The sequence below is a fragment of the Schistocerca gregaria genome, chromosome X (assembly GCF_023897955.1).
Source record: "Schistocerca gregaria isolate iqSchGreg1 chromosome X, iqSchGreg1.2, whole genome shotgun sequence".
NCBI classification, from domain to species: Eukaryota; Metazoa; Arthropoda; class Insecta; order Orthoptera; family Acrididae; genus Schistocerca; species Schistocerca gregaria.
Window position 1 is genome coordinate 477143683 of NC_064931.1, and position 288358 is coordinate 477432040.

General features: G+C 40.5%; 1 protein-coding gene across 4 annotated transcripts; it reads right to left on the reverse strand.

The window, feature by feature from the left end:
- Positions 1–14882: 14882 nt before the first annotated feature.
- On the reverse strand, positions 14883–206640 carry LOC126297734 (epidermal growth factor receptor kinase substrate 8-like protein 2). Of its 4 annotated transcripts, XM_049988880.1 has the most exons (20): positions 206388–206640; positions 168581–168645; positions 86927–87017; positions 83607–83677; positions 83150–83361; positions 82886–83041; positions 76495–76675; positions 71011–71227; positions 69965–70085; positions 62408–62643; positions 60331–60487; positions 45328–45485; positions 38197–38470; positions 37434–37607; positions 33604–33715; positions 28126–28293; positions 18143–18311; positions 17917–18052; positions 17402–17594; positions 14883–15711 (listed from the first exon to the last, which is right to left on the reverse strand). In XM_049988880.1, exons 3-20 carry the CDS (start codon positions 86980–86982, stop codon positions 15626–15628), a joined length of 2877 nt encoding a protein of 958 aa, XP_049844837.1. In that variant the 5' UTR covers positions 86983–87017; positions 168581–168645; positions 206388–206640; the 3' UTR covers positions 14883–15625. The 4 variants fall into 4 exon arrangements, with proteins under 4 accessions (XP_049844837.1, XP_049844838.1, XP_049844836.1 ...); XM_049988881.1 differs by lacking the exon at positions 168581–168645; XM_049988879.1 differs by lacking the exons at positions 168581–168645; positions 206388–206640 and adding an exon at positions 152456–152652.
- Positions 206641–288358: the final 81718 nt, after the last annotated feature.

Consider the following 288358-nt stretch of genomic DNA (forward strand, 5'->3'; position numbering starts at 1 on the left):
ACCATTTCTTTGAAAATAATTCTGCTACTATGGGAGAATCTGTACCTTTATCTCTTCAGAACCCAGACTTACAAGGCTGTATTTGTTGAAGTAAGTAACTAAGCTTTCATTTGTAATTGGTTCTATTATTGCTTGAGACTGTAGTGAAATGGATCAGTAGTTTTCTATGTCATCTGCAGAGACACAACTCTTGCTAATATTAAATATGCTGGAAATATTCTTGATGTGAATGGTCCATTGATTATGATTGTTAAAGGAGCTCTATATGTATTGTTTCAGTACGCAGATTGGTACTTTATTTGGCCCTGTTAACTTTTTTAGGCTTTTTGTACAGTTTTATTGACTTCATGCTCTTTTGCTGGTATAATATCCATATCTGGATATAGATCAAAAGATAGCTTGCTTCTTTCTGTAAATCAAGTATTCAATTTAATTTTTCCCTTTAAGCTCTCCAGCTATATGTAAGGAAACATTTCAATAGAATTAGTTACTACTGTTTTGACAGCAGCCTGCACCAGTTCCTTTTCCTCAGAACAGTTCAACTGTATGTATGGAAACAATGCAACAATAGCAGGCACTGTGCTACCAATACACTCATGAACAAGTGAACATACAACTAGCTTGCTTTGTATTGGCCACTGAATTCAAATCAGAATGGGACTCATAGGTATCTTTAGGCATTATAAAGTAGATTGCACAGCATATCAGGAAAAATTGTTTTCAAGGAGAAAATAAAACACATGTTGCAAATCGTTATAGATTAGTTGTGTGCGTGTATGTGCACTGATTCATGACACCATGACTAAATTGGGGGTACCAGATGTTTTAAACAAAAAAATGAACCACAGGATATATATAACTATTATTTAATTTAAAGGATGAATAAAATTATTTAATACAAAGGAAAAATATGTGATCCATGGAGTAGATCTTGATAACATTATGTAGTAGAATATTTCTGAATGGGGAATCCATGATAAATAAATTTCATACCCAAAAAATACGTGAACTCTAGTTCTGATTCTACATCCTTCATAGCAAATCTTGAGCAGCTCTTCATGCCTAACTTGTTAATTTAGTCACATCATAATAACTATTAGGCTTGTTTAAAAATATCTTTTACCTGTCTTGCAGCATTTAGCATATCCTGCTTAGCTTGAAACTACATTATACTCACTACAGCCCTCTTTTTGGGTGTTCTGAATTTCAGGGTCTGTGCATTTGACTGCCCCTCCCTCATTTTGTAGTTTAGTTCTGTAGTGAGCTGATTGATGTCATCACATCCTCATGTATGCTAAGATGAGAAAAAAAGTCATTTACAGAGGACCAACCCACCATCTTCCTTGAATAGTGTGGAAAACAATTTAAAATCCACACTCAGGCTTGTCAGTGTGCCCTACAAACAGTTATTAACCTGGGCATAGACTTGACCAGTGTTTGGCTCATCTACATGTCTCATGAGCTAGCACACTATATCATTGCACATAAATTTCTGGAGACTTATCTTATGACTGTTGAAATACAATTGATCACATATGGTTGCATCTTTTAAAAGTAAGACGATCATGTTGAATTAAAAAGATGTGCTATATAATGTGTATCAGAAATATTTTTTGCAAACTTTAAGGACTGAGGGGCAAGAGGGGATGGGGAGAGGAGGGGGGGCACTCAGCATCCTCAGTGACCAGGTGTTGCTGTTGGAACATGATCACAGAAGACTTCTTAACATTTGAACTTAGTCTGTGCAGGACATTTCATGAGTGTGATAGTAGTGAAATACTTGAAAGTGTTCAGTTAACCATGGTAAGAAATTCATTTTGTCATCAAGCAGCTATGAGTTTGATGTATAGCTGCACAAATGGTAATGGTTGAATCAGAAAATGTTTCCAGAGAGAAGACAGCTGAGTTCTCCAGTTTTTGTAGTTGTTTATCATCCTATTGGTGAGAAAGAGGTAAGCTGAGAATTTCTCATATTCCTGATCACTAAGAACACATTCTGTAGGTAGTCACAGAAGACACATGAATCAGCACACAACACATTGCTGTTGCATGTGGTACACCTCACAATACCATACCAATGGTACTCCAAAAAGCAGTTGTACACATATCATCACTACTAGTATTTGCAGGGTTCACCTACTGATCATCAACTACAGGAGAACTTTTTCCAAATTTTCTGCCCACAACCTGCTGATCCATTGTTCATATTTTCACTTTTGTTTGCAGATGAGTCAACACATGGAAGAGATAAAATAGAAAATGTTCACAAACAACATTTCTTGGGTGAATAACAATCATGTGATTCCGGCTGGAGACAAGCAGCAATTTAAAATTAATGTGAGGGCTGGAATTTCAGGTGACTGTCTAATTGGTCCATATAGGGGATGGTCCATTATATGTAACTAAAAATATAAAGACAAGATCAAGTGAAAGAGGGTACTGTGTTTCTTAGAGATGAAGCAATAGCTGAAAATGAATGCTGAAATATTTTTTGTAAAATCTTGTAGAAGTAGAATCAGTGTTTTGTTAGATGCCACCTGTCCTACCTATATTACATTATGCTTTTGTCAACCTGTGCAACTTCTTGTTGCCCCTAAATTATTTTGTATTACATGATATTGACACTTCCTTTGATTTTTTATGCCAGCTGGAAAGTTGATATATTCCATTTTTATACAAAAAGGAATAAACTGTTATGTTTCCAATTGTATCATTTTTCTCCTTCTTTACTTTTATGGAAAACACTAATTTGTATGACTTAAGCACTGCTGACTGGTCCATGTTGGCCAGTATATAGAAGAGGTATAACTTTATGCCTTTTCGTATCTATGACTGGATTAAACGATCATTAATTGAGTTTATTGTCAGTTCTTGGCAGAATATGATAGTAAATGCACAGAAAATCTCTCTTTCTACATACTTTCCAACAATTTTTATTTTTCACCTACAGGTTTTCAGGTTCTTAGGTTATCCTCAAATGACAACTGAACATCAAACTGCAGATAAAATAGTTAGAGGGCAGATATAAATATTTAATATTATACAAGTTGCAACATTTACAAATGTAAAGTTAATATATTAAAATTTTATGCAAAAAGGAATATGTTGCTATGTTTCCAATTGTATCACTTTTCTAATTCCTTACTTTTATGGAAAACATTAATTTGTATGAGTTAAGCACATTTTCTCTTTATTGAAAATGCACTCAACAAAAGCTAATACTGTTTTATGCAGTCAGTAAATATCATGTTAAGACAGCAATTCCCACAGCTTTGTCTGGTTGGTCAATGAATAATTTTTGACAGTACTTGTAGGTGTAACTTCTTTTTTTCAGCTTCATGGCTATATCAGACTTAACTATTTTGTTATAGTTTATAAAAAACAAGCAAACATTTGCAGGATTTCAGTATTTTTGCAAGAATCTCTTAAATTTTGTTCCCATAGAAAATGGTGTACCATTTTTTTCACACCTGACTGGTCCACATTGGCCACTATAAAGAAGAGGTATTACTTTATGCCTTTCCTTTTTGTGCAGGATGTTATGAATAAGGTCAGAGCTGTAGACACTGTTGAAAGCAAAGTGTTGATTCTCCACAAATTTATTTGAAAATCTGTTTCATATAGTTTTAAAGATATGAGCCATCATGAAGTGGAAAGGTTGACATTTTTTGTGTTGGTGAGTGCTGGGAACTTTCAGTAAGTGCAGTAGTGGTATCTGCTGTTTTCTTGTAAATGCTAAATAAGCTTTCAGTAGTTGTTGACCCACAGCTTGTAGATATTTCTCAAAAATCATGCATCACCATCAGCATCTATGAAAATCTTTATTATTACTACAAGTTTTTATTGCTGCTAATCATTAACAGGCTCAAAACTGCATAACAAAACTCACAACAAAGATTTTAAAAATTGTTTGTAAGAATCAACATGTCAGTAATATAATAGTAAACTGCATCCATGGTCTGGAGACTTGTACATTGTTGGAACAACATCACTGTTAGATGTCTGTATTAGATGTGTGTTCCTGAATAATGGGTACCATTCTGTATCTAAGTTAGTGACTTTAAATATTTACATAGATTATTCTTATTTCTAATATTAATTCTCTCAGCTCAGTTTGAAAAGCGATGTTATTTATGACGAATTGCAAATTGCACATTGGGAAACAGTGGTTAGCTTCACCATTTCCTTTGACAGACCTCTGAATTCACACTGCAAATAATTCGTTTTGCATGCTTTTTAACTTGGAAAACTTTAGACTGGCTTGTAGAATCATGCTAAAAAAAAAAATGCCCTTTAATGATATTATGAAATGGAAGCAAGCAAATTATGATACCTTGTTCATTTTTATATCATCTATGTCTAAGAGTGTCCAAACTGCAAAGAAATATATGTGTAGGTGCTACATCAGTTCTGTGTTATGCACATCCCAATTGGATTTACTATCAAACTGTAATTTTCTAAAACTTTGACCTCTTCTATATGACTTTCATCATACGTTAGACACACACTGGGAGAAAACCACTTAATAGTTCTAAAGTACACATATTTGCATCTTTTTAAAGTTTAGTGACAAAGAATTGGCTAGGAACCATCTATTGCTGTGCATAAAAACTTCATTAAAAAACTATTATAAAAATACATTTGATTTGCTACTTATTGTATTGTTTTTTTATGTGCAAATGAAACCAACTTGGCCTATGGTAGTGTTACTGATGAAAGTTGTTAATAAATAGAAGAAAAAGTTCTGTATGATGGAACATTGTGGGACACAACATGTAATTACATCCTAGTTAGATGATGGCTGACAGTTCAACAGAGCACTCTTTCCTATTGACATCTTTTGGTTCTTGGCAGAGAAATTTGATCTTAAAAATTTTGTGGCATTTCCTGTTACACCATAATATTTAAGTTTACTTAAAAGGATATTGTAATTTACACAGTCAAAAGGCTTTAATACATCACAGAAGATACTTGTAATTTATTGTCTAATGAATTAACTAAATTTTCACGCTATATGTAAATAGCCTCTCAATACTGAAACCCCTTAAAAGAGCCAAACTGTTTATTTGACAGTATTATTCAAAATCAGATGGTTAAGAAACAACTTGTATGTTATCTTTCCTAAAATATTCTTGAACACTGGCAAAAATGAATTTGAACATAAGTATTATGATATTTCAATATCTACTTTCCTATACAGAGGCTTAACTTAATCATATTTCAAACAATCTGAAATTGCTCCAATGATAAAGCAATGGTTACACAAATAACTTAATATATTACACAGTTCCAATAATCATTGTAGGAATAAAAACTGGCAGCTTGACATTACAAAGATTAACACCCATAAAATATTTGGACATTTCCATCAAAACATCAGAAGTTTTTTCAGTAACAAAAATGAACTTCTCACATCAAACAAAACAGCAAAACATCTAACACTATTTCTATAGATGTACTCTGCATAACAGATCATCATCTGGAAGTCACAGCAATTGAATAAATGCACCTAGATGAATAGAAGTTAGTTTACAATGGTGTATGTCTAATATGAGGAAAGGACAGTGTCGCTACATACACAAAAAGTGGAAGTTCCATGCCACAGAACTCAGTAAATACTACACTGAACATCTAGTTCAGTGTTGCAGTTCAGTAATGCAGTATATTTGGAAACATACAAGACAGCAGTTCAGACAGTCTACACACTCCAAACAGGAAATATTTTGATGTACATTAAGCAGTTACAAGACTTACTACAAGGGTGAACCAAATATAAACCATAATTTTTGTATAGCACCCCTTTCAGTTCACAAGGGTGGTGTTATCTCTGCTCATTATTGCTTTCATTTCCAGCGAGCTTCCTCCACTGTTATAAAATTGTCGTCTGTTTCTTTAGTCGGAATCACAATGTCAGAACAAGAGGTACCATCATCTGTTGTGCAATATGTTATAATCAAGTTTCTCACAAAGGCAGATATAAAAGCATCCTGAAAGACTTGCAGTAGAGTTTAGGTACAACACCCTGAAAAAGACTCAAGTGTATACATGGCACAAGCAGTTTTTACAGGGCCAAGAAACAGCTGAGAATACAGCTCATCAACATCGTTGAAGAACCAGCATGACCGAGGATAGCCAACTTATTGAAGACAATCACCAAATAACAGTTTCTGAAATTGTTACTGAGGTTGGCATAAGCTACAGCAGTGCTCAGGTGATCATTACAGACAACATTGAATTTTGAAAAGTGTCTGCAAAATGAGTGCCTCGTCTTCTCACCACAGAGCACAAAAAATTCAGGAATTGTTCTGGACCACACTAGAACATTCTGCCTACAATTCAGACTTATTACCCTGTGATTTTCATTTCTTTGGACTGCCAAAGGAAGCAGATGGAGAACACAAATATGGTGATGATGGTATTGTCAAAGTGTTCATGTGCAATTGGGTGCTGTCACCGCCACATTCATCTTATGATAATGAGATCAAGAAATTGACAATCAACTAGGAAAAATGTGTTTCCCATTAGGACCCTATACAAAAAAATAAATAAGTTTGTATGAATTTTTCTGAAGCTTAAATAAGCTCACAAACTAATTCCAGTTTATATTTGATTCACTCTCACAGTCAAACTCTGTAGAAATAAATGGAAAATGATTCTATGTGGAGATTTCAATACAGATTTCATCTCTGGCGTATTTACTAATGATTCTACACTGATCATCTAGAACATTATAACCACCACCCTACTATCGATATAAACCCATCCAGGCGATAGCAGCATCAGCTGGTGAGGAATGTCTGTTATTCAGACACACTCATGGTGCATGTAGTATCAGTGAGCATGCTGTACATATGGAGAATGGGGAAGCTTGCCCAAGGGCAGATTGTGATGGCCCAGAGGCTTGGCATAAGCACCAATACATGGAGAAACCAAGGTGAAACCATGTCCAGACATTATGGGGTTGAGTGGCCACCCCTCATTACAAATGTCAGATATTGTACACAGGACAGACTGGTAAAACAGGACAGGTGGTGAACTGTGGCAGTACTAACATCAGACTTTAATGCTGGGCAGAGAGCATGTGTGTCTGAAGACACAGTGCACCAAAGACTCCTAACAATGGGCGTCTGCAGCCGACAACCCATGCATTTGGCAATGTTAGCTCCACAACATCGGCAACTATGACTGAAATGAGCACATGATTATTTGCACTAGAAATTGGCCCAGTGGCAGAGCATTGCACAGTCTGATGAAGCTCGATACCTTCATCATCATGTTGACTGTCTGGAATGAATCTGTCATCTTCCAGGGGATAGCTCCTTGACACCTGTAATGTGGGATGGAGACAAGCTGGCAGTGGCTTCATTATGCTCCAGGGAAATTCATGTGGACATCCATGGGTCAAGTGGAGCTCGTGCAAGGCACTGTGATATCCAAGGCATATCATACACTGGTTGGAGACCACGTACACCCCTTCATGAAATCAAGTTCACCTCAAACAGTACTGACTGAGAGCACCTGCATTTGCTGATGCCCAGCTTTGCTTTCATTCACACAGTAACATCTCCAACAGGAGTAGAAGGATATAGTGCAACAGCAATTGATAATTAATTTCTAAATTCCTCCATCTTTAATAAAATACATATGAGCCCAATAATAAATTATCTATCTGACCACAATGGTCATATGACAGTAATAAAGCACCCCCCCCCCCACCAAAAAAAAAATTAGGTTTAGCCAATAAAAGAAAAGTAAATTTTCACATAATTGTAATTGCTGACTCAGTTACACCATTCAGGGTAAATTTACAGGAACAGAAATGGGAAGAAGTTTGCGAAATAGTAGATGAGAAATTTCATCCCTTTCTAAAAATAGTCTTACAACATTATTAATCCAGTTTTCCTTTACAATGGGTCATGCACATTTATAGTGAGAGCTGAGACAAAGGGTGGCTGCTGTATCCTGCTACAAGTACATGTGAGTGTGAGTGTGCTGAGTGTAGTGTCACCGCACGTGTGTCCTTAAATGAAATGCCAATGGTATCAGTATGTGCTGTCCACTAGAGGCCACCTGTAGGAAGCATGCACATGGCACAGTCTCTTCACTCCACCTACCAGTGACTCGCACCTATATACGTGCAGAGCAGCACTGACTCACTCTCACATGCACTAGTAACAGGATACAGCAGTGGCTAACATCTGGGAACAAAACATCTTGTCTACAAAGAGAGAGCTTTACTTAATGCAGAGGACTGTCTCTAATTAAGCCTTAAAATGAACTATATGCAGTACTGCAAAATTCTTCAGTATGTCATCAAAAAAAGCAAAAACCATGTAATATGCACAAAAAATAAACATAGCCAAAGCCTTGCAGACAAACAAAAATTACGCGAAGCAAAATGTAGTGTGAGGATGGCTATGCGAGAGGCATCCAATGAATTCACAAGTAAAGTTCTATGTACTGACTTGGCAGAAAATCCTAACAAATTTTGGTCTTATGTCAAAGCGTTAGATGGATCAAAACAAAATGTCCAGACTCTCTGTGACCAAAATGGTACTGAAACAGAGGATGACAGACTAAAGGCCGAAATACTAAATGTCTTTCTCCAAAGCTGTTTCACAGAGGAAGACTGCACTGTAGATCCTTCTCTAGACTGTCGCACAGATGACAAAATGGTAGATATCGAAATAGATGACAGAGGGATAGAGAAACAATTAAAATCGCTCAAAAGAGGAAAGGCCACTGGACCTGATGGGATACCAGTTCGATTTTACACAGAGTACGTGAAGGAACTTGCCCCCCTTCTTGCTGTAGTACCGTAGGTCTCTAGAAGAGTGTAGCGTTCCAAAGGATTGGAAACGGGCACAGGTCATCCCCATTTTCAAGAAGGGACGTCGAAGAAATATGCAGAACTATAGACCTATATCTCTAACGTCGATCAGTTGTAGAATTTTGGGACAAATATTATGTTTGAATATAATCACTTTTCTGGGGACTAGAAACCTACTCTGTAGGAATCAGCATGGATTTCAAAAAAGACAGTTGTGTGAAACCGAGCTCACGCTATTCATCCACGAGACTCAGAGGGCCATAGACACGGGTTCCCAGGTAGATGCCGTGTTTCTTGACTCCCGCAACGCGTTCGATACAGTTCCCCACAGTCGTTTAATGAACAAAGTAAGATCATATGGACTATCAGACCAATTGTGTGATTGTGTTGAAGAGTTCGTAGATAACAGAATGCAGCATGTCATTCTCAATGGAGAGAAGTCTTCCGAAGTAAGAGTGATTTCATGTGTGCCACAGGGGAGTGTCATAGGACCGTTGCTATTCACAATATACATAAATGACCTTGTGAATGACATTGGAAGTTCACTGAGGCTTTTTGCAGATGATGCTCTGGTGTGTCGAGAGGTTGTAACAATGGAAAATTGTACTGAAATGCAGGAGGATCTGCAGCGAATTGACGCATGGTGCAGGGAATGGCAATTGAATCTCAACGTAGGCAAGTGTAATGTGCTGCAAATACATAGAAAGATAGATCCCGTATCATTTAGCTACAAAATAGCAGGTCAACAACTGGAAGCAGTTAATTCCATAAATTATCTGGGAGTATGCATTAGGAGTGATTTAAAATGGAATGATCATATAAAGTTGATCGTCGATAAAGCAGATGACAGACTGAGATTCATTGGAAGAATCTTAAGGAAATGCAATCTGAAAACAAAGGAAGTAGGTTACAGTACGCTTGTTAACCCACTGCTTGAATACTGCTCAGCAGCATGGGATCCGTACCAGATAGGGTTGATAGAAGAGATAGAGAAGATCCAACGGAGAGCAGCACGCTTCGTTACAGGATCATTTAGTAATAGCGAGAGTGTTACGGAGATGATAGATAAACTGCAGTGGAGGACTCTGCAGGAGAGACACTCAGTAGCTTGGTACGGGCTTTTGTTAAAGTTTCGAGAACATATCTTCGCTGAAGAGTCAAGCAGTATATTGCTCCCTCCTACGTATATCTCGCGAAGAGACCATGAAGATAAAATCAGAGAGATTAGAGCCCACACAGAAGCATACCAACAATCCTTCTTTCCATGAACAATACGAGACTGGAATAGAAGGGAGAACCGATAGAGGTACTTAAGGTACCCTCCGCCACACACCGTCAGGTTTCTTGTGGAGTATGGATGTAGATGTAGATGCTAAAATCTTGTACTGGATTGGTAGCATCAAATTTGAGTTGCCTTTATATTAAGTCAAGAGTATTTTCTGAAAGTTTAAGGTATGTGATAGTAACACCAACATTAAAGAAAGTGGAAATAAGCTACTGAGCTCTAATTATAGACTAATGTCGCTTCTTCTCATATGCCCAAAGTTTTTGAGAAAGTAGAATGCAGCAGAATACTGAACCATCTATCCGAGAATAACCTTTTAACAACAGCTCTTGGAATTCCCCAAGTCTTCTCTATTGAGAATGCAATATATGATCTTGCAAACTTAATTCTAGTAGAATTAAACAACAAAAATTACCCAGTTGACATTTCCTGTGATTTCCTCAGGGCATTTAAATGAGTAAATCATAAAATTCTGCTTTGGAAACTAAAATGGTATGGCATTAAAGCTCTCCCCTTTGCACTGGTGGATCCTAACAATAGAAAATGAAGTGTCACGTTAGTAAATGATACAACAGGGATAAGATTGAATTCAGAGTGGGATAACAGTAAATATGGTGAGCTGAAAAGTTCAGTGCTTGGTCTGCTCCTGTTCTTTGCCTATATTAACTATCTACCTGGGACATTGTAGGTCTCTTCAAAAACTGTAAAGTTTGATGATGGTGTGACTATACTGATAAAAAGACCAAAGACAATCATAACAGACAAAGCCAAGGAAATGATGGAATACAATCACAACTGGCTCACAGCTGATGGCTTAACACGTAATCTTGCAAAAGCTCATATTACTTCTGTCCAATGCCCAGCTTTTGTATCACTCTCTTGTTTGGTTTTTAGGAAACCAAACAAAGAACATGTTTGGTGAGGTCATCTCTGGCGGGCTGCTTGAATTTGCACATGCAATGGCTAGATTGGCTAACTTCAATGCTAATTAACGTATAAATGGCTCAAGATACTTAATTTTTTCCCAACAGTTATTTCTCAGCACAACTAACCCTAAAATACCTTCACTAACTTTTCAGGTTGTTCTGACCACCCTGTCCAGACAACTGATATAGGTCTGTGTAAAACTTCATAAATGCTTTGTTTTTAAATATTGGATAAAAACAGCAGCTGAGTAGCACAAGAGGAGCAGAAGTGGTTTTTTTTTTAAAGAAAATAGCTGTTTTTCTCTTAACATAACAGCTATAAAAAGTAATCTAGAAGTGATCATCATAATTCTAGTTTGAGTAGATTAGTGCTAGTCACAATTTGGTTTTAGTATGCTTTACAGAAGCAGCCAGTGGTGGTTGTTTCTGATTCTTAATGTATAACTTGACTCATTCTGCATTCCTGAAAGATCTCTTCCATAAAGAGATTTAGGAAACATGATGTGTGAATGAATAAAGTGACGGAATCAGCAACTGTTTACCTGATTGGAAAGTTCACAGTAGTAAAATGTTGAATAGCGAGGCTAAAAATAGCTATAAATCAATACTTGTAGAACTCTTAAGAAAATCTATATTAAAATCACCAGCAACCACTATTGCTTTTTGTTGTCAAATAGGAAAATAGGGCCTCAAGACACTTTCTGAAAGTATTGAAATTTCCTACATATGTACAGTATACACTTACTATTGTAATGAATTTGTTATGAAATTTTACTTTTGTCATACATGTCTACATCTGCTGCTCTAGGCAAAATGTATTTATGGTTGTCAGAATGAATTTTCACTCTGCAGTGGAGTGTGTGCTGATTTGAAAGCTCAAATGATGACCTGTCCTCATAGTTATACTTCTGTCTCCTGTCTGTATCCTACCCGCCACAGTTTTTGATGGAGGGAGGCAGAATGGTATTAAAATCTCATTAGGGAACTCTTCACAATTGCGTTACTCACCTGACTATGGCGCTACCATGGCCAAACTGCAAACTATGGCTCAGTATAAAGGTCAGTGCAATGTTATCAGATGTCACTTCACTTTCAGATTGTGAACCATAAACATCAACTGACTAAAGTAAATTATTCTTTAGTGAAACATGGCTCACTATCCTCCTACTGAGATTGTTGATATGATGTTAATTTTAGGTGAATGCCATAACAATTACGTTGCAGCTGCGCAGTTGTATACAGATTGTTTCCCAAACAGATGACATCCAAGTAAAAACATTATTCGAAATTGCACTCAATGAGCTCAAAATGGATACATGCACCGTCCACCTCGTCATCGCATATACAATGAAAATGATGCCCATACCTTTACCGTTCTCACCTGTGTTCAACTGGATCCAGAAGTGAGTAGCCATGCAATTCAGAGACAAATTGGAATACCTAAATCAACTGTTTTGAGGATTTTGAAGGCACATAAATATCATGCATATCATATCACACTGACACAGGCAACACTGAAATATATGCAAATACACATGCATTTCTGCCAATGGGCCTTGGAAATGATAAGAGGTGACAATAATTTTTTTTTTTAGATATGTTATGTTCACCGATGAAGCCACTTTCAAAAACTGTGACGAATTAAATCGTCATGATTGTCATTATTAGTCCCCTGTCAATCCACACTGGCACAGACCCTTGACAATCAACAAAAATGGTCGTTAATGGTCTGGTGTGGAATTTAAATGGTTACTTGATACGACCATATTTTTTTGACCGAAATGTTACTGCGGAATCTTATTTACAACTTCACCACGATGATTTGTTGGAGCTAATGGAAGATGTTGATTTAGAAACTAGGCAACGAATGTGGTTCCAACAGGGTGGAGCAGCTCCCCATTATGCTAAAAATGTGTAGAATGTTTTAAATTTACAGTACCCAGGTCAGTGAATAGGGCGCAGCAAACCAATACAGTGGCCTCCACATTCACATGACCTAACATCTCCCGATTTTTTCTTGCAGGGTTATTTAAAAAATACTGTTTATGAAATACAGCCCATAACCCAAAATGATATGTAGCAATGCATTCGAAGAGCATGTGCAGCCATACCACAGAATGTGCTGCTCAAAACTGCGGGCAACTTTCGCAGATGATTGACTTTATGCATAGAAGCAGTTGGGGATAATTTTTAACAATTTCTTCATGGCTAATTTCATTAATTAAGCACCTCAAATTGAGAGAGGAAAGGGGACTCACACTAATGAAGCATCCCGACATGTGAGAGGCAAGGGGACTCACACTAAAGAAGCACCCTCACGTGTGAGAGGCAAGGGGACTCACACTAATGAGCAACCCATGGGAACATCATTCTACTACACCCATGTCATTGTTCCTGGGTAATGCTAATAGTAGGATACAGTACATTTTGTACAAAAGTAGCTTAATTTGGCATAACGAAAGAATTGGTACACATTTTTTATTGATTTGACACGTCTTTCTTGGTAGCTGAGTTCTTCCCCAATTTTACTTTTTCTCAATTTCAGCACCATCTGTCAATGGTTTTAAAAAAATTGTTTCACACAAAACTTGATTACATTTTTTATGGAGAATCCAAATCTGCAATAAAAAAATGGGCATTTCTATTTAAGATTTAAAAGTTGCCCCCCACCCCACACAATGGGGTGGGGGCTGGAGGTCAGATGTAATATCATTTGATGTCCCCCTCTGAGCTTACGAACTTCTTTTACCCACTATTTTTACCTGCTGTATAGTTTTCGAGATAATCTCATCCAAAACTTCAGATGGACCACCCTATGTCAAATAAATCATTTAATCCAGAAGCCAATATGCAATATTATTTTCAAATATTGACACATTTGTTATTTTTCTTTATACAAATATCTACTGAATACAAAGTATATGTCACAAAGTTCTAAGAACCCTCTGTATTCTCTTAACATCTGGGTGACAGCTTTGACAGGATTTTATGATCCTGTAATTGAAATTAGTGTAATAAGCATTAAGAAAACAACTGTATAGATATAAACAGCATGAACATTTATGAACTTGACAAACTGCAGAGATGGATTACAGACTGGAAATGGAGGAAAAAGGGTCCTATGAACATGCGCTTGTAAATGCATTATTGCCACGGTAAATAACATTCCTTTGACCACATGCCATGTGTTTCTCCTGTGTAGCACACTGTGTGATTGACATAGCATACTGTAGGCAGCAGAATGGTCTGGTATTCATTTTGGAAACAAGCCGAGATAGTGTTTTTGTACGGCCATGCAGATGGAAACAGTTGAGAGGCAGCACAGCTACACCAAAGCAAGTACTCTCAAAGACATCAACCACATCACATAACATTTCACGTCCCTTTTGGGTGTTTGTGTGATCATGGATCCTTTCAGACAGACGAACATGCAGAGAAGCGGCAGGCTGCATGTACACCAGATTTGTTGGACTGGGTTCTACAGGATATTGAGGCAAACACTAGTACAGTCCTCAGGCAAATGGCCCGACACTGTGGAGTAAGCCAAAATATGATAATGTGCATCCTGCATGGCAACTGTTACTATCCCTATTACCTACAATCCTGTGGAAGCCACTTCGAACATCTGTTGTGACATGAATGTGATGCAGCTCTGTATTGTGTTCCTGGAAGATTTGTTGTCGATTTATGCACACTGTCCATTTCTGAACACATGTTCACAGGAACTTTTTCCTTCCATTACCAGTCAGGAATCTGTCCCTCCAGTTTGTTGGTTTTATTAATGTTCATCTTGTTTAATCTTATTAAAGTACTACTGATTACTATAATGGAGTGTGGGCCATTCTGTAAAAATGCACTTTTTTATTTATATTATATTCAAAAAACAGCAACAAGAATCTTTGGTAGTTTAAGATACAACATTTTACTATGTAGAGAACATGATACAGAACAAGAGAATAAAAAGATGAAACTATCTCTTATGGAAGTATGTGCTTTTTACACTCTTATTCCTTTCTCTTTGTAACTGACATAAAAATTAAATCTTATAATTTGAAATGAAAGGAAAATACATTTTATGGGCTTAAAACTATAACTGATGATCACAAATTTAAAACCATTTTCAAACATGTACTAAGTAGAAAAAAGGGAAGAGAATGTATTTCAGTATTTCATCAGAAAAATGATTTTTTATATATTTACATACAGAAACTTGGAGCTACAACTTTGTAAAATTAATAATTAAATATACAAGGGAATAATTATAAAATCATCTGTATGTCTAAGAACATAAAGCCATCTGCATGTCTAATAGGAATTTATATATACAGTGAAGCAGGAATAAATTGTTTGTTCTGAAATTTATACAAAGACTTGAAAAAGCACGCAGAAAAAAATAATAATAATTTCAAAAGGGCTGATAAAACCATTGGTTGAGCAGAACAAAGTGTTGAAATTTTTGTTTTGGTAGCTATGAAAACACCATTTTAAATAAAATAAAGAAACAAAGATAACTCCCACTAACGACACATAAACGCATGTCATTATTTTCAATATGTGTGTTCATGTTATGCTTTGAATCTTCTGCTATTTTTTCTGTTTCATTTCTTGTAGCCTCTGCTTCAGCATGTTACTGAAGTGAGAGTCAGAAGTGGTATCATTATCTTGTGAATCTGAAAAAAGTAATTACACTCAATTATATGTCTGCTAAGCTGAAACAAGACTGTTTAATAAAATTTCTCACCACACACTAACAACACTAAACGCACATGTCTGTTCATTAATTCCAATAAACCTAATAATTGACATCAAATTCCCTGTAGATATCATATAAAACCATGGCTACAGCTGAGTAAGCAAAGCAACAGTACAACATTGGTAATCATGTCAGCTTCATGTAACTGTTTTCATCTATATGCAGTATTATTCAGAAGAGTGATGTGTATATACAAAATAGTTAGCTGAACTGGTATGTTTGGTCACCTGTGAGACAATGAATGACCATTCCGTGGTGCCCTGTTGTTCCAAGTAGTGTTTTGATGTCTGCTGTGTAATTCAAGCAGTGGTATGGTACAATTTATATGGTTATGCACTTCAGTTTCTTAGTGACAGTTGACAGTGTTCACATCTTTATTATGGCTCCAAGAGTGAAAAAACCCATAAACAAATGTGCTGCAATTGTGGTACCCAAACAAGCAGGTTTCTTAATGCCCCAAATTGTGAAACAATGTGGCATTTATACAGGGAGAATACAATACACCCTTCACCACCAGAAGACAACAAGTACCAATAAGGAGCTACCATGACCAGGATGACCTCATAAAACAGCTAAAAGTGATTAAAAATTAATCATAATTACTAGTAAGAAAACAAAGTTCAAAACAACAGCAAAAATTCATGTAGAACTGGTTGAGCTGAACAAGAAAAACATATCTATTGCAAAAGTAAACAGGAGACTGACTGATGCCTGTTTCAAAGGACACGTGGCAGCAAGGAAACCCCATCTGAAGCCCACAAATAAAAGAAGAGACTCCAATGGGCTATGAAACATAGTAATGAGACATACAAAGAATGAAAGAAAGTGTTATTCATAGCTGAATGAAAATTCGAGATTTTTGATGCTAGGAGGAGGACATTTGTTCATTGATATGAAGGAGAAAGGGTGACCCTGCAGTGTATTCTACCTACAGCTAAACACAGTGAGGTTTCAATTATAGTTTGGGGATGTTTTTCAGGAGACAGAGTTGGCGACATTATGAAAATAGAAGAGTGTATGGATCAATGAACTACCATTGCCTACTTCATTATCATATGATATCATGTGGACTGCACTTAATAGGGAAAGGGTTCACATTACAAGAAGATAATGACCCAAAATATTGGCCAGTGTTTTGTAAGAAGCACATTGCATCAAAGAAAAAACAGAAGATACTGAAGGATACGGAGTGGTCCTCCCAAAGTCCTGATTGTAACCCTATTGAAATGGTCTCAGATGAAGTAGACAGATGTATCCAGAATCTTCACATACCAAGCAAAGAACATCTCTGCAATATAATTAAGGATGTATGGAATCATATAGACTTGCAATACCTATAAAAACTTATTGACCACATGCCTCAATTTCATGAGGCACTCACTAAATCCATGTACTTTGATAAAAGTAAAATATAATTTATCTGTTTGAATATAACTTTATTCCTCCAAAAATAAAGTTTTTTGTGCTCCTATTTGAAATATCAGATAACAATCATGGTTTATTGAAATTAATGAGCAGTACTGTATGAAATAACTAAGGTGAAGTCACTGTCAATGACATCATCATTTTCTGAATGGGCTATATGCTGCTAGTTAATTTAGACTCACCATCATTGTCAGGGAACAAATTTGCATTTTGAACTTCTGCAGACCATGGTTTCTGACTTTCTGTGTGCTTAGTAGGAGGAGGTGGTGGTGAATATCCCTTGTCTAGTGTATCATGGCTCTCAGTAGCAAGCTCAGCCTTTCTTCTTGCTCTTGCTAATATTGCACTCAGTTCTGATGAGCGAGCAGTTTTATACTGCAAAACAAAACATTACCTATATGATTGCTAATATACAATAAATGATAACAACTTCTTATCTACAATAAGTGTCAGGTGTTATCATTACTACAACACAGTAATAATAAATATCCAACGGCAAGAAAAAGACTGGCATTCTTCGCCACCTCTCCGAATGGCACTGTATAATTAGTAACGTCAGTAATAACAAGATGTACACCCGACCAAATAACTTAATTTAAGAAACAAAGGTCTTACTGATATTTAATGTAAGAAAGAATGGAATGACATTCATAATTTTAACATGACTTTATAAACAGCAAAAATCAAATATACATACACCAGAAACATTTCTCTGTATTGTTATTTGGGAATCCAATCGATGACCTTCAGTCTTCCCACAGTAAGTCTCAAGCTGTGTTCGAGTAAGTGCAAACAGTTCATTCCCTGTCATACCTTTAAGCTGCTTACAGATCCTGAAATGATTAATTTTGCATTTTAAGAAGGATTTCGTAATTTTATGTAGTTTAACAGTAGTCACTTCACGTAGCTATTTTCACTCTTACTTCTCACTAAAGCCTTTTTCCTGCAGCCACTGCTGCACTTCATCAGGTGTAGATTTCTGATCAATGTAAACTTCAGGAGTTTTCACAATATCAAGCTTCCTTGTTTTGCCTCGGTATAATGTCAACACTGTCTTCAGCTCCTCTTGCATTATGTCCTGCATACTTGGAGCTGTAATGCAAACCAATTCAGTTTGTAGTGTATGGTTTTTTTTTTTTTACATTTGATAAAATACTAAGTGTAATAATATTTTCACAATAGTAACAGAAAAAAGGAACTAATGCTAAAACTGTATTTATCTTCCTGTTTGTTGTACATGAGGTGTATTCGGAAAGTAAGGTCTAATTAGGCGCGAAATGGAAGCCACTGTGAAAATCTGATGGAACTTCACACAGATGTGTTGGGCAGTGCCTATAGCGAGCCTGTCAATCGCTTCACATTGCTCTTTTCAGTTCAGAGTGCAAAGTGTTCACATAGAAATGCCTAAAACAACAGTGTCTCCTGCACAGTATGTGGATCTGGTATGAGATTTTGCCTGAAGCTATGCAGCCCACATAACATAAATGTCATGCATTTCTTTCTGCAAGGCAAATTTCAGCTGCATTCTGCAAGGGGCAATGAAGATGCTCCTGCAGCATTTTCTATGGGAAGTGTTTGATTGCTCACAATACAGTCCTCAATTTGCTCCCTCCATTGTTCATCTCTGCTCACATGAACTGCTGGCTATGAATACAAAATTTGGCTCAAAGAATGAAAGGCAGACTAGTGTAGAGAATTGGCGGAAAGCACAGGTGGCTGCTTTCTGTGACAAGGACACTGGAAAGTTTGTACAACATCATGACAAATGTAACGGTCGAAGAAGTGACTGGAGAGGTAGCTGGATGGTATGGCTAACTGTTGAAAAAAAAAATATTTTCACTGTGGTTTTCATTTCGCGACCAATTGGACCTTACTTTCTGAACAGCCCTCAAAATATCAAAATTATTTGCATTTCATGTTCCAACAAAACTTGTCTTTTGTGCACTGAGTGGCATGAGTATATACCATTGCTTAAATTGAAGATAATTCTTGAAGAAACTGCAATTGATTATCTTTTTTTTTTCTTAGTAGCTTTGTTTGTTTCATCATTAGACATACAATAGGTCAGCTGATAATTCTAGCTATTTGGAAGTCTGGTCTCATTTTTTTACATATTCCTTGCTTTTTTTCAGTGGCCAGACATTTAAAATGATTAATACAGGATGGGAAGAAAGGAAGACAGGGTTTAGTAAGCATTCAGTTACAAAATGATTAAAAATGGAGCACAAGTTCAGACAGGGCTTATGGTCACTGATGAGTGCAAATGTTAGTTAAGGGCATGAGAAAATTTCCCAATCATCAAAACTGAAGGAGGAATGGGTGAAAAGTTTTCACACAGCGCTAAGAAAGAACACATGTTTCACTCTTTTGTACATTTCAAATTGTTCATTGCTAAATGGTGCTTCCATGACAATGAAGGGTTAACAGGAATTGTGACCAGCTGAGCATTATCACTAACAGCAAATTTCTGAGAGAAAGCTGTACAATATCTGGTCACAAAATATGATCATTATTTCAACAATGGAGGCAATAATGTAGATAATTAATAGAACATATTTTGTGAATAATAAATATTATCTCCATGGTCTCTCAAGTTAATTTTTGTTTCTTTTTTTTTTTTCAGAATGCCACCTACTTTAGTAATGATCCTCATACAATCAACTACAGGATTTAGGGCTGTAAGAAAAAGATACTTGAGACACCATGGATGACTGGATTGCAAAAAGCAGACTTGAGATAGGTTAGGATCAAATGATGGTTAAATTGTCATTAGAATCTCATCAATAGATTATTTTGGGTTCTTTCTTGAGTTAATTAACTATCTCTGCAATTGAACATCATCTCTGACCAAACCAATGTATGGCATGCATTTCATCTCCTACAACTATACAATATCTCCTTAATCAGATTTTCCAATGATCAAATTTTGTGTGCCACATGTTTAATTCACAGCTTCTCCAACAGCAAGGTACAGATACATTATCAGTGTTTCAACTTCTAACACTGTTTTACCTAACTTACAGCTTGGGTTCAGAGTTCTCCACTCTCATGCCAAGACCCTAACTTCACTCACATGCCCTTATTCACAGTCTCTACTCCACCTGTTCTATCTCCCCTCCCAACCCACTCTTCCAGCTCATCATGAGCACCATGAGCTCATCTAACGCCTTGCTGATGCAACATTCCTATCCCATGCACCAGTCACCTATCCTTCTACTTCTCCTTCCGCAACCTACTCTCCCACTCCCTGTCTCCTATCTTTCCTTAACCACACCACCCCATACAACTACTCACCACAGTCAAGCCACAGAGCTGAAGTGCCTAGTCCGCCAGCATGATCTTATCATACAGGCGCGCACATGTGTGTGTGTGTGTGTGTGTGTGTGTGTGTGTGTGTGTTTACTTCTTAAAGTTAATACTATAAGCCCCTTAAACTATGGCACAAAATGATGCACTTCCTGCCTACAGGTCTTCATATTCTACCCAACGAAATGATTTATTTAGCACACAGCCTTTTAAATATGCTTGTCAGATTTTTGGATTTTCTTACCTTGTCTTCCCTGTTCTAACATTGCTATGAAATTTCATATCCAGGTAGCCCCCTTACTATAAAAGACATAAATAATTGGAGATTCCCATTTTAAACTATTGATATCATGTATAACTGAGTCATTATAAGTGTACACTCTCATTTATGTGACCAGCACAGAAATGGCCCATACAAATTAATTATCACAAGCAGACAGTCTCTGTCACATGTCAGGAAATGGCAACAGAACATAGTTTCATGTAGAACAGGAGGTTCCATGTACTTTTCAAGTTACTTTTCTCATTTATATCCTGTAATGAACACCCATGTTCTGCAACAGTGATGGTAAATTATCTTGATACACACAATTATTCCCCAGTTTTGATCTAAATAAAATGCATCATACCTCCTCTTTTAGCTCTTGCCTAAATCCTCCCCCTTTTCCAACTGTCCACACCCTTTTTTACTTCTAAACCTGTGTAGTAAAGTGATTTGTCTAAAAGTGTCCTAAACTTGAAGGCCCTATTGCACATTGTATGCCTTCGCCTCTCAATTGCAATAGCATTAGGGTATAACATGGAACTTGTACCATGGCCTAATGTGAAATTTTTCCCTAGTACAAAGCATTGCCAATGGTGAAAGAAGTGTTATGTGATTTACTTATTAATTAGAATAAAAATTCTATGGTATCAGACCTCGAACTTTTACATTTTTTTCTATGACCACCATTCACAAAATTACAGGAAATGGATTTTTTTAAATATACACTACAGCACATATTCAAATACAGAGATATGTAAACAGGGAGAAAATGTCTCTGCGGTCAATAACTCCTATATAAGACAAGTGTCTGGCACAGTTGTTAGATCGGTTACTGCTGCTACAATGCCAGCTCATCAAGATTTAACTGAGTTTGAACATGGTGTTATAGTCGGTGCACGAGCGATGGGACACCGCATCTCCAAAGCAGCGGTGAAGTGGGGACTTCCCATACAACCACTTCACGAGTGTACTGTGAATATTAGGAATCCAGTAAAACATCAAATCTTTGACATCACTGTGGCTGGAAAAAGATCCTGCAGATCCTGAAGAGAATCATTCAATGGGACAGAAGTGCAGCCCCTCCATAAATTGCTGCAGATTTTAATCCTGGGCCATCAACGAGTGTCAACGTGTGAACCACTCAATAAAACATCATTGATATGGTCTTTCAGAGCCAAAGGCCCACTCGTGTACCCTTGATGACTGCACAACACAAAGCTTTACACCATGCCTGGGCCTGTCAACACCAATATTCGACTGTTGATGACTGGAAACATGTTGTCTGGTCAGAAAAGTCTCATTTGAAATTGTGTCGAGCAAATGAATACGTATAGGCATGGAGACAACCTCATGAATCCATGGTTCCTGCATGTCAGCAGGGGACTGTTCAATCTGGTGGAGGCTCTGTAATGGTGGGGGGCATGTGCAGTTGCAGTGATATGGGATCCCTGATATGTCTAGATATGACTCTGACAGATTACATGTACGTAAGCATCCTGTCTGATCACCTGCATCCATTCATGTCAGTTGTGCATTCCGACGGACTTGGGCAATTCCAACAGGACAATGCAACACCCCACATGTCCAGAATTGCTACAGCATGGCTCCAGGAACAATCTTCAGAGTTTAAACACTTCCGCTGTCTACCAAACTCCCCAGATATGCACATTATTGACCATATCTGTGATGCCTTTCAACATGCTGTTCAGAAGAGATGTCCACCCCCTTGTATTCTTATGGATTTATGGACTGCCCTGTAGGATTAATGGTGTCATTTCCCTCTAGCACTACTTCAGACATTAGTTGAGTCCATGCCATGCTGTGTTGCGGCACTTCTGTGTGCTCGTGGGGGCCCCCTACACAATATTAAGCAAGTGTGCCAGTTTCTTCAGCTCTTCAGTGTATACATGACACTTACTTTATCTAAGCACTTCAGATATATTTTTAAAGTCATATTGACTGTTAATAGACCACGACTGGTTCAAAAATATGAAAAGGTGTGACTGGTAATGGTCTTCGAACACCTTTTTCATGCTTCAACTATGTTTTTGTTCCTGGTAACAGCGAACTTACTTATCATCTGCAATTACTTTCCAACTTATTTTTCCCCCCTTCTTCCTTTACCAAATCTGCAATTACTAGTATTCTTCCATTTCCTGCACATACTATCATCTTTCTTCTGCCTTCCACAATATCCCTACCTTCAGAAACCTAAAAATTTGGTAGTTTTTTCCTTATTTATACCTAAATTATGGTATCAATTTTCTCTCCACGTCACATGTATATTCCGTTTTCTACCTTTTCTAATTTTTTTATTTTAAAAATGCAGTACTTTCAAATGTCAGCTACTGAACAAACACCTCAGTGGGTCTGAAAGTTTATAATTTATGTGTGCACTTAACACCAGTAATGGAAGGGAGATCCTCTCCAGGAATAGGATGCTATGTCAGGATGCTACAAACACAGAAATGTTTATGTGAGGTACTCTGGGCTCTCATAACACTTTGGTCAGATTCATCTTTAGAAGAGTTCCCTTAAAGATCAGCTTGAAAAATAAATTTCTCTGATTTCACATAGTGCAGAAACTGGCAGCCAAATCTGGTAAATTTTTAAGTTCTATAGAAATAGCCAAAGTGGACCAATGTTCCTAAGATTTTACAGAGTTAAATAAGATAACGTGCAATGTAGAATGGGTATCATAAGACAGATAAAAAGTTCTAATTGAATTAAAAAATAAGGTAACTTTAGAGGAAAAGGTATGGAGGAAATTCAAGAGTTAGTTTTATTGTAAATATGAATAAATATTATGGATATAGAAAGAAGTGATCTTAGACAAAATGGCAAAAGCTGCTTTAATAATAAGCAGAAGATATTCCATGGAAGTCATCCAAATCTATGCTCCCCAACATGTTCACATTCTCATCACAAAGTAGAAGACCTTTGTGAAGAGTTACAGAAGCTGATAAGTAACAGAAAATCCCATTACAAAACAATAATGGGAAACAGGAACTAAAGAACAATTCCTCAATAGGAAGGTTTGGGCACATCAGCAAAAATGGCATGGGCCCTATATTAGTAGAATACATTGGCAGAATCTGCCAAGAAGGAGAACATGATTGTCATTAACATATTATTCCAAAAAAAAGGCAGTGATAAAATGGGCTAATAGAGAACAAAAATGGGGCCAAAAATTAAATGATGCAACAGTCTTAAACCACAGTCAAATTGCAAGTTATCACACACCTGTAAGCTGCAGACTAAAACTAGATAAAAAGAATTGGAAAGAAGCTGCAGACTAAAACTAGATAAAAAGAATTGGAAAGAAGAAGAATCATGCAGTAGGAAGTAAGGAATATAGATAATCAGGATTTATCTAAAAATAGACAAGGTATACTATGTAAAATTAAATAACTCTCAGAAAATGTAGAATATACAGGTAGTCCAAATGAGCAACTACTTGACAAAGTTAATTATGCAAACAGCAAAAGATACTGCAGGTATGAAGAAAACAAAACAAAAGAAACCCTCAAAAAGAGCAAAATAACTATTACAGGGAAGATGAGAGCTTTAAGCAAACAATAACTGGAACTTAATAGAATATGCTGAAGTGACCAAAACTGTTCACAAACATTTTCAAAAGGGTGTGTGGTCACAAATTGATATTCATAGAGGTGTCTACAGATAATGCAAAATTCTAAGCGTTGACAGTCGATGGATGAATTGTGATGCTGGTGCACAATTTCACCACACAGCTGGCAAGGATAGTAAACAGGGGACATGTCTATACCAGGGCATAAAGTCTATGCAAATTTCATTCCATGTACTCAGTTGGACAGTAACTGTGCCTCATGGACAGGCGTGTACGCAATATACACAGGTGTCAGCATTTGAGGGAGGAGGCACAGTTGGGCTCAAAGATGACAGGTGGAGTAATCAGCAAATTGTGCTACATCTGAATGGGAGCAATGCCACTGTTTGATGATATTGGCTAGAATGGGTGAAATATGGCTGCAGACAGCATCAAAAAGAAAACAGTTTCCCTAGAGAGACAACAGAATGTGAGGACCAAGCAATCATAAGAGAGTCACACAGAGTTCTGGATTCATCATTATCATTGGTCTGCCATGCAACTGATACTTCAATGACCACAAGGACTTTTAAAAGGCACCCTGCAAAAAGGGGTGTGAGCTCACGGTGCCCCTTGGGTCAACTACCACTGACCTCTGTACACCAACAAGTCTGTTTGTTGTGGTGTCGGGCACATCCAGCCTAGAATTTCATTGACTACAGTTGAATTGTCTTCAGGGTTGAGTCCTGCTTTGAACTGAGCCCTGACAACCAGCGAAGATATGTCCCAGACAATGATGGGATACCAACCTGACAGTCATCCACCATATGGCCTGAAAACCAGGAGTGATGGTCTGGGGCGCCATTTCATTTCATAGCAGGACCCCTTTGGTTGTCATCCACACCATCCTTTCAGCATACCGGTACATCAATAACATTCTACATTCTGTTTTGTTGCCCTTCATGGCGAGTCATCCTGGGCTTACATTTCAGTAAGATAATGCCTGTGTGTACACGATGAGAGATTCAGCTGCTTATCTTCATGTTTTCCAAACCCTACCTTGCCCAGCAAGGATGCTGGGTCTCTCCCCAACTGAGAATTTTCACAGCATTATGGACAGCATCTGCCAACCAGCTTAAGATTTGATGATGTAATGTGCCAAATTGGCAGAATTTGGCACGATATCTCTCAGGAGAACATCCAGCAACTGTATCAATCAATGCCAAGCTGAATAACTGCTTGCATAAGGGCCATATGTGGGTCAACATGTTACTGACTTGCTCAATTTGTGAAGCTCTTTCTATTAAACAAATCATCGAATTTTTCTGAAACTGTAATCCTTTGTTTGTCTGTACATGTACATCATATATACAGATTTCCATCCCTTTCGGGTAATTCCTTCTAGGTGCTTTAAAAAAAATGTATAACGAAAACAAAACTGAAACTCACTTTGGTATACATCACACTTCCTTAGTTATGATGGAAAATAGCACAATAATTAACAAAAGATAGAAAAATGTCCAAGCAGTCCAAGATTTCTTTACATGTTTGCATATGTTAACAAATTAATAAGATACAGACTTAGATAATAACAGATTATTGAGAGAGCTAACATAATGCCAGACAAGATGTATAAAGACATTCAAGGCATGAAGAAGAGGCTGAGAGATGATGGTGTTCTAATAAAAATATTATGAGCTGGAAGAAAAGGTGTACAAAAACAACTTGCAAAATTATTTATAGAATGTTTGTTAAAGAAAACAATTACCCAAAACTGGACATTGTTGTCATTCTCCTTCTGTGATGTATAAAATATTCACTTATACAGCCACCAATCACATTGAAAAAAAATAGATTTTAATCAGCCAAAGGAACAAGCTGCCTTTACAAGTGGATATAGCACAATGGGTCTCTTGCAAGTTATAAAAGAAATCACAGAATGAAGCAATGAGTATGAATTAACACTTTGTCTGGGATTCATTGATTTTGAGAAAACTTTGTCTCAGTTTCAATAAAATTTGGACTAAAAAACCTTGGCAAACAAGGCACTGATTAAACTTATGTTAGTATACTGAGGAATACATACTGCTTTCACTGATTTTCTTCACACATTTATGTACACAATGTCAAAAGTGTCACCATGTGAACAGAAGCAAGAGAGAATGTAGGTTTATGGGGACCTTTATCCATATGGAAGAGAGCATGCTGACAACTAGAGGGGCTGGATAAAGATATGAAAACACCATGAGAAAGGCATGCTTGAACATAAATGCATGTGCTAGCCAAGCCCATAGATTTTGCTGTTCTATTTGACCACAATGGCACTTGTGCGATGTCCTCAACATGCTGCAAGTTTAATGTTTCACTCGCAAACCATGTCAGTGTCAAAACAACATGAAAGGAGCTCCAGAACCAGGGAATTGCAGGGTGAGCTGGAATTCGAACCACTCATCAGTAATCCAAATGTCCCTAACAGAGAAACATGATGGCAAATCCACAGAACCAGGACTCTGGAGCATTGGAAGAAAACAGTTTGGTTGTATGAGTCTTGTTTCACACTGTTTCCAACTTCTGGCCAAATTTACATCCCAATAGTGAAACAAAGCGAGGGTATAGTGATGATTTAGTCAGTCATATTGCATTATTCCATGGGCCCCATAGTTACTCTGCAAGGTCACATTACTGCCAAGGATTATTTGACTATTTTGGCTTATCAGGTCCATCCCATGGTACAATTTTTGTTCCTCAATGGTGATGAAGTGTTTTACGATGACAGGGGCCCTACCTCAATATTATTGAGCCATTGTGGTGCTTCATTGCTATCCACCTCTATCATCATTATCTGAACATGCTAATGTTTTGGAGGATGAAAGTTATAAGATTTCCTTGAAAACCATACAGGACTTCTATTTAACTATTCCTAGATGGCTGGAGTCTGTTTTGAATGCCAATGGTTTTCCTGAGCTGTATTAGGCATGGCAATGTGTTGTGGTTATGGTGTTTCCATATTTTTGTCCAACTCTTGTATTTCAAATCCATCAAAAATACTTAAGAAAGCTGGCTTCATCATTATGATTTCAGCATACCAAATTTTTAAAGTTATGTGCTTCGACAACACCAACGAACCCTGATATTCTTATCTCCTACATCATTATAATGCATGCTTTTATATTATAAACACTTTATAGAATATTTGGTCAAAAATAACACTAAATGGTGGTCACCAATAGTCATACAGGTCACATCTCACATCTTATTCCATCATCTCAAATTAAAACTACATGAAAAGCAACTAGAATCATGGTAGATCATTTCAAAGAAATCAGAGGAGGGACGGCCGGAAAGGCCGAGCGATTCTAGGCACTACAGTCTGGAACTGCGTAACCACTACAGTCGCAGGTTCAAATCCTGCCTCCGGCATGGATGTGTGTGATGTCCTTAGGTTATTTAGGTTCTAAGTTCTAGGGGAGTTATGACCTCAGAAGTTAAGTCCCGTAGTGCTCAGGGCCCAATCAGAGGAGGTTGTGAAAGCTATTCCAGAAGACTGGTTTCAGTACTGATAATACATTATTCCAAATACTTATGAGGCACACCTGACTGCTAGTGAAATAGCATCAATCTTCACCATGCCTAAATTATTTCAGGACAAAAAAGTCATTCTCAGTCTCTACTTAGTGGTTCTCAAACACTAACAAAGAGTGTATGCAAATTTCCTTATTTCACTAAAACAATTTAAAATTTATGAAATTATATGATAGAGTAGTTACCTCGTGATAGTACAGTACTCGTTCTGGGTGTGTGTGAAATGGACTTAGGTTCAGAGTCAGTTGGTGTGGATACCGGAAGTGGAGGGGGTGGTGGGGCAGGGGGAGAATGGTTCACACTTCTCTGCAGGCTGCCATCATCAGAGCTCTGTTCAGAGTCGAAAGTCATTTCTGTAACTCGGCATATCAAACAATACTGATGAGTGACAGTAATATGGTTAGTTAACTACTTAAGTTAGTTAACCTTACAAATAGGTTATTTGTATGCAGTTCAGCAAAACAGAAAATCCTTACGTCAATTTTATTGGAGTAGTACTAACACTGCACATATATGGAAGTTTTTAGAGCTGATAGATGCAAAGTCTCTAGCAAGAAAACTTATTACTGGTGACACATTTGCTGAACAAAAGATACTGCAGATATGGTTGAGCATAGATAACTGATGTTGCAGGAGCCAAATAAATTACAATCTGAATATAAAATCTGTTCTCAACATCATAGTTATTTGTCATACGTCGTCTTGGTATAGCTAGTACACTGTAGTGTTTCTCAAGTCTCTTAGCCACCAAACACATTCATTCTGAAGGCATCTATAGTGTTCCATGTCATTAGAATCATTCTTTATCTTTGGGGTTAACATAAAATGAAGTGTCACCAGGAACTCAATGTGGAAAACTACAGATTTACGTTGTTTTTTTTTATTTCAATAAAATTGCAATTGAGGTAATGCTTAGCACAAGCTCATATATATTTTTCACTTTTAATGATAAAGGGCTCTTAAGAAACAGTTTCTTCTACATTCACAGCACACTTTTACACACAAAAACCTCTGCGCACATTGAGAAAGGAAAATGGGACAGCACATGATAGAAGGAAAATAAAAGAACTGAAGTACTTATGTTCTTACATATAAGTACATTTATTCACTTTCACAATACATATTATCAGATAACAATCAATATAATTAAAAATATACATTCAAATCACCTTTTACAGTAAAAATGGCAAAGGTAAACAAATCTGTTATAACAAACACCGTACTACACAATATACAAACAAGGGATCTTTGGAATGCAAGAATTCAGTACACAGTTGAAAGAGACACCACAATTAGCTATCATGGACAATGGACAGTTGCTTTCTTTTTTTTAGACAAACAACAACAGGTCACTACATAAAACTCCACTTTTTGATAATGAGTAAGACAGCAAATTCATCAAACAATTGACAAGTTCACAATCACATCTCCATGTATATTAAAAATATATAGTGTTTACTGCAGGCATTATAACCTTTTAATAATACATAAATCGTATTTATGTTAAACTGAGTTTATTATTACGAGATTATAATATATACATCCTGTATGTTATCCACTGTGTCATCTGTTTCATGAAAATACTATACAAATATACCAAAAGCAATTTCTTGGGGTAACGACAGATACAGAAATGTAAATCGCCAAAAAGAAATGAATGCAATTAGATAGACAGCACAGGTTCTAATGTGTATTCTCCTACCCCATCTAAAACATTTGTCGGTTTCTTTTTTTACTTATTTATGTTAGGTAAATGAATTATTAAAAATTATTTAGTTTACAGCTGTTATTTGAGTTTTCCACATACAGTATCACTACAACACAGCATTCACTTTGCACTGTCTTTTTTTGTTTTCTCTATATCAGTGCATTAAGAGCTTTTACGACATTATAATAAACTTGACGGTACCTAAATGGTAGAGGTATTGTAAATGAACTTCACTTAGTATGTGGAACCCAACAATATTAAAACTTTCTAAGTCACTGAAATGTGTGATACCAGATAGACTGTTAAAATACAGGAGTATCATAATTCAGAAATTAAATGAAACTTAACGTATTAAATTTAAATGTCATATAATATTAACTAATATTGAATGCTGAAATTATTCCTAAGAGCTTGAATATTTATTCAAAATCTAAGTGAGGTGATGGTGATGTAACTGTTTATAAACAAATAATAATAATTATGTGGCAAATTTGGATAAAAATCTACTTAAAGCTTTTTAATGCCAAATGTATACTGTTGATGCAAAGAAACTCTAATTACATACAATTTCATTTTTTCTGCCCACTCTGCAGCATCAGTATTCGCATAAACTCATCACTAAACTTCACTGCTATCCAGACAGTGCTTCTTCTTTGAGGATTTATGCAATAAATGACAGACTTTTTCATTCTTCTGGATGTAACTCCATTGTGTTTGCACATAGACTATAAGGTGAATTTGCTACAAAAATTAAATGTAACTGGCAGAAGATTACCAAAGTGCATTATAAATTTCAGGAATAAATTACTTTACTTAGCTAACAAAGCCAACAAATAAACATGTAGCTACATACACAAAATAACAACACATCAGATGTAGATGACAGAAAAATACTTAAAGGAAAAAAACTGTGAAGCAGGTGTGCTGATAAGAAAAGTAATGCTCTAAATCTATATAATCTGTAATAATCTGTAATATACTTGTGTATAAAATGTTGTATATACAACACAAATGTCCTAGTGTATTATTAAATCTGTTGCATTATGCAGACACAAAGAGTCACAAATTAACATGGAGCACAATTAACATTGAAAGAATATTAATTTTCCAGCACATGCATAAAGATTAAAAAGCTGAAGAACGATAGGCGCTATGGCAACAAGACATTGAAACCAATATATAAAGAAATTTTAGTTGTTTTCTTAGACGTTTTTAAAATTAATCTGCCACAGGACTGGTTTTAAAAAGGAAAAAGGAGAATAGTACTGTGCTTGTTCATGTTTTGCACTATAATTTATACACTGCAGTTTTGTTAATTTGCAATCTCAGACTCAGTTCAAAGGTTTTTGTTTTTCCTTGATTGTAATAGGGAGTTGACTGTAACAAATATTCCAGTCCTTAATAATGATCAATGGACAAACAAAGCAATCACTGTTCTTCTTTACACTAGAAGCATGACCCTATGTTTAAAATAAGTGTAGACAACAAGAAAAAATGGAATGAAAAAGTTAGATGTATTTAAAACGTTGTTATATAGAATGAGAGTAAATACTAAATGAGCTGTACTGACAACAGGTTAGATAAGAGGAAATAAATCTGTGGAGAAATCTTGAGACAAGCAGAGATACCATGTTGTGGCACAGGTGAACTCATTCAGTATTAGTTTATTTACAGTAGGTTGAGATACATAAATTGAAGATATATTTTATAGTGATGAGAAAATTGTCTGTGTTATGCAAACAAGAAAAACAAAGCTTGAAATCAGTAAGGATTAGTGGAGGGACTAGCTGAAGGTATGAAAATCCGTTACTCCTAGAGTTTAAATCCTGGACACCCTGTTTTCACTAAGTTCTGTCTAAAATTGAACAACAATGGTAAAGATTCTTTTTAAATGCTTAAATTCTTCTTTATGAATATCAATCTTTTATATAGTTTTAATACTATCAGTGACTAGATAAATTAACAGTGTGCCAGTTCTTTTATATTTTTATATGGCAGTACTAATGTCAGCCAAGTTTATGGTTTTAAGCATTTATGAATACTTAATTCTGAAATCTATTTTCAGTGTAAGAAAATGACCATGTTAAGAAATATTCAGCAGAAAAGTAAATTTTCAAGTATCAGAAAAATCTAGGCTTTCGCATTATAGCACAGATAAAGCTCAACACCAAAGCATATGAAGGGTGCACATGTCAATAATTTTCTACAAGCATAAATATAGCATGTGTAATAGATTTACTGAAATCTTTGGTGATAGAAAATTACATCAATGCACAGTGAAACTGAAAAAAAAATACATTTTCACCTCCCTGATCAAAAATTACCATACACATCCCACAGTTCCTAACAGTCTCTTCAATTATTCATGAATAGTAATAAGTGTTTTTTTTTAACTTCAAACCAAATTTGTCAGGTTATGTTTCCCAATTTTCATAGCAGACTTAAAAAGTTTTGGCTCTGTCCCTCATTTCAGTAAAGTAAGCTTCTCTGTTCCATTCACACTTATGATATTCCTCTTTTTCTGCAGCCTTTCTTTAGACAAAGAACCCTCCACCACTAGGAAAATTTATCAGGGTTTTATATTTTTAATTCAGGACATGAACCTTGTGGCACAGTATGTGGTTTCCTTTGTTTATTCAAATTAGTCTTAATGCTAGCTTACTGTTCTATCACCTATGTTGCAGTTATTTTGTGTATGATTATACGTACTGCAGAATATTAATACTCCTATCAAAGCACATGTGCATCTGAGACAATTATGGATGCAGTGAACTGTAAAAACTGCAAACCATTCTTCGAAGGTAATACATTGTAAAATCTTTTCATGAAAAAAGAATCAAATGAATTAACATTACAATGAATGCAAATATTCTAGATACCATGACAAAAGAGAGAGGACAATCAGAAAAAAAAACATTTTATAAAATGAATTAAATTTCCTATGATTGTTAGGCAACAGTGTAAAATGTGATCACGTTTTAGAGATGAATTACTGCTTGAGTAGCACCTGGACACATTGTAAACAATTAAAGACTAACTCTTTACTGCTAATGTCCCACAAAACTGGAGATCTAAATTTTTTAAGGGAGTAGTATCACTAGCTTAAGCACCAAAGAATGGATTATGGATAATGAAATAGCATGAACAGACAGTTTGAAAGCAATGATATCTGATGATAAATGAAATGACACATCTATATGAGTGAGGTAGATACATATCACTGTACCAACAAGTATTATGTAAGTGATGAAGCCTTAAAATCAGCTATAGTCTCACAAATACTTCCTGTGAACAGTTAACTAATTCATGTATTGCATTGAAAACTGACCAAATGAGGAGACTGTGAAATATGATAGTTAAATCACTACATTAGCCTGACATAATGTGTAATTAGTAAACATGCAGGCCCAATGTTTATTTGCACTTTCCTCAGTTTAATAAAAGATTATCAATAATATTGTGTAAGCTTATATGAAACTATGATGAGTATTGTAACATGTCGGCACATACAGAAAAAATGTAATTAAAGTTCATAATAAAAGGCAGTCATTTCTATACAACATAACAATAAATTGTTTTCCTTCTATATGTGTGTTCTCATCTTGTGGCAGTTCTCAGGTATTACAAGGATTTGAATACCTATACTGTATCTGCTGTTCATGTGTGACACTGGATGCAAACAATTCATTCTTTGTCTGTGTGACTGCCACTGCTTTCCTCTGACACTGCTGCTTCAAATTTTCATGTATGTGATTTTATTGTGAAACAAATTGTTTCATTAAAGTCATTGTCGCAATGTAGTCACTTACATTCATATTGTCATAAAAGTACTGGGATGTATCCCTTTCTTAGCAAATTGAAAGCCTTAAAAAACAGTGAATATTCTGGCCTTTTTGAGGACGGAGCTTGGGACTTTCCACAAAGTCCTCAAATATTTAGAAGTATCTAAATTCACCTTTCTTTCCAAGTCTTTCTTTACGAACCCAGTCAGCTGGGGCAGGAGGTGGAATTGGTGGTGAGCGTGTGGGCATTCTTCCATCACCTGACCCTCCATCACGTGGCGAATCCTTAAAAGTGAAAACACAAAGTAACTTCTCTCAGAATCATGTAAGAGACACTAGTATATAAATATAATATGTACTTCAAAGCTATCTGTCACACACTAACTAAACAAGTGTACCATTCAATCAAAATTAAAGTCGCATTACTAACTCTTAAAGCATGCATTACCTACTTAGAAACTAATAACTATACAAGGATATTTCTGAAGGTATTGTACACTGATAGGGTCATATGAATGTACACAGATCAAACAGTCTGAAACTAGTGTATTACATGTCCTGTGAAATACACACTGTCAAGTCAGATTAATGTGACAACCTACCAAAAGCCTGAATAACCACCTATTGCAGCACACGACATGCATGAAGAGTGTCAGTGAGGTTCTGGAAGGTACTGACAAGGATGTGGAGTCACAATGACTCCAGTGTCATGCAAGCTGCACTAGGTTCCTCGGTTGAGCCTGATTAAGGTGATCCTACAGATTCCTGACTGGGTTTAAATTTGGGGAGTTTTCTGGCCAGGAGAGTGTGGTAAACTCACCACAGTGCTCTTCGTACCATGCACATAAACTAAAAACTGTGTGACATGACGCATTGACCTGCTGGTAAATGCAGAGGAAATGCAAACTGCATGTAGGAGTGGACATGGCCCCAAGGATGAACACATACATGCATTGATCCATCGTGCCTTCCACAATTCTGAGACCATGCAGGAAAAGCCTTATAAACATTACCCAGACCATAATGCTCCCTCCTGGTTTCAGGGTCTCTGTTTTCAGATGTTTCACAGCATACATGCAAACAGCCAGCTGTTCAATGCATATGGATCATAAAACATTATTCATCTGAAAATGCCACCTGTCGCCAGTAAGTGGACATCCAGTTGCTATACTGCACATATATTCAAGGCTTCATTATCAATTAACAACAGTCAGAATGAATAGAATGAACCAGTCCCCCGCTGCAGAGGCCCATATGCAGCAACATTTGTTGAACAGTCATTGAGGAAACACTGGTGGTTGCCCCCTGGTTCATCAGGGTGGTCAGTTACTCAACAGTTGCATGTCTATTCATCTGTGCACATCTCTGCAGCCATCATTCATCCATCATCTACGGCCTATGGTGCACCAGAGTTGCCTCGACACCAGTTTTGGAATCACCACTTTGGCATGCATGGTATACTTTAAACATGGCAGCACATGAACAGTTTACAAACTTAGCTGTTTCAGAAATGTTTCCATTCTTGGCCCAAAAGTCAATGATTTTGGATGTCAGATAAATTGCTTGTTTTCACATTAAGATAACGACTGCACTGTTTTCTGCTTTATATACCCTCCACTGCTAGTGCTCCCACCTGCTGTCTGTGAGTGGTTATTGCATGTTGATGTCAAAAATAAACTAATTAATGTGACTGGACCATGTAAGAACAATTTCATTTTATAAAGTAATCACCAGGGTTTAAGAATCAGTTGCAGCACCAATCAAAATTAGAGTCACATTACTTACTCTTAAAGCAGGCATTATCAACTTAGAAACTAAGTTAGAGCTAAGATGCTTGGAATGTTTTGGATTCAGTATTTGGCCAGAAGGAGCTTGATATATGAAATACAGGTTCTGTATTCAGAGGTGACATGGTAAACAAAAGATAGAAAATGGTAAATAACAGCGGCTAAGACTCGAACAAAAAGGGACATAAGCCAGTTAGAGTATAAAGCCAAGTTAAACAAAAGTACTGGACATAGATCAAATACAAAGAATGGAAAGCAGCAAGCAAAGTTTAATGGATGTCATAAAAAAAAACAAGAGAAACACTGACTGGTGTGACAAATGGAAGGAGAATTTATCATGTTCACTGTCAAAGAATAACTGGAGAAGTACGAAAGTGAGCACTTTTGATGCAGGGAAAAAAAACAGCCATTACATAAACATGAAAGTAACACAGCAGAGAGAAAAAATAGATGCAAAAAAATACATATTAAGTTATCAACACAGGAAGAGGCCATTGAAGATGGAGAAGAGCTAGAAAAGTAAAAAGCCAAGAAATTAAACAGCAACATGGAATCTAAAAACATATTATTTGGAAGTTTTTAACAGATTGAAACTATTGTGTTGGAACAGGACTCAAACCTGGAACCCTGATGGGTAATAACCACAGCAGGTAAGGTTCCAGTTTGGAGTCCTGATCTGGGATACAGTTTTGATCGGCTAGGAAGTTTCAAAACACTGCACGCTCATCAGCACAGTGACAGATTCATTCTGTGAAGACATTATTCATTAGCTAAAGCTGTTCTCAACCGAAACCTTGTTTTTAACACAATATTTCTTTACTATGCATACTATTGGAGGTGATACGGCTTTTCCTTCCTCCAGCCTTTGAAATTACTTAACTAGCCAGATATAGTAGGGCTACGAGTTTTGCTGTGGACTTCGTACCACAGTGCCCCTCGGCTTTTCTCACTTACACAAGTCACTGCCAGAGCTGAAAGAGTGACAAGTGTCAGAAAAACAATGCTAGTATCAACAGTGGATTGAGTCTTGGACTTCTGGATTTTTAGGCTGACACTTAACTCATTTCACCACTGTGCCATACCGTCATTCATTATTGAGATTGGTTATGAATTTATCTGCAGGGTATCCTCCATAAAAGTTGAACAGCCACATATTCATAGAGTCTACTAGTACTATACTGAAATACTTTAAGAAAAAGTGAAGTCACATTTAAAATGTATTGATTTTTCTTTATCTGTGAAAACACATGTGCATAATGCTCAGTCCACATTGTGTACTGGAAAAGTTTTGCAGTGTGAGACATTGGGTTGGCAGGTCAAAACTTCTTTAAGTGCATGTTACTCCTGTCATGAGCACTAAGAAAAATATACCATAGCACTTATGACCAATGATAGGTAATGCTAAGGTTAGTTAGTTAGTTGGTTAGTTAGTTACATATTCCATGGTGGATTTTGCACAGTAGATTGTAATGATGTGGAATGAGTCATTTTACATTCACATCACAAATTAATTTGTATATATGATTATATTCTGAACATTTGTAAATTATTATTATTATTACTGAACAAAAACAAAAAATATACAAATGTAAGTTAGTAATTCCTACCCACCACATTACAGTAATAGAAATTCTTCTACAGAATAGAAGTCAAGGATAAACTTTACGTATTATTCTTCTTCAAAACAACTGATCTCTGCACATTGCTCATAAAAGAGGCAAATAAAACTTTCCAATGTAAATAGTTTAATCATCCATTTCAGTGTCCTGATCAAGCACCCATTGATTACCATTCTTTTCTATAGCAAGAAGTGAGTTGTGTGTCAATAATCTGATAAAACTGAAGAACTGAGGAGTTCACTACAAAATTGGGGCACCTCACATGAAGAACAATTTTATACAAATGTTTCTTTGAAACTGAAATAGTACCTTAAGAAATTATATCAGGATGTATGTGCTAGAAACCTGTAATGCATGCCTCATTTTCTTATTCATTCCTTCAATGTAATACGTTTCCTTATTCATTCCTTCTATGTGATAAACTACCTCTTATTTTTAATATGCACCTTATATCACATCTTTGTATGTAAATTAGTTTCATTCCTAGAGAACTGTCAAAATTCCGTGAAAAATTTATTCTTGAAGTTCACCATCTACCATCTACTAATCACCCAAGAGAAAAATGAATTATTTACTAGAAAATTGATTTGTCCCCACCTGGCTTGCATAATGGCGGTCATAGCCCCTTGGTGGAGCATACAGAGGATTGCTGAAGACATCACTTGAGTCAACACCACCTGGTGGATATGGAGTGACTATTGTATGTGGAACATGAGCCACTTGGCCTCTAATATTGCGTGCCTTCCACCACTTTCTGGTGTCATCAATGACCTAAAATACAAACAAATACAGTTTTCAGTACCCATTAATCTTACCCTTGTAGAGCAAAAATATGCACATGCTGGATTAAGATAACATAGTTAACAATTTTGATACCTTAAAATAAAAGAATACAAGTATAATCATTATGATGTTGTCAAAAATTTAAAATACTGATTAATATAACAAGGCTTCCTGTTTAAAATTGTAGAAAATGTATTCCTACCAGCTCTAGTAGCATTTAAGATAATTTTTACCATTTATTTCATTTCTATCCTCAAAACAACTTCATAAGACACTCTAAAACAAAATACTATGAATTCAAAATTCTTATTTTTATCAAAACCTAGCTGAAGTTTAAGCACCTATTTCACTAACAAGTCTTACGTGTGGAAGCCTTTAATTTCCAGTACTATGCACAACAGAGTAATTTCATTCAAAACTTGTTATCATTAAAGCTTTTATTTACATACCCAAAAGATCCATTTCAAACTGAATTAGTTATTCAGTAACATGCAGATGGATGAATACAACATACATAAATTTTATTATGTTTTGTCCCACATAATAACATTCATTGCTAAAAATAAGTAAATCTCACCTCTAAAAATTCTCCTCGTACTACAGTCAACTCTTTGTCATTATTGGCCGTTCTGGGATATGTAACCTGGACAATCTTAGCTCCACGACTACGAAGATCCTCTAACCAGCGAGCTTGATCTCTGTGAATTTCTCTTCCACCACCAGTTCTCTCAATTGAATCTGCTGAAATATCACTACGTGAACTTATATCTCTCGGTGACATTGGTACTCCTCCCATTGATGGGACTGCTGAGAAGTCTCTATCAGAACCTCCTGGACTCTGCGATCTTTCCCTAACACAGACATTACAAAAATTACTTGTAAATTGTCAGGGCATACTGACATCAGAAAATAGTATTAAAAGGGAGTATGAAATTTGTATGACTACTTAAACAAAATATCTCATTAATTATTCTTTAATCTATATGATAATTAACAGAACTTCACAAACTGATAAAAAATATTAAATTCATTAAACAATAACAAAAATTCTGTTTAAACAACAGTAAAATACAAAAGTAGATACTAAATCAAGTGTTTGTTCTCTGTATGTGATATGAAAAAGAGAGACAAAATCAAGCCCTGAAACAAGTGTTGGATTACATGGAGGTTCAAGAGTAATTTGTAATTTCAAATAGTGACAAAAAATAAAAAAAGACAGTGTCAAGTCAAATGAAAGCAATGAAGAAAAGTTAAAGATAAACTATAAAAGAAAGTGAAAGGAGTTGAAGGGGCAAGAAATAAATTACTTAAAGAAAAATCATAAAATAGGAAACAACAAGAAAAATTAAAAGGAAAAGACAGGATGGGTGGAGGGAATACATGGAAAGAGAGTAGGAGAAAGGCCATCAGAAAAATGGTTATTACTAGGGGACAAGATGGTTCAAATGGCTCTGAGCACTATGGGACACTTAAACCTAACTAACCTAAGGACATCACACACATCCATGCCCGAGGCAGGATTCGAACCTGTGACTGTAGTGGTCGTGCAGTTCCAGACTGTAGCGTCTAGAACCGCTCGGCCACCCCGGCCAGCTGGGGCAAGATGATAGGAGCATAAGGAAAGATGTAGGAAGATTTGAGTACAATGTCACCTGACATTTTGCTTATTATAGAAGTAGCTCTAGGTCAGATAGACAGGGAAGGGGGACAAAATTACCCATTGAATTGTTTAAGGAACTGAACCATCAAGACATTCACCTGCACTAATTTAGGTAAACCATGGAAACTTAAATTCAGATGGATTATCAGAGATTGAACACATGCATCCTCAGAATATGAGGCCAATATCATATCCAATGTGCTACCTCCGAGAGTGAAGGAATAATGAAATGCGATTGTTTTCCAAAATAGTTCCAACAATGTCAGTGCAGCAGGCTTTTGAGTGTTATGAAATATAAGAAATTTACAAACATATGTCTCTCATCCATTGCACAGTCAACATATCATATCACACCTGAAACATTCATTTTTGATCACTGGTGTCAAATCTCAACATACTTAGTTTAGGGCCCTGCCACCTGTATCATTTTGAGCCTTTTAGTTTGGAACACCCAGTTTATAAGCCTAGTCTACCCATTTCAGAAGGTGATGTAATTCTGATGATTACTTATCATGCCTTCTTTGAACATCTGGTATCTTTCTTATTAGTTATAGCCTTACTTTGTGGTTTTATGATTTTCAAAAAAAGTACTTTTTCTGGCAATAACAATGGATGTAAGAGACATTTTAACTGTGGTACACATATACTTTTCTTCAATTTACTTCCTAGATTACATGCACTTAACACACCCAGTAGGCCTGCTGCTAGGCGAGAGAAGTAGCTAAACATGTATATGCACTCATCAGAACCACCTATAACATATTTTGTTGAAAAATCTTACTTTCGAACCTATTCCACTTTTTGGAAAGATGTATTTAAATGGATTTAATATAATCTTTAATAGGACTGTGCAGTCATGGGATGATGTATAAAACAACACATGAAACTCAGCTACTAATATTTCCTTTCTCTGATATCTCTCTATCTTCCTCCACTTCATCTTGTTAGTTCACTTGAGGTTTCACCCTGTCCTTTCTGCGGTCACGAGCTCATGCCGTCAGGTCACCAAGTACCTAGTGCTGCCCATAGGTGTCACAGTCAGCGAGTCAATCTCAGTGACGTAGCCTGGTCTCGAGGCATAAAAACTATTCTTTACATGAATATTTTGTCTATAAAGGAGGTATCATGAGGGCTGTGACTATTGGAGTAAATAAAACAGTTTACTTGCAACTGATGCAATAAACTGTTTTATTTATATTTTTTTGTATGTTCGGTATTGGTATTGGTGAAACAAACTTAGTTTCTTTGTTGACATCAGTGACTGCAAGCAATTCCAGTGCTCAGAGCATGGGAAGCAGTACAAATATGACAAACATCTTAGAGAACATACTTCAAAGATTCACCCAAATAAATTGAATATAATTGCATCTCTCCAAAAAAAGTCAGTGTAAAGCCTGCGATAAAAATTTCAGTTATGAATTCAGCTTCAAGTGTCATCAGCAACATTATCTTGGTGAGATCTCAAGTAACTGAGTTGGGAGAAAGTCAATAAAGTACTGTGTGTGTACTTTTGAAGCATTGTCAAGAAAAGTGCTATTTAGACAATCTAGATGTAATGCACACTGTTCAGGTTAATATGAAAAATACACAGTTCTCAGTGTTTTCTGATTTTGAAACGTGGAAAGAAAATACTGAAAAGATAACAAGGGCAATCTTTGCTAAAAAAAAAAAAAAAAAAAAAAAAAGGTAGCTCTAAAATGGCTACTGATGGTACTAGATGGTACTATGAGACACTATTATATACACCATCACTCAGGTGACTCTATTCCACAGAGTAAGGGTATCAGACATTCTAAATTGCAAGGAAGCAAAAAAATTGGTGGAGAGTGCCCAGCAGAAATTAAAGTTACTCAGACCTCAGGTGGTCCATACCAGGTAATATTTATTTCAAAGCATATTGGTCTTGACAATAACTCATGTCACATTAGATTAACTGAAAGAAAAAGTGTCAGCATAGCTGTAGATATGGTGATGAAAATTAATTTTCAGACTACTGTGGATAAAATCAGAGATTTAGTCTCCGGTTTTGAACTGGAAAGGATTAATCCCCTAGTGAGGCAGGATATTGCAAATACTAACCCAACTTGTCCTCATCAGTAACACATCAGGACACTATTAGAGTAGAGGCCTTGGTGCATAAATAAGCCCAGGTGATAACACAGAGCTATTTTGTAATCCCAAGGGGTAGTTAGTGAAACTCCAACAAGCCTACAAAGCTCTAATTTTGCATTAATTACAATGAATAAAGACCAGAGGGAACTCTTGAAGAAATATGGACATGGCTGTGTTTGTGTGGATGCAACACATGAACTAAATAGACATGAATTAACTACATTATTAGTGCTAGGCAATATGAGACAGGAGTTTCCTTGTGCCTTCCTTACATCAAACAGGAAGCAAGCAGTCTGCCCTGACACACGAAATGTAAAGTAATGCTCCTAGAAGATAAAGGGCATAGCATGCCATAGTGGTTGTTTTCCCACGTACTTTAATATCTTCATTCCATTTTAATTGACGGTTGACATATTTCTTACATACATTGTCATTAGTCATGCCTAAATGTTTAGGATTGCCATGAATATCCAAAGTACCTTCAAAATGCAGAAGTACAAATTATAACAAATGATTGCAAAAGTGCTCAGTGCACTGCACTGCTTAGAATGACAGAAATTGTGACTTCCTTTTGAATGTGATTTAAAGAACAATACTAATAACAGTGTTAAAAATAACACAATAGGGTACATGAGGACAAATTTTACACATTTTCAATGAAAAGAACTTGGATATTATGGTAACTTGAGCCTGTTGGCAAATAAGTACACATTTTTATGAATCATGCATTTTGTGTTGTTTATAAGGGTACTAAATGAATATTTATAATAATAGCCAGCTCCTTTTATTTCTATTTTTGGCATGAAACAGACATACCTTATTTCTATTTTTGGCATGAAACAGACATACCATAATACTGTGTTATTTTCGGACATCGAACATGTCAAAATACACTAATGCACATACGCAATCTGGTATTTACAGTTTCTCCTCATTGAGTTTAATATGGATCCATACCACAGTGCAGCTTGCAACATTTTTTGAATAAAGCAGAAAAGATCAAATACACAGTATATCTGAACACTATTGGTACAAAACTATATAATTGACAACCACAATGCCATTATATCTGCATAATTTGTTTTACCATTTGTACACCTGACTGTTAGGTTCTTTTAATAAAGGTGGCAAGTTCTCATTTTCAAAGAAACAAAGGACAGTAATGGCTTCCAAAACTGGAATGAGCTATTCATTTAATTCACCTGCTAGAAAGGCTGCCTTAGTTTAGCATCTCAAATGATCTCAAAAGTTGATATGTAGCTTCAATCATCTTTAATACTGTGTGTGCACATCATAATGACACCAGACTTGAGTTTATCATGGTGCAAATAACTTCCTCTCCCTTGCTGGTATATAGCGTTTTGCTTAGGTGAAATCAGCAAACTTGGGAAGTTAGATGGCTGACTCATTGAGTGTGACATCTACTGACAGCACTAGGTACTTAGTGGCCTGATATTTAAGCCTAAAATACCAGCAGAAAGGATAGCGCATAATTTCAAGTGTTAGTTCTTGCATCCTTTTTTGTCTTATTTTCTCTTTCATTTCTTTTTTCCTCCTCTGTTGTGTTCTTTTCAGCTTTTCCTCACATAGCTGACTTTGCACGTAGTAATTCCATGAAAATGTCTTGATCACTAAAAACTTCATTCATGATCCATTTTGAGTCATCATCATAGTCTGCCCCCGATAGCTGAGTGGTCAGTGCGACAGAATGTCAATCCTAAGGGCCCGGGTTCGATTCCCGGCTGGGTCGGAGATTTTCTCATTGGGTGTTGTGTTGTCCTAATCATCATCATTTCATCCCTATCACCACGCAAGTCGCCGAAGGGGCAACATATCGAAAACTTGCACCAGGAGAACAGTCTACCCGATGGAAGGCTGTCGTCACATGACATTATTATCATTAGTCATCATCATTAGATAATTGTGGCAAAATTTACACAAAAAACAAATTCAAAAAGCTAATACATAATACTTACGAGGCCAAAGCAACATTGAGAACAGAAATACATATTACGTAGAAGTACTTACAATATGCTTAGGGAATCTCATGTAAGTGAGCAATACAAGAAAAAATGTATAGTCACATACACATTTGCCATTAGGCAATATTTGCAAAAAATGTCATTTGGAGACTTTGCACTGTAGACTGAAGGTAGTCAACCTGAGGACTGTATTGTAACGACATGACGCCAGATGGCATTAATGTCAAGGATCGAGACAAACCAAGACATAAATTTTGTAATACGCAAGATAACATAAATATTCCTACTATGTTACATCTGTTTTTTTAACAGTGTCATATCACAAATAAACACATAAAACAGAATATGCTATGAGTCAAAACCTGTCACAGGACGTACAATACATCATACAGAACCTTAGACAACTAGGCACATTAAGAGAGGAAGCAATGCAGATGCTGCCATTATAAAGGAAGACATGCAAGCAAGCTTCAACCTATTGACACTACAGGTGGGTCATGTTACAAAACTAAACCTATCAAAAATAACAATTTTTCCAACTGTGTCAGAGTAAACTGGGGATGTATAGGAACGAGGAACAAGGGGGAGTGGCTGTAGGGCAAGGGGGAGGGGGCACCAAGGGCACAGTAAGGGTCAGATGAAGATAGGTGTTGAATTACTTGGATGGGGGAAGGGATAGGTGTACCAGCATAATGGTCTACTTTAAAAGATAATAATGTACTGAAAAATAAAGACCATAGTCATTTCTATTGTAATGTAATTTTAATGTCATTATGTTTGTTATATTAACTTAGTGAAAATATACCATTGGAACAATATTTCCTCCACCCCCTCCTTCTTTATTCTCCTGCATCCCTCCATGCAACCCTTCCATCCAGTTCCTCTGTTCTCCACACCTTCCAAACCTCTGTCTTTTCCTACACACCTCCCCCTACCTCTACCCCCTCCAAGTAATTCAACATCTGTCTCCATCTGACCCCTATCCTGCCTTTGGTTCCTTCCCCCCCCCCCCCCCCCCCCCCTTACAGCCCTCCAATGGTTCCTTGTTCCTCAGTCCACCCTGACACAGTTGGAAAAATTGCTACTGTGCTTTTCAACAGACATGCTGCCCCATACACATTCTTCATTCTCTGGAGGTATAGCAGTGTTTGTCCTTTGGCAGCCAAGAAAAGAATAACAACATGATGGTTCTGTTTGGATGAATTTGGTAATAACATCGCCATAGCTCACATTTCTGCATTCACATCATGCATGTTGGACAGATACGAATGCCACTCTAGTCCCTTGATTACATGTCAGTGCTTATATACCCACATCAGACTGAGTTATGTCACTTACATGCTGTGGCAATGACATCAAATGGAAACACTTAGATCGCTCCTCATATCTATGTACCACCTGAGAATGAGCCATCACTCTGAACTGGTAGTGGCAAATAAAATGTTAAAAAAGTTTAGCTCTGGTGGATTATTATTACAACAGTATGCATTTCACAGAAACTGTTTAGTTCAAAAACAGTGGTTATGGGCTGCACATGTGTTTGGCTTGTATAAGTATCATTACAGTCCCACTTGATAGTGAACTCTATTTCTAATTATTTCAATCTATATATGAATCAAAAATATACCTGCAACTAAAAATAAAAACATAGTTTTGCAAACTTTATGGAGATGACACAAATACAGGAATTAATTAAGATGGTATTATACCTGATTGTGCAATAAAAGATGAGGCAGCTGTGGCTCTGAAAGCCAGCACCTATGTAAAATTTTATGTGCGCCTCTATCTGTTGCTGGATGGAAAGCATAACTTTTTTCTATCTATAATTGATGGTAATTTCAATTTTAAGATGTTTCCTTATATTTATTGTATACTGATGACATTCATGGTAAAGAAAAAAAAAACTGACACACTGAACTTATGAAATCAGGCCTTCAGTTTATGATGCACTTACCTTTCATCACGACTGTACCTATCAGTTCGAGAACTGTAGTATCTGTTTGGATCAGGAGGGGAAGCATCCTGCTGCTCATAGTCAAAGTAGTCACTGCTATAGTGTGAATCATCACGCTCAGGTTCACGGTGATGGTAATGTTGGTCACGGAGATCAGGCTGTTGCAGAAATGTTGAGATTAAATACATGTTTACTTCACTAAAAAAAAATGAAGTAAAAAGGTAAAGTACATATGCCATCTAAACAACAACAAAATCTGATATCAGCATATTCCTGCCTTACATAAAATGTATATGTATATGTTTCAGAAAAATAAAAGAAAAAAACCACTGAGGATGAGGATGCCACAAATGGAGTGAAAAATTTTTTTGGGGTTAAGCAAAACAAAAACTGAGTTCATGCAAAAAGGTGCATTCTCTTTAAATCATTATTATTTTCTGCAAGTATGGGAACATAGCTTAAAATTTGATCAAATCATTACATAGCAAATATTGCTATGCTTCTCTGGATATTGCAGGTGTTTGTATTAATTGTTACTCTGAGGTTACAATACCAAAATTTATTGATAGGGACCCACCTGCTTTGTGGACAAAACAAAATGAAGATGAAGTAAAAGATGTTAGTGGGAGTAGAAGATCAAAGCTGCTACATTACAATGCACCTGCACCTGAATCCTACAGAGCACCTTTGGGAGTCCCACCAACAGACAATGATGCCTCTCCTCAGTGTAGCACTCTGTGAAGAATGGGCTGCCATCCCCAAGAAACCTTCCAGCACCTGATTCAACATATGCCTGTGAGAGTGGAAGCTGTCAGCAACATACTGAATTCCAGTATTACCGATGGAGGGCACCATGAACTTTTAAGTCATTTTCAGCCAGGTGTCCAGATACTTTTGATCACATAGTGTATATGATCTATTAGGTGTTATGTGAAACATATAATTCTCACAGCCATCACTCACTTCCTGAACAGGCTACAGTTTCACACTTCAATGTGTGATATTCATAAAGGCTGAAGATTCATCCCAATTCAAATTTTGTAACTTTCCCATCTTTGTTACAATGTTTGATACTGGCAAACAAAAATAATATGTTCACTGGTCCGCTGCAATATTTTCTGTATGTCTGAATGAGCTTTCAGTGTGTGCTGCCCTGCACACCCATACATCTTTCTAATGTTAAATATTTGCAAACTGTTTCTTTTTATTATTTGAATACTTCATTAAAGATGATGTAATTTGTAGATATAGTCATTCACTTGGTAGAATTTTTCTGTTGGAACATGGTTTAACAAAACAGGCAAGACATGTAATTACTGGAGACCTTTATTCAAAACTCACTGTACAGAGAACAGCACACAATTAAGAACCACAGAACAACAGATTATGGGCCCAGGTTATTTTATTGGCAAAAGTTCCTTTTCTTGATTAGACAAAAACTTAAATTTGTAAGCTGAAAAGTGTGGACATAAACAAGTTCAGTAACAAGTCAAATATGGTGTATGTGACTGCTGCACATGGAGTTTGAATAGAAACACTTTCACGTGATAACTACAACACATGGAGAATACATTACTCTGCAGCAGAGTGTGTGCTGATGTGAAACTTCAATTTTAATCTGCCAGGAAGAGGGTAAAGTCAAAGTGATAGTAAACAGATTGGTAAATTGTTTTATTTATAAGAAAATCGTCCACAGGCATGTGTTGTTGCCAAACCTAAAGTTAAGAAAAATGATACACAAATCTGGCATGCTTGACAAGCCAGTTGAACTTGCAAGATTTGGTCAAAATACTCAATGTGAGAGGCCTGAAATCAATGATGTCAATCTCACTTGATGCACTATGTGCCTTGAAGAAAAAAATCACATCCACTCCCTTCACCAAATGAGAAAGGAACTCAAACAATCTTCTGGAGTTAATCCACTCTGGTGTCTGTAGGCCAATGACAGCAACATATCAAGGTGGTGCAGGTTTTTTGTGACAACCACAGCAGATGGTATCAAGTCTATTTCCTTTGACATAAAGCAGAAGTTGTCAATAAATTTGTTGAATTCTAAAACCTAGTTGAAAATTAGACTGGTCATAAAATTAAATCCTTTCAGGCAACTACATCCAAAGGACTGTACAATGATAATCCATATGAGAAGTGGCTGAAGAGAAAATCTGATCTATCTAATCTTCATGTATTTAGTCAAAAGGTTGTCATCCGGGATAAATTACCAACTTAAATTTAAAACAAAGGAGAGTTCGATCGTAAAGGCAATGAAGAGGTTTTTGTATGCTATTCCAACTGTTTGAAAATCTATCATTTGTGGTTATCAAGAGATCACACGATTCAGAATGTCAAGATTTGTGAAGTTCCATGATCATGACAGTTTTGATCCCAAACAAAGTTATGTGGTCTTCTGTGAAGATGAACCAGGTCATCACCAAAGAAGAAACATCAACATGAATTCTGTGGGAGCAGATTTCAGTGGTGACACAAACAATGAATCAGAGCCACAGTCATATGATGAACTATTCTACGGTTTCAAAGATTCAAAGAAGATGAGCCTCCAATCACTACATGCCAAGAATTCATCCCCAAAGATGACTTCAACTGTGATCACGACAATAATTCTTCAAGCGTCTACATCTACATCTACATCTACATCCGTACTCCGCAAGCCACCTGACGGTGTGTGGCGGAGGGTACCCTGAGTACCTCTATCGGTTCTCCCTTCTGTTCCAGTCTCGTATTGTACGTGGAAAGAAGGATTGTCGGTATGCTTCTGTGTGGGCTCTAATCTCTCTGATTTTATCCTCATGGTCTCTTCGCGAGATATACGTAGGAGGGAGCAATATACTGCTTGACTCTTCGGTGAAGGTATGTTCTCGAAACTTCAACAAAAGCCCGTACCGAGCTACTGAGCGTCTCTCCTGCAGAGTCTTCCACTGGAGTTTATCTATCATCTCCGTAACGCTTTCGCAATTACTAAATGATCCTGTAACGAAGCGCGCTGCTCTCGGTTGGATCTTCTCTATCTCTTCTATCAACCCTACATGGTGCGGATCCCACACTGCTGAGCAGTATTCAAGCATTGGGCGAACAAGCGTACTGTAACCTACTTCCTTTGTTGTCGGATTGCATTTCCTTAGGATTCTTCCAATGAATCTCAGTCTGGCATCTGCTTTACCGACGATCAACTTTATATGATCATTCCATTTTAAATCACTCCTAATGCGTACTCCCAGATAATTTATGGAATTAACTGCTTCCAGTTGCTGACCTGCTATTTTGTAGCTAAATGATAAGGGACCTATCTTTCTATGTATTCGCATCACATTACACTTCGCTACATTGAGATTCAATTGCCATTCCGTGCACCATGCGTCAATTCGCTGCAGATCCTCCTGCATTTCAGTACAATTTTCCATTGTTGCAACCTCTCGATACACCACAGCATCATCTGCAAAAAGCCTCAGTGAACTTCCAATGTCATCCACCAGGTCATTTATGTATATTGTGAATAGCAACGGTCCTATGACACTCCCCTGCGGCACACCTGAAATCACTCTTACTTCAGAAGACTTCTCTCCATTGAGAATGACGTGCTGCGTCACAGCTGATCAACAGTTTGTATCAGATGTAGATTCATCAGATGTTTCAGTTCATGTTAATTTAATTGCAAATGCAACAGATAATGATGTGTTATGCAGTACAGATCGTCGAGAGTGGTTTGGGGCAGTATATGATAAGATCAAGTCACTTATAAAAAAAGATTCATTGGGCGTTGTAGACAGACCAACAAATGAAAGAGTAATTGACAGTAGGACTGTTCTGAGTAATAACTATAGAAGTGATGGATCTCTGTTAAGGATAAAAACATGAATAGTTGCATGAGGATTCAACCAACTGTCTGGAGTTGACCCTTTGTGGAAATATTCTCCCATTTGCAAGAATTAAATCCTTTGCACTACTCATGACTCTGTCATTCAAATTTGAGCAGTGGTTCTCACAAATGGATATCACCACTGCATTTCTCAATGTGGTGAAATGTATGCAGAAATATTCATGGAACAGCCAGACTCACAAGTCTAATTCTTATAAAAGATGAAATATGTGGAGAAAGATAACCATATAGTCAAGAAGGCAAGTGACATGCTCCAAACACTGAAATCCAATGATAAAAGTGTGTAAACTTAGAAAGCCATTTAAGGGGAGCACCAAGATGGCCGACAGTGGTATGTCAAGTTGAATGCAATGGTAATGTAATTTGGATTGCAGCTCACAAATTCCAATCCATCCATCTCAGTAGACAGTTTAGGAAAATGTCCAGTCTTCCTACTCATTTGTGTAGATGACACTATAATTGCTTCAGTAGACCCAGAAAGCACAAAACAAATCAAGGACTGATTATCTGCCAGATTTGATGTAAACAATTTGGTGCCATAAGATGCTACCTGGCTAACTAGTCTGTTGAAAACATGACATTACGCCAAATTGGTTAAACCAAAAAGTTTTGCACTGACTCAGAATTGATGACTGTAAGCCAGTAAGGATTCCATTAGCTAGTGGGAGCAAGTTGGATGCAAGAGCCACAAATACAGAAGCTGCATCCATTATCCATTCAGAGAATTGGATGGAGAATTGATGTACATTGTCATTGGTATTCAGCTGAACACTATCTTGTATTCCAAAACATGCCCTCATGTCATACATATCTTCCCTTTCCTCCAACAAAGACTGCCAGCAGTTATTATGTTATTGACTTTGCATTTAATCCTATGCACAGGGCAGGATACTTCTGGATCAAACTAAAGACCCCTCTGCCTACAATGGATTCATCAGGACAAGTATTAGCAGGCTGATTGGCAACTAAATGTGTGTGTGTGTGTGTGTGTGTGTGTGTGTGTGTGTGTGTGTTTTAGTACTTCTTCTGTGGGAATTGCAGTAACCATTGATTAAAACTGTAACACTGTATACATGAATATATTAATCAGCATGTTACTCAATAAATTCATGGAAAGACGGTTTGAAATACTATTGGATATCATTGACAATCCTAATATGAGAACATTCAACACTAAGGAAATGATGCAGTGCAAAATGGTACTCTTCCTTTCACACATTTCTGAAGCTGTATTGCAAGAACACACTATTAATTGACTTCCACATTCTCCATGCAAATAATACTTGTTCTACTCTGGCCTACTCATCTTCCTGACACTGTAAAAAAGAAAAGTCATCTACATGGAGTACTAACTAAATTGGAGAAAGATGAGGGAATGAAAGTTACTTGGTAAGGAATAATACTGGTATTCATCTGCATTGATGTAGGGCAACAATGGGGAATTTAGCTCAGGACTGCTTGAAATAAGAGTTGAAACCTGTTTCTTGTAATATTAGTGTCTTAACCACTGCCTCACCCTGTTTCAACTCTTTATTATGTTTCTATTTTTACAAAAACAATGTTCACAGCTGAGAAATATATAACTGCTTCATCGAGCAGTATAAAAGAATAAGATGACCCACAAACTGAACTTAAGGAAGCTAAATTGTAAACTGGTGTTAAAAATTTAAAATTTCTGCATAAATTACAACCATCAGAGAACATTTCTGATGTGGGCAAATTTATAACAAGTGGTTACTGCAAATATTCCATTTGATAATTGTAAGCTACATGTAAAATGATAGAAACAGGGAAAACATTTTGACTGTGTGAAAATTAATTCAGTCAATATGGAAAGTTACCATGGGTGTGGAGAAAAATATAGAGACACCAAAGGCCCAACACATTACTGTACCTACTACGACGTAGGAAAACTGTTGGTATTCAAAACAGCTCCCAGTCATCTCCGGATGGATAAATACAGGTTTGGTACAATTTTCAAGGTAATCTTTTACCATTCTTTCATCAAAATTATGGGAAGTCCAGGTAATGATGATAGAGGTAGATAGTGATCACATATGGTTCTGTCCAAAGTAGACCACAAAGATTTGGTGTGTGGTGGCCAGAGGGGATGCAAAAATTCATCCTCATGTTTTTAGATTAGATTAGATTAGTTTTTGTTCCATAGATCCGTGTTGAGGAGATCCTTGTAGATGTGGAACGTCACCTTTTTTTAAAAAAAAAAAAAAAATCTGAAATAACAATACCATCATTTGTTTCTATTAAAAAATTCGTCAATGGAGTAGAAGGAGTTGGCCACTAGTAAGTCTTTCAGGCTCCTTTTAAACTGATCTCTATGTGTAACTAAATTTTTTATGTTTGCTGGCGAATTATTGAAGATGAGTGTTCCTGAGTAGTGGACCCCTTTTTGAACTAAAGTTAAGTGCTTTTAAGTCCTTGTGCAGATCATTTTTGTTCCTGGTATTGTATGTATGAACTGAGCTGTTTGTTGGAAAAAGAGATATATTATTTAGGACAAATTTCATTAAGGAGTAAATTTACTGAGAGGCAGTAGTTAGTATACCCAGTCCTTTGAAGAGATTTCTACAAGACGTCCGTGAGTTTACTCCACAAATAATACGTATTACACGCTTTTGGACTCTGAAAACTTTTGTTTGACTTGAAGAGTTACCTCAAAATATTATACCATATGACATTATGGAATGAAAGTAGGCAAAGTATGCAAGCTTTTTCACTTTTATGTCGCCTATGTCTGCTAACACTCGAATTGCAAATACAGATTTGTTAAGGCATTTCTGCAGTTCTGTGGTGTGCTCCTCCCAACTGAATTTATTATCAATTTGTAATCCCAGGAATTTAAGACTGTCAACCTCTTCTATCTGCTCTTCTTCATACTTTATGCATATGTTGACAAAACTGGTCTCGGACAATGCAGTCTGTCTGATCAGGGGCCCCCTGTCTTGGAACATATCATCACCATTGGGGAACAAATATTATACCATGGGATGGACCTAATCAACCAAAATGGTAACATCTACATCTACATCTGCATCTACATAGATACCCCACAAGCCACTGTAATGAGTGTGGCATAAGGTATCCTTAACCACTACTTGTCATTTCCCCTCCCATTCCACTTGCAAATATACTGAGGGAAAAATGACTGACTGGACATCTCCATTGAGTCCCAAAATCTTGTATCTTAACTTTGTGTTCCTTATGCGCAATGTACGTTGGCTGCAGCAGAATCATTTGACAGTCAGATTCAAATGTTGGTTCTCTAAATTTTCTCAACAGCGTTTTCCCAAAAAGAACTCCATCTTCCCTCCAGTGACTCCAATTTGAGTCCCCGAAGCATCTCCGGAACACTTATATCTTGTTCGAACCTACCGGTAATAAATCTAGAAGCCCTCCTCTGAACTGCTTCAATGTCTTCCTTCAATCTGACCTGGTACGGATCCAAAACATTACAGCAGTACTCAAGAATAGGTCATACCAGCGTACTATATGCGGTCTCATTTACAGGTGAACCACTCTTTCCTCAAATTCTCCGATAAACTTAAGTCAACCATTTGCCTTCCCTACCACAGTTTTCACATGCTTGTTCCACCTCATATTGCTTTACAGTCATTATGCCCAGATATTTAAATGACTTGACTGTGTCAAACTGGACACTAAAAATACTGTATCTGAACATTACAGGTTTGTTCTTCTTACTCATCCACATTAACTTGCATTTTTCCACATTTAGGGCTAGGTGCCAATCATCACTCTAACCAGAAATTTCTTCTTACTCATCCACATTAACTTCCATTTTTCCACATTTAGGGCTAGGTGACATTCATCAGACTAACCAAAAATTTTGTTCAAGTCATTTTGTATCTTCCTACAGTCACTACTCAACTTCGACACCTTACCGTACACCATAGCATCATCGACAAACAACAGCAGGCTGCTTCCCATCCAGTCTCCCAAATCATTTAAGTATATATAGAGAACAACAGAGGTCCTATCACACTTTCCTGGGGTACTCTTGATGATATCCTTGTCTCTGACGCACACTCACCATCGAGGACAACATACTTTGTTCTCTTATTTAAGAAGTCTTCGAGCTACTCACATATCTGTAAACTTATTCTATATGCTCATATCTTCGTTATCTGCCTGCAAAGAGGCACCATGTCAAATGCTTTCTGGAAATCTAGAAATATGAAATCTGTCTGCTGCCCTTCATCCATAGTTCTCAGTATGTCATGGGAGAAAAGGGCAAGGTGAGTTTCACACAAGCACCGCTTTCTAAAACCATGCTGATTTGTGGACATAAGCTTCTTAGCCTCAAGGAAGTTTATTATATTCAAACTGTGAATCTGTTCAAGAATTCTGCAGCAAACAGAAGTTAGGGATATTAGTCTGTAATTTTGTGGGTCCGTTATTTTACCTTTCTTATATACCAGAGTCACCTGCACTTTTTTCTAGTCACTTGGGACTTTGAGCTAGGCAAGAGATTCATGATAAATGCAAGCTAAGTATGGAGCCAATGCTATATAGTACTCCTTGTAAAAATGAACTTAGATTCCATCTGGACCTGGTGATTAACTTGCTTTCAAATCTTTAAGTTGCTTCTCTCTGCCAGGTACGCTTATTTCAATGTCGACCACATGGGTATTTGTCCGACGGTCAAATGATGGTATGTTTGTATGGTTCTCCTATGTGAACAATTTCTTGAACATGAAATTTAAAACTTTCATTTTGCTATCTTCAACTGCAACACCAGACTGGTCAACAAGGGACTGAATGGACGCCTTAGACCTGCTTAATGATTTTGCATACGACCAGAATGTTCTTGGGTTCTCTACCAGATCTTTTGCTAAGTTGTGACAGTGGTAGTTGTATGCTTCGCACATAGGTCTTTTCACAGACAAATGAATCTCTACAAATCTTTGCTTGTTGTCATTTGTGCATCCCCTTTTGAACCTAGAGTGCAACAGCCTCTACTTCCTCAGCATCTTATGAATTTCGTTATTAAACCATGGTGGGTCTTTTCCATCTTTTATCCACTTACTACGCACGTAACTCTCCAGGCCACAATTTACAATTTGCTTAAACTTCGTCCATAATTCTTGGCAGTAATGCAACCTTGCAGAGTAGTTATGAGGTCTATGGAATACCATGGTTTGGTTGCCCAAATCATCATTGAACCCCCAGCATGTTTCACTTTGCAGACATAAACTCACCCAGAAGTTGGAAACAATGTGAAACAAGATTTTTCCCCACCAAATGACATAGCTTCATTTCTCCATAATCCTGGTTTTATGGCTTGAGCACTGAGTTTTCCTGTTGTAATGAATGGGTTAAGATTTCCAGCTTGCCAATTCTCTTTAATGACCATCTGTCACGATGGCTCAGCACACACTTTTGACGGCATCGTAACAAAACGGACGATGTTTTCCCATTTTTCCTGTATGCAGTATATATCTCTGACATGGTGCCTCTTGAAACACCAAACACTCTGGCTCCCTTGGTCATGGAAGCACTCACCATATGAGCACCAACAATTTATCCATGTTTGAGTTCACTTAACTCTGACATCCTGCACTCACAACTACACAAAACACTGCTCTAACAGTGATTGACATGTACTCGTATATTAAGACTATGACACAGATGGTATTCATGGTCAAACTCCAGACTTGGCTAGCATCTGCATTTATGTTCAAGCATATATTTCTCATGGTGTTTCCATATTTTCGTCCAACCCCATACCTTATCATTGATTTGCCAACAAACTGATGCTTTAGTTGAAAACCTCGGTGTTTTGTTATACAGTGTATTCCTTCTTCTACTCTCTCTCTCTCTCTCTCTCTCTCTCTCTCTCTCTCTCTCTCTCTCTCTCGCTTGCTCTCTATCTGTCCATCACCTCTAACTATTCCCGTCTCTTCCACATTCACCCCAGTGGCATCAGAACAGGAAATAGGTGTGTATGATCTAGCAAATAATATATGCAACTATTCTTATAATGTATGGTTTCCTTTGCCTACATAACTGTTGTAAGACCTCCACCTGCACGAAAACCAGCTTTTTCTCTTCATCTATGAAATTCGATAAACTGTTAACACAATTAAAAGGTTAACTTTGCATTCCTTCATGATTTTAAAGTATTCACTCACTGTATACTTGTAACAGATATATGAACACTTACACAATATTCCTCTAAATATAGAAATAGATTATGGCAAATCTTCACAGAAAGTGAAAGCAATGTTAAGCACACCACGAAAAGTGTGATAGGAATTGTAATACTCATGACTACAACATTGTACCAGACAACATACTCATGGTCTGTATAAAAGGAACCCTCTCCCCATGAACCATGGACCTTGCCGTTTGTGGGGAGGCTTGCATGCCTCAACGCTAGAGATAGCCGTACCATAGATGCAATCACAATGGAGGGGTATCTGTTGAGAGGTCAGACACACATGTGGTTCCCAAAGAGGGGCAGCAGCCTTTTCAGTAGTTGAAGGGGAAACAGTCTGGATGATTGACTGATCTGGCCTTGTAACACTAACCAAAATGGCCTTGCTGTGCTGGCACTGTGAATGGCTGAAAGCAAGGGGAAACTACAACTGTAATTCTTCCGGAGGGCACGCAGCTTTGATGACGTCCTCTTGGGTAAAATATTCCAGAGGTAAAATAGTCCTCCATTCGGATCTCTGGGTGGGGACTACTCTGGAGGACGTCACTATCAGGAGAAATAAAAGTGGTGTTCTATGGATCGAAGTGTGGAATGTCAGACCCCTTAATTGGGCAGGTAGGTAAGAAAATTTAAAAAGGGAAATGGATAGGTCAAAGGTCGATTTAGTGGGAATTAGTGAAGTCCAGTGGCAGAAGGAACTAGACTTCTGGTCAGATGAATACAGGGCTATAAATCCAAAATCAAATAAGGGTAATGCAGGAGTAGGTTTAATAATGAATAAAAGAAACAGGGACACGAATAAGCTACTACCAACAGCATAATCAACACATTATTGTAGATAGATAGACACAAAGCTCACACCTACCACAGTAGTATGACTTTATGTGCCAACTAGCTCTGCAGATAATGAAGAGATTAAAGAAATGTATGATGCAATTAAAGAAATTATTTGGATAGTTAATGGAGATGAAAATTTAATAGTCATGTAGGACTCGAATTCAATAGTAGGAAAAGGACGAGAAGGAAAAGTAGTAAGTGAATATGGACTGGGGGAAAGGAATGAAAGAGGAAGCCTCTGATAGAATTTTGCACAGAGCATAATTTAATCATAGCTAACACTTAATTTAAGAATCATGAAAGAAGGTTCTATAAGTGGAAGAGACCTGGAGACACCGGATGGTTTCAGATTGATTATATAATGGTAAGACATAGATTTTGGAACCAGCTTTTAAACTGTAAGACATTTCCAAGGGCAGATGTGGACTCTGACCACAATCTATTGGTTATGAACTGCAGATTTAAACTGCAAAAAGGTGGGACTTTAAGGAGATGGGACCTGGATAAACTGAAAATCAGAGCTTGTAGAGAGATTCAAAGAGAGCATTAGGGAATGGTTGACAAGAACATGGGAAAGAAATACAGTAGAAGAAGAGTGGGTAGCTTTGAGAGATGAAATAGTGAAGGCAGCAGAGGATCAAGTAGATAAAACGACGAAGGCTATTAGAAATCTTTGGGTAACAGAAGAGATACTGAATTTAGTTGACAAAAGGAGAAAACATAAAAATGCAGTAAATGAAACAAGCAAAAAGGAATACAAATGTCTCAAAAATGAGATCGGCAGGAAGTGCAAAATTGCTAAGCAGGGATGGCTTGAGGAATATGTAAGGATGTAGAAGCACTTATCACAAGGAGTAAGATTGATACTGCCCACGGGAAAATTAAAGAGACTTTTGGTGAAAAGACAACCCCCTGTATGAATATCAAGAGCCTAGATGGAAAACCAGTACTAAGCAAAGAAGGAAAAGCAGAAAGGTGGAAGAAGTGTACAGAGGGTCTACACGAGGGTGACGTACTTGAGGGCAATGTTATGGAAATGGAAGAAGACGTAGATGAAGATGAGAGGGAAGATATTATATTGCATGAAGAATTTGACAGAGCACTGAAAGACCTCAGTCAAAACAAGGCTCCGGGAACAGACAACATTCTGTCAGAATTACTGATAGCCTTGGAAGATCCAGCCATTATAAAACTGTTCCATCTGTGAGCATGATGTATGAGACAGGCGAAGTACCTTCACACTTCAAGAAGAATATAATAATTCCAATCTCAAAACAAGCAGGTGTTGACAGGTGTGAAAATTACTGAACTATCAGTATAATACACAGTTCCAAAAATACTAACATGAATTCTTTACAGATGAATGGAAAAACTGGCTGAAGCCGACCTCAGGGAATATCAGTTTGGATTTCATAGAAATGTTGGAACATGCGAGGCAATACTGACCCCACAGCTTATCTTAGAAGATAGGTTAAGGAAAGGCAAACCTACATTTCTAACATTTGTAGACTTAGTGGTAGCTTTTGCCAATGTTTATTGGAATACCCTCTTTCAAATTTTTAAGGTGGCAGGGGTAAAACATAGGGAGCGAAAGGCTATTTACAATTTGTACAGAAATCAGAAGGCAGTTGTAAGAGTCGAGGGGGACGAAAATGAGGCAATGATTGAGAAAGGAGTGAGACAGGGTTGTAGCCTTTCCCCAGTGCTGTTCAATCTGTATATTGAGGAAGCAGTAAAGAAAACAAAAGAAGAATTTGGAGTATGGAGAAGAGGGAAAAACTTTGAGGTTTGCTGATGACATTGTAATTCTGTCAGAGACAGCAAAGGACCTGGAAGAGCAGTTGAACGGAATGGACAATGCCTTGAAATGATATAAGATTAAAATCAACAAAAGCAAATTGAGGATAATGGAATGTAGTTGAATTAAATCAGGTGAATCTGAAGGAATTACATCAGGAAATAAGACAATTAAACTAGTATGTGAGTTTTGCTATTTGGAAAGCAAAATAACTTATGATGGTCGAAGTAGTGAGGATATAAAATGTAGACTGGTTAGTGCAAGGAAAGTGTTTCTGAAAAAGAGAAATTTTTTGAACATTGCATATAGATTTAAGTGTCAGGAAGCCCTTTCTGAAAGTATTTGTATGTAGTGCAGCCATGTATGGAAGTGAAACATGGACAATAAATAGTTTAGACACGAAAAGAATAGAAGATTTCAAAATGTGGTGCTACAGAAGATTGTTGAAGATTAGATGGGTAGATCATGTAACTAATAAGGAGATATTGAAGAGAATTGGAGAGGAGAGGAATTTGTGGCACAAGTTGACTAGAGGAAGGGACTGGTTGGTAGAACACATTCTGAGACATCAAGGGATCACCAATTTAGTACTGGAGGGAAGTGTTGAGGGTAAAACTTGTAGAGGGAGACCAAGAGATGAATACACTAAGCAAATTCAGAAGGATGTAGGTTGCAGTAGTTACTCATAGATGAAGAGGCTTGCACATGGTAGAATAGCATGGAGAGCTGCATCAAACCAGTCTCAGGACTGAAGACCACAACAACAACAACAACAACAACAACAACAACATAAGAGGGACAAGTGCCGTTTTGGAAAACTACAAGGAAACAAAACATTATCCAAATGAAATTTTTAGTTGGCCTATAGAATGGTATCCAAGGTTGTACAAAATGATGACTCTAAAATAACTCTATCTTCAAAATATCATTCGTGTTGCCACTGTAAGATGAAGTACAATGCAATATATCATCTACAAAGATGTATTGCCATTTCTTATTTCCCTAAATTCAGAAATGTAACCCAAAATGAAACAGATGTAACCCTAAAGGATACAGATAACTGAGGTAAAAGCACCATCTGCCAATCACTAATAAGTGACTTGTGTATTACAGATGTATATCTATCCTTTTTTATTCCTATTAGATTCCTGCAACTTTCCTGTGAGTCCAAGGAACTACCATTTTTGGAAACTCAATATTCAACACTTACTTGCATCATACCTCTTAAACACACAATTATCGTTTTCCTGATGTGCTCCCTCCCTCCTCCCCCCCCCCCCCTCCCCCTCCAACTTGGATTTTAAATGTGGTGATTCTGTGGTTCTTCATTTAGAAGTTAACTTCGAATCTCACACCAGTGATGATATATCTTACTGCATAATTATAATACAAACTGCAGAAACATATTGTCTGCAAAGAGAGTGATGAGAAAGGCACATTATTATATCACTTATGAACTGCACAGAATGCAATACCTCATCTATATCAAGGATAGAAAGTCTAGTATCTCACAGCAGCAGTGTACTTTCTTGTATATATTCAACTCAACAACTAATAGTACTGAAATTGTGTGAACACCACCTAGATACTTTTCACAGGACTAGAGCAGATAAAACACATGGAAGTATTGAAGGGCAGACAGTATTTACAAAGATTTACAACAGGTCATGTACATTGCATAATGTGAGCATTTCAGATATGAAGTCCTGTAGGAAACCCACCCCTAGTGTATATTTTCTTCAAAAATACTGCCTGAAAACACTTGTGCCTTCATATGGCTTGACTGGTATCCCACTTCAAAGATGTTTGTTATGCAATTTTTTTTTATATTTTTTTCCCCCTGACTGTCTTGTCAGTCTATGTCACACTCCTGAATATGCTCTATGCAACACTTGGGTTCATCCAGCTAGATTAACAGATAATTTCACTCCGTTGTCAGTTATGTTGTAATCTGGACTGACAATCAATGGTTTCAATACATTATATGCATACATGTCAATATTTTTATCACAGCAGAGGACTGGACTTGTTCAGCTATATGAAATCTTTGGTTAACCATCACAAACTGTTTAGTTAGACTTATATGCTGTTATTTATTTGTGAAATGAATTCTTCTCACAATGACTTTTTGATTATGTTCATTTCCCTCTGTTTATAACTATTGCAATATCCCTTCAGTAACTATACTGCAGTGTTTATCAGACATTATCTAAATACCATTCTGTTTCAGAATCTTGCACTGAATGAAACAGAAAGCAACTTATATTTCCTTATTCAATTTACCTCATGGGTTGCTGCCCTCATGTCTTCTGGATGTGTCCTCTTTTCTTCTACAGAAGATGAGAGGGGACCAGAATGCTCATCTGTGACAGGGTACTCTGGTGACCAACCATCAAGGAAAACAGGATGGTATGGTGCTACATAACTCTTCCACTGATTACTGTAATGAAATATCATTCGTCATTACCTTCTTGAATGAATATTTGTAACTGTATGACTGTCTCTTACTTAGCTAAGCTAACTGGTTACAACAAAAATTATTTTAAATGACCACATTATTGAACTGTTACTGTGTGTTAAAAGCCACCATTTTCTCTGGAGAATGTCACAAGCATGTATGGCATAAGGAAGAATAAAAAGCCCCAAAACCTGAAATTTCCCCATGTGCATAGTATAGGAACAGAAAGAAGGAAATAAAAATGTAGTACATTTTATGATTATACGGCAGAAGCTTACTGCAGAAAGAGAAGTGTGGAGAAAGAATTTAGTAAATACAGCCAGAGTGCTTTACAAGCAATTCTTTATTTATGAAATGAACACAAAATATAACATTGCAATCAAACTAAAATACAGTCAGAAAAGAATACTAAAAACTATTAATTTCATCTCAAATTATTTCTAATCATCATCACAGTGCAAAAACAATACTGCCCATTCAATTCCATAAATATGCTTATCTACATCTATTACTTGTCTGAGAGCACATACATGCACATGTATGTCCTAATGCTCATATGCACACACACACACACACACACACACACACACACACACACACACACACACACACACACACAGTCTTGTCTTCTCAGTCACAGTTCATTTTCATTGCAGAATGAATAAAACTGAAAGTACTTTATTCATATTTATTTACTGTAATAGGAAAAATGTTCTATTCAGAGTAAAAACCACAAAAATCTTAAAAAGATGAGCTTCATCTACATTTTTTTATTTCTTCTGATGGCAGTTCCACAGTCTGTAGTGCACCGTATGATATTCAGAACAGTACAGGTACAGTATGTGATCTGAAATACATACCTATGGCATATTTATGAATGAATTTGATAGACAAAGCTTTCTTTTGTTTTGTATTTCCTGAAAACATAATTTCATTTGATTAACAAAGTTGCATGTTTGGGCACATATCATCATTTCTGGATTCCCAACATTTGGATGTACTATCAACAGTTATTATAACATTGCCTCATACAAAATTGGAGTAATTTTCTAGCTAACCCACTGTTTTCATTTAGTCAAACAAGAGAAACTATGTTTTAATCATGTATTGTCCACTTATTTGCCTAAACTGTTTGAATCACCTTGAATTACTGTAAACAACTGTTGCCTTGTCTGCCAACAGATGAACTTTTTTGCATCATTCTCCACACATACTGTGACAGTACATAGCTCAAAAATACCTATGGCACCAAAAAAATATTATGCACATAACAAACATAAGTAAATAACTAGCACATGTGTGGTATTAGTGTTGATAGAAGCCATCAATAATTCTTTATGGTTATATATGTAAAACGAGGCAATGGTGTTACAACCAAAATAGAAATTCAATGTACCTTTTACAATATAATTGTATTTCTACAAAACCAAACTTAGACAATAAAAACTCAAACTCCCAAAGACTATTACTGACATTTCACGTAAGTGCTATGACCAAACTTAATACACATGTTTATGAATGTTAGAAACCCATTTTCCCAGTCACTCACCCATTAACTACAAATTTTGCACCTGCATCAATTATTTTTATGATGTGTGCATCAGCATCTACACTTCAACTACATGAACGAATGACTAATATAAGATGAAGGATAAGCTTAACAGAGATTTAGTTGGTTAAGGTCCATTTAATTATGTGTTACAGATATTTTTCTGTAAAGCAGTATTACTTATGGCAAGAATGGAGTGTTATAAGTTGAAAATATTCAAAGTGTTCATATACTTGATAAATTTGAAACCTTGTATTCAGAAAATCTTTGTACAAAACTAGCATACGAATATTATAATGGCGCAGAGTTTACACAACCTTACACTTCAGCAATCAGACTCTTCTTGTTCATACCTTGGTATACGCCAGGCATCTCCCAGTGAATGCCACAGTTCAGTTTCCTTGCTTGTAACACAGTTCATTAAAAGATTAACAGCTTCTTGTGTAAGTAGAGGAGACACCACCTTTGCTGGTAAGTTGGGTCCATAATGTGTGTCATGTGATGCATCCACAATTAATGCCAAGGGAGTGAACAGAAAGTGAACTAGCTCTGGAGCATTGGGGTCGTGTATGTGCGTTTTCAGTTTAGCCTGTTAAAAAAGAAAAGAAGCTCAAAAAACATAGTTTAATAATTTTTTAGTATATAAATGAAATAACAACAATTTATTAGCATTTGACCTAATCATCTTCAGTTACTATTAACATTGCAACAAAAGAATGTTTAAAGTTAAATTACACCAAAAACAATATTTCAATCTCATAACAAGTTACACTTCTAAAATGAAAAAATTTAAAAATCTACAGGTAGAAAATAACAATATTATTTTCCATGCATCTGAAGCATTTGAAATTGTTTTAGATAAGTTGCTATAATTCATCTCATAGGTGGACGAAAACACCACAACAAACCATTTCATAACTTGTACAACATATCTGCACAACCATACTACCAACAACCAATCTCAGGCTTGTGCAGGGCGACAGACTGGATGATTGACTGATCTGGACTTGTAGAATTAGCCAGCATGAATCCTGGTAATGCAAGTAGCTGAAAGCAATAGGAATCTATGTTCGTTTAAATTCCTGAGGACATATAGTTCTACTGTGAGGCTTAATGATGATGACATCCCCCTCATTAAAATATTTTGGGGATAAAATAGTTGCCCATTTGAAGCTACAGGCAGATATGACTCAGGAAGATGTTGCCATAAAGAGAAACATAACTGGTGTTCTATAGTTTACAGCATGAAATGTTGGACCTCTTAATTCAGCACATAGTTTAAGGACTTTAAAAAGGGTAATGGAGAGGCTAGAGTTAGATATAGTGGGAATTAATGAAGTGCAGTAGCAGGAAGAACAGGGCTACTGGTCAGGTCAGCACAGGATGATCAACACAAAATCAAATAGGTGTAATTCAGGAGTATGTCTAATAAAGAATAAGACAATCCAGGATGAAATAATGACAATATTATGAAAGGATAGACTGCTACTCACCACATAACCGAGAAGTTGAATCACACACAGGCACAACAAAAAGCCTGCTAAACAAGTCAACTTTCAGCCAAAAGGCCTTCTTCTGAATTAGACAAAACACACACACACACACACACACACACACACACACACACACACACACACACACACACACACACTGGCGCGCGCACTCGACCACTGTCTCTGGTTGCCATTGCTGGCTGCAGTTACTTGCAGTCTGTCCTTAGCAGCCAGAGGCCACGTGTGCGAGCTGCATTTACACCTATCACAGTAGTACACATGTATATGCCTTCTAGCTCTGCAGAATATGAAGAGATTATATGATGAAGTAAAAAGGATTATTCATATAGTTAAGGAATATGAAAAGTTAATTGTGGTGGGAGCTTGGAATTTGATTCCCCTCAATCAGTTCCTTGTTTCAGAATTCAAAATTCCCTTATACTTCATATGTTAACCCAACGAGACGAATCAATGGATCAATTGATATAACTGTACATGCATCTGACAGGTCTCTTGGTGTGGTGTGGAGTGATATATCCGTCAGCTCCATGTAGTGTGGGTGAACATCAGCAGCAGATTTAAAGACTGCCTTAGACTGTCTTGGCCTCATTTGCCTCAGCTCGTCAATGTGTACTACGTACTCTCCGGTGGACTTAATTTTCGACAGTATTCAACTTGGCTATCTTCTGGACACTGATTTGGACTCTGTTATTCCAGTCCATCAATAGTTGGCTTGCACACAGAGATGTTTATTTTCATAATGTGGTGCAGTCTCCGTTCTCCGTTCAACAGCATATTGTGCCTATGTTGAGTGCACTGATGGCATGTGTGTGCACCAAGAGTCTGAATTAGACTTCCTTCCCAGCATGACAAAATTGCAATGTTCTCCAGCATTAATGCTGAATTGTCCAGTAAATCTCCAGAGTATTTTAATTGCAAAGAAGCACTTACTTCTACAAGTATTTTTTCTGTCTGAATCTCAACATAAAAGTAATGGAAAGAAAGGTAAAGTATTGTCTAAGATTCATGGCAAGAATGTTAAAGAAATGTCATTCATTCATGAAAGTGGTAGCTTATAAAACCATGGTTTAACTGTTTCTTAAGAACTTCTTCTACTCTTAAATCCTTACCGGTATGTTTAAAAAATGGATACAGGGAAGATTCAGACAAGAGCAGCATGTTCCCTCCCTGGTTCATTTAATTAGAGTGAGAACATCAAAATGATGTTGGTACACATTACAAGACAGTGTGCACCATGGAAAGGCTTACTATGACAATTCTGAGAATCCAGCTGCAAACAGATTTCATGCAAAATACTGCTTCCTCCCACATATAACCTATGAAATGGTTTGGATATTTAATGTCTCTGTTATCATAAAACTGGTCTTGGGTGATACTACATGTCTGTGAGGTTCGTACAGGTAAAATATGTTAGTCATACAAAAGTGTGACTGTGCATAGGCCAATAAATGTGATAAAACAAATGGAAAGCTGAAACTACAGAATAAAAAAATAATACTGTCTAAATGTCAAATACATATAGTTTTACTAGAGAGCTGCTCTGGTTTCGTACTGGTAGCATGAAGTGCCTATGGTCAGACAACCTGACGGGCGTAACATTAATAATTTATATACACTTATGTACACAATGTATGAAGAACACAACAGACCATGTCTTTGATTAAAATGGTGACTCATGTACATTTCAGGTACTTCCTACTCTTGATTTACACAATGATCAACATTCCTGGTTCTGATTCCAATTTAAGTAGCCATCTCAAAGAACTCTTTAGAGGTTTCCCCTTATATGAGATCCAGGAACCCCCCCCCCCCCCCTCATGCTCGGTATGCCCTTATCAATGAAGAACAGAAATATGAATTCAATAGCAAGGAAATTTTAATTTTTTCTATTTGTTTTACTTATGTACAAAAGGCTCCAGCCATCTCTTTCTTATCACTAGATATACTTACAAGGAATATTTATGGAACGTGAAGTTCAGCTGTTCAATACAACTCTCTAAAATTCTCGAGAAAACTCTTTGAAGTTTTCTGAGAAACTTTAATTCACTAAAGTTGTGGCAATTTTCACAACTGGCTGCATGGTTCACTCAATAACGTTGGAGGATGGTAATCAATGAAAAAATCTCACTTTATATATATAAACTTCAAGTACTTACATCATATAAAATTCATCAACTATACAATGATTAACACATAATTAACCATCATTTTTATGAAAAACAAACATCTTCTTGTTTTTAATTACATAGTGTACACAAAATTCCAGTTTTCATTGCAAATACAAAATCATAATTACCAATAGTAGAGCACTTGCCTGCGAAAGGCAAAGGTCCCGAGTTCGAGTCTCGGTCCGGCACACAGTTTTAATCTGCCAGGAAGTTTCATAATTACCAATATTTTATAAAAGATTGTTAATAATGATTTTTTATTTTTAAAAGAAACATTACAAATTTATTAACATTGCTTATAAAATATCAAAAATTAAGAATTTACATTTGCCATGGAAACTGGAATTTTGCATGTGATATGCAATTAGGAATTAAAAGATGTGCATTTTTCACTAAAAAAATTTTGATTACATATGTGTTAATTAGCTCATGTTTGATGAACTTTATATTTAAATGATCTAAGTATTGTACATGCAAGAAAAAATAAAACAAGAAAAAGACTACAGTTAGTTTTGAATCAGTGATCCATAGTGTGATACTGTCCGAAGAGTGAGGTCCCATACGAATGTTGGTACCTCATGATGAAATCACAAGCTAAAGACAGTTGATGTCAGATGCAGCAACAAATGACAGACATTGACCAAGACACGTCCTTAACAGGTTCCATACATTACCGCTGCTGTAAATCTACTTATATCAGAGCACAGTGCCATTTGCCCCACTCTTTGATAGTCCTGTTTGACAGCAGCATCACTGCAGTTCAGATGCAGCAGCAAGCTAGTGTCATCAGTCAGAACTGTATACCAAAATTAATAGCTAAATGTACAGGGATGTGTGCTGTCATTCAGTAACATTCAAAGAAGTAAACAATTATCATTTTCTTCTGTGATGATACTAATATATACTGTTACTCATGTGGACACAGATTTCATCCAAGTTAAATATTCGTATATTACAGAGTTTTACTAAAATTAACTAATATTTTTTATATGTGCTATAGTAATAGCACAACCTCCTTCAGAAGTAAAACTATCGAAGTATCATCTAGGCTTGGTACAACACATACAAGATACTGATTATCAGCCTCCAGGATACTGACTAAGTCACATGGGCAGTTGTGAAAATTGGCATAACTACAGTGAATTAAAGCTCCTTAGAAAACTTCAAAATCAATTTTCTTGGGATTTTTTTAGAACTGCATCAAACTACCTTTGGTGAGTGATATTTGAGTCCTGGACTTCATGTATCATAAACATATACAATTTTAAAAAACTCCTATTGCCAGTTAGCTTCCTTGTTAGTTAAAAAAAGTGTGGTAGTTTTATTCTTGTCTAATTTGAGAATGTAGCTTTTCTATCCTTTCCCATCTTCCAACTTCCAGTTCTCAGTATCTTTATTACAAATATTTCTATTAATGTATGTGAAAAATATACATTACACAGCGGTATTAGTAAACATCAGTATCACCAGTCCAATTGAATACAAAGCTAGACTGATGGCTACAAGAAGTCTATCATCAATCTCAAAATGTATCTATTTTATCTGGTGAACTGATACTGCGCTTGATGATTATTGGTGGAATTTTGCAAACAGATCGGAATTCTCTAAGAGCAGATAAGACAGAAGTGGTGAATATGTAAAAAGGAAAATCAGCAAACACTCATGCAATTTGAGAAGTTATTTTATTTTATTTTCACAACCAGTTTTGGCAATTCAATATGCTATCTTCGGGCCCCATATGCATCTTATGTACAGACACTCAAAAGTATGGTACTGGCATACTGGAGCCATCAGTTTCTGGAAATCATGAATTTGTATTCAAGTTTTTCCTTCGAAGACTTGATAAGTCTTCAAAGAAAGCACTTGAAGTGATGTAGAAATCTTAAGCTAATACTTTCATAAATTGAGGTTACAACCTAACTCAAATGAAAGAGAAGATGCATGTTTTCATTTGTCCAACAGATTGGCACACAAAGCCCTCATATCTATTTTGTGCAAGACAAAGTTTGTCACAACATGCATCCAAAATAACTTGGGATCATGTTAGTATACTTTCTTTTAAGGAGCACTTGACATGAATATCTGCTAAGCTTGAAGGCAGAAATAGCATTCTTGTGTCACCAGATATTCTTCAAGTCTTGGCACTCAGACTGGTAAACTCTGTAGCAGAGTACTGTGAATCTGTCTGGCTTAATAGTCCATATGTGAAAAACATAGATGTGCAACTTAATGTATCCATGCATGTAGTTAGTGGGTCAATACAACCTACTCCCACTTACTGGTTACCTATCTTGAGTCACATTACACCTCCTGATATCTGACAGAAGAGTGCACTATTAAATGAATACCAGAAGATGTTGATAACCCCAACCTTCCAATACTGAATGATGTAGTCCCACTGGAGGGAAAAAATATTATGATCAAGACATCCCACTCTTATGACAGCCAGGATTCTTACTGAAAATGACTCAATAGCATCCATGGACAAAATGCTGTTGGCAACACAACTGTCCTCCACAGTGCCTGAAACTGTCTGCATCTAGGAATCTAGGAGGAGCCCCCCCCCCCCCCCCCCCCCAAGATTCAACCAGCTTAGGATGATTTGGACTACTCTGAAGCACATCACAATGGGCAGAGGAAGATATACAGACACTCTCCAAAAATAAGGCAAATCTTCATCACCATCTTATCACTGTGGTGATGAACGACAGACAGTTGCTCATGTTTCAACATGTCCCACAGGTACCTACAACAGTCCTTTCAAAGATTTCCTGACAGTGATAAGTGGTGTGATAAACTATACAGGGTGATCAAAAATTCACGTAACACACTGCTACAACTTGTACAGGGGGGTGAGTACATAATATTTTGAATAGGAAACTATGTCCGGAGACATCATCCAACAATGCTATGAAGTTGTGGATGCCAGCATCTGTAAATGTATGTATATACAGGGTTATACTATGATGATGTTAGAAACATTGTAGAATGATGGAGAAGGATAAATGTATAAATTTCAGTTAATGGTCCTTGACCCAGAAACAAATGAGTCGAAATTTATAATTGAAAACCGTTCTGATAACTCTCACAGTAGAATACATGTACTGGTACTGTTGTTACAAAGATTATAGGGTAGGCAACTTTCAGAGGGGGTAGTATGGACCAAAACAAGGAAAAAAATGTCCAATAAATACGGGCTCTAAAATGCATACCTGAGGAGCTATGAACACTTGTTCACCTTCACAACTGTGAAACACACCTCCTCTCTTGAACAAATGCTCACAGCTCTTAAGGCATGTGTGATTTCCCAATTCAAAATATTATGTAATCACTCCCCTCTACAAGTCCTAGACCTTTGTATAAAAGATCTTGATATTCACCTACAGCTATTGTCATTTGTGTTATATTATGCTGGAGAGTTGTAGTGAAATGCTGATATACAGTAATTTATTTATCTTTGTATAAAAACTAGTAATGTATGCTACACAATAAATAAATGAAATATATCAAGTATGTCAGAGGTGGTCTTTCCTCATAATAACTGTTAACTAACACATGTACAACTGTAAAATACAGCTACACACTACTCCAGTTTTAAAGGATGATACATGTATTACAAAAGTCTTACATAGCTATTGCTCATCTTTTCAATATATCTATTCCAAGTACACTATCTGATCAAAAGTATCCTGACACCTATTAGTAGGCATTAATAGGGTGTCCCATCTTCACCTTTATGATGGCTTGAACTCTCTTGGGTGGGGATAAATTCAATGAGGTCTCTGAATGACTGTGGAGGAATGAATGTCCATTCCACCTCAAGAGCTAAAACCAGAGAAGGTAGTAATGCTGAAAACTAGGCCTGTAGTGTAATTAGTGTTCTAACTCATCTCAAAAGTGTTCCACTGGGCTCAGATTGAGAATCTGGGCAGGCCAGTCCACTCCAGGAATGTTATTGTCCACCTCACACATGCTGCTTTATGACAAGGTGCACTGCCATGTTCATACAAACAATTGTCATCTCTGAACAGCTCCTCTACTGTACACAGTACACTGCCAGTCACAGAGAAAGGACTTTGTCTGAAAGCTTGAATATTTCTACTTTTTTATGTGGTGAGTGGTAGTCTATCCTTTCTATATTGTTGTTATTAAATTAAATGAGTTTGTCAGGTTAAGAACATTGTTAGTAAGAGTATTTATTAGCATTTACAAAAAATATACTACTCACCAACAAATTAAAGGAAAGCTTGAATTTCTGAAATATATCTACAAATTCTGCTTCTGGTGGAGGCTTTGCCCTCATTGTCAGCATACCATCACCCAGATCTTTCTTCTTTGACTTGCGAGTCCTGTTGTTTACAGAGAAATGAAATAGATAATGTATTTGCATTATGTGAGTAGAATGTGAATTACCACTGATCAGTACAGCTGAAATTATTTTGTTATTAAAGAATAGTGCTCATTCCAATTTTATACACGATAAATGTAGAAAATGTGTATGACATTATCAAATAACAGTTATTTTACATCTAAAAGACACAATTTTAAAATATATTATAATGCCATCAATCTCTGGAAGCCTACAGTTGAGTGGGTGCATTAATGTGGCCCAGGAAGAGGAAGTGGAGGCAAAATGAGAATATAGCACTAAAAATAATGCAAGCAGCAAGATATTTTCCCACTTTTAGTGGAGACATGGACATGGGCCATTCATAACTACATCTACATGCATGACTACTCTGCAATAATAACTAGTATTATTGGAAAAAGAAAGGCATGGCAAATCGGGTTAGATATAAAATGACATCTGATCATGGCACACAAAAGAATCTTTGAGTATACTCAAGGCATTCAAACATCTTACATGTATCATTGCTTCACTACTAGTTCCTATAATAGGATAAATGTCAAATACAAAGAAGCAGCAACTAAAAGCAGACCTACACATCATTTCTGTCACAGAACACTGTTATCTCACCACCTTTAGTAATAACACACATACATAAGAATAAAAGTAACACACTTTATTCACTAAAACTCACTCTTCAGTATTACGATTCAATAGCAACTAACAATTATGTGCCATACAGTCACCTCTAGAGGTTGCAAAGAGAAATTAGGTATGTATAGTCTCATAACTGTTGTAAATCTCAAATGTTATTATGCACAATAAATATGATTTTGTGTTGAGTAATGCATTAATTCACAAAATGGTAATACAATATAATACACAGTCAGATTTAGTTTTCTCAGGTACAATGTATGCGCATTTACCTGCGCCTGCGCTCCAGTTCTCGTGAGGCAGCAGCTGCATGTTGAAGCCTTGCAATAAATTTTTCAATATCATCAAAACAGTGATTAAGTATTGTAACATCACGTTCATACTTTTCACTTGATGTTGAACTTGAATCATCATTCAGTGGCATATCATCACGTTGAGGATACATCCCTGATGCTAATTCTGCATGTGGGACACCACGTGATTCTGATTCTGAAAAATTAAATGTTCTAACTGAACCCATTACTACATTAATGTGGAGTGTTGCTTTTTAGATTTAAATCATAACACTTCTCAATAGTAAGCAAGCAATTTCTGACACAATATCTCATACCAATTCTAAATCTCTCCTATTTGGATGTAAACACATAATACACATAATAATTAATCAATCCTGCATTTCAGTAAATTCAGTGGGTGAAAGAGCACACTAAGAAACTAGGCATAATACAAGATTCACAACTTAATCATTAAAATTGTAACTAACATCTTTATTGACTGATTATCTTCAACTGATTTCCAGAGCAAAGTCCATGTCTTAAAATTACATATTTTAATAGAAAGTCATGCTGGAAAAATATCTGCAACCAAACTAGTATACACTCTGGAACAAACTACAATGTTGTTGTTGTTTTGGGGGAAGAGACCAAACAGCGAGGTCACAGGTCTCATTGAATTAGGGAAGGATGGGAAAGGAAGTCGGCTGTGCCCTTTCAAAGGAACCATCCCAGCATTTGCCTGGAGCAATTTAGGGAAATCACCGAAAACCTAAATCAGGAGGGCCGGACGCGGGATTGAACCATCATCCTCCCGAATGCGAGTCCAGTGTGCTACCACTGCGCCACCTCGCTCGGTAACAAACTACAACATAATTAGTGACACATTCATGCCAGACAAGGACCAGGAAATCAATTATTAGACTACTGAAGAAATTATAGTACTTTAAATAAACAGGAAAGAGGATAAAATGAACCTTACATCTCTTGAGAAATCTTGTAAAGTTTATTAAGATTTACTGAAAGAAGAATAACATCATTGTTAACCTTTAAATCTGTTTTTTTACAATCATGATCCAAGCTTGTGCTCCATTCCTAATCCACATCTATGCCTACATACATACTCCACAAGCCACCGTACCTTGCGTGACGGTGTGTACCTTATACCACTACTAGTGATTTCCTTTCCTGTTCCACTCACAAATGGAGCAAGGGAAAATCAACAGTCAGTATGACTGCATATTAGCCCTAATTTCTCCTATGCTGTCTTCAAGGTCCTTACAAAAATGTATGTTGGCCACAGTAGAACGATTCTGCAGTCAGCTTCAAATGCCAGGTTTCTAAATTTTCTCAACAGTGTTTTGTAAAAAGAAATCTTCCCCCAGGGCTTCCCATTTGTGTTCATGAAGCATCTCCATCATACCTGCAAGCTGATCAAACCTACTGGTAACAAATCTAGCAGCATTTCTTTGAATTTCTTCAATATCTTCTTTTAATCTGGCATGGTGGGCATCTCACACACTCAAGCAGTATTCAAGAATGGATTGCACCAGTGTTCTACACACTGTCTCCTTTATAGATGAGCTACATTTTCCTAAAAGTCTCCCAATAAATCAAAGTTGATCATTTGACTTCTCTACCACCATCCTTACGTGCTCGTTCCATTTAATAACCCCCTGCAACATTATGATTACATACTGTGTTTAATCAATGCAACTGTGTCAAGCAGTAAACTACTAATGCTGTATTCAAAGATTACAAGACTGTTTTTCCACCTCATCTGCATAAACTTACATTTCTTTTTTAACATTTAGAGCAAATTGCCATAAATCACACCAACTAAAAATTTTATCTCCACTCATTTTGAACCTCCTGCAGTCACTCAATGACAATATCTTCACATACACCACAACATCATCAGCAAACAGCCAAAGACTGCTGCTCTCCCTCTCCATCATATCATTTATGTATATAGAGTATAAGAGCAGTCCTATCTCATTTCCGTGGGGCACTTCTGATGATACTCTTGTCTCTGACGAACACTTGCTGTTGAGGACATTATACTGAGTTCTATTACTTAATAAGTCTTACAGCCACTCATGTACCTGGGAACCTATTCCACATGCTCATACCTTCATTAGCAGTCTGCAATGGGGCACTGTGCCAAATGTTTTCTGGAAATCTAGGAGTATGGAGTCTGCCAGTTGTCCATCCACAATTCATGGTATATCATGCAAGAAAAGGGCACACTGAGTTTCACATGAATGATGCTTTCTACATCTGTGCTGATCTGTGGACTGAAGCATTTCTGTCTTCAAGAAATTTTTTATATTGAAACTCACAATATGCTCAAGAGTTCTGCAGCAAACTGATTTTCAGGACATTGGTCTCTAATTATGCAGGCCCATTCTTTTACCCTTCTTATAGATAGAAGTCACTTGCATGCTTTAACAGTCACTTGGGACTTTGTGCTTGGAGAGAGATATGCAATAAATGCAAGCTAAGTAGGGGGCCAATGCCACACTGTACTCTCCAAAGTGGTATTCCATCTGGAACTGGCAAGTTACTTCTTTTTAACTCTCAGTTGCTTCTTTACACCAGGGATGCCTATTACTATGTCTTCCACACAGGAGTCTGTGTGACAGTCAAATAGTGGGATGTTTGTATGATCCTTCTATGTAAATGATTTCTTAAATCCAAAATTTAAGAATCCAGCTTTCCTTTTGCATTCTTCTATTTCCACACCATACTACTCAACAAGTGAATAGATGGAATCCTTCAACCGGCTTGGCAATTTTATGCAAAACAAGAATTTTCTCATGTTCTCAACAAGCTCTTTCATAAAGCTATGATGGTGGAAGTTATATGCTTCATGCATTGATCTTGTTACAGACATACAAATTTCTAACTAACTTCTGCCTATTGACATTAAGATGTTCTTTTTTGAACTGAGAGTGCAATAACCTCTGCTTCCTCAGCATGTTCCAAATTTGGTTATTAACCCACAGTGGATCATTTCTGTCCTTAATCCATTTACTCGGCACATATTTTCCCATAGCGTGATTTACAATCAGTTTAAACTTTGTCCATAATTCTTTAATTGGTACAAAATTATGTCCGTTCATTGCCTGTCAGACACTAACAACTGCTTATTTGCTCTATCCAGCATAAATGCTCTCCTAGCCTTCGTGATAGATTTATTAACTTTAGGAACTGTGATCACTATGATAACATCATGATCATTAATCCCTGCCTCTACATTCATACTCTTGATAAGGATAGGCCTGTTTGTAGCTACATGGTCTAAAATATTTCTATTGCACGTGGGTTGTGTAACTAGCTGTTCAAGAAAGTTTTTGGAAAATGTATTCAAAAGTACTCCACAAAACTGTCTGTTGTTATCACCTGCGATGACTTCATAGAAATCCCAGTCTACACTCAGTAGATTAAAGCCACTTCCAACTAATTTTGCATGATCTGGGTACTTCCACACTACTGAGGATAGACTTTCTTTGAAAGATTCTACAACTGTTATGGTGGAGTCATGTGGCTGACAAAACATGTCTTACTTAACTTGAGTTTGCTTAGGTCTATTACTCACATCCAAATAACTTTAAAGTCAGAATCAATTTCAACCATGACAGAAACATTATTTTTGTCGACAGCAATGAACACTCACTTTCAACGGCATCCAGTCAGTCCTTTTGATAAATGTTCCATACCTCGCTAGATATTTTGGAGTTCTCTACTTTGGTTTTAAGCCAGATTTGAACTCCAAGAATAATTTGAGCATGACAACTTTTCTGGAGGGCAGTTAAGTTCAGGAACTTTGTTATGAGTAGTTCAAAAATTTACTGTTAAAATTCTGAGAATCCAAGTGTCTTTACCTTGTACACAGTCTGATTTTGCTCTCTGCATGTTGACTGATGAATGTTCATCAGAGAACCTCAAACGACTGCTTAGCCTAAAAAACCTCATGTGCACTCCACAAGTACTCTGCTATCTGAGTAGCTGCATTCTTTGTGTGCTGCACACCTGACCTATCAAGGGGAGTCCTACAGTTCTCCACCACATAATGAAGGTCTAGAAATCTGCAGCCAAAATCAATGGATCCTTTGGTTGAAACCCTCTCCCCACCCTCAGCTCCAAACCAAAGGACATCAATCAGTTCTAGGAAAAATGTTGCATATTGTGAGCTCTACTTGCACCCTGCATGCAAGGCCAGTAGTCTTCATCCAAACTGAAAATGGCCTCAGAACCTAAGCAACAGATGTCACTGGTGCCAACATGAGCCACAACCTGCAGCCAACTGAAAGTCGTACACTCTGTAGCTGCAGGAAGGGCCTCCTCCACATCTTGCATGATCCCTCCCAGCAGCTATACACAGTGCACTTTGGTTTTCTTTCCAACCCTGGATGTTATTTCCCTAAAGGGGCTCCTTAATGCACCTAACAGTAAACTTCTATCCCTGTTTGGATCCTGTTGAATCAATTGCCACCTGTCCACTCAAAAGGTCAATGGATGACACCAGACGCGCACACTGAGTTTCTGCCTTGGGCGGCACGAACACACTACAAATTGCCACTAAACCTGCGGAAAGTGCGTATCCCTGTGCCAGGTACATTGGAAGTTGCATTGGCAGCAGAGCATGAGGGCAAAACAAGTTGCACATGAGCTGTGCCATGTGATGCACCAGATGCTCCATCAACCCAAGGCAGCAACCTGTGGATGGCTCAACATCTCCATCTTCAGCTGCTTGTGAACTGCATCCAGCTCTTCCTGTGACCATGACCACGATCATGTCCACACACACACACACACACACACACACACACACACACACACACCACACACACACACACAATATTCATCCAACTATTACCAATTTAAGAATTAAACAATAACAACAAGAAAAATTAAATACACAACTTGCTGCTCTTCTGGTGTCACGAATGAAGGCTGGCTGCTGACTGCTGTGATCAACAGCCATTGACCTTTCAAAACAAATAACTAATGTGCTACAGATTGTGCAAATATACACTATACAGATAGTAATTCACAAGACTACTCCCTGACCTACAAAAATATGCAACAAATTTAAGAATTAAACTGTGCATGCACACAAAAACATGCAAGGAATTTAAGGCTTAAACTATAAAAATTAGCAGAATAAGCTAAATATTTGACTTGATATTCTCCACGTGAGTCACCAATGGAGACTGGCAACTGACCAATGACTAACGATCTTGTTGACAACAAAATGTTAAAACTCATTTTCTTTCTTTACTTTCTTCTAATAGCACAGAGCCCTGTAGTGTGTTCCAAAGCTCTCCCTTCCCCTCTACCCTTCACATCTTCTGCCCCTCCCAGTCACAACCCTGATGTATTTTGACAATTATTAATTACTGATGTAGATAAGCAGTATGAAATATATTTATCAGCTTTCTAGTTGCTATGGCATAAATATTTTGAGTTGTTACTTACGATGAGCTGCAGCATTGAAGACTGAAACCTGTTCTCTTACACTTATCCCGTTACTTGGTGGTTCTGGAGGCGGAGTTGCTGGTGGTGGTGGAATATGGCGAGACTGCCTTCCAGGAGGTATTTTTCCTACTCGTAGCATCTTCAAATCCTCAACTAGTTCTTGGGCTGACACTGTCTGGCACTACATCGACAATCAAAAAGCACATTATTCACAGAGATACAATGACAATTAACATTTACTAATAACGAAATCTAAAATTTTTGGTAACTGAACCATATTACTCTCTTCAATGCATAAACAGAAGTACTTTGTGAACATACAGTTAAAAAACATCTAAAACAGACAATACAGACGAGAAAGACATACTAGGATGACTAAATGAAGTTATTACAACACAGAAAGTGTACTGAAACCACTGAATGTCAACTCACTATTATATGAAATGAATGTGATGATATAGTGGTTATGACACAAAAGGAATAAAATTAAAACACGAAGCCAGCCATACTGACTCAGTCTTTCCATAATTTCTCAAAAGCAATTTGGGCAAATGTCATGATGATCATGATCAATTCACCAACACTGGCTAATGAAGTTTCTGTTGTTCTGTAGTGGATTATCTAATTCTGGCTGCCCTCCCTCCCTTTATACTACTAAATTATGCTACCAGTATTCAGAACCTCTTAAAATAGCACAAGTCTTAAGATACAAATTACATCCAACTTAAACAGATGAAAATCATGAGAAGCATATAAATATGAATAAATACTATGATTTCAAAGGTGGGTACAGATCTTCTGAACATTCTCAATCGATCAACTGCAAAAATATTATGTCCACTGTAATTCTAGCTTTGTAGGTCTTCCTTTTTTCCTGTCAACTGCCTTATAAGATCTTTCAATGTGGGGTAAAACCAGAAACTTAAATATGTACAGTAACAGCAACTAAATAAGCTGACTAAGTGAGGTGGTACAGTGTAAAAACATTGGATTCACATTTACAAGGATACAGGTCAAACCTTTGTGTAACCACCCAGATTTAAGTTATACATGCTTTGTATAAATTACTTAACGCAAATAAATGTTAGTTCCTTTGTAAAGACCTGCCCATTTTCTTTCCCCATCTTTCTTCAAACTGACATTTTGCTCTACATCTAATGGCTTCATCATCAATGGGACATTAAATCCTAATCTTACTTTGTACAATAAAAAGCAGCCCTTAGGAACACTTCAGGAGATGCTACATTTCATTAGTAAGTATTGTTCTTTCATCAAGTAGACAGTCTCAAAATATTATCTTGGGCAACTGTTTATCAACGTGACACAATATCTGTAAAAATAATGTTCTGTACATATACAGATTGAAATTAAGGCACTGCTGAACAAATGTGAAAGTCTTGTTTTCTCCCATTGCAGTACAATCAAGTGGCAGCAAGCTGAAGTTTTGTATATCCTGACATTTTCCTAAAATACTAATAGAGGAAAAACGCATAACAAAAACTGTATGAAAGTGGTAAAATATCATTTGAAATATTCCATTAACTGCAACCTAAATGTTGCAAAGACAAAGACATTGTAATTATGCAGGATTAAAATCCCAGATAAATTAACAAAACTGTGTGGAGGAGAAGCTTATTACCTAATTGTAGAAAAATACTTTATGTGGTTGAGAAATAAGATGTAAATGGCTATCAAAAGAAAAATGAACAAACATAAGTTTAATTATAAGTAAGTCAGGCAAATGAAGATCAAAAAGGGAAAAACAGTTTGAAGAAGAAAGCAATAAATGATAGGAAATAAAAAATAGATAAATAAAAGTAAAAGGCAGATAGTTATGGAAAATATGTTGGGCCATTTTTCTAAGTGTGACAGGACTCCAAAGGTAAGTACTGAAATATGCAGGGTCTGCACGTAAGATAACAGGGAATTTGAAAATGTAGAGGTGGAACTGTCTGATGTAATGTCATGAATTAATACATTAAAGAATACTAGATTTGTCATTTATAAACCCTTTATTAAATATGTCCCACACCTCATCTAACAATATTATAATTTTCTGTGTTTCATTTTATTTACATTTTTCTAAAAAAATTTTAATACTTAAGAATCTATGAGGGGCATTCAATAAGTAAGGCAACACATTTTTTTTTCTGAAAGCAGATCAGTTTCATTCAGGGTTCCAGTACACCATATTATTTCCCATTCTTCTGGCTAAAAAACTATATAATTCAATTTAACCTTCATTCAATGCAACGGATTTATATCACCTTACTTGGAGGGCCTGTAAGCCTGCAAGGTAGCACTTTACTGCTCAACATCACAGCAAACATCTTGCTGCATCGCTCGAACAGTCCACGGGTGTACTGCCGGTCCATAGTATCCAATGGGCACAATATTTCAGTGATCAGACATTTTGCCATCATCAGGTGCACTGACGAACTGAGCTCCTGAGGGCAGGTGGCTGTATTAAATCCCCTCCCCTCACGAGGTGTTCTCTCTGCGGTCTGTGCCCCCACGTCAGTGGTTGCTGAGACGCTGGCATTAGCGTCTGTGGTGGCGTCGGTGTAATTGCCTCATCCGCCCTAGTTGTCCGTTCGTTTCCTTTGCTGAACGTCTTTTTAATTAGACTCAATGCTGGTTCCCATGCCCTGCTGAGGCTGTAGCCGCAATCTTGGTTGATGAGTCCATCAGTGGAACGAATTTCGATAACATCTCTAACAACGCTGACCCAATATTTAGATGTCTGTGTGAAGACCCTGGTATGTTGGTAGTCCATTTTGTGATTTTCAGACAAACAGTGCTCTGTAAGCGCCGACTTGTTGGGGTGACCAAGTCGAGTGTGCCTTTGATGTTCTCGGCAATGATCTGCAATGGTGCGCACTGTCTGTCCAATATAAGTCTTCCCACATTCACACGGAATCTGGTATATGCCAGCCTTCCGCAAACCAAGATAGTCTTTGACACTTCCCAATAATGCTCATGTTTTATTTGGCGCGCAAAAGACAGTTCCTACTCAGTGTTTCCTCAATATTCATCCTATTTTCCCAATAGTGCACCAGTATATGTTATATAGGCAATGGCTATCTCTTTCTCCGTGACTTCTTCCATCTCCACACGCTGCACTGTAGAATTGGGGTGGAGAGCGCATCTGATCTGCCATTCCGAGTACCTGTTTTTCCGGAATACAGTTTTGAGGTGTCCCAGCTCTTGGGGTAGACTCTCTGCATCAGAGATGGTGCACGCCCTGTGAAGTTTGTCAGCGCACCTGACAATGGTGACATGTCTGATCACCGAAATATTGTGCCATTGGACACTATGGACCAACAGTACACCCGTGGACTGTTCGAGCAAGAAATACACCGGGAGAAACTGAAGAATCACATCTTGCTACATCAATAACCTTGCCACCATCCAAATACTGCATCCTATGGAGTACATCCTCCATTGGGCCAATAAGATGGAAGTTGGAAGGTGCGGGATCCGGGCTGTAAAGTGGATGAGGTAGAGCGATCCAATGAAGTTTTGTAAACTCCTCTCAGGTGTGCAGACTTGTGAGAGTCCTTGCGTCGCGATGCAGAATGAGAAGTTCATTTGCATTTTTGTGGTGACAAACACACTGAATGCATTTCTTCAGTTTCTTGAGGGTAGCACAATATACTTCAGATTTGATCACTGCACCATGAATGAGGGCAGCAAACAGAACAACCCCTTCAGAGTCCTAAAAGACCATTTCAAAGTTATGAACCCATGTTTCATTGCCTGAGAAATTTACAACAAAAACACAGGCAATTCTGCACAGTTTGTCCTTTGTTGCTCTCTAAGGTCTTCTGTTAGGTAGCAAGGAACCCCACAAGCACACACGTTTGAGCATCCCAACTTGTGGACGAGCATGTCAGCGCTACCAACAGAGACGTCCAGTTGAGCAGCTGTGTGCAGCCAGCATGTACATGGGAGATCAGACAGGTTCCCATGATCTTGTTGCAATGATGACAGACACCTTGCCCAACAGCTCACCATCCTTTAGTTCACTGCTGGGTCTCCATAGACATTTTGCAAGGCCCTGGTTTTCCACCAAGAGAAACACAACGACAGCTCTCTGCTGAGACACCTCTGTTACAGACGCCATTTTGAAGACTATATATAGTGTCACTACCCATTGGAACTTCATTAAACTAGACACACTGAAGCAGAAATATTCCAATACATTCCACAACAAATTCTGCATTTTTTCAACCAAAAATGGCCAAGGAAAATAATGTGTTGCATTACTTATTGATTGCCCCTTGTAAAAGAAACATATTCTGAGACTAGTTCATTCTGCAATCAGCCCTGATAGCTAAATTTGCACAAATTTATAAAAAATATTACTGGGTTCAATGAATCAAATTTCATTGCGTTTCTAGCAGTGTCAAGTGATTCAAAATTTAAACACTTTTAGTATTGGTTAAAAACAGTCTTGGTTGCAATTTTAGTTTTCTTTATGTTTTTCAACTATGCGTTTTGCCTTATTTAGGCATCTTAAGATTGATCTTAATTTGGTATTTCTTAGAACAATCCTTCAGACAGTGTAGCCAAATGGCATTGTTGAATACATCAGGCCAACATTGCCTCCGTTAAACACAGTAAAAACTTTTCTAGATGGACGCGAGTGACTCCAAGACCTGCATAACACGTTCCCATTAACAGGAGCGAGTAACAGAATAAAATGGGGCTCAGGTAGTAAGTTTGATATCACATACAATATCAATGGCGTTACGTATCAATGGAATCAAAACCAGAAGCATAGGTACATTTGAACATTGCAGTAACCACACATCAGTCATACCATTTGAAAATGACATGGATGCTAAAGACCTATAAGTTGAGACTTTGAATACTGTCCTCACCATGATAATGACTAAGGACAACTTTTCTGAAAGCTATTTGGCTTTTGGAGCCACTGAAGGGAGATGCTGCATTCAAACAATAATTTTCTTATGCGCAATTCTACTGTCTTTGTTACTATACCACAACAAAGATGCAGATTATGTATGAAAAGTACAACAACTATAGTAAATTACAAATAAAGTAGCCATGCATTTATTACAAAAGCTTCACATCCTTAAAGAAATTAGACTGCCAATTGTATTTCTCATCAAATTCTGTGCTTGTGAACAGCAAGTAATATGTAAGACTGTTTGACATGTATCAATAACAGTTGTAATTGTAAAAAATTAATTCACTAGAGTTTGTACGTACAAATGTAATTTGTTTAAATAGATGTAATCTCTTGAAATGATTTGGATGTACTTTTTTTGAATTACTGAGATCATTGAGTTTTTAATAGAAAATACTTGAAATATCTGCATTAAATTTTTTCATTGCTCAAATAGAATAATGTTTGAGTTGTAACTCAAACTTGTGAAAATATGCACCAGGTTTTTCATTAGGAGCTGACTGACTGCCATGAGCAATGTGTGTAGTCTGGCTTACTATAGGCAGAGTAGAAAATAGATAGTGAGATGAGTACAGCCCCCCTATTCATCTCTGCCAGGGCTACAACGTGGAAGGAGAATGGAGATTGCCTTCAGCACCACTACTTTTATCTGAAATCATGTTTTTTACTTTGGTTCTTTGAGGATACTCAATTTCTTTCAGCACCTGACTCAGGCCATTCAAGAATTACACAAACTGTCTCTGTTAAATTTGCTAGTGCAGATCTGAATTTTTACCACTTTTTGTTACGAAGCCCCATAAAGTTGCAGCATGAGATAAAATCTTCACATCTTTGAAAGATATCTTATGTCTATGTTCAGCCATCAGCTACTGTTCCAAGTTTACAAACTTGATACATTGTTTTCACTTACAACTTCCAGACTGATAGGCCATGGCCAATGTATAAAACTCTCCCCTGATGTTTCATCTCCAACTGCAGGAGACATCTTCCAAGGTAAAGTGGCAAACACAGAGGATGTCTCCCACAGTCGGAGACAAAATATCAGGAGAGAGTTTTATACATCAACCACAGCCTATCAGGACTGAAGTTTTAAGTGAAGACAATGTCAGCCGTGAAAGCCTACATTGTATGATTGATACATTGTTCTTACTAGTATAGTAGTATGACACTGTGCACATTGTCTGCCCTACATAATTTTCACCACATTTACTCTTACAACAGCTTAAACATGAAGATAACTTCTTACATATATGCTGTTGAGAAAACATTAGGAGGCCACATGTAAAATGTATGTTAGACAATACCCTCATTGTTGAATATGAATAATTTCTGAAATATGGGAGCAAAATTTCTTGGAAGAAAATGTTGTCTAGTATAGATTTAAGATGAAGTGAAATCATATGACAGGCAGTGAATGTCTCATACAAAGATCCTTGCAATTCAAGCAAAATTTACCTGAAATATGTGCATTTCCGAACGTTGTCCAGCACGTTCGTGTCTCTCATCACCAACAACAAATACCAGGATGTTGTTGTAAATCTCCATTGGGTCATGACTAGTGAAAGCCGTAGGTTCTTGTATCAGAGCAACAGGGAAACGTTCCATAACAGCCTACAGCACATAACAGTCACACAGTTAAATGCAAACTCTTGACTATAAGATACAGATAAATACAAATGAGATAGAGTAAGTGTATCTGGGAAAACAATAAACACACACCCCTGTTTCATAGTCCATTATCAACACTTCCTGTCGGTCCAAGCGCAATGACATTTTTTGTGACCAAATACCATTTGACTTTTCTAACTGTAGTAGTCTTCTCATACCATCTGCTGGATAAACAATTCCTGTCTCTTTTGATACAGAAAATGTGGCAAGATGCTCCATAACGTAGGTTGGAGCATCTTCTCCAACCACACTTTGTTGGCCATCTGCAAATAGTATTATATGAGCTCCATTTTGGAAGATAAATAGAAATGTTTCAAATATTAAAATTTTCTTCACTGTTACTTTTTCTGTATTTTCATAAGTGTTATGAACTGCAAAGCTCAGTAAATGAAAGCAGCACAATCTGAACACTATGTTATAAAGTTGTATAACATTATTTCTTCAATATTGCACATAAAATTCTGTTCTGCAATTCAGATTGCATAGGGAGCATCAGACAAATACTAACCTCCAGAGTAGCCATTTGAATGGATGCTGCTGTGGTGATACATGCTCCTTGGATCAGAAGAATATGAAGTTCTGAAAATAAACAAAAGAAAATATTAGTTAAAGCATTTACCTAAAGATACATCCACAGATTCAATAGAATACTCACATTCTCAGTCACACAAATTAATATTAATTTTTTCCTTGAAATATGAATGATTTTACTTAATCTGAGTCATTACTCATTTCAGATTCCAAAGCAGGAATAATTAGAACCACCAAATGTAAATCCACACAAGTACTTCTAGGCCTACTTATCAATCGTTCATCTTGTGAAAGCAAAATTATCATCGAGTACAGAAATGGTGTACAGGATTGATGGATCCTTGGTAAACTTAAAGCAACTTACAACCAGTAAAAAAACAGCTTTAACTAGCAATACTGAGTTCCAATACGCTGATGACAGTGTTGTTCTGTCCAAATCAAAAGATTATCTACAGACATTGGCCTAGCTCTTCCAAAAAGACCCATATTCTGTATCAGCCTACTGAAATTGCTTAAGCAACGACTCGCACCACCATAATCAATGGCGAGTTTTTGCAGAGCATATGACATTTTCCCCTATATCAGCTCTTACCTATCAACTTGTGAAAACACTGATGCTGAAATTCAACATTGTCCCAAATACACCAGCACAGAGTTTGGTCACCTAAAGAAAGGGGTTTTCAATAACTATAACATCAGCTCATGGGCTGAGCTGTATGTGTAGCACTCTGCTATAATAACAAGATTAACTTATGGCACTGAAACTTGGACCACCTGCAGGAGAGATGTCATTTGCTTGTAGAAATATAATCAGCATTTTTTGAAGAAAATTCTTAAAATAAAATGGCAAGCTTAGTAAGATTGGTGTCCTCCAAAGAGCAAATGCTATTAGGCAACAATAAACAAACATAAATTTTGGTGGAGTGATCATGTGCTCCCTATGAAAGACTCTCATCTCCATAATCAAATCATGGACACCCAACTTACAGGTGGATAATGTGCATATGGAGGACAGTGCAAAAGGTATTAAGATGCAACATGCAGAAATGCTTGATCAATACTCAGAATTGGGAGCCTAAGCATCTAAGTGATTAGCATGTTGTCGACACTTCAAACAGGCACGTCAAAAATATAAAGTGCACAAATGACAGGCAAGGAAGTAGTGTATCGCTATTTGAATGAACAACATGAGCAACATGTGGTTGAAGAAAATGTCTGTCATCATTGTGGAAGGATCTGCAATTCCATAAGTGATCCATGTAACCATCAGAGAACCCATAACCAATGAGCTGAGATCCCAAAAGAATCAGACTCCTTAGCAAGTGAGAGTCTTTGATGATGACACTTTTGAGTTCAAGAATTACATATTCTGGTTCATTCAACTACATCTATTTCAGCTCCCATCACCTTGGTGTTAGATTTTCACATACAGACGGTAATACTATTTGGATTCTAGTGTTCTTCCCTGTTTGCGACTAACTTTTGACACTATTAGCTGCAAACATCGTCCTATTCCTATTACTATTTAACATCAGAACTTCCACGAATATCTTCAAAATCCAAAAGAAGGCTCATTCTATCTCCTTTTTGTAGTAGCATTTTATAAATATTTAAATCTCATTCTGTCTATATTTACAAACTGAATCTTTACTGCTATAAAGAAGTTTTAGTTATGGTTGATTAAATTTCCTCCTGATTTAACAAGAGATTAGCTAATATAATACACTAAAATAAATGCCAAATGTCACTGTGGCATTCAGATGGTCCCTCACGATCCAGCCAGACATCACACAACAGAGTGGTGTGGGTTGCTCCCTTGTCAAGATGCCTGCAATTCAACTGCAGACCATCCTGCCTTCGACAGCTGCTGCAGTATCCGTGAGCACCACACTGGCCATATACAGTGCTGCTGTTGCCAGCACTTGCTTGCCTCCATGAGTCACATAATACTAGACAACTTCCCAGCACTCTTCTGCTGGGTGGCCTTAAAGGGTGCTGCCCAGCAGCTTCCCAGTCAGCGCCAGTTCCAACCTTGACCTCAACACTTGACATTTTATGTTTATGGGTTTATTCATCAGAGCACAGCAAAGCCCTGTTGGAATCAAGGACATTGTCAGAGCCATATATACAATCCTTGCCTACAGCAGTGTTTCCCTTACTGTAACAGACTGTGTACTCAGCTTGTACATTCAAGAACTGTTATTGTGTTAGTGACAAACTTTCGCCATAATATGATGACATTTCAGTTGCATTCATCCTGAAACAGTTTCAGTTGCTATCCAGAACTGAATGTCATTGTATACTCTCTGTGTTAGTAATAAAGTTCTTGGCTACCTGGGCACATTTCTCTTCTTGTAGTGTGCATCACCCACAATGGTATACTAAATTCATAATGTCTATGAATAAAAAACAAGACCCTAAACATAGATAACAGTCAAAATGGACAGAAGCTTCAGAACCTATTAATCGTTCTTATATGGGTACCAGTTAATACTTTACTTTATACAACCAGCACATATGTATAACACAATGCAAAATCTATTATCTTAGACCTGTTCTTAGTCGTTCCACTTTTCTGAACTGCACCACCCTTGATGCACATAGCACGCAACATTTGCAGTATCATAAACAGGATTACTCCTTCTAGTAGTTAACTGTATGGGGATAGCTCACTAATCAGTAAATAGAGGCATCGAGAAGAAACATGCAGGAGGACAATTACCAGCACACACACACACACACACACACACACACACACACACACACACACACACACACACACACACACACACGGAAGGTTAACATCACTTTATTTATCACTATTCTTAGCTGGTCTAAGAATGCATATGGCTTTATGGCTCACCCAAAAAATGCTAAACTACATATCCAAGTGTTCTGTGTTTGACCCCACCCCCGTTATCCTTAAACTTATGTTTCTTCTTTTTGTGAAAATTTATCTGGTACCTTGATTTGGATTGGGTGTTAATCTGCAGGTTCTTCTAATAATTATATGTCTAAACAAATCCACGGGTCAGAGGAAGAAAAGAAAATACTTCATCCAACAGGACTATGACTGTCACAGTCTTTGGATTCATAACTACTTTACAAGTGAACTTAATCGTTAGTATGAAACTGTTGTTATCTATATATAGCTTCTCTGTTGGTGTTATTCATTATCCAGCATGGATTATATCAGTGAGAAAAAGGGAAGTGTAGTCTCAAATTCTAAATTTCAATTAGCTCGATTCAAACACAATGAGCCACAAAAGAACACTGCAGCGGAAGTAGTAGCCCTACCTGTAACTGCTGTCCTCCCAGCTCTCATCCGGTGATGGGTGCCTGACTCCTGGCATGGTTGCCTCTACACCAAGGAGGGAACCTCTTTTGCCTGTAACATAATACACTTGTAAGTTGTCTTCCATATTCCACATTCACAGACCCAGACAAAGTGACACGCGCGCGCGCGCGCGCGCGCGCGCGCACACACACACACACACACACACACACTTAGTTAATTACTATTAATGCATTTAAATGATTACTATCACTATAATTACATGTAGTAACTATTATCCCAAATCTGAGATGATGTTTTTCATTCAAACAGTGGGATTTGCAGACTGTTTAAACAATGGGAATAGATTAAGTTGCCTATGAGCTCTACCTTGAACATTCATCAGTTTTATATTACTGCCACATATTCACACACACCTAAAATACCTCCATGTGTCTGGTGACATAGTCAGTATAATGTTTTTGTGACACAGAAACAAAATGGGGAAGTAATGTAAACTTAATTAAGTTGTATATAATGTTCGAGATATTACTGCCTCAACATTTCCACCCAAATTAAAATTTAAAAAAATGAGACATAACTGTGTGTAATTCTCATTCGTAAACTACTATTGAATTTAGTTAAACTGGTTAGGACAAATCAGATACATTATTGCAGATCAAATAATAGTAAGTTATGGTACTACACCAAATCTCCAAAGAAACTGGTATAGACATGCGTGTTCAAATACAGAGACATGTAAACAGGCAGAATATAGTGCTGCGGTCGGCAATGCATATATAATACAATATGTGTCTGGCGCATTTGTTGAATCGGTTACTGCTGTTGCAATGGCACGTTATCAACATTTAAGGGAACGTGGTGTTATAGTCAGTGCATGAGTGATGGGACACAGCATCTCCAAGGTAGTGACAAAGTGGGGATTTTCCCGTTCAACCATTTGATGAGTGTACCGTGAGCATCAGAAATCCGGTAAAATATCATATCTCCGACATCGTTGTGGCTGGAAGAAAGGGGCCAATGACAACTGAAGAGAATCGTTCAATGTGACAGAAGTGCAGCCCTTCCGAAAATTGCTGCAGATTTCAATGCTGAGCCATCAACAAGTGTCAGCGTGCAAACCATTCAACGAAATAGTATCGATATTGATGACTGCACGACACAGTCGCGAACCCTTGATGACTGCACAATACAAGGTTTTACGCCTCGCCTGGGCCCGTCTACACTGACATTGGACTGCAGATGACTGGAAACATGTTGCCTGGTCGGACGAGTCTCTTTACAAATTGTATCAAGCGGATGGACGTGTACGGAGACAACATCATGAATCCATGCACCCTGCATGTCAGCAGGACCGTTCAAGCTGGTGGAGGCTCTGTAATGGTGTGGGGTGTGTGCAGTTAGAGCGATATGGGATCCCTGATACATCTAGATACGACTCTGACAAGTAACATACATAAGCACCCTGTCCGGTCACCTGCATCCATTCATGTCCATTGTGCATTCCAACAGACTTGGGGTATTACAGCATGATGATGGGACACCCCACACATCAAGAACTGCTACAGAGTGGCTCCAGGAACACTGTTCTGAATTTAAACATTTCAACTAGCCACCAAACTCCCCAGACATGAACATTATTGAGCATATCTGGGATGCCTTGCAATGTGCTGTTCCGAAAAGATATCCACCCGCTCGCATTCTTACAGATTCATGGGCAGCCCTGCACGATTCATGGTGTCAATTTCCTCCAGCACAACTTGTGACATCAGTCAAGTCCATGCCGCATCGTACTGCGGCACTTCTGCATGCTCACGAAATCCCTACAAGACATTAGGCAGGTGTACCAGTTTCTTTGGCTCTTCAGTGTAGATGTGACACTCATTGTAGAAAGCTGGATAGACCTACTGAAAATGGAAACACATCAAAAATGTTGTTTTGAGGACAGAAGGAGAAGGAAGAAATAAGATGAGAGGGCAGGAGTCAGTGAAGCTTCCAACAAAGAAAATGAGAAATGGTGGGGAAAAAAATGAATGCTTGTAGTACAAGTGATATTAACAGCATTTAATTGCACAAACATTCATTGCTTCATGTAGTGGGAGCAAGGTGGGAGGAAAACATTTTTGAAAAGTAGAGTAGTAAGGGCTATTGCAGTTCTGATGTTTAAGATAAATAAAAGTGAAACAAAAGAATACATTATTACTAATTAGATATGGTAAAAATGTTGCAGTGAAGAATTTGAAAACAGCAGAAATAAAGGCAATATTAACAATAACTGGAGAGAAGAGCTACATGAGAAATAGCTGAAACCAAAGCGAGAAAGAATAAAAGTGTCAGCACGAGGAATAAGGAACTTCACCGATGTTGGTATCTTCATTTTACTTAAAAAAAACTATAGACAGGAAACTAAAAGCTTTTTCAAAATCAGAGATAGTGATGTCTTCTCAAAAATTTAATTTCATAATCATGAGAGCATTCACTGAAAAAATAGAAAATTAAGGACAAAAAAAAGATGGAACTAATTTATGGAAGAATGAAAAATAATTATTGGTCGGAAAAGTACTAAAAGAATATCTGTCCAAATTATATAGCAGTAACATGAGCATGTCGGTTAAAAGGGAAGGCATAGAAATTTGAGAAACCAAACACACATTAAGTAAAAAGACAGGTGTAGATAGTGTGTAGTACTTATGAAATAAATGTCGATGTACCCAAGCAAGAGTGAAACGTGACACTTCATGCACATGAATTTGGCAACTGCTAGGATCGGTGCAAATTACAGCAAAAATGACATTTTGCTATGAGACACTCATGCTCACTAGCGTGGCGATATGTAACTGAATGGTAATTAATAATTTAAACAAAAATTTTAGATGATTCACAAGAAATTTGACTAGCTAGCACTAGGTGTGGTGCAACTAGTGACAATATTTCAGGCCCTGCTTTGTTTTGAAAATAACTTCTTATCATGCAGTTCTTTTTAGTGAAGGAGTTAGTGTTATAAATCCTCAAAAGTATGTGTTCTGTAGACGACATACATAGTATGACATCTTGCTGGTTTAAATCCTAATCCTCCCAGCAGTAACTTCAAGGGATAGGGTATAACAAACCACTGGCGGTAACCTGGTCGAAGGATAACTTTCGAATGTTTTTCCATATCTTCTCGTTTACTTTCAGTTCTCGTGTGCTCTTTAATAAAACACGTGCACTAGCACAAAAAGACAGGCGCACATCACATGAGTAGAGACACGAAGAACGAAAGACTCGCTGAAACAAAAATGCAGGATAGCTGCGTTATCCTGTACGGGCGGAAGCCCCCAGCTATAGGACCGCTCTCTCTTACTGTGTAGCCAGCATGTTTGCTGACGCACTCCCATGCCGGTGCGCCAGCATTTCGTTTTTCTCAAACGTCACATCTTCCGGAAGCCTCTGTCCCATAAAACTAGCCTCAACAACGCCGGGAGTCTACTCTCTCTCCGTAGCGTTACAGGTTCACTGCATCGAGACAACTTAATTTCAGTTACGACACAGTTTAGATAAAAACAAATACATTGCAGTAATCATCGACGGACCAGGTCCACATTAATAGTTATCATGTCATTACATATGAAGTGACGTAGGTCTATTCTGATGTAACATGAATTCCAGATTTCCAAATTCCGCTCGTTGGTCGAAGTGGAAGGAAATGTAAGGGCCACAAATTAGTAAATCGACACACGTGATCACAGATTCAATTGAGTATGCCAAGAAACCGCATTGCCAAATCATGAATGTGGGTGAGATGCCTTCATTTTATTCGCGAATTTAACGTTTACTTCAACCAAGCGGGCACAGCCAGGATAATCAACAGAACATTTGGACCTGGCACAATAATCGAATAAAGCAAGGTGGAATCATTTTTTTTAAAATTCAATATTGAAATGTGGCCCTTGGGAGAGTGCAGGGTGTATAGCGATCTAAAAGCACTATGTAATGACGAACCTTGCCACACTGAAACGAATGTACCGGCAACAGTAATAATGTTTGTGTCAACACTTCATAGTTTTAGAAACCTGCAACATGTAAGAAGAGTCACAAACTTCAAAAGAACACTTCGGGAGCTAACATCTCGCGTCACCAGGACGTAAAGGAAAGAGGAAAGTCATTGAAGATGGCGCACTAGCTCTAATGAAAAGGGACGAGAAAAAAGATGCAACAGTAGCCCGTTTACGCAAGCACTCCATCGTTCGGATGAAGTAATGTACATAAACATGGAAATTATAATTCAGGTTAGCCGAATGGGGATTTAAAACGCAAACGTACTGAGTACGAGACCATCGTCCCAATCAGTAGATCTGCGGGGAAACGTTGTTCTTTGTGCTCTTCAGCAACAGAGACGAGAGAAGTGACATGTGACTTAACATTTATATTCCACGATAAACTTCAACATGAGAAAGCACTGGTAATATGGGTAGAATAACACAAAATGCACCTAGTGTTTGATTAAAATAACATCGAGGGACTGTCAGATGTGCTGCACCGAGAAGAGATTACCTACTGATTTGTGTTTTGCTTCTGTCAACACTAAAAATACAACACTAAACACCACGAGGAGAGTTCTTTCCCGTTTCTCCCACAGCTAGCATCGTCCAGTTTAATTTGAATTTTCTATTAAGAGTGGTGGTGATATCATCTGAAAATCTTTACTCGATATCCTCTAAAAGAGGAAAATACTCATTATTTGTTAGAGCACGACCGTATGAAAAGAATATAGGAAAGCAAATTTCTCAAGCTGATTGTGCAAATTGCGAGCACTTGTTCGGCGCATTTTTGAAAAATGACATCGAAATTCCGGATGACTTGCTTCAAACTACAGAGACAAGAAGTGGATGGAGGTTGTGAAAGACATGTACTTGACCAAACCTAGCAGGGAATCCTAGTCGTTCCTTGGAGGCAACGACAATACACAGTTTAGTACGTTTCATCTCTTCCCCAGTGCCGTAGCCTCGCATATTTCAATCAACTCTAGAGCTTCAAACGACTTTTATAATGCCAAATAGGTCAAAGAATACCTTAAGAAGACAAAAGTGCCTGCGCTATAAATGAGGAGCCCTCTATCTAATTTACTGTGGCTGACGTCGCCACTACACTTCCAGGAACTACACTTGCCACAGCTCAATACTCCCGAAACCATCCACCCCAAGCTACATTTCTATGCTGGCAAGTTTGTAGTATTATTAACGGCACAGTTCTTTATCAACATTTTATGCATATGAAGGATTCCCGCACAACGACACACGCTACAACTGTCGCAGTCTTGAAACCAGGCATATTTGTTGACAGCCATGGGTTATATGCTACGAATGTACCTTCTCAGAGGCTCGTGTACAATAGGATCAGGCCATAACTAAAACGTCCCTAACGAACAGGTAGCTTTCCACCACAATCGCAGCTACATAGAGCAAATGGTGATATTTACCATATACCGCGAGGCTGGCTTCCAAAAAGTCTAAAAATACTAGCGGTGTTCATCGTCTCGACTGCTTTATTCAATGCAGTATGGATAGAAATCCTTTTTTATAAGCTTTCTGAAGTTGTAGCGTGCGATATCGTTCTTATGATCAATAATACGTTCAATAACTGAAACTTCAACGTTATTTTGAGAAACAATATATAAACATGTATGACACTACTGTGTTTCTTTGTTCTCGGTATTTTTCTAAACTTTACTGTGGCTTTCTGTTTTCATTGATTTCCTTAACTGTTGCTTTAATCAGCAATTATAATAAACAATCAAAAAGTTACACATATGAACCGATTTGCTTGGCGAGCAAAGAACCACAAATGAAGCAGCTGCCAGAAAGGTTTTTGAAGCATTTCCTGAGTACAGAAAGCCGATCCCTCACTCATGTTAGACTAATATAAACTAATAACCTTGTTAAAAAGTGTGTGATAACGCATGATGCCTGTTTTCATCTATAAAGGACGACCATCTCCAAGTAATGTGCGAAGTTTGACTGTCAAGTGCAATATTTCTTGTACAACCGCCTCACAGGAAACTAAGAAAATTAATGTCGTACACAGCACGGGGTGAGAAGACATTGCACCCTCTTAGAAAAAAGCCCTTCGCAAAACAAACTCACTTATTGCTATACCAAACAAGCAGACGTATCAATTCAGTAGCAGTTTGTAGCATGCCAAAAAAATGTAGGTATAATGGTTATTGTATTGCCAAGTAGCAAGTGTACCCAAAGCCATTTGTCAAAAAACCTCAATACTATTTCGTCATTTACCTCAGAACTAATGTGTGCTGCACCCCCTCCCCCCTTTCCCTCCCGCTTTCCCCCAGCAGTGATCCTGGGTACATTCTTGATTTCGTAAGTCACAATGCCAAGTCCGGTTGACGTCAGAGGGGACGCGAGAAAAAAATAGACTGTAGTGTTTCAAACCATGTCAGTATCTGCTAGAAATCATTAAAGAAACCATGAAAAATTCTAATCTGAATGTCTAGGTGCCGGCTGGTGTGGCCGAGCCGTTCTAGGCGCTTCAGTCTGGCATCGCGCGACCGCTACGGCGCAGGTTCGAATCCTGCCTCGGGCATGGATGTGCGTGATGTCCTTAGGTTAGTTAGGTTTAAGTAGTTTTAAGTTCTAGGGGACTGATGACCACAGATGTTAAGTCCCATAGTGCTCAGAGCCATTTTGAACCAATGTCTAGGTGGGAGAATTAAAACCCGCTGCTTTCGAATATAAAGTGTTATCCACTGCTCCATGTCACCTACCAAGAATAAGAAGATTAAATGGCACTTCGTTTATATGTAATTTCGCGCGCAAACTATATTCAGTATGCGGCAAAGTAACGGTGGAATAGAATATAAGCGAAACATTGGCGGAAACGACACGACATGAAGTCTAGACTGCAGTTGAGGCTCCAGGTCGAATGTGTTGAACGTCGAGGAGTGGATTCGTCTACGTGATTCTTAATGCGGGGAAGTTTAGTAACAAACTGCAGGGAACACAGAAGAAACCCGTGGAGCACTGGTCGTTTGCCTTTCGCAGCCAGCGGCCTCGCTGCCTGGCACGTTTCGCAAGAGTGACGTCACAGCCGTTTGCTGCGCGTCGCTCCCGCAGCTGCCTATAGATAGTCAGCCCTTCCTGCCGGTAGGCGACGTGACGAAATGCTCCCCGCCTGAATGATAATAGCGGAGAGAGCTGTACAAACGCTGTCAGCTTTCAATGGATTCGTCCACATTACAATGACGGAAATTTCTTCTGGGATGAGATGCATAACGGTAGTTCCGTTCCTTATTCTCCACGACTTGAAAAAACTCACATCATATTAAAGTCCACTGTCTACTGCAACCGTCCTGCAGTCCATTGCCCTGACTGAAAGTTTTTCTTATCACAATACAAACCGTAACGCAATTTCTGTACCGTTTTTAGTGAAAATATCTAAGACATATCGTATTTAGCTCGGTGCATGCTCTTTATTCACGTGCATGTTACTCATTTACAGCGTTCTACATTTACGTAAACTACTGGAACACAAATTCACAGAAAAAAATTGTTTTTATTGTTAACATAGCTGTATTATACTTAAAATGAAAGTAATATGAACTCCACCAAACAACTCTGCAGATGTTCATGCATGAAGCAGCTTCTCCTAAATAACCTGAAAAAATGTGTTGTTACGTCTTCGTAATGGGCAAAGTGAGAATCTTTACAAGAAATCTTGATTGTTCAGAGAAAAAGGCCTTGAAAGTCCTAAGAGAACCAAACTTTTATGTTTCTCCATCCGTAATAACCAAAAATGGGATAAGCCTAGCTAAATCCACATTAAGCCTCGTACAGAAGCTTCCGAGTCTTTCGACACAAGAAGATGAGCGATCAGATACGTATTTTGCTTATGTTCGTGCACATGTAAAATATGGCCCAGATTCCGAGGATCTGACACTAGGAAAAGTCTCCATTTCTAGCACTTACCCATCAGAGTTTAACGTCTTGTCTGCGGTGGGGTCATTAAGACACTCTGCACAAGCTCAGGTCGAGGAAGGAAATCTTCCGTATTCAACAAAATACTTTCGCATTCGAAGGAGAAAGTTGTTCATTGAAATTCCGTGAGAAGGTTCAGCCGTAACGAAAAATGCCTTTGTTTTAATGGTGTCCATCCCAAATCCTGTATGATGTCCGTGACACTGTCTCCCCTATTTCGCGATAATACAAAACGTGCTGCTCTTCTTTGAACTTTCTCGATGCGCTCCGTTAATTCTATCTAGTAAGGATTCCAGACCACGCAGAAGTACTCCAAAAGAGGACGGACAAGCGTAGTGTAGGCAGCCTCTTTAGTAGCCCTGTAACATTTTCTAAGTGTTCTGCCAATAAAACGTAGTCTTTGGTTTGCCATACCCACAATATTTTCTATGCGTTCTTCCCAATTTAATTTGTTCGTAATTGTAATTCCTTGGTATTTGGTTGAATTTACGGCTTTTAGATTAGATTGAGTCATCGTGTAACCAAAGTTTAATAGATTCGTTTTAGCACTCATGTGGATGAGCTCACATTTTCCATCATTTAGGTCAACTGTCAATTTTCGCACCAATCAGATATCTTTCCTAAATCGTTTTGCAATTTGTTTTGATCTTCTGACGAGTTTACTAGACGATAAACGACAGCATCATCTACAAACGTCCTAAAACGGCTGCTCAGATTGTCTCCTAAATCGTTTATATAGAGAAAGAACAGCAGAGGGCCTGTAACACTCCCTTGGGGAACACCAGAAATCACTTCTGTTCTACTCGATGACATTCCGTCAATTACTGCGAACTGTGACCTCTTTGACAGGAAATAACGAATCCAGTTGCATAAATGACACGATACTCATAAGCACGCGATTTCACTAAAAGCCGCTTTTGTGCTACAGTGTGAAAAGCCTTTTGGAAATCTAGAAATACGGAATCAATTTGAAATCCCTTGTCAATTGCGTGTGTATAAAGAGTTGGTTGTGTTTCACAAGAACGATGTTTTCTAGATCCGTGCTGACTGTGTATCAATAGACCGCTCTCTTCGAGGTAATACATAATCCTACTACCTTCCTTGAATATTGATGTGACCTGTGCAGCTTTCCAGTCTTTGGGTATGGATCTTCCGTCGAGCGAGCGGTTGTATATGATTGTTAAGTATGGAGCTATTGCATCAGCATACTCTGAAAGGAGCCTAATTGGCATATTGTCTAAACCAGAAGACTAGGCCGCGCGGGGTAGCCGCCATGTCTACGGCGCCTTGCCACGTTTCACGCGGCTTCCCCCATCGGAGGTTCGAGTCCTCCCTTCAGGCATGTGTGTGTGTGTGCGTGTGTGTTTGTGTGTGTTTGTGTGTGTTGGCCTTAGCATAAGTTAGTTTAAGTTAGATTGAGTAGTGTGTAAGCCTATGGACCGATGACCTCAGCAGTTTGGCCCCGTAGGAACTTCCCACAAATTTCCAGAAGATTTTATTTTATTAAGTGATTTAAGTTGCCTTACTACTCCGAGGATATCTGCTTCTAAGTTGCTCATATTGGCAGCTGTTCTTGGTTAGAATTCTGGGATACTGCATTCCTTACTTCAAGAGCTATATTTGCAATACATATCCAGACATTCAGATTTTGTGTCTAATTTCCTGTGCTAAATGGTCCCAAAATCCGTGTCACCAAGTGAACAAACTCTAGCGTCTGATAAAAATTGCTATGGAAAAGCGGACCAGGTTCACTAACTTCCGCAGTTGGTATTCTAACACATAGAATACCTTAATCTTTCTCGCTTATATTGCTGATCAAACGAGCAAAATACTCTGTAGGTCACCTGAAGATAAAACTCCAGGGCCTGACATCGGAACTGGCATTATTGCATTATATTAAACAGAGGAAATTGAAATCGTTTTTACGTTTCCTTCAAAAATAAAAATGATGTGTATTTAGAGGAACCGTCACACAGTGCTACTTTTGGAAACGATAGCAAATCTTGCAGCTGTATTCCGTGGTGTAACTCGACCCCGGAACCGTGCTTTTAGGGCCATACACTGAGCATAACCCACAGCCAGTCTGCTAGTACCTCTCTCAGGAACTACTGGATAGCTCAATGGGATGGTGCATTGCCGGCGAAGCCCAAGGATCCAGATTCTGGTCCCGGTCTGACACACAGTTTAATTATGTCAGGAGGTTTCATAACTGCGTAAATTCCGTTGCAAAATGTATGACTATTTGATAACATGCGTTTATTTATTTCTTCTGAGTAGAAAGAAAGGATTGATCATGTTTCATTACTTATGCGACGGAACGAAACGTCTCCATCTATTTTCCTGTTTATTTGATCAGCGTTCTTTCTAATAGAACGGCACACAAGAACCGTCTGACAAATATGTACGAACTACTCAGCAGTGACATTGCCCACTGAAACAGCACATATTCCTTGAACTATAATTATACGAAAGCAATCTCACATGGCCATATCTTAGGCCAATTTCTTATCGTAACATCTTGCTCTTATCCAATAGTTACAATTTCACAAAATGTAGCTGATTTATTTCAGCGTACAGACAACGTTCAGATCCTGCATACAGGCCCCTTTGGGGCATCAAATTTCGTATTCAGTCTGAATCAGTATATTCTGGTAGACATCCGAAAGCCGAAATATGATTCATGTATTACAAGTCACCTGCACCGCCATCCAGGATAGCTGAGCGCGTTAACATGCCGCTTTCGGGCTACAGGGAGGCGACACAGTCCCGGATCGGAATTAACGACAAGGTCTGCTGGGCTGGCCAGTCTGGATGTGGTTTGACGACCGTTTCCCACATCCACTGGGTAAAATAGCCAGCTGGTATCCACGACGCCTCAGATACATGCCATGCAAACATTTAGAAACCGTTCTCACTTTTGCGCACGATATTCACTCTAGACGCAGACAGATGGGTAAACACAAATCTTGTCCCGACGGGAGTGATGTTGTGAGGAAGGATATCCGGCCCCCAACTACGACTAACATTGCGTCAACCCACATAACCATGCCGATGCCGCGGTGCAACGTGAAAAGTGAAGAAGAAGTAGAAGAAGATTGCGCATAAAATATATCTTATGGGAAGCGCACGAATATTGTAAAGCTTATTTGGAGGAAAAAAAAACTTTTCTCCCATAGCAGAAATTTCATCAACCACGTCTTTCAAGTCCAATTATACATCTATAACAACAATGAGGGATTTAAAATAACGATTATTCGTATGGAGATCACTGAATAGGGTTGTACTTTGCCAGCACCCGCTAAAGAAATGGCAACCACTGCTATTCCGCGTGTAAGTCGAAGAGGCATCGAAATAATTGAAAGGAAACAATATCGCAACATGAAAGGAGTAGAAGCGCAAGGAGAAAAGACGCTATGTTTAAGGTTGTTAGAGGTAATTATCCTATAATTCATAAATAAGAAAGACAGCAGAACAGTCAAATGGGATAGTCGAACTAGTTAGAATATAAATCCGTTCAAGGTGAAACGACAAGTAGGACACGAGTACCGAAGAGAATTATTAGAAGGAGAATAACAATAGGCGACACATCAAAAGTAAAGCAGACATCCGTAATAGCAGATATGAAATGGTTCTAATATATAAAAAGTAATACTACACAAGATGGGCAAAGTAAAAAAGCACTTAAGAACAGATTTCAGCAGGCGAAGAAAGCTTTTTCGCCGAAAGCAAGTTGTTGCTACTTCACCATAAGAAGGGTTCAGTTGGTAGGACATGTTCTGAGGCATCAAGGGATCACCAAGTTAGTATTAGAGGGCACCGTGGAGAGTAAAATCGTAGAGGGAGACCAAGAGATGAATACACTAAGCAGATTCAAAAGTATGTAGGGTGCAGTAGTTACTTGGAGATGAAGAAGCTTGCACAGGATAGAGCAGCATGGAGAGCTGCATCAAACCAGTCTCCGGACTGAAAACCACAACAACAACAAGTTATTGCTGTCAGAATACACCTAGAACCGAGGGAGAACTGTGCGTCCAGCGTACAGAGGAGTGTGGACAGTGGCAGAACCGAAAAATAATGAATTACGATGCTGGACGTTAAAACCGCAACACTAGAAAGAATACCATGTAACGAAATTTTACACTACAGCGAGAGGAATACACGATTAAATTTGTAGATGACTTTTGGGCCGTACAGTGTGCGAAATTTAGTACACAGAGCTGCAACCTCTGGCAGCAACTGGAGATCCAACACGATTGGACATCGACTCGAACTCCACTTGGATTACAGATACAGGCAAGTCATTCTGTGCTACGAGGGCGTGCTGAAGATAATTGTCTGCAAACTTTTTATGTGAAAATTCTTAAAGATTTTAAAATAAAACAAAGTTTATTAACATTTTGCATAAGTCTTCATGTCTACATATTTATTTCTCAATATAGTTACCTTGGCAACGAACATATTTCTCCCAACGAGAGATCAGTTTTTTGATATCGTCGCTATAGAAAGTTTGACGTCGTTGACGGAGCCACAACCTCACCTCTACTTGCACCGCTTCATCACAATCAAAGTGAAGTCCTCGAAGGATGGAGGATGATGGCTGTCAGTGAACCCAAGGCGTCGGACTGAGATGTCGCACCGCTCGTATGCGATATGGCATTGTCATGCTGGAGAAGAAGGTGCTCCGCGTGTGGACGAACTCTTCGAATTCGATTACAGGACGCTGTTTCTCACGCACTGACATAGTTACGTTACACACCGCCATATTAGACGATAATTCGGAACCCTCTAGAGGCAGGGGTTACAACATGCGCCAGCGAAGCGGAAAAGTCGACCGAGCAAAACACGTGACATGTAGTACATCAACCGATATTGAAAACAGAATTAAAAATTCTGAGGCATTATTTTTCAGCGCGTCCTCGTACTTCAGCTTTATACCAAAGTTGATCAACTGTTGTGGCGAGCGAGTGGTGGCGTGTAGGCCTCTCGGCAAACTATGAACATACGTTTTCAATGAGTCCGTTTCCTAACCCGAGGTACGTGACGTGGCTGTACTATCATTCTCGGCCGAGCGAACAATACGTCTGCCCTCTCGGACGCTAGTTGCGCGGGACCCTTGAGATAATGTGTGGCGTTGAGTACGGTCCTTCTGAACCCTTCGATTCCATACAGGCATCACAGCCGTGCGCTCCCGTCCACCACGAGCAGGAGTATCGCATAACGATAAACCCAATCTTCATAATCCACGATCCAGTCGACGTAGAATTTCGAAACGTACCGGTACACATTTCCCTTCTTAAAAGAGGCGTAACACGGTATTGTCACAAACAAGCAACATTAAAACGCGATTTCTGAATGAGAAACCGCTGCATAATCTTTCCTCGGGCACAGAATGATAATGACTTTAGTCCTATTTTGCATGGCTGCACTGAAAAGCTAATGTTTTGCATATCCAAGTATGTCGCACATTTCTCGACAATTTGACGTTTGTTGCATGCCGTTTCCACAGCGTTGCAGTTTTACTAGCCAGCAGTGTAGTTGCGTCTGAAATACATTTTACAAGACATACACTCGATTCAAAACGCTCAAATGAACCCGAGTGAGCCTTTTAGTTGGTTTTCCTTTATCACCTAATAAAATGCTCCATTATACATACTGAAAAATTTCACCTGACACAAGAGAGCTGTTTTCAATTTTTTTTTTATGACGGCTTGTTTTCACGACGTAAGGTTAGGATGCAGAATAAAATCTTTCATCTGGAAGGAATGCTTCGCGAAATCTTTGTGATAAACTAAAATCATGCACCAAAGTGGGACTTAGACTCGGCTCTCAGATATTCTGAGTCTAGAGTTCATTGCTGAGGTATTGAGAGAAGTTACTTTATTGAAAGAAGCTACTTTACAGTCCTAGAGCAGAATGGTGGCCTTCCTAAAGACAACATTTATGGATTGCGTAGATATAGCGTGCTTAATGAACGACACCAGCACCGTATCCGGCGTTGCGCGGGAACCTATACCGAAAAGGGATACCCCGATCATTCCATACACTGTGGCCCATTCCTCGGATTTTTACGGTGATCTGTCGGTTTCAGCGACGCTGACCTATCGGTTTCAGCCGAAGTAGAAGAGCTAAGGGCGGCCTCGAGAAATTAAAGAAAATTGTTGCATCATGTAGCTCTCCCCATTGCTCGTCAGTATCATGTGCTCACAGAGCTGCGCATAAACTCAAACCTGAACTTTACAAAGTAACGCGGTCAGACAGTGCTGCTCGACGTCAGTACTGCAACTGGCTCTTGGAGTCTGTCCACAGTCAAGAAGTTGATCCTCAAATGCTCTTTTTCTTCCCGATGAAGCACAATTACATGTGCTGGGTACGTGAACTGACAATGGATTTCTGAAAGTCATCATCAGTCACGTTGAGAGTCTCTGCGTGATGTGAGCGTTATGGTGGTCATTTTATGCATATTTTATTTGTACAATGGGTAAGATCATGTGAACTGTATATGTCAGTTCCTTCGCCGTTAACAGTGTGTGCATGTGTGTGTGTGTGTGTGTGTGTGTGTGTGTGTGTGTGTGTGTGTGTGTGTATGTGTGTGTGTAACTATGTTATCATGTTGGCTCAACTTACATAGCGAGCGATATAGTGTGTGTTGCCATCCCATCTGCCTTACTCAAACACTGAAACACCTTGGACTAACCCTAGACCACAAACTAACCTGCCGCTCCTGTACCTACCACACAACAAAACGCCCACAACAGATTATATTAGTTAAGCTGTTAACAGACCGTATATAGGAATTACGTCTTTCCACCATCCTACATACCTATGAACGTCTTAACCGATCCACACTTAACTTTGCTGATGTAGCTTGTACCTCTGCACCATCAAAATTTTACTCCTCATTACAAGTCATAGAACGCCTTGTACTCCACCTCGCGTTCCTTATCAATCTCTTCTCCTTGCATGTACCCTCTATAAGTTCATTACATCCTCCCCCTTTCTCTTCAAATTTATCGAACATCTTTATCAAAATTGGACATATTTGTTACATGGAGCTATCCGCGAATTTAATTTACACAAAATACGCTTATTTTCTGTATTTCGATCGCGGTTCATTTCAAAATGACGTGTTTCCGGTAACATTACTCGAAACCTGTCATTCTGAAATACACATTACCCACTTTCAGAGTCTATGTCGTACTTACAGAGTAACTTGTCCTAATGGAAATGTCGACTGGCGACAAATAAGGCTGTTTCGTCGAACATCTTCGCAAATCCTATACATCTCGCAAACTTCAAGATAAAAATTTCGTTGTGTTCCCATTTCTCTCCATCCCTGGGATGTTGCTCTGCCTTAACCCTGCAAATCCACACACTCCATATCACATACTAAGGAAACTACAACAGGTTCCCTCTTCCTTATCCGCGCAGACATTTATCCAGTTATAGCCTTAACCTCCATACCTGTACCTTATAACAAGGTTCCATTATTCCTCCCAGCCCACTGACCACCAAAATCCCACTAAATCTTCCTTTTATACACCCCAGTTATCGACCAAACATTTCCCAATCCGATATCATCCTCTCCGTGCGCTTCCAGACATAACCCCCCCCCCCCCCTTATTGCTCTCATCTTTCCACCGTTCCTTTCTACGCTTACGACACTTACTGCCGGCCGAAGTGGCCGAGCGGTTCTAGGCGCTACAGTCTGGAGCCGCGCGACCGCTACGGTCGCAGGTTCGAATCCTGCCTCGGGCATGGATGTGTGTGATGTCCTTAGGTTAGTTAGGTTTAAGTAGTTCTAAGTCCTAGGGGACTGATGACCTCAGAAGTTAAGTCCCATAGTACTCAGAGCCATTTGAACCATTTTGGCACTTACTGGAATCTTTAACTCCAAGCACTTGGCAAAAGCAGCATCGTCATTTACATCATAGTATCAGGCGCACCTTTGCCATCGGTGTTTTTATACTAATAACATCGAAATAAATATTCTTCTATTGCATTTCAATCTCATTATTTTATTCGTTACAATGCAATATGACTCGCAGCCCATGTGACGTCCAAAAAAGGAAAAAAAAAAACACGTGTGGTGGGAAGTTTCGTATTATTCCCATGGCTATAGTATGTAGATGAAGCTTTTATTGTTTAAGCACTTTGTAATGCCCACTCGTCGAAATCAGTTGAGAGTGAATAAGTGTAAGATTAAATAAAGGAACATTAATTTAAAAAACAATTAACAGCCGAAAGTGGTAATGTGGTTGTACCCTTTTAGAAGTTTACAGAGAGATATGGAAACACTACGATGCCTGTGTCACAGATAATTTAATATTCTGACACAACTCATACGTTGGCTGCTCAACCCGTCGACTTGACATCAGCGATGTTCATTCATTCTTTCAGATGGCCTCTACTCAACGTACACAGCGTTACAACACAATGGAAGTTTGAGCCGACAGCACAGCATGGGAAAAACTGTGTAAGCGTAGCGTTGACCTTGAATTATGAATAATCTTGAAACCCTTCTTTTCGCCCACAGCGCAACGCACGTGGCCGTGTGCTGCCCTGGAAGCGTGTATCTGGTTACAGAGTGCGACGATAGTGAAACGTCCGTTCACTTTTATATAAAAAATGAGTTCTTAGGTCCTTACTACTAACGGAAATCCACTTTGACTGTGGCGAGCTCTTTTAGTTTTATTTCTCTTTCTTGTCGAATCACAATCTTTTCTGAGTAAAAACAAATGCTGGCATAACCAAGGTCTGATACGTCTGGAGGCTGGAAGATTCTAATGATGATATAATAATAATATTTGTTTATTTATTTATTTAACCTGATCAGATTAGGGCCATCAGGCCCTCTCTTACATCGGACCAGTGTTTCACACATGCGGCATTTTACACATCATAGTTACATTATGACAATAGTTTGAATAAGAAAAATACATTAATCTAGTGACAACATGAAGAAAGAGTAATGACTAAGACCTAATAAAGTAAATAGTGGCAGCATTTTTACAACAGCTGCTATACATAAAAATTATGATAAAAGCAATAATAATAACAGTAAAAGAAAAAAATGAAATAGTAATGGTAAACATGAGAAAGACTGACAATAGTAATGAAGATTTATGCAAATGTACATTAATATATTGGTGTATAAAGTAGTTGTTTACTGGTATAGCGAGTTTTGGGGAAGGGAGATTCAAGGAGGCCGCATCAGTTAAGAAAAGAAAAAAAAAGAACTGGGAACTGACGAAGATCTAGTAGGAAAGAAGGAAGTAATGGGGTGACGTGCATTCATGTACTGAGGAAGGCATTACTGTTGCTTAAGTAGATACGTCATTAACTGGTTTTTGAAGCCGGACATGTTTTTAAGTTCTCTAATATAACGAGGGAGGCTAATTCGGAGTCGGGTTCCTGCTACTGTACAGGACTTCGAGAAGGTGACTGAGCGATGTAGTGGAACAGAGAGGATTTTATTATGATGGGAACGTGTGTTTCTGTCATGTTGTTCAGACATGAGCGTTAAGGGCGAGGCGAGATATGAGGGACAGTGAACATTTATAAGACAGTAGATGAGACAGAGTGTATGGAAATCTCTGCGTTTGTCTACATGCAGCCAGGCCAGTTGTGCATATGCTGGTGAAATGTGATCAGAAAGCCGAACGTCACAGATATATCGGACGCAGGCATTTATCACCAGTTCCAAACGTCACGAATTTTCCTGAGAGAGACCTTGTAGGATAATATCGCTGTAGTCGATGATTGGGACTATAAGCGTTTGTAGTAATTTCTTTTTCAGATCGAAAGGGAAGAGTTTCTTATATTTTTGTAGGGCATAAAGAGATGCTGATGCGTTTTTGCACACTGCCGTTACGTCCTCTGTCCACTTTAGATTTTCATCTATTATTACTCCCAAACTCTTTGCTGAAGGAGAGAAGTTGATATTTGTTCCATTTAGCATTAGAGATGGTACCGATTCCCGATGTTTTGGGCTAATGAGCTTAGAGTGACCAACAAGTAACGCTTAGGTTTCAGATGGATTGAGTTTTAGTCTTATGTTCTGTGCCAATTTTGATAAAGCATCGAGGACAGTATTGAAATTTTCAATAGCTTTCTTAAGATTGATTGGTTTTGCACTTAGATATAACCGAACGTCATCAGAATGCACGTGATATTTGCAATAGGTCAGAACCGATGATTTTATATTCCCGGACTGGACGCGTTGCTGACGAGACGCCATGTATGAGCGAAACCATTGCACTGCACTTGGTGAGAAATTTAGACCGCTAAGTTTGGCAAGTAAGATGTCGAAGTCGACAGTATTAAATGCTTTGCTGAAATCTAAGAAGAAAATGATACTCGCTTCTCTCTATCCATGGCAAGTTTCAGGTCATCTGTCACCTTTATCAATGCGGATGTTGTGCTTCGATGTTTATGGAAACCTGATTGGTATTCGTCTTGTAGGTTGTTAGTAGTTAGGTAGTAGGTGAGCTGGTCATGGACTATATATCCTAAGGCTTTAGATAGTGCAGGAAGAATGCAGATGGGGCGGTAGTCCGAGGGTGTTGTGGCAATGTCCTTTTTAGGCAGTGGCTTAATTTGTCCCAGTTTCCAGGCCTCAGGGAAAATACTTGTGATTAAGGAAGCGTTGAAAATGTCTGTTATAGAGGGCAGTAGTGGATCGATGATAATAATAATAATAATAATAATAATAATGCATGAAATGTGAGTATTCATGATACGAAAAGGCTGTCGAAATTTAGGCTTGGAATCAAATCTACAAACAGAACACCCTTATGTGCTCACCACACATGACAGTTTAAACAGTTAATATCCACCAACACATTCAGTAACAGACAAGAGGGTGCAGCACTTCTACCATTGGTTTTAAAGTAACTTAAAACATTTATGTGAGGATAAGACGGCGCAACGTGGATTGTCGCTTGATATGAGAAGATAGAGCTGCGAATTAGCAATTGTTTTGATAGAAAGTAAAGATAATAAGTTCGAAACGCTAATGGCCCACGAATTACATACACAAGCAGGTGTAAAAGAAAAAAAAAAAAGATGGGTTATGTGACACGGAAGGGCGTGGGGAGAGGGGGGAGACAGCTGCAGAAAAACAAAATAAAATTCTGGTGTGCTAGAGACCCTTTGAAGAGATTGGTATGGTGGAGAGAGACGCAGGGTGAAGCTTTGAAATGATCATTAAAAGAGGTTTTCTGATGGAAAAGTGCTTCCCGCGAAGAAAGAGTTTAACGTCTAATCGGAAAGAAGCTCGTTAGAGACGGAGTACAAGCACGAAAGAGAAGTCAGCCCTGTATTTCTTAAAGGAACTATTCCGGCATATGCCGTACTCCGTTTAGGCAAATCTCGGGAAACCTAAATCTGCAATCGCCAACGGAAGTACAGTGATTACCGACCCGGCAGGGGTGACTAGCATTCCATAACGAAATCGATGGGCAAACCCACTTTGTGATGGTTATTGTTCAACGTAAACTGCTATCGGCAGGACGTTATTCCAGTAGGCAAAATAGAAAACGTAATAGACTACAGTTCATATCGTTACAAGCTGGTAATAAGCAAAATTATATCATTTCCGTATCTCGGTCCCGTGCGATTAAGATTTCTGTACCTGAGTGCATTCGTATACATTCCAACGTCCGCCTTATCATATTCACCGAAAATCAGCTTGTCGCGTAAGAGCCGATTGTACAAAATTATCAGAAAGTCATAGATGCACTATCAAACGCGCGCCACTTTTCTTGAGTTCAACAACCGCTCATTCTAGAACTTCCGCTCATTCTAGAACTTCATAATTTATTTGTAATACTGTGTGTACAGCTTGTAGACAAAGCTTACGGCCAAATAAATAACCATGAATTTCGTTAAATTATTCAAAAGTATCTACCGCAGACAGTTGCACAACTGGTTAATACTTCTGCGCCGAATCTCGCACAACTGATCCAGGGCCTGTTCTAGACGAATACTACGAGTAGGATCTGTCACTGCATTTTACGTCCAGTCTACATAATCTTAAGAAAATATTACTGGGACGTTGATGTTGTAGAGGTTGAGCTCGGATGTACAGTTATGGAGGCAGCAATGTAAATCTTGTGGCTCATCCTTCGAATTGCACAGAATAATAAACTCAAAGACACGTTTGAGTTCCTCACTCGTCTTTAATGACTTACACAAGACAGCTGTAGAAAATTACGAGAAACATAAACTTGGAGAGTGGTGGCGAGGCCATTCCGCATAAGAATCTTCCAGTACCGCTCTATTCGAGGAAACAAACTGGCGGATAGCCCGCTCTTACTGAAGCACGGAAGCACCACAACATGGGCATTCTTAAAGATGAGGTAGCTGTTAGTGCTTAAGCGTCCTGGTTCCTACATAATAAATGACAGTTGCAGTCACGAAGTAAGAGGGATAGCGACAGACGTATGCAGAGTCAGACTAACATCAGTGATAACATTGCAGCACAACGTTACATGACCATAGCGCGCCCGTAGATGAGATACATGTTTTAGCAGTAAGACATTCTTTAGACTGTATAGCAGAGATCGTCAAACCTCGGCCCGTGGGCTGCATGCAGCCCGTGTCAAGCTACCCTGCGGCCCTCTGTTCTCAGCCGTATTTTACACTGAAGCGCCAAAGATACTGGTATAGGCATGCGTATTCAGATACAGAGATATGTAAACAGGCAGAAAACGGCGCTGCGAACGGCAACGCCTAATACGACAACAAAATGTCTGGCGCAGTTCTTAGATCGATTACTGCTGCTAAAATGGCAAGTTATCAAGAGTCAAGTGAGTTTGAACGTGATGTTATGGTCGGCGCACGAGCGACGGAACACAGCATCTCCGAGATAGCGATGAAGTGGGGATTTTTCCGTACGACCAATTCACGAGTGTACCGTGAATATCACCTACATCCATTATATGTCCATTGTGCATTCTGATGGTCATGGGCAATTCCATCAGGACAATGCGACACCCCACACGTCCAGAACTGCTACAGAGCGGCTCCAGGAACACTCTTCTGAGTTTAAACACTTCCGCTGCTCACCAAACTGCCCAGACATGAACACCATTGAGCATATCACGTCCAGAACTGCTACAGAGCGGCTCCAGGAACACTCTTCTGAGTTTAAACACTTCCGCTGCTCACCAAACTGCCCAGACATGAACATCATTGAGCATATCTGGGATGCCTTGCAAAGTGCTCCTCAGAAGAGATCTCCACCCCCTCGTACTCTTAAGGATTTATGGACAGCCCTGCAGGATTCATGGCGTCAATTTCCTCCAGCACTACTTCAGACATTAGTCGAATCCATGCCACATCATGTCGTGGCACTTCCATGTGCTCGCGGGGGACTCTACACGATATTAGGCAGATGTGCCAGTTTCTTTGGCTCTTCAGTGTATAATAATATCCATCTAGCAACTGACAGCCCAATCCAAAAACATGAACTAAAGTTAGGAGCTTCGTAAGAGTGTAGTTTTCCTTCTGAGTAACAAACAAAAATACGGAGATAATAATGTTTTGGTTCAAATGTCTCTGAGCACTATGGGACTTAACATCTGTGGTCATCAGTCCCCTAGAACTTAGAACTACTTAAACCTAACTAACCTAAGGACATCACACACATTCATGCCCGAGGCAGGATTCGAAACTGCGACCGTAGCAGTCGCGCGGTTCCGGACAATAATGTTTTAAAGATATGCTTTAGTGTAATTAATATCGGTGAATTTGTCCCTGAGTTGAGTTGGCTGCTTACCTCGGGGGCAAAGGAGTAACTGCGGGGTTACATGATGTGAGAGGGGGGTATGTTTTATCGACTGTCCGCCTGCACTGAATTCACGGGCATGCGTGACTACTACCAATCAGCTACTATGGTATAAATTTTGATACGGAGGTGTTCATGAATGCGCAATACAAAGACGATCATCTTCAAATTCGGCACTTACTTGTAACAAGAAACATTAAATTAAAACCGAGAGAAGTGGCGCAGCGGTTAGCACACTGTACCCGTGATCGGGAGGACGACGTTTGAACCCCGCGTCCAGCCATGCTGATTAACCTGTTTTGCGTGATTTCCCTGTATCGCTTCAGGTAAATGCCTGGACGGTTCCGTTGAAAGGGCACGTCCGATTTCCTTCCTACTCCTTCCCTAATCCGATGGGACCAATGACCTCGTTGTTTGGTCCCCTCCCCCAAACCAACCAACCAACTTAACCACGCAAATACAGTGTCACAAAAGTTAGATCACTGAATTTACAGCAGTCTGACACAGACAAGTCAACATGTAGTGTTCCGAATGGTGCCGACTTTTAACAATCAGCATTTTCGGGTCTCGCCAAGTTAGTCTACTGGGGGATCAGAACACGCTAATTTACGTAGGTTACCAATCAATAATAAAACTGGTACATATGTGGCCCTATGTGCTCCCCCACAGTGTCAGTATTGGTTCTTGAAAAAAAAAGTTGGACAACCACTGCAGCAGAGGGTGTTGTTGGTGCAAGCTACCTAACCTAACCTAACCTATTCAGGTGGCGCTCGTTCAGCAAGCACCTGTTTGGTATCCCGGTGGCGAAAGAAATTTTTTCCAGGAAAATGGGGTTGGTGAAAAAAAGGAGGACAGGCGACGACATGTGGTTAAAAGTCAATTACCTAGCTTACATTTCAAATATCCGCCAAGTGTTTCCCGGAGTGAAGGTATGAGACGCTGTTGTTGATGATCATCCGGCTTCAGATAGTAACCCTGCAACTTGTGAGACCGCTTTGGTAGCATTCAAGCGGAGTGGGCCACATCATCAACACCAGAAACATAATAATACATTCTTCAGGTACTAAATAATTACATCGAAAACACTAACACTTCGCAAAATAAAATTGTCACCGCTCACGCTCCCACTCCAACAAGATGAAAAGAATCAAATTCTTAAGATTTTTCAAGCGAAAAATGCCCTGTAAGATTACTTTTAAGATTACCGCTGAAGCACCTGATAGAAAAACAACTGAAGGTTTATGTAACGCATATCATCTATATAATAATGATACCGAACGGTGTTTTGATTAATAAAAGAAACTTTTCGACAATTTTGACGTTTTACTAAAAAAAAGCCAACGTTTTCGATACAACAACTCGTTATTTACATGTTTTTAGGGCTACTGAAAGATTATTTCATTCTGTTGCAAAGCTACTTTCATTTGCGAGACCAATTCTCCGACATGTAGCGGGACGTGCAAGTGTTGCCCGTACAATATTTCGGTGACGTAGGTCGACGCCATGATCAGGTGCTACTGATACTACTGAATTATCGGTAGTAGCTGATGGTGGCGACGAATTACGTTACTAAAATATTGTGCAAGACATTCAAACGTGATTACATGCTCCAGAAGAGATTTCGCAGCTACAACGCCATTACAACCTGAAGATTTACTAAATTTATTTAATTGACGTTTTAGTGTCATCAAAAGCGGAAGATTTTACATCGACGACGAACTTCCCTGTCAGTTTGAGCTTCAGATAGCGATTGACGAAAGTACAAAAACAAACGTGAAAGTCATGGAAAAAACAACAGCGCCCTGAGGTCGTGGTATTACCAAGACGGTCAATCAATCTCGTCTCTAACAATGGCAAGGCATCATCTCGCCACTAACTAAGGGCAGCCTTTGATATTACCAGTTACAAAAAGAGTCTTTTTAAAGATGAATAGAGCTTTTCTGCGTGTGTGTGTGTGTGTGTGTGTGTGTGTGTGTGTGTGCGTGTGTGTGTGCGTGCGTGCGTGCGTGTGCTTTATTTAGCACTAATAACAAATCAGATTACCGTACCAACACTATAGCTTCACCATATGTTGAAATATCACTACGAAATAAAGTGACGTTTTCGTACAATGTGCTCCTGGAGTGATGTTTCTGCAGATATCCCCTTGACTCCGTCTATCGCAAGACAGTTGAACTACGTCGTTCGAGCACTTCCATGACTGACCGCAACTTAAACTTATTTAGAGCCGATTATTGCTAATGACAAGACTTGGCGTTTGACTGAAAATCCCTAAACAAAACGTCAGATTTCCTAATTCGTCAGTGAAAAACCCGAAACGGCGTGGATAATGTATTTTCGTTGCAGTAGCGTCGTTCACAAAGAATTCATAACTCCCAAACAATAAATTCTGTCAAGGAGTGATAAAACGCTTGTTCGAATCCAAGAATTTCGTCCGCAATTCCCCCTCCTCCTCCCCCCCCCCCCCCCCCCCCGCGTCTCGGCGTTGCATAATTCACTTTATTCACGACTATTTTCTCTGTACAAAAACTTAAAATACTCCCCAAGGGTTACGAGTCAACTCTAATCAAGATATTCAGAGGGCTGTGAACGACTAACTAGAGATAATTATTTATTTTTAATTTCTACTACCAATCACTTTTATTTTTTATGTTTAATCTAACATAATACTCAGCGTTTCGAATACGTTCTGATCATTATCAGACGTTTATACGAACATACATACACAGAAATGGTACTTAAAAATAAATTGGCTTGAACTAAATTAACCTAGAACTTTTTGTCCATTATTCAAGGAACAAAAAGTTCCAGGTTAATTTAGTTGAAGACAATTTATTTTTAAGTAACATTTATCTGTATGTATGTACGTATAAACGCCTGATGATAAACAGAAAACGTTCGAAACGAGTTGTATTATGTTAGATTAAACATAAAAAATAAAAGTGACTGGTAGCAGACATCAAAAATAAATAATTATCCCACAAAATCATGGTTCACAAACGTAGCCATTATGGCCGAAAACAATCATAATAACTAGAGACAACTGAGAGGGGAGACATTTCTGAAGTCGTGTAAGGCTTTAAAATTCTTGCTGAACAATGAATCACGTCCAAATGTCCCCTATTTTGAGAAAATAAACATTTAAAATCCACATCCTTTTCATTCTGTATTTGTTATTGCTTTAGTCCAGAAACTTCTAAACAACACTGTGGATACTTTGGTGTAGCCTAATACTAAACGAAATATAAACTATCAAGTCAGCAAAAATAATCTTTACGGAGACCTAAATTCTTCGAAGACAAAAAAATTAAATCTAGATTCCCACACACGAAAAAGACCGGCGTTCATTTCAAAATAATTCAAAGCGTTATCGTGATATAGCTGCGTTCTGTGCTGAATATTTTTCCTGAGATATGGCACTACCTCATGTTTGCTATCTAAGACTTTCGTATTAATCTTACCGAATTTATTATCAATAATTATTATCTTTAAGGGGAACAAGCATGGGATTCGTTTGCTTTTACCGCAAATGTAATTTACAATCTTTACGAAACATCTTGGTACACTTGCGATAAATTCAATGCAGTTTTTCAGAAATCTGGGTGTGGTTCAGGCAATGGGTTACGAAATATAATGCGCCACAGTATGAAAGCATACGTCTGACGACAAGAAGAAAGTAAGCAATGTCTATTAACTTTATTTAACATGAAACTATAAAATACCGTCTACCTTTTTTGGGTAATATATTTTTATTAACTGTATTGTTGGAATTTGAGAAAGCCTATGTTACCTGCTAAAAATCTGTGTTACAGAAACAAATTTTATTCAAAAGTTATCTTCATACGACAACATATTCAAGATTACATTCTGTTGTATCTTCTTGCAATCTTGTATCACTATTTGCTTAGTGTAACTAAGATGCACAAGATAATCGTCAAGTTACTAAGGGTGAATATCTCGAAGTCGCAAGAAAACAAAAAGCATTAAACTTTGGAAAGAGTACCCACTGAACTCAGTAAGAATCAAACCTCTGCGCCCAGTAGAGGAAGATTATTATATAATACGAAAATAATGTCAAATGCTGGTCTTGTTTATGCAGTAAAGAAATAAGACAATGGAAACTATACGAATAGAAAACGTGTGTAACACATGGCTATTAGGTGAACAGATATGCGTAAAATAGTGTGGAAATTAGCAGGCGGCGTGTTTTGGTTTGAACGGAAAGAAAACCCTGAACATTTAAAGGTGACGAGAACGAGGTTTCTTTTTTTGCGTGCATAAACAGATCTTCATGACATGAATAGGTGATATTTAAACAGCACCCGGTACAAAACCAGACGTAGAAATAGTATTACATTTCGTAATCGAATAAGCAAGAGATTACATACGAAAGACAGGGTTAAAGTTTTGGAACGTCAAGGGAAAAATATATATTTCATACCAGGGGGAGAGGGGGGGGGGGGGAATATTATGCATTAGAGTGCGCGCGTAAAACTGGAAGAAAAAGATTACAAAGTTCTGGTTTTATGAATCTGTGAAGAAACAAATTTTAGTAAAAATTGCACAGTAAAGTGAACCGATTCAGCAACAGGCAGCTTGACAGATAGAATGAAACTATAAATTGCATAAAAATAAAAACAGCCCGAAATTCAATGCAAACTGCTAGGAAAAACAGGTAGTAATAATACAGAAAACATCCACTGCATTACATTATTTACAAGAGCAAATACTTATTAAAAACCTCTTTCTGAAGCAAAACAGTCATTCCACACACGATAAAACGGGCTAGGCTGATAACCTATGGATACAGCTGTAACAGACCACGTGGACCTGACTCCAGAAATCAATAGTACTGTTAGGGCCGCTCAAGAGTGTGAAGAGGCAAGATTAAAAAAAAAACACGATATTCAATCGAAACTGTGAGTGAACTAGGAACAAAGGTTTGTTTAACAGAAAAAAGGCCACATTTACGACCACAGTCACAAACATTAAGTGGCGTAAATGCGAGGTAAATTACCGTTTCGGCCTTACCTCTAACTCTGGAGAGATGTCGCAGATAGGCTAGTAGAGGTTTTGCATCGCCACTGACCAAATTCGTGCTCGCCGTTAAAGAGACGTATTCTTGTGAGCACGTTATCGAAACTGCCTCAGATCACATCAGGCGCCTGACAGGGAGCCAGGCGTGTGTGTGTCAAATTTGATATGATAACGCAAGATAAGTAGAAATGCGGCCACTGCTGGCTGCCCTTTCCTGTGTACGTATTAGCAGTGCCTCTTCTCCCGTATTGCAAAACTGTAAGCTCTTGGAAGTGTGTAATTTTTTAGTATGTAAATTCGGTGTCTCACACTGAACTTTCTCTCATGGTAACATACGAGTTGTAATGTTGCTATAACACTGCCAATAACACATAGGAAAGTACCCTTCTTCACTGCTTCCTCTCTTCTACGGTTCCTCGACCTGAGTAAAGGTGTTGTGTGTGAGAAACGTTAACTAAGCCCTACGTAATCAGAAAGATTACTCCCAAAGTTTGTGCTTCCCAAGTAACGCACACACTTCTGCATCTTTAAACAGAAACGGAACAATACTTGCTGGCAAAATTTTTGCAGTGCATCATCACGATCAATCTTAATTCGCTGGTACATTATACAAGATAAACATTTACAATCCGGAAACTTAGTTACGCCGAAAATTGTAGGAAATCACAAAAAATAAATTAATAGATTTTCATAGAACATAATCAGGGGCGTTAGCCATGGACTTCCGCAATTTCAGGTAACGACTGGTTGTTCATTTCATAATTGTGGGACACTGCTTGTAATTTATAATAGGTCCACTTTTGACAGTCATAGCTCCCCGGTATTTAAACTAGTTTTTTGCCACTTCTTATCCACCGAGGGGAGTGGTAAAGTGGGTAAGAGAATGCACTCTTCAGCGACATAAGTTAGGTTCAATGTTTCCACTGGTTTCTCACAGCCAGTTGAGGTGAATGCCAAAGCGATTGTATCAAAAACGCTGCGGCCGATTTCCCTACTCATTCTTGTCCAGCTAAGCTGGAGTTCTCTCCCTGACAAACTTTATATCGACGAGACGTTAACAACTTAGTTTCCTTACAAATTCTTACACAGAGATCAATCTAGTGAAGATACACTACCCAAATTAATAGCGGCAGATCTTGATTCAGAGACATGGTGCAGATTTAATCCGACAGATGTTACGATTGGACGGAAAGATGAAGTCCTCTAGTAGCTAAGTATATAAATTTCCATTTAACGATCGAATCAGCTTTACAAAGGGCCCCACACTATCCCATGAAAATACGCCCATGTCATTACCGAAGCATCTTACCGGCCGATGGCAAATGGGATCCATGGATGTAAGAGATCTGAGCCAAACCTTATCTCTGAACCAGACTTATTTTTCCCGTTATTTAGATTTCAGTGAGTACGTCCGACAGCTCAAGATCGTTGTTGGTAACAACGGCGTGCTGTTAACAAGGGCGTCTTGGTCGGTTCTGGGCTGTCATCAGCCATCGACGACAGAAGTCGCATCACTGACGGCATCGAGACGTCTTTCACGCGCTACTTATAGAATATGGATGTAGATTGGACAGTATCCCTCCTCCATCATCACAGGCGAAGCTGATTGAAAGTTAGATGTCGCGATTATTGTTCCAACGCTGTTTTCATGGTTCATAGACGTACGCCTGAAGTAGGTCTCTCGAAATTCTCGAAAATTTCCGAAATTAAATGTCCCTTTCGTACCTTTTCAATTACCTTTCCTCCTCCAATCTCCAGTAATTCTCGTCAACTAGCCACAATCGAGTTAGAATATGTTTTATAACACACGAAACAGGGCAGCTGAAGGAACTGATGACGTTCCGTTTATGTTCCTTCAAGTCACGTTACCTTATTCGATTATATCTACGTCTACATATGCTAGTTTTTCCCACAGGGTACTTACCGGTGCGTGGAGGCATGCACTTAATACCATTAACAGAAATAGCTTTTAACATTGTAATACATTTGGCGCAATGACACTATTACTGATCTCAGAGTCCTCCTCTGCCCTACGTTGGGCCTAAATAGGACTGCTGAGACGTATAATGAAACTGTGAGAAGTTATTGCTCCCATTAAGTTCTTACCAGTTTCGATTTCAAGTCAGAAATAAATAAGCTAGCACAACAGACACTCAAGGTACATCAAAAAGAATCATCCGATTTGGCACGTCTATATTTCTGAAACTAATAAACATATACAATGAATTTTGTTTTTTTATGAACGGGAAACTCAAAAAGTTTTTTTTCATACCTTTTCGTAGGTGTTCAATATGTCCCGCTTGAAATGCACGGCACATGTCAATGCGGTATTCAAATTGTTCCCACACTGCAGTGAGCATGTCTTGAGTTACCGCTTTCACAGTTGCTGTTACGCGATGTGTCAGTTCATTCATTGTTGTTGATAACGGAGGAACATAAACAGAGGCCGGCCGCGGTGGTCTCGCCGTTCTAGGCGCGCAGTCCGGAACCGTGGGACTGCTACGGTCGCAGATTCGAATCATGCCTCGGGCATGGATGTGTGTGATGTCCTTAGGTTAGTTAGGTTTAAGTAGTTCTAAGTTCTAGGGGACTAATGACCACAGCAGTTGAGTCCCATAGTGCTCAGAGCCATAAACAGAGTCTTTTATAAAGCCCCATAAGAAATAATCACATACAGTCAGCTCCGTTCACCTTGGACGTCAGTAATGTACGGCTGAACGATTCGGTCCAGTGCGACCGATCCATCATTCAGTAGTCATTTGATTTAAAAATTCCCGCACTTCCAGATGCCAGTGTGGCGGTGCCCCATCCTATTGGTAAATGAAGTCGTTCGAATCAGTCTCCAACTGAGGGAAATAAAGTTCTCAAGCATATCGAACTATGTTCTTCCTGTAACCTTTAACAGTATTCTCGGCTAAGAAAAATGGGCCATACACCTTTTCCCGTGAAACTGCACAAAACCCATCAAATTTTTGAGAGTCCCTCTCATGTTGTACAATTTCATGTGGTTGTTCCGCACCCCATATTCCCACATTATGACGTGTTGCCTTTCCATTTCAATGGACTGTTGCCTCGCCACTAAACACCTAAAGTGGAAGAAAACTACCATCCTCCATCCCGCAAAGAACGAAATTCCAGAACTCCACACTTCGTTGTTTGCCAGCTTCGCGAACACCTTGCAGTAGCTGAATTTTGGATGGTTTCACGTGTAAGCGTCGACGCAACACACGCCAGACGGACCTGGGGGCATGTTGAGCTGTGGAGCTGCACGGCGAACGGATTACTGCGGACTCCTTGTGAAACTATAGCGGATGCGTTCGACGTCTGTGTCAGACCTCGGCGACGGCCCGGCGATTTGCTTTCACACAAGCAACCTGTTTCTCGAAATTGTTCATGCCGTCGTCTAATGCTCAGTACTGTAGGAGCATGCACACCATACTTAGTACGGAAGTCACGCTGAGCAGTTATTACTGACCCGCACTGCGCTTTCTGTTGTCCCGACAACATTTTTACTAGAACTGAAGTGGGCGCACACTGTTGCTACCTAGCGGGAACCATGTAAAACTTGAGAGTTTGCTCTTTCCAAGAGTACGTTGTTCACGCACATATCTAAAATAAGATAATAGTTATGATTTTTTTTAATCGGATGATTCTTTTCGATAATCCCTGTATTTTATTTATTTGTATTTAGCATCAGCTGCCAATATTTACACCAGATTTTAAATATTTGCAAGTCTGTATTTCAAAAAAAGTTGTAACTCTGTCAAATCGAAGTACACAACTGCGAGGAAGATCCCTGAGTAAAACATGCTACGTAATTCCCACTTTGGATAACGCTGTTTGTGGAGAGTGCAGATGAAAGTCAGGCACGCGGCAGTTTCACATTTCACTTAGATAACCAAGTCAATTTCACAGATCTCCAGCGCCTGGAGAAAGGTAACTCACCCTTCTCCATTAAGCGGTAGCGCTGTAATGAAGCCTCCCAGTGAAGTCGCAGGCGGACCTCAGTAGCAGCTCGCCGCTCTACCTTCAGATCTGTCGGCCTCCATTTTACCTTTCCGCCGAGTCACTACATATCAACTTCCGAGGTCTCATGTCAAATGTACAGACAATTTCTTGAAAAGCAGACAGACTTCATTCAAGCCGAACTAATGGGGAACAACGATAACTGAGCTAAAGAATAAAATGTCATCATAGTACTTTAAATGCAACCTCGGCCGAAACTGCGGTACATGGGATGCTTTGTGTTGCTACTGCAACTAATTGCTTTATAACCTATTTATAAAAACCTTTTTTCCTTCGAGTAAACAAATTTCTAGTCACTGCAGGCTCATATGTCGATAGTGGGTATTTGCGGTTACTTAATGCTTTATATCAGTTTGAGATGGTCGGCGGTGAAAACAACTGGACTTAACAGATCCTGCCGTTTTATGCACATAAGAATCGAACAAAGAACTGCCTCAACTGAAATCTGTGATACCTGAGATAAACCAGAACACGTTGCCCACTATTAAATGGTTAAAACTCACCCATTTTATCTCCCTATCCCAAAAATATTTATATTACTCAAGACACCCACTCACTTAGCGTCTATATATCTGTACACATGAGATGATATTGGTGTAACTATGTATAATATCATTCGGCTACTGACTCCAACATGTCAGAGAACGTGAAATGGCAACGTGTCATAACTCAAAATTTGTCACTCTTGGCGCATATGCCGAGTGTTTGTACACAAGCTGTTAAAACAACTGACGCGTTATTAGCGTCGATGTGCAATGGACTATTTTCAAGTGCCACACCTACAACTTCAGGAATTACATGAAGTTTAAGTGGCAAATAACATCACATCTCTTTATTTATGTACGAATACATAAAGCTGTAGAATTTATATAGTTCCATCTATTTTCACCAGCGCCACGATCCCAGAGACTAGCTGCACGTGGTATAAAATATAAAAAGACTGTTATTACCCACTATCTGTGGATGAGTTTGTGGTGGCTCGAAAGCTAGCTACTATAAATGAGGTTCTTCAGAAGCATTGTAAATCGACTAGACTCAGTATCAAAACAAAACATGTGCTATCTGAATCACAGTCACGGGTTCAACGTCCATAAGAAATATGAGAAGTAGAGGAGTTTTTTTACGACAAAATTTTGTGTTTCGTTTACCCTTAATTAAGTGGTCCTACAGTTTCGAGTGAAAGATCTATTAAACGCGATATCTCCAATCTTATCTACCTCCGTGAGTAGATCATCTTGCGAATTATGGGTTGCAACAACAAAGTTGACAGCTTTCAATGATGTAAAACTAGAACTGACTTAAGACACAAAAGAATTACAGACATCAGCTTCGAATGGGCATTGATTTAAATCAACGTGGAAAGTTGAAAATTTGTCCCAGATTGGGATTCGAACCCATATATCTTGCTTACTAGGCAGATGCGCTGACTACTGCACCATCCGGACACATTAGTCATCGCAACTGCACGGACTACCCTCGCACGCCTCCCGTCGGACCCAGATTCTCAACTTACACACTACTAATGTAGTGCCCCTAGCCCATTATCCTCATTACTCGAGGCATTTCGCCGATTCACGTAAGAGTTCGAGGCTGGTGCGCATCCGCAATGAGGAGATCATGACCGTCCTCGCCATTATTATATTATGTGGTGTGTTACTGGCTTGTTTAGGAAGAAGAAAGGAAGAGAGGTAGCTTATGGTTTAACGTCCCGTCGTAGAAAAGAGAAGCGCATGATTTATTATTTCTGAAGGGAAGAGCTCTGATTTGTGAAAAGGAAATACTACTTGGATTTATCAGCGATGTAATACCTGCTGCATTACAAAAGCGGTATCACTCCTAAGAGTAGTCAGGTTTCTTCGCTCAAAATTTTCTGAAGATGTTTTCAATTTTCTTTTTGAGACGTGTAGGTATTTTCTCTACACCAGCCACACGAAACACTCAGCATAATCTGTCCTACTTAAATAATAAACTGAACGCTAGTTATGTTCATCCCCAAAATTCGTTTTAAATTGTATTCCAGCGAAGACTACAAACGTACTGGTCGCGAACTTCTTGTATTTCCAGCACAAGTTCTTGAACGAGAGAAACTCTTGAAACACTGTATGTTTGAAGTTGTATATCCAAGATCCAAGGTACGGCTGAGAAGTTCAGTAAATTGAACAAATATCTAAATGTGTAATCGTGCTCATATTTAGAAACATAGCATACACTACGCTGAAGCAAATTCGTATAATGCGGTCAGCTGAACGTAGATAATCTGAAACTAGTGTCGCACTGCTATGATGCAAACCACGTAGTGTTGTTGCAAACTGCGAACAACCATGACAAACGTGCAAGCGATGCTGATGCTAGTGAAGAGCGTAAAATGTGATTACGACTGGTTCAAAGTATTTCGTGGCAGAAAGGAAGCGATTGATGAGGCGAATATTTCCGGGTGATCCGTCAGTAAACATAATAATAGTCAACATGGACAAAGTACGACAGAAGCTAGCACAAAGTCGTCGAATGTGTGTAAATCAAAATCGGAGGAATTGAGAATAAGCAAGGACACAAAGTTAATGTCGTCATTCAAAACGATAACACCAAGAGGAAGGTCTGTACCTCCAACACACTATGTGAAGACCAGAAGGTAACCTGGTGATGCCTCTGCTACGTGAAGCGTGATGAGCAACTATTACGTTCGCAGTACACATTTTATCTGTATCATATTTCGATGGACATCAGACAACTTGTGACATCAATGGTTTGATCGATTCCATAAGAGTCCTCAATTGTCAGAGAATAAGGAAGATTTGGGTTTAATGTCCCGTCGTGAAGCTGGATCACAAGCTCGGACTGGACAGGGATGTAAAAGGAGATTAATTGGCCGTGTCTTTTTCGCGGGAACCATCCCTACGTTAGTCCTATACTATTTAGAGAAACTATTGAAAAATCTGTATCAGGATAGCTCAATGTTGATGTGAGCCCTAGTCCTCCCGAAGGCGAATCCACTTTCTTAACCATTGCGCCACCTTACTTACTGTCACTGACATTTGTAGTAGACCATCGATGTTGCCAAAATTGTAATCCAGCTAATGGAGATTTCTTTTCTTTAATATATTAGAAACCTAGTTGAATTGCTTGTGATGGCGATTACAAAGAAAAATGTTTCATAATGAGGACAGTTTCTTTTTCATAACAATGACGAAATAAAAGCTACTGCCACCAGTTGTTTATCATCAGGCGAAAATTTTCAATATCGACGTAAACGTGTCCCATGCTTCGATAAGTGTCTCTGCAATACAGCTAATTATACAGAAAAATAGCAAAAGCTATGTTGTTTCACGAGAAATTTTTTGAACACCGTATTGGAACTTAATTTGTGGATGACCCGTTTTATTTTGAGAAACAACGAAATTTCCATCAGTCCACATATATGAGCTGGTTAATGTATAACGGACACGCATGAGGCGTAGATGATAATTTTACGTTTCTTACTACTGAAAAATAATTACTTCTGAAATTAGAATAAATAAACTGAAATTTCGTTGTACGTAATAGCTTCGGATACAATAGTGAAAAATTTCAATACAGTTATCTCGAAAAAAAAAAACAAGACCGTAATTAAAAGTTATGAATGTCACCGGTTCATAAACGATGTGACCATCATCCATTTCATCTGACCATTTAGCGTAAACAGTGGCGTGGGAGTAGCAGCTCACAAAATAGTAATGCTCATGCTTGCATCCCGACTGTCAGTAAAGATGACATACAACTCTTCACTGGTCGGCACTAAGGGGAATTCAGGTTGCTAGTAAACAAATGGGGGACAAAACTTACAAACAACACCGAAACAGAACGATCACCTACGTAATACTGGAACTGTAAAAGAGTAGTGGAAGACATAAAATACAAAATTGTGTAAGCGAAAAAGCATAATTTAATAGAAGCTTCAATTATGGTTTTTAGAAGTGTATGAAATATAGCGCTAAACAGGAACAGGACTTAGTTCCACTTGCCATAATTCAGGACACTTTCAGCCAGTTGACGATGAATCTTTTACATCATGGTAGATCGATCGCCCTGTTAGAATTCAAGAGCTCACAATCTATCTAAGCTGGACCAGACTGGTCGCTCTATTAGCAAAATATGAAACAGTGCCCAGTGAAGCAATTTTCTGTGGGAAGTTATATAGTCTTAGGTAGTTTACTACAGGGGCATCGAAAGAAAGCCACTCTTGTGCTAAAACCGAGATCCTGAATGCAAAAGACGCGAAAAGTGTCCACAATGGGGCTACAAGAAGTGCACATACACTGTCATAATTATCGTTATCAATGAATGAGCAAATTGTGTCAGATCTTACAAGAAATGTGTAGAGTTATTCAGATGTTTACACCAGTAAGTGAGAAATACGTTAGCCATTGACCTTTCCGATTATGGATCTGATACTGAATCACTGCCGGCCAGAGTGGCCTAGCGGTTCTAGGTGCTACAGTCTCGAACCGCGCGACCGCTATAGTCGCAGGTTCGAATCCTGCCTCGGGCATGGATGTCTGTGATGTCCTTAGGTTAGTTAGGTTTAAGTAGTGCTAAGTTCCAGGGGACTGATGACCTCAGAAGATAAGTCCCATAGTACTCAGAGCCATCTGAACTGAATCACTTTTTGACCCAGCCACACAATGATCACACCACCTTCATAACAAACAATTTTTTTTGCAGCTGTGCGAAAGATTGCAAACGTTACCGGCCTTTCACAAATTTACACTTGGACGAGCACCAGACATGGATTTGTAGGTCTGTGCTGTAAATTAATAGAGATACGCTTAAATATTCCACATTGATTTCTGATGTTATAAAATAAGTCTCCGTACGCATCCGAGGAAGGACACTATAAAGGAGAATTTCATCAAGATTAAAATAATGGAAATGGAATACATTTTAAGTTTCAAATGTAAATTATGTCAGGGAAACGAAAAAACAATATATCTCTGTTTTTACATAACTTATTTGTATCCGACAAATTGAAAAGATATTCTGATACCACAGAATTATGCTGTTCGCTACATCACTGCATAAAATAATGTGACAAATTAGAAAATAAATACTTTATTAGGAACGTTCTACGAGGCAAGTGCCACACCAAGTAAATGATTCGTTCTGGGTGCAAACAAGAATGTTTCCACGTGTCGACTCTTACAAAGAAGAAAAAAGCAACCAGCCACTGCTAATAATGCTATTAATTACAAAAATAGCACCTTTATCCATTTCGAACCAACAGGTTCATCTTCGGAGGCCTTATCACGTTTACATTACATCTGTTGTTGGTTACATTGGTTCTTGGTTGTTTTTTCAACAACTAATGTACATAACAAATTCAGACATATTATAAAAATATATGTCTGTCTGTATGTGTGTATGTATGTTCCACAGCTCCTCCTAACCCGTGGACCAATTTGAACCAAACTTGGGACACATATCACTTATTGTATGGAAAGAATTTCTGAGGGGATAAGAAGCACGGACTTATCAACTTATCAAAGGGGTGGGGGTGAAAACGAAGTATAGCTCACGACAAGCGAATTCCCAGACATTATTCATCCAGAGAATGTGAGCACTTAGTGTCTTGCAATAAACTTTATACATAATTTCAAACGCTTAAGAAACTTTTTCTCGCTGACAATCCCCACAAAATTATGAAGGCAAAAACGTTTCTCGCCTACTACATTTCGCTGTTCATGCAGTCAAATTGCCGCATCAGGCATGACGTTTTAATTTACTGCGTCTTTACTACTAACTGTATTTGCGATACACTTTGCAGACAGTATTCACATATACTATCGAATGTACCTACAAAATTATGTAACTGTATGACAGATAGATCAGGAGGTATGACGTCACGAACAATGAGATGCGTGAAAAACTACCGCAACACGCATGACGTTTAAATTTATTTCTTCTTTGCTACTAACTCTACTCGCAACAAATTTCGCAGACAATATCTGCATATGTCGCTGAACGTGCCTACAAAACTATCTCGTTTTACAGCTCATAGTTCAGGAGACACGATGTCATAAACATTGGTTTAAGTAGAAATGAAACTGTGGGGCGAAATTCGCTAGAGATACAGGTTAAATACGTATACAAATATGCGTGAAATATATTAAATATATGTAACATGTGCGTATGCGGCCAAAGCGGCGGATAAAATAGCTCCTCCTAGCCCCTAGATCGACTTCAAGCAAACTTATACACATCTCACTTACTATCTGCAAAGAAATACGGTGGGAGCAAGAATGAACAACCTTCTATTGGGGTAAGGGTGATAATGGGGGGAGAGGGGGGAGCAGAGATGGACAGACAGCGATAGGGAAGGAGAAGAGGGGGACACAGATATGGGGAAGAAGATGGACAGAGAGAAAGAGGGGGGGAGGGGAAACGGACAGAGTAAGGTAAGAGTATATGAGATGGACGTAGATGGGGGGGGGGGGGAGGAGATTTGATTGAGAAAAGGGGAGGAGGTGGACAGAGAGAAGGGAGTAGATAGAGAGGATGAGAGGAGATAGAGGGTTGAGGAGCAGATAGAGGTGCTAGGATGAGACTGAGGGGAAGGAGGAGAAGGACAGAGGGAGGAGGAGGGACAGAAGAAGGGGAGCAGATGGATAGGAAGAGTGGGGAGGAGCAGACTGACAAATAGGGGGCAGTAGCAGATGTGCAGAGAAAGGAGCAGGAGGAGCTGGGCAGAGAGTGGGAGTGAAGGAGGTGGACAGAGAAAGGGGAAGGAGATGAACAGAGGGGTGTGGGAGGAGGAGACGGCAGAGAGAGTGGGAAGGAGGAGAGGGACAAATAGAATTAGAAGTAATAAATACATGGGCATTGCCAGCTACTCAGGTAGTGTACTGTAATAGTGAACATAAACATAAACCTAAACGTGAACCTGTCGGTTCGAAACTGGTAACGGCGCTACATATGTAAATATATAGCATTATTAACTGTGGCTGGTTACTGTTTCCTTCCTTGAAAGAATCAACTTGTTAGGTGTAAAAAACCACATTCTTAAAAATGAGCAACTACGTTTTATTTGTAATAATACAAGTACAAAAATACAGTACTAGGTTTTTAACTAGTAGAACTGTAGTCAATAAACACCACTCGTCATATCTTTTAAATTTTCTCATATCTTTTAAATTTTCTCATATCTTTTAAATTTCTCATACCTTTTAAATTTTGGTACCCCAGAGTGAAGCACAGATTGGCACAAAGACCATACGCCATCTATTAACGCATATTTGAAAGACTTTCTCCATTGTTTGGTACATGGATAGAGTCAAGGGACATGCAACAGAGTACCGAGAACACAACAGCACTGAAAACGCATTTCTTTAAAAAATTGGCATTTACAATGTTTTCCATTTCCACTCTTCATTTAGTACCAACCGCCGCCCTATTTATTGGATTAGTTATTGAGTAACAAACCTAAAACAAAAATTAATGTTATTTGTCACTCTAGGGCAATTTTCAACCACGCTTTCGAATATTAATGAAATAGAAGTTCATGTGAGGCGACGGTCCGGAACCGCGCGACCGCTACGATCACAGGTTCGAATGCTGCCTCGGGCATGGATGTGTGTGATGTCCTTAAGTTAGTTAAGTTTAAGTAGTTCTACGTTCTAGGGGACTGATGACCTCAGATGTTAAGTCCCATAGTGCTCAGAGCCATTTGATTTTTTGAGGCGACGATGTAAAATGGGCTAATGATGCCACATTGGCACTAAATCTCACCACAATTTTGTCCAACGTAGACGTGTCACAGAATGGGATGGTTATCATACCCGCTCTTACCCACATTTCACTCTTCTTTTGACGCCTCTGCGTTGGAAGTTATAATAACGACACCTACCGTTGAAATAACGCGGTTTTCAGAGGGTGGCCAAGAAAAACATTTCAGACAAACCGCCGCTCAGAATCGACCCGAAAAGCCGTCACGAGGTGGCATAAAGGGCGTCAATGAAAACACCCATTCCCTTGGAGTGCTGATACCCACACATTTCGCGGTCTAAAACGACAGCTGGCAGTGGTCAGTGCTATGAGCAACAGGACGACGTTCTAGACAACATTCGACACTGCTGCCACATCGCAATTTTTGCTCTGGTATACAGTATGGACCGTGCAAAATTATTCGAAGAAATCTGAACGGCCGACTGGTGTGGCCGTGCGGTTCTAGGCGCTTCAGTCTGGAACCGCGTGACCGCTACGGTCGCAGGTTCGAATCCTGCCTCGGGCATGGATGTGTCTGATGTCCTTAGGTTAGTTATGTTTAAGTAGTTCTAAGTTCTAGAGGACAGATGACCACAGATGTTAAGTCCCGTAGTGCTCAGAGCCATTTGAACGAGTTTTTTTTTTTTTTTTGTTTTCGTGCCCTCCTGTGGCGTCATCACGGGGGTGGAGCAGCATTGGCCATATGTGAATACAAGGGAAAGGGTCCCTATAATACCCAGAGTTCGGCAAACTCTCGATGCCACCCACTCAAATTTCTTGAGCACTTTCAAAATGAACCTGCGTTGAAATGGGAGACAGTTACGGGGCTTCGAAAACGTTATACTTCTCTGTGCAGCGTATCTTTGAGGTAAATACACATAAAGACGGACCACGGAGGACTTATCCGAATGGGACGGTAATCGGTAGATGTGATGTACATGTACAGACAAAATAATTTTTACTATTTCCGAAAATTGGATGATTTATTCAAGAGAAAGAGCTCCACAAACTGAGCAATTCAATAGCATAACACGTTGGTCTACCTCCAAGTAGTTATTGGACTTCGCATTGATTGATAGAGTTGTTGGATGACCCCTGAGGGATAGCGAGTCAAAATCTGTCCAACTGGCGAGTTATATCGTCAAAATCCCGAGCTGGTTGGAGGGCCCTATCTATAACGCTCCAGACGTTCTCAGTTGGGGAGAGATCCGGCGGTTGCGCGGGATGCGCCCAGCGTTCTTAGGCGCTGCAGTCATGGACTGTGCGGCTGGTCCCGACGGAGGTTAGAGTCCTCCCTCGGGCATGGGTGTGTGTGTTTGTCCTTAGGATAGTTTAGGTTAAGTAGTGTGTAAACTTAGGGACAGATGACCTTAGCAGTTAAGTCCCATAAGATTTCACACATATTTGAACATTTTTTGAATAGATATCCGGCGACCTTGATGGCCAATCTAGAGTTTGGCAAGCACGAAGACAAGCAGCAGAAACCCTTGCATTGTGCGAGCGGGCATTATCTTGCTCAAATTTAAGCCCAGGATAGCTTGCCATGAATGGCAACAGAACGGGGCGTAGAGTATCATCGACGTAACGCTGTGCTGTAAGGGAATCGCGGATGACAACTGAAGGGGTCTGCTATAAAAAGAAACGGCGCCCCAGATAATCACTCCTGGTTGTCGGGCCGTATGGCGGGCGATAGTCAGGATGGCATCCCACCGTTATCCGGGGCGTCTCTAGAAACGCTTTCCACTTGGAATCTCCAGCTTTTCTGAAATTATAATAATTTGTTTGTCTGTATTGATTGTATATTCCCTTAGCTGTGGCCTCATATATACGGCTGCACCTTATGGCAATGTTCTTTATCTTCGAAGATCCCTCTCAGAGGTAATTTCAGACTGCTGTTTCTTGTAACTGCCGTTCTCGTACTGTTAACTTTCGCAAGCCACTATAATCTCATACGTGCTTTCCCTTAATATATAATAAGAGGATTTCTGATTAATGCCTCACTGGAAATGTACTACTTAATGCTGTGTTCTTTTCACGACGTAATTAAAGGTGAAGCTGTCATCAACCAGAAAGTCGGTTTGAAAACTGCTTCATTAGGTACGATCCTATTGAAGGTCGTATGCCCCTACTTCCTCCGACATCAGATGACTTACCCAGCCAGTTAAAGTGGTACCTCTAACCCACGGTGCAACTTGGCATTTTGAAAAATCATTGCCAGTGGTGAAAAGAGTAATAAGCTAGAGAAAAACATCCTAGGATTGACTGAGGACTCAATCCCGGACGTTAAGATTTGTAGTCCAGCACCCACCTATAACGTTTCTAAACTGTACTGTGAAGCACCTAACAGCAAAAGACTTTGATAATGGTTGCTCGTTTAGTTACACTAATTTCTCGGAAAAATCCTTTTCTCTTATTATCACCCTCTGCACAAGCCCTAGGGTCAACCAGCAACCAGATACCACTAGAACAAACTTCAGCGAAACAATGAAAGTAGTCATTCAAATATCAGTTTTGATAACAAAAATTCCTACTTTTTAACGAGTTTCTTGATTCCCTGGTTAAGAGTTTCGCAAGTAAGATGTGTGGAAAAAACACACACGAAAACCTTAATCCGTAGGAGATTAACAAAATACAATGCCTTGACCATCAGACGTCTTGTCGAATACCATATATAATGTCGAGCGTCTTTTTGCGTGACTCAAATGAAAACACATTTACATGTCAGTGTAAGGCGCCTGCGCGATATCAGTAGCATATGACGCGTTATGCCGAAGCGTTGGAGCGCCGTCGCCTTAACAAAGCTTACCGATGATTAACAGCAGCTGCGTTTGAAGGTTGCTTGATAACGCTGTGACACTCTTATCGCTACTGCTACGATTGTCACGTAGAATTCGATAAAATGCCATAAGCTATTGTCGTAAAGTTAAACTTATCTCTAGGCGCTGGAACTCGAAATTCCGGCCGAAGTGGCCGAGCGGCTCTAGGCGCTACATTCTGGAACCGCGCGACCACTGCGGTCGCAGGTTCAAATCCTGCCTCGGGCATGGATGTGTGTGATGTCCTTAGGTTAGTTAGGGTTAAGTAGTTCTAAGTACTAGGGGACTTATGACCTCAACAGTTAAGTCCCATAGTGCTCAGAGCCATTTGAACCATTTTGAACTCGAAATGCAGAGTAAACATTATTCTAATGTCCCATAATCCACAACACTGTTCGTCATACATTGTTTCCAAGCCTTTATTGTTAGCAGTTTTTTTTTTTTTTACTGCGATATTCCGAAACTATAATGGCACCATGATCAGAAAACACCAGCGTGTCATTTAGTAAACGATAATACATAATTTTATGCTGTTTTCTTCTTTTTTCTAGAACTAACGACGACGGTATTTCATTTCTCAGTCGTCATTGATTTTATACTTGATTTTACTCTGTTTCCTCGAGAAGAAGCGCTACAATGATCTGCCAGTGACGTGAGAGCGTAAAAACAGTTGTTAAGGTGTGATGTAGCTCGACTGAAATTCCCTTGCTCGAAACATCTTCCTAGAACGATCTCAGTCTGATGTTACGGTATTACCTGATTTCAAGAATGACCTAAAGTCTATGTTGACAATGGACGGCAGAACGAGAGGGTAGACATTAATAATCATGACGCCCGTTATCAACCTATTTAGAAATTAACAACCATGTTCTGTGACAGTAACACTTTAATTTCCTCCACTCTGCGTTTCGAAGGTTACGCCATCATCATCAGCAGGATAGCATGACCATCGAAACCAGTAATTAAAGTGAATGAAGTTTAGCCTACAACATAACATTATTGTTATCTGTTGATTATTAATTATTCCTAAAAAAGCTCTCCGTTATGGGCGATGCAATATTTGTTCAATGTAGATAGCCAGTCCGTCGTTATTATTATTATTTGCATACATTTTTACACAGACAGATTTATTTCGTATGAGAGACAGAGGACAGTTATTATTCAGCACTGCAGAACGGTTGAATTACGCCATTTATACGTATCCAGTTTCCTCACTTTTGTCACCCATCAAATGCCTATGAGACAGGCTGAGAGTTCCGTGCCACATGTTCAGCGGTATTGCTGGAGATACCACGGTCAAAATGCCTTCTAATAAGGAACGCTAATCTGATCTAATTTGTAACCAAGTAGAATCAGACCGTGCATTTTCAAACTACACGAGAAAATAAACTGTAATTCAGCAAGCGCTGACGACCAAACATTCAAAGACTAATACGATGTTGCGGTGCTGCGCTACCTCCATTATTCGAGTTTATAATCAACCCAAATACGTGACAGTTGCAGTTTTGCTTCATCAATAACAGTTTTGCGAAAAACTGGATGTGCATTAAAAATAACACGATATTTTAAAATCATTCATAAATATGGGCATCACATCAACAGGCATTGGCGTTGTTACCACGAGGGGTGGAAGCAGCCAAATAGCGAAGGTCTTCCTTCGTCCGCGAACAATGGCACATTCTTTGACGAAATGTGTTATGTCATAAATGAGCAGGATGAGTTTAAGTGACTCTGATGTGAATGCGTTGTGCTTCAGCATCGTGTTTGTTTTGTTGACCACCAAACAAAAAGAAAAAACGGAGATGGTGAAATCAGGTGCCAATACACAACCTGCTCCTTATGATTAGCATCAAGGGGACCACCAAGCCTACAGTCCTCATCCGACGGGCGGATCACCAACAGCATTACACGGCCTCACATCTTGAAACCCTACAGGGAGACATGGAATTTAACCTAGGATATTGGGGCACTGCCTTGTGATCAGGAACTGCCTGCAAACACCTACGCCCCCTAAATACTAACGATGGAAATTTCTTCCAGCACAAGGTCTCAAACCAGCTATCTTAGCATCGAGTGCCACTGGAGAAGCGCACCATAGCGACCTGGTTTGCGGAGACAGGTCTTTCGAATCACAGTATTCTCCACTTTTTTTCTCTTTTAAGAAATATCACAGACCTATCGTAAGACCCTGCTTAAGAGTCAAGAAACTTCTGACTTCCACAACCGCATGTTATGACACCCTCACTAGTTGAGTTTTTCAATAATATGACTTTGTGCAAAAGGTAATAATGTCGTTGGCTCGCGAAACGGTGACCGACGTTCGAATCGAGCATCACTGCACAGGCATGCGAAAGTGACAGCAGCTATGAAGGTGTATAACTGGCACATAGTGTACAGGGTTATTCAAAAATACCTAAACTAAACTACGTCCGAACAGGCATCGGAAGGCCCAACACTACCGGCCGGCCGTCGTGTTATCCTCGGCTGTTAGGCGTCAGTGGATGCGGTTATGGAGTGGCATGTGGACAGCACACCGCTCTCCCGGCCGTTGTCAGTTTCTGTGAACGGAGCCGCTACTTCACACTTAGGTAGCTCCTCAATTTGTCTCACAAGGGCTGAGGGCACCCCTATTCATAAATACCTACGTGATTTCAAAAGACGGCTGAGCGAAAACTATAAGACATACACAACCTACCATACACACATATGAATGGGTAGAGCATATCTCCAGGTTTTTAACTCACGTTAAGGGTGCTTAATTTGGGCATCGTTTGTGACGCAGCAGATATCAAGTTCCGCTTGTAAACGCTGACACGAACTGCCCGGGAAGGCACGACCGTATCTCACTTTGGAAATCTGTTTACAATGGGCTGCCTATCTGTAGGCGTGAGCAAATTGGAAACTGCAATGCGGAGTGGATGATTTGTCTACATGTTCTGACACGCCTTCCCTCCAGTGCGCATTAAGGGTCGAAACTTGAATAAATTCTGTATCCATTGACATGTGTAATTTTTCTGTATGTGTAATCTTTCTGAATAACCCTGTATACGGTTAACAGCAACCACGTCCACCACATTGTCTGCCTCTATTAGCTCAGGGTCAGGCTGCTATGCGCACGACCCATTTCGATTCCCGGTACAGCTTTGGTGTAAGGACTGGAACGGTGTGCACTCAGTGTCGTGATGCCAAATGAGGAGCTACTTGATTGAGAAGTGGCGGCTCCAATGCCAAGAAAGCCGAATGACAGCAAGAGCGGTGTATGGACCTCATGCCCATTCATACTGCATGTAAAGGATGACATGACGGTCGGTCGGCCCCGATTGGCTCGCCTGGTCCACAACGTGGAGCTTAGCTTTGCTTTCCCAAGTCCACCAAGTCCGACCTAAGCACATTGTCAAGGCAAATCGACGACACTTGATTTAATTGCTGATGCATCGAAAATTTAGACACAACGTAAGTCTGCAGGCAGACTGTGTTGCTACAGGTTGCATGAAATCGCTTCGCTTGAAGAGAAGAAATCGAATATGTATTAGTATCTACAAAATATTCACTACACTGAATGCAGTCGACGTTCCACCATTCTGATTTAGGCTTCATGTCAATTCCTTAAGCCACTTGGATCGAATATGAGAATGGTTAAATGAATCCAATCCGAGCTGGTAACTGAACTGTTCCCTTCTTTCTTTGTTTCGTAATATACTCCCATATCACTGCGCGGATTCACATCTACAATCAGCGCCCGTGACGTCCACAAATATACTGTAAGCCTATTCTAATTCGTAACTGCTTGAAAGGATGGAGTAATAAACCGTTGTCCAAAGTAGAATGAGGACCAGGTAACGAAACCGTATTCTTCTAGAGAAGCTCCGATATTACTGCATCAGAAATCTTTCTAATAATTGGTTTCCATTGTATCTAACTACAAGAATACTGTATGTCACATTATGAAACCCAGAAACTGTACGCAACGAAACAGCATCTTCAGAAGAAGAAATAATTACTACGTATGTACCACAAGGATTGATATTGGGATAGCTCTTTTTTCTTGTTATACACACTGCCTGACGAATGACATGAAGCACCCAGAAGGGAATGAACAAACAGAATGATACTTCATATGTTGAGATGTTACGTGATGTTATTGCAGTGACAACAAAATAGAGTGAAGATTACACAGATTTTTGCAGTAAGAGCCCACTTACCAGTATGACATTGCACCCCCTCTGACCTGGATATATGCACTGATTCGGTTGGGAATCTACATTTACATGGATACTCTGCAAATCACATTTAAGTGCCTGGCAGAGGGTTCTCTCCTCAGACACGATGGCCCACAAGTGTTGTCACTGGTCCTTCGTATCCTGGGTATTGAGATGGATCTGACGTCCGAGCTGGTCTCACAAATGTTACGTTGAGGATAGATCTAGGGTTCCTACTGGCCACGGGAGTATCTCAACATCACGCGGACCGTTCACATACATACGTGTCATGCGTGGATGAGCATTGTTCTGTTGAAATATGGCACCACGATACTGTCGCATGAGAGATAACACACGAGAACTGAGTGTGTCCATACAGGTACTATTGTGGCGCCAGAGTTCTCTCAATCACTATCAGCCGTGACACCATGCCATGACCTATGGCTCCCAATAACATGACTCCACGAGCAACACCACTATGACTCTCCAAAATTTAGGAGAATAGAACCTCTTCCTAGGTCGCCATGATACTCGCCTATGATGACTGTACAGGGTAATGCAGAACCACGATTCATTGCTGAACATAATATGGCGCCATTCATCAGCAGTCCATGCTTCCCGGTCACGGCACCACTCGAAAAGGTAACTGCTTTTGTTGTGGTGTTAACGGCAGCGTATGCATGGGATGGTAATTCACCAGTCTAGCTGTTCTTAGTCTTCGATCAGTGGTGCGGGATGACGCAGAATGTTGCAGGGATGACAGCTGCAGATGTGAAGGGGTTTCGATGTGTTTGGTGCACAACTTGGCGATCCTTCCTTGTGGTGCTCTGTCTTGGTCGACTGGAACCTTGATAACGAATATGCCTGTCCTCACGCTCCCATGGAGTTCAACATCGAGCCACTGTCACATTCCAATGCCCTACAGATCTGGATATTGCACGAGTCGACCAGCCGGCCAAATGGAGATCCACAGTGAGGTCCCCTTCAAACTTTCAGGTGCTGATAATGCTGCTCAGATAAGTACGCTGCATCTCTATGTCCTTTACGGTGATCGTTCAACTTGTGCCCTGTTCACGAAGCGTATATATTCCACCAGGCCTGGTAGCAACACTAAGCACGAAACGCAACAACGCACTGTGGTGGCCGTTCTACTTGTCACACAGAATTGCAATTCTAATGATTTACAAACCAGCCAGTGGTGTTACAGTGTCGTCGGATGATCGAGTCGTCCCTCGGGCATGGGTGTGTGTGTTGCCCTTAGCGTAAGTCAGTTTAAATTAGATTAAGTAGTGCGTAAGTTTAGGGACCGATGACCTTAGTAGTTTGGTCCCATAAGACTTCACCACAAATTTCCAAAAACTTGTTACAGTATTTGAAATTCCGTACACTGATAGCCGATCACGTCTTCTTGGTGCTTCAGCTTCGCAGGCTATATAAATGATCTGCCATAGTATATGCAAGAAGCAGAAATAATCCTTTTTCTGGCGATGCAAGTATTATAATCATACCTAATGCGGGCTCTTCCATACTTGAAACATATGAACAAATTTTTCTTGAAAACAAATAATTGGTTCTCTGCAAATAAACTGACACTGGGTCTAGATAACACCAACATGCAATTCTGTACTGCACAAACCATGTCTGCATCGTTAGAAATAATGCAAGATGATAAATAAATAAAGGAAACAGAATGATCTAAATTCTTAGTTGTATATATTAATCAGAGCCTGAATTGGAATCCTCAAGTTACGTGGCAGAAAATTTTTTAAATGTCTGGATTATGGGACTTTTGAGTTACGAATAACAGCAGATTTTCGTTCACTTATGTCTTACGGTATCATATTCTGGCACAGTTGGAAAAAAAAGTGTTTGTTTCACAAAAGGGTGTAATAGGGATACAATGTGGTATCCACTCTATAAGCTCTTGCAAATATCTCTTTACACAGTTTGGAATACCGACAACAGCGTCACAGTACATTTAAACTTTTATTAAATTATTGTAATCTGAAAACAATAGTAATATCCAGAAACATAATACTAGAACGAGAAATGTTTTACACTACTCATCACTCAGCGATAGTGTGCCTAAAAGGTACTGAGGTATCTCTGTCCTCTTACCTAGTGATGTACGGAAGCTAATAGATTATACAACTGTCTTCAAATACAAACTGAAATCATATCTGCTTGAAAACGCCTTCTACTTTACAGAAGAATTTTGAACTTACGTGTGTGTGTGTGTGTGTGTGTGTGTGTGTGTGTGTGTGTGTGTGTGTGTGTGTGTGTGTGAGTGAGAGAGAGAGAGAAAGAGAGAGAGAGAGAGAATGAACGACATCACAAGTTGCTTCCGCAACACGGATGAGTGGAATGTATAATGCTATATGCACTACAAGTCTTTTTGCCCTGTGTTATTGCTTCATAATGCCCAAGGAGACGAAATTAGCTACACGCTAAATAGTGAAATTAAGGGGTTAAAAATAAAACACACTATGCAACAAAATGAGTTCCTTCGTGAAATTCACAGTGGCTGTGGACGCAACATACAAAAGACTATTGAACATACTTAAGTTACAGTATGTAAGTAAAAAGAAAAAGAGAAAAATTAACTTACGACAATCAGGTAAAGGATCGACGTATTGTCATACTTCTTTACTGAAAAACTGAAATATAATCTGAGTAGTGACTCATTTCACACCGCAGTGAGGGGTTGCTGGAATGTGAAAATAACTAACAGTGGTACGGTAACTAAGGAGTGCAAGCTGTCTGCTTGCCAAGACAAGGGGGCGCTTGTTTTCACACGCATTCCGCCAGTGGTTGAATTCACTCATGTTCTAAATTTGATTTTGTAAATTACAGTGTCCTTGCTGTCATATTTCAGTTTTTAACCGTAACTGTACTGTATTATCCATGACTCATTTCAAATAAAATAAATTCATTACCTACAAAAATGTCTTAACTATTGTGACAAAACAAAAATTGCAGTGGAGCAAAAAGAAAATCGAATATCTTATCAAAGAAGAGCAGTGCGTTTCGTCACGAGTTCGTTATGGTTCAAATGGCTCTGAGCACTATGGGACTTAACATCTATGGTCATCAGTCCCCTAGAACTTAGAACTACTTAAACCTAACTAACCTAAGGACAGCACACAACATCCAGCCATCACGAGGCAGAGAAAATCCCTGACGGAGTTCGTTATGCGATGGAAGATGTTACAAGGGTGGCGTTTTATGACATGGGTGATTTCCGAGACGGTTGCAGGCAGGAAGAGTCAGCAACATATTATTTCGTCCCACATACATCTCGAGAAATGAACATGAGGACAAAATGGAAGGCATCGTCTAATGCTACAAATGTTCTTCCCACATACATTTCGCGTATGGAAATGTTCGTTCTACACTAAGCGCCCTTCGTCGCATACCGTAACGTGGCTTATGGAGTGTACATGTATGTTTAAAGCCACCACGTTTACTTATGTGAAAAAAGTAGTAAGTATTTCCCTTTTTCTACGCTCAGAAAATAACGTCCGTATCGTCAACTTCGAAGTGAAGTGAGGGAGCGATATGAATGAGTAGCTGAAGGCCATAATGCGCAGCATGAAAATGGCTGATGCTGATGACGTCAAATAATTAAAATAAAACACAAGTAGTCACTCTTTACTACAGCCATGAGAGGTTTTCATCTACAATCTCAATCGTTTGCACAAAATGATAAAATACGATCGTGCGAACGTGTTATTTGAAGCATATAGTACAGAAACGTCTTTTATTGTGATAGCTGGCACAAAATAACTGTTAATTGACGCAGTCGATACCCTCATCATGAATATTTTGGCGACAAGAGTTAATGATAAATGTAACTATTGACAGCGGGTTTACTGTTACAAGATGCCAAAGATCAGTTCACAGAAAGAATATTAAAAATGGAAGATACAAGTCCCAGCAACTAATATTGACGTCTGTCAATCATCCTCCAACGCTTGCTCTCTTGGCTGATATCTGTCGATAGCCCCATATCTCCTACTGCAGGAATCGCAGCTAGAACAACTTAATTATAAAGACAGCAACGCGTAATGTTCTCGATAGCCTTTCAATTTGTTAACAGTTTGTTCTTTTTATGGAAAAGGCACATCAGGAGAATGATTTTAAAAATCAAAACTGTAATTTTCCACAGCAGTGTCATCACAAGCATATGGATATTTGTGCAGACGATAAATTCTACGGAATACATCGTGAAACTTCTGTACCACAGATAAGATACAGAGAGAGACAACACGTTACATCTGGCTCTAGTCCTACAGTTTTCCATGAAATTCACCCTTAGCAGGTTTTCAGTAACTCCCAATTAAATTTTAATTACTGAAAATAATTTCTATTTTACTCATTACACAGAGTGATGTGGCGCAGTGGAAAACCGGGAAGTCCGGTCCTGTCATCCTGATTTGAGTTTTCCCTGTATTATTTTCACTGGGATGGTTCTTTCTAGAAGAACGTGTCTCATTCCTCACTTACCCTTGTCCAACACAGCTTGTGCTCCGCTCCTAATGGCAGTGTTACCAACGAGAAATTGAACTTCCCCTTCTTCCTTCTTTTACACTTGTATCCCGACGTCTCTCACAAAACAGTTTTAATGTCAGTGTCTTCCGAATGCAATCCCCATCCTTTGTAACATACCAGCGGTAGCTCTTCATCCAAAGCGAACCGTTGGTCTTGCAGTTTACATGTGTAAAATTAACACAAGCTCGGAGTGGGGAAGAAAGGTGAAGATGATCTGCCATATTCCGAAAGAAGAACGCAGGGATTTACTTTAACCAATTCGGGAACCATGTACAAGATAAATCTGGATGGACGGATCGGGATTTGCACCGCTATCCTCCCGAAAGCGAATCCAGTGCTTTAACTACAGTACCACCACGCTAGGTTTGTGAGATGAGACAAACTCACATACACACGATGTAGGCAAGGTACTCAATAATTATGGAGCCTATTGCACCTAAATAGTCTGTACGATTATTTTTAGTGATATACAAGAGCTTTGTCTTGATATCAGACTCTTTTTGCTATCAAGCTTGAACAGACGGATGTAACACCTTATACGGGTTGATTCAGGCACTGTCTCATAGTCAACTCCTTTCTATACACCTAAGCACCAAACGTTTCAACATTTCTATTTCCTTCCTAACAGGCTTCGATTTTCGGACTGCAAAAAGGGAGCCGTCCACTTCGTGTTTTGTGACTTGCTGGAAGAATATTTTATTCGTCTGTGGTAAGTCCATTCACTCATCAAGACAAGCCACATTCGAATGTCTGAACATTTATTTGTAAATTCCGGCACAATGCCTCAATTTGTTTTCTTGTCAAGAATGAGTGTGGTACCCACAAAGAACAATGATTAGTTAGCAAATTTGTCTCTCATGTTACTCTTTCTTGTAATATTACACCATATGCCTAACCCGGCAGTTCACATACTATAACAACATGATCAACAGTAACTGATAAGTAAACATTACAGAGATGAAGACAGTCTTCTGCAAGCATTCGAGACATTTTCGCTAAGCACTGATTCATGGACACCAAACTAGAGCAACTGTACCACAACACTTCTCACTACCCTTATTCTTCCATTATTACATTTCTTGATGCTAACTAATCAATATCTGCGGCAAAACTGATAGCATAATTTCGGGATCTTGTCTCCAACTTATGTTTTGATATATCTAAATATGAAAAAAAGCAAGTACCAGTACACCCGCACCTTCATACTGTAAAACTTTCCTTGTGTTGCTTTTCCGAGGGCTATTCGGAAAGTAAGGTCCGATTGGGCGTGAAATGAAAACCAAAGTGAAAATCTGATGAAGTTTTGCACGTGTCTGTTGGGCAATGTCTCTACTATGACCGCCGATCGTGTCACGTCGCTCTTTTCAATTCTGAGCACGTAAATATGCCTAGAAAATAGTATCTCCCGCCACGTATGAGGGCCTGGTGAGAGATTTCGCCTGATGTCATGCAGCCCATATAACATAATTGTTCTTCATGACAATTCTCGGCCACACTCAGCACGGACAATAAAGATACTACTGCGGCGTTTTCGATGCTAAGTTAAAAAAAATGGCTGTGAGCACTATGGGACTTAACATCTATGGTCATTAGTCCCGTAGAACTTAGAACTACTTAAACCTAACTAACCTAAGGACATCAAACAACACCCAGTCATCACGAGGCAGAGAAAATCCCTGACCCCGCCGGGAATCGAACCCGGGAACCCGGGCGCAGGAAGCAAGAACGCTACCGCACGACCACGAGCTGCGGACCGATGATAAGTATTTGATCACCCGTAATACAGCCCGTAATTGACTCCCCCTGAGTTTCGGCTCTGCTCAAATGAACCTCTGGCTATGAAGAGAGCGTTTTGGCACAGAATTAGTGGAAATCACAAGCGGCTGCCTTCTAGGACGAGGGAATTGGGAAGTTGGTACAACACTACGACAGATGTCTAAGTCGGAGGGGCGACTACGTAGAGATGTAGCTGGAATGTGTAGCTCAACTGTTGCAAATAAATCAATTTTGATTTTCACCCTGATTTCTATTTCGCGATCGATCGAACTTTATTTTCCGAATATCCCTCGTATTTCCGTGTGTATCAGCATGTTTCTTAGCAAAAAGATCGTCCTGAAACTTACTGATCCTTTTGAAATAAATAGTGATAATTCTGAGAACCACGTCGACGTATAAGAAAACTAACCGTCCCACAGTAAATGAACTTAAAAGTTAAAATTCTTCGCACATGTAATACGACCAGTGGTGTGAGGAAAACACTTTACACTTATTCTCTACTATTCCGTTCTCGAACAGCTCGCGGGAAAAATGATCACCCATATCTTTCCGTGCGAGCAGTGACTTCCATTGTTTTATTATTTTAATAGTTTCTCACTAAGTAAGTCGGCTTCAACAAAATATTTTTCACATTCCGTGGAGAAAGTTATTCTCTCTGCTGTTTTTATAAAGAGCAACATGTTTCCCTCGTCAAATACCCATCGCTTTTGTATAATTTTCTTTCTCAATTTGATGTAGTACTATTGAGCTGCAGTTTAATATCGCGAAACTATTTTAGTATATCTCCAAATTATAAGAAGTCTCATAAAGAGATCTAGTTGCTGTAAAAAATAGAGACTATAACAAATTAATTCCCACCGAAATTTTAAATTATATGCAGGGATATACGTAATGAGTCCGATTAAGACAGCCGTAGCATTTTATTGTATTCGAGAAGCCGCAGAATATTCTTTTGTAATTCATAGCTCTAGTGAGAACTTATTTACCCATCCATTATGTCATTATGAGAGGTAACATGAAGTTGTGTTCCATGATTCTTTTGTTCAAAACCAAAAAAGTAACGCATAGAATAGCTACCTGATTGCATTACAAAAATGGTTCAAATGGCTCTGAGCACTATGGGACCTAACATCTGTGGTCATCAGTCCCCTTGAACTTAGAACTACTTAGACCTAACTAACCTAAGGACATGACACACATCCATGCCCGAGGCAGGTTTCGAACCTGCGACCGTAACAGTCGCGCGGATCCGGACTGAAGCGCCTAGAACCGCTCGGCCACCGCGGCCGGCTGAGGGAACAACCTTTCCCACTTCAAGCACTGGAGAGTACTGATCATCAATAGGAAATGATGGGGATTAGCGATAGTTGTCCGTGACAAGTCGGTAGCATACTTGTCAAGCACGTATAACGGTCATTTTATGAAAAAAATAGCTGTAAAACTTTTACGACCCAGTTCCAGACGGGAGTAGAAGAATGCGCCCTCATCTAACATGCATAACATGTTACTTGCATGGAATGCCATAGAAAGAAAGAAGACTTTTGCAAACGTGATAAAACAAATTTTTGCGGTTGCTAATAGGTCTTGTTGATGCAGCCGCGCTGGATAGCCGTGCGGTCTGGGGCGTCTTGTCACGGTACGCGCGAGGTTCGAGTCCTCCCTCGGGCATGAGTGTATTGTCCTTAGCGTAAGTTAGTTTAAGTTAGATTAAGTAGTGCGTAAGCCTAGGGACCGATGACCTCAGCAGTTTGGTTCCCAAGTCTTTACCACAATTTTCCAATTTCTTGTTGATGCAGTGGCAATTGAAAGAGACATTTGGATTGGAGGAACATAAGGTACAAGGAGGAAAATTATAGTGAGCTGGAATCCAGGGAAAGTTTTGTTGTACGCTTGAGGAAACTCTAGGAGGTAGCTTCAGGAAGATCACTTCTGTTGCGGACTAAAGTTCTCTTTGTATCAACGCTAGCTATACATTCTGTTCCAATGGAGTTACTCTGTTCGATTTCTGCTGTGGGGTCCACAGAGCAAATTGCCGCAAGTTCGAATTCTGTTTCGGGCACGGATGTGTGTGATGTCCTTAGGTTAGTTAGGTTTAAGTAGTTCTAAGTTCTAGGGGGCTGATGACCACTGCAGTTGAGTCCCATAGTGCTCAGAGCCATTTGAACCATTGGTTACGGTGGTTAATCCTTTACGTGACCATTTTTTCCGGCGTAAAAATGAAATACATGTCAGCATGTACTCTTTGGGAATAGTAATGAATGAAACTGCTCCAAGTTTCAAGACTTTGTAATTAAAAGTCTAAGAAGCAGACCTTGCCTAGGGCATTGGACGCGGCACAGGTGGTGGATGGTGAACGTTCCACGAAATAAGGTGGACAACTGCGAATACAGAATAAACAGTCTCGGACCTAGGAAAAATAAAACCAAATCCACTTTGCAGCTGTCTTGTAACAAGCGGCAAAGTGGTCAACGTCTGTTCACCAATGGTGCCGCTGAAATTCATATTCTGGAACTAACCCTTCCAGTCTTAACACCATGAGTATGCTCACTGATTCTACTCAACACCGCCTGATTCCAGGTACAATCATTATGGAGCATTTTGATAACCACAATATTACCCCAGGTGGTGAATCCACCTCTAGTACTACTGGCGCAACTGGCCTTTCGGTTCCTGTGGTGGCCAGGTTAAAACGCAATGTGATTCAACAGAAGAAGTCGCAGTCCTCTGGCCAACTTAAAAACCAAAACTAATACATTTTTTGCAACACGTAATATACAAACATTTTTGCAACCAAGTAAACGTCATCAATTGGGATATACATTAAAAGAACAGAAGATTCAAATTTTGGCACTTCAAGAAACACGAATGACGGACAATAACACCATGGATTTCGGCAATTATCGTGTTTTTAAAAGTAAAACTACGAAAAGAATGCTTAATAATACACCACATCTGGGACTTGTTTTTGCAATCTCCAAATATGTTTTAAATTCAGTAACTGAGATAAAACCCATTAATAATAGACTAATGACAATTTATCTTAAATGCGTAAATAAAGCATACACTTTAACTAATGCCCATTTGCCAGTCAGCGAGAAAAACGGTAAAAGACCTGAAGAAGTTAATGAAGCTTGGGAAACGTCGGAAACTATCATTTCAAAAATTCCCTCAAACCATGTTAAAAGTTTAATGGGTGATTTTAATGCTCATTTAGGTAAAGAGAACAACATGTAAGTAAACGGTGGGTGGATTTTCTGCGTATAAATGGACAGAGCAAAATGGCCAAAGACTTGTCGAAACGTGTAAAAATTTTGACCTTGAAATCATGTCAACACATTTTAAAAAGAGCCCTTCTAAACAAAAAAACTTGGCGGGCACCCAAAATAATTATTGGGTAATTTTAAATCGACCATGTAGCAATTTCATACCCTAACTACAAAGAAATTTTAAATATACAAGTTAGGAAAGGGGTTAAAATTGATTCTGACCACTATTTAACGTGAATAAGAGTAAAACTTCAACCTCAAAATCGCTTCAAAACAAAAATGTTATCCCTAAATTTGACACTGCTAAAATAGTCTCAACTCGAACAAGAGAACTTGACGAAAAACAATCTAACAATCGACACAGCCTAAACGAAAAGTTCATCAAAACATCACAAAATTTAATTCCGCTTCGACAGAAACAAAAATACCCTTGGTGGAACGCGGATTGTGAACCAGCAGTTAAGTCTAGGCTGAGGATTTCTAAGTGTAAGAAAAGAAATATCTAAATTAATCCGACAGACTGAAAGAAAATGCCCAACTTTTAGAAATCGAAAAAGGCTTCCAAAAGAAGAATACAAGAAATTTTTATAAAACATTCAGAACAAAACAAACCGGTTACCAGCCTCAAAGTCTTTGCTTCACAATTAAAAATTGCAGTTTGGCTCTTAAGAACTACGAAAATTGTGAAATAGTTCCTAATTATTTTGAAAAACTATTAAGCTGTCCAGAACCAGAGAATAAATTCCAACCACAGCAAACTAATAACACTAATCCTGACTCCAAAGAATCTGACGAAATCGAAATAACTAAACATATTAAGAGACGTAAAAACAATAAAGCATCCGGAGAAGACGGGATAATTGCAGAACTACAAAAATCAGCTGGCCCTAAGACTATAAAAGAAATTACTCAACTAACAGAACATGTCTTGCAAATTGAGAAAATACCCGAGAACTGGAAAATTGCCCTAATTCATCCACTGCATAAAAAATGTGTAGAACCGATGTTAATAATTACTGAGGTACCTCTCTTCTCCCGGTCACATACAAAATTCTCTCGCAATATTTACTTGATCGAGCCCAAGAACAGTTAAAACCTAAAATTGGTGAATATCGACCAGGCTTTAGAGGAAACAGATATTGCCCAGAACAAATTCTTAATTTAAAAATAATCCTTACGCACCAAAGGATTGCTAGTAACAACATTGCATGTAGATTTGTGGAGTTTAAAGTGGCTCAGGTGATCGTGAGTCTCTTTTCCAAATTTTAAAGGAAGAAGGGCTAGATAATAAAACTCACACTGATTTAAATACTGGTATTACATAGGGAGATGGACTCCCCCCATTACTGTTTAACTGTGTTTAGGAAAAAGTGATTACAGAATGGCGAGAGAAAAAGTCGAGTTACAATATAGATCAATCAATCAAGTTAGGTAGAAGTAATATTAGAGTAGACTGCCTCGCCTTTGCAGATCTGGCAGTTTTAACTAGGGATATTATCGCAGCTCAAAAACAAACTGAAATTCTTAAAGAAGTTGCGGAAAAAGTTGGACTACAAATATCATTCGAAAAAACGGAATATATGACAGGCAACAAAGAAACAACAAAGTTTTTGAACATGAAATATGGAAAAATAAAAAGGGTTTCTCAATTTACATACTTGGGGAAAATCATACAAAATGGTTCAAATGGCTTTGAGCGCTATGAGACTTAACTTATAAGGTCATCAGTCCCCTAGAACTTAGAACTACTTAAACCTAGCTAACCTAAGGACATCACACACATCCATGCCCGAGGCAGGATTCGAACCTGCGACCGTAGCGGTCGCGCGGTTCCAGACTGAAGCGCCAAGACCCGCTCGGCCACCCTGGCCGGCGAATTTGGACACAAAGGAAGGCCAACCATCAGAAGTGACATTGATTGGTTGTACTTTGCGAGGTCCTATTGGGCCCATACGTGAATAATAATAATAAAATTGCTCAATTTATTATTTATTACTAAACCTGGCGTGAGGCATGAAGTAATAAATATTCATTACAGTGAATCAGGAGGAAATAATTATACATGGTAGATGGGTTTCCTTAAATTGCATAAGGAAAATGCCGGGATAGTTCCATTGAAAAGAACACAACGGACTTCCTTCCTCCATAATTCCCCAAAGCGAGCTTTTGCTCCGTCTCTAACAACGTCCTCGTAGACGGGCCGTTAAAAATAAAACTTAATTCCTTCCTTGTTGAGACTCAGGGCTGCCGCAGTCTTTGCCTTGCTACCGACACTCACTCTCGTTCTGGAGGCTACAGCCACCTCCTCTCGACGTACAACATTGTCACCAACAGAAACCATAAAATTAGCATGTCATCAAGCCATCCTGTGAAGTTCAAATAAAATAGGCAAGCAAATCGGTCCGACAGCTACTCACTTCAAGAGTAATTTCATTTTTCTTGGATATTTGTAAATATGGTACTCTTAACAATCGTCGTTTAGCAGTTACCCGATAACTGCAATAATATATATAAAATTTATTTAGTGATGAGCTAGTTACCAATATGTGATTTTTTGCACGTGACTGCTGTTATCGCTTTCAAATTATATTTTAATTAATTCACTAATTATAAGTTGCTCTCAACGTAGCCCATGTCGCCGTGAGAACGGTTCAACGTCTTGTTTACTGTGAGTCAGACTGGAAATGTCATCCGCGAATATCGACAATGACATCAGTTCTCCTTGCAACTTAATGCTTCTTCTGAATTTCTGTTTCACTTCCCACACTCCAATAGAAGTGATGAAAAGCCTAGGTAACAGTTGACGCCATAGACATTTTAGAAGGAAGAGTACGGTAAGTTTTAAAGGCAGAGTCAACTGCGAGACAACTGTAGAAAAGATGGGTGTCTCACCTGATTGCTACAGACCAAAAGTACATACGACGCGAATGTTTTCACTGTTTTACAAACTAACTTATTTTGTACGCCTATTCGATACTGTGGATGAAACGTGGGTCCACCACTTCACAGCAATGAAATCAGTAAATGGACGCCGATAGACATTCACCAAAACATGCGAAATCGATTTCATGTTACGTCCATTGTTTTATGAGATCCAAAAAGAATCACTCGTTACCTTGCAAACGGTAAAACAATAACAGGCCAATACTACGCAGTTCTTTTGGATAATCTATCTGAAAAAGTGAGAATGGATATGATTTTTTTTTAAAAAAAAAAGAAAAGACGTAGTTTTCCTTCAGGACAAGACACTCGTTAAAGAAGGTGCATCGGCAACAGGATACCTGATTGATCTCATGTATGAGCTGCTTGAATTTCCATCCCATTGACGGGATTGAATTAAAGCTGTCGTCAACCCAAGTTTGGTGTGATCACCACAGTGCTTTACTAGGCATTGTGTTATTTGAGGTGGCATGCTCTTGTCTTCCTCCGAGTTTTGAACTGACTTACCTAGACAATTATATGGAACCTACTGTCGTAGACTCCGGATCACAGTGCGACTCGGAATTTTTCACATCATTAAACGTTGCAAGAGGTAAACGAAGTGATACGTTGGTTGGTTGGAGAAGAGACCAGACAGCGTGGTCATCGGTCTCATCGGATTAGGGAAGGATGGGGAAGGAAGTCAGCCGTGCCCTTTCAGAGGAACCATCCTGGCATTTGCCTCGAGTGATTTAGGGAAATCACGCAAAACCTAAATCAGGATGGCCGGACGCGGGATTGAACCGTCGTCCTCCCGAATGCGATAAGTGATATGTAACAGATAGAAATAATGCGACTGACCGGTAATCAAAGACGTTCCTACGTATTTCAGTCTGGCATTTCGCCACTGAGCCACGAATTTAGCAGGCCTTTAACTTCCACCTGTTTTAAAAGCTAATGATTTTCGTGGCTGGAAAACGTTTTGATTCAAATAAAGACAATACGGCAGCATTTTATGGGTATTTTGGAGACCAACGGCCTAATTTCAGGGATGAAATCTACCCTTTGCAAAAATGTTGAACAACGTGCGTGTTTCCCGGCGGCTGCGAGCATTTCTCTCGGGATGTGCGGGCTGGCTGCGCGGCGCAGGCGCGGCCCAAGGCCGGCTTTCTCTCGGCATTCCGGCCGCTTCCGCGCGCTCCCTACTTCCGCTTCCCGCTCGCCCGCTCTCTACGCACAAAATCCGGCACTCCCCTCGCAGCAGCTGCCGTTCCAATCGCTTCGCCGACAGTTATTAACGGTTCCACCACACGGGCAATTCTCCGCTATTTTCAGTTGATGCAAACAGATCTGATCCGTAAAGGTTAGGAATTACTTCCTGTCTTTCTTCAACATTGACGTTCCGGGCCTAAGTTACAATTAACGCAGACAGTGTTACAATTGTGGCTGTGACTAGAAAAGGTGGGGGGAGGGGGATGGAGTCATTAAGCGATCGTCAGTCGTTTAAGTCTGTTGTAAGTTCAATCTACAGCTATATTCCGCAAGCCCCATTATGGTGTGCGGCAGAGGGTACTTTTGTGTACCAGCACCACTCCCCCTTTACCTATTCCAGCCACGAACGATTGGCGGAAAGAACGATTGATTGCAATCCTCTGCGTAGAATCGAATCTCTCTAATTTTATGTTCTCGGTCTTTTCGCGAGAAATAAGTCGGAAGAAGCAATATGTAGGATGATGCTCTAGGAACTTCAGCAGCAGACCACACAGTGATGCAGAACGCCTCTCTGACAATGTCTGTCACCGAAGTTGGCTGAGAATCTCCGTGACGCTTTCGCGCTTACTAAATGAACCTGTAATGAAATGTACTTCTCTAAGATCTATTTCTTCTATCAACCCTACATGGTATGGATCCCAGACTGACGAGCAGTTTTCAAATATTAGTCGAACGATTGTTTGTGAGCCACTTCCTTCTTTGATGCAGTAAATTTCCTGAGGATTCTTCCAACGGTCTAGCACCTACCTTACCGCGATTAATTTTGTGTGGTCGTGCCCTTCAAATCGCTCCGTACGCATACTGCTGGGTGTTTTATGGAAATAACAGCTTCCACTGATTGTTCTCCAGTCGTGTAATCATACAGTAAAGGTTCTGTCTCTCTATGTATACACAATACGTTACATTTATGTATGTCCAGGTTTAACTACCACTCCCCGCACCAAGCGTCGATCCTCCGCAGGACTTCCTGCATGTCGCTAGTTTGCTAGCGTTGCGACTTCTCTGTACACAACAGTACCATTCGCGAAAACCATCATGGAAATTCCGACGTTATCTACTAGGTCATTTATACATATTGTGAAAAGTAATGGTCCTATAACACCTCCACGAGGCACAGCCTAAGTCACTTTCATGTCTGAAGATTTCTCTCTGTTGAGAATGATATGCCGTGTTGTAATTTCTAGAAACTCTTCAACCCAATCACGCAGTTGGTCTGATATTCCTATTTATGTTCACTATGGGTCAATGCGAAACAGCAGCGAATATTTTCCGGATGTCAACGAACATGGCATCTAGCTGGACGCCTGTATCTTTTGTTTTCTGGGCCTCGTAGACAAACAGAGCGAGTTGGGTTTCATACGATCATTATTTTCAGAACACATACTGATTCCTACAAAGGAGATTTTCGGTCCCTAGAAAGGTCATATTGCGCGAACATAAAACATATTCCAAAATTCTACGAAAGATCGATGTCAGAGATATAGGCCAATAGTTTGAGCATCTGTTCGACTATCCTCCTTGAGAAAGGTGATGACCTATGCTTCGCCCCCCCCCCCCCCCCCCCCCCCCAGAGACATACGGTACACTGCTACTACTAGAGGGGCAAGTTCTTTCGCTTACTCCATGTAGAATCAAACTGGTATCTCGTCAGGTCCAGTGGCCCTTCCTCTGATAAGCGATTTCAGTTGCTGTTCTCTCCCTTGGTCACATACTTCGGTATCTGTCATTTTGTCGTTCGGACGACGATTTAAATGAAGAACTACAGTGCAACCTTCCTCTGTGAAACAGTTTTGAAAAAAATTTCGGCCTTCTCTCTGTAATCCTCCGTTTCAACGACATTACGGTCATCATTATTATTATTGTAACGGCATATATTCTGTTTCCTTTATCACGAGACTAAGTTTAAGCTTCCGTAATACAGGGTGTTTGTGAGTCTTTGCATCAAACGACTAAGAATGATAGATAACATCATGGGGAACAGCTATTGTTAGAGACAAATTTTCGCTGGCGCTTCTCAGCGACGCTAATCGTCTTTTTGTGTTGGTTATGCTCCTGAGAGGCGACATGGCATAGGCACTCTGCTGTGTGTGTGTGTGTGTGTGTGTGTGTGTGTGTGTGTGTGTGTGTGTGTGTGTGTGTGTGTGCAATACGTTCAAATGGCTCTGAGCACTACGGGACTTAACACCTGAGGTCATCAGTCCCACAGAACTTAGAACTACTTAAACCTAACAAACCTAACGGCATTACACACATCCATGCCCGAGGCAGGATTCGAACCTGCGGCCGCAGCGGTCGCGCGGTTCCAGACTGATGCGTCTAGAACCGCTGGGCCACATAGGCCGGCCGTGCTATGCGTGATCCGCAAAATTAAAGTTCCTGAATTGCTTCTAAAATACCTTTCGCAGCACACTCATGCTTGTGGTTTTGTCGCTGAAAGTCATTCTAGCAATTTACCAGCGTAGGTAGTGTACAGCACTCTCCGCTGGTAGACTAATTCGGTAAAATCTCGTTGTCCCACGTATGGCTAATATCGAAAGCCGCCTAATGCCGCAGGAAAGAATCAATAAACATTTTTCCTCTCTCAAAAGCTGTTCCCCATGACGTGATATATCACCCTTAAATGTTTGATGTAAAGTCTTTCAAAGACCCTGCATGTAGCGGCCCTGTCGTAGGAAGCATTCAGGCATTAGCCTGGTATGGCAGGAGACTCTAAACCCTCTTCCTGCCGGACAGGGGTCCAGTGAGGTATCAACCGCGGCACCTAACTCGGTATATCGCAATGAAAAGGAAGAAATCCTTTCCAATTACGCAATTCATTGTCATGTTTATCTTAAGAATGTCGAACATACACAACAGTCCAGATGATAGACTGCAGCTTGTCTCCTCGTTGATATCCCTAGGTACGTTGATTATCAGTTTGGAAGGCATACTTCATCCAGTGGGACCATACCTAGTAATGCGCTGTTGTGTCTCAATTGACCTCTAAGTTCACGACTCCTTTGCTAATGTATATCTTTCTCTCTCGTACGCAACTCTGAGACACAGACGTCTAGAACGTACGTCCCTACAAAATGAACAAACAAAGGTTAGTGTTTAATGTCCCGTCGACGCCGAGGTCGTTAGAGGCTGAGTTTTCGATAGGATTGAACTAAGATTGGGAAGGAAAGCAGCCGTGACGATGTTGAAGGGACTATACCAGAAATGTTCTCAACCGATTTAAGCAAACCGTAAACCATGATGAGGTTAGCTGCATGAGGATTTCACCCCACTTCACTCAAGAAACCAAACGACGGGGCAGAGTGACTGAGGAACTGGACTCCAATCCGCGAGGACCGGGGTTAAAATCACCTTCCCACCGTCCTGGTACAGGTGTTCCGTGATTTCCCCAAACTGATTAAGGTAAATGTCGGAATGGTTTCTCTGAGCAGTACACGGCTAATATCCTTCCCCATACTCTTTAATCCGAGTACGTCTCTCATCTCTAGTGACAGTCGGGCCTGGTGGTCTAGTGGTGAAGTGTGTGACAGGTAACCGAGAGGTCGCGGAATTGAATCCCGGTCGGACAATAGAAATTTTCACTCTGGCTTTAATCTAGCCTTCATATCTCAACGATTTGAGAAATCTTCAGGAACGACACATGGTTCGGATTCCATGTTAAATTGTAGATCGCATTTCTCCGGTTGGATAACTAGGGTGAGTGAGCAACACAAAATTATTATTTTATCGCTAGTGATCTCTTTGTCTGTGAGATATTGAACATTACTCTTCGTTCTTTCCCTACACGAGCCCAGTGCTTTAACCGTGACGCCGCATAGCCCTGTCTGTTACCCCACACTATGCGTCCGTCCAAGGCATCTAAGTGTTGCGCAAAAATTTGAATACTGGACTGAAAACATAACAACAACATAAATAATTCTGTGAAAATCTACTCATTTTGCATTGGCATGTGAGTGTTTCGCGCACTGTAACGTTACTGCCATACCGTTTTCAATGGAGTTGCGAATTAGCATTGGTCTTTACAGCTGGAGGGCGTAGTTAGATTCCCGCGTGTATTGACCCACTTTTTTAAAGGTCTTAGAAATAGCTCTGTCGCATCACCAATGAAGTTCTCGAGCATCTTGTCCAGATGAGTCTGCAAAAATCGGTTTAATACACACCCAGACTCAAGTGACATTTCGTAACTGGATTTCTTTCAGCCATGAATAGAAGCCGTGGGATTATTATATCAATTAACGTCACTTTATGCAAATAGCTTGTCACGTAACAAACTTATTTCCCGGTCTACCCTCTTCTCGATCGTATCAATAAAACATCAATAGTAAATTTACAGAGGAACTCCTAGAATTCAAATTTGCGGCTGCAATTTGGTGTCAGTCGCTGGTAGGTATGGAAACTGTACCGTCTTGTAGAATCTGCTATCGAATAATAAAAATATAAGGAATAGCTACATTCACATATACTCTGTACATGGAAAAATGTCTTACCTCAGCACTCCCAAAACAGGAGTTTAATACTGAATCAATGTTCAGATTAAGGCGAAGGAGCAATCTGTAAAAGGGACCTCATAAACCGTGTCACTCTCACATATAGATTTTTGTGATTCATACAGAATTTTCTTCATGGTTACCTAAACCTGAGTCACAGATACCACTGTCGAATGACGCCGTTTTAATTACGTTTAGTCATTAATGGCAACACCGAGCGAGGTGGCGCAGTGGTTAGACACTGGACTCGCATTCGGGAGGACGACGGTTCAATCCCGCGTCCGGCCATCCTGATTTAGGTTTTCCGTGATTTCCCTAAATCACTCCAGGCAAATGCCGGGATGGTTCCTCTGAAAGGGCACGGCCGACTTCCTTCCCCATCGTTCCCTAATCCTATGAGACCGATGACCACGCTGTCTGGTCTGCTTCCCCAAACAACCAACCATTAATGGCAACACTTCACGTGCAACTAGTCGAATGCAGCACGGACGTGCAAATGTGCCCTGTCTGATACTGCAGTCCCTTGACATTGACAATAATTTCTAGGTCGAGCATGAGAATCATTTTTTTATCACTGAAACACCTGTTGAGGCTACTGCTTGATATACGTAAAGAAGAAAGACAAGAAAGAGAAAGGGTATGAGGAAGTGGGTGACCAAGATTAAAAATGTTGATAATAACGCCATACAACAATGGGAACTGAACAATGATCGGCTGTCTGTAAGCTGCACAATATTCTTACTGCAAAATGTCATCAGGGACACAGGTGACAAATTTGAACATGCAAGAAATCTTCAGAACTATAAACTGATGTCCAAAAAGTAAGCTCTTATTTAAGTAACTATCTAATCATCTTAATAACGAAACAGCTAGGGAAATAACGAAGTGCAGTTGAGTTTTTCGAAGAATCACATAATTTTCCAGTGTCAATAAAAAAAATATTGCATATGTTTGGTTACAGTTGGGTTTGGGACTTCTTATTCACTGTTTGACGCACATCTTACGCTGCAGTTAGCACGACAGCAAGAAAGTGTATTTTGTTAAAGTTACTTTAAGCGGATCCCGGCATGGTCTCCTGAACTAGTCTATCTCAAAATCTTTGACATTCTTTCGAATGGATATAACGCTGCAAGTGTGGCGACTTCACTGCTGACAAGGCGTTAAGTCACATTTACGACACCAATAAAAAGTGTGACTGTGTGCTTTCTCAGAAGGCGCGAGAGATTTATCTTTATCTGACGTGGGAGTATCTAAGATGCATAATGGCATGATCCAGTGCTCTACGTACATGTCAGTAATACACAGCAATCAGTTAACAACTTATTTGTCCTTTCTCTGCGTTTGTATTTAACGTAGGAACAGTGGTATTCTCTTTGACCCCATCTCATGAGTTATGCGTCAAATCTGTGTACCGAATAGGTCGCAAATGCTCTGACTCCCGAAGGCATCTCGAAGGGGTATTAGAGTTACTTCAGAAGTAAACAACTGCTTACTTTGTGTGATTCTCGCGAATCACATATCAGAAACAGCCTAGAACAAGAAACATCGAGCATATAGTACACAGTTATCTGCACGGTGTTTCACCAAAGAACGATGCGGCATCCAATCTTTCTAACTGCACGGACATAACAAACAGCGATCTGTGCCTCCAGACACTGCCCCTTTATTAACGCTTACGATCTTAGCTCTTACCTTTGGTGCATCTAATAAGAGACTCCACATTGCCCATCAGCGTAGCAAAACTGAAGCGCGGATGAAAACTACTTTTTGGCGGCAAAATAAAGAAGCCCTAGTAATGTAACGTCCGACGGCAACATGGAATAAGATCGTTGTAAGAGACGCTGGTGATGCATTGGCCGCGGCTGTGTTCTCGGTATACTGAAGACGACGGGCAACGCGATGCCCGCTGTCGCTTATCTGGCAAAATCCATTACAAAGCGTGTTAAAGTACTGTGCCAGCTGCGGCATTGGGTGTCGCAGGCGAGTGCGCTCCGCTGAGGTGAACACGCGCGCTCGCCGCTACGCACGCCGACAGTACCAGCCGGCACAGTGCCAAACTCTGGCCTTGAAATTTCGGCCTAGGCGGGGCTATCCAGTTCTCCAAGGACGGACGTACTTGTTTAGGTGCGGGTTCCTTCATTCCCACGGAACCCTGCCCACCACTTTGATTCTGAACGTAACTCAAAGGTATCAGTTGTTACAACACGGGTAAAACCAGACAAGTAAGTTGACTATAGATTATGTCACTCTACGTTTGTGTTCGTAGAGGGAGTACGAAAAGCACGGCGACGGAAGTAAGGCTCGTATTAGACTGTTAAATATATCTGACCGATCTTTCATAAAAGCTAAGGCCACGATTAAAAGCATCCAGTACACTGTCAAAACCTGCTAAAAAGTTATTGCACGGTACCTAATTGGACACATTGAGCATGAACGTCCCTCGGTTGCATGTATGTACATTGTAAGAGTTTACATTTGCTGTTATTGACTATCCCCCCAGTTCATTGATTTTCCACCAGTTGGTTCAGTTCTGGAAGTAACCCGTACAAAACATTGGATTGCATTTAAGCCGCAAGTGCGCAAGAGCTTCGGTTTTAATTATGTAAGAGAGAGATTTAAATTACATCAGATCTTAACGATCAGTAACACAGAATAAAATCAAAATGCGTAAGAAGTATGTCTAGCCATGAAACGCAACCCAAAAGAAAAACCAGAAGATAAAACTACTAACGGATCCCATCATCTGTTCACTAATTATCCCATCTGTTTAATAGCAGGTCCAAAAATGTCTGTGGTTCCTCACACATATAGGAAGAAGTAACTTCTCAAATCTGCTTGTCGAATGATCCAAAAGTAACAGAAAAATTGAAACCTCAATGGTTATAAAAATATTATCAGCAGTTCGATGTAATTTTCAGAAACACATGGGGACATTTCTAATAATAAGCTAATAAACACGCAACAAAAAACGTTTTGCATCAAATGGTTCAAATGGCTCTGAGCACTATGGGACTTAAACTTCTGAGGTCATCAGTCACCTAGAGCTTAGAACTACTTAAATCTAACTAACCTAAGGACATCACACACATCCATGCCCGAGGCAGGATTCGAACCTGCGACCGTAGTGGTCGCGCAGTTCCAGACTGTAGCGCCTAGAACCGCTCGGCCACTCCGACCGGCATTTTGCATCGCCATGGTTCCCAGAACCCCTGAAGATAGACGTTGACTGTTGATATTGTATCACAGACACAGTCCCTTTGGCTGTTCAGAGATGTAACCAAACCCGCCCAAAGATGAAAACAAGCATGCATGAGCAGCGCCTATTAGACGGATGGGGTCCGACAGCGGATCAGTTCCAGTCATTCCACCAGAAAGGAGGTACACGGCTCGTGTTGTCTATAGTTCAGCCATGCATAGACGGTCAATACTGCGGTTCGATCGCGTCGGCATTGTTACTTTGGGCCAGGAAGGGCTCTCAACAAAGGAAATGTCCAGGCGTCTCGGAGTGAACCAAAGCGATGTTGTTCGAACATGGAGGAGATGCAGAGAGACAGGAACTGTCGATGACATGCCTCGCTCAGGCCGCCTAAAGGCTACTACTGCAATGGATGACCGCTATCTACGGATTATGGCTCGGAGGAACCGTGACAGCAACGCCACCATGTTGAATAATGCATTTCGTGCAGCCACAGGACGTCGTGATACGACTCAAACCGTGCGCAATAGGCTACATGATTCGCAACTTCACTCCCGACGTCCATGGCAAGATCCATCTTTGCAACCACAACACCACAGAGCGTGGTACAGATGGGCCCAACAACGAGCCGAATGGACCGCTCAGGATTGGCATCACGTTCTCTTCACCTATGAATGTCGCATATGCCTTCAACCAGACAATCGGCGGAGACGTGTTTGGAGGCAACCCGGTCAGGCTGAACGCCTTAGACACGTTGTCCAGCGAGTGCAGCAAGGTGGAGGTTCCCTGCCTTTCTTGAGGATGCATTATGTGAGACCAACGTACGCCGCTGGCAGTCATGGAAGGCGCCGTAACGGCTGTACGATACGTGAATGCCATCCTCCGACCGATAGTGCAACCATATCGTCAGCATATTGGCGAGGCATTCGTCTTCATGGGCGACAATTCCGCCCCCATCATGTACATCCTGTGAAAGAGTTCCTTCAGGATAACGACATCGCTCGAATAGAGTGGCCAGCATGTTCCCCAGACACGATCCCTATCGAACATGCCTGGGATAGATTTAAAAGGCCTGTTTGTGAACGACGTGACCCACCAACCACTCTGAGGGATCTACGCCGAATCGCCGTTGAGGAGTGGGGCAACCTGGACCAACAGTGCCTTGATCAACTTGTGGATAGTATGCCACGACGAATACAGGCATGCATCAATGCAAGAGGACGTGCTACTGGGTATTAGAGGTACCGGTGTGTAGAGCAATCTGGACCACAACCTCTGAAGGTCTCGCTGTATGATGGTACATCATGCAATGTGTCGTTTCTATGAGCAACAAAAATGGCGGAAATGATGTTTATGTTTATCTCTATTCCATTTTTCTGTACAGGTTCCGGAACTCTCGGAATCGAGGTGATGCAAAACTTTTTTTGATGTGTGTATTACCAGTATATTTACGTTTTACAGTGAAGACAACAGTTAACTGATTGGCATATTTACACACCCATAGCGTTAGGTGAAATACGAATCGCACTTCACGCAGTAAGCAATTCACAATCACAAAAGGGGCTTACATTTAAATAAGTATCTTTACAAGCCCTTAAAAATAGCACAAGAAATTTATTGCAACTAGGAATGGTTTCTTTTCGACCTCAGAGATGACGCAGGTTGTATTTAAGTATAATTTCGTGTTCTAGAAATATCTGAACCAAGTTTTTCGATTATTGCATTAAGGAGGAGGAGGAAATTAGTGTGTAACGTCCCGTCGACAACGAGGTCATTAGAGACGGAGCACAAGCTCGGGTGAAGGAAGGATGGGGAAGGAAATCGGCCGTGCCCTTTCAAAGGAACCATATTGCATTAAGGCATATTTATATCGGGTGTCTCTCCTAAGAGTTGTCAATGGCATTTTCTCTGATGTTCCGGCAGATATTTACAATTTTGTTTTTGCAATGTGTAGCTAGAGTCCGTCCAAACAAATGCTGCTCATCACGTCTTGCATTCGACACCCAGTGTCGATGGAAAGCGTCGGTTTGTTTCCAGTTGCAAAGAAAATGATTTTTGAAGTGGAATTTTAGGTGTCCATCCTACAGTGCGGTCCCAGATTAGTCTAGTGCGATATTCGTTTCACTGACATTTTTTAACAGGGACAGCAAAACACGACGAATACCGAATACCCCAGCAGCGACCTCACCGCCCTGGCCCGCGCTGACTGCCACCGCCATGCAGAAGCGCGCTGCTCAGTTGCTGTTAAGTACTCGTTGTTCTTCGTGTGTTAGTTCTCTTGTTAATACGTATCGGTGAAATGAAGATTGCACTATACTGATCTGGTAGCGCTCTATCGAATGGACAAGTATAATTCCAGTTTTAAAATTAGATTGTTTGAAATGGGAAACAAACACACGCAATTCTTCGACGTGCTGTGGCAGTGGCCGAGTGGTTTTAGGCGCTTCAGTCCGGAACTTCGCGACTGCTATGTGTGCAGGTTCGAATCTGCCTCGGGCATGGATGTGTGATGTCCTTAGGTTAGTTGGGTTTAAGTAGTTCTAAGTTCTAGGAGACTGATGACCTCAGATGTTAAGTCCCATAGTGCTGAGAGCCATTTGAACCATTTTCCTTCGACGTCGGGCGTCGTATGAAATTCGTGACGACCAGGATTTGATAGGACTGACACCATCTACACGTTGCAAAAACGAAATAACACGTAAGCGCGGAAGTAGGGAAGGCGAATAGTCGAATTCGGTTTATTGCAAGAATTTTAGGAAAGTACAGATGATCTGTAAAGGAGATCGTGTGTGGAACGCTAGTGCCATCCATTATTGAGTACTGCTCCAGTGTTTGGAATGCCCACCAGGTCGTATAAAAGGAAGACGTTGCAGCAATTTAGGGGCGGAACCGGCAGATTCGATCAACATGCGACTATTACTGAGATGCTTCGTGAACTCTAGGATCCCTGGAAGGAAGACGACGTTATTTTCGCGAAACACTGTTGACTATGTTTAGAGAAGCGACATTTTCGGCTGACTGCAGAACAATTCTAACGTCTCCAATGTAGGCGTATATTAGGCTTATACTTTGCGTAAGGACCGCGAAGACATGATAAGAGAAATTAGTGCCCTACTTGTGAGTGGAACAGGAAAGCAAATAAATAGTAGTGGCACAAGGTAGCCTACACCACGCACTACGCACAGTTTGGTGGCTTCCGGCATATGTATGTACATGTAGATCTAACGTCAATGTGTCTTCAGTAAAGCAGTGAGACACGAACTTTCAGTATGAAAATCCGACAAAAACTGTGGTTTTTCAGCATTTAATGGAGAGATACATGATGTGAATTATTTAGAGAGACTAGAAAGCAAACAAATGGATCTGGGAACAAAATGGGGAGGAGGATGTAATGAAAATGAAACTGAGGTAGGCGGCACATCTAAACGAGCCAAGAAAATCACAACTGGAACACGCACTTGATTACAAGGAATTTCCATGTTAGTTTACACAGCCTCGTAAATAACAGCACGAAGAAAACCTTAACAGCAGCAGAACATAATTATCAAACATAGTCTTTCATTTACAGCTGTGGTTCAAAAATGGCTCTGAGCACTATGGGACTTAACTTCTGAGGTCATCAATCCCCTAGAACTTAGAGCTACTTAAACCTAACTAACCTAAGGACATCACACACATCCGTGCCCGAGGCAGGATTCGAACCTGCGACCTTAGCGGTCGAGCGGTTCCATACTGTAGCACCTGGAACCGCTCGGCCACCACGGCCGGCTCATTTACAGCTGTTACACTATAACTAGCAGCTGTGACAATAGTAAACTATGTTCGCTGTCAAGTATTTGTAGCTATCTGTAGTAGTAGCAGAGTAACATACTGCGACACGAATTAATTTGTCGTCACGGTGTCCAATCACCAAAAATTGTTGCAGAGTCCTGCCTGCGTCACTAGCCTCCCGTCCTGATCATTCCTTATTGGCTCTTTCCTATTGCTCTGGAAATGAGGCGCCGAGGCAAGTAAATGTGTATACTGCGCATGGCGAAACATTTAACATACCATTCTTCCAGACTGACTGGACTTCGGCCTATGTATCGGTATGAAATATGGACAGGAAAGCTCTTTCGGGTGAACAAATAACAATAATAACAAGCTAATAATGACTGAAATTTATTGCATTACAGAAGAGTGTTAAAACTAAAAATAATAAAACTAGGCTGATGGTTCAGTTGGAGCAATGCAAAGATATTCTTAGCACTCTGTTACTAAGTTCCGTTCTCGCTTTTTGAAGAGAAAAAGGGAAAAAAACTAAAGTGATAGACATCGATAGCCCGACGAGATCAGAACAAGCAACTACTCCTGCCTTAGATCATGAAACGAGCATGACTCCACAGAGCGAACACGACACTGCTTCGTTTAACTCTGGCATTGCTCTGCTGGTACTTCATGGAGACAGTTCAGAACAATAAATACAAGACCTGTTGAAATTTATGTGTGAAATGACCTTCCTAAGGTCAAAAAATTTAATTTAGGATACCGATGTCATATAAACGCGATGGTTGTTCAGAGTACTTCATCCGTATGAAAAGAGAATTTAGCAGGATCACACAGTACCAATCCAGAAAGTGAGTGAATGGCCACGAGATGCCAATATCGTCAGCAATACTGCCACATGTCAATTGCACTAGCAAGATGAAGAACTTCATGGACAGCTCACCCTGCTCAGGGCACCCCTCTCAATGGAGCTGCGCTACCAGACGCCGGTCTAAGAAACAGATTCAAACCGACAGGGATTACACAATTCAGAATTACAAATGAGTCGCACACTTATCCTGTTCGGCTTCCAGCGAAAGCTTATTTAAACAAAACTAAAAATGTGTGCAAAACGACTGTATCTATAAAGTCAAGAAACACTACTGTCTACCTCAGACAGACTGTATCCACGTCTGGTCTTCTGTCATTCACAATTAGAAATCAGGAATATCACAAAAAAGTGAAGATATTACGGATAACACACTAATAATCGGTGCCACGAAGTAATAAATCAAATTCTGGATTCACAAAAAAGAATGTATGACTATTGAAGCAGAAACAAAACAGAAGAAATAGACAAATGTCCAGTCGTGCAATTTCTTACGTTTTTCACCTCCATACGTTTCTAGCATTTGTAGACTTATAGAAAGCTTTTGACAATGTTGACTGGAATATTCTCTTTCCAATTCTAAAGGTGGCAAGGGTAAAATACAGGGAGCGAAAGGCTATTTAGAATTTGTACAGAAACCAGATGGCAGTTATTAGAGTCGAGGGGCATGAAAGGGAAGCAGTGGTGGGGAAGGGAGTGAGACAGGGTTGTAGCCGATCCCCGATGTTATTAAATCTGTATATTGAGCAAGCAGTAAAGGAAACAAAAGAAAAATTCGGAGTAGGTATTAAAATTCATGGAGACGAAATTAAAACTTTGAGGTTCGCTGATGACATTTAATTCTATCAGAGACAGCAAAGGACTTGGAAGAGCAGTTGAACGGAATGGACAGTGTCTTGAAAGGAGGATATAAGATGAACATCAACAAAAGCAAAACGAGGATAATGGAATGTAGTCGAATTAAGTCGGGTGATGCTGAGGGAATTAGATTAGGAAATGAGACACTTGAAGTAGTAAAGGAGTTTTGCTATTTGGGGAGCAAAATAACTGATGACGGTCGAAGTAGAAAGATGATAAAATGTAGACTGGCAATGGCAAGGAAAGCGTTTCTGAAGAAGAGAAATTTGTTAACATCGATTATAAATTTAAGTGTCATTAAGTCGTTTCTGAAAGTATTTGTATGGAGTGTAGCCATGTATGGAAGTGAAACATGGACGATAAATAGTTTGCACAAGAAGAGAATAGAAGCTTTCGAAATGTGGTGCTACAGAAGAATGCTGAAGATTAGATGGGTAGATCACATAACTAATGATGAAGTATTGAATAGAATTGGGGAGAAGAGGAGTTAGTGGCATAGCTTGACAAAAAGAAGGGACCAGTTAGTAGGACATGTTCTGAGGCATCAAGGGATCACAAATTTAGCATTGGAGGGCAGCATGTAGGGTAAAAATCGTAGAGGGAGACCGAGAGATCAGTACACTAAGCAGATTCAGAAGGATGTAGGTTGCAGTAAGTACTGGGAGATGAAGAAGCTTGCACAGGATAGGGTCCATGGAGAGCTGCATCAAACCTGTCTCAGGACTGAAGACCACAACAACAACAACAACAACAATAACATGTACCACAGGTAGTGCGCAGTGAAAATCTTGTTCATTGTTTCCTTAATTTTTCCCCTATCTGGTTTGATACCGAGATGAACAAAATACAGATTCGTCTCACTGACTTGCTTCGAATTTGTTCAGAGACTTTCACTGGTCTTGTTGGTGGTGTAGTTTGGTACTGGCGAAGCAGACGACTGTGAATAATCCTGCAAGGTTAACAAGAGCCATTTAATACGGTGGGTTACGATTCGTCACTTACTTGTGATAGCAGCTCAACTAAATCAGTAGCGAAAGGAAGTGACAAGATACAGCTTTTTGCACCAAAACTGGAACTGATTTAGAAAGCAGGTACCGTTTCAGAAAGTGAGAAAACTCGAAATTTGTGGTAAGATCTTATGGGGCCAAACTGCTGAGATCATCGGTCCCTATGCTTACACACTACTTAATTTAACTTAAACTAAGGACAACACACACACCCATACCCAAGGGAGGACTCGAACCTCCGACGGGGGGTAGAAAGTGAGCACTTTACAACTTTGCCGACAAGACATTGTTGCAGTAAACACTCTTGCACTGCCATGATAGTGGCTGAGATGCATAGTTCGCAAAGCTAACGATGAGACTAGGGGTAGTTTATGCATTACTTGAAATAAAAAAGTTAACTTTACCAACTCAATACGATATCTTAATTGGGAATTATTCAGAATATTTCGTCGAGATGGCAAGACAAAGCTAAGGGAATTTAGCAGGATAAATCAGTCCCCACCCGCAAATCAATGTTATGACAACAGAGTTGCCAAACAATGCCTACGACGTTGCAAAGTCTTGTCTACGCTAGTAGCAATAAGAATCCATTTTTGTAGCTGGAATCCTGCATGATCTGATCCTAAAATCCAATCTAGCGCTAGATTCTTTGCCCTCTCTACTTATCAAATAACAGGAGCGTCTTAAATGTCTTACATGAAATCATGTAAACAGAAAAAATGACACATCAGAAACTGCAGATATAGAATATAATCACGAAAACGCGACTCAAGAGACATTAATATAATAAAATTGACTAGGAATGTATCATTACAGAGTTATGAGAGTGCGTATATAACGAAGTGTTTACTGATACGTCCTTTTTGCCGTAATTAAATGCGAAGAGCCGGTATAATACATAAATCCCTATGCAACTCTCCAATCATCTCACCAACACAGGTCCTACATTAACGTCTGGACAGACACTATTGGTGCAACAGAGTTACTGGATGGAATTACACAAATTTCTTGCTCACCTACAATATCCGATTACTTGGAAGGTAGGTTACTAGCGTTCCGTCGAAAGATCTTAACTCATGCATGGTGATACTCCATCGGCAACCAACCTGTCTGTCCGCAGGCATCTTATGCTTGACGCTAGATAGCTAATGGTGAACTGACCGCTCGTTACCCCCCCCCCCCCCCCCCAATTACTAAACATCCTGAATTTTTTCCGCGTGAATATGTAAAGTCTGTATCGTATACGACTGCCGTTGCTGATGGACCAACTCTCCGTACATGCTTTGAGGGAAACTGTCGCCGGCCGGTGTGGCCGAGCGGTTCTAGGCGCTTCGGTCTGGAACCGCGCGACCGCTACGGTCGCAGGTTCGTATCCTGCCTCGGGAATGGATGTGTGTAATGTCCTTAGGTTAGTTAGGTTTAAGTAGTTCTAAGTTTTAGGAAACTGATGACCTCAGATGTTACGTCCCATAGTGCTCAGAGACATTTCAACCATTTGGAAACTGTCACATAATACGCCCGGGAATTTTCAACCACATGCGGCACGCATTGTGGCGAAGGCATAGGTCTGTGTCCAGGCAGGAGGAGGTCACTTTGAGCGTACACTCTGACAGTGAACAGAGAGTAAGAGGTCAACAGTGTTGAGGATGGCGAGCACCGTGTGAGACCACATAATGTACAAGCTTAGATAAATCTGTAATTAATAATTACTGGGCCTACTTTTCAACATAACTTTCTTTCCCCATCTACACGTTAAGAGCGAATTCCTAACGTTTTGAAAGACCCTGCACACATGGGACACTGAGTTCCCTTACGCGCAATAGTCACGAATGCCATACGACCTCAGTCTTTGTAAACGTAATTCACATATGGTTCCACACCTGTATGGAATATAGTGTCTCAGTGCAAATGTAAACGTTTAATGGAGCAGTTGTTACACACAGGATCATGCCATTTCAGTTTTCAATCGTGAATTCAATTTACTGCTTAGCACTGACGTTACAAAAGCACTTCCCACAGTCTAAACTTTATAATCTAGCGCCAGTAATAGAAGAAAATCCAGTAAAATCTAAAACTGCTGCTCTTTACAGTCACTAGTCGTCTGTATTGTTGATAAATAACACTGATTTTCACAAATGAGAATCAATACGCAGTAAGTTGCACGCAGTCACTTTCTGAAAACCTAATTCTACAAAGCTCCAACTTTTACAACGAAATAACAGATTTAATTTGACGATTGCTAAGGCTTAACATTTACAACGAAAACAACGACCTTTTTCATTTCGAGGTACGTTCCCCTGATGCAGATTCTCTTTGCTGTAGAGAAATAAGTATAAATGAGGAGTCCTCAGTATTTGCAGGCAAAGGCGCCCACGTTTGCATTCCGCCCACAACACCTGCGACCTTGGCGCGGTTTGCATCACTGAGCCAGATGCCAGCCAGCACTCTCTGTGCGCACAAAGGATACAAAATCTGCTGCAAAAGAACGCAGGCAAAAAGGTAGAAACCTACGGAAAAGAAGAATAGACGCTATAGAAAATAAAATTTGACTTGATCACTGTTAAATTCTAAAATTTTGGTGTTACCAAGTAAGGAAAAGTTCCTCGAATGCAGAACTAAACAAAAAGATTAGCAGCTTTACGCCAGAACGAGTGGATAGGAAAGAAACTATGCAAAATTGAAATGCAAGATAAAAATGATTGATTTATCAAATGACTGATGGCAACTCGGTCAGTTGTCTAAATAGAGCGCAAATCAGGCACGACGACACGACAACTCTTCGTACTGAAATTGTCAGAGTCATCAAAAATTTGTCATAGTACGACTCAATCATATCATATACACTCAATGTAAGACTTGCAAGCGCAGAAAAATCCATTCCTGTTATAATTCACTTGCTCAATTTCACGTTAGCACATCACATTGGATAATAATGATAAAAAACACTATTGTTTCATTTCTATGTAATTGAGACGTAAATTAAATCTTTGTATTTGTGGGGATCCACAGCCTCCAGATGTTTAATAAACGTAAACATGGTCCATAGTTGGCTGTAATGTGATTTTTATTTAATCGTCCGATTAGCTAATTTCGACTACTTGTCATTGTCAAGCACTTATAAAACTAACATAGACAAGCACTACATTGTCTGCATACATCACCATGTGTAAATAACACTTTACACGCCTCACATTAAGATAAAACATTCTAGGCTGCTGTCTCGAGTGATTTAATGAAAGCACGGAAAATATGAATAAACGCACATTCTGCTTCTGAATAGAAGATTCATACTGGGAACAAACCCTATCGGTGTTTAAGCACAATGTGTAGTACTGTTTTATCTTAATGTGAGGCGTGTAAATTGTTATTTATACATGGTGATGTACCCAGATAATGTAGTGTTTTTACGTGTTAGTTTTACAAGTGCTTGACAATGACGAGTAGCCGAAGTTAGTAAATCGCACGATTAAATAAAAATCACATTACAGCCCACTACGAACCATGTCCACATTTATTAATAAGAAGTAAATGTTATTTCCAAACATTTCATAGGCTGTATTATGTACGCAACAGTTACGGGGAACTCTGAATAAAATGCCAAACGTCAGAATAAGCAATTATTGAAACAATAATTATTACTACTTCCTTGGGTATAGACGACAAGTTTTCGATAATTACGAATGTGCCGATCGTCACCACGGCAAAAAGTATCAAAGACAGAAAATGAAAGACATATAATTCACCTTCAGACATACACGGACAGTTTAAGATGCGCAGCTACAGCTCCAATAGCAAGGGCAGACGGAAGGCTGGTTGACAACTATTCAAGTCTCGTTTCCATCGCGATCATTGGAGATAGTGAATAGTCAACTGGACTAAGATGGGTGAGGGAATCGGTCGTCTACTTGTTTCACAAACGCTCTAGGCGGCTGTTTCAAGTGATTTAAGGAAATCGCGGAAAATCTTAATCAGCTCACACTCTGCTTCTAAACACAAGATTCATACTGGAAACGACCCCTACACTGTGTTTAAGCCATATCCCCCACGGTACCCTTTTTTCCTGAAGTACTAGTCCAGCGAGGGAGGAAAGATAACTTTTGAGGCATTTTCAGCTAGAAGATGCGAGAAAGGAAATGCTTGTATAGCAGCTGTGAGCCGAACCTGGATAGCTAAGGGGTAGAAGCTTTGCTCTGAAGGGCAAGAGTCCATCTCAAGTTCCAGTCCGGTACACAGTTCTAATCAGTCAAGAAGTTTCACAGCAGCGCACAGTCCGCTGCAGAGTGTAAGAGTGATTCTGAATCAGGATAATTAGACAGTGAAGTGAACCCCTCTCCTCCCGAACACTGGCCTAACGCCTCAACCACTGTGTCACTACGCTCGGCACAGAACAATGAGCTATTTCCCGAAAACGACACGAAGATAGCTATGGCCGTCGCTGACTGGAAAACGCTCACGTATGTAACATCAAACTTCAAGATACCTCACAGTTTCTTCTTTCTACGTCTCTTAAATAATTAACAAACAGTACAGACACAGATCATGATTATTCCATTTGTAGTAATTCCATTTCCAGATATCAAGAGGCGGAGTGCACCCCGACAAATGGCAACAGCACATGGCGGGCCGGATCCAACTACATCTACATCTACATCCATACTCCACAAGCCACTTGACGGTCTGTGGCGGAGGGTACCCTGAGTACCTCTGTCGGTTCTCCCTTCTATTCCAGTCTCGTATTATACGTGGAAAGAAGGATTGTCGGTATGCTTCTGTGTGGGCTCTAATCTCTCTGATTTTATCCTCACGGTCTCTTCGCGAGATATACGTAGGTGAGAGCAATATACTGCTTGACTCGTCGGTGAAGGTATGTTCTCGAAACTTTAACAAAAGCCCGTACCGAGCTACTGAGCGTCTCTCCTGCAGAGTCTTCCACTGGAGTTTATCTATCGTTTATCTATCATCTACGTAACGCTTTCGCGATTACTAAATGATCCTGTAACGAAGCGCGCTGCTCTCCGTTGGATCTTCTCTATCTCTTCTATCAACCCTATCTGGTGCGGATCCCACACTGCTGAGCAGTATTCAAGCAGTGGGCGAACAAGCGTACTGTAACCTACTTCCTTTGTTGTCGGATTGCATTTCCTTAGGATTCTTCCAATGAATCTCAGTCTGGCATCTGCGTTACCGACGATCAACTTTATATGATCATTCCAAGTGCCGGCCACGCCCGAAAGCGCTTAACTTCGGTAATCTGACGGGAACCGGCAAGGCCGTTGCAACTTTCAGACATACAAGAAGATGTAAATGTGGTTCTGCCTTGAGTAAACACAATTCATCTTTTTTTAGAAGCCAAACACATATCGGAGAAGTTTCTCCATCTTCAGTGGGTTCATTTATTCTCTGATAAATTACATATAAAGAACTTTTGCATCATAATACACAACAGTTTTTGAGATTATATTACATTACTAAAAGTATTAAGAGAAATATTAGCAGGAAAAATAACTTTCTTGTTGTCCGTTTAAGGAACACACCTTCCTTTTCAGTTAGCTGGGTACTGCTTAATCATGAGAGGCGCTTATCTCTCTGGATCGAAAACTTAGTCCGACACGCATCCAAACAAAAGTGTGTCGTTTGTTAATTGCACGTTGAAACTCAACTGAATGCCACCAACGTTTTACAGATGAATCTGGTGTCTGACCTCCTGTGACGAAACGTGTTAAGGAAAGCGCCTGCTGGTTTCATAAACTGCAATGACGTATGGTAATCCGCCACTAGAAGCATTCAGACACCTAATTTGAATAAGCCACCAAACAACATTACGCTTGTGCTACTTTGTAAACGTGATGGGTCTTTACTCTCAAAAATTCAAAAACACAAAACACACAATATTAATACATATTGCCTGGTTAGCCCGTCGGTTTAACGCATGGCTTTCCGGATTGGGAATGAGCGCCTGGTCCCCGGCACGAATCCGCCCGGCGGACTTGTGTCGAAGTCCGGTGAGACGGCCAGTCTGTGGATGGTTTTTAGGTGGTTTTCCAGCTGCCTCGGCGAATGCGGGCTGGTTCCCCTTATTCCGCCTCAGCTACACCATGTCGGCGATTGGTGCGCAAATAAGTTCTCCACGTACGCGTACACCACCATTACTCTACCACGCAAACATAGGGGTTACAGCCGGCCGTAGTGGCCGAGCGGTTCTAGGCACTTCAGTCTGGAACCGCGCAATCGCTACGGTCGCAGGTTCGGATCCTACCTCGGTCATGGATGTGTGTGATTTCCTTAGGTTAGTTAGTTTAAGTAGTTCTAAGTTCTAGGGGACTGATGACCTCAGACGTTCTCATAATGCTCAGAGCCATTTGAACCATAGCGGTTACACTCGTCTGGCGTGAGACGTTCCCTTGGGGATCCACCGGGTGTCGAACCGCACAATAAGCCTGAAAGAGTGGTTCGGTGTGGGGCGGTGGAGGGGTGGACTGCGGTAGTCGTCGTGGAGTTGTGGACCACTGCGGCTACGGCCGAGACGGAGCCTCTCCGTCGTTTCTAGGCCCCCCGTTAACATACAGTAGAATACAATACATATTAGAATTGCAGTTACAATTAACTCGACAGTTCCCCAAAGAACATGTGTACTAAAATGTTGACGCTTAGTTTCTCTCTTCACTGTAACAAGAACCGGATGTACAATACAAAACTGACGTGTTTTATTTGTGACGGCAGAATCTGAGATACGTTCCCGCTTTTCGCTTCCCGTTTACATACCGGGATCCTTGCTAACGGTCGCTCCACATGACGACTGAATTCCTTGACAGAACATTTTTAGGGCAAAACCTTCATCCAAAGTCTAAATAAAATAACATCTACGCACTATCTAAAATTTGTTGATATAGTTCGTGATGGTTCCTCAGTCACCCGTTTAAAGTACAACATAGAAGTCTCGATGTTCATGCTAAGTTTTGATCTTGGAATTCCGTGCACCTGCATGCTCACATTCACACACGCACACACGCACGCACACGCACACACACACACACACACACACACACACACACACACACAAGGTGTCTTTAGGCGGAAGAAACACCCACCGTGGAAACAACATAATACATTCCTTAGAGTAAGTCGCTGAGACATATCAAAGCATTGAGCTAATAGCTACACTGGCCTTCGTAGGGATTTATTCAAACCAGCAATTATGGTTCAAATGGCTCTGAGCACTATGGGACTTAACATCCATGGTCATCAGTCCCCTAGAACTTAGAACTACTGAAACCTAACTAACCTAAGTACATCACACACACCCATGCCCGAGGCAGGATTCGAACCTGCGACCGTAGCAGTCACGCGGTTCCGGACTGAGCGCCTAGAACCGCGAGACCACGGCGGCCGGCCCAGCAATTATGGCTCAATAACAATGAGGACGTGTAACAGCGATGGTCGTGGCATTTATGAAGTTCATCATTTGATTAAAGCACGCCTAAGTAATCATATAGCTGTGTAGGTTACTGTTGCACTATCATAATGAATCACTAAGTTTCAGCTAGGAAGCCAGTGGTACCTTAGGACCCCCCTGATCCTTGTAACACGCTTACCGAATCATTGGTAGTGAATCGTACTTGAAAGATAAAAAGAAGACCACAAACTGATACCCAAGCTATTAAAGATTCTCATAAATGATTTACAATATGCATCAAACAATCCACAGCATCAGTTCTCCAGGTTCTAACCCATGGTGATGCACCATTTGTCCGTCGTAAAGCGTTGTCTTCGGCAGTGACAAGCCCCTCTGAAAACGAAGAATTTATGACTTTCTAGTGGACTGTTGTTGTGGAACCATAGTTTTTAATGCTACTGTCACTAATTCTAATGCAGCTCGGCCGTTCTTCCCCAACGTCACTTCAACGTTCCGTGAGCCATCACAGATTATAGTGATTTGCGACTACGGTATCTCTAAGCGCACCAGAACGATTGGACAAGGTGGAACAGGAAAATGGCATTGACCTTGCTGAAAGAGTCATCCCAGAATTCACCTGAGGTGAATAAGAGAAACCAAAGACGAAAAATTCACGGCAAGTTGAAACCCAATCCTCTTGAATGAAAGTCCATTGTCTTAGACAACTCACCATCTTGTTTGATGAAGTTTCTCGTTGCTGACGCTATCTTGCTTTTGTATGTTGATCTTCTAGATCTAAAAAGTACAACAATATTTATAAGTAATGTTACAGATACATCACACTAAAAAACCGGCTTCATTTACAAATCACAAATCCCGTATTTGTTACGGACAAATTTGGATTTATCGTACTTGGGAATTAAGATACAGCAGAATTGAATCTATTATGGAAGTGGCCTTTAAATCAAGAAATACTAGTCTTGCTTCGCCGAAACGAAGTGATCGTCGCTACCCAACTTTCAAAAGTACGTGAACGGAAGCAGGCCACATGCGTTTGTGTGCGTGTTACGAAAGTCAACGCCGCCATCGGGAATGCGCTTTCTCTCGACTGGAAGACAGGTATGCAGGGCACGGCTTCGCCACTCCTCAGCATCGTCCGACTGCGTATGCCTATGACCACACAGTAATATTGATGCGCGTGCGATAACACAGGTCACTGTAGGTGCTCTTGATACTTAATAGCAACGAACGTCTTTATAATATTAAGGAACGACGAGGTACGTCCTTCTTCGGTGAATAAGCCTGGAGGTTAAGAATTAGAGGCTTCAAACTTTTCTTAAAACGCTTCACGTTCACTCTGCACCAACTCCTTGACAGATATTCTATTTGAAATTCTTGTACTTCCTGCAACCGGAAATACCCACCAGTTATTCTACAGGAATTTGCCGATTTAACATCGTCTGAGACAGCGCATTTCTGTTCACATCACAAAGAGCTTTTGGCAGTAAACCCTGAAGTGTCTGTTACCGATCAATCCTATCACCATCGTGATCATCATCATCTTAGCTCTGTGCTCCAGCAGTCCTCTTAATATCAACAGGCTATCTCTTCTGTGCTTTTCCAGTGCTTCTTTCCTGTCCCCAAAGTCTCCAGCAAACCATCATATTGATCCATCTGTTAATGTCTCGTCACGTTATGTGGCCGGCACATTATCACTTCAGCCTGTTAACTCTTAGGATGTCTCTTACTGGTGTGGTTCTTCTGAAGATTGGTTCCTTACAATGGTCCTCGGGATTATGGCTAACATCCGCCTCTTCATTGGTCCTTGCGCACACTGCAATTTATAATCACTTCCCTTCCTCGGAACCAATATTCTAGAACCGTAAAGTTGTTACAGGTACGATGCAGCTTTACACTCTTTCTGTTTTACATTAACTGGAATAACATTATTGGTCAAAATAAAGCGAAGTTTTCTGAATGATATGCAACTTAACACTTTTTTCGTGAACTTGATACCTTTTGTTGGGTTTCCCGAGTTAAATTTTATGGCAAAGTTATTGAGTCACGTCTTCAGTAGCCTCATGGTCAGTTTTATCTAGTTGGATTTCTGGACTCAAATGTTTTAAGTTTTTCCCATATTCGTCTCCAAACCAAATTCCGTGGAAGCAGCTTTCACTTCTTGAACCATAACTGTTAATTCTATCTTCACTTACAAGAACGATGCCGTCAACAACACGAACTTGGTTCAAGGATTGGCCATCGATTTTGATCCTCCTATGGTCCTAGTCCAAGTCTCTGAATACATCTCACACAGCTAGTGTAAACAGCTTAGGGGATATCGCGTCTACCTGGCGAACTTCTTTGCCTACTTGGATCTTGTTATTAGGTCTTCATGTAGTCTCACTGCCATCGTTGCTTGTTCATACATGTGATTTAAGAGCCTTGCATATTTTTGATTGACACAGGCTTTCATGATTGCCTACATCTACACTCAATCAAATGCTTTACGATAGTCAACAAATGCTAGATGTACTCTGAAGTTGTGTTCCATGATCTTTTCAAGAAAGTGTCGGGTGATATGTATATGGGCAACAATTGACAAATCTTTGCAAAAGCGTGCTTATTCGACTGGTTACTAGAATCCAACTGTTCAGTGAATCGGTAGGTCATGACTTTAATCAGGCGCTGTATAAAGATGTGCTAAACGACTGAAAGGACGTTAATTCACAATACTTTCTGTGCACCCCGTTCTTGAACAATAGTATCACTGCAGCATTTTTGCAGATGTTTGGTATCTTCCCAGGCTCAATACACTATAGCTTATGAGTGCTTTTATAGTTATTAACATATCGTTCCCTCCTAGGTTTAGCACTTCACTTCTTATTGTATTCGTTTTGCAGCCGTCGTGTCTTTCATTTGATACATCGCGGTTTCTACCTTTGTGATCATTGTTTCATATGTTTCTTCTGTTTTGTTGTTCAAGGATGATAGTTCTTCTTCAGGCGGTACGTCTGTAGCCGAAGAAATCATTTACAGCGCAAACAATTTCTTGCTTATCTGTGGCAATCTGTTCCATCTTGTTCTTAATCTTTGTTACTTTTGATCTTTCTGTTGCTATCCTGTATTTCAAAACCTTCATGCATCGACTTCCATATGTTCCCGACGTGATAAGATTGCTGTAAAACCATGTAATTTACGGAATAACCACCCTGATAAATCTGCCTTACAGAATGAGAGTACTAAGTCACGATGGCCGCACGAGTTCTCTCGATATTGATGGGATGTGAACACCTACATTATTTCGCTGTTCACAAATGTTTTCTCTTGAATATACAGTCACAAAAATAACACCAGTGTTAACCGTTTAACATTACTGCATTCGCGTTCAGTGAAGACAATATCTGATGAGGCAAATCCCTGTGGTGTGTGAAACATCTCTGTGGATATTTATTAAGTGCCTGGCAGGGGGCATTTTTTATTGTGCCATGTATCAAGGTTTGTTCCCATTTCATTCATACATGAGGGCATGTATCTCATATGAACGACTTCTACGGGATAAATAAGTAGGGACTGAAGAATATCCTTAAAAACGGTTCTCGAAGTTACAGAATACAATTAGTATTCACCAAAGTGAGAAACATTGGAAGGACGTAAGCTGCAGATAGCATTTGTGACAAAGAACATATCGCATCAAATGAATCGTTTAGGGGCCACATGACGTCAATTGGCGTATTTTCTTCATTGGCCACTGGCGAAGAGTTGAGCTTTGGAATACCAGAAAAGCAGATTTTACAGCATTGTGCGGCTAGGTGATGGTAAGAAAGTAGATCGATTATTTGTTCTGAAATGCCGATTTTAGTTTTCTACTCATAACTTATCTACACCACTCCATGTTCCTTTGAAAAGTTCACAGCCCAATCCATACATCATCCCCCTCGAGCTGTGTTTGTGGTTATTCTGCAATGGGCTTGACGTTGACGTGAAGAAGATGTTACCTCCAATCTTTCGTTCTAAGAAGAACAGCCACTTGGCATACTAACGCCGCAAAAGGTAGTGCAGATTCAACAAATATTGTTCACAACGAAGTTTTTCTGAAACTGGCAAGAAAATTGTCAGCAGGAACACCAGATTCGAACACATATCGGGAAACAATTTTCTGTAGTTACCGTTGAGGCCGAAGATAGTATGAAAGGCCACGTCTACCGTTCCTTTCACCGGTCCTTGCTAAAACTGAACATGATCTCATCCTGTAATAGTCTCGCTCTGAACTTCTCGTAAGTGCTTCGAAACGTCATTAAATAAAAGTAACAGCATCGATCCGATAACAACAATTGATGCTCCAACCCGCTCCGTAAGCGTTCGCTGAAAATTGATTTCGTATAAAACTACATAAAGCGACTTATTTTTATAAATATCCTCCTGTGTCGGTGACATTAGAGTTCCCTTTGGCAGGGCTCGGAAGAGGGATGCGTTTTGCCTAAGCAATCACTTATACAACCGACCGAAAATTTACATCCAGGCTTCTCTCTTATTTTTTTCCACAGTTCGCTTGAAGCTCCACGAACGATAATGCACGAAAAACCAACCTGAAAAACAAAAAACTGAAAATACTTGTTAAGAAATTTCTTTACAGTGCATGGCCTATATTTACAAAACTTTAAGATTCATATAGCACTCGACGGGTGCAGCAGAAAAAGGAAACAAAGCCCATCAATAAAGTGCAACTGAGTTGCTGATGCACAAACCAGATCGTCATTTCGTAAACAAATTACGGCAAATTCAGATTAATATTTTACTCTTCTTCTAGTTTGTAACGCACAGTACGAGAACTTCAAGACGCATATTGCCGATAGAACAGTATGATATTGTACGCGTATTGTCGACAGTGAGATTATAGGTTAAAAAGAATACTTAGAGGCACTCCGTATGTTATATGTCATAAAACAGGAACTATTCCTGTAGAACGTCTCAATGCCAAGTGCCGAAGTTTTGTTCAGGTGTCGAAATAGCCAAATGTTCCATAACAAAAAATTCTGCTAAATGAGAATTCTTAATAAACGCTTTTCGGTAAGTTGAACATATACAGTAACATGTTTTACAACAAAACTCTACAGAAAATGACGATCTACTGTTGATCTCTAATGTTGCACATCTGATTTGATGTCTAACCTCTTTTTGGTTGACGGAGTGGTGCTGATTGCACAGGAAACACAGATTAGATTACCGGTTGGCCAATAACAAAGCTTTGCAGCTATTTGTTAATACGAACTCTTGTTTTATGCCTCTACGATCATTCGTTGAAGACCGCCATCAGCTGGTCGACGATTTACGGAAGAGAAGCAGAAGGGACCGGTTACGGTTTCGCAGGGAATTAAAATCCACTTGTTTGTGTAGGAAAGAAAAAATTTAAATAGGTCAGCGAGATTCGATCCAAAATCTACCCCCAGATTCTCACGAATTTCTAGCAACGATTGTCTGCGACTCTACTAAACTGCAGATTTAACACTGCCGAACCGGACGGGTAGTACTGTGATTTTAGTCACATCTTGGCTTTTTATGGTTGTCACGCTGTTCACAGGAAATTAGGTCAACTGCTTGAGGCTCGGCGGTTTCGGCAGTTTCGCAGTACAGATGGACGCGAAATTTAACAGAACAACGCAGAAATCGAATCATCAATATTTTGGAACTTCCTAGCAGATTAAAAGTGTGTGCCGGACCGAGACTCGAACTCGGGAACTTCGCCTTTCGCGGGCAAGTTCTCTACCAACTGAACTACACAAGCACGGGTAGCTAAGTTGGTAGAGCACTTGCCGGCGAAAGGCAAAGTTTCCGAGTTCGAGTCTCGGTCCGGCACACAGTTTGAATCTGCCAGGAAGTTTCATATCAGCGCACACTCCGCTGTTGAGTGCAAAACGCATTCTGGAAACATCCCCCAAGCTGTGGCTAAGCCATGTCTCCGCAATATCCTTTCTTCCAGAAGTGCTAGTTCTGCAAGGTTCACAGAAGAACTTCTGTGAAGTTTGGAAGGTAGGAGACGAGGTACTGGCAGAATTGACGCTGTGAGGACGGGGCGTGAGTCGTGCTTGGGTAGCTCAATTTGTAGAGCACTTGCCCGCGAAAGGCAAAGTTCCCGTGCTCGAGTCTCGATCCGGCACACAGTTTTAATCTGCCAGGAAGTTTCATATCAGCGCACACTCCACTGCAGAGCGAAATTCTCATTATGGCATCAATATTCTCTCTGTTGCTTCCTTGTACAACTCATCCACCCACAATTCCCATAAGGCCACCCCCTCCCTTTATTGCACAACGGAATCACAACAACGGTTTACTGTTTATCAGTAGACAAAGAAGACGTGATACATACAGTTTTACGCTACAGAGTTATTGTAGTTGCATCTGATGAATAAAAACTTGCTATACCGTAGGTGTGTACATCTATACTTAGAATACGGTTTCAAATGAATCAGTCGGAAAAAGAGAAACTTTTTATTCGCTAGAAGAAAAGAAAAAAGTTTGAAATTTCAAGATCGACAAAATGTCCATTCCATGAACAGGGACCTTGTCAAGCTCTATGGGGTGCAACAGAGCGCCGTATGCAGTAATAGGGTTACGAATACTGTATTTCTGATGGCATGGCTGCACAGTAATGTGACAAATTGGAGAGATAAGGACAGAGCAATTTGAAGATGGTTTTGGGAGATTTCCAACATTTGTCTAATCGTATACTGGCCCTGGTTTACACTTTACCCAATCAACCCAAGCAATGTGGCATGCAAAATAAAAAATTAAAATCATAAAATTAATGTAATAAATCCAGTAACATGATCAGCCGTGAAATTCTGAATGCAAACAAAATGTCATCAGAGTTGAATAACAGTTTTTTAAAGCTTATTCCTTGCTTTTAGCACTTTGAGGAGCGTTAATGTCTTTTTGTTGGATTTTTTCTATTGGACAGGCTTTCCTCAATAGTTCTGACTTTTTTTTAATTTTATACTTTTAATTTTCAGTGTTAAGTTAACGTTACTGGAACGTGACCAAATTGTCTGTCAATATTTTCTAGCTGTATTTTGTAATTCGTAGAATATCGTTGATTAAAGAATCTGGGAATATAATTTCAGATCGCTGAATAAAAATAGTGGCATTTACATTCATACAAATAACATAAAAAACGTACTTTGCATTTGCTATTAAAATATGCTACCGTTTAACTATCAAAGTAATCTACATCAAAAGTACTAAATGAATAACTATTGATCGTTAGAGATAAAATAAGTTTGGTACACATCCTGTCAATATTAGTTCTTACGGCTGGACGCTTTTTCTCGCCCACCGAATAAGTTACATTAAAGTAGCTATTTTAGAATCTTGCTCCTTTTTGGATAAATTTCTGGGGACGCCCATGCCTATGTTACTCTTGGCTGGTCCATTCAGGAGATTAATTTGGATTCGCCTACAAGACATGAGCAGAACGCGTTACGACAGCTCTGCTGCAATGTGGGTCATGGAAAACAAAAGACTACAGATATAGATAGGTAGACGACAAGCGAAATTGGTAAAGCGTTTGGAGCTGACGCACTGAATGAACGAATGACTGTCATCGTTTCTAAATTCATCATACGGTGACATGAGTATCTGTACTGTCATCCTATCGATAACAATGAATAAAATTGGAGACAAACCACTGAGAGAATGCAAGACATTTCGTTCTAACAATGAGACAGTTTTCCCACCAGTGGCGCGGACGTGAACAGGTCAAGGGGATTGATGGACGAATTCTTCGCGACAGTACTGAACAACGCACGGTATCTCAGAATGAAAAGCTGTTGAAACAATTTATGCTGAGGAATGTTGTACTTGGATGGGTGAAATTTACCTAAATTTAAGAGCTCGATGACTTAAAGCTGGAGGTAGAAACGAGGTTCCGACTTCATAAATTAGTAAAATATGACAATTCTGAGGATGACCGATCCGTGACCCAGCGGTGTAATTCGATAGGAGTACTCTGCGTACGGCGCCAAGTTTCACTTGCACCTTTCCTTTCATTTCTATAATTATTCATGTCAACAAAAGACATTACGTCACATTACGCAAACGCTCGTGAAATTCATGAGACAGAAATACAAACCGACTACACTAGATGAGGAGAGAGAGAATCCTTAAGCATATTCTACGAACATCCATGAAAATTGGTCATATCTTTCAACTTCCATGTGATGACTACAGCTTAACAAGTTAGTCTGTGTAAACTGAATATCCCCCCTCCCCTAATATCTGATACTCACTCCAAGAATTTCAAACAAGTTACTAAACAAGTGATACTCCATAATGAATATCGTTCTGTAAAGACACTTTTTTTAACAGAACTATGTAATTTTTCAGCGGTATTCGAACTGGTGAAAATTTCAGGACAGTCTAGGTTTAAGCAGTTATAAGTTCTAGGGGACTGATGACCTCAGAAGTTAAGTCCCATAGCGCTCAGATCAATTTGAACCATCTGAACCTTTCCAGCAGATGAAATCAACTTCACATTTTTTGATTCACAGTTATCATCTTTCACCCATTGCTTTCATGGCCGTTCGTTTCTGGCGTGAAGCACTGGACACACGTGTTATCTACAGTCACAAACCGACGCACGAAATATAGTGATTTATTTTTAAGCTAGTCCAAACATTCATTTTCGCGCTTGATTTTGATCAGCATTCTTTGTCATATTTGACTCTTCGTGTGAATTGTATCGTACTGCTTCCTTTGGTACAACCGCATCATGTATTTGATGCACCTTCAACCGTCGATTGCCAATTCCATATTTTGCAATTTCCCATTTTCATCACTTGAGAATATAGTTTTAGGATGTCCTTCACGTGAATATCTTCAGCAGAAGTGAGTTTGAATTCAGTTACCTATTTCTTACTCGCTGAAAATGAAGAATCACTCCATGTAAAACACCACAGTTTTCGTTGTCGACAAAACCTCCAAGACAATTTATTAGTGACACAGTATTCCCTTTATCCATTTTACAGCTTCCTAAAGCTACAGAGGAAACAAATTTTTATGTCAAGAAGATGACACTTTTTTTTCAGTAGTGGCCATTTAAATTGCAACGCCATGAGCACGGCATGCAACAAACGTCAAGTTGGCTTCAGTGCTTGGATCTGTAAATAATCAGCATTTCAGCGTCACCTCAACACCCAGTACATTTTGTGTAAACTGAGATGACAAAAGTCATCAGATACCTCGTAATATCGAATCGGACTCCGTTTTGCGCGGCGTGGTGCAATAACTCGACGTGGCCTGGACTCAACAAGCTGCAGAAACATTGAGCCGTGTTGTCTGTATTGCTGGGCACAGTGCGAAAGTGTTGCCGGTGTAGGACTTTGTACACGAACTGACTTCTCAAAAATGGTTCAAACGGCTCTGAGCACTATGGGACTCAATTGCTGTGGTCATCAGTCCCCTAAAACTTAGAACTACTTACACCTAACTTACCTAAGTAAGGACATCACACACATCCATGCCCGAGGAAGGATTCGAACCTGCGACCGTAGCAGTCGCACGGTTCCGGATTGCGCGCCTAGAACCGCGAGACCACCGCGGCCGGCAACTGACTTCTCGATTATGTCCCGTAAATGTTCTATGGATGGACAGATCATTTGCTCCGAATTGTCCTGAATGTTCTTCAAACCAATCGCGAACAAATGTGGCGCGGTGACAAGGCACATTGTCAAATGGTTCAAATGGCTCTGAGCACTATGGGATTTAACTTCTGTGGTCATCAGTCCCCTAGAACTTAGAACTACTTAAACCTAACTAACCTAAAGACATCACACACATCCATGTCCGAAGCAGGATTCGAACCTGCGACCGGAGCGGTCACGCGGTTCCAGACTGAAGCGCCTAGACCGCACGGCCACACCGGCCGGCTGACTTTTGTCATCACAGTGTATGAAGAAGGATTGCGCAGCGGATTTCTCATTCAGAAATCATATGGTTATTTGTGAGAAGACATAGCTAAGCCGTGTGTAAGACAGTGAAACCTCTACCAGCACGTGTCACAATCCGCGAGCGATATAATCGTGGGCTATCGGAACTTTGATTTACCGTGAAGCGGTATTGGTTGTCCCTTTGGTTAGAATCCAACGCTGTCAAGCAAATATTGAATCGACAGGTTCAGGAGGACCATACTCAAAGCCATGCTGGATGGCAGCGCCCCGGCGACTAGCGGCCGAGAGGAGAGACATAATGTTCAGTTAGTCATGCAGGATCTTACAGCCACATCACATACTTCGAGTCAGGAAATGGTGTTGTCTGTAGTTAGACAAGTATCGACCGGACAGAACAACGAAGTCTGGAGCATTACGTACTGTCAGCATGGCGACCACTGTTGCGGCTGCCTTTGACGCGTCAGGAGAGAGTGGCTGGCCAACAGTGGTGTGCCCATCCACACCTGAATGACACCACGTCGTCTTTTCATACGAGTCCTGGATTCTGTGTACAGCATTGTAATGGACGTATCCGTGTGTCAAGGCTCTAAGGAGAACGAAAGTTATCATACAGCATTCGTCGTCATCGTATGGGTCCCACACATGGCGTGATGGTATGAGGGTGCCATTGGGTACAGAAAACGATCACCTCTGGTTCGCATAGTTGGTAACTTGGACAGCATCAGCTACATTTGTGACGTGTTACGCTCGGTGGCTGTACCCTATCTTAGAGGTTTCAGTAACATAACTTGCGGCCGCATGTTGCTCATGCTGTGAGGGCTGATGCGCTGGCCAGCACGCTCTCAGCCACTGAGAACATCTGGTCTTGTGCTGCCGACAGACTGCCACGCCACTAATCGCCAGCCATTACGACTGGTGAACACTGGCATAGGGCTGAAGCACAAAATGAAATAAAGTACCCGTACTGTCTGTCATCTGGGCTCAGTTCGGTTTGATGGCCAGTCGTTCTAGAGCCTTTACTGCCGGCAGAAGTGGCAGCTCTAAGTACAAAATTTCGCACCTTGAACTGCCCTAAACCACCTACAAACCTAATAATGCACTCTTCCTGCTAAACCGTATTCCGTTACTTGCTACCCTACATGGCGCTGTGATTTTAGTGGCCAACGGTGTACCTTGAGCATAGAGTGCGGCGCAATTGACACGGGCGGTGCACATACCAACGAAGCGCAGAAGAACAAAACACAGCGTGGCCTCCAGCGATTGACGGCCGATGTTAGTCACAGGTGCGGAGATAAGGCAGCTGCAGGAATGGCACGCGCTGCGTACAAGGCCGGCCTGCATGCGCAGTCGCAGCCGCGGGTACCGTTGCGACACGTCTTCACAACGGCGCTTCTACACCGATGCGGTGTAGAGAGCCACACTTAACTTACAAACCTCTTATATTTGATATACGTTGCAACAAATCGAAATATCACTGTAATTTTTTAACTGTCTTATTAAGGTTTTATTGCTTCTGGGAACAGAAGTATTGTGGTGTGGAATGTCGTTGCCATATTTATCGGAATCGTAGTAGAAAACGTGATGAATATGAGACGAAAGTTTTATCAAATCAGGATAATTTTATCTCCTCTAAAATTAAAACATGCCATAATTGGGCTGAGCGAGCGGCCTTAACGTAGTGGTAACAACGATTCCCGTCAGATCACTGAAGTTAAGCGCTGTCGGGCTTGGCTAGCACCTAGATGGGTGATCGTCCGGGTGTGCAGGACGCTTTTGGCAAGCGGGGTGCGCTCAGCCCTTGTGAGACCAATTGAGGAGCTACTTAACCTACAAGTAGTAGCTCCGGTCACGAAAGCTGACAACGGCCGGGAGAGCGGTGTGCTGACCACAAGCCCCTCCATATCCGGACCCACTGACGCCTAGCGGCTGTGGTTGACACGGCGGTCGCTAGTTAACGTTTGGGCCTTCCGAGGTCTGTTCGAACAGATAACTGGGCTCTAACTGTGCAGTATAAGCACATCTCCCAGCAGTTTTTGTGAAAATTGTTGCTGTGGCCCATAACAAGCCATTACACACTGAAGTGCCAAAGACACTGGTATAGGCACGCGAATTCAAATACAGAGATGGTGTAAACAGGCAGAATACGGCGCTGCGGCTGACAACGCCTATATAAGACAAGTATCTGGTGCAGTTCTTAGATCGGTTACTGCTGCTACAATTCCACCAGATTTAAGTGAGTTTGAACGTAGTGTTATAGTTGGCGCACGAGCGCATCTCCGAGGTAGCGATGAAATGAGGATTCTCCCGTACGACCATTTCAAGAGTGTACCGTGAATAGCAGGAGTCCGCTAAAACAGCAAATCGACATCGCTGCGGTCGGAAAAAGATCCTGTAAGAATGGGACTAGCGACGACTGAAGAGAATCGTACAAAGTGACAGAAGTGAAACCCTCTCGCAAATTGCTGCAAATTTCAATTCTGGGCTATCAACAAGTGTCAGCGTGCGAACCATTCAACGAAACATCATCGAGAAGGGCTTTTGGAGCCGAAGGTCCACACGTGTACCGTTCAGGACTGCACGACACAAATTTTTACGCCTCGCCTAGGCCCGTCAACACACACATTGGACTGTTGATGCATGTCAGCAGCGGAATGTTCAAATTGGTGGAGGGTCTGTAGTGGTGTGGGACGTGTGCAGTTGCAGTCATATGAGACCCCTAATACATCTCGATACGACTCTGACAGGTGACATGTACGTAAGCATCCTGTCCGATCACCTACATTCATTCATGTCCACTGTGCATTCCGACGGTCTTGGGCAATTCCATCAGGACAATGCGACACCCCACACGTCCAGAATTGGTACAGAGTGGCTCCAGGAACACACTTCTGAGTTTAAACATTTCCGCTGGCCACCAGACTCCCCAGACGTGAACATTATTGAGCATATCCGAGATGCCTTGCAACGTACTGTTCAGAAGAGATCTCGACCGCCTCGTACTCTTACGGATTTATGGACGGCCCTGCAGGGTTCATGGTGTCAGTTCCCTGCAGCACTGCTTCAGACATTAGTCGAGTCCATGACATGTCGTATCGCGACGCAACACGACATTAGGTAGGTGTACCAGTTTCTTTGGCTCTTCAGTTTAATATACCCCTATGAACCTCATTAACGTAAACACGGAGTCCCATAGTTTAATAAAAACACATTTTCTTCAATTTGTCGACAGATAAAAACAGGGCAATATTAACTAAAGAAGAAAATACGTGGTCGTTTGCATATTACCTCCCATCTTTTGATTCATTGCATGTTTAAAAAAATATCAGAGGTTTTCGCGTTGTGGCAGGGCCGTCGACTGGTTCCACGGTCGTAATAACGCTCCAGCAAATCGGCCAGATATTTGGAGCGAGTGTTCTACTGTATGTTCTCTGCAGCAAAGGTCTTGTTAGACTATTATTTAGTGTACTTTGCAAAAGTGAAAGAGGAATGAAAAAAGAGGACTTCGTGTCACGTCGAAAAAGAGATGCTTAAAGATGAAGCATCACCTCACTCTGAAGGTTGGAATGCGAAATCGAACGTGCTATTTGCAGAGGAACCAACCTGGTAACTGCCTTAAGTAACATAAAGAAATCAGGGAGTACTTAAAACTGCGTGGTCGCAGAAGAACGTAAATACCGATCATCTAAATGAGAATCAAGTGCCTCAATAACTGTGGTGCCTCACTCGGCGCAAAAGTGTGCAGTCGGTTCAGAGAAGCAGCAATTTCTACCACTGAAAAGCAACCACAGGCATGGAACGATGAACGTGGACAGCTGTCAGAACATACTTAGAAACAATTAACTTTATGAGTGTAATCGAAAGGTGAAAGGTACTGCAAAATTTCCCTAGTTCTATAAATATAATGCTGCACTATTTGGACCCCTCGTTACGTATAGAAGCAGTATCGAATTTTTCGTTATCCTGTGGATACGAAATTGTTTATAACGTAGTTACTGGGCACAAATGCTGATAAGATGATTAAGTAAATTCACTGGACAAAATATTAGTCATCCCCCAAAAGATCACACTAATCGCGTTAGGTCGATGTACATGGTATACAGGGTATATCATAATTAATGGCGCAAACGCATAAGTTGAAAGTACACGATACTAGAAGCAAAAAAGTCTCAGTAAACATATGCACTTTAGAGCTCATGTTTATTGGACTTTTTTCTTGTTTTGGTCACATTAACATTTCCCAAAATATGGAAAGCAAAGAGTTTTCAGTAGAAGAGACTTGCTTCACAGTATCGAAGACAAAAAATTGCTCGTAGCTCTTAAGGTATGCATGTCCGCCCCTATGTTTACTGAGACTTTTTTGCTTCTAGTATCGTGTACTTTCAACTGTATGCTTTTACGCCATTAATTATGATACACCCTGTATAACTGGTACCATCGGTTGTGTGACCCTCCACTGCCGAAATGTCATGACTGTGATGTAGCGTGTATGTGCAGTTGTATGGTATCAGTGCAATAAAACTGGCCGACGTAGAGTCGTTCAAATGGCTCTGAGCACTATGGGATTTAACATCTATGGTCATCAGTCCCCTAGAACTTAGAACTACTTAAACCTAATTAACCTAAGGACATCACACAACACCCAGTCATCACGAGGCAGAGAAAATCCCTGACCCCGCCGGGAATCGAACCCGAGAACCCGGGCGCGGGAAGAGAGAACGCTACCGCACGACCACGAGCTGCGGACCGTAGAGACGTACGGAATGGCAGAAAGGAGCTACCACTACGGCATGTGCCCATCACCACACCGAGAATAAAGCTGCCCGATTCATTGGTCTATCAACGAGGGCTCTCCAACGTGTCTACAAGAAATGATGCACCACTCGGAGCCATGTAACACGGCGTAAGGGCAGTGGTAGTAGAAAGCTTCTAATCGGCAGGTACTGGAGTCAACGCCGATAGGAATTGCTGCTGTCAGTTTTCCAGAGAACATTGTGAAGAGAAATGCATGCAGTGGACATCTGGAGTCGGTACCTCACAAAATGCCATTGCTCACAGCAAGACATACACTATCTGAAGTATTCATACACGCATTTATATAGGGTGTGTTCAGTCTTCGCCGTTATGAGGGCTTCAACTCTGCTGGAGGCACTTCCAATGAAGTGTCTGAATGTCTGTGGAGGAATGACAGCCCATTCTTCGTACAAAACCAAAACCAGAGGCGGTAGTGGCGTTGGAAGCCGGGGTCTGAAATGAAGTCGACGTTCTAACTCATCCCAAAGATGTAGCAGGTGGAGACTCTGGGGAGGCCAGTCCATTACAGGAATGTTACTGTCCATAAACCACAGATGATGTTTTCGCAGAGGCTGCATTGTCATGCTGATACAATCACTGTCTCCGAGCTATTCTTCTACTGTGCGCAGTACATAAGCTGTGAAATATATTAACATCTTTGTCGTTTTGTTAAGCGCAATTAGTGTATCTCGCCCTAACCACGAAAGAAAACTCTATACCGTAACACCATCCCCTCCGTCCGTCAGTGTTAGCACTACACATGACGGCAGGTAACATTCTCCAGGCATGCGCCAAACCCAAACCCTTATATTAAATGCGCCACAGGGAATAGTGCGATCCGCCATTCCAGATCACTCGTTTCCGGTCTTCCACTGTATAAATGTGTAGCTCATGAGGAGCAGCTCGATCATTTTACCCCACCTTTTTTAACCCCCTAAACATCGTTATTTTGCTACCTGGACTGCTGGTAGCACTTACGAACTCACGAGTGACTCCTTCCATTGATTTCATTCGAGTTTCTACAGCTACCCTCCACAACGTTCGACTGTTTTGTCCGTCAGTACATGAGGTCCACGTGACCCTGGTTTAGTTGCCGTTATTACTTCGCGTTGCCACTTCACAATCATATCACCAAAATTCGAGCAGCTTTGGAAGGGTTGAAAAGTCCCTGATGGCTTTGTTACTCTGGTGACATTCAATGACCAGACCAAGTTCGATGACCGACCCATTCTGCTTTGATGCTTTTCTACTGACAACATAATAATCAAATGGTTCAAATGGGTCTGAGCACTATGGGATTTAACTTCTGAGGTCATCAGTCCCCTAGAACCTATAACTACTTAAACGTAACTAACCTAAGGGCATCACACACACCCATACCCGAGGCAGGATTTGAACCTGTGACCGTAGCGGTCTCGCGGTTCCAGACTGTAGCGCCAAGAACCGCTCGGCCACCCAGGAGGGCAACACAATAATCCTCGCCTCCTTTTATACTAGCTCGTCCGCCTCTCGTGGCAACTAGTGCTCAATTCCGCATTACATAGGAATGTGCGGGAACTAGAGATCAGGTAGTGTAAAGTAGCACATTTTCAACGGACCAAAAAACAGAATCTGAACATTAGCTGACTGGATGTGTGTAATGTGGTCTGGCGAGTCACCATTTCACCTCATTTGAAATGATGCAACGCGTCGAGTGCACCGAAAGTCCAAGGCGTATAAGCCGCAGTATCTGAATGGAGTCCTTGGGGCCGCATGTGATTCTGTGACGTTTTGAGGATGTTTTTCACACCATGACGTGAGCCTATTAATTCAGGTTATCGTGAAAACTGACCAGGATGTTTATTTCAACATTATTGATGACCCAAGTGTTTCCCTTTCTTCAGCATCTTCACGGTGAGTATGCTGCCATCTTCCAGGATGACTACAGCTGTGTGTACGTAGGTTTCACGAACACTCAAGTACCCCATGCTATCGCACCCAAGTGGCCCGCTAAATCCCACACCAACTGTCTGTGACTATTTGAAACAGCGGATGAAACGTAGCAACGAACATCCCTTTAATTTGGCAGCTCCACGTGAGCTAATCATCAGTGAGCCGTAAGACACTTGTGGACACTTCCCCGTCGAACTCAGGTCATTATGAAGGCTACAGGCGGTTTTAACGGCATTAGCGTGATATTTCCATATTTTTAAGCGTTGTGCTTATGTTGGTTTCATATCTGCTTCTTCATCTCATTATTGACCAGCACAAAAGTAAAGTTAGTGTACAGTACCAGTAAAAAATCTCTGTCCAGGCAATGAAATTGTAACGACTTTGTAAGAAGAAGTAAAACAACAACGTTAAGGAACCGTCGTAATATAGCGACTGGTAGTTTGCACTGTTCTCCACCTTACCACTCTTCTACAATAGTGAACGGCGCTGGTGCAAAGGGCTCCCTTCGTTCTCGCTGCTAGTCACCTCCGTCGTTCTGGCGACGCCGTTTGTTTCATTCATGATGCGCATTCCATTCTCTCCCAAAGGCGATGCAGACACCTCTGCTGCATGTATAGTGAGGAATGCTGTTCAAGCGCCCGGCAGGTGGCAACAAAAGCTAAGGATCCGGAAGCGTGTGTCTCGAATTGGATAACGCTGTGTTTACTGTTTAGCGTGTCATCCACATCAAAGGGAGTCCAGATATTCCTATTTTTCCAGATTCGGAAAGAAAAGCCAAAGAATCTGCGGCTAATCGACCGATTTTGTGAAACACGTAATAATCGTGGTATGGTCGGAAACAAGATTGGGGGATTTGGTGTAACAACCAAGTTTTACAGCACGTCTTAGTATATTTACAAGTCTTCATTTTATTTGGTTACAAGTGTTTCATGTGTCTTAATAGCTCCTCGGTTAAAAGTCATAATTCAAATACAAAGATCGTGCGTTTAATCGTCGGATGGCTATCGGACTTTTTTCCTGAAACTATTATGAATTGCACTATTTAGGTAAAAACTATCTAGCTGTATCGTGGTGCGCATTTCACAGTGAATTTTAGTTCCCTTCTTCTTTGACTCGGCGAACCGACTCTCATGCCGAAAGAACATACTATAACAAGCGAGAAGACTCCTCCGGAGACTGACTGTATTTAAAGTTAGATCGGTGTGGTACATTCTGTTTCTGTCCTTCTTTGCATCTCTCTCCACCCTTCCACTCATCTCTTCCCTTTTTGTCCACTCTTATGGTCATGTCGCCGTAGAGAACGTAAGGGACGAATCCCTAACTCGGACGGGCAAAAGCAGAAGATACCGCGAGTCAGGGTTATTGCCATGTGTTGAATCACTGTTGGTTCACTGCCTCTTACAGTGTATAAATGGCTTTCTACCATGAGCCTGCCAGTTTTGTACGAATATTAAGAAGCATTTTAGATGTCAGCACAATAATCTCGTAACCAGTATTTCCAGAGAACAGAAATTAAATAGAAGCATTCATGGGTCAAATTAAACTTGCTTGCTCCTAAGACACACCACTTAAAAACTTCCAAGTGATTGGTTCACTGGCACTACTTGGATGAACAACCCTATTCTTCAAAACATAAATAGTCTCTATCAAAACAGGAAACACTGTATCCAGTTAAAAATTCAACGAAAATGTTCCACCTTAAGATGACTGACGATAAAAAAGAATTCGTCAAACATTCAGTGTTGTGTTCCATAAGATCTTTAAATTGGTACGCCTCTCCCACTTCTACTGTCTGAAGCCATTTTACACTCATGTGAATACCTTAATATTTACTTTTGTAGCATTTAAATCACGCTATCTGAAATTTTTTCAATAGTGCAACGTGTGTTCTTCGGGCCCATCCATAGAAGTGAAGTTGGGATTTCGTTCACGTACAGTGTTACTAACACCACCGGGTGGCAGTCGTCCAGGAAAAAATGTGTGAGAATGGCCTGACGCCGAACACTTCTGGCGTTGTCTCAACTTGGGCTACGAATATCAATGACGGCCGCCGACAAGAATATCGAAAACTCAGTTTACAGTGTAGACCGTAAACAGCTGGATATACCAACAGAGTTCTACACTACGGCTCGAAGTTTCGCCCTCGCAAAATGTGGGGTAAACTAGGTAGCTCTACATAAACGCTAATGAACCTCTCCTCAAAAGTTAACGGAAGAACATTAGTCGAACGACTAGGAAGAGAGACAAAAGACTGTGCCCCAAAATACTCTGTTACGCTGAACATGGTAGCAGAAGAAGCAGTCAAAGGTTTGCAGCCGCCCTCATACTAGCTCAGATGTAACTAGGAAACTGCTAGGAAACCCCCGTTGTGCAGTGGTTGCGCAACATCATCAATCAACAAAAACCCTGAACAAACAGACGTGGGCCGTGTACAGGAACCCATACACAGCAATACGATGTATAATGTGCCACAGGAAAAAAAAGAGAGAAATTGCGATCCATCGTTCGTTTATGTATTTACATCTCAGCCGACTTATTTGATTTTAGTATTTGTATCTTCCATGCGTTAAGGGCACTGTACTGCAAACTGCATCTAGCAAAACTAGGCCTCACTCGCCCCGCAGACGATTAAAGACCCCATTAATTATCTCAAAATATCATTTTATGGCCATGTTGGCTTTTATTCGACTGTGACTGTTTTCTGCAATCTATAAATAGGTTTTATAGGGACAGCCAGCAATCACAATTCCAATGGTTCAAATGGCTCTAAGCACAATGGGACTTAACATCTGAGGTCATCAGCCCCCTAGACTTAGAACTACTTAAACCTAACTAACTTTTTCTTTAATGTGTGTGAAATCTTATGGGACTTAACTGCTAAGGTCATCAGTCCCTAAGCTTACACACTACTTAACCTAAATTATCCTAAAGACAAACACACACACCCATGCCCGAGGGAGGACTCGAACCTCCGCCGCGTCCAGCCGCACAGTCCACGACTGCCCTAACTAACTTAAGGACATCACACACATCCATGCCCGAGGCAGGATTCGAACCTGCGACCGCAGCAGCACCGCGGTTCAGGACTGAAGCGCCTAGAATCGCTCGGCCACAGCGGCCGGCGATGACAATTCTTTGTTATATAGCTCATATTATATTAATACTAAAACATGTTTCGAGGTGTGACCTTGTTACAAGACAGACGTACAAATACAAAAACATTTAGCGTAAATATACAGAGCTTTTGAGTTACATGTTTTGTAATTGTGACTGTTACCTGGCTCTATAAACCCTGTTTATAAAACAAAACTACATGACTTACGTTCTTTGGACAGAAATCTTGGCTAATGACATTTCATTTGTAGACTGAATATTCTAGTCCTTCTCCTTGGCTTCTATCGGCGACATACTATACATAATATGCACACTGCTTGACAACTGATACGGATCAGAGACACTGTTGGACAGAAATGATCACAGGCAATGATGGACGACATGAAACACAGTACATAAGTAATAGAGGTGTAGAGGTGTATTTATAAGAAAAAATGGTAGATTTCACAACATTGGAAAGCAGGATAACAGACATAAATAACTATCATGTTTGACACTGGTCAGATATGCAACATGTAGGTCCATAGCAGTAAGGAATATGCCCTCCCTGAGCACTAATGGGCATTTTGTTCCTGTTATTCATGCTGGCTAACAAACAGTTCAGGAGTCCTTGGGGGATATTGTACCACTCCTCTCTCAAGGTGATTTTCAATTCTTGGACGGTCTGGAGAGGGGGTGTTTGTTGCGAGACACGTCTGCCAATAGTATCCGAGGCGTGCTCTATGCTGGCCGCAGTGGCCGAGCGGTTCTAGGCGCTTCAGTGTGGAATCACGTGACCGCTACGGTCGCAGGTTCGAATCCTGCCTCGGGCATGGATGTGTGTGATGCCCTTAGGTTAGTTAGGTTTAAGTAGTTCTAAGTTCTAGGGGACTGATGACCTCAGATGTTAAGTCCCATAGTGCTCAGAGCCATTTGAATTATTTGAGCATGCTCTGTAGGGTTAAGTCCGATGAGTACTCAGGCCATCCCATACGTTCAATATCTTCACTGTCCAGGGTGTCCGACACTTCAGTGGTGTATTGTGGGCGGACATCGTTGTCCATAAACACAAAGCCTGGACCTACTGCACCCCTAAGCAAACGAACACGATCCAGAATAATCTCCCTACAACATCGGTGTACTTTAACGGTATCTCGTGCAGAGAGATGCAGCGGTGTTCGGCACTTGTACATAATGCCTACCCACACATAACGCCTAGATCATACCGGTGAAGCTCATGAACATTTTGTGATGTGTAACGTGCTCCTGTATCTCTCCACCCTAACTGGTGGCCGGAATCACTTGCCACAGTGAAGCAGAATTCGTCGGAGCACATCACTGTTGCTGACTATAATCAACATGTTTCCTACACCAACGAACGCCTTCTCGACTCGCCGCGAAATAGTTCTAGCAGAGACACGTTTACCAGTGGTGTTGCAAGGCCTGCAGCGATCTGTCTAGAAGTTATATGTCTGCTCCTTTTCGCCACCAGAGCTAGGTATCGATCCTCTTGCGGTGTGCTGGTCCGTCTTTCGCGTAGCATTTGCACACTCAGTGGTCTTTTGGGCACACACACACTACTGTGACCACAGTAGTGGCACTCTAACCGCCTTCGAACCGCCCAAATGCTCGTTCACGATCGTAACCTAGTGAAGAAGTTGTAGTAGTTTAGACGGCTCCGTATATAACTGCTAGTCATTCATTCCACCAAGATGTTTAAATTCGTCCAAAAATGGTACACTTTGAAAGACGTGAAACCCAACTGGACGTAAAACATCATCATCATTATTATTATTATTATTATTATTATTATTATTATTATAAATATGTAGGCTTCTGTGATCAGCTTCTACGTGAACAAAAAATTTTTGGACATTAGATCGCGTCCTTGGGTAAACATAAAAAAGAACCATGAAACAAAGGCCGCACGGTGAGGCCGAGCGGTTCTAGGCGCTACAGTCTGGAAGCGTGCGACCGCTACGGTCCAGGTTCGAATCCTGCCTCGGGCATGGATGTGTGTGGTGTCCTTAGGTTAGTTAGGTTTAAGTAGTTCTAAGTTCTAGGGGACTCGTGACCTCAGAAGTTAAGTCCCATAGTGCTCAGAGCCATTTGAACCATTTTGAACCATAAAACAAAAGCCGACGTTTATACAGATGTGTTGCGGGACTCTTCGGGACAGTGAAGTTGCAGCTTCTTCGGCATGAAAAGAACCACATCGATTTTTCTGGAAGCGAAGGCTTTTTTTTAGTTCTTCTTAACTATACAGACTGATTCAGCGGAACACAAAACGGAATTTTACTGAAATCGATATTGTTGACGCCGTCGGGAAACCGCCCAAAAGAAACTTGAATGTTTGACCTCCTTCATCTTTTTAAAAAGCTTTTAATTGCAATTTACTGTCAGAAGGGTAAAAAAACAGTAAGCTGGAGAAATATACGCTTTCTAGATGGTTTGGGTGCTTATAAATCGGCATGCACAAACCTGAGCTTTGTGGGTTATGCAGCCCGTAGCTACGCTATCATGCTGTTTACGACTCTCGGGATATAGATTTCCTCCATGAGTCGGAGCGTCTTAACTCCACATAATCTTATCTTTGGTATCGTCTCGTCCCACCCATCCCGCACATTAATTATCAGAACAAGTACATAAGTAGAACACAGCTTCTGCAAATTTGTTACACCTGTTTTGACGATTAGCATCCCTGCATAGATTCACCTATTGGGTTTCAAACGTAGATACAATTAGTGTGCTGCTAAATTCTCCCCTAAAAGAGCAGCTGACGAAAGCTGGAGAGTGAGTATCGGAACATAAAACTTAGACCATAAGTTTCGATTGGGAACTTCAGTAGACAACCAACTCGATTTCACCACGTACGCAAAAGTTGAACGGGCGGAATAAGGCGTAATACAGTCAGTACTGCATCATACGCAGGTACTCTAAAAATTATCTACGCACAATTAAGTCAAAGCCAATTCGATTGCATTTGAAGGATTTCAGTCTGAAATATGATGCCGTGTTGTTCATTTAAGATCCGTGACCATCGAAATGTTGCTTTTCTTCTGAAAACGTACGCCAGATGTGGACTGAGGACTTGCACATATACTAAAGACTTTTCTTCTAATACATGAATTAATAAGACTATGTCGAAGAATGATGTGAAACTAGCGGAAATGATTGAACAATGTTGAAAGTTTCATGTCACTCACCATCACGCGTACAAATATTCGAAGTTCTTCGAACTGCACCGGACGTGGGAGACAGAACAGACACCGATAAACAGTACGGCGAATTGAACCTACGCCTCAGTCCATAAGTTACTCGCGTAGCATTTCACACGGATATGGAGACTTACGCTTGAGCTTATAGATATATTATCTGAGATATGAAATTGATCCGGTAATGCTGATAGCATTATCCGCTAAACGACGTTCGCCATTGTGGTCATCATATGTACCAAGTTCTGGCATTGATCAAGCAGCCCTTGGTTACGGTACTTTGGTTATTTTATGACGGATTGTATAAGTATAATATGTGCATAAGGCCTGAGAGCTTTGTCTGTGGGCGGACTACAAGAGCACTTAGCAGAACTCTTAGAATCAATTAGACGTTTCGTCTTGGCCTTGTGTCACTGCTTGCATTTCTTAAGGCGAAGAGCGCTTTATATCTAACTGCATATATCTCTAAGAATGGTACTTAACAACTTGTAACTTTCTATTTTTACCGAACTGAGTTTAGTGATTCATCATAGAAAGAGAAACAGCCCTTATACCGGTAAACATATTGTTTGTTGTCTGAAAAGGAATCATCTCGGCATCCCGTTGACTTTGCGGAAAGCACTGAAACCCCATCACGGTACAGCAAGAATAGTCGTGCTGATTACGATCATTCTCCAGTAAGAGAATGGAATACTGTATAGAAATCACACAAACGTTATATGTGCCGTCGAAAGTGCCCTTATACACACGGAAAATCTCATACTGCACTTTATGCGTGTAAAACTAGAGGGTTCGCTACATAATACTGGCTAAAACAGAAAGCTGGTCGATAGTGGCAGCTTCCTTAAATTTTGAGATCTTTCTGCGCAACTCGAGTACGGTATACAAGGTATTACCTAATACGTGGAAACCTCTGGGGAATGGATACTGGATTTAAAAAGGAGCAAATAAGTTCATACATACGTGTGGTCATTTTTTTTATTGTCTTTGTTACAGATACATTTTTGTTGTTACGCGTTTGCTTCGTTTGTCTTTTTGTTTTCAAATTTACAATTAGGTTCTACAGGTATTGTTCTTTTTCAAACGATGTCTTCTGATAGTTAAGTGTAATGCTCAAAATGTCTACCATTAGCTCTAACACAAGCTTCTAAACGCTGCATCACGGATTGTCTTACTCTCTCCCCTATTCCAACTGTCTGCTGTGTCAGCTGATATCCTTCTTGAACACGCTGGCGAAGTGTGCAAACATTCGCAATAGGTCTTGAATTCACTATGTCCTTTAAATACCTCCAAAAATAAAAATCCAATCGATTGAGATCACCTATTTGGGAAAAGCCGAGCAGAGCAAAATGAAGTGGTGCCTCATCGTGCACCGTGTTCCATACAGCAGATATCTGGAATATGGGAGCGCGTAAGACAACCCAAGATGCGGCGTTTAGAAGTTCGTATTAGAGCTGATGATGGACATTTTAAGCACTTCATTAAGACATCAGGAGACAACATTAGAAAAAGAAACCCTGCAGAAACAAGATGGATACATTAAAACAAAAAGAACGAAACGAAGCAAATTTGTGACAACAAAAAAGTGTTTGTGACTAAGGAAACAAAAATAAATTGACTATATGTGTATCAGTACTTTTTTGCTTCTTTTTAAGTCCTCTATTCCTTCCCCAGAGGGTAACTCTCTGTATAAAGAAAAGATTACGAACACAAATTTTTCAACATACGAACCTTCGGCTTTTTTTTCAGGTTTTGATGTAGTCAGGATGTCCAGGTCAAGGCCAGTACCGACCAGATTATTCCAAGAAAACAGGACCTGGGAAGCACTGGACGTAGCTTTCGCTGAAGAATCACCTTGCCAAGCAGGTGCACTTACTCTACGCCGTTTTCGATAAGGCTGAGAGCGTAAAGGCGTGTCTGCGTCTGAAAGATGAATCATACTGGATTCAACTGCTTTGGTTACTAGAAAATTAACCGAGAACACTTAGCAGACGTATCACGATATACCACGAACAGCGTAACGCTCAACAGGATCAGCAACGAATAACAAGACAGTTACACTGATTGCCTAAAGTAACATCAAAATTCAATACAGGAACAAGCAGACACGTTTCTGACGGGGCAATGAAGTCCGCATTAATTTGCAAAGGCCAAGGGACAATAGTCACACCAGGGTCTGTCTCTTATAATTACCGCACTGGAAGTGCTCTCTAAGTGAACTCGGGAATTCTCTTATCGAGTGATAGAGAACTGCAAACATTTGGCTTCCTCAGACAACTAACAGCAACAGAAACAGAACCGATCATGACGACAGTCTGCTAATCCATTCACATTAGAGAAAAACTCTTTTAAAGCAATCGTCGCTGAAGATGTGCAAGTTTAGTAGTGTTTTCGACGTGCTATTCTGTTTCACCGCACCCTTACAACTAGAATGTGAAATTTGACAAACAATTTGTTAGACGAATCTACAGAGGAGACTATATCGTCCCATCTAAAGAAAGCAGCTTTCGAAGGAGTTCTGCAGAGACTTCATTGCCAGTCGTACAAATTCCCTACATCCCGAACATGGTGCTCCTGCCTATAGGGCTTAGCCCTCATCAGTTAGTCGCTGCAAGTGGCACCTGACCTTTGCTTCACTTATCCTTTCGGACCATATATGTCACTGCTACCTACGTCAATCAACCAAATGCGCTAGCCCCAACGAATGTGATGCGTTGCGCGCAGGTGTCTTGGCGTGCGGTGAATAAGCTCCGCCATTTGTGAACTCAAACGACCCAGATATTACTGAATCATAAGAGAAACAAACTTCGATTTCTTGAAAACTTCTGATCCGATCATCACTCAGTTAAGTGATAAGATCTTGAAAATTATAAGATTCAACGTTGCTAACTGTGTGTGCGGTTGTAAGAGACGGAAAATAAAAATATTTCAACTAACGTGTGTTATCCGTGACGAAGCACAATACACAGTTTTCTTCAAGCTAGCAAAATCAAACTTAAAGTGACGAATAAGACTTGTGTCTCTGTTCATAGCCGCAATAATTTCAAACAGCAACCACACTTACCTAATGACTCAGTAGCGTAGCTGGCTCTGTTAATGTGGTATCCGCTAACGCTGAGAGCAAATCTCTCCGCAGCAGGTTGTGCACTGACCGCAGCGCACGACAGGCAGGAGACTTCTTCCTTAACTTATAATTCGCCACATCAATTAGTGCCAAGAGGGGAAGCTGGCACACTGGCGCCCCACATGTCCAGTCGGACTTGACGGATTAAGTTGGCGCGCGGCAGCGTGCGACCCCAACTCGTGACTAACAGGATCACGTTCTTCGACATGGTGGCTGCACTAACGAACGATTTTTACCCCCCTACATCAAACTGAGAAAACTGGTGCAACTACTGTATGTTCCACCAAGTGCAACTAAGTACGCGTTTTTTATTCTTCAAAACATAGCAGCCCAAAAAGGAGGGAATAAAAGAAAAAAACAATGATGGGTTTCTTAAAACTGCAGGCGGCGAGTGGTATTTACCAATGAGCCGAAACATTATGATCACTGCCCACGGCGAGGATGAATGCCTTCTGGTGGTGTTGCAGGCACGTGACGCAGTAAGGAAAGAATGTAATAGGACGAGAGACGATTGGGCAGTCATTATAGCGAAGATACGGCCGGTAAATGCCGAAATACACTTATATAAGCGGTTTTGACACATGGCACATTGTTGTGGCGTTGCGGCTGGAAACGCGAGTCTCAAAAATGGCTCCAAGTACTATGGGACTTAACATCCGAGATCCTCAGTCCCCTAGACTTAGAACTACTTAAACCTAACTAACCTAAGGACATCACACACATCCATGCCCGAGGCAGGATTCGAACCTGCGACCGTAGCAGCAGCGCGGTTCCCGACTGAAGCGCCTAGAACCGCTAGGCCACATAGAAACGTGAGTCTCTGAAACGGCGAAGCTGCTCGCCTATTGGCGTGCTACTTTCGTGAGCACCAATGGAAAGTGATTGAAGGATGGTGGAATAACGAGTAGAACGAATGGTGCTGGACGACCACGTCTCACCACAAAATGTAGAAGTCGGAGGATCCCCCACTGTGTAATTCAGGATAGGCAACAATCTGTGGCAGATCTGACGACTGAGTACAATGCTGCTGCAGGCAAAAGCTTTCGGAGCACACCGTCAAAGGCCATTGTTGAATATGGAGCTCAAAAACACACGACCCCTACGTGTTCCTGTGTTGGCCCAACGACATCGTCGGTTATGATTGCAGTGGGCACAGCATCACTGAGTTTTCACCGTGGCTCGATAGAAACGTGTTACCTGTCGAATGAATCGTATTTCTTGTTACACCAGGTCGATTTTTGGGTCCTTACATGCAGTCATCCAGGCTTATGGTTGCACGAAACATGCACCGCGCTGCAGTTGCAGGGCGATGAGGCCAGAATTATGCTATGGGGTACACTGAGTATGGCTTCTCATGGGATCTGTGCGGTAATCGAAGGAATCATGACAGCAGTGAATTACGTGAACCTCTTGCATCACTTCATGCTTCAAGCCTCCCACTACTGCGATGACATCTTCCAGCAGGATAATTATCCGTGTTGCAAGATCAGAATCGTGCTACATTATAGTGCACTCACATTAATGTTGAACTTTTTTTTAAGACATATCTCGCGCTAGCTCCGTGCCTGTAATTTTAGGGAATAGCTTGACCTTTGCGTAGACACATGGTGCGACATAATTCTACAATCCCGTCAAGGACTTGTAGAATCCATGCCAAGCAGAATGGCTGTTGTACTGTGTTTGGAAAGTGGAAGAACACGCTATTAAACACGTGGCCATAATGATTTGGCTCATCGGTGTATATAAGCCTCGGGTGCAAAATCCATTTTGACTTCTTATAACATATTCGGTAATTTATCACTAAATTCAAGTCTATGTGCAAAGAGTACTCATAGGGATAAAGGGAATAAAATTCTCCATAATTTATAGTTCAAGTCTATGCATGTCTCGCCGGCCGGAGTGGCGGAGCGGTTGTAGGCGCTACAGTCTGGAACCGCGCGACCGCTGCGGTCCATGGTTCGAATCCTGCCTCGGGCATGGATGTGTGTGATGTCCCTAGGTTTGTTAGGTTTAAGTAGTTCTAAGTCCTAGGGGACTGACGACCTGAGAAATTAAGTCCCATAGTGCTCAGAGCCGTTTGAACCGATTTTTTATACATGTCTCTCCAGCTGTTTAGGCTAAATGTTACATACAAAAAATATTAAATCTGACTTGTATATTCGCGGTAATAGACTCACGTACGAATTCGCATTCAATTCTAATTTCTATTCTCAAACTTCCCATCCGCTCCCGAAAGGAAAACAGTCTGCATGTACGAAAGCGACCATTTTCTCGACTTTTTAAGTATATAGTTGTTAAAGTGATCACTGTATGACCACGATAGGTGGGGGGAATACAATAGCAGTTCGCAATCTGTGACTGGTATGCAAGTCAGTCGTGCACTTTAACGGCTGTTAGGGGTCTAGCCATTTCAGATACTGTGTACGTAACATTACATTCTCCTCGTATTTCAGCTGAAGTTGTCTTAAAACAGACAAGCGACGTTTAGTGGTCACTGCGTTTATTTGTGGACCTAGGCCAACATTACTTAGAACTGAAACCTATCTGTTGCCTTAATTTGAAGCAGCTTTCCGGAGTAATAATAAAAAAAGGACCTCGTTTTACCTGAACGCGAATACACGTACTCAGTGATTGCGTGCTATGATAAACTAACAATTTACACATTGCACGTATAGCAAGGTTATATTTTAGTTGGTTTTCCAATAACTTCGTCCGCCTTGTGTACATAAGGTATAGATGTGTAACTCTATACCATGCATGACTGTAAAGACTGTTTACGAATTATAGCACTATGACTGTGTTTTCAAGGATGAATACGTAAATGAAAGTTAGTCGTGTAAAAAAAAAAAAAAAAAAAAAGCCGGCACACAGAGCAATCACACACAGAGAGAGAGAGAGAGACCTAACCGAAGACCTCACACTGCTCCGTCGTCAGTCCATAGTATAACGTTGGAAGTATTGAAATATGATCCAGGAAACTTGTATGCACTAAAATACGAAGCATAGGTTAGCTAGGTTCCTTCTTGTTTATGCCAAGATCCGATTAGGGAAGTTTCTTTCACCGCTGCGACCTCAACTGGCCGTCCCATACTAAAAAGATTCTTCTCACTTTTAACATTCTGAGACCTCAGGCGTGGACGGATCAGATTCCCGTTTTCGTGGTTTCGCTATACCATCGCAAAAATATTGCAACAATCCCTAAACCACTTAAGGCAAATGTCGGAATAGTCCCTTTGAGAAGGGCACTGCCGATCTCCTTGCACATTCTTCATCCACTCTGAGCTTGTGCTCCATCTGTAATGATCTCGAGACTAAACCCTAATCTTCATTCCTTCCTCGGTCACGGAGGAAAGTCCTCTGAGCTATAAACGAGTCACTGTCTCTAAAGTAATTATGCCCGGCGTACAGGTTATTGGAATCTTCATGAAGTTTACAACAGCGGCCATCTACAAGGCAGCGATCTAGCAGGTCATGTGGTTGTCATGTTTTATGTACTATCTTCGGCAAATAATGAAACGGGATGCCTTGTCACTAACGTAAACTTCCATCGATAGGGCTACACTCACCTTCTGGATGACAAGCTTCTTCCCTCTCGATCACAATGGTAGATTGTTACAAAGCTCAAGAAAAGTACGTCAAGCATAACCGAAAGAACACTGTATTGTAGCTACACTCTATGAAGATGGCGTATTCGCCACAGTGGAGCCGCAGTAAAGATAAGGTCGCAAAGCTGGGAGGCCCAGGAGAGGATGTTCATCCGCCTAATTAGAAAGGCAGTTAGAGTTTTGTATGCTAAGTGCATCTGTCCAGCGTAGGTGTTTGTGATGAGTACGTTCAATGTCACTGTGAGTCACTCTGACTCTTGTTTTACCTTTACTGTACCCAAAATGTAGTTATATGTTTATTGGTACAGTCACTCATATAACATTATTCATTCAAATATTCTTATTGCTTATATGGGCACAGCAGTACCTTTTTCGAGCTTTCGTCCATCACCTTGTGTCTTTTTTTTAGTAATTCTTTTACAACTTAACCTATTGTAACAGGCTGTTTGCTGTTGCTGATGTTTTTCCTGTGTTTAATAGCGGTTGGGTGCATTCAACAAGTGCACTAACCACGAGGAAGCAGCGAAAACTATACATCTTTGTGCCAAACATAAACAATGTCCTGTAAAGCATCTAAGCCTACGAAAACCGCGGAAGTGATTTAAAAAATCGTGTGTAGTGCTACGACATCACGCCACGAATTCATTCATGCAACACCAGTCTCTACTTCCTCATGACCTGTGCAGTAGTTGAATCTACCCAGCTGCTGATGTTAAACAAACAACAGACCTCAGCAATAGCAAACATACTGCTAGACAAAGTTAAGTTAGGATATGTTTTATATTATTTTACGGCATACAGATGTGTTGGCTCTGAGCACTATGGGACTTAACTGCTGAGGCCATCAGTCCCCTAGAACTTAGAACTACTTAAACCTAACTAACCTAATGACATCACACACATCCATGCCCGAGGCAGGATTCGAAGATGCGAGCGTAGCGGTTCAAGACTGTAGCGCCTAGAACCGCTCGGCCACCCCGGCCGGCAGATGTGTTTGGCTTCAGCAAATAAGCTACCAGATGAAGACGTCCGAGACACGTAGTGTTACGCCCTCAAAGCAATATCAACATTTGAATTAACAGTGTTATGTGACTGTTTGCGGCCATAAACATATAGCTCATGTTTGTGTTGTTAATGACAATTACAGAGAGAAGGGAAAGGGTGAAACTCGCTTCGACGCATAATCTATTCCTCTCGAATAACACCAATGAAGCGGCCAAATTCATGTCCCCATTCGACAGATTGATCATCATCGATAATTTCACATGCGCTCACTCCATGAGACACTGGGGAAATCTTGTTCAAAAGGTATTCTAACTTTTCCTAGGGACCATCTCGTTGCCTTGAGAAGCGAAGGACCTGCGTTCAAGCCTCGCCTAAGAACATGGGTCTGAATTTTCAACGTGACATTACTATGACTGTCTTCTAAATACATCAGTATGTATTCCATAGAACAGTTTGCATTCGAACTTTCAGTGCTATGTCATCTAAATATGTAAAAAGTAATTATTTGCGTACATCTACATCTATACTCAGCAAACCACCATGTAATGCATGGCAGAGGGTACTTCCCACTGTATTACTTATTAGGGTTTCTTCTGGTCAATTAGTTTAGGAGCGCGGGAAGGATGACTGCTTAATTACCTCTTTGCGTTCTGCAATTAGTTTAACCTTGTCTTTGTAGCCCCCATGTGAACGATACGTAAGGGGTTATAATATAGTCTTAGATTTTTCACTTAATGCTAATTCTTAAAACTTCGTAAATAATCTTTCTCGGGATCTTTGACGTCTATCTTGACGCGTCTATCAGTAAAGGTTTTTCTGCACCGCCATGACGCACTTCCATTGGTCAAGCATTTCTGAACTTTTAAAGCAGTTTGGCTTGGATTCGAACATCAGTGGTTAACGACTGCCTGAATACATGATGGAGAAAAATATATAAATTTTTCAATCTCGCCACGAGCTTCTGTACAGGGTTTCGCTAAAATTAAAAGAATTAAGCGAGAAGAAAGGTACAGTACATTTAGAGTTACGATGTAATGTATATCTAACGGCACAATGTATACTTTCACTCCAGGATCTCCTGGTAGTATTTTAGTTCCTTTTAATATTTCTCAGATTTGTAACGTTTTATACAATATAGCCTCTTAATTTCGCCCTTAGGACAACTAAATGCAAACTGAACTGCAACCTATTTAACCTGAAGTTAATGTGAAATAATAAGCACAAAATGTGAATTTCTATATTACGCTGTCGATCCAATATGATAACTTTCAATTAATTTTGTCCTATTCTGCAGAGCTACCCATCCAGATGATGTTACGAAATAAGATATTTGAAGAATTGCGGTATGCCTCGCAGACCCAGCACAAAATTTAACACAAGCTGCGTTTCAACAACTTTCATAGGAGCGCGTGGGATCAAATGGTTCAAATGGCTCTGAGCACTATGGGACTTAACATCCGAGGTCATCAGTCCCCTAGAACTTATAACTACTTAAACCTAACTAACCTAAGGACATCACACACATCCATGCCCGAGGCAGGATTCGAACCTGCGAGCGTAGCGGTCGCGCGGTTCCACACTGAAGCGACTAGAACCGCTCGGCCACACCGGCCGGCCGCGTGGGATCGAAGTGACGCGTTGATAGAGACACTATACTGTATTCGTGAGTCGCAAGACTCAAACACCCGTCGGCCGTCCTGGTTTGGATTTGCCATAGTTAGAGGTCTGCGCGGATGTGGATATCCGAGGATATATCCGCGGTATTTGTTACTTGGCGGATAAAATCGCGACCGGCGCGGATATCCGCGGTTCATCTGTGGATAATGAGCAAGGCATCAGCCCAGTACGTATGTTGCAATGTTAGTTGAAAACTTAAAGTCTGTTGACATTCTTGGAATCTTGCAGGGTACGGGTAGAGCGGATGTCTGTTGTCCTCAGCCCCTGGCTACGACCGACGTAGCTGTACCCAAGAGACCTGCGCCTAATCCGTTTCCGCGACCGTGTCTTTTGTGTGGCCTGTGAAGTGCTCTCTGGGTGGCAAACCTGCCCACTGTCTACCATCAGATGGATAGAGCGTCTGCCATGTAAGCAGGAGATCCCGGGTTCGAGTCCAGGTCGGGGCACACATTTTTATCTGTCCCCGTTGACGTATGTCAACGCCTGTAAGCAACTATGGGTGTTCATTTCATTGTAATTTCATTCTAACGAGCTGCATGGTCACCGATGGTATCTTTTTTTTTCGGACATGTCCGAAAGAACAAATACCATCTTAGTATATATAAAAAGTAGTTAAGTTGTCGCAGAAATGGCACCCTAACGATAACTATGTCTTTACATACCATAATTCTGAGTAGTACTGCCTATTGCTATTAATTACTCATTCAAAACTGCGGATAAGGAACTTGCGGATGCGGATTGCACTTTTCTTATCCGCGCAGACCTCTAGCCATAGTTTTCTTAGAACAGTTAAGATGATTCAGGCGATGCTTCTTCCAACAAGATTATGAGCGATTTACAACAATATTCTTGTCCAACACAGCTCGTAATATTTCTCTAATTGCCTTGATGTCAACATGACATCAAACTAAAATCGAATTATCTTCGTATGCCAACAGGAATACACTGGGGTGATAAAAGTCATGACGATGATGATGTTTGGTTTGTGGGGGAACTCAGCTGCGCGGTTATGAGCGCCCGTACAAATTCTCAACCTTTGTTCAGCCCGATCTCGCCACTTTTCATCAATGATGATGAAATGATGAGGACAACACAGACACCTAGTCATCTCGAGGCAGGTGAAAATCCCTCACCCCGCCGGGAATCGAACCCGGGACAAAAGTCATGGCAGACCTCCTAATATCGTGTCGGACCTTCTTTTGCCCGGTGTAGTGCAGCAGCTCACTTGGCATGGACTCAACAAGTCCCCTTGCAGAAATATTGAGGCATGCTGCTTCTACAGCCGTCCATAATTGCGAAAGTGTTGCCAGTGCGCCGGCCATTGTGACCAAGCGGTTCTAAGCGCTTCAGTCCGGAACCGCGCTGCTGCTACGGTCGCAGGTTCGAATCCTGCCTCGAGTATGGATTTGTGTGATGTCCTTAGGTTAGTTAGGTTTAAGTACTTCTAAGTCTAGGGGATTAATGACAGCAGATGTTAAGTCTCATAGTGCTCAGAACCATTTTTTGTTGCCAGTGCAGGATTTTGTGCACCAACTAACCTTTCGATTATGTCCCATAAATGTTCGATGGGTTTCATGGCGGACGATCTGGCTGTCCAAACCATTCACTTAAATTGTCGCGAACAACTGTGGTATGGTGACAAGGCGCATTGTCATTCATAAAAATTCCATCACAAATAGCGGCGAATGGTCTGCAAGTAGCCAAACATAACCATCTCCAGTCAATGATCGGTTCAATTAGACCAGAGGACCCAGTCTATTGCAGGTAAACACAACCCAAACCAGTATGAAACCATCACCAGTTTGCACAGATTTTTGTTGACAACTTGGGTCCATGGCTTCATGGGGTCTGCGTCAAATTCGAGCCCAACCATCACCTCCCACCAACTGAAATCGGGACCTCATTCGACCAGGCGGCGGTTTCTCCAGTCGTCTAGCGTCCAACCGATTTGATCACGAGTCTAGAATAAGTGCTGCAGGCGATGTCGTGCTCTTAGCAAAGACACTCGCGTCGGTCGTCCGCTGCCATAATCCACTAACGCCAAATTTCACGCACTTACCTTACAGATACTGTCGTAGTACGTCCCACATTGATTACTGCGGTTATTTCACGCACTGTTGCTTGTTTGTTAGCACTGGCAATTCTACGCAAATGCCGCTGCCATAGGTCGTTAAGTGAAGTCTGTCGGCAGTGCGTTGTTCGCATTGAGAGGTAATACCTGAAATTTGGTACTCTCGGCACACTCTCGACACTGTGCGTCTCGGAACATTGAATTCCTTATCGATTTCCGAAATGGAATGTACCATGCGTCTAACTCCAACTACCAATCTGCGTTCACAGTCTGTTAATTCCCGTCATGCGGTCATAATTACGTCAGAAACCATTTCACATGTATCATCTGAGTACAAATGACAGCTCCGCCAACGCATTACCTAGTGTACGCGACACTACCGCCCTCTGTATATGTGCACCCCATGACGTGTGCCACCTCAGTGTACTTCACATATCATCATTCCAAGAATTGCGTTTTTTTTCGAACAATTCAGCTGCGGCATGTGCGAAAATAAAAAAAAAAAAGAACCACAATGCCCGCTCGTAAAAAACGTTTGGACTGCCACGCGTCGATGGGTCTGATACTTCGATGCTGAAGTTTCGAACTGAGGGTCACTTGCGCTCTGCGGGAGAAGAAATTCGATGCAGAACCTGTCTTCACTAGTCACTCAACATGTGTCGCAGTTCACGCTCCTTGTACTGAACAAACGAAAGTTACTATTCTCATTCTGGTCTCTGCCTGCGGGATATCGATGTTACAACTTGTGGTACGGTCTTTGATAGGTTGGAAATTGGTCAGCTACAGCGAGATTTCAAATGCTGGTGTAATATCCAAAAGCGTAATTTCATGGCTGTGGACTCGATTTGAAACAAGGGGAAGTATTCGGAAAGTACGTGACCTGCTCAAAGACGACTGGGGTAGTACTTAGAATGCAGCTCAATTGCAGGGACTCTTCCAAACTGCAACAATACGCAAAATGTCAACCGTAACTGTCCGCAGTCGTCCTCCCGAAAGTGGCCTCAAACCTCGAAGACCTGTGTACTCTTTTCATTAACTTAAAACCGTAGTGCACGATGAGGATCACTGCAGATTAGGTACGCCGAATGTAACTGTGTTTTGCTTTCTTGCTAAAAGTATTTTAGTGTAAAGGTTACCAATTATCGCATTTACATATGGAGAGTGCAATAACGTCACACGAGTGTGTTAAATATACCAATACATTCGATACAGAGGGATATTGAGGGCAGGAATCAGATCTGGCTGATGAAAGGACACCAATGTCAGGTGAAGAGATTCTTTGGTCGGTACAGTGATGAGTTCCCTTGTCGTTCCGCTATTTACGATCCTTTCCTTATTGTGGACGACAGTGCTGTCAGCACAGAGTTCAGCTGGTGAACGACAGACTAAAAAGTGAGATATCTCTCGAAAGGTCCGATTAGCATACTGGAATACTATTGAATATATCTGGAATCCGCTTGGAAGACTGGGCCACCGCAACTCACTACTGTTCGATTGCTGGAATTTGTGTTTGGTGGTGTGGCGAAATGTTCTTCAGGAAATCATTGACAATTTCATTAAATTCACGCCAGCTTTGAAGCATGGCTGGTAATTCACCGCAACATATTAGAGGAAGGAACTATGTTTGGGTCTCCTGCCTCTGAGGTATTAAGAGTTTTCACTTCGAATGACATGGACAAGGAATACAGGGCACCTATATTGGTAAATTTAAAGATTATACTTTATATAAAACTGTACCCATGGTGCTACTAATCCAGAGCTCCTGGTTATTTCAGAGAGACAGAACCTTACGACAAATACCTGTGGTGGCAAAACATGAGTCAACAGATATTTCTTTTTATATTTTCTTATGAATTGCTAAATAAATCTGACTCTCGTCAGATTGTACTTGTTTCCTGTTAAACAGCCCTTGAAAATAGCAGTCAAGACTGCTGTTAGTAAGATCGGAATAACTTCATTCCCTACAACGCTTATAAAAAATTATTACTGTCTAGCTTCGGATGGAACTGTCTCTTGTCGTTTTTATCCTTTGTGTTACATCTAGAAAGAGGGCTATGTCGATGAGATCAAGAAAAGGGTATGAAAATCTAAAGCAAACATAAGTGCGTCTCATTAAGTCCTTTGCTACTCTGATAGTTTGTCGATAGACATCTTTTTAGGAGAGGAACTCAATGTCTTCTGTAAAATTACAAAACAGATTGTAATTCATGCATGCGGTGTTTGTCATTACAGGACAAATAATTACGTTTATCATGTAATGTTCCGAGAGTTGTGAGGTTACCTGAGCTACCTATGGAGTGGGTGGTCTAAAGAGAATCCAGTTAAGCACGGCTTCTTTTTCTGAAATATGTAAATTCTTTGGATAAAGTTGTGGACTTCCCGACAGGATTCCAACCCAAAGTTTTTTGTTGCTAAACATTAGCACGTCCAGTCCACAAAACAAATTATTTGTGGCGTCTGCATCCTTTAAGTCGCACGCTAGTGTCTTCATATAGACGCAGTTTATGTACGATACTAGTATAGTGTATTTGTTTTCAGGAATGTGAAGCTCACAGTTCTGCGTCGAAAATTTTCCTCTTTCATAAAATAATTATATTATATTGGAGTAATGATGATATTTGTTTACTAATTCATTGTGGGCCCAGACCTATATTAATAACGACAATTAGTACTTGTACTGTAGGAAAAGAACAGGCGATTTTCCGAACAAAATATTTTGTTAACTCCTCGAGTTCGTTACTAAGGCCGACACCACACGAAATGCAAGAGAAATCCTCACAAAGATCGAACGTTAAGTGAATTAATATCTCACCAACTCACTTTACTGTGCAAATTCCATAAAATCACCAGAAATATCGCAGCAGATAAATCATTACGTTACATTATAATAAAGAGAACTTTATATGAGTAAAAGTATTGAGGAGCTAAAAGAAAACTAACGTCTTATATACACAAGCCTGAATCAAACCGACAGTACATTTCATGTTTAAGTGATTCAGTCCAAAATCGGAAAGTAAATGAGATTACTGCATTTCTATCTAGATAATAAGTAAAATACACCCGTTCCCCTAAAAATGAAAATATTCTGTCCGCTGATCACCAATGCGAAACCGCTGTTACGATTTCGTGTCTGTACGGGCGTCGAAGTCTCCAGCTGTTCCCTATCCGCAAACGCCATAGAAAAAGATTTCTAAAAGAATGTTAGGTTTACAATGGATGTAACAAATACCGAAATATTCTCCTAGGGTAAAAGCTCAGTGATTATTCGTATGCAATTGATGCTGAAGGGAATATGTAACTACACACGTCATGACCTTCGTTTAGCGAACGTAAACCTTCTTCTGTTGTTATACTTTTACGAGTTAAATGCTTATTCGTTTGCAGCGACAATCCTTACGAACACCGATCTGTTACGATTAGTTTCCAATTTTCTCTAGATCAAATGAGTGATTAAAGTCATTGACATGTTTAAAAAACCTCTGCAATGGAACAAAACAACTGACTATATCAACCGCGATTTTAATAACAACTTTTCAATAATCTCTCTAAAAGTGTATTAAAAGTCCAGGTAGAGTAATCATTTGCAAATATTCATTTAAAATTGTTTCTGTGCTGCAATTTGTCTTGGTCGTTAATTTCTATCCAGCTCTGACATAGAATGCGAATTCCGAATAAGCCACAAGCCGAATACAATATCGCACAATAACGACTACAGGTGTAAAAACGGCAAACACAACAGGTTGCATACCGTGTCAAACTGTATAACTACGGGCATGCAGACCCAATATGGACCTGGAAGGCCGCGCCCACTGGTGGTATGAGGCATTCGACACAGTACTTATTACATTAACACCATTATATTGACACACAAAAGAAATTTATTTGTCAATTTTTATTTAACTGTTTCCTTAGCATTCGAGGCATGCAGCAAATTTCACATATATTTGTTGGGTGTTTCACTCTAAATTAAATAACGCCGCTACAGAATGTCGAGCCATAAAGCTAGAAATCGACATTCATGCGACACATAATTCCTCATTACATTCATACGAATCCAACAAAATACTTAAAAAGTTAACTTACTTTTGTTTGGTGCAGAGTCTCCATGCTCTGAGAAGCTATAAGCAGCACAACAAGCAACCTTTAACAAAAACGTAAATAGATTTTACTTTAAGCACGTCGACTTCCGGCTTTCATATTATATCGATACTTCGAACTTTGCTTTGCACTGTTCTAACGATAAGGTATCACTCAATTTGTAGAAGGAGCTAGCACACTCGGACAACGCACTTCCGAACCCACGTATACACGACACAGTTCGCGAGCTTCCAGCAGAACACAGTGGCTGGCGCTAGTGTAGCTGCCCTCGCATACCACAGCCACAGCCTGCAGAACAGCTGCGCACAAAAAGAATTCACCAGGTACAGCGTGCCGCTGCAATATTTACCCGCACAGTGAGGTACGGATCTCACTTGCGTCTGGAAACAATTTGCTCTAGTGTGATACAACGTAAGTGCAAGTTCATTTAACATGCTTTGTGTGTACAAAGCGATAAAATCTCCTCCGTTTTGGTGGACTTTCAGGTGTTTATAACAATGCTCTGCGAGGAATCAAATGCGCCGTTAACTGTAACAAACCTTACTACTGGAACTTCGTAATGTGTTTTAGACTCTAGCTCTTACGTGTCGAGAGCGCAAAATGCTAATGCATATTGTTTATCAATGACGATCCACCTTGGACTGAGACAACTGCGGTATATTGTGACATTTGTAACATAATTTCCGCCACATTTTGTGTTATAGCGCAAAGTGAAAAATAAGCAAAAATGTGTATAATATCTACTTTATTTCACTTTCGTACTAGGAAACAGCCTGACTGCATTCGACCTCAGACAGTACCAATGGTAACAATTTTGCAATTAAAACCACACTCAAATTCTGGAACATTTTGTTTGTCAATTAGGCCAGTAACTAATAGTACCAACTGTGGACGAAATTAAGCGTTTCTAGAGACTTCTGTTTTGGTGTCAATGCGCGGGCCACATCTGTATCCTTCCTCGAGAGGTTTCCCTATCAGAATAATCTCCCATCAATTTGTAGTTGATGTTCGTTCTTCGGTATTGCCCATTGACAACACACTCATAACTGGCCGAGCGCTTGTTTCGACAGAATAGAAACAGCAAAAGCAGCTGTATATAGTCGCACCGATAGCTTGTTTTAACAAACTTTTTTTGTAGTGCCTAATGATATGGAAGTTCACAGCACGCTTATTGACACAGTATTATTCAGCACCTTCGTGGCCAAAAGTCCACTGACCTCAGTTTCATACAAGTACATCCATACTCAGCAAACCATCTCGAAGTGCATGGCGGAGGGTACGTCCCAATGCACCAGTTTTTAGACGTTCTTCCCGTTCCGTTCGCGTATGGAGCGCTGGAAGAAATGATTGAACGCATCTGAGAGTGCTGTAATTATTCTAATCTTGCCCTCACGATCCTTATGTGCGCGATACGTGGGTGGTTGAAGTATATTCCTAAAGTCACCATTTAAAGCTGGTTCTTGAAACTCTGTTAGTAGATTTTCTCGGAATAGTTTACGTCTATCTTTAAGAGTCTGCCAGTTCAGTTTCTTCAGCATTACTGTAACATTCCCCCACTGGTCAAACAAACCTGTGACCATTCGTGCTTCCCTTACCTGTTTACGTTCAATATTCCCTGTTAGTCGTGTTGGGTACGGATCCCACACACTTGAGCAGTATTCCAGAATCGGCCGCACAAGTCATTTGTAAGCAGTCTCCTATGTAAACTAATTGCATTTCCCCAGAATTCTACCAATAAACCGAAGTTTACCACCTGCTCCACCCACAACTGAGTCTATGTAATCACTCCATTTCATAACCTTCCAAAGTGTTACAGCCAGGTGTTTCTATGAGTTGGCCGATTCCAGCTGTGACTCGTTGATATTATAGTAATAGGATACTACCCTTTTTTCGTTTTTTGAAGTGCACAATTTTACATTTCTGAACATTTAAAACAAGTTGCCAATATTTGTACCACTTTGAAACCTTATCAAGAGCTGACCGAATATATATCAGCTTCTTTTAGACAGTGTTTCATAACAGATAACTGCATCATCTGTGAAAAGTCTGAGGTTACTATTATTGTCCGCAAGGTCATTAATATACAACATGAACAGCAAAGGTTCCAACAAAAATCCTTTGTGCACACCCGAATTTACTTCCACATCTGACGATGACTCTCCTTCCACGATAACAAGCTGTGTCGTCCCTAGCAAAAAGTCCTCAATTCAGCCACAAATTTCATTTGATACCCCATATGATCGAACTTTTGACAGTAAGCGTGGGTGTGGTGATGAGTCAAATGCTTTTCGGAAATCAAGAAGTACTGCATCTTTCTGACTGGTTTCATCAAAAGTTTTCAGTATGTCAAGCGAGAAAAGTGAGAGTTGGGTTTCACATGATCGATATTTTAATGGGGGAGGTTATTCTGTTCAAAATAACTCATTAGGTTTGAGCTTAGAATATGTTCTAAGATTGTACAACAAATTGATTTCAGAGATATTGGAAGATAGTTTTGTGGATAACTTCTACTACCCTTCTTGTAGACGAGTGTTACCTGCGCTTTCTTCCAACTTCTGGGCATAGATTTTTGTTCGAGGGTTCTGCGACAGATTATAATTAGAAGAGGGGCTAACTCGTCCGTAAATTCCATGTAGAATCTGATAGGGATTTCTTCGGGCTCTGGAACTTGGTTAAATTTTAACAATTTCAGCCGTTTCTCAATACCACTGCCACTAATACTGATTTCACACATCTTTTCAGTGGCACGAGAATTAAATTGCGGCGATTCTCCTGGGTTTTCCGTTGTAAAGGAATATTTCAAAACAGAGTTAAGCATTTCAGCTTTTGCTTTGCTACCCTCAATTTCAGTTCCTGTCTCTTTCGCTAGGGACTGGACACTAAATTTGGTGCCACTAACGGCCTTTACATAAGACCAGAATTTCTTTGGTTTTTGTGAAATATCATTTGCCAATATTCTGCTACGGTAGTCACTGAAGGCTTCACGCATTGGACTCTTGACAGCCAAACGCGTGTCATTCAGCATCTCTCTACTTATAGTTCTATGATTTGTTTTATACCTATTATGCAGCAGTCTCCGTTTCTTTAGACGTTTCTTTACAGTGACTTTATACCATGAAGTGTCCCTACCATTATTAATTGTTCTACTGGTACATTTCTATCCAGTGCATGGTCAACTGTTCTTTTAAACCTGAGCCATAGTTCCTCCAGACGCTCTTGCCCAGTGCTGAAAGTTTCAAGTTCCCCATTGAGGCTGATTCTTCCGATATTTTACCTACGTTACTGAACATATATATTATTCTTCTTGTTATATAACTAAGAGTGTGCTTTAATCTTCTGGAAAGCTCACCAACTTCCAATACAGCAAACACGAATTTTTGTCCTTTCTTCCTGACTTATAGCCAGTATTCGTTACCAGATTTTTTAACTGACACAGCTGGCTCTTTACTGAGGCTATAGAGCATCTCTAAGATGTCTGACAGGGTTTCGATCAGGGGTCTTAGCTGGTCACCTTCCAGTAAATTCACCTGATCTCCCTCAACACAGTGCTCATTGTTTTGGTGACAGAAGGTGCGTTTTCAAATTTTTCGTGCAACTTGGAGGAGGAGGAAATTAGAGTTTAACGTTCCGTCGACAACGATATCATTAGAGACGGAGCACAAGCTCGAATTAGGGAAGGATGGGGAAGGAAATCGGCCGTGCCCTTTCAAAGGAACCATCCCGGCATTTGCCTAAAGTGCTCTAAGGAAATCACGGAAAACCTAATTCAAGATGGCCGGACGCGGGATTGAACCGTCGTCCTCCCGAATGCGAGTCCATAGTGCTAACCACTGCCCCACTTCGGTGTACAACTTGGAAAGTGCGCTATTATCAGCTGCAAAGCGATTTAGAAAAGATTGCTGTATGGTGTGTCAGGTGGCAGTTGACGCTAAATAACGAAAAGTGTGAGATGATCCACATGAGTTCCAAAAGAAATCCGTTGGAATTCGATTACTCGATAAATAGTACAATTATCAAGGCTGTCAATTCAACTAAGTACCTGGGTGTTAAAATTACGAACAACTTCAGTTGGAAGGACCACATAGATAATATTGTCGGGAAGGCGAGCCAAAGGTTGCGTTTCATTGGCAGGACACTTAGAGCTCGTTTTGTATTATCGCGTTATAGGGGAGAGAGTGTGGCAGATATGATACACGAGTTGGGATGGAAGTCATTACAGCATAGACGTTTTTCGTCGCGGCGAGACCTTTTTACGAAATTTCAGTCACCAACTTTCTCTTCCGAATGCGAAAATATTTTGTTGAGCCCAACCTACATAGGTAGGATTGATCATCAAAATAAAATAAGAGAAATCAGAGCTCGAACAGAAAGGTTTAGGTGTTCGTTTTTCCCGCTCGCTGTTCGGGAGTGGAATAGTAGAGAGATAGTATGATTGTGGTTCGATGAACCCTCTGCCAAGCACTTAAATGTGAATTGCAGAATAGTCATGTAGATGTAGATAGATTATCTAAAATGTTCGCGCAAAGCGATTAATTTATAATGCTATTGAGAAAAACTATGATCCGTGCCGAAACTAGGAGAAACGGCTCCATATCATCGAACCACCTTCACCAAATTTCACTGTTATCACAAACACACACTTAGATGACACTCGCCTGGGTCATGAAGTGCCGTCACTCATCCCTGCATAACATCTCTTTCCGCTTTTGCATTCCAACGGTGGTTCTGTTTACATCACTCTGACATGTTGCACATTAGCCATCTCTAATGATCTGTGATTTCTAGGGCGCAGAATAGGCCTAAAAACAAGTTCCTCTCACATTTCTGTGCCCAGTTTCGTCATGGACCTATGTACCTGTCTGTAATGGAATTCGTCTGCGATAGTTGCTATGTGTGCCAGTCGTTTGGTTGACGTAGGACATGCACTGCAGAGCCAAAGAAACTGGTATACATGCCTAATATCGTGTAGGCCCCCCACGAGCAAGCAGAAGTGCAGCAACACGACGTGGCATAGACTCGACTAATGTCTGAAGTAGTACTGGAGGGAAATGACAATGAGTCCTGCAGGGCTGTCCATAAATCCGCAAGAGCACGAGGGTGTCGAGATCTCTTCTGAACAGCACGTTGCAAGGCCTCCCAGATATACTCAATAAACTTCATGTCTGGGGAGTTTGGTGGCCAGCGGAAGAGTTTAAACTCAGAAGAGTGTTCCTGAAGCCACTCTGTAGCATTTCTGGACGTGTGGGGTGTCGCATTGTCCTGTTGGAAGTGCTAAAGTCCGTCGGGATGCACAATGGACATGAATGGATGCAGGATCAGACAGGATGCTTACGTACTTATCACCTGTCAGAGTCATATCTAGACATATCAGGGGTCTCACATCACTCCAACTGTACACACTCCACACCATTGAGATTTGATGTTTTACCGGATTCCTGATATTCACGATATACTCGTGAAACGGTCGTACGGGAAAATCCCCACTTCGTTGCTACCTCGGAGATTCTGTCTCCCATCGTTCATGCGCCGACTACAGCGCCACGTTCAAACTCACTTAAATCTTGATAACCTGCCATTGTAGCAGCAGTAACCGATGTAACAACTGCGCCAGATACCTGTTGTCTTATGCAGGCGTTGCCGACCACAGCGTCGTATTTTGCCTGTTTACATATCTCTGTATTTAGATACGCATGCCTGTACCAGTCTTTTTGGCGATTCAGTGTAGTATGGTAACAAGTATCAGTTAGTTTCTTAGATCTGCCAGAGCGGTGGCTGAGTTTATTAATCTCTGACGTTTGTACTCTACTATCGCGCAACGTGGGAATGGGCGTATGCAACGAATGTGAGATCTCCCCTTTGGATTGCCCAGACTTTTAAGACTCTACAATCTTCCAATTTCAGAAAATAGGCAGTTCTCAACATGAAGTGCGTTTTAAACAGGACATCATCGTCGTGTTGAGCCATACTTACATTGTGTGTGAATTGTGTATTTAAACCGGGGACCTTTAAACGACGGAGAGGCTTCGTCCCCGCCGTAGCCCTCAGTGGTTCACAACCCGCCACCCCACACCGAACCCAGGGTTATTGCGCGGTTCGCCCCCCCCCCCCCCCCCCAAATGAACACCATTTTTTTTTTTAATGTGGTTCCAAGCACATCTGATATTTACAAACTGAACCAGTAGAGGATCCAGAACAAAACCTTGTGATAGCGCATTGTTTAGCTTCATCTGCAAACTCGTCTTGTTGCCAATTAGTGCTTGGAAACAGCGGTTACTGAGCATATTATTGATTAGACTGCCAAGTTTTGGGCTTAGGATCACTTATAGAAGTCTCAATACGACATCTTGCCTCAAGACAGTATCATATGCACCCGACAGATCAATGAATGGGATTGATGATTTTTCTCGATTCTGGAAGCCAGCTTCTATAAAGGGAGTTAGGGAAAGTACTTGATTTGTGCAGCTGTGGGTAGGTCTGAATTCTGCCTGTTTAACCGGTATATGTTCGAAGATACTGTGAGATATTCTTTGTACACCATTCTTTCCAGAAGTTTATATAGCAAACTTAGTAAAGCAATGGGTCGATAACTTTCTGGCTTGTTTTTTGGTTTACCTGGTTTCAATAAGGCTACGTCTTTTGTTCGTTTCATTTTGTGCAGTATGTTGCCCGTTTGCAGAAGATTTGTGGAGATCTTAACCAGCAGGTTTTTCACATACTTGCCACTGTGCAAAAGGAATTCTGCGTGAATGCCATCAAAACCTTGGGCTTTCCCTGTTTCACTTTTTTTATGGCGGTACAGAGTATTCTGTTTCAGTTTTGCAATCTGTTTGGAGTGCCTTTAATTTCTTCTCAGCTTCAGTACACGGAGGAGATGAAGGTGATGGGATACCTACGAATATCATGTCGGACTTCCTCTTGCCCGGCATAGTGCAGCATCTGGACATAGCATGGACTCAACAAGTAGTTGGAAGTCCCCTGCAGAAATGTTGAGCCTTGCTGCTTCTACAGCCATCCATAATTGTGAAATGTTGCCAGTGCAGGATTTTTTGCGCAAACTGACCTCTCGATTACGTCGCTAGTCGGGCGCTCTGGGTGGCCAAATCATTCGCTCGAATTGTCCAGAATGTTCTTCAAACCAATCGCGAACAATTGTGACCCGGTGACATGGTGCATTGTCATCCATAATAATTACATGATCATTTGGGTACATGAAGTCCAAGAATAGCTGAAAATAGTCTCCAAGTAGCCAAACGCAACCATTTCTAGTCAATGACTGGTTCAATGTAAACACAGCCCACCATCAGCTTGCACAATACCTTGTTGATAACTTGAGTTCATGGCATCGTTAGGTCTGTGTCACACTCGAATCCTACTATCAGCTCTTACCGACTGAAATCGGGACTCGTCTGACCAGGCCACGGTTTCCAGTCGTCTAAGGTTCAACCGATATGGTCACGAAACCAGGAGAGCCACTGCAAGCGATGTCGTCCTGTTAGCAAAGGCACAGCATCGATCGTCCGCTGCTACACCCCGTTAACACCAAATTTCGCAGCACTGTCCTAATGGATACGTTCTTCGTACGCCTCATATTGGTTTCTGTGGTTATTTCACGCACTGTTACTTGTTTGTTAGCACTGACAACTCTACGCAAACGCTGATGCTCTCGATCCGTGGTGAGAAGTACTGGTATTCTCGGCACACTCTTGACACTGTGGCTCTCGGAATATTTAATTCCCTTACGATTTAAGAAATGAAATGTACCATGCGTCTAGCTCCAATTACCATTTCGCGTTCAAAGTCTTAATTCCCGGTCGTATGGCCATAATCACGTCGGAAATCTTTTCACATCATCCACCTGAATACAAATTACAGTTCCGCCAATGCACTGCCCTTATGTTCGCGATATCACCGCCATCTGTATATGTGCATATCGCTGTCCCATGACTTCTGTCACTTCACTGCAGTATGTGCTCGGGCATGAACGTAATGTTGGCTGCAACTTGATTGTGGGTAGCAGTATCACATGTGCGATCTCTTTGGGTGCTACCACCTAGTTTTCTGGGCAAAGACCAGGCTTTCCTGCTTGCTACTTGGGAAGTCCAGGGATTCAAGGGTCTCAGTCCACTTTATACGCCTTACTGTGTCTATGTAACTCAGCAACTCATCTACTATTTTATGATCATTACTTTCACAGAATTCTTTGCATAGCTTTACACACTCTTCTTTCCAGCCACGAATATACAGTGCGTCCATAATTAAAGTTTCCGTTTCAAAACGCTATAGAAAGAGAACCACTGCTCAGAACAACGTCAAATTTGAACAGCACATTGTTGACGCAGGCGGAAACGTCGTAGAAAGAATGAACAAAAATTTCACCAACAGATGGCTCTGCAAGCATCTTAACGTAGATATGGTTGGCTACAAATGACAGATGACTAGCAATACGACGGCTATGGTTTGAGTTGCACATTACACTATCCGTACTGTTCAATGTGCATGACGGCGCAAGTTCGGCAGTCAACAGCTGTGGCACTGTTAGGTAAGCTCATCCACCAAGACAAGATGGGAAAATTGTCCCGAGGCTACAAACCGCATAAACGGACACTGAGATCGATTTCTGATAGTCGTAAGATTAGCGCAAGACATGTTGTCCTATCTACCGTTTTCTGCCACAAGACGAAATCTAGAAACAGCATGTTCCACAACTGATCTGAGTGTCTCGGGGATCACATTCAGGATGTGTTAGGCAATGCGAGACTTCAGATCAGCTACGTCCATAATTGGAGCACTGAACGCAACATTTTTTAGATAACCCCACAGCCAGAAGTCACACGCATTAAGATCAGGGGACCTGGACGGCCAGGCTGTAGGGAAATGACGGCTGATAATGCTAGTATTTCCGAAATTTCTCTGAAGCAGCCGCTTCACTAGCTGTACAATGTGCGAAGGAGCGCCATTTTGTATAAAAATCATACTACCCACACATTCACGCTATTGGAGGCTTGGAATGGCGTTGGTTCGCAAAATACTCTCGTAGTGCTTACCAATGACGGTACAGGCAACAGGACCCGCACACTCACCTCCTCGAAAAAATACGGCTCTACGATAAACGATGCCGTTAACCCGCACCACACAGTCACGTTTGAAGAATGTAGTGTTACCGATTGATGTGTGTGCGGATTCTCTGTTGCCCATATTCTACAGTTCTGCGTATTGACTTGTCCCTGGAGATGGAAATGGGCTTCATCTGTACACAGAATGATCCATGGCCATTCATTGTCCATACCCACGCGAGCACGTGCTGGTTTGTCTTGCTGATAGGTCAGCAAGAAGCAGCTCCTGAACGTGGTTGATTCTGTACGGTTAGCAATGCAGGATGTTTCATAGGTTTTATACAAGTTGGACGCAGGCATATCCAGCGTTCGGCCAATTCCATGCGCACTGCACCTTTGCACACCACCGCTCGACCCCTCCCGCAGTGCGGTGGTCATATCTTCGACAGACGTCGGATCAACAGCTTTCCTTCCTCTGCCACAATGCATATCAAAAGAAACGGTCTTTTCGAATTTTTTAAACATTTTCTCCAGAACCTTAGCAGGCATCGGACCAGTGCATTTTTGCATACCTTTGAGTGTTCGGAACTTCTGCAGGGCCACTGGCGCTCAGTCACTGTTCTTGTAGAAGAGCTTTACCAGCAGCGCGCGATCCTTCATAAAGGAAGTCATGTTGGGCGACTCGTAAGCAAACTGAGGAACAACCGTGTGTCGCGCGTCTGCTGGTGTGCGCATTCTGACGATTACACCGCCATTTATTGGTCAAAGTTCGTTAATTTTTTTTATTTGCTCCATGACATTTCCCCCTGCGTCAAAAATGTGCTATTTAAATGAGACGTCGTTCTGAGCAGTGGTTCTCTTTCTAAAATGTTTTGAAAACGGGACTTTAATTATGGACACCCTGTATACATTACGGAAACCTCCTGAAAGACACTTCTCTGCTGCGCTAATTACAGCTTCAGTGAACAGCTGGTGGAATCCATCCTACACATGATTCAGATTTGCTGAGAAGGTGTCCCAGTCAGCCTTTTGAGAATTACATCTTGGCCTAGGAAATAGTAAAATAACAGGTAAGTTTTGCTATTTGGGTAGCAAAATACCTGACGATGGCCGAAGCAGACTGGCTGAAGCAATGTAAGCTTTTTCGCAAAAGGGGAATTTGTCAATCTATACTAACATATGAGGAGGAAACGTTATTAGCAAAAATTCGCTTCCTATTTTTCCACGATACTCTAACAAATATTAGGACGAACATAGGCTGCATATTTTATTTAAATAACGATGTGCAGGTTTTCTATTAAAATCGACTACGAGAAAGAAAGTACTGTGCTGTGGACATGTGCGGCTTTGTTTTCTTTTTCGCAGTCGGTTTTAACAGAGATCCTGTATATTACGGAGGTTGTGTTCATGACTTATGGACTTACTATTAGAATACTGCTACGCAGTTTGAACCTTCCCCCATTTTGCATTGCTACCCTTTCGCAGAGTAAAACTATGCGAAATAATATCACTGTAACAACTGTTCTCACAGATCCAGCAGATGGAGAGGCGTCTCATATCCCGCATACCAATGATCCCAACTGGATTAGCCATTCAGTATAGGCGAAGCATTGATTTACGATCACAGTGTTTTTACGTGCCCTTTCACCAACTGGTAGGTCAGAAAACCAGTTCGTACTCTTAGCACAAAGTATCCAAAAAACGAAAAATGTACATTCTGAAGTCTCTATGTGTATTGTGTACAAAAAATTTTAAATACCTTAAAACAATGAAAACCAAAAACGAAAAGGTTTTTTACTCATATTCTATATAATTTATTCTATATAATTTATTCTATATACAGGGTGTTACAAAAAGGTACGGCTAAACTTTCAGGAAACATTCGTCACCCACAAATAAAAAAAGGATGTTATGTGGACATGTGTCCGCAAACGCTTAATTTCCATGTTAGAGCTCATTTTAGTTTCTTCCACCTACGCTCAATCGAACACGTTATCATGATTTCATACGGGATACTCTACCTGTGCTGCTAGAACATGTGCCTTTACAAGTACGACACAACATGTGGTTCATGCACGATGGAGCTCCTGCACATTTCAATCGAAGTGTTCGTACGCTTCTCAACAACAGATTCGGTGACCGATGGGTTGGTAGAGGCGGACCAATTCCATGGCCTCCACGCTCTCCTGACCTCAACCCTCTTTACTTTCATTTATGGGGGCATTTGAAAGCTCTTGTCTACGCAACCCCGGTACCAAATGTAGAGACTCTTCGTGCTCGTATTGTGGACGGCTGTGATACAATACTCCATTCTCCAGGGCTGCATCAGCGGATCAGGGATTCCATGCGACGGAGGGTGGATGCACGTATCCCCGCTAACGGAGGACATTTTGAACATTTCCTGTAACAAAGTGTTTGAAGTCACGCTGGTACGTTCTGTTGCTGTGTGTTTCCATTCCATGATTAATGTGATTTGAAAATAAGTAATAAAATGAGCTCTAACATGGAAAGTAAGCGTTTCCGGACACATTTCCACATAACACATTTTCTTTCTTTGTGTGTGAGGAATGTTTCCCGAAAGTTTGGCCGTACGTTTTTGTAACACCCTGTATATTATATATAATTTCGAGTTCCGTATCTTCAAAGTCGACAAAGTCGCAGCGATGAGCCGAAATTTGCGTCCTGACACAGTTCGCGGGGAACGCCAAATTAGGACGTATTTCTAATTCCGATACATATTTAGCAATTGCGAAGCATTGGCGGGTTAGCTGGTATCAAATACAAATTTAATTGTTAGGAAGTCTGAAGTATTTTTCTGGAGTGTAGTGTTGTACAGAAGCGAAACGTGGACGATAAGGGGTTTAGACAAGAAATGAAAATAAGCGTTTGAAACGTGAAAGAAATTTGTAGCATAACGTGACTGAAGGTAGGGATCAGTTGATAGGGCAGACACTGACACATCGTCAGGGAATTGTTAATTTAGCACTGGAGCTATGTGTGTGTGTGTGGGGGGGGGGGGGGGGGGCAGGGGGGAGATAAGCTGTAGAGGGGACGAATACAGTACGCAGGTTCAAATGGACATAGGTTGCAGCTGTTATTCCGAGATGAAGAGGCTTACAGCTGTATTAACTCGTCTTGGGACTGAAGATCACCATCACAACCGCCACCACCACACAGCAACAACAAAAACTATTACTACTGGTGTGCAATGATGAAATAAAGAGGAGTTCCACTACGACAAAAGGCTGTGGATCCAGGTAAACAGGAAACGCTGCTCTATGAACATTATTTTGTATGTACACTGAAGCTCCAAAGAAACTGGCATAGGCATGCGCATTCAAATGCAGGGACATGTAAAGAGGCAGAATATGGCGCTGTGGTCGGCAATGTCAATACAAAACAACAAGTGTTTGAGGCAGTTGCCAGATCGGTTACTGCTGCTACAAATTATTGCAAGTTATCAAGATTTAAGTGAGTTTGAATGTGGTGTTATAGTCGGTCCACGAGCGATGGGACACAGAATCTCCTAGGTAGGGATGGAGTGGAGATTTTCCCGTACGACCATTTCACGAGTATATCGTGAATATCAGGAATCCGGTAAAACATCAAATCACCGATAACGCTGCGGCCGGAAAAAGATCCTTCAAGAACCGGACCAACGACGACTGAAAAGAATCGTTCAGCGTGACAGAATCGCAACCCTTCCTCAATACGCTGCAGATTTCAATGCTGGGCCATCAACAAGTGTCACCGTGCGAACCATTCAATGAAACATTATCGATATGGGCTTTCGGAGCCAAAGGTCCACTCGTGTACCCTTGATGACTGAATGACACAAAGCTGAGCCCATCATCACTGACATTGGACTGTTAATGACTGGAAACATGTTGCCTGGTCGGACGAGTCTCGTTTCAAATTATATCGAGAGTATGGACGTGTGCGGGTATGGAGACAACCTCATGAATCCATGGACCCTGCAAGTCAGCAGGGGACTGTTCAAGCTGGTGGAGGCTCTGTAATGGTGTAGGGCGTGTGCAGTTGGAGTGATATGGGACCCCTGATACGTCTAGATATGACTCTGACAGGTGATAAGTACGTAAGCATCCTGTCTGATCACCTGCATCCATTCATGTCCGTTGTGCATTCCGACGGATTTGGACAATTCCAACACAGGACAATCCGACACCCCACACGTCCAGAATTGCTACTGAGTGCGTCCAGGAACACTCTTCTGAGCTTAAACATGTCCGCTGCCCACCAAATCCCCCCAGACATGAAGTTTATTGAGTATATCTGGGATGCCTTGCAACGTGCTGCTCAGAAGAGGTCTTCAACCCCTCGCACTCTGGCGGATTTATGAACAGCCCTGCAGGATTCATGGTGTCAGTTCCCTCCAGCACGACTTCAGACATTAGTCGAGTCCACGCCACGTCGTGTTGTTGCACTTCTGCGTGCTCGCGGGTGCCCTACACGATATTAGGCAGGAGTGCCAGTTTCTTTGGCTCTCCAGCGTATGCACACCGTACAGCTGTTATGTCAGAACAAGTGGAGTTGTACCATTGCACAGGATGTCACTAGCCCATCATCGTACAAGCGCTGTCGAAGCAGCTGGGCACTGGTACCTACAAGGAGATCACACAACAATCGGATTCTTGTAATCTATACTACTATATAAAGATAAGTCGTTGTAAATATAAATGTAATATGTAAATGAGGAACGTTGTTAGCAAAAATCATGAAAAGAGCTCGACAGATTTGGTTAAGACTTCTACATGATTAATAAAAGTTAAGATTGACTTAGGTTACATCTTTTTAAATATACGTGGTATATAAACATGTATGTACATCCTATACTACTATATAAAGACATTCGTTGCTTAAGGTTGGTATCAAAAGTCTCGAAAAGTTCTCCATCGATTTACTTTAAATTTTTACACGATACACTAATAAACATTCTGACAGACATAGGTCCTTTTTTAAAAAAAAGAAAAAAATAGCAATCTACAGGTTTTCTGTTAAAGCCGACTGCGAGAAAGAAAGTGCTGTGAAAATATGAGGTTTCGTTTCCTTTCTTCCAACCAGGTTTAACTACGACTAAAAACTAAAAAAAAAAAAACTCCGGCTGAGCAGGCCGTGAAGGCCCTACGGTACCAACCAGCTGCCGTGTCATCCTCAGCTCACAGGCGTCACTGGACGCGGATATGGAGGGGCATGTGGTCAACACACCGCTCATCTGGCCGTAAGTCAGTTTACGAGATCGGAGCCGCTACTTCTTAATCCAGTTGATCCTCAGTTTGCTTCGCAAGGGCTGAGTGCACCCCGCTTGCCAACAGCGCTCGGCAGACTGGGTGATTACCCATCCAAGTGCTAGCCCAGCCCGACATCTCTTAACTTCGGTGATCTGATGGAAACGGTGTTACAACTGCAGAAAGGCCGTTGGCTCTTTAGTTACGACAGCAGAGCATTTAAACAATTTGACAAATCGCTTCTCCCACTTATATTCTTTCACACATTTTTACACAAAAATTGTAGACACCAAAATGTGCTGTTCTGTTTTCTTCCTCACAGTGGTTGCAACAAAAACGAAGGAAGTTTTATTCATGTCTAAGTTCGTAATCCAACTCATTCAGAGATTAGAATCATGCGAAATATTGTGATTGGAGCTACTATCCTCTCAGATCCAACAGCTACAGAGATCCCTCTCAAACCCACAGACCAATGACACCAACCGATTCACTCATTGTTTTTAAGCGACTTCAGTTTTCGACCATCGTTTTGTTTGCAATAATAGTAAACAAGGCTCAAGGTCAGAGTGACGGGAAAAAGGTGTTGGACCGAGAGAGGGTGAAAGAAATGGGCATAGAGGAAGGAGGACATAGACAGAGAGAGGAGGCAGGAGGAGATAGAGATAGGGAGAGGGAGAGAGAGAGAGAGAGAGAGAGAGAGAGGGAGAGAGAGAGAGAGAGAGAGATCTAGTTGGAAGGAAGAGAAGGACAGCGAGAGGGCGAACAGGTGATCGACAGAGATAGGAAGGAGGAGGACCAGACGGAGAAAGAGAGAGGGAGAAAGCGATGGACAGAGAAACGGAGCAGGAGAAGATGAACAGAGAGGAGGAAGAGAAGAATGCGATAAAAAGTCCTATGAACATATTTGCGATTTACGATTGTTACAGAACTGGGGCAGGTTGAAGACCACACACATCCATGAATTGATATGAAGACAAGTGTGAATGTTACTTACCGAAATACTGTGTAGGCGCTGTGTTGGACAGATTACTGATCCATCCTACAAGAGATGCGGGGTCCTCCAACGGATGGCTGCACTGTGACGTTTCACCGAGGCTATAGCTGCAAGCGTACCCAGTGTGCAATCGTGGGTTGGATCAGTGAGCAGTTGTGAGGCAGTTTGTGTGTCGTGCTTGAGTGCTGGTTAACCGAGCAAGTCCATTGTGTCCGTGAATACCAGCATGCAACATACGTTCACCCTAGCAGTATACACAGACCTGTTTGTGTATGGGTACAGTGTCCACGCAGCTGTGACAGAATACGAGAGACGTTTCCCTGATAGACAAACCCCCTGTGCTAGCGTATTTCCCATGGTTCTTCGAACATTATGTGAATCCGGAGCACTACCCAGTGTACAACTAATTACAGGAGACGACGTCATCCAGACAGTTGAGGAAAGGGACGACATTATGCAGTGCTGCTATGGAGTCCCATCACCAGTACACAGCACGCTAGCTGTCAGCTCGACAATTCCACAAACGAGAAAGTGGCGTACATTACATTCGGAGGGCTTGTACCCATTCCATGAGCAGCCCATGCAATATGTGCATCCAAGAGACTCAGTAAGCAGAAAACAATTTTGTGAATGGTTGGCTACAGACAGAGACGTCACACAGTACACTTTATTTACAGATGGGGTTACATTTACATGCAATGATGTCGTGAACACCTGCAGTTCTCATACATGTGCGATGTAGAACTTACATGACACTAGAGAAACACAATTCCAAGTTAGGTTCTCAGTGAACGTCTGGCGTGGTATGATTGACGACCTGGTGATAGGTTTCGTGTTCCTGTCAAACCGCATGACAGCCCCAGCATACGCAAATTTCTTGATAGAAGACTTACCTTCACTTTTGGAAGTTGTGACATTAGAGCAACGATGGCAAATTTACCTGCAACATGATGGATCACTGATTCGCTATACCAGACAAGTATCTCAGTATCTGGCCTGCCAGATAACCAGACTTAACCCCATTAGATATCTGTTTATGGGGCTGGTCAAAGGGAGACGTGTACACTACAAAGGTATGAAGAACTTGTTGCTCACATCTAGTGCTGTTGCCCGCATTAAAACCCGTCAGATGATGTTCGATGTGCAACAGAACATGCCATCCAACGCGTTGACAAGTGCATTGTGATGGGTGGGGGACTTTTTGAACACCCCTTGTAGGATGGACCAGTCATCTGTCCACCATTAATCTGTCCACCACAGCGCCTACACAGCATTTCGGTAAGTAATTCATATTCACACTTATCTTCACAACCATTCATGGATATGTGTAATCTTCAACCCGCTCCAGTTCCGTAACGATGGAAAGTTGGACACATGTTCATAGGACTTTTCGATTTATTTTCACATATATATATTCACTTCCCAAATTATGTGACATTCCTCCTGAATCACCCTATATACAGGGTGAATATCAATAAAACCGACACATGTTCAAATGACCTTTTATCGTCAATTTCCAGCCAGGAATCCGTCCCTGCAGTTAGTCGGTTTTATTAATTTTCACCCTTTATATCCAATAACCTCGAAAAGTTTATGACCGATTTGCTTCAGATTTTTAAATTGTACAGTGATAAACATTCAAACGGACAAAGGCTACATATTCCTTTAAATCGCCGGCCGGAGTGGCCGTGCGGTTCTAGGCGCTACAGTCTGGAGCCGAGCGACCGCTACGGTCGCAGGTTCGAATCCAGCCTTGGGCATGGATGTGTGTGATGTCCTTAGGTTAGTTAGGTTTAATTAGTTCTAAGTTCTAGGCAACTGATGACGTCAGAAGATAAGTCGCATAGTGCTCAGAGCCATTCCTTTAAACGACAATGCACTTGGTTTTTGTCAAAACAGACCGCAAGAAGACAAATACTGTGCTATGCTGTGAGAATATTTGATTTCATTTCCATTCTCGCAGTTTTGACTACAACAGCAGGCCACGTAAGCCGTTAAACAATTTGTTTCTCCCTTATACATTCTTCCTCTTAATATGCAATTTTAAACAAAAATATATACAAAACGATGCGCTGTTTAATTTCTCATCGTTGATTTTACAAAAATAGGAAAGTTGTTGTTGTTTATCGGCTTACGATTAGAATACTACTACGGAATCTGAATAGTCTGAAACTTTTTAATCATACACAGTCGCGTATTAAAACTAGTGAAATACTGACACTGAAGCTACTATTCCCACAATCCCAGCAGCTGAAAAAGCCCTCTCATACCACGTATACAAATGATCCCATCTGATTTACCCATTTATTTTAAGCGACTTCAATTCCTGGTCAAGGTTTCGTTTGCAATAACAATAAGCAAGACTCAAGGTCAGAGAGAGGGGAGAAGAGGAGGAGGACAAATAGGGAGGAGGGAGGGTGGAAATGATCATAGGGAGGGGAAAGGAGGACATAGACAGAGAGGGGGGAGGAGAAGATGTATAGGAAGCGGGCGGGCGGAGGAGATGGACAGGGATAGAGGGAGGAGGTGATGCAAAGAGGGAGGTGGAAGGCGTTTGGGATGTATATCCTATTTCCATAGATATGTAGCAATTCGCTATTTTCCTCTATTAAAAATATGGTTCGGATTGTTGTTATTCTGATTGATTATAACACTTAAATGACATTTACGATCAATATTCTCACAAAATACCTGTTATTTTATGTAATTAAAGCTTAAAAATCATTAAATATCAAGATCTGGTCACGTGATTGAAAACGTTCTGTTACTGGCTGATGCTCTTGTGACGTCACAGGCTAGGACTAAGACGAAGCTTGTGTTGTAGGAGCGTTAGCCCAATTTACGACATTTTTAAGTGCTTTTACTGCACACAATTTAGCTGTTTAGTGATGGAGAGTGCAATTATAGCTTTTAAGTAACAAGAGAAAGGAATTTTGTGAACGCTGACAGTGGAAGCCTTATTGAAGTTCATCGTTTATGCTCCACCCATTTAGAGCGGCGATACGTGCAACGACGGACAATCTTTTCCCTGCAACCAGTAACACCATTAAACTGGCTGAAAACTAAGGAATAGTAGAACTTTAGCAAATGGGTCCGCATATTATAACTAGATTGTCGACTATCAGTCATGAGCTACGGCCCAAAGCACAAAAAAAGTTAGTTTTAGTAAAACTGAGCGCTGATTTCCGGTGTATAAGACACTCAGGAGAGCTACACTGTCCCGCGCTCCGTGACGCAACGGGTAGCGCGTAGGACTATAGTGCGAGCGGTCACGTATTGGTGTTCAGGGAGACTCATATTTTTTAAAAGTTTTACACGAACATAGTGGAGTGTTTGGGGGAAGAGACCAAACAGCGAAGTCATCGGTCTCATCAGATTAGGGAAGGATGGGGAAGGAAGTCGGCCGTGCCCTTTCAAAGGAACCATACCGGCATTTGCCTGGAGCTATTTAGGGAAATCACGGAAAACCTAAATCAGGATGGCGGGACGCGGGATTGAACCATCGCCCTCCCGAATTCGAGTCCACTGTGCTAACCACTGCGCCACCTCGCTCGGTTTACACGAACTTATCGTTAGCAAGAACTAATTGTAGCAGTTGTTTCAAATGGATCTGAGCACTATGGGACTTAACTTCTAAGGTCATCACTCCCCTAGAACTTAGAACTACTTAAACCTAACTAACCTAAGGACATCACACACATCCATGCCCGAGGCAGGATTCGAACCTGCGACCGTAGCGGTCGCGTGGTTCCATACTGTAGCGCCTAGAACCGTTCGGGCACCCCAGCCGGTGCAGTTGTTTCGATTGTGGGATGTATTATATATGGCTTCACGTTAGTCGTAATCTGAGAAACGGAAACAGAGGATAAATACATTTAGTTTGTGAATAAACTATTCACTTTTGTGGAAAGCATTGCTAGTAGTGAAGATACCGCCATCCGTCCACAGTACAACGAGATGTGGGACGATAAGATTATATGGAGAGATATAAAGCGTGTACAACAGGAGTGTGACACAGACGTAAGGGCTGTTATGTTTGTGAGTGTAAACTGATTCGTCTGAAGCAGACTTTCTTCATCTTTATGTAAGATGATGAAACTGCAAACGTTTAAACAATAAGGATCCCAGGTAGACAGTACGAAGATAAAAACATAGTTTCTAATAAAATAAAAAGTGTGTGGTCAAATTAACTAGAAAATATCTTTTTGAGTGTGACGTGTGTGAACAGCGATTGCAAATGTAAGCGCATGTAAACAGCAAGGAAAGCACAATAATATTCTGTTTCTGATCGGTGTGGTGAAGTTTTGTAATTGTGATTTGGTTTTCATGCGAGACGACTGTCAAGTCGTTTTATAAATAAGTTAAAATTTTCTTTCGGGTTCGATTCGAACCAGCAATCTATGTACATCGTCATCGACAGTTTATCGCTCTAGCAACCGAGCTTTTGAATAACTGAGGTGTAGTTACATGCCGCGCGATCTGAGGCGCTGCAATCATGGACTGTGCGGCTGATCCCGGCGGAGGTTCGAGTCCTCCCTCGGGCATGTGTGTGTGTGTGTGTGTGTGTGTGTGTGTGTGTGTGTGTGTGTGTGTTTGTCCTTAGGATAATTTAGGTTAAGTAGTGTGTAACCTTAGGGACTGATGACCTTAGCAGTTGAGTCCCGTAAGACTTCACACACATTTGAATTTTTTTTTTTTTTTTTGTAGTTACGTAAAACGACAATTTTCATTAGGAGTTTAATTTCTTCGACTGACGCTATCCTTCGTTGTAACAGTAGGAGAGCACATCTCCATTAATGTTAACCTCGCAGTGCAACACACCTTTAACTATGTTAGTGAACTTGGGTGTCGACGTGGTGGCAATTTACCAGTACTGTGCAACCACATTTCAGGCATCTTCTAAGAAACAACGTTTAAGATATTTTCGTAGAAGTATTCGTACAGTATGGTACTACACACCATTTGTAACCCATTTCCCGAAACGTAAATTCCAAAACAAGGAATTACTGTGGATTAGCAGTATGACAGTAGGAGCAGAGCGCCAGCCAGTGACGTCACAGACATCACATGACTCGAATGAAGCGTTTAAGCGGGTGTTCAAATTATTTGAATTTCATTTCCGTTTTTATAAAAGATAACTGTAATTCAAGAGGAAAAAAAGGATGTCAGGAACATAAAATGACATAATTTATCATTTAAGACAATTTCCAGAAAACAGTCAAATACCTTTTGCGAAGCACTGCCAGGTTCGATAGTTTTTTTTTTATATTTTTTGTATGTGAAGTTAACTAAAATACCAGTCTTCCTAGGCAGTTCGACGCAAATCTTAAAAATTCTCGAGAAAATTTACTTTGAAGTTTTTTGAGCATCTTCAATATCATAAAGTAAGGACCATTTTCCGATAAGCAATGTTGCTCTGTGGTAAAATGTTCACTTCCCCTGTGGGAAGCCTCAATTAAATTCCCGATAGATGCAAATTTTTGAACAAAAGCCCATGTTCTATGAGCATTTGAGTGAAGTGTAAAATTCATACAGATTGGAAAAAAAAAAAAAAAAACTGTAGCGCTCGAGACTGGTAATCGCTAGGTCGAGTCTCGTTTCGGTCATTATTTTTTCGTTTTTTCCTTTCAGTTCAGATACCTACGACATTTAAATGTAAAATCCATCAAATATGTGTTGACTGACGTGTATCTAACCGTCATTTTCGTGAAAAATGCACGTCTTTTAATTACTGATTACATATCGCTTACAAAAATCCTGTTTTCGCTGCAAATCTAAATTATTAATTATTGATCTTTTATAAAAATTATTAATAAAGATTGTTTGAATTAAAAGAAAGTTACAAATTACATTTTTTCTTTGTTTATTTTAAGCTTTACTGAAATGCTCGTGGAACATACACCTTTGTTTAAAAACTTATCATAATTGAGAATCGAACACGCGCGCATACTACCACAAAGCCACGTGGCCTGGCGAAAAGACGATCTTACTTCATGGTATTCAAAATGGTCATAAAACTTCAAAGTCGATTTTCTCGAGTTGAATCGTAATTCTTTGGGGTATGAATAATTGAGCTATGAGCTACACGTACCAAAAATATATACCAAAAAAATAAGAAAATCGGATTGCCTTATGGACTCCTTGTTAGTATCTTCGGTGTATATCGTTGTCACTGGGAAGACGTCAGTGAGTAATTGGGAGATGCACTACATCCACTCATGGGACAAATGTATCTGACTGCCTATCTTTCACGTGGATTCTACTCGCCATTTAGAATCATGAATCCGGTAAGTCGTGCTGTCTTGGGTATTCTGAGTCTATCGCACCATGTTTTGTCGAATGCAAACTATGTATAAAAAGATCGTAAGCGTTTAGAATTACATTGATGACATTTGCGGCTGAGATCGTGAGTTACATGAGCGCGTCGTGCATTGCGTAGAGTCGTCGCAATCCAGATTATCTGTTTGAGACAAGTTCGCTATCTCCCAGCAATTTTATGAATTTCTCTGTGATAAGGTGTCGAATACCTTTCATATGACGTCAAGTGGCGAGATCGTTTGGTAGAGTCTACTCTGGATTCGTTTCGTCTGGGGATTGTGGTGGTCGTATCCCTTCTCCACACCTGTGGTACTGTGTCGTGACTTAGGCGGTAGGTGAATAACATCGTCAGAATTGGTGATTTTATTGTCGCCGGGACTTTTCCTGTGGCACTGTCTTTTTCAGTCCATTTTGTACAGAGACAGGGTGGCGTTTCAATGCGGTGGTGTACATCAGCTCTGTCGTTGTTACTTTTTTATTCAGAACCACTTCGTCTTGTATTGAAGCCATCTGTAGTAAAGTCGGCAGTTTGGTTTGAATAATTTATCAGAAGTAAGCGTCAAATTCGATTTTCGGGGAAGCATGTGCCCGTTCGATAACTTGTCTAACAGGCAATACGCCTGGACTTGAAATTCTTCACAGGGATGCCGTCTTCCCTGGTGTTGGTGGATTTCCTGCACATGAAGTGTTATGCTTATCTGTATTTTTGCTTGAAGTGATTACTGTCAGCTCTTGATTGTTTTCTCAATTTTAGGTGAAATAACTGTTATGTGTCCGTAGTTAAATATCCTCGAGTGCACAGTTTAACGTTATAGACTACTTGCAATGGGGCGCCAAGAGGCTTTTGAAACACGAGAACTAACAAAAAAGAAATGTGTGTAGTGACATTACGCAGTAACTATTACTCGTGACTTATTGGTGGGAGACTGTTTTTAGAATGTAAATTTTGTTTTTACGAAATTACAAGTTTCTTCAAAAACGATCAACTGACCGGTAGCGAACAGTTTTCTATAAACATGTTCTCGCTCTCCCGCAGACAATGTTGTGCAGGTTGTCTTACAAAAAAGAAGCGACACTCAATGCTGCAAACTTATATACATATCAATTTTTTTGAATTAGTGATGGTCTCCTTCAAACTGGGACCCATCTGAGTTCATGCACATCTACAGCCACTCTTTCCACTGCTCGAAACATACACCCTATTGCTGAGTTCGGTGAGGCTAAGTAGAAGCATGGTCATTTCCGTCTCCCAGCGCCTGTAGTAAGCAGCTCCTCCTACACGATTAAGATGATCACTTTGATAAAAATTCTCGCGGTTTAAGGCTATATTACTAGCCTATGAACTACCCCATACACTTTATTCTGAATACATTCTCATAGTTGTGATAAATTTTGTATTCATTTGTAAGCGAAAAGTTTTTTTTCTTCTTTTACTTATTCCACATCTTCTGAGCATATGAGACGTTGCCTAGGGCTTAAGATTGTCTCTTAGCAGTGTCCAGCGTGTTTTGAACGCCGAGTCCTTACACACCTTTTATCTTCAAAGGGTGTCATTATTACACTCCGCACGTGTTTCGCACAGTGGTTTCTGCAACAGGGTGGCCAATATGTGCATTTTCCAGCTTAGGTGTTGTTCACTGATGCAGCCACATTCACTAGGGATGGCATATTCAGTCAGCACAATGAGCATCTGTGGACATCAGAAAACCCCCACCTTGTGCGGCACCACGCAGTACATTAACGCTTCACACTTAATGTATTGTTGGGTTTGGCCGGTGAATGCTTTTACCACCCCGCTTGACCAATTCGAATTATCAGATCTCTCTGGAACAAGTTCTTCTCAGCTTCTTTGAAGATGTTCCAGCAAACGTAAGGCGCAGCATGTGGTTCCAACATGATGGGGCGCCAGCTCATTTTGAACTGGCTGTTTTTAGGCAGCTCAACAAGCCATTCCCGCATCGAGGGATTGGGCGTGGTGGATTGGTTCCCTGGCCCCCACGTTCACCAGCTTTGAGCCTTGACTTCTTTCTGTGGGGAGCCACGAAATCTCTCATGTATCGCGATCGTGTGTATAATGAAATAGATTTCGTTACAAGAATCATCTCTGCAGCTGCTACAATCAAATAAACTCCCAGTGTGTCCGGCAGTCAATGCTCCCCGGTGTCATGCATGCGTGGCGTTTGATGGTGCAAACTGACGTTTCTGCTTATGGTTTGCTATGCGGGTCTCATTCCTTATGATGTGCCCTGCATCCCCTAGATGTTTGTCGCAACGTTTCTCGGGCACCCTTATAGAAAGGGAAAAAAGCACATTACGCTTATTGAAAGCAAAAATCATTATACAGAAGTAGTAATCAGAATGGGTAGCAGAAGCTGCAGGGCTTTTAATGCAAGCACAAGTTAGATAAAGGAAAGGGGTAGAGTCGCATATATGTAATTTAATAGTGAAAAGGCGCTACATTCTTAAAACGAAACTGCCACATACCCCTACGTGTGGGCTATATTGAATCAGCATTTAGCAGGGAAGCCCTGGAAACCATTTAGAGGAAATACTAGTACATATAACGCATGTTCAAATGGATCAAGTGGCTAGACGATTGCGTCACCTTTGTGGATAAAAGCAAGATTTTGCTGGGATTTTTAACGAAATGGAGGTGTGTGGCTACCTAACAACAACCCACGACGTCTATGTACAACAGGAAGACTAACAGGGAAGCAGTAATGTTATTCACAATCTATATATGTGTATATTTCAGTGTCTATAAGGAACAGCTTTGGCAGTCAGCATTTTGTGTCGAAGGAAATTTTTTCTGGGTAGACGTTTTGTTCGATTTTACTATATGCATGTTCATTTACGTGATATTTCGGACATAGAAAACACAGAAGATAAGCTGATGCAGTGGATATTCTTCACAGTTCACACTGCATTAGAGATTCATATTTGCAATTCAGCGGAGCCTGTTATAGCACGTAGATAGTTACAGCACCCACCAAATAGCGGCACTCTCACGCAGGTGAGGGCTGCAATCACGTGTCTATGGCTCATGCCAGAGCAGCAGTCTCGCAGCCAGGAGGAGCGTGCCTATCACAGTTCCGTCTTTTAATAATTACAGCAGTGCACTACTTAAACACATAGATACACACTTGCTACAAAGTGGAACCGTCTGACATTAAAATAGATCGATTGCCTGGAACGGAACAATACTGTCAAAAATTTGGATTTCACCGAAATAGGATTGCCTGCTGTCGAGTATAAAAAACATACATGTCACGCTAATGTCTTTGTGCAGTAGCGAGAAACACAAAAGTTGGTTGCGTGGAAGTTCACACCTTTCAGACAATCATGATCAAAGAAAGGTTATAATCTATGCCCCGTCTGCCTACAGTTTTCAGTTATTTGAATGTGGAAATCTATGTTATGTATCCTAATCAATTGCTCTGTAGTTCTGACTATTCATCGTAAGCAAATTGAATTTCACAACTCTGGATGGGGTGTAAAAGCTGTAGTTTTCTCAGTGGAATATTTGGTAACGGTGAGATGCAATATTGTACAACAATATTCTACTACAAAAGGCGACAATAGGCATATTGTAGATGACCTGTGTTAACACAGATGAGATAGGCATTGTATTACAGCCAGGGAAACATGTTTTTTCTCAAAATAGGAACTTGTTAAAGTGATATACTGCGCACTGAGACAGATAATAACTAAACGAACCAGTTTGTTGAGTAGACTTAAGCCAGTCTCTGTTAAAGATTTCTAGTGTAACGTGCGTGTGTGACACTACTATCGTTCTGCAATTTTGTCTACTGGGAGAATTCTCTGTCTGTCTATGGTCTGTGTCCTCGTTGGCTTTCGCAGCGGCATGTCTGAATAAAATCTCGCTTTTCAAGCCGCGTCAATTCGAATTGAGAGTGTTAACGATGTCGACATAGGTATTATATATAAGTGCTATATTAGATCTGGAGTAACATATTTTTCTCAGCGTAGGACATTCTTCTGTACTATATTGTCAAATATATACCCAAGGTATGTTCATCATGAAGGAGATTTAGTTAAACTGTAGGGTAAGCCACTAAGGCTCGATTTACATTATGAATTAGAGCCACGTGTGGATAACTATACATTATGATGTTCATACAAAGAAGTATTGCACGCGTACTAGATACAGCCAGTGAGAGAGTGGTTCCGTTAGCGCGGATAATTTCGATGCTGATGGAGTCAAGGCTTATTAGTTGCTAATTTAGCTGTGCTACTCAGTCTAAGTAAGGACCATAACCAGACGTAAAGCGTCTGCAGAATTGCAACATATTACTTCCTCCTACATATGTCTTGCAACAGGAAAATCTGGGATATTAGAGCGAGTATGTAAGTTTACCAACAATCACTTTTTACGTTCAACGTGAGTTTGTTTGACCTGTGGGATAATGGGACGATTATTTTTAACGATCATTTGTTATGGCAGAGTGGTAACCTATGTAAAAATCGATTACACAAACTCCAACACTATTTATGATTCTGCATCCAACTTACTGGAGTCGGAACCCTGCTAAGTCGCCGATTGAATCAAGACTGGGTAGAATGATGAGACTGGGAAATATGTTTTATTTGCAATGATGCACTAGCAACAGTTCCACTTCCCAGAGCTTTCTTCTATTGGTGAGAACAACCGTGATTAACGAAAATCATTTGCTGGTGGTAGAAATTCTGATCATGTTGTTGTGTTAAATGCGGTCGACGCTTGGTTATATATATAGACAAATGATGAACTAGCTGAAACTGCCTTTTTTGTGAAGAATGCATTATGTAGGGATATGCTTCTCCAAGCAGTTACTGAAATACTTCACCAGTTGGTCAGCAATTCCTGTGTGGGATCACAATCACCGATAACGCTGCAGATAGATTTGGATTTATGCAGTATGCATCGCTTTACTGCCAATAATGGAATATAGCTATCGAGCTAAGATACAAGCATCACTTTTATATCTCTAAATTTCATCCCTAAGTGGCGGCCGGTGCATTTAGATGCGCTGTGTATAACGGAGAATTTTACTGTTTCAAAAAATTCGAGGGGTTTGTTGCAGGCAATATATTACTTCCTCCCTTTATGTACATGATAGTTTGGGCATGGGAAACATAGAGGATACCTGATATTGAATTGTAATTTACCCAAATAGCATGGCTGAAGTTAGAGTTCGGTGCTCGTTACCAGTCGTGGGTCAACTGGAAACGTTTCTTCTGTGACATGGTTCACTGGTGGGAAAACCTCATGTACCTCGTCATCCAGAAATCGTATAAAAAATATCACCTTCAGGTTACGTGATGACAAGAGAAAAATACATCAAATAGTACTACCTCCTAACCCATGAACTGCAAGCGAAAGTATATACTGGGGAAGATCGAAAAAGCGATTTAAAAAAATTATAAAAAGGACAATTTTAGATATGTAGGAAAACTAGCTAAAACATGCAATATATAATACCATGTCTGTAGAAGAGAACAAATGTGTTAGCAGGGATGGGATACAAGATCATCTCCAAACGCTGTATGGAGCATGACCAACACATGATACAAGGAAAACACCACAGCTATTATAAATTGCACGTACATCTGTCACACGACAATATTAATGTTTTGTCACAACCAGTATCCGATGAAGACATAACAAAAATCATGCCTAAAAACAGGAGCCCAGGAGTAGACGGTACCCCCACGAATTTTATAAAACCTTCTGGTCAATCATCCGGAAAGATTCACGGAGGTAGCGAGACAGAAATAACGTTACAGCACTTACAATCAGAATAAGAGCCCGGAATAATCGTACTCGTTCCCAAGAAAAAAAAAAAAAAACGACGAAGAATAACGGATTTCAGACTGATGATGTTGTCATGTATAGATTCGAAAATCATGTCTCGTGTCATAGCGCAAGATTAAGAGGAACCCTTGCAGACACCGTCGGGTCGGAACAGACGTGTGGCATACCTAGCAAAAACCTTGGAATCTTTTTATTAAGAGATGTTGCCTTCTGCTCTTGCCAGCACCAGGCATAAACATTAGCGCTACTGAACATCGATTTAGAGAAAGCCTCCGACAAACTCATCATTGCCTAACGGGGGTGTTAGAGAGTTTCAGATTTCCACAAGCAACAATAGATTTACTGCTACCAAATAGTTTCCATGCAAAAAGTTTATATAAAATGGAATGTCACTTCAGATATCTAAGACTGACCTCAGGCATTGTCGTATAATACGAAGGTGTCCCCGTTTGTCAGACGAAACACCATGCAGATAGATAGGAACGTTGAATAAGAACTCCTTCCCGTCCACTTCTAACTTTCCGTGTAGTTTTAGTTTCGTGCCCACTATAAAAAATTTCGTTACAACTGCATCTACATAGGTACTCCGCAAGCCACCGTTCGATGCGTGGCGGAGGGTACCCTGTACCACTACTTGTTATGTCCTTTTCTGTTCCACTCGCAAACAGAGCGAGGTAAAAACGACTATCTATATGCCTCTGTCTGAGCTTTAATTCCTCTCATCGTACATTCGTGATCCTTAAGTGCAATGTATGTTGACGGCAGTAGAACCTTTCGGCAGTCAGCTACAAATGCCGGTTGTCTAAATTTAGTCAATTGTGTTTCTCGTAAAGAACGTCGCCTTCCCTCGAGAGACTCCCATTTAAGACCCCGAAACATCTCCATAACCCTTACGTTTTGTTCGAACCTATCGGTAACAAATCTAGCAGCCCGCCTCTGAATTGCTTCGCTGTCTTTTTTTCAATCCGACCTGGTACGGCCCCCAAACATTCGTGCAGTACTCAAGAATAGGTCGCACCAGCGCTCTATATGCACTCTCGTTTACAGGTGAGCGACGTTTTTCCTAAAATTCTCCCAATAAACCGTAGTTGTCCATTCACCTTCCCCACCACAGTTCTCACATGCTCGTTCCATTTCATATCGCTGTGCAACGTTACGCCCAGATATTTAAACGACTTGACAGTATCAAGCAGGACACTAGTAATACTGTATCCAAACATTACAGGTTTGTTCTTCCAACTCATCCTCGTTACCTTTTTTTCCACATTCAGAGCTAGCTGCCATTAATCACACCAACCACAAATTTTGTCTAAGTCGTGTTGTAGATTCCTACAGTCACTCAACTTCGACATCTTACCGTACATCACAACATCATTAGCAAACAACCGCAGATTGCTGCCCATCATGTCCGCCAAATCATTTATGTATATAGAGAACGTCAGCGGCCCTATCAAGCTTCCTTGGGGCACTCCTGACGATAGCCTTGTCTCTGATGAACACTCGCTGTCTAGGACAACATACTATTACTTAAGAAGTCTTCGAGCCACTCACATGTCTGTGAACTTATTCCAGATGCACGTGCCTTGGTTAACAGCCTGCAATGGGGCAACGTGTCAAACTCCTTCCGGATATACAGAAATATGGCGCCTACCTGTTAATCTTTTTCCATTGTTCGTAGTATGTCATGTGAGAAAAGGGTAGGCTGAGTTTGGCACTAGCGATGCTTTCTGAACTCATGATGATTCTTGAACATAATCTTCTCAGTCTTAATAAAATTTATTAGATTCGAACTGAGAATATGTTCAAGGATTCTGCCGCAAACCAATGTTAGGGATATGGTCTGTAATTTTGCGGGTCCGTTCTTCTACCCTTATTATATACTGGAGTCATTTGCGCTTTCATCCAGTCATTTGGGACTTTGAGCTGGGCGAGAGATTCACGATAAATGCAGACTAGGTAACGGGCTAAAGCTGTAGAGTACTGTTTGTAAAACCGAATTAGGATTCCGTCAGGACCTGGTGATTTATTTGCTTTCAAATCTTTCAGTTGTTACTCTGTGCCAGGGATGCTTATTACTATGTTGTCCATGCGGGAGTCTGTCCCATATATGACGGTATGTTTGTACGATTCTCCTGTGTGAATGATTTCTTGAACGTGAAATTTAAAACTTCAGCTTTCATTTTGCTTTCATCAACTGCCACACTAGAATGGTCAACAAGGGACTGAAAGGAAGCCTTAGACGCAATTCGTAGACCGACAGCTACAACATGGGTTCTTGACTTGCTTCGTGACAGGAAGACAGCATTAGTGAGTGTAATTTTTAACAAGCAGCTAATTGAATTGATTATTATGTGGACACACGTTTAACGGAACCTATTAAAGGCTTTATTATAACGAAGCATGCGATACCCTCCTAATTCAACCAGTTCAACTAGCAATTATGATAATAGAAAAGTAATTGTGTATGTTAGCAATGATTGCATAACATGTCTACATAAACAGTCATCCCATTAAAATATAATTAATAACTGACCCACACAAAAATTAACATCACTTGAATACTGATACACCAGATGTCATTATGTAAAAACACTATATTCAACTGAAATAATTAATATGAAATACGAATAATATTGGTCAACTTACGTATATTGGATCTCCTTAAATAAAAATTACCCAGTGAAACCTATTTATTCACTAGGACTGTTTTCACTCACTATTCACGTAAACACATCTATTTTAAACGAGAACCACTGTAAATTTTAATAATTCACGTTATATACTTATTATGCAAATGAGAGAAGTCAATAGATGTACCTTTGAAAAACGTCCTTTTCGAAACAAAAAATTGTTCTGACAAGTTGACAACTCCGTCTGTCATTTTAATGACCTGTTAAATTATGTCACTCAATGTAAATTAATAACTTTTTTGCACAAATTACGATAACAGATGGATGCCTGACTTATAAACCACATATCTCCTTAGTAGTTCTTTGACGAGGTTATAAATACAAGCAGCAAGAAGTCTCGTCAGCTCAGTCTTGATAGAACTTCTGTGAAGCGTCTATGTTATTGTCTTATGTGGAAAAACAATGCAAAGATGTTGTAAAAGAAGTGTTACTCTGTACTGTGACATCGTCGTTGGGTGGTCAGCGGAGTTAAGATGGCTACCATGCCAATAAATAGTTGAAGTTCACTTATGCTGTCGTTCATTATTTATCAACAAGCACGTCAACAACACGGGGCCTCATCTTTTCACCCGGCTAGTGGGAGTTGGTAGCATTGCCCAGTTAGTACCTCGTTTAACGGCCGTAGAGCAATCATTCTATACCTCTCTTTGTTTTGGCCGTTTAACTCCAAATTTGAGTTGCCTTTTGCAATACACTGAAGATTCTCGTGGGCGGTAGGACCTGGCAGAGTGCTTCAGATTGCAGCAGTTTGTCCTCAGCCAGCCAACTAGACTTGGCCACTGTTTCTATGTTTCGATACAGTGTATCGATACGTCGAACTGTTTCAGTGTTTCGGAACGGCTGTGGTTCACTGTTTCGAAACAGTGGTGTTTCATTCCGCCCCTGTCTCGGATAACCGGACCAGATTCGATCTGGAGCCAGACACAGAAACTGTATCATTGTTTCAAAATAAGGCTGTTTCAGTCCACCTGTGCTTGGAACGGACTAATTGTATCGAAACAGTGACGTTTCATTCCGCTCTGTGTCGGACGAGATTCGGGCTCGGCACAGGTACTTAAACACGACATACTACTTCATTAACCACTTTCAAGAGCGAAACTTCCTGGCAGATTAAAACTGTGTGCCCGACCGAGACTCGAACTCGAGACCTTTGCCTTTCGCGGGCAAGTGCTCTACCATCTGAGCTACCGAAGCATGACTCACGCCCGGTCCTCACAGCTTTACTTCTGCCAGTACCTCGTCTCCTACCTTTCAAAGAAGTACAGCTTTACTTCTGCCAGTACCTCGTCTCCTACCTTCCAAAGAAATAAAGCTGTGAGGATCGGGCGTGAGTCGTGCTTCAGTAGCTCAGATGGTAGAGCACTTGCCCGCGAAAGGCAAAGGTCCCGAGTTCGAGTCTCGGTCGGGCACACAGTTTCAATCTGCCAGGAAGTTTCATATCAGCGCACGCTCCACTGCAAAGTGAAAATCTCATTCTGGCCACTTTCAAGAGTGTCGAAATCTTTCTGACAAGCAATAGCATGAAGCTTAAGATATTCGAAAATAAAGCTTCGATTCTAGCTGACAGTCCTATTTCGAAATGGCGTAACATCTGCTTTATAAACACTAACCACACAATAAAACAACCCATACTATTCACACTCAAAATAATAAATGTGTGAAAATCATTCAGTTAAATTACACTTTTTTTCTAACATATGCTTCTCTGTTCATGTACAGTAATCATATTAAGAAACGTAAGTAAGCCTACAACATTTTGAATTAAAAAAAAAAGGCGTAGAGTGACAGTTATTAGACATATACATAAATTTGATGTAGGTACAATTGCAAGCAATCTGTTTGACATATCACTGCTAGTGTAATGGGGAACGGGAAGGGCTGGGCAGCATGGTGAATTTATAGTAACGGTTCGAAACACCTTGAAAGACAAAATGTTTTTCTGTTATATTTTGTTATTTATTCGAATTATTTGGCGTTATTTGTGAGTCTATAGTCACTGTGCCCATTATACACAATGATTCCCTTTGTGTGCATGGAAATTAGCAGGGTGGGTATATTACCCATATTAACGGAATGTGGGAATTCTAGTAGTATATCCGTTGTTTCTGCTGTTTGTTCCCATCTCCAGTTCCGTTCGTGGTGGTTCTTCTATCTTCAGCTACGGCTGTCCTCAGCCAACTGAAAAGTATGAAAGTCGCACGACACGAAAGCAGCGCATTTGCTGCACGAAATACGAAACTGCCAAGACGCCCAAGGGATACTTTCATACTTTCTGCGATATGATTAGCGCTCTCGCACCTCATTTGTGTTTATATGGGCATTCTTTTACAGTAGACATTCAAGATGATAAAATGTGAAGCTTAATTAGATTACAAAATACAAACTGTTTCACTGTTTCGAAACAGCGTATCGAAACATTACATTCTACTGTTTCATTTGTTTCGAAACAGTTACGTGTTTCAGTTTGCCCATCTCTACAGCAAACTACCATATTAATCGTGCATGAGCGGTTACACGTGTAACTCCACCTCATAATTTTTAGTTAATTTTGAATACAGTGCTTGCCTATGCTATTCCCATCCTATGTCTGTGGTGGTTATTATTTATGGAGTACATTTAGAAATGTTTTGAGAGTGTACATATTCAGACGTTTCCATCTTTATTTGCAAGTATACTAGGGGCAATTTTTTAGCAACATCACACACTAATAATGTAGGGATAATGTGCACTTGGTACACATTTGTTGCCGTGTGTAATTTGTTTAACTAAGGATAAGGATGTATTTGTTAAAATATCGCGCCGTGCTAGATGTTTGACGAACGATATCGACATCATTTGTTTAAATGGTGACGGGGCAGTTCGTATTAACGTGTGTGTCTTTGGAATATAGAGGAACTATCGACAGAATTGTAACAAATTGTAAATAGCAATAAAGGGATGTGACCACATTTCAGTGTACTTGGAGAAGGTACAAGCAAGAGTGTAATGCGGAAGTTGTTTAAAGGAGATACTTTGTTAAAATAATACACTGCAGTAATTTTTGAACATTTAGAATCATGTATTCACATCTACCTTTACCGAGAGAGGTGGCGCAGCGGTTAGCACACTCGACTCGCATTCGGGAGGACAACGGTTCAAACCCGCGTCTGGCCATCCTGATTTAGGTTTTCCGCGATTTCCCTAAATCGCTCATGGCCGACTTCCTTTCCAATCCCTCCCTAATCCGATGGAACCGATGACCCCGCTGTTTGGTCCCCTCCCCAAATCAACCAATCACACATACCTTAGAATTGAAATATGAGTGGTATTCGAAAAAAAGGTAAAATTACAGCAAATTACAATGGGAAGTAGTCATACTTTGGAGTGCTTACTGAAAATGTCATGAAGTTATTAATTTATAACAGTCCAGTCATTAAATTATAGTATTTCTGCCAATAGGACAGTCACAATATGACGTTACACATATTAGAACCGTAGGGATGAAATAGATTTCCTATGTAGCAAGAATTTGTAGTTCTACGTTTTCTCTCTGAACGTTGTTAACATACCGATAGCTTACTGTGTAAATTTTTATCATTACAGTGTAAAAATGAGTGAGCCTATAAACAACAGCAACAACAGTGAATAACTCAAAGAATAAATTGCAATAGCCAGTGTTACTCGCCCTTAAAATTTATCCAGACTGTTGCACTACCTGCAATATTGCTAGAATAACCAGGACCGCTGTTTTGAGAAGTTCCAATTTCTGACCTTTATGATCAAGATCAGGTTTCGAGTGTTGGCTGAAATTACATAAAAATTATATTTACAGTTATGAATGAAAACTAGATTTCAGTAATAAAACTCCCATTAAGATTTGATATTGATCTCTCTAAAGAGAAACAGGAGACTTCTGTGAGATCTGTAGCTATTACGACAAATTTCAATAAATTAAACAGTTTGCTGTTTCATCGCTATGATTGGCTGTGACACACAGTTTACATCAGTGCCTCACAGTTTGATTACAGTCTCCTGCCTCTACTATGTCATTTGTAAGGACTGAGGTTGTCTGACACTTTGGATATCTACGAGACAAATAAAGCCACACAGACAAGAAAACACAATTCGACAACGATCGCATTGTGTACAAAAACTAGAATGAAGTTATTATGAAACTGTGAAACATCAATGTAAGACAAAAACAGTAGTATCTGAGAATTGCAGTGTACCATTGAGACGTGCCGTACTAATTTAATTAGTAAATTATAAACGGATCAGTAAACTGGGTTGCATTTTTGTGGTATTTTGAATATTTTCCAAGAAAATCTCACAGCTTTTATTTTCAGTAAAATCAAGATCCTTACTTAAGTGACTTTCAATGCACCCTGTTTACAGAGCAAAGAACACAAATGAGAAGAGTGTTTCATTGATTCAGATACTTTGAACCTTCAATAGATTACCTCTGGAATACTTTTCGCAATCCTTCGTAAAACAGTATCGACTATCCTATAGAAATTTGTGTCGAAACCACTGAGAATGCGAACACTGTCGCCAGAAAAAGCATTTGATGAAAAAGGCAAAACCTCTGGTCAATAATAACAATTTGCGAGTTCATTCCTACCTGGATACGGCTGTTCATCGTCAATACAGTGACTAGGACACTACCTGCAGTTTACATGCCTAATAAGGCAATGGCGAGAGAAAACAGTGTCCCACACTGTACGGGAATCACGGTAACATAATGCGAGCACAAGGGAGAATAGACACAAGGACAAATATAGATTTGGGTCAGTGCGGGAAGCCTGCTCGGATAACCGAAGTGATAAAGGCGATCTCTCACGACAAGCAGGAAAGCCAGGTTCGAGTCACAGTCTGGCACAAGTTTTCATTTTTTCTGAAGTATTCTACAGCGGATGCGCAACTATAATTGCAATTTTCGAGTTCATTCTTAACTGAATTGGTTAGCACATTGGACTTGTATTCGGGAGGACGACTTTTCAGACCCGCGCCCGGCTATCCAGATTTAGGTTTTCCGTGATTTCCCCAAATCACTTCAGGTAAATGCAGGGATGGCTCCTTTGAAAGGCCACGGTCGATTCCCTTTCTCATCCTTGACACAATCCGAGCTTGTGCACCGCCTCTAATGACCTCAATGTCAACGAGACGATTTTTGTTTGGTTATTAGTTCGTCGCTATTATTCGCAAATATAAAAATACTATACTTCATTTTTGAAATGATCCAGTATGTGGTAAAACTTAGCCACTCTGTTGAACTACTGTAGTCTGAAACATAATTCAGTTGTTGGACATAAAGATCAGTTCTTCATATTCCATTCAAGAGAATATGGGGTATTATTGATTTACAAGATTTACTTTGTAGTATAGTGTAGTATATTCCTAGATTCCTCACTTAAAGTTGGTTCTAGAAACTTTATAAGTAGCTGTATCACACATTGCCGAAAAACTATATAAATGGATCCAAGTGAGCCACACGTAATCAATCAATAACTGATATTTGTTCACATGACGTATTATGTAAGCATATTTTTTTATTCTTTAGTTTATATTCCTTTGAAAGCCATTACAGTAGTTTCACATTCTAAAATATCGCATATACATGTCTCTGATGTGCTAGTTAACAAATGTACGTACCACTTCCTCTAAGGCGATAACAGAAACAAACAGTTAGCAAACTGCTTTGTTTTTAAGAGAATTAACACTTATTAGGGTTAGTGTTTCAGAGTATTTCAGCATATTCCTTAGCGGTATGGTGATTGCACTTTATGGTCTTCTTTTCAAAACAGCAGAATAGTTGAGCTTTGATACATGCATCAAGTACACTGAGGTGACAAAAGTCATCGGATAGCGATAGGCACATATACAGGTGATAGTATCATGTGCACAAGGTATAAAAGGTGTCATACAATGGCTTCCTGTCATTTTTACTCAAATGATTCATGCAAAAAGGTGTCCGACGTGATTATGGCATCACGAAGGGAATTACCAGACTCTGAAGCGGAATGATAGTTGGAGATAGACGCATGGGACATGCCTTCGGAAATCCATAGGAAATTCAACATTCCGAGATCCACAGTGTCAAGAGTGTGCCAAGATAACCACATTTCATTCACTTAAAGACCGAAAGCAGTGACCTTTACGCAGAGTTGTCAATGCTAACAGACAAGCAACACTGCTTGAAATAACCGCAGAAATCAATGTGGGACATACGACGAGCACATCCATTAGAACACTGAGGCGAAACTAGGCGTTAATCGGCTATGGCAGCAGACGACCGACGCGAGTGCCTTTGCTAACAGCATGATATCACCTGCAGCACCTTTTTGAGCTCGTGACTATATCAGTTGGACTTGAGACGACTGAAAAACCGTGGTCTGGTCAGACGAGTCGCTATTCCAAAGTTAATGGTAAGATTTGAGCGTGGTGCAGACTCCACGAAGCCATGGACCCAGGTTGTCAAAAAGGCAATATGCACGCTGGTATAATGGCGTGGGCCGTGTTTACATAGAATGGACTGGGTCCTCTGGTCCAAATCAACCCTTCATTGACCGTTTGCAGCCATTAATGGACTTCATGTTCCCACACAAGTATGGAATTTTTATGGATGATAATGTGCCATGTCATGGAGCCATGTTTGTTCGCAATTGGTTTGAGGAACATTCTGCACAATTCGATGGAATGATTTGGCCATCCAGATCGGCCGACATGAATCCTATCAAGTATTTGTGGGACATAATCGAGAGGTCAGTTCGTGAACAAAATCCTGCACCGATAACACTTCCGCAATTATGAACGGCTGTAGAGCCAGCATGGCTCAATATTTCTGCAGGGGACTTCTAATGACTTATAGAATCCTTGCAACGTCGAGTTCCTGCACTCACGGGGCAAAATGAGGCCCAACGTGATGTTAGAAGGTATCCCATGACTTTTTTCACCTCAGTGTAATTTACGCTCGAATTCCTGCAAAAGTCTATGTAATCATACTCTTTAGTAGTTTGTATATTTTCATCTCGTAAAAAGCTTTGCTGTGGCCATGGTGGTCTAGCAGGTAGAGCAATAGACTCCGACCTTGGAGGTCCTAGGTTCAGTCCCGGATTGGGTCCCGGATATTTCCTCATTCCAGTGCCTACATAACAGCCCCGCGTCCACTTAGACGGCTATTCAATAAATACCGGGGATCTTTCTTGAAGGGGTGAAAATGAGGCCAGAGCGATGTGCCCACCACCACTCTCCCGCTCCTCGTGTCGCAGCAAAGAAAGAATGCACTCTCAAGTGTTGTCAAGCAAATAATTTGGTCATGGGCCTGAGCCACAGACTTTTAATCTAAAATTTTTCTGATATAGTTGATAAAAAGAATGTTTGTTTTGTAGAGGGTAGTATGCGGCAACACTAAAGAAAGGAAGGGTAATGTATTATATCATCTATAACAAAGTCATTACAGACGCAGCACAAGCTCGGATTCGGTGAACAGGGAAGGAAATAAGTCAAATAATTTTCAAAGTAAGACCTCTGTTTCGCCTTAACAACCTTAAAGCCCGGAAAATGTATATCTGGACGTTCAAAACGGAATTGAACCAAACTTCTCCTGAATGCGACTCCAGCATTTCAATCACTACGCTGCCTCACTCAGTCTGCATCTATGCTTTGCAAAACACTTTGAAGCAAATAGCAGAGGGTGCTTTCCACTGACCCATAGAGTTCTTCCTCTTCTAGTCTCATATGGAGCGCAGGAATACTAACTGTTTAAATGCCGCTGTGTACACTGTGTTTAATCTAATCTTCGTGGTCACTATGGGAGCGATACATAGAGGGTTGTAGCTTACTCTTAAATTCTTCACTGTTTCTGGAACCTTCGTAAATAGCCCTTCGCGGGGTAGATGGCATCTATCTTCGTGTGACAGTATGTTGCCCTTCTTTGTATACAGTCAGTACCCCTTGTTAATCATTGTTTGGCAAGTCCACGAGTGGATGCTGTATCCTTCCTACCAAGAGAGCCTCAATTCAGTTAGAAATTTGGCTTGATGCCGCATATGATGCTACTTTCGTTAATAAGTGTTGGTGTAATAGTGAGCCAAATGCTATTCGAATGATATCTATTTTATTGCCTCGATCCATGGTTTTCAGGACGTCGTGAGACAAAAGCGCGAGATGGATTTTGCATGACTGAAGTTTTCAGAATCATTATAGCTCATTACGTCGGAACGCAAAATATGCTCTGAAATTCTACAATAGACTGATGTTAACGATATTGGACAATAGTTTAATGGATCCTTTCTTTCACCCTTCTTGTATATGGGTGTAAACTGTGCTTCCTTACAGCAACTGGGCAGTGTGCTGATCAAGGTTTCTACTGTACATTATAGTGAAAAAGAGGCCAAAAACTGTGTGTAAAGATTGACTAGGGTTCCATACGGCCCTAGAACTTTGTTGAATTTTAGAAGTTTCAGCTGTTTTTCATCACCAACTACACAAATCTCTATATCTTTTATCTTTGCAGTAGTGCGACAATTAAACTGGGGAAGTACTCTTAGATTTTATTTGTGAACGAACATTTGAAATCTGAGCGTTGCTGATTTTGGTTTGTTACACTTGAATTCATCTTCCATGTAATCAATAAGAGTCTGGGCATTAACATTGGTGCCAATAACGTGCCTTAACATATAAACACAAATTCTTTGGGCTTTGTGAGACGTCTTTTGATAAGCTTCTGATATGTCTGTCTTTGAAGGCTCTTTTGACAGTCAAACACATTTCATTTGGTATCTGTCTATACACCAATCCTTTGTTTTACATCTGCTTTGCAGTAGTCACTCCTTTAAGAAGTTTCTTTACAGACATTCAGACATATCATAATGGTGCATGTCTCGAATTTAGTGATAAGCGAGCCTGAGTGAAGGTGGGCGTGGCTAAGTAGTTCAGCACACTGACAGCAGTATACGAGCCAGCACTGACAAAGTGTGCGCGGAATTCCCAGGAACTTGTCACCCAAGACTGCACCTTATGGCTACTACTAGGTGCTGCCAAATAATGTCACAATTTCCATTATACTACAACTACAGTTGTGTGATGTAAAAAAAACAAACTACTGTTATTCATGTGTAGTTAATCAATTGCATCACTTTCGAATATTTACTGTGTTATAAGAACTGTCTAACAAATTTTTATACCCTGTAAATGTCAATTATTTTTTACTTTTTACTTGTGTAACATTTTTTGTATGATCTAATTTGAATGCAAAAGGGAATGTTCGTGAGAGAACCTGCAAGAAGCATTGTTTGTTCTTAAACACTAAATCTTATTACCTTTGTTTTTATAACAGTCGTGTAGCTGTTGGAGTGTGAGACCTGCCTGTACTCCCTCCCTTCCTCCTCCTCCTCCTCCTCCTCCTCCTCCTCCTCCTCCTCCTCCACCCCTCCCTTATATTCCAATTCCTTCATGTATAAATGGCGGAAAATTAAAAATCAGAGAGGGGATGTTGTCCTACTGGTTGAGGCATATGATAATAACCTGCATGGTTGCCAGATTTCCTGTGTTTATTTAGGAATCTTATCGGTAGAATTTATTACCCAAGAAGACTGGCCTTATATTTATGTCACTCCTAGCTTTATCGTTATAGCTTAAGATCCAAAGTGGCTGCCAGATGTTTTTCCAATGTAGTCATACCTCAGTTAGTATAATTTATGACGAAATACGACAACCACAATGAAAAAATTACCACCCAAAGTAAGCTCGACACTATGACATTATAGTGGACACAGCCAAGTGTAAAACTGTAGGAAAATTTAAAAAATCCAAGCGAGATTGTATGATGTGTTTATGGAGGAACCTTTCTGTGCTCCTCAAGACATGCATGTAGCAGTATGGTGTTAAGAACATGCTGCAGCTCACACACAAAGCATTGCTAAATTGCTCTGTGGAAGAGAATAGACAAATTACACTGACAGCTTATGATTCCATGTTTAACAAATACCACAGGCATTTTTCTATGCGGTCACACTGAACCGCATGTTGTAGTAAGAAGGGAACAATTAAATTTTAATTTAAAACAAACAAACTGTAGTATGGTGTCACCTACGGTGCGCGTGAAGCCTGCTTTGGCGGTGTATTCGTAGGCCCGAACGCCTCACTGCTGGCTGAGCATTGGCAACCACCTCCCCTCACAGAATGTCCAGTGCGTACTACAAGCACTGCTACGTAACTGTTGTGCTAGGCAGGACTCGCCGAAGGCTGCTGTTGGCAATGCACCTGTATAAATGCATATCAGTGCTTCCATCCTACACCAGCAGCTGAAAAGCAACTTCGAGCTAGCGACTGCCGAAACTACGGCGTAATTGAGACGGCATAGCCACGTGAAAACTCCTATAACATGGACTTTTTCGCAGTTAGGAACTATACAAATGCATATATTATAATAATGTAAGCTTCTTATGGCTTACCCAGACGACACTTAGTCTACACGAAGATTGTATGGAAAATCAGTTGCGTAACACAGATTTTGTCCTCTTATCAATTGTGCATTGTATAGTAACAATAAAAAATAGTTCAAATGGCTCTGAGCACTATGGGACTCACCTGCTGTGGTCATCAGTTCCCTAGAACTTAGAACTACTTAAACGTAGCTAACTTAAGGACATCACACACATCCATGCCGGAGGCAGGATTCGAACCTGCGACCGTAGCAGTCGCACGGTTCCGGACTGCGCGCTTAGAACCGCGAGACCACCGCGGCCGGCATTATATAGTAACCTCCCTCGTTTAAGGAAGTAACAGTTCTGTACTATCTAGTGTATTTTGTGTTCTAAATAAGATCTGTACACACACAGAAATGGGGCGAAATAGCATATTACCCCATATAACAGTCCCAAAGTCACGTGGAAGTGAGAACCAGATTTCGTTTAATTGCCAGAACATGTAGCAAAATGGTTCAAATGGCTCTGAGCACTATGGGACTTAACATCTGAGGTCATCAGTCGCCTAGAACTTATAACTAATTAAACTTAACTAACCTAAGGACACCACACACATCCATGCCCGAGGCAGGATTCGAACCTGCGACCGTAGCGGTCACGCGGTTCCAGACTGAAGCGCGTGGAACCGCTTGGTCACACCGGCCGGCAGAACACGTAGCAGATGTACACTGTGGAAATTGAAATAAGAACACCGTGAATTCATTGTCCCAGGAAGGGGAAACTTTATTGACACATTCCTGGGGTCAGATACATCACATGATCACACTGACAGAACCACAGGCACATAGACACAGGCAACAGAGCATGCACAATGTCGGCAATAGTACAGTGTATATCCACCTTTCGCAGCAATGCAGGCTGCTATTCTCCCATGGAGACGATCGTAGAGATGCTGGATGTAGTCCTGTGGAACGGCTTGCCATGCCATTTCCACCTGGCGCCTCAGTTGGACCAGTGTTCGTGCTGGACGTGCAGACCGCGTGAGGCGACGCTTCATCCAGTCCCAAACATGCTCGATGGGGGACAGATCCGGAGATCTTGCTGGCCAGGGTAGTTGACTTACACCTTCTAGAGCATGTTGGGTGGCACGGGATACATGCGGACGTGCATTGTCCTGTTGGAACAGCAAGTTCCCTTGCCGGTCTAGGAATGGTAGAACGATGGGTACGATGACGGTTTGGATGTACCGTGCACTATTCAGTGTCCCCTCGACGATCACCAGAGGTGTACGGCCAGTGTAGGAGATCGCTCCCCACACCATGATGCCGGGTGTTGGCCCTGTGTGCCTCGGTCGTATGCAGTCCTGATTGTGGCGCTCACCTGCACGGCGCCAAACACGCATACGACCATCATTGGCACCAAGGCAGAAGCGACTCTCATCGCTGAAGACGACACGTCTCCATTCGTCCCTCCATTCACGCTTGTCGCGACACCACTGGAGGCGGGCTGCACGATGTTGGGGCATGAGCGGAAGACGGCCTAACGGTGTGCGGGACCGTAGCCCAGGTTCATGGAGACGGTTGCGAATGGTCCTCGCCTATACCCCAGGAGCAACAGTATCCCTAATTTGCTGGGAAGTGGCGGTGCGGTCCCCTACGGCACTGCGTAGGATCCTACGGTCTTGGCGTGCATCCGTGCGTCGCTGCGGTCCGGTCCCAGGTCGACGGGCACGTGCACCTTCCGCCGACCACTGGCGACAACATCGATGTACTGTGGAGACCTCACGCCCCACGTGTTGAGCAATTCGGCGGTACGTCCACCCGGCCTCCCGCATGCCCACTATACGCCCTCGCTCAAAGTCCGTCAACTGCACATACGGTTCACGTCCACGCTGTCGCGGCATGCTACCAGTGTTAAAGACTGCGATGGAGCTCCGTATGCCACGGCAAACTGGCTGACACTGACGGCGGCGGTGCACAAATGCTGCGCAGCTAGCGCCATTCGACGGCCAACACCGCGGTTCCTGGTGTGTCCGCTGTGCCGTGCGTGTGATCATTGCTTGTACATTCCTCTCGCAGTGTCCGGAGCAAGCATGGTGGGTCTGACACACCGGTGTCAATGTGTTGTTTTTTTCATTTCCAGGAGTGTATTAAAGAAACTGTCTACACTACGCTTGTCAGTCATCTTCTATAGTACTGCAGCGTGGTATGGAATCGCTACCAGATAGAACTGATGTTTCTTTAGAAAGAAGGACAAGGACGGCCGGTGTGGCCGTGCGGTTCTAGGCGCGCAGTCCGGAACCGTGCGACTGCTACGGTCGCAGGTTCGAATCCTGCCTCGGATATGGATGTGTGTGATGTCCTTAGGTTAGTTAGGTTTAAGTAGTTCTAAGTTCTAGGGGACTGATGACCACAGCAGTTGAGTCCCATAGTGGTCAGAGCCATTTTCTAGTCAAGTTGTGCCACAAATTTCTCTTCTCTCCAATTCTATTCAATACCTTCTCCTTAGTTATGTTATCTACCCATCTAATCTTCAGCATTCTTCTGTAGCACCACATTTCGAAAGCTTCTCTTCTCTTCTTGTCTGAACTATTTATCGTCCATGTTTCACTTCCATACATGGCTTCACTCCATACAAATGCTTTCCTTGCCATTGCCAGTCTACATTTTATCATCTTTCTACTTCGACCATCATCAGTTATTTTGCGAGACCACCGCGGCCGGCAACTTGACTAGAAGAAGGGATCGGTTGGTAGGGCATATTCTGAGGCAAGGGATTACCAATTTAGTATCAGACGACAGCGTGGAGGGTAAAAATCGGAGAGGGAGACCAAGAGATGAATACACTAAACAGATTCAGAAGGATGCAGGTTGCAGTAGGTACTGGGTGATGAAGAAGCTTGCACAGGATATGGTAGCATGGAGAGCTGCATCAAACCAGTCTCTGGACTGAAGACCACAACAACAACAGGGGGATGGTGTTCTAGGAATAATGGGCATCAATGATCTACTTTCAATTCTATTTTTAGCCTATGACCCACCTTTTTATTTCCTGTGACAGGACCTTCACCCAGGAAATTCGAAAGAGTAACCCACTCCATCACACCAGACTGATATGGGCAATCATGATTGGTTGACAGTAACTGCAGTGGGGAGGTGGTCCGGGCCTCACATGTGTATATACACCTACCAAGACCCACCAGTTCACCCTTCTAGTTATGCCTTTCCGCTGTAATTTATGTTACCAATATCAGAAACAAGCTTGTCCAGGTTCGCCGGCCGAGGTGACCGAGCGGTTCTAGGCGCTTTAACCTGGAACCGCGCGACCGATACGGTCGCAGGTTCGAATCCTGCCTCGGGCATGGATGTGTGTGATGTCTTTAGGTTAGTTAGGTTTAAGTAGTTCTAAGTTCTAGGGGACTAATGACCTTAGAAGTTAAGACCCATAGCGCTCAGAGCCATTTGAACCATTTTTTTTGTCCATGTTCTCTAATAATAACCACACCCCAAAGCACTCGTCAGTTGTCTCAGTTTCATCCATAACAACTAAAGAATGTTTAGCACTTGTAGTGAGATATGATGACACTTTCCACTACATCAGAATAGTGATCAGCTGCAGTTATCAGGTCTCCTAATGCGTTCAAAATATCTGAGATATTGGACACTTCCGAGCACGTGATCATGAGGTTACATGCAGTATTACTTTCTAAATTTGGTAGGCCATTTTTTGCTGTTCGTAGTTACATGCAGTTACATACTGTATGTGTAAGCAAAATGTATCAAAAAGCGATGAATTTTTAAGCCAGTTCATTATTTTTTAATGTTAATTTTAATAGAAATACAATCTTAACTTTCCCCTATTGTGGTAGAGTGCAACAGCATGCATACAAAACACATAGGTTACTTATCGTAATACACTAGTATGATTACAGATCACTGATTATGTGTGAAAAAAATACATCTGATCTTTGAACCAGTCTACACTCTCTGTATTATTTTCTCAAAAAAATCGTCTTAGTTCTCTTAAACCTGTATCAAAGCCATCCGTATAATAAAGCGATCCCCCATGCTAAGTTAACTTTCGATGTTACCAGTTGGTTGGCATTTACCCCATTTCTTTTTTCTTTTCTTTTCTTTTCTTAGTTGTTGTATACATTCGCTTGGTAGGTTTGACTGTTCGGTTCAAATGCCTCTGAGTACTATCGGACTTAACATCTGAGGTCATCAGTCGCCTAGCACTTAGAACTACTTAAACCTAACTAACCTAAGAACGTCACACACATCCATGGCCGAGGCAGGACACGAACCTGCGACCGTAGCGGTCGCGCGGTTGCAGACTGAAGCGTCCAGAACCGCTCGGCCGCAGCGGCCGGCTTTTACTGTTCGCTTGGGAGTGACACCTTGCATTAAAAAAAAAAAAAAAGAAAGACACTGTGGCTAATATTTTAATAGACAAACACTACTAAATTTCCTCCCTAAATAGATGTCTTAGTGTGTAGAGTAACACTATGTGTACAGAAACCACATGCATGATGCTTGTTGTAATTGCCAAGTATGGTTACAGATCTCTGATTGCAAGTACAAAAATTCAATCTTACATCCAAAAAGGAAACTCTCTCTACTATTTATCAAAATACATCATATTTTGAGTATAAAAAACTTATGTATCGGTACTGATCTAACTTTGTTATTCTGTAGCAGAAAAAAACAGACATGACTCACATGTTGGCATTACTGATATAAATCACAGGTCAAGCAATACTTGTCAATGAGCTTCGTTTGATTTTTGTTCTATGCAACGCTGTTCATTCTGAATATGGCTATTCTCAGTGTTTCATACTGTAAGTCAGAACACCTTTATGCATCTCTCACGCTATAATAGTAATGTGCGATTACACCTCACACATAAAAGTAATACAGAGGAATCTAGTAATATGCATGACTGGAAATTAAACATATTGTAACTTTTTTGAGAACAATGTTCAATTTATTACTGTCACATATACAAACTTATTAACACATGGTCACTTGTCTTTCATTACAATCACTTATGACACAGCAATATTTATAAAATAATTGTTTGTTTCACATGTTAAATTTAGCTAGTATGTGATCATGTTAACATATGACTATGCAGTCATGTAACTCAATGTCCACATATATTTTATGTCGTTATACGAAGTCCACTATGTAGTTGGAAGCGTTTTTAATTCTGTTGGTTAACTGATATATTCTGTGTATTGCAAAACACACTATATCATACATACTGTGTATCTTTGTAACACTTGGATTTTTTTTAAAAATATGCTTACTGTAGTCTCTTCATCTAGTAGTTTCTGTGCAATACCATTAAACAGTGTTACTGTTGAGGTAGTAACAAGACTACTGCTATTGGTAGCACTGCTGCTGTACAAAAAGTTGATGTTCGCCATTTGAGCGGTGTATTCAGTGGTGAGTCAACTCTCGATGTATGACAGATTCTTCCAAAAGTGTCTCCACCCAATTTGATTGAAGCAAACCATTTCCACTTTGCTGCACACTCTATAGCTTAGTTGCAGTAGCAAACTTGGCTTTTGGCACTTTTCCATCATTGACGCATTTTGATCTGGAGGTGGTAAAAATAAAATGAACTTGTGAACAGCAACATTGCTCTCACAGCTAAATAGATGGGTGAACTGGTGGGCTTTGGTAGGTTTATTAACAAATGTAAATCCCCCAGCACCTCCCACTTCAGTCTGTCCACTGATCACAAATGGTCCAAATCAGTCTAGCGTGGCGAGGGGTGCTACTGTTTTTAATTCCCTGCATGTTGGTCCTGTCACAGGAAATAAAAATAGACTTGGAAGTAGGCTGTGATCCCCATCATTCCTAGGGCACCATCCCTCTGACCTACTTGATTATTCACATCACAAGGTACTTCTTTCCAGAAAATATTAAACTGTATATTGCTGGCCTAAATATCACAACAATGTTACTCAGCAATGAATAGATCTGGCAAAAATGCAGGCTGCCCTTATACTCGCACAAAAACACTACAAAAAGTTGTCATGAACCAGCTTCTATGCTTAAAGAGATGGTTCCTGGAGCATGTCAATAATGTGCTCTGTTTTCCCTGAAATGTTGTGGCAAGCCGTGGTTGAGTGTGTCGCTCCTTTCACGTAACATTTTGAAGGAAAAATGATTAAATTAAAGAAGAAATTCAAAATTAGTAATTTAGAGTTCTAAACTATTATGGTTCACTTTTCATTTTCAGCAGCAACTGTTAATATACAAAAATAGTAGTGCACAACCTTGGTTAATCATTTTACACATTTTATGAAACATTGCCATCTCTTCTGTACTTGTCTCATTATTTTACTTGAAATATGTTAACTTTCTAACTACTTTGTTTGCAGTCTCATGTCATCTGCTTCATTCCCTTCACTGCTACCATCCGACTCACACTGACTTAGCATCACTTCAGCATGAATGTACCTACTTGTGTTGCACACTGTGATCAAATGATGAGAATGGGGGATTGACAGCAACACAACATGCACCTTTCTCATGATTGTCAGAGAAGTGCAGTACCCTTCTAGACTATTCCTTCTCTTTAAGATACTACGATAAATAAGCAGCTACATCAAAGAAGCACCGTGTCCAGGGGAGAATTTATATCTTCATATGCATATAAAGGATTTTAATCATCTGTACATTAATAAAAATGTGAGGTGACATCTGAGGGCCCAGAAGATACCGTCCTCTTACATACTCTCCCCTTAGAACAAAAAGAAATTTATATTCAGTGAAATTTTTCAATGGCAGCCGCATTAGGGCATTGAAATTATCAATGATGCAAGTTCAATGTTTGTGCTAGCTTCGTCCGTTCGGTCATGTTTTTCAGCTGACCCAAATTCCCAACTCATTATATGCCAATGCGGTGTTCCTGTAAGGGTACCCCTTACTCACAACAGGACCTGTATTCCAGTGAGAGGAAATGAAACCTGGTGCGCATATGCACTGAAAGTATCATTTTTGAATGTCAAGCCTGCAGAAATGTTGCATCTACAGGGTGTTCATTTGAACTGAAGACATTGAAATATCTCGAAAACTGCACATCAGATGAGAAAAGTTATGATTCCAATTTGTTTGTCTCGGTGAACGGTGGGGACATCCAACAATACCACACTCGACCTGCCACCCCACCCTATGCGTGTGTCGAGGGGCGGCAACTTCGAAACCTTCGATGGGAACCCCCCGTTTTTTATTGCAGATTACGATTCTAAGTCAAAATGTCGTCATGTCCTCTGCAGATGGGGACGAAACGTCGGATTTTAAAGTGAAATCCCTTCGACCTCAGCGTAATAGCCCGGAATATTTTATTAATTGTGAGACAACACATTATATCAACTATTGTCTGATCACTTGTTTCATCAGCTTTGGTACAGGATGATACAAAGATGTGTGTGCTTTATGCCCTGACTAATAAAGATTTCTTCCCATACTCGTAAACTAAATTGTGGTCAGTTTCCAGATAATACTCTATGCATTTTCCCTACAGTTTTAATACCTGTTTTGATAAATATTCTACTGTCACACTTAGCTATTCCATTTCACATTGCGTGGCGAAACGAGCACGGGATCGTTTGAGAGATACAGAGGCGAGTCGCCGGCCGCGGTGGTCTCGCGGTTCTAGGCGCTCAGTCCGGAACCGCGGGACTGCTACGGTCGCAGGTTCGAATCCTGCCTCGGGCATGGATGTGTGTGATGTCCTTAGTTAGGTTTAAGTAGTTCTAAGTTCTAGGGGACTGATGACCACAGCTGTTAAGTCCCATAGTGCTCAGAGCCATTTGAACCATTTGAACAGAGGCGAGTCAGTGTGCCGAGACTTACCCCCGTTCACTGCTAGTAGCGCCACGTCACCATAACGCGTTTGTGCGTAGCACCAGAGTATGGCACCATAATTAAGAATGAAACTAAAAGTTAAAGTTGCTTTAGCAAACTTTGTCAACATATGCTTTAGTGTAATAATGATTAAACTGTCAAGTATCAGACTGATTAGGTCAATATTTTACCTAAATACATCGTCTTAAGAAAAAAAAGTGGCGCTAAATAATAAAACTAGGAAGCCAGAAATTGATCATAATCTGCAGATGTATGTCAAAATTAACTGGTACAAGTCTCAACGTGATTAAAGCAATATTTTGGATAGAATCCACATTTTTAAGAAAAATTGAAGGCACTAAATATTAGACTTAGAAATGTGAAAATTTGTATGACGCTGCAGTTGAATATAAAAACAATAACAATACCGTCATTAAGCTACCTCTAATAATTTTCGAGTAATTTCCTGAAAACTAAATTTGGAACAAAAACGTCCTTATTTGTAGTAGATCTGTCGTATTAATGCTAGAAATTTTTGGTTACAGCACGTGATGAAACATATTGAATAATACAGCTATAACAAGTTTTTGAACCTTGATGTCAATAACAAATACAAGGTCGCTTAAGGTTATAGTTCATAGGTCATATTCTACTGTCAGTTCCGTTCTAAAAATTCCGGAAGGCAAAGTTTTAATGCAGACAAGCTAAACCTTTTTCTGAGATTATAACCAACTTACCTACATGCTTGTAAAAGTTACGAAGATTCTAAGTTGATTCATAACATTGTTATTAAATATTGTATGTACGAGAAAGCGGCCGTTTAGAGACTGCTACCATGTGCATAACGTGGATGACATCAGGCGGTCTCTTAGCCGTCCGCTGTGCAACATATATAAATACAGCCAGAGATTCAAGACTAGGCTTCACTTCACACACAGCCATCGTAATATCCGCGTCATTCAAATGCCAGTGTGTGCGCTGCCTTGGATGACATCAAAGACAAGCTGTTACGATACGATTATTTTCAGTAATAATAGGTAGTGAACTCGCCAGGACTGTACACCGTCCTGTATCACTTAGATTTCTCAAAAGTAGCTGTTAGTGTGCCGCCCGTAATGTTAACAAATCCGTGTGGCAAGTGGTGACAATTATTATCCACTTTAGTAGCGAGCATTTATTTTGATTATCAATAGTCAGGGAGAAAGACAATTTAGTAGGAACTTGCCGTAGAGGTCGCCTCTAAACTGTTCACAGTGCTGTTTGGAATAGGGAGACTTACTGTCAGTATGAACATAATGAATATTACAATGTTGTCCATGTGAAACTTTACCCAATATATGTATCAATGAGAACTCAAAATCTTCATTTATAATCACAGTCCTGATCCCGCTAAGCGAATAGAGAATAGAAAGATTTCTTTCAGTGGGCTGGACAAGAATGTGGACTTGCAGACTGGGAACTATGGTCAGTATGTTCTCCATCGCTTTCTGTCTGACCACAGAAATAGTTTGCAGGATTTCATAAAAGACGGCGAGCAATATTTACAACAATTCCAGTTTCCTCCTATGACTAATGATGATTATTATGACAATCAACCCGCCGCCAAACAATTGGGGCTAAAACTGTAAATCCTGAAGACATCTACAAAGTCACAAAACCGAGTGACGTGGCACAGTGGTTAGGATATTGGACTTGTGTTTGGTAGGTCGATGCTTCAAATGCACATCCAGCCATCCACATTTAGGTTTCCCATGATTTACCTAAATCGCACTAGGCAAGTTCCAGGACTGTTCCTTTGAAAGGGCATGTCTGATTTCCTTCCCCATCCTTAACACGATCCGAGCATGTGTCCATCTCTAATGATCTCAGTGTCAATGTGTTAAACCCTGATCTTCCTTTCTTTCAAAGCTACAAAGACTTACCAGTATCCTGTCTTCATTTTTGTTAATGGCCCAGGTATATCCACTGCTACTAGTACTTTTAATTTTCTTGTTAGAATTGAATGCACTGGAGATTTCAGTGAGATATTTGTTACTTTGTTTGACAGTCTTTACACACTGAAAGAACTCTTCTCTCTCTTCGACTGATGTCACTGAAACAGGATTCCTTCGGCTTCTTTGTATGCTTTTTTAAATCTAAAATAGGATTTACTAATACGGGCATGGTATATGAGCTAACTAAGTTTTCAGAAACAAAGAGCAATCAATGTGTATTCGATGGATTGGGCCTACAGACAAGGATATCGTTTTCCGGAGAATAGTTTCTTCCAATCTTTATCTTAGATGGACCTTCCCATTTATTCTCAAAATCCAGTCACACAGATCTTTATTTTGCTGCTTGGCAATGAAGCCCAAAATAGTCTTTACATAATAACTAAATGGTACCGTCAACATACATTGTGATTCAATAATCACTATAACTGTCATTTTATGCAGCCAGCAATGTTATAGTTGGCCTTCATAAACTACATGCAAAAGGTTCATATCCTCTTGTTCGCTGTGTGCAAACTATTAGTCCCACAGAACAAAATTAACAGGATCTTATGTAGGAGATTGAACGTAGTTAAATTTTTCGCTGGGATAGTTTTCGCTAGAGGCCATAATTTTCGAGTTATTGAAGAAAAACATAAAATTGACCTCCAAATGCACCGTCCCCCTACTCTCCAGTCAGGATTTCCAGTACGTTTTTCATGGCACTCCCTTTTACCACCGTCCAAATATTGTGAGTGCACGAAGTATTTCTCACATTTGACCTCCTTTTGGTCTTCATTGAGTGGCCTTATTATCCCACTTGCATAGTCAAGTACTTAAGAGGCTGTAAAATGGACATTCGTCGAAATTTTATTCAACAATTTTGTGGAAGTTTAACAGCACAAAAGAAACAGTTACATCGTTGCATTCATCAGGCCTTCTGACTACAAAACTGCTGTACTTGAAGAAGTAAGTTTGGATCTAACAGTCAACGTAAATAGTTTTAATGTAACATTGACACAAGTTGTTTTTTGTTCATTACCCTCATGGACATGTTTAAATTAGTAATGTTAATGAAGTATGCGACTATGCTGTTGGCATAGTAACCCAATCAATAGAGACAAAAAAAATCGAATACTGGGAATAGTTCGTGTAGTCAGAAATCTCTGTACAGTGGCAGGAGGGAGTGTGACGAACAATATAATAAAAATCCTGACTGATGAGGGATGAGTGAGGGCTAGAGAAGCATTTGAAGGCCACTTTTGTACGTTTTTCTCGAATAATTCGAAAATCGGACCTCCAGCAAAAATGCATCCCAGTACAAAATTTAACTACATTAAATTTCCTACAAAAAGGTCCTGCTCATTTTTTCTGTAGGACTAATGGCTTGCACATAGCAGGCGAGAGAATAAGAAAATCTCATGCATAGTTTATGAAGGCTACGTATATCATTGTGGGTTGCATAAAATGACAGTCGTAGGTGCAGCTGAATCACCATGTGTGATTAATGTGGACCACTTGTTCTTCTTCTCCTTCTCCGTCTTCCTCACACTAATCACGGTCTCTTAAACCAACATGTACGACTTCGAAGACATTGTCCTGAAAAGTGCCCAAGTAAAATGGTTACCATAAGTTATCTTGGCACTCATGAGAAAGTGGAGGACTTTATGAACAGTATACACCTTTATATGATGACCATACAAATAACACCGAAATTTGGCGAAAGTCCAAACAATGAACAGCGCTTCTAATTCTGTTGCTGAGTAGTTCTACTTCAATTTGGGCAAAATCCTGTAGGCAAAGACAATGGTTCTACGTGCTGGTTAATTAACAGCTTATAATTTCTGAAATAAATCTACACCAATCCCTATCTGGGAGCTGTAATTTGAAATATAAATAAGTAATGGATATATGGATGAGACAGTATACAGGATTTCAGTAAGGCATCCTTAATTGCAACAAATTCCTTTCCTGCTGGGTCATCCCAAATTTAAGCTATCTGTTTATTAGTCCATGAACAAAGAAGTGTAGTTACTAAGATAGGGTTATGCAGGAAAGGCTCTTGTCTCTTTCTTATTTCTCAGACATAGAAAACATTGAATTGCTCTTAGCTTAGCAGGGTCAGGTTGGATTCCATCTCCAGAGATAATGTAATCTAAAAGTACATCATCTACATAAAAAGTTGGCCTGTTCCACAGGAACGCACCTAAGCCAAAATCAAGGGAACAAATAAATACTGCAGCAGGTACACTGAGCCCAAAAGGCAGTCTATAATAATAATAACGCCACCCAAAATATGGAAAGCTGTATATTTCCTACAGCACTCATGTAACTGCTCTTTCCAGTACTTTGTAGTAAAATCCAAGTTAGACATCACTTCTACTCAAAAGAGCTTCGAAGTAGTAGTTTCAAATTTTCTGGCTGATCACCCTCAAGCAAGATGATAATGTTAAACTGTCTTATATCCAGAAACATTCTTATACTTCCATTTTCCTTGGCTAACTATTACAATGGGGCTATTGTAGCAATTTGTGATCCATTCTACGACACTAAGATCAAGCATTTTTTGAATTTTTTTCGAACACCAATGGCATTGGGTAAGGCCTGACAAAAAATGTTTATGCACTCTAAATCATTAAGGGAATCATTTTAACTGTACCTGAATCACTCGAAAATACTTGCTGATATTTATGCAGCAAACATGACGATCTTTCTTTGTGAACCATCATTTCCATCCCCTCAACTTCTGCATTGATGGTTGATCCACAATAACTTTCAAATTGGATGAAAAATACGGTGCATTTCCCAATGTTTTGGGACTTTTTCTGGCTCACTGTACACACATCGCTCAATTTCTGCTTCTACAATTTCTACAACTTCTACTCTGATTAATCATTATAGGGCAACAATTATTCACACCGCTTCTAATTCGATTACTGTCTTCCACATCTTCCCAATCACAAGTTACTAACGCTTCTTCTTTGACTATATTGACGATTTCCAAACTTTTTTCCAATCTTCCTAATACTATCTTCACATATGTCAAGGCCTTCTTCCACAAATCGCAAACACAACGACTCCACTTTCCTCATCCATAACACAATTTTTCGACTGCCGAACCGTAACTCCACACTTCCATTGCTCAAATCTAGCCTTCCTTTATTCACTTTTAAATAAAGGATGCCCAATATAACATCAGCATTAAGGTCTTCAATGACTTACAACCTTAATTCAAGTTCTCTCGGTTGACATTCCCAACTATTTCGACCTGCTCAGTCACTTCAACATATTCCTTGATAAATGCGCTTCTCAACTTCAACTTTGGAATTGGTTCTATCACACATGACTTAATGGCTTCAAAATCTTCCTCAGAGCATCCTTGAAATCACTGTTGCCTCACTCGGAGAGTCTACAGTCATTACCAGTTCAATATTACCAAATTTTAGGGCATAGAACAGAGTTCTTTATAGGTTCGTTCTCTTCCAATAAATCATCTTGAATTCCTCCACTATACAGAGTGTTTATAAAAAAATGTTTTCTTTCAGCCATATTATTCGACACCCTATGAATCACTGTGTTTACGTGCGACATATTTTCCTAAAGAAGAAAAGTGAATTTCGAAAACAATTTTTTACTGTCATGGTTACAAGGTAAAGTCTGAAGTGGATTTGCCAGCCCAGTTAAGTATGACGCCTGGAGACCAGCTGTTACAGTTTTGATTTAGTCAGTACAATCGCTATTTCTCTTCAGCTAGACGAGGTGTAAACAGATTTAGTCTAATATTTCTGCTAATAGTCCACTATATAAAAAACCAGTCCGTCAATATTAGACGAAAATTGTTAAAAACAAGACGGAAGACAAGCCCTAGTATTTTTCAAAACCGGTTGCGTTTACATGGTAGCGAAAATCGATAACCAGCAACTAGAAGTGAATTTCCAGAATTGATTTTGAAGCGTTTACATGACCACCCAGAAGCGCTATTGGGAAGCCGGTTTACGAAATCCGGTTTTGTGAGTCTCATGTAAATGCGGTGAACGGTTGGTAACTTTTTCGTTTGGTTCTATATAGTCTCGTATATCGTCTTTAGAAGTTGTATCGTGGACGAAGTAGTAACAGTAAGAGAAGACATCAGCGTCAAGGACTCCAAGTCTGTGTGACTGAATCCACAAACCAACCAACCAATTAATCAATCTGACTTAACTACAACACTGTTTTGCAACTGACCCTCTATACTCTCATGTTTGCATCTCTGTAAACTTTTGTGTGATTCAGTGTTTCCATTGCAAGTTTGAACTGAAATGACTATTAAAAGATTTCGTTTCCGTGTATGAATCAATTATTGAGACATTATCATTGCGTTTATACGCAGCTGGGACATGAGATCGCATTTGTTCATTACTGTTGTGAGAATTCTTATTGTCCACTATTGAGACCTGCTGTTATATTGTAATGATTGTTTCCTCGAAAACCATATCCCTTCCTCATCCAGTCATTGTTAAGTCTATCCCACCTACTGCGATGATTCCTATTCTAGATCTGCTGATTTCCTGAATGGAAATTCCGTTGTGACAATTTAAAACGTCTTTCTGGCTGAAGTCATTTCCTGTTATCATTAATATTACTACTACTTCGACTGTGATTGTACAAATCTTCCAGCGAAGAAATAAATTATTCCATAATGCCTTTTCTACTTGTGACAGGAATCGACTGTAAGAGCTACCGCAACTCTCGAATCAATGTAACCATCAAATCCTCGAGTTACAGTGACTGCGATGAAAGTAAATTCTTTCGGTGATAATGGTTTTAAAAATGCTAATTATGAACTCTGAATATTTCAGCCTTCTCTTTAAGCCGTTGACTTCGTGATCAGAATCTCTCTTGAAGCTTCAGTTTAAATTCCGCTACCGCGTGGTAATTTTAAGCCACAGACATTGTCTAGAGCTTCGTGTAGCCATCTAGATAATTGTGGATGAAATCAAGCATTATATCTTCCATCCAGTTTGATGCACATACACTTGTGAACTGATTTGCCTATACTATTGGTTGAGCTCTTCCATCACTCTCACTTTTTAAGTACTGCAAAGCCATGGATGAAGGCAGTCAGGTAGATCCAGTATTTCTCGACTTCCGAAAAGCAGTTGACTCAGTACCACATCCATTATTATTATCATAAGTGCAGTAGTATGGGGTATCAAGCGATGTTTGTGACTGGACTGAGGGTTTTTTGGTAGGAAGGACGCAGCGAGTCATTTTGGATGAAGAGTCGTTGATAGATGTAGCATTGAACACTTACCAGAACGAAATAATAGTAGCCTTCGACTGTCATATCAATGAGTCACAGTTGGAATTGACCAACTCATACAAATACCTTAGTTTAAGACTATGTGGGGTTATGACATGGGATGATAAGACAGGCTCAGTCGTGGGTAAAGCACCTGACAGAATTTGGTTTATTGGGAGAATATTGAGGTAATGCAATCAGTCTACAAAGTAAATTACTTACGAATCACTCGTGTGACCCACCCTAGAATGTTGCTTAAGTGTTTGGGATTTGTACCAACGAGGCTAACAGGCGATATTGAAAATGTAAAGATAAGGACAGCATAAATGGTCACAGGTTTTTTGAGCTGTGGGAGAGTGTCACAGAATTTCTGAAGAAACTGAATTGACAGACTCTTGAAGATACACGTAAACTACCGGAAGGAAGGCTACTTACAAAGTTTCAAGAACTGGCATTAAATGATGACTCTAGGAATATACTAAAAACCCCTACATATTAGTATGGAGGCAATGAAACAATCATTCTTCCTGCACTCCATGAGTGAATGGAATGGGAAATAACCCTAATAACTGGTACAACGGACTGTATCCTCTTCCATGTATTTCAAGCAGTTTGCAGTCTATACATACAGATGTAGTGGAGCTACCAAATGGTATTATTGTCACTTGTCGCCAATAATCTGGTGTTGCATTTCTCTCAGTTTCTCTGATCCAGCGTTTCTCAATCGTTGTGTCACGACACATTAGTAGGTCGTGAGATTTTTGATGTCTTCTAATCTACCACAGATAAAATATCTGGAACACAAAACATTTGTCAAATTATTATAGTGATTAGACAGATTTAAACACGCATCAGACCAAAATATTTATATATTTTTTGCATTCAGCTCTAAATCAAGTAATCCCTCCTTCCTTGAGTAATCTCCACTAAAAATATATAATCTTCGGCGGCGGGTAGCATCCTTTGATACTTTCTAGGCGCGGCCGCTGTTATCTTTGATTCTTTGCGGCTGTATCTTGCAACCTTTTGTAGCTAGAAGGCTCTAATCGGGTTTCTAACCGCAGAAAACGTGCATCTAATTGAAATCCATAGGAGAATGAGACATATGTGCACGCTGATGATCGTATTGCCTGACATAAATAATTTTCATTGAATAATAAATGAGAGTCACGACAAAAGTAAAGACAACGTTTTAACATTTTCTTTGGAAAGCGCTTCATGCGGCAGTGAATGATACACTACTGAAAAAAAAGTTAGTAAACGCTTTTAGAGGTTTCCAGTTCACTCAAGATGTATTTTTGCAACAGTTCATATGGAGTACATGAAATGATTACATTTACACATCGATAGCACAAGCAGTTCTGAGTACAAGGTATCTAGCCATGCTGAAACACCCAAGGTGTAGCCTCCATGGGCGGCAGTGCAGGCACTGACTCTGTTACCCAGTCGAATGCTGTCCTGGGATACGTTATGCCATGCCTGCTCGACCTCGCGTACCTCTGTAAGAGTTCTAGCTTATGAATCGCACAAGCCACTTCTAGTCCCATTATATCCCACACATGCTCGATTGGAGCTGTTTAAATGTTATTCGAGTTCTAACTTTTAGAGGTCAAACAATTTCCATTTACGTCAATCCCTGGAATCTACATCTGGTTGGTGAAGGCGGAAAGCCTCGCTCGCGGGGTGGAATCACAGCTAACTATTTGTAGTATCGTTCCCAGGACCGATCGCGGTCCTCTGGTTTGGAGCCGAGTGGAAGGCTTAAGCCAGAGGCTCAGACGATTCTGCGGAGAGCTGGGGTGCAAATTTCTCGACCTCCGCTATCGGGTGGAGAAATGTAGGGCCCCCCTGAATAGGTCAGGCGTGCACTACACGCCGGAAGCGGCTACGAGGGTAGCGGAGTACGTGTGGAATGCACATGGGGTTTTTTTTAGGTCAAAGAATTCCCTCCCTAGGCCCGACAAGACGCCTCGCGAGACGCGGCAAGGCAGGAGTAGGCAAAATGCAACAGGGAATAACAATATTAATGTGCTAATAGTAAACTGCAGGAGCGTCTATAGAAAGGTCCCAGAACTGCTCTCATTAATAAACGGTCACAACACCCATATAGTACTAGGGACAGAAAGTTGGCTGAAACCACATGTAAACAGTAATGAAATCCTAAACTCAGATTGGAATGTATACCGCAGAGACAGGCTGGACAGTGAAGGGGGAGGCGTGTTTATAGCGATAAGAACTGCAATAGTATCGAAGGAAATTGACGGAGATTCGAATTGTGAAATGATTTGGGTGAAGGTCACGGTTAAAGCAGGCTCAGACATGGTAATTGGATGTCTCTATAGGCCCCCGGGCTCAGCAGCTGTTGTGGCTCAGCACCTGAAGAATAATTTGGAAAATATTTCGAGTAGATTTCCCCACCATGTTATAGTCCTGGGTGCAGATTTTAATTTGCCGGATATACTGGGAGACTCAGACGTTCATAACGGGTGGCAGGGACAAAGAATCTAGTGAAATATTTTTAAGTGCTTTATCTGAAAACTACCTTGAGCAGTTAAACAGAAAACCGACTCGTGGCGATAACATATTAGACCTACTGGTGACAAACAGACCCGAACTATTTGAATCAGTTAATGCAGAACAGGGAATCAGCGATCATAAAGCAGTTACTGCATCGATGATTTCAGCCGTAAATAGAAATATTAAAAAAGGTAGGAAGATTTTTCTGTTCAGGAAAAGTGACAAAAAGCAGATTACAGAGTACCTGACGGCTCAACACAAAAGTTTTGTCTCAAGGACAGATAGTGTTGAGGATCACTGGACAAAGTTCAAAACCATCGTACAATATGCGTTAGATGAGTATGTGCCAAGCAAGATCGTAAGAGATGGGAAAGAGCCACCGTGGTACAACAACCGAGTTAGAAAACTGCTGCGGAAGCAAAGGGAACTTCACAGCAAACATAAACATAGCCAAAGCCTTGCAGACAAACAAAAATTACGCGTAGCGAAATGTAGTGTGAGGAGGGCTATGCGAGAGACGTTCAATGAATTCGAAAGTAAAGTTCTATGTACTGACTTGGCAGAAAATCCTAAGAAATTTTGGTCCTATGTCAAAGCGGTAGGTGGATCAAAACAAAATGTCCAGACACTCTGTGACCAAAATGGTACTGAAACAGAGGATGACAGACTAAAGGCCGAAATACTAAATGTCTTCTTCCAAAGCTGTTTCACAGACTGCACTGTGCTTCCTTCTCTAGATTGTCGCACAGTTGACAAAATGGTAGATATCGAAATAGACGACAGAGGGATAGAGAAACAATTAAAATCGCTCAAAAGAGGAAAGGCCGCTGGTCCTGATGGGATACCAGTTCGATTTTACACAGAGTACGCGAAGGAACTTGCCCCCCCTTCTTGCAGCGGTGTACCGTAGGTCTCTAGAAGAGCGAAGCGTTCCAAAGGTTTGGAAAAGGGCACAGGTCATGCCCGTTTTGAAGAAGGGACGTCGAACAGATGTGCAGAACTATAGACCTATATCTCTAACGTCGATCAGTTGTAGAATTTTGGAACACGTATTATGTTCGAGTATAATGTCTTTTCTGGAGACTAGAAATCTACTCTGTAGGAATCAGCATGGGTTTCGAAAAAGACGGTCGTGTGAAACCCAGCGCGCGCTATTTGTCCATGAGACTCAGAGGGCCTTAGACACGGGTTCACAGGTAGATGCCGTGTTTCTTGACTTCCGCAAGGCGTTCGATACAGTTCCCCACAGTCGTTTAATGAACAAAGTAAGAGCATACGGACTATCAGATCAATTGCGTGATTGGATTGAGGAGTTCCTAGATAACAGAACGCAGCATGTCATTCTCAATGGAGAGAAGTCTTCCGAAGTAAGAGTGGTTTTAGGTGTGCCGCAAGGGAGTGTCATAGGACCGTTGCTATTCACAATATACATAAATGACCTGGTGGATGACATCGGAAGTTTACTGAGGCTTTTTGCAGATGATGCTGTGGTGTATCGAGAGGTTGCAACAATGGAAAATTGTACTGAAATGCAGGAGGATCTGCAGCGAATTGACGCATGGTGCACGGAATGGCAATTGAATCTCAATGTAGACAAGTGTAATGTGATGCGAATACATAGAAAGATAGGTCCTTTATCATTTAGCTACAAAATAGCAGGTCTGCAACTGGAAGCAGTTAATTCCATAAATTATCTGGGAGTATGCATTAAGAGTGATTTAAAATGGAATGATCATATAAAGTTGATCGTTGGTAAAGCAGATGGCAGACTGAGATTAATTGGAAGAATCCTAAGGAAATGCAATCCGACAACAAAGGAAGTAGGTTACAGTACGCTTGTTCGCCCACTGCTTGAATACTGCTCAGCAGTGTGGGATCCGCACCAGATAGGGTTGATAGAAGAGATAGAGAAGATGCAACGGAGAGCAGCGCGCTTCGTTACAGGATCATTTAGTAATTGCGAAAGCGTTACGGAGATGATAGATAAACTCCACTGGAAGACTCTGCAGGAGAGACGCTCAGTAGCTCGGTACGGGCTTTTGTTAAAGTTTCGAGAACATACCTTCACCGAAGAGTCAAGGAGTATATTGCTCCCTCCTACGTATATCTCGTGAAGAGACCATGAGGATAAAATCAGAGAGATTAGAGCCCACACGGAAGCATACCGACAATCCTTCTTTCCACGTACAATACGAGACTGGAATAGAAGGGAGAACCGATAGAGGTACTCAGGGTACCCTCCGCCACACACCGTCAGGTGGCTTGCGGAGTATGGATGTAGATGTAGATCCCTTCTTCTAGTACCCTTCTATTTATAATTGTAGAAATATATTTCTGCGGGTTTCATGATCAATGCTTATTTCATATCAGTTCACCCCACATTTGGGTTGAAAGGCCTTTGCATAAGATTGAACTCATCATTTTATCATGAAGGCCAAACATTAATATCACTATCTTCATAAAATTCGACTATCGTGCCTAATGATGGTCTCCAAACCAAGTAGTGGTTCCAAGTTAGGGGAGTGGCAGTAGCTCTAGTGATTTGATTCCTCACATTTTTGCTAATACTTTATATCTTCTCAGTGTGCTTATAAATTAACACATCCTGTAGGGCAGGGCCAGCCACAAAGTGCCAAAATTCACACATCCAATGGTATGTAGGTCATAGATGGGCCAACATCCAGGCTGTCTCAGCTTTACTTGTTCCTTCCCAGAATAATTGGTACTGTGCAACATTTCATTTAGTATTGCAGTGTGGCTTTTATCAGCCGACACAACTCTCTTCAGTTCAGCAGAATCGTGGTGTCAGCACTGTTAACTTTTGCTATTTGTTCGTGATATGAAGGCGTTTCGGGTCCGCTGACTGTTTGCATGAAAGAAGTAGTCTAGCGATCTACTGTCACAAGCCTTTAAAATGAATGAGAATGACAGGAGAGAGGGATGATAATTCTTGATACATATTATGCAACGCATAAGTGAGAGGTACTCCAAATTTGCTATGAAAGGACCTCTACATTGCAGTCCTCAGGTAATTTCCACATTTGCATAATGAGGATGAAAAAGTGCTACAATATATGTAAGTAAATAATGTTTTTTTTTAATAATGAAACTAAGTCTGTCACAATTATGTAGTAACATGAGTGTGAAACTGTCTGCATCTGTCTGTATGGTGACAATTTGTACCAGATGAAAATTAAATGTCTTCAGTCGGCCAAAAATAATTCAGTTATACAAAAAAATTTTTTTTAAAAGATCTATGTTGTTGAGAAATGTGAAATATAATACCAAGTCATACACAGTGTGCCAGCATTGCTATTTAAATGTGGTGCATTTGCAGTTTCCCCCTTCTCACGCACTGACAGCATTGCATGGTTGTGTGTGAAATGTGCCAGCCAGGCTGAGTGCTATAGCACTTGTGCCATGGTATGGCCCACAAGCCAAATTCATGGCCACCCCTGCTGCAGGGCAAGATTGACTTTTGCGAAACTTGGCATGCAGTGAATTTTCACTGCTGTCTTAGTTTAAAAGATATATTAAAGAAAATAATCATAAAACAATATAACCAAGTCAAAAACATCACTAGTCGATCAGTAAGAAAACAAGAATTAATTGGTCACTATGATTCACTATTAAATATACTTCTTCACAGTTTTGGTAAGAGCCCAGATAACACACAAAACATTAAAATAACTGCCACACATATTGTCCCTTAAATTGGTCATAGAGTTCTAGAAACCAAAAGCCATGCCTTCCTGTCAAGATATACATCCGAGTCTTAGAAACTGTGTCACACTCCTAACACCACACCACAACAGACACATGCCAGCACATCTTCCCACCAGATGAAGCCTGACCACACCATTTGAAATAATGCATTAGGGATGGTCAATAAACGAAACAACATATTCCACATTGCTGAGTGTTAAACGAAACTTATCTGGACATCACATTTTATGTATCTGAAATACCTATAAACTGTGTAACTTCTGCGGTGTAGGTATAGTAGATTTTGGGTACGAAAATGTCAAAAAGATGACTTACTTTCACTGTTTTCATTCACTAAAGGCATCATATCCTGGGGTAACAAGTCAATAAGGAATGAAGTGTTTGTTGCAATAAAGTGTGTATTATGGATAACATGTGGTATCCTCTCCAAACATTCATGCAAACAGCACTTGGAACAGGTGGGCACACTGACAACAGCCTCACAGCACATATATTCTCTTAGATGTTTGTTGTCAATGATAAATCACAATTCCAAAATGTCATCATTAACAGTTGTAACAGAAAGAAAATAACTTACATTATTCCAGTTTGACGTATTCAGCCAAAAAGTCTTCACTTCCTTACTCAGTGCTACTAGATAATCAAATTCTGTTCAGACACACATTATAATCCTATCTGCTACATAACGCCTACTCCATTTAGGAATTTCAGATCAATTTAATAAGTTACATGTAAATTATTACATTAGTATGTATGAGGGCTGCTAGAAATCCTTGGGTAACAGAAGAAATACTGAATTTAATTGATGAAAGGAGAAAATATAAAAATGCAGTAAATGAAGCAGGCAAAAAGGAATACAAATGTCTCAAAAATGAGATCAACAGCAAGTGCAAAATGGCTAAGCAGGGATGGCTAGAGGACAAATGTAAGGATGTAGAAGCTTATCTCACTAGGGGTAAGATAGATACTGCCTTCAGGAAAATTAAAGAGACCTTTGGAGAGAAGAGAACCACTTGTATGAACATCAAGAGCTCAGATGGAAACCCAGTTCTAAGCAAAGAAGGAAAGGCAGAAAGGTGGAAGGAGTATATAGAGGGCCTATGTAAGGGTGATGTACTTGAGAACAGTATTATGGAAATGGAAGAGGATGTAGATGAAGACGAAATGGGGGATACGATACTTCGTGAAGAGTTTGACAGAGCACTGAAAGACCTGAGTCGAAACAAGGCGCCCTGAGTAGACAACATTCCATTAGAACAACCGACGGCCTTGGGAGAGCCAGTCATGACAAAACTCTACCAGCTGGTGAGCAAGATGTATGAGACAGGCGAATTACCCTCAGACTTCAAGAAGAATATAATAATTCCAATCCCAAAGAAAGCAGGTGTTGACAGATGTGAAAATTACCGAACTATCAGTTTAATAAGTCACAGCTGCAAAATACTAACGCGAATTCTTTACAGACGAATGGAAGAACTGGTAGATGCGGACCTCGGGGAGGATCAGTTTGGATTCAGTAGAAATGTTGGAACACGTGAGGCAATACTGACCTTACGACTTATCTTAGAAGAAAGATTAAGAAAAGGCAAACCTATGCTTCTAGCATTTGTAGACTTAGAGAAAGCTTTTGACAATGTTGACTGGAATACTCTCTTTCAAATTCTGAAAGTGGCAGGGGTAAAATACAGGGAGCGAAAGGCTATTTACAATTTATACAGAAACCAGATGGCAGTTATTAGAGTCAAGGGGCATGAAAGGGAAGCAGTGGTTGGGAAAGGAGTGAGACAGGGTTGTAGCCTCTCCCCGATGATACTCAATCTGTATATTGAGCAAGCAGTAAAGGAAACAAAAGAAAAATTTGTAGGTATTAAAATTCATGGAGAGGAAGTAAAAACTTTGAGGTTCGCCGATGACATTGTAATTCTGTCAGAGACGGCAAAGGACTTGGAAGAGCAATTGAACGGAATGGACCGAGTCTTGAAAGGAGGATATAAGATGAACATCAACAAAAGCAAAACCAGAATAATGGAATGTAGTCAAATTAAATCGGGTGATGCTGAGGGAATTAGATTAGGAAATGAGACACTTAAAGTAGTAAAGGAGTTTTGCTATTTAGGAAGTAAAATAACTGATGATGGTCGAAGTAGAGAGGATATAAAATGTAGACTGGCAATGGCCAGGGAAGCATTTCTGAAGAAGAGAAATTTGTTAACAATGAATATAGATTTATGTATCAGGAAGTTGTTTCTGAAAGTATTTGTTTGGAGCGTAGCCATGTATGGAAGTGAAACATGGACAATAACTAGTCTGGACAAGAAAAGAATAGAAGCTTTCGAAATGTGGTGCTACAGAAGAATGCTGAAGATAAGGTGGATAGATCGCATAACTAATGAGGAGGTATTGAATAAGATTGGGGAAAAGAGAAGTTTTTGGCACAACTTGACTAGAAGAAGGGATCGGTTAGTAGGACATGTTTTGAGGCATCAAGGGATCACAAATTTAGCACTGGAGGGCAGCGTGGAGGGTAAAAATCGTAGAGGGACACCAAGAGATGAATACACTAAGCAGATTCAGAAGGATGTAGGTTGCAGTAGGTACTGGGAGATGAAGAAGCTTGCACAGGATAGAGTAGCATGGAGAGCTGCATCAAACCAGTCTCAGGACTGAAGACAACAACAACTACAACAACAAAAATGTATAGTTTAAGATTAATGTAAGAGACAATCATGTAATTAGTCAACATGTTACCATATTTTTCACTGAGAAAGTGTCTTACATTCATAAATTGGCATATTCCACATCATAGCATGAGGTCACAATTGTGCTACAATAAACATGCAAGTAATAGACCAGTCTCGTTGCTGAAGGTGAATGCAACAAGGAAATGGACTTGAAAGCTTATTCCACCATGGACAGTTACTATTAAATGGAAAGAAGCGTGTCTTTATGTTCAGCACGTAGTCTGGTTGTAGAGTTTCTGTGGCATGTGTCTATCAATATTTCCAAATGACAGACAATGTCCAAGATCTTCAAACATGTTTTCCTTGCTAACGAATTGATTGAGCAGACTTAGTCAAGCAGAACTTAAATAAATACGTTGCCAAATGTTAAAATAAAACCTGTCTCTGTGTATTCACTATACGCACATACTGTTCCACTTTAGAAAATGTATCCCTTTTCTCTTACTTCAAGACCTCGAAAGTATGGCAACTTTGTCTATTTACAAGCAAAAATATGGCCCTCAGCCATAATGAATGAAAATTGTTTCTTCTGGTGTTTTAATTATGTACATAATTGTTCTTTTTGAACTGTAGCACATTATTTACAACACACTTCTTCAGGGAATACATGTACTGTGAACAATTGTCAAACTGCACAACTCCACAAACATATCTACACAATGATCATGGATAAGGAGCACATATTATTCTTACAGCATGTTTTCAGAAATAATTTTTTTTTTTCAAGGATTAGTGGTTTCAGAATAGTTTCCCATACGACATTACTGGATGAAAATATGTATAACATATTAACTTACTGATATGCCTCTTCAACATTTTCAATAGTTCAGAGTGCAAATGAACTGAGTTCTTTTAGGAAACAAAAAAGTGTTTTTCCAGTTTAATTTCTAATCATTATGGATACTTAAAAATTTTAGTTTTCACCCTAGTTATTTCCTCATTGTGGGCTATATTTACCATTGGCGTAGTACCTTCAGATGTGCAGAACCAAATATGTTGAGCCTTTTTTAAATTTGTTTTTAAGAAGACTTATCATTTCTTCTGTTGCTGTATGCTTATCTGGATTAATTGCAATACTGATGAAATCTGCAAAAAGAATTAATTCTGTTTCTTGTAGGTTAGACAAGTCATATACAAATATGAGAAATAGTGAACCTAAGATTGAATCTTGCGGAACCCCATATGTAATTTCTCCCATGAGAATAATCTGTCATTTAAATTGGTTAAATTATAATGTACAACCTTCTGTATTCTTTTGGTTAGATACAACACTATTAATTAATAAAGTAAATAAAACATCAATTTATTCAGGAGGATATTGTTATTCACACAGTCAAATGCCTTACATAGGCCACAGGCAATACCAACCACTGCTACTTTATTGTTTAATGCTTCTAAAAATTGGTGAGAGAAGTGTGAGATCCAAACATGATTTATTAAGGATATTATTGACACTCACAAGGAATATGTTTCACAAGGAACAGAATTGATTGGGCTTCTCATAAACTATTAATAGCAACTCAAAAATAAACTGACGAGTAAAATGTTCTTTGGCTGGTTGGGAGCATTCTATTTATGAAAATTGGGAGGAAATGTAGAAAATACATCTCCTGCTCCGAAAAAAGTTGTCAGCAATGCAGAACTACTGAAGGATGAATATTAATCGCTGAAAGGCCCATCACAGAATTTTACTAATACAGTTTTCTGGATTGAGAGAATAATTTATTCCTATTATGTGGAAGAAAGTCACTTGCATAGCAGCCTCCAATAGTTCGATTATCCAAGACAGGATGCTAGTTTCTGAAGTCACACTGGAAGCAGTGCCAGAGTTCAAAGGGGCACCTCTTAAACTTAATTGTTTTCTATACAGCTTCAGCATGCAACACTGTGGTATAAATGAGAGTTTGCTTAATTTTTATTAATTTATTTTTCTGAGGGGAGAGAGCAAAATTCTTACACTTCAGGCACTTGTGACCAAGAGAGGTGGCAGAGCCATTGACACACTGGACTCTCATTGAGGAGGAATTGGGTTCAAATCATTTGGCCATACATATTGAGGTTTTTTTTTGTTGAAGTTTATCTAAATTGATTAAGATGAATACTGGGATTGTACCATTGAAAAGTACCTGGACAATTCATTTCCCTATCTGAACTTTTGCTCTACCTCCAATGACCTAATCCTTTTCTGCCACATTCCTACAGCCAATAAGCGGCCTATTGGGAACACACATTACTGTGTAAAAATACTTTGCTGTTATTTGCACTCTCTCTTAACACTAAAAGTATCAGACTTCGCTGTACCCATAGTAGACCATGTGGGTAATTTTTGACCCACAGTAGGAAACCACTGTTTCATTCATATTTGTGTGGTGTTTTGAATTTTCCCATGTTGACCATATGTTCAGGAAGACCGAAGTGTAACCAACAGTAATTTGATCTCTAAAATCAATAGCACACCATCAAATATAAATTTTCAGAAGCAAACTTTTTTTAAATTTTGAATTACACAGTATTTCATCAGTTATCATTAAAGTAACAAAGTAAAACAATGTTACAATATTTTTCTCTATAAAAAGATTGGAACAGAGTCAAAACATACTGTTGATGTGAGTAATAATAATATTTTTACTTGTAAGGTAAGCACAAGTATTTCTGGAAGATTATAAAATGCAGCAGGTGACTAAAATGCTTTACGTGTTTTCTTGCTTATTGCAATCAGGGAACTGAAACATAAGAACAAACAACTACAGTCTATATGTATAAATATTTGAAAATATTTAGGGACAAAGAGTTGACAGAATTGTCTAACCTGCGATGGGCTCACAGTTCAGACATTTGATAAGAGTTTTTGCTTGGTAGCTTTGTCACACATACTTGTCACGCTTGAAGCATATGTTTGATGTTTCATTTCCCTTTTGTTGTTTGCAGGAAACCTAAATTTGACAATGTCTTCTATGCCGTACTGTGGACTGCCTGCTCATTGGTTCAAAACTTGGGTAGCATGGTTCATGCTTACATTGTGCAAGAGGTAGGTCATCATCAGATGGATCAGATCCTGCTTGCTGTTCATATGATATGACTAAATCATTGAAGTCAGCAGTTTCCACTGAAACAAAATTGTCATCATCCTCCTCTGCATTTATCTCACTACTGGATACATCACTCAATTGCATCGGTGAAACATTCTCCAGATAGTAGAGAATCTCTGCCTCTGTAAGGCCATGTCATCTGATCATCGTAACTTCCACATTGCAAATTCATGAAAAGAAACTGCATCTCATGTCGTCGGTGTCAGAGCTGCCTCAACCCACTAGGCCTGACCACAGACAAAGATATACCGACAGGAAATATCTGCAAGGGTGATGCGCCACACATATGCTATCACCTAAGAGAGCAGTACCTCAGGCAGCAATGTAGGAGGGGAGAGGCTTCCCCATTGTATAATTTGTTACTCTGTGGCTTCCCTGTGTTACTCTGTAGGTCTGCGGGTCACTAGTCCCTAGAAAACAGAAAGTTGTGCTGATGGAATTATTCGTATTTCACGTTCTTTTTGGAGTAGAATGTTGTAATATACTGCAGCACCTTATAAATAGCATTGGGGCATGCACACAAACTATTTAGTGTCAGAAAACCAATGTTACTGATAGCAAATTGCATTAGGGTCAAAAATGATGCACATGATACATCTCGTGTTAAGGAATAGCACGGAACACACCATATTCAAACATAGTACTGTAGTGCCCATAGATGCATACTTGCCATTATATACTCCATGTTGATTTCCACACATTAGGGGATTGAGTTGGAGCAATTTTTAGAATCCCAAATATCTTTCCATGATTTCCTCTTGTTTCGTATAATAACCTGTTTCAATTTTGTACTTTTAATACAGAAAGAATCCACACTATAGTCCATTAAGAATTATCTGACTGTTGACATCTGACACTTGTCGCTACAGTGTTGGCACATCAGCTGTTGGCTATCACTGTTATAGGTAACACACAAACACAGCAAATCACTTCACAAATGCTGTTAACGTGTAACGCGAAGCACTGTTGGAAGTGGCTGCTGCAAGATATGTTGGAAATGAGAGATGCTCTGTCAACAGCTAATTTTAAGTGACCAATAACTGAACTGCAGAAAGAATTGTGTTTTCTAGCCGTGAATTTAAACTTGTGTCGTAATTAACCACAACCTTGTTATTTATAGTTTATCCGAGAAATCTGTGGTCAACAGTCTGCGACAAAACAAAAATCACTGTCACTTTGTTCATGGCTATTAAGCCAACTTCTAAAGGCTACCTTAAGAGAGAAAAAGTTCAGTTTCAGCACCAAAGGCAAACTTATTTCTTGCTATCACTCATTAGCTGAAACTATCCTCTCACTGACCACATGAGCTGCCATTTTACCACAACTGATGAGCAGTCCTTATTGGCACTTTGTTGCAGATTATAAATGACTCAGGCAGATTCCAGATGAAAAAAGAATGATAGGAAGAAAAATAAGTGCAAATAAAAAAGTCAATATGATGATGCAAATGAGATAGCAAAGAATTACAAATAATAAAATCTCGCAGCAGTTGAGATTATTTGCACCTAGGAACTTTACCAAGGCAGGTTAATATGCTAACCATTGCATTAAAGTACAACACTGAGTGGAGTAGTTATGTGTTTGACTGTGATAACCAGTCACAATGATGAACTGTAGTCTTCTAAAGCCAAGTTTCACGCAATGTCATGTGAAGCTTATGTAATGTAAGCCGATCTCTGTGACTATGATAACTGCATGAGAGACACTGAATTGTATCTTGTGTGGAAGAAGTGTCCAATAGTGTCTCGTTAGTGCTGTGTACGAAATGTGTGGTTTTTCATTAGCACCGTTATATGAGTGTGTTGTTTTACTGTAGTTCATCACATATGATGAAATATGGGATAAAAGTGACAGACCCATGGTTCGGGTCTCAAACATGTCAAGAAAGAATGCCAGACAAGGAACTGGAAGGGAACTGACCAACTGTTGTGGCAGTTTGGTAACAGCGAACGGTTCGGGCATGATGTTGAGCACTCCGTTTGGAGGAAACAAATTCCAATGTGTAAAGTGTCAACTATCAAGCAATTGTAATCAGACTATACTTTCCCAGTGCTGCGTGCTCGTAATTGATTGCAAAACAATGGTCTTTGTTTGACTAGGGCATGGGCTGCCTTTGTGGGCAACTCTAGGATGGATGGTTTTTCAGCAGCTCAACATATCACACAGGTGATATAACAACTTTTTTTTTAATTTTTGAAATTTAAAGAAATAGGCTGGAAGATTGAAATTTAAAGAAATAGGCAGGAAGATTGAAATTTAAAGAAATAGGCAGGAAGATTGATGTTTAACAGCCTGTTGATGACAAGGTCATTCAAAAACTGCCCACAAGCTGGGATTACACAAGGATGGTGACGTAAATTGTGTCATTTTCATGGGAATCATCCCAGCATTCACCTTAAGGAAACTGCAAAATCTCAATGTAGATTTCTGTATTGGAATTTTCACCTGCTCCTCACAACTCAAGCCCTGTGTTTTAACCACTGCACTACTGTTTTTAAAGTCTAGTTAATGTAATTAGTTGTACAGCAGCCAGTTTTACTGCAACCTGACTGGACATCTCTCCATGTATCACAACTAAGAGATATATCCATACAGGAAAATGGAACTGTATGAGATGGTAAACTGGTAAGACACTGGGCTTTCTCTCAGACGGGTGGTGGTTCAAATGCCCACCAGGCGATGCAGATTGAGATTCTGTATGGTTTCCCTATAACATTTATGCTACATGCTACAATGGTTCTGTTCTTTTCACCACATTCCAGCCACAAATTCAGGTCCATGCTACATCCATAATAGCTTTGTAAAATAAATGGCACCTACTCTTAAGCTTTCTTCCTTCCTAGAATGCATATTTTTAGCCGTCTCTAATGGAACAACATCTTATAGAGTACCAGAGCAGAAAAAAGGATGAGGATATAGTTCATAGGCAAATGGCTTGATTTCAGTGTCCCACTAGTACACAATTTAGGCAAGAGATCACATTCTTTATCAGACTAAGTGGAGTTCCCAGGCTTTACTGAAGATGTAGTCACTATCACAACTGATGAGCAATTCCTTATTCAAATGTTGATACATTCTTTAACCCTATAACTACTCTGGATGTGTTAACACGTGCGCCTTTGTACCTATCCCTTTGAGCTCTGAACGTGTTAACGTGTGCCAGCAGTCCTTCTACCTGGTACTTTGAACGTGTCTACGTGTGGGGTGTGCAAACTCGTTCAGAGTACACAGGGACAGGTATAAAGGCGCGCATGTTAACACGTCCAGAGCAGTTAAAGGGTTAATGACATAGACCCGATAGTTAGACATCTGTGTCAGAAACTTTGTATGGTCATGATACATTCTTTGTAGGTACAGTCTGGTATGCTGTTGGTGTTCTTAACAATAATATCCAACAGTATGCTTCGACTGACCTGTGAATGTCATTCCATATTGGCTTAGGATCAGAATGACCCTGAACTTCCATAGTCCGAGCTCATCTTTGACACTATCAAGCAGTGCTCAGTGTTTTAGCAGGTGGCGGAAGACAGTCTTCACTTGCTGTTTTGGGAGAATTTGTTCTATTTTTTCAGATAATGTGCTGCAAAATAGAATAAATGCAATGTCTACATACTTCTGAGCTTTCTCCTCTGTTTCAGCTGGTTGTACAGTCAGTGCAGAACATAGCAGTGTTTTGAGCGCCTTGTTCCTCTGCACTGGGTGGCGGCAAATGTTTGCATGTATATATCTGCGTGTGGCTTCTTACGTACATGCTGTGGCCCTGTTTACCATCCACTGGTCTTTATACCTGACATCTAGAAAGAAAAGAGACATACAGCACAATAACAGGAGAAAGGAAGAACCAGAAGAATGACAGAAAGACAATCAACACTGCTATTTACAAAACAGGAAAAGAAAACCACAAAGAGGAGAAAGAAACAGGAAGAAGGGGGTTAAAACAAGTGAGCGGATGACTGTGGCTGACCGACCAAGAGAATAAAAAGGAAAAGCCAGCAACTCTGTGACACATTAAAACATCCACCCTAAAAGCATTGAAGTGGAGAACACAAAGGGACAAAGGACATGCACTAAAACTCATATAGAATGATAAAACCCACGATCAAATATAAAACTAAATTAGCCGATGAAGTGTTGTCAGCTAAAATTAATGGTAATGAGCCCGTCAATTGAAGAGTTCATCACAGGGCAGCCAAAGGAGGACAGCTCACCAAGATATGGGCCACTGTCAACCAGGCACTGCGCCGACACTGAGTTGGGTCATCACGGTGCAGGAGGTGGCCGCGTGTCACCACAAGCGTGGCCAATGCGGAGCTAGCAGATAACCACAGGGTCCCTGTGAGAGGTCTGCATGGAGGGCTGCCACACATTTGTAGTCTCCTTAATGGCACGCAGTTTGTTGTGCATTCTGAGGTTATACCATTTCGTCTCCCAATGGCGCAAAACCCTTCGGCGTAGTACTGAACGCAGGTCAGATTCAGAGAAGTTGATCTCCATAAGTGGTTTCCACGTACCCTGTTTGGCCAGCCTGTCAGCAAGTTCGTAGCCTGGGATTCCGACGTGACTTGGGATCCAGACAAATACCACTGAACAACTGGACCATTCCAGGGCATAGATGGACTCCCGTATGGTTGCTACCAAAGAATGACAAGGGTAGCACTGGTCAATAGCTTGTAGGCTGCTCAAGGAGTCAGTACACAGAAGAAACGACTCCCCAGGGCATGAACGGATGTGCTCAAGAGCACGAAATATAGACACCAGCTCAGCAGTGAAAATGCAGCAGCCATCAGCAAGGAATGTAGTTCAGTATGTCCTCCACAAGCATACGTGAAGCCAATGTGACCATCAGCCATCAAGCCATGAGTGTCAACCACTTCGAGGCCTTGGTATGTCAAGAATCAAAGGAAGTGGCAGCAGAGATCTGTGGGGTTAACTGAGTCCTTAGAGCCATGTGAAAGGTCCAGGCGAAGCCGCGGCCTAGGTGTACACTATTGAGGTGTATGTGAATGTACCTCAAGTACAGGTGGTAATGGCAAGGACTCCAGTTCAGACAGAAGGGTCCGGATGCGAATCAGAATCGTAAGCCCTGACCTGAGCCGCCGATGCGGGAGATGAACTGCCATGGATGTGGAAAGAGGACGGCAATTCAAATGCACAGTACAAATGTGTGCAACATATGTGGCCAGCAGGTGAGCATGCCTAACCTGCAGTGGAGGGACTCCAAACTCCACAAAGATGCTTGTCAACGGACTCATCCTAAAAGCTCCTGTCGCTAGGAGAACACCACCGAGGGCACCGCCGAATCATGAACCAGACTCCCATAGTCGAGGCGAGATTGAGAAACGGCTCTGTAGAGCTGCAGCAGCATAAAGCGATCTGCGTCCCAGTTGGTGTTGCTCAGGCAGTGGAGGGTATTGAGGTGCTGCCAGCACACTCACTTAAGCTGACAAAGGTGAGGAAGCCAAGTCAATTGGGAGTCGAAAACCAGTCCTACAATGAGTGGAGTGTCATTAAGATAAAGTTCTGGTTCTGGATGAAAAGTATGACGCTGACAGAAGTGCATAACACACGACTTTGCGGCCGAAAACTGGAAACCGCGGGATAGAGCGCATGACTGTGCCTTGTGGATGGCTCCCTGTAGGTGCCGCTCAGCAACAACAGTACTGGTGGAGCAGTATGAAATGTAGAAGTTGTCTGCATACAGAGAAGGCGAGACAGATTGCCCTACAGCTGCTGCTAGACTGTTAATGGCCACTAAAAAGAGATACACTCAATACAGAGCTCTGCGGGACCCCATTCTCTCGGATATGGGGGGAACTATGGGAGGCACCAACTTGGATCCGGAAAGTACGAAGTGACAAGAAATTTTGATTAAAAATCGGGAGTGAGCCCCGGAGACCACACTCATATAATGTGGCAAGGATATGATGTTGCCAGGTTGTGTCATATGCTTTTCTTAAATCAAAAAACATGGCAACCAGGTATAGGCATCTTGAAAGGGCTGTTCGGATGGCAGACTTGAGGGACACAACATTATTAGTGGTAGAGCGACCCTGGCAGAAGCCGCCCTTACATGGAGCCAGTAAGCCACATTACTCCAGCACCCAGCCCAACCGCTGACCCACCATATGCCCCAGCAGCTTACAAAGAATGTTGGTGAGGCTGATGGGCCAATAGCCAATAGCCATCCACATCAAGCAATGAGATAGAGTACCAGAGCACAAGGCCGTTTAAAGGCTGGGGTGATCCAGGGAAGGGTGCCACTTATGCCGCTGTAGAGCTCGCCGATGCTCTTTAATTGCTTCAGCAACTTCTGTCGACCACCAAGGAACTGCCTTTCGCCGGGGGCAACATATAGATCGATGGATCGTGTTTTCTGCCACAGAAACGATTGTTGTAGTCACCTGTTCAACCATCACATTGATGTTACCATTTGGGGGATATTCAACGGTGACAGCAGAGGTGAAAATTACCCAGTCTGCCTTGTTTAAAGCTGATCTGGGCAGACGTCCGTGGGCCTGAGCAGTGACAGGAAGGTGGGGAAGTGGTCACTACCATAAGTTGGCATGTGCTCTCCAGTGGATAGATGGGAGAAGTCTTGGATTGCAAATTGATAAATCAATGGCGAGTAACTACCATGAGCCACACTGAAATGTGTAGCGGCCCCAGTATTTAAGAGGCAGAGGTCGACTAGTGACAGTAAATTTTCGACATCTCTGCCTCGACCAGTAAGCACGACGCCACCCCACAACAGTTATAGGCGTTAAAATCTCCCAAAAGTAAGAAAGATTTAGGGGGTTGATCAATCAGTGCATCTAATATGTTCAGGGGTACTGCACCATCTGGAGGAAGATATACACTGTAGACAGTTATTTCCTGCATTGTCCTTATTTCAACAGCCACAGCTTCAAGAGGAGTTTGAAGAGGCACAGGTTCACTACAGACTGAGTTTAGGACATAAACGCAAACACCACCTGATACTTGATTATAGACACTATGGTTTGGTTCCTGTAGTATTCCTTACAGATGTGGAGGGCAGGGGTCCGCATTGCCGGGAACCAGGTTTCCTGGAGAACAATGAAAAAAGCAGTGGCCGTAGCTCAGCCAGGCGGTGGAAAAAACTGCCGCAATTCCACTGGAGGATGATGTCATCGTGAGACTGGGAAGGCATGGAACATTTAATGAAGCAGTTTACCCCTCAGGGTCACCTGCTGCCACCAACTATTTACCTGAGCAGTCTACATCTATTGTGTCTCAGGGTCAGGTGAGATCTATGTCGTCAGTGGACACCAGAATCTCCACCTCATCCACAGACACAGAGCTTGTAGGCAGCAGTGGTGTGGGAGCCACTGTAATTCCATTGGTCTTGGGGACCTTCTTTTTTGGACCTCTCTCGCTGCTCCTTGGGTTCCCCTGGCTGGGAGGGCTTCACTGATTCAGTCTCTAGGACTCAGGATGAGCATGAAGCCCTTTGACCAGCTGCTTTTGGGCTCTTCAGCCACTGCCATGTGTCTTCTTTCCCACTAGCAGAAATCTGGGAAGGGAGTGACCAAAGGGACTCCTTACTAGTGACTGGAACCGAAGAAGATTTACGCTTCCCTGGCTCATAAATGGGGACTGATATCCCCAATGGTTTTGGGGGGAGGGGGGGGGGGGTGTAGCTCCCAAAGTAGACGGTGCGGGAGCAACAGGGAGGGAAGTGCCCCTCACCATCAAGGGGGCAGGTGTAGTCTTCTGCTTCCGAGAGGTGACAGGAATGTGAGGAAATGATGAGGCGTCAACTGTTAACATAGCGGCGGCATTTGAGTAGATCATAGCCTCCAGATGCAGACGCTCAAATTTCCTCTTAGCCTAAGTGTAGGTCAGTCGGCCCAGGGTCTTATATTCCATGATTTTCCTCTCTTTCTTTAAAATCCTGCAGTCTGGTGAGCAAGGTTAATGATGCTCTCTGCACTTGACACAGGTGGGAGGCAGGGCACATGGAGTATTGGGATGTGATGGAATCCACAATCTGGACATGTGTCACTGGAAGTACAGCGGGAAGTCATATGGCCGAACTTCCAGCAATTAAAGCACCACATGGAGGGAGGGATATATGGCTTGACGTCACAGCGGTAGACCATCACCTTGACCTTCTCAGGCAATGTATCACCATCAATGGCCAAAATGAAGGCACTGGTGGCAACCTGATATCCCTTGAACCCCGATGCACTCGCCGGACGAAATGAACACCTTGCCGCTCTAAATCAGTGCGCAGCTTGTCGTCGGACTACAGAAGAATGTCCCTGTGGAATATAATACCCTGGACCATATTTAAGCTCTTATGGGGCGTAATGGTTACAGAAACACCCCCAGCTGGTCACAAGTGAGTAATGCTCGTGACTGGGCAGAGAATGCTGTTTTTGTCACGACTGACCCAGAGCGCATTTTGGACTAGCCCTCCACTTCCTCAAACTTGTCCTCCAAACGCTCCGCAAAAAACTGAGGGTTCATGGACATGAAAGACTCCCCAAAAACTTTCGTACATATGCGGTACTGGAGTGAATAAGCTTCACTGCTATCCTTAGCCTGGCACTCGTCCCATGGTGTGGCCAGGGAGGGGAACGATTTGGGGTCATATTTCTTAGCACTGAAGTTAGACTTTGCCTGCTTAGAGACTGCTGGTGGCGGACCACCAGCAAGAGATGACATACTACACTTCAAGGCGTGCCATCCACCCACCCACTCTGACCAGAGGCCCTCCCCATTGGCGCCACCCAGCCTCAGCGAGGGCCACCTGGCAGGATGGCCACTGTCAGGAGTACTGATGCCCCAGGGAGATGGGCATCTACTCCATGGCATACACGGGGAGTTAGTGGTGCAGGCATCAGCAGAGTGATCCCTGTGTTGTCCGGGGGCTACAACAAACAAGGTACATGGCACCCCCACCACAACGGACTTGCTACCATGCTGGATATGTGGTGCTAAGTAGTCCATGGTCATTGTCGGCGCAGAAAGCGACACTGCATATTGCATGGTGGAAATCTTGCCCAGAAAGGTGTCCTCGTCCACGAGATGGAGAATGAGTGGGACTGCAATGCGACAACAAGAAAGTGGGCTGAAGATCTCAATGCATGATGCAGTATGTAAGGCACCCTTCCCCAATTGGCTTGCTCTTTGGGAAAATTTACAAAGATTGAGGTCAAACCCGATGGGGGACCATCACATAAAGGCCGAAATATGAGAGACTCCTTTTAGTCGTCTCTTACGACAGCCAGAAATACCTCAGGCCTATTCTAACCCCGGAACCGCAGGGGGCATCTAGAAAGGGGAGCATTCTAGCAGCTTCAACTTCCATAGCAAAATTAATGTTTCAATGTATGGAATTAAGAGTTACGAGAAACTAATTCAGCTTGTCTATACCATGTGGCCACCTGATAATAGTGTCAGTGACATACTGGAAGAAACATATAGAGTCTTATTGGGCTGACTCCAGGGTTTCCTACTCAAAATATTCCACATACATGTTGGTGACAACTGTTGACAGTGGACTCCTCTGGGCTACTCAGTCCGTTTACTCATAGTAAGCACCGTTGAAAAGAAAATATGTTAACATAATGACAATAGGTTGATTGTATCTATGTCAAATTTATGGCCAATAAGTTCTATGGGTTCTTGTAAAGGCACTCTTGTGAAAAGAAAGACAACATCAAAGCTCAGATGGCTGTCATAATATTTATGCTTAGAATCGTTAAGGCATCTAACAGAAGCTATGGAGTTGTGAATAGGATGTCAACTTTTTCCAGTCTAAGGGGGCCATGCATATCCTTTAGGTATTTAGCGAGTTAGTATGTTGGGGCACCACTCACAGCATGAAAGGACTTGATCAGCTGTGCCACTGGAGGAACTGTTTACAGAATGCCTTTACATTCAAACTTCACCAATGTAACACATCACACTGACTCAGAGTCAACTAGAGTAATAGAAATGTGACAGCCTAGCCATGGTACAGGAGAGAATACATTTTACTTGTTGGTGCCTGGACTCTAAAATCTACAGCTGGCCAACCAGTTCAGTTCCTGGACATGGGAATGGATTGATAGTGTCATCTTAGCCACAGCAAACTCTGCATAATGGAAGGCCACTGGACATCAAACATCGAAATTCAAGTATATATCCACGAGACTACCTTCTGATGCTTGCTGCCAAACTACCACAATATCATGACCAAGCAACTGCTTGAGGACGCTGTTTCAGTTCTCAAGAAAGGACTCAATTTTGCACCCCACTATACTTGCATCTATTCCAGACATCATTAGTGCAGTGGAGCAAGCAGCTCCATACCTTCCATGTGAAGCAGCTGAAGAAGTATGCTATATATGTCACGTTATCATGCAAAGAAAACCTAGCAGGGATAGGGGAGCCATAGCGGAACTAAGAGATGACACCAATATTATGGTAACAGCAGGATTACATTGAGAAGGTGTGAGGCCTACTAGAAGACAGTGCATACTGGAAGAATGACACTGATCCCACCAAGGGAATGGTCAGGAAGACCATAGTGCATCTCAAAGAATGTAGCTCACCAGACGAAGTTGTTAAGAAGTTACAACAGAGAGCACCAGTTCCACTGAGACTACATAGATTCCTAAATGTTCACAAAGTCGGCGTCCCTTTACACCCCATTCCTAGCAACATTATAGTCCCAGTGTGCTCACTAACTAAAGAGCTGAAGAATATGCTTGCTCCTTATGTTGGAAATGTCCATATCATGTTTGCAACTGTGTGGATTTTGTTGGACACCTTAACAAGTTTAAGTGTAAGGATTCCGACAGCTGTGTAAGCTTTGACATTGTCTCTCTTTTCACAAGAGTACTTTTACAGGAATCCTTGGAACTTATTGGCCAGAAATTTGATGCAGACACACTTAACCTTTTCAGGCACATCTTAACGTTGACATACTTTCTTTTTGACAGTGCTTACTGTGAGGAAATGAAAGGAGCAGCCAAGGGGAATTCACTGCCACCAGTTGTCGCAAACATGTGGGGCATTTTCATGAAGTCCTGGAATCAGTCCAACAGAAACCTACCTGTTTTTTTCCAGTAGTATTATCAGATAGCCACATGGAAGAGAAAAGATGAATTACTTCATCATATATCTCAATTACATACACTGAAACATCTATTTTACCATGGAAGTTGAAGCTGATGGGTGCTCTCCTTTCTGGATGTCCAGGTAAAAAGAAGAGCAGATGGCACATTGGACCACAGCATGTACCATAAGATACCACACACAGATATTGTGCAGACATCTGCCACCCACCCATTGCATAAGGAATAGGGTACTCGAAACATTGCCACACAGGGCTTGTACCCTTGCTGGGCTGATAGCAGGAAATTTAAAGGGGGGAGGAACTACATCTCATGGTGGAAACTCTTTTTTAGTGTAAGATCAGTGTCCAGTGGGAAACTCAGCCAGGCAAGTACTAAAGATGTTAAAAAAGTTCAAGATACTCACAAAAGTAAAGTGAAAAATAATGTTAGTATATTTCATCAAAATATTGGGGGATTGAAGAATAAAAGTACTAAAGATGTTAAAAAAGTTCAAGATACTCACAAAAGTAAAGTGAAAAATACTGTTAGTATATTTCATCAAAATATTGGGGGCTTGAAGAATAAAATTGATGAGCTTCTGCTTTGTTTAGAAGATATAGAAACCAAGAATGTAATAGATATACTATGCCTGTCTGAGCATCACGTTGTCACTGATATGCAAAAGGTTAGCATCAATGGGTACAAATTAGCTGCACATGTAAGTAGAGATAATATGATGAGAGGAGGAGTTGCCATATATGTCAAAAGCTTCCACAGTGCAAAAAATTTAGAAACTAAAAAATTTTGTGTAGAGCAACATATGGAAGCATGTGCCACTGAACTTAAACTAAAGGATGGCACTTTCATAATTGTAACAGTGTATAGGTCCCCCTCAGGGAATTTCCAGCTATTTCTGGAAAACTTGGATGCTTTGTTGTGCTATCTGTCAGACAGGGGGAAGCAAATTATCATTTGTGGGGATTTCAATGTTGATTCCCTGAAAGAGTGTAATAGGAAGAATGACCTTTTAGTATTACTCAGTTCTTTCAATTTGAGCTCCGTCATTGATTTTCCTACTCGGATAACAAAGAACAGCAGTACATTGATAGATAACTTTTTTATAGACCAAGATAAGTTTAAGGACATAAATGCTTATCCTGTTGAGAATGGTCTTTCAGATCATAGTGCACAGCTTGTTACAGTACATGACATAGCTCCATGCAGTGTAATAAATCAGACTTTCAAAGCAGTGCGTTCAATTAACAATATAAATATTGCAAACTTTAGGGAAAGCCTACAGCAGCTAGACTGGGATGAAGTGTATAAGGAACCCGATGCAAACTTGAAATATAACTTATTTCACAATACATTTTTAAGGGTATTTGAAAATTGTTTTCCCAAGAAAATAGTTAAACATAATTCCAAGAAAACATATAAAAAACCTTGGCTAACTAAAGGAATAAGAATATCTTGCAACCACAAAAGAGAACTGTATCTAACAGCAAGATGGAGTACTGACCCCGAAATTGTTCAATATTATAAAAACTATTGTGCGGTACTAAGAAAAGTTATTAAAAAGTCCAGAAGCATGTGTATCATGTCTGAGATCAGTAACTCTGATAATAAAATTAAAGCAATTTGGAATATTATTGAAAGGGAAACAGGGCAACCAAGAGCACAGGAAGACTTTAGTGCAATAAAATTGAATGACAAGTGCACTAACAAACAATCAGAAATTGAAAATATTTTGAATAATCATTTTTTAAATGTTGTGGAGAAAATAGGATCTAGATCTTCACTAGAAGAGGCAAGGCTATTAATAGAAGAGGCCATACCTGCACAGTTTGAAACAGCTGTAATTCCACCAACCTCTCCCTCTGAAATCAGTAAAATAATAAACTCACTGAAAAGTAAAAGCTCTTACGGAATTGATGGCATTTCCAGCAAAGTACTTAAAGCTTGTTCCCCACAGATAAGTAGAATTCTCAGCCACGTATGTAATAGCTCTTTGGAGCAGGGTGTTTTCCCTGATAGACTGAAATATGCCATTGTAAAACCATTGCATAAAAAGGGGGATATGTCGGATGTCAACAACTACCGCCCAATCTCTCTTCTGACAGCTCTATCAAAAATTTTTGAGAAAGTAATGTATTCAAGAGTAGCCTCCCATATTTGTAAAAATAAAGTACTAACTAAATGTCAGTTTGGTTTTCAGAAAGGCTTTTCAACAGAAAATGCTATATATGCTTTCACTGATCAAATATTAAATGCTCTGAATAACCGGACATCACCCATTGGTATTTTTTGTGATCTCGCAAAGGCCTTTGATTGTGTAAATCATGGAATTCTTTTAGATAAGCTAAATCATTATGGTTTGAGTGGGGCAGTGCACAAATGGTTTAATTCATACTTAACTGGAAGAATGCAGAAAGTTGAAATAAGTGGTTCGTGTAATGTTAAAACAGCTGATTCCTCAAACTGGGGTGCTATCAAGCACGGGGTCCCACAGGGTTCGGTCTTAGGTCCTTTATGTTCTTGATATACATTAATGACTTACCATTCCACATTGATGAAGATGCAAAGTTAGTTCTTTTTGCTGATGATACAAGTATAGTAATAACATCCAAAAACCAAGAACTAAGTGATGTAATTGTAAATGATGTTTTTCACAAAATTATTAAGTGGTTCTCAGCAAACGGACTCTCTTTAAATTTTGATAAAACACAGTATATACAGTTCCATACAGTAAATGGCACAACTCCAGTAATAAATATAGAATTTGAACAGAAGTCTGTAGCTAAGGTAGAATTTTCAAAATTTTTAGGTGTGTCCATTGATGAGAGGTTAAACTGGAAGCAACACATTGATGGTCTGCTGAAACGTCTGAGTTCAGCTACGTATGCTATTAGGGTTATTCCAAATTTTGGTGATAAGAATCTCAGTAAATTAGCTTACTATGCCTACTTTCATTCACTGCTTTCGTATGGCATCATATTCTGGGGTAATTCATCGTTGAGTAGAAAAGTATTCATTGCACAAAAACGTGTAATCAGAATAATTGCTGGAGCCCACCCACGGTCATCCTGCAGACATCTATTTAAGGATCTAGGGATCCTCACAGTATATATATTCCCTTATGAAATTTGTTGATAATAATCCAACCCAATTCAAAAGTAATA

Bases quoted from the DNA above. Each gene is read 5' to 3' on its own strand.
- LOC126297734 (XM_049988879.1), bottom strand. From the start codon at position 152,492: ATGGGCAATGTGGAGTCTCTTATTAGATGCACCAAAG. The intron at 28,294-33,603 runs GTGAATTTAGAT...GCCGAGTTACAG, and splicing joins AGAAAGACTTGGAAAGAAAG to AAATGACTTTCGACTCTGAA. The intron at 15,712-17,401 runs GTGAGTCTAAAT...TACTTTTTTCAG, and splicing joins TTTGTTCCCTGACAATGATG to ATTCACAAGATAATGATACC.